The sequence below is a fragment of the Dromiciops gliroides genome, chromosome 3, assembly GCF_019393635.1.
Source record: "Dromiciops gliroides isolate mDroGli1 chromosome 3, mDroGli1.pri, whole genome shotgun sequence".
Taxonomy (NCBI): Eukaryota; Metazoa; Chordata; class Mammalia; order Microbiotheria; family Microbiotheriidae; genus Dromiciops; species Dromiciops gliroides.
The window spans coordinates 420,067,867-420,320,917 of NC_057863.1; the positions used below are offsets into that span (position 1 = coordinate 420,067,867).

General features: G+C 36.4%; 1 protein-coding gene across 1 annotated transcript; it reads left to right on the top strand.

The window, feature by feature from the left end:
• Positions 1-32,181: 32,181 nt before the first annotated feature.
• COL5A2 (collagen type V alpha 2 chain) lies at positions 32,182-233,851 on the top strand. The gene is given in 56 exon segments (XM_043998231.1): positions 32,182-32,426; positions 131,987-132,214; positions 133,784-133,797; positions 136,762-136,794; positions 137,702-137,734; positions 139,936-139,989; positions 155,723-155,833; positions 158,181-158,258; positions 164,089-164,133; positions 165,208-165,261; positions 165,661-165,714; positions 166,570-166,623; positions 169,797-169,850; positions 170,697-170,750; positions 171,760-171,804; positions 172,741-172,794; positions 175,251-175,295; positions 178,539-178,592; positions 184,323-184,421; positions 184,780-184,824; positions 184,937-185,035; positions 186,752-186,805; positions 187,061-187,168; positions 187,617-187,670; positions 188,737-188,823; positions 188,825-188,836; positions 189,668-189,721; positions 191,821-191,919; positions 192,020-192,073; positions 192,178-192,231; positions 193,287-193,340; positions 194,159-194,212; positions 195,017-195,061; positions 195,750-195,793; positions 195,795-195,846; positions 196,835-196,942; positions 197,081-197,134; positions 200,519-200,572; positions 200,699-200,752; positions 202,516-202,569; positions 203,604-203,711; positions 203,818-203,871; positions 204,228-204,281; positions 205,079-205,240; positions 206,238-206,345; positions 209,078-209,185; positions 210,234-210,287; positions 211,691-211,798; positions 213,190-213,243; positions 216,400-216,507; positions 217,887-217,940; positions 219,618-219,725; positions 220,589-220,880; positions 227,350-227,537; positions 230,156-230,395; positions 231,818-233,851. Coding segments are annotated over 56 exon segments (4,497 nt in total). The 5' UTR covers positions 32,182-32,332; the 3' UTR covers positions 231,965-233,851.
• Positions 233,852-253,051: the final 19,200 nt, after the last annotated feature.

Below are 253,051 nucleotides of genomic sequence, written 5' to 3' on the forward strand. Positions count from 1 at the left end.
GGCTGGTGGGTCTGCCTCAAGTCTTTCCCCACTCCAGTTCATCCTCTACTCAGCTGTCTTCCTAAAGCAGAGATTTGACCCCTCTGGTATCCAAAAAGCCCTTAATAACCTGTCACCTTCCTATCTTCCCAATCTTATTATATATTCCCTCCCCTGCCTTCCCTCGCCCATTTACTCATTTATGTTGCTTAAATATGATATTCCAGTATCTGGCATCTCCTAACTCTCTGCATTTTCATTGGCTTTCCTTTATGCCTGGAATACTCTAACTCTTCATCTATGCCTTCCCTGACTTCCTTCAAGTCTCAGTGAAAAACTCACCTTTTATAAGAAGACTTACCCATTCCTCCTTAGTACTAGTGCCTTCTCTCTATTCATTATTTCTAATTTGTCATATATTGTTTACCCTTATTTGTACATGGCTGTTTGCATGTTGTCTCCCTCATTAGACTGTGAGCTCCTTGAGGGCAGGAACTCTCTGTATCCCTAGACCTTAGCAGAGTGTGTATAGCACATAGTAGGTACTTGATAAATGTTTACTTACTTATTGATAACTAAAAAAAATTATCTTAATCTGCATTGATGGAAGCATAGTTTCCAGAATGAGGGATGTGCTAATCCCATTTGGTCAATCTCTTAAGACTGAATATAGAATATTATGTTTAGCCCCAGGTAGCCACATTTTAGAATGAACATTGACAACCTAGAATACTTCCAGACAAGGTCAAGGATAATGAGGGATCTTGAAACCATGACATGAGAATTGTTTGAAGGATCTAGAGATGTTTATCCCAAAGAAGAAAATAATTATGGGAAACAAGATAGCTTTGTAGTATTTGAAGAGCTGGAACATGAAAGGAAAGTTAAATTTGTCCTATTTGGCCAGTTTAGCTTAGTATAGAAAGAGCTAGCCTACGGGAGAGGAAGATAGAGGCCTAAGTTTGGCCTCTCATATATACTGGCTATGTGATCCTGGGTGAATTACTTAACCTCTCAGTTCCACAGGTACCTCTCTAAGAGCATTAAAAAGCAGTGAAGTACACAAGTAAGTGAGTATCCTGACCCAGGAGTCATCTATACCAAATCACAGATCCAATCTCTATTCATCCTGTACTTATTGGCCCTAGAACACAGAATCACATGTGGCTCACAAAACTCCCAAGTGTAGCTGGAATCATACTAAAATATGACTGGAAATATTTAACAAAAAAAATACACTAAAAATAAAAAGATGCAAAAAAAATTTTTTTTAAAGCAATGCAACATTGATATTATATTTTAAAACTTGTCAAGATTTGACTTGCAGGTTTCCCTTATATACAGATGAGTAACCCTCCTCCCCTCCTCATTTCTGTTTGAGTTTGACCCTATTGCTACAGACATCTGAACTAGAAGCAAAGGAAGTTTCAGAGAGGAAGATATGAATTAATATAAGGAGTGAGGTCCTAGCATTTAGAGCTGTGTCCCAGGGCCATGGGTCACCCCCCTCTAATGGGAGGTCTTCATGTATAACTTGGATGACCATTTCTCAGAGATATTATAGAAAGGATTCCTGTTCAGTTACAGATTGGATCATATAGCCTTTAAGGTCCCTTGCAACTAAGAGATTATATGAAAATATACCAAATCAGACAACAATTCAGTGAATAGATATTTGCCAGGAATCAAATTATTTGCAGATTGCTTGGCATATATCCCTATAAAGAAGCAAATCTTTTTTATCTTGCTCAATTCTCCTGCCTTTTTCAGCTTGCTTGACTTTCCAAAAGCAAATGTTTGAATTTTTTATAGAGCAAAATTATTGGTTTATATAAATGTGTACAAAATAAAATTTAAAGATCTTTTAATACCTGAAATGTGGTACTGTCTTTCTACAACCTCTTAGGATCTTTTTTTTTAATGGTAAAATAAATGCAATGAGACCACCCTTGTTTAGTTTCCCTTTGACACTAAGTTAAAAGTTCAGGAAATTCTAGAAAGCACTATTATGGGATTTATGGAATTGCTTTTGAAATAGTATTTTTTCAGATGTCACCTCAAATCAAAGTTACCAGTTCCCATGATGCTGTAATGCTAGTGAGTCAGAAATTCACCATATTTGGGTTTTTCATCTTCCACTTTCAATGGCTTCCTGTATCTTTTCCCCCCCTTCAAACCCAACAAATGTAAAATATTTTAATCAAGTGAAAACAGACGAAAATGTGACTCATTCCACTAGTCTAGGGATTGGTTTGCTGATGTCATTCCTGTCTCTACCGCCAAAACCTTCCAAACAGGATAATCAATCTAAGATGATCCTGCATTTCAGCTTAGGAACTCAAGCATTTTGTTCTCAAAATGTTCTAAAACAAACCAAAAAGTCAAATAGTTTCACGCTTCAAACTCTCTGGGTCTCGTTCTGCATTCTTCTTCCATGGCCCTTAATTTCTTTCCCACTGAGTAATATATAAATTTCTTTTTTCTATATTTTAGCAAGGTTACAAAAGAAAAAGGACTTGAGTTGATGTTTAATATAACTTAAAAACAGATTATGAAAAAGATGAAAAAATATCAGGGAAAATTAGATTTCTGTGGCTTAGTTTGGCTATAATGGAAGGTAAGATGGTTGCTGACTTTTTAAAAAAGTTAAATATTGATTTTTGCCCTGAATTAGCTCACATTAAAAAACTCATACTCATGAGCTTTTAAAACACTTTTTGGGGGGGCTAAATTATGGAAATGTGGTACAGTAATATAGGATATAGAAAGACTGTCTAGGGTAAATCAAAGAGGGTTGGGAAACAATCTGAAAATCAACCTAATTTTTTATTGCCTCATAGAATCATAGATTCAGGGCCCATGAGGTTTCTAGTATGACAAGATTTCTGGACTTGGAGTCAGGAAGACCTGGGTTTAAGTCCCATCTCAGACACTGTGAAGTGTAAAATTCTAGCTGTGATGTTTAAAATCTAGTGTGTGGATACCTTAAATTAGAAAAGCTTTAGCACTAGTCTTTGGGCATTAAGCATTTATTAAAGTATATCAGGAGTTAGCAAAGAGAGAGAGAGAGAGAGAGAGAGAGAGAGAGAGAGAGAGAGAGAGAGAGAGAGAGGGTGGAGGGGGGGAGCAGGCCTTTATCTAGCTAGCTAAGAGAGAAAGAGTGTTCCTCCTGCTCACAGCTGGTTCCTGCACGAAAAGACCGTGCTCTTTCCCAGAAGCCCCCTCTGAAATAGGAAACAGGACATCCACACATATAGCTCCAAGCTAATTAGCTGGTAACTTTGATAGATAAGACTCACAGGTGTTAGAAATAACTTCCGGACACCAATCTGACCTTTGAAACCCCAGAAAGGTCACTTCCAGGCACTGAAGTCACATGTTTTCTTTTCAGGCCAGAGCTTTCCTACAATGTTTTTCTCAGCAGGTTGGTGGCACTCTAATTCTCACATCACTTAATAGCTATATGACCCTGGGCAAATCATTTGATCTCTCTTGTCTTAAGTTCATCTGTAAAATGAAGTCACAGTGCCCTGTCTTAGTATTGTTTCAATAGTAAACACTTAATAAATGCTAGTTTACTGAGCAACTGAGGGTAATGTTCTAAAATGACCTTCCATGTACCTCCTAGGTTCTATGATCCCATGAGCATATAATTGAATCTTTAATGACAGTAACTTTAATGGTATTGTCACAGGGGAAATTAGTGGCTGGTGGAGGTCCTTAGTTATTCTTCTTTAAAGAACTGAACCCTCTTGTACACAAATATAATTAGAATAAAATAATCTTTTATTTAAGCACTAGAGAAAGGAAACCTCACAAGGAGTTCTGAGGGGAGATAGTTTCAGAGATGTGGTTCTCTGAGATACCTATCTCCCTGAACAGGAGAAAGGTAAAAGCTTTTATAGAGGATGGATGGTGGAGGGACAAATGGGGTGATCGTCTGCCTGTGGAAAGTTACCTTTGGGGGCAGGGGAAGCTGGAATGAGGGGAGGTGGTCCTGAATTATGGAGTTATCTGTCCCCTTGGTGCCATTCAGGCAGCAGACACATCTAATGGGCTTATCTCTCTTGCTTCTCAAGGTGTGTCTTGTCCTTTAGGTTAGCTGGCCAGTTTAAACTTTAATCCTAACCCCATAACAGTATCAGGCATAAAAGGAGATAGTTGGGGAGCAGTTGAGCCTTCCCTATTTCCCTCCAAGAGTATCATATAGGTGACTACCTATTCTGCCTCTACTTAGGGCTCATTTGGAGAAAATAAATTCTTAATGTGACTGTACCCACTCTCATCTAGGTACTCCTGAAATTGGGAGCATATTAGGTTTCCTTATTGAACATTTTGCTTTTGGAGGAAAAAGAAATTCTTTACCTTCATAAATTAATGGTGTGGGATAACCAAAGCTGTATTCATTGTAGATGGTATGGAATAAGTCACATGTTAATTTCCAAATTTGTACTTTTAAGCAGTTTTATCAATATTAAATCCTATCTTTGTGGCTTTTCTCCATTATCCAATTTATTGGGGAAATGATTATGTATTTAGTTGGGCCTTTCAAATATAATTATAAGTCATTTTGCTCAAATAATTAGCAGGATATAAGTTGATGGCAGTCATCAGCTTTTACTTTTTTGGTAACCTGAGCAGGTGGATTTTCCTAATTCAGGCTCTGCATAATATTGTCAAGACTGATGACATATTATTGAATTTCATTCAATAGACGTTGACTGAAGCACTTGTCATACTCACAGCACTGTGATAAGTGAGAGGTGACTTGAACAAGGGTGTTGGCAGTGAGTGTAAAGAAGATGTACAAGATAATGCACAAATAAAATGACCAAGATCCAGCAGCTAATTCTATCTATATTTATGTCTACATCTAGATATAAATATGTAAAATAGAGAAGAGTATATATATAAATGGAGATATCTATATACTATTTCTATATTCTCTCTTTACTATATATTATATATACACTGTATATACACACATATATCTATGTGTGTGTGTGTGTGTGTATGTGCGCGCGCACCTAGGTATACATGGAGAGAGAGAGAGAGAGAGAGAGAGAGAGAGAGAGAGAGAGAGAGAGAGAGAGAATTGCTGAAGTCATCTACTTACTTGACTTGCAGGATGGTAGTACTCCCAAAATGAAAAATGATATAGAGAAGTACTGAATTGCTTTTGAGATAGACATAAAGGCAGAGATGTTCAAGACAAGGTTGGTGATGTGGTACTACAGTCCCATTGATTGATTAGAATTTATTTTACTATATTTTGGTGTCTTCAACATAGAGAACATAACTGAAACTATGGGAGTAGCTGAGTTCACCAAGGGGAAGAGTATGGAAAAAATACCCCAGAAAAGAAATGTGGACACCCAGATTTAGGAGAGGAGATGGACAATAGTCTTGCAAAATTTAATCATATTTAAAATTAAAGTGTTGGCCCTAATCCCTAAGGTCTCTTTTAGCTCTGAAAATATCTAATAACTCAATCTTTTTTTTTTTTTTTGGTGAGGTAATTGGGGTTAAGTGACTTGCCCAGGGTCACACAGCTAGTAAGTGTTAAGTTTCTGAGGCTGGATTTGAACTCAGGTCCTCCTGACTCCAGGGCTGGTGCTCTATCCACTGTGCCACCTAGCTGCCCCAAATAACTCAATCTTAAGAAAAATGTAGCTAGGTAGAGGTTTTGGTACCTGCCAACATAGATCTAATTTCATCTGGACTTCAGTACCCATTATAATGAGTCAACTCTACTACTGTGATCCCACTGATGAAAGCACTTTCTCTGCCAGTAAATATCATTACCACCCTCCTCCATCGCCCCCCCTCACTTTTTTTCTGTGTAATTCTTGCCCTTTTCTTTCTGTAAATGCTTTATAGTTGATTCACTCAATATGTTGTAGGCCTTCCTCTTGTTATTTTGTCATTTTGGAGACACAAATATAACTCTGGGTTTGTCCATCTGTTATTCCTCATTCTTTCTACATGACAAGACCACCTCCTTTTTCAATAATACAAAATGTCCATCTATAACAAGGTTTCATAATAAAATTGGAAAGTCCTCTTAACCTCCCAATGCCCTCACCCACATGTTCCTTTCCTTCTCTCTCAGAGGATAAAGTGGCCTTCCTCCTTGCCAGAGCTAAGCCTGTGTCTTTCCGTTGTAATATACATGCTGCTTCTGTCTTCTTTTAACTTCAGTAGCTGACATTTATACAGTGTCTAAGGTTTTTAAAAGATTTTATATACAGTATCACATTAAGCTTCACAATGACCCAGTGAGTGAGTGACTACAGAAATCATTATCCCAACTTTCCAGATGAGTAGACTGAGCTTTAGAGTGGTTAAACCACGTACCCATTGCTGATGGCTATTAAAATACTTGAGGAAGAATTTGCACCCACATCTTCTTGACTCTATACTGTTCAGCAACTTGAGTTAGATTGCTCTTTCTAAAAGATAAATTATAGTCTAAATTTTAATAATTATAACTTTTTGTTTTGTTTTTTGGTGAGGCAATTGGGGTTAAGTGACTTGCCCAGGGTCACACAGCTAGTAAGTGTTAAGTGTCTGAGGCTGGATTTGAACTCAGGTACTCCTGACTCCAGGGCCGGTGCTCTATCCACTGCGCCACCTAGCTGCCCCTAAACAAATTTTGAAGAGCGATATTGTATCTTTTTAAAGCTCTACTTACATGAAATAACTGGAACTAATAATAATAGCTAGCGTATATATAGCACTGACTATATGCCTGGCACTGTCCTAAGAGAACTTTATAATTATTGTCTCACTTAACCATCACAACAGCCTTGGAAGGTAGATGCTACTGTTATCCCCATTTTACAAATGAGAAAACTGAGGTAAACAGGATTAAATCACTTGCCTAAGGTGAAACAGCAAATAAGTGTCTGAGGCCAGAATTGAACTCAGGTCTTCCTGACTCTGAGTTCAGGACTCTATCCACTATAGACTCAGAAGTCTAGAGGGTTTTTTCCTCAGGAGTACCATCACTATTTGACTTGATGGAAGAAGTAAAATGTCTCAATTTCAAAGATAAACATAACCATCTGGGTAAGACATATCCCTCAGATCTGAAGCTGAAAATGTTAAGTTACAATTGACAAAGTGATAAAAGTGCTCAACAAACTCATTCACTCTATAAAAATAACAATAACAGAGACTCAACATAGTGCCCTGTTCTCTAGACTTGCTTATACATTTGGAATGCTGGGTATCCTTTTTGTCTAATTCAGCAAATTTGGATATTGTAAAATGCTCAGCATACAGCTGTGTTCATATTTGTGCAGACTTTACCTCTGCCAAAGCAAATACTGGTCTGCCTCTCTGTAATTCTACCGCTCACCATAGTCCCTCCTGCATTTATGGGATGGGCGTGTTGACTTTAACTTAGGGTTCTGGTGTTTGGTTCTAGGATATGCTGTATTTAAAGGCATTCTATGTTGTTTTGGTCAGGTCATTAAAGCTGGACCACTTTTAGATCTGGGAGAGGACAATGGAACTCGGCAATGCAAGCATATTGTAAGGTCTGTGCCAGTTCTCACATTCTAGGAGCCTGAGTGTTATATTACATTAACCTGGGCCTATACTGGAAGGGCTCAGATGGTCTCATTTGCCAGCACCTGCCTTTCATTACTGGACTACTGACACACACCTTGTCTGCACTAGTGTCTGAGCACTGATTCCATTCTTTGGTATTTTAATGCATTTCCATGCCACTAAAATAAGGTAAAATTTAACACAGTGGTTTTTGAAATGCATCTGGATTAATATTAGTTTGGGAAGTTGTCCTGTTAAAGCTGCAGACTTCTCAAGGCTAAATATGCCACTTAAGACTTTGATAAGTTACCATTCAGTTGTAGTTACATAAAAAAAAGCTGAAAAGACTCACTGAGAAAAGGCATCAAATGAAACTGAAAGAATGGTTCTCTGAGGCAGGAATTGACTGAGATCTGAGGATTTCTCCTCCAAAAATTCCTATCCAAAGAAAATCACATCCTTTGGTTATTGATAATTAGCTTAGGACTGACTAACTAGCTTAACTCTGCTTAGGACTCCTGCCTCCCCTAGTCTTCCCATTTCCAAAAGCTAAACAGATTCCTGAGTCTACGATCGGTTTGCTGATTGCAAGGAGAGGATTGGTAGATAGTGAACCCCTGGAGCTTGTGGGGTTGTAATAGGTGTAGCTACTGGAGAATCCCACCCCCCCTTTTTTTTGGCAGGACAATGAGGGTTAAGTGACTTGCCCAGGGTCACACACCACACAGCTAGTGTCAAGTGTCTGAGGTCTAATTTGAGCTCAGGTCCTCCAGTGCTTTTATCCACTGCACCACCTAGATGCCCCCAGAGAATCTCTATTTTTTCTTTATTTTTATATGGGAAAGGGAAGGGGGACATTGATACTACACTTCTTCTTATCCATAATCAATCAATAAGTATTTATCAAGTGCTTACTATGAGCCAGGCATTGTGCTAGTTGCTGGGGATGCAAATACCAAGAATGAAACACTATCTAGTCTCAAGGAGCTTATATTTTTATAGGCACAAGGCAGCCAGAGTGAACATGTAGCCTTACTCAGGTGCCACTGCAAGTAATTGTCTTTTTTGGCAGTATTACACATGTGCCAGTGTTGGTGTATGGGAGGGAAATCACTATTACCTTTGGAAGTTATTGGTGCATTGTTGACATAGTTTGTATCATCATCATCACCATCCTTTTCATTGTTGTCATCATGATAGCTAGCACTTATATAGTGCTTTAAAATGTGCAAAACACTTTATAAATATTATCTAATTTTATCCACATAACAATGCTGAAAGGAGGTGATGTCCCCATTTTATAGATGAAGAAACTGAGACAGGGAACATGTGAGTGACTTGTTTAGGGTCATACAGCTAGTAATTGAGGCAGGATTTAAACTCAGGCTTTCTTGAGTCAGTCCAGTACTTTATCCACTGCATCACCCAGAAGCCTACCTGGCCTTTTGTTTTTGGGCAGGAAAGTTATCTAATTACTTCTAAACTGATACTGTTAAAATATATTAAATTCCAACTCTTGTATTCATTTAAAAAAAAAAAAGGATTGGAGACACATTACTTGTGTGTCTAAAGCATAAATCATCTGGTTTCCTGAAAGTTCAGACCATTGTTGTTCATTCATTTTAGTTGTGTCTGACCATGACTCCTTTTGAGGTTTTCTTGGCAAAGATACTGGAGGGGTTTGCCATTTTCTTTTCCAGCACATTTTACAGATGAGGAGATTGAGGCAAATAGTGACTTGCCCAGGCTCACAAAACTAGTAAGTATCTGAAGCCACATTTGAATTCAGAAAGATGCGTCTTCCTGACTCCAGGTCTAGCACTTTATCCACTGAACCACCCAGCTGCCCTGTTCAGAGCATTAGGAAATATGAAAAAGTGATTTGCCCCCTTTCTGGTATCCACCATATCTCCCTTCAGTTGGTTCTTTTCCATCTGCCTTCAATCTTATCCTGAAGACAAATTTTTCATTTAATTTTGTCTATGGACAAAATAGCTGGTCTATGGACACAGCTATTTCTTCTGTTTCTTCTAATGAAGAAACTGTCCCTTCCTGTGCAGACTAATACCTTCTATGTGACTTACAGTCTTAGGGGGCCACCTATGTCACTCACAGGTTTAGTGACTTTCCCAAGTTCCCACATAGACCAATATGTGTCAAAGGCAAGACTTGAACTCGGGTTTTTCTGATTCTGAGGCCAGTTCTCCATCCATTCTATCACATCTTACTTTTATATAATCACAGGATTTCAGAGTTGGAAAGGATCTTAATGACCATGTCATCCAGTCTATACCAAGAAAGAAGAAATCATGAAGACATCCATGGGGGGGGGGGCGGGGGGACCCATTCTGCTTTTAGACAGCTTCTTCCACATATTGCTTCTAGTTCTGGGCTCTGGGATGAAATAGAATAAGTTTACATTCCTTTCATGTGCCCATGCATCAAATATTTGAATACAGCTATCCTATTTCCCCTAAATCTTCTTTTCTCCAGTCTAAACACCCACAATTCCTTCATTTGGCATGTATATAATATGAACTGAAGCCCTTTCCCTATCCTCATTGTGTTCCCTTGTACGTTCTCTGACTTCTCAATGTCCTCCTCCAGCTTCCCAAAATCCTTCTGAAATGATCTACTCCCAAATGGAAAGAAATATTCTGGGTGTGGTCTAACCATAGAAGAATATAGTGAAACTCTTGCCTTTTCTTTTTTTTGGTGGGGGAATGAGGGTTAAGTGACTTGCCCAGGGTCACACAGCTAGTAAGTGTCAAGTGTCTGAGGTCAGATTTGAACTCAGGTCCTCCTGAATCCAGGGCTGGTGCTTTATCCACTGCACCACCTAGCTGCCCTAACTCTTGCCTTTTTCACTCTGGACACTATATCTTTATTAACACAGCCTAGGTTTACATTAGTTACTTTGGCCACTGTATCACTTATTTCATGTTCTCCTGCTCATTAAACAGCTGATTTGTATGGAACACCCGTACCACCATCATTCTACTTACTCAATAGGTTATTCATAACACAATAGAAAAATTGGGTCCACTCCTGGGTACCACATTTTGGGACATATTCAGAGTATGACAACCAGAATGTTGAAGAGGCTTGAGTTCATGCCATACAAACATAAATTGAAGGAAATTGAGGCATTTAACCTAGAGAAGAAAAGACTTAGAGGGGACATGATAACTATCTTTTTTTTTTTTTGGTTTCAGAAAATAGAACTTGGATACATAAGGGAAAATTTCAAAAAAGAAAAATTTCAGCTTCATTAAGAAAAACATTTAGAGCACTCCAAAGTAGAATAGGTTGCCTTGCTTGGGAGGTAAGTGATACCCCGTACAGGAGGTCTACATTATAAATGGAGTTATTTTTCAGATATGAGGACCCTCCTACTATGAAATTCCACAATTCTTTAAAAAGGATCAAAACTCAGGTAATGTTGTTAAAATGCACAAACAACAGGAACAGATGAAGAGTTTCATTTCCTTGTTTCATGAATTTCCCAGAAACTCTAGCTTCCTTGGATTCCCATTAATAATTCCAAACATTCCAGTAATAATTTTTAATATGACAACATTTTTAACATCTTAAACCTGCTACATCCATTTTTTTACTCACTTCCCCTTTTAAATTCTTCAAATTGATTTCTGGATCATTTGTAATATGAAATTGTTCTCTTGAAGGTCAATAATGATTTTCCCCCCTTAAATCCAAAGATCCTTTTTCCATTTCCATTATATTATTCTCTTTGACCTTTCTGTTGTATTTGACATTCTTAGCATTTCCTTCTTGAAAAATCATTCCTTGGTTTCTATGACACAATAGTATCTTGGTTCATCTTATGGTTTCCTACCAATTCTTGCTCTATCACTTCTTTACCTCTTTTTTTTTTCCTTTTATGCCTTCTAACTGTATTCCTTAGAATGAGCTTTAGGTACTCTCTTGATCTGTTTTTTAAACTCTTCCTCAGAGAGTTTCATTGCTATAAATTTTACCTCTATGCAGAGTATTCTGAAATGTCTATTTCTAGTTCTGAGCTCAGCCCTGCATTCCCAACTTACTACTAGGTATCCCCACATGGGTGAGAACTCACATCACTTCAAAGTCAACATATTTAAAGAATGACTCATCATCTTTCCAGAGGCAAACAGGGCCACTCAACAGAAAAATGTTGAGTTACTGGATTTTCTCATGTTAATCTTTACCTTCTCCACTCCATCATGTATATCATTAATAAATTAATCTTTAGGTATGATTTTGATCACATTATTCATATGCTCAAAAACAAAAATGGCTCCCAATTTCCTAACATATTAATTCTAAGCTTCATTGCCTAGCTTTTGAGGCCTTTTATAAATCAACTCCAATCTACCCATTCAGCTTTTGATCCCATTTCTCTCTTAACACTGGTTAAATTAGGTCAGGCTACTGTACCCCAGTGGTTTTTTTTTTAATTAATGTTGTTCCAGTCTCTCCTCTCTTCCAACTATGCAAATCCTATTCCTTCTTCTAGGCTTAAATCTTCTCCACTCTTCTCTGTGAAACTTTCCCCGATGATTCCAGCCTTTATTGATTTTTCCCTTATCTGAATTCTTTTGGCACTCATGGTCTGTACCACATAATTTAGCAGTTAATCATATACTATCTCTTAGTGGTCAAGATATTCATGGGAATTACTCTTATCAGCAGATTGCAAACTACTTGAGGGACTGTATCTTATACATTTATATCCCCATATACCCAACTCAGTCATTGAGTAATTGCTCAATACACTTGTTTAATTTGGCAGCTGGAGAATTTCTTCTCTGCATTGAAACCCCCAGATTACTCTTTCATTGGTTCCTGTCTTACTGGAATCCTTACTAGAACCACTTAGAAGTCTTTTTTTTTTTTTTTTTTTTTTGCGGGGCAATGGGGGTTAAGTGACTTGCCCAGGGTCACACAGCTAGTAAGTGTCAAGTGTCTGAGGCCGGATTTGAACTCAGGTACTCCTGAATCCAGGGCCGGTGCTTTATCCACTGCGCCACCTAGCCGCCCCCAGAAGTCTTTCTAATGGGTCTTTCTGGCATAGGGATGCTTCAAAGTAGGTCCAGATGGTATCAATGTCTAAAGGATAGTATACCTTTTGTATTTATCTCCATATTTACCTAGGAATAATACAAAGATTCTTGAAATTTAGAATTTAAAAATGATATTTCTTTAGTTAATTTAATTAAAAGCCAACAAAGAAAAACTCAGATATTTCCTTCTTTCAAGATTTCTCCTTCATTTTTTACAACCCAGATATTTAAGTAATTTACAGATTAGGATTATCATTTGATTCTTGAAGTGACCTCTATAATATGTATACTATTCCTAGGAGAAATAAGTAAATCCTAATGCCACAAGAGCTTTAAAGTAAAATTCATTTTACTTCACATCTTGCATTAGAAAATCGTAAAATTTGAATTGAGACTGAATATGTGCAACATGAAGAAATTGGACAGTGAACCATGAAGTTTGGTCAATTTGATTTTAAATTCTTTGAGAATAATAAAACTGTTGCAGAGCTCCATCAAACAGACAACGAATGAGACCAACCAAATTTTGTAGGATAGCCTAATTCAGGCATACTTATCTATACAAATAAAAATTAGAAACAGGGGCCGCTAGGTGGCTCAGTGGATAGAGCACTGGCCCGGGATTCAGGGGGACCTGAGTTCAAATGCAGCCTCAAACACTTGACACTTACTAGCTGTGTGACCCTGGGCAAGTCACTTGACCCCAATTGCCTTACCAAAACACACACACACACACACACACACACAAAACTAGAAACATATTAATGCCTTCTTTTTCCTGTGATGCATGTCTTTTGTAGCAACCACAATGCTGCACAAAACTGAAGCATTTGAAAATTCCTGGGAGATAAATTGTGTTTTTTCTTTCCTTTTCCTTTTTTGTATAAGTTCAGATCTGATTTTACTGATCAAATAATAGGTTTTATTAATGTCTCAATATCAAAATTCTTATAGCACTTAGCATCCTTGCTATACAATTTAGCACTTAACAATCAACTTCTTGTATTGGTCTCTTGTTTTATTACATATTTTTCCTCTTGGCAGATTTCAAGGCCCTTAAGGTCAGGGTATGTATTTCACATTTCTGTATTCCTGTGATGAACAACAGTGTCTAATTTTCTACTGTATAAATGCAACTCTAATCTTTGTTTTAATGACAACATGAAAGATAGTACGGTAGGACTTATAAACAATAGTTTATACTATATAGTCAATAGGACTTCCATATCATAAGCTGAAAAATAGCAGACTTTTTAAATAAGAGTACCATACTTTGTTTTGTTATGTTTTTTTGTTTTGTTTTGTTTTATTTTTGCAGGGCAGTGAGGGTTAAGTGACTTGCCCAGGGTCACACAGCTAGTAAGTGTCAAGTGTCTGAGGCCGGATTTGAACTCAGTTCCTCCTGAATCCAGGGCCAGTGCTCTATCCACTACGCCACCTAGCTGCCCCATACTTTGGACAACACAAACAGAAAGGATCCCGTCTTCCTCAAAGTTTACTTTGCATAAAAATACCTCATCAGACACCAACACCACCAAGTTTTGCTCTGAACTTTCTTCCTCTCCTTGACCTTTCCAGGCACATGGAAGCCCTATCCTCTGAAGCCAGGAGCCCAAACTTTGTTTCAGTTGTCAAATTCTGCTTTCTCATTTATAAAAAAATTGAAGTGGTAGCTTAAAAAGATGAAATGCAAAGTGGAAAATCACATTGTCCCCTCATCCACTAGTCTTGTTTTTAGTACATCTCCAATAACCATCATTAAGAAGAAAAATCATTGTGGAGTGGAGGTCCATTTTCCTCATTACCAGTAGCAGCAACTGTTGACAAATTGCCACCAACAGTTAAATGGGCACAGTTTTCCTGGGGGAAAGGCAATACTGCCAAGACCACTGATCTGCTTCTAGCTCAGTCCTCATAACTGTCACCTGTTAGAGTGGAGGTGCCAGCCATTCTCCCCAACTGCTAACTAACTCCCACACAGTGGGCAGGCAAGCCAGCTGAGCCGAAGCAGCAAGACACTCTAAGGGAGAGACATGAGCTGTTATGTGCCAGACAAGTCAAACCACTACCCCCAACTTCACCATAATCTCACCTTGGATCCTGATAGAAATAGCCCAAGATCCTTGGAAATAGCAGTGTTTCCAGTTAAGTGCTCTTAGGCATCATCCTGGGAAGCAAGCTCTGTGGAGATGCAGCTGGAAACCTCCCTTATTGGTAGTGCCTTCACTTTGTTGATCATCTACAATTTATCTGGCATATATCTTTTTTGTTTGTTTGTTTCTGGGTCAATGAGGGTTAAGTGACTTGCCCAGGGTCACACAGCTAGTAAGTGTCAAGTGTCTGAGGCCACATTTGAAGTTAGGTCTTCCTGAATCCAGGGCCAGTGCTTTATCTACTATACCACCTAGCTGTCCCATATCTGGTATATATCTTGTTTGTACATTTTAAATATTGTCTCCCCTGGGGGCAGCTAGGTGGTGCAGTGGATAAAGCACTGGCCCTGGATTCAGGAGGACTTGACTTCAAATTCGGCTTCAGACACTTGACACTTACTAGCTGTATGACCCTGGGCAAGTAACTTAACCTGCATTGCCCTGGAAAAAAAATTAAATAAAACAAATTTTTAAAAATATTGTCTCCCCTATTACACTGTTGGCTGCTTAAGAGCAAGGACTATCTTTTGCCTTTCTTTGCATCTCCAGTGCTTAGCACAGTACCTAATCTAGGGCTAAGCTTACACATAGTAGCCATTTAATTTTGATGGTTTGAATTGAATTAGATAGGCAGTCAATTAAAGAGTTCCAGCTACATTCTATTTCATTATTACAAGCTCATATATTTAGACCTGTAAGGAACATTAGAGATCATCTAGGCCAGTCCTTTTATTTATTTATTTTTAAATTTATTTATTTATTTATTTATTCATCCATCCATTCATTCATTCATTTATTTATTTGTTTGTTTTTTTGTTTATTTGTTTATTTATTTATTTGTTTGTTGCACAGGGCAATTAGGGTTAAGTGACTTGCCCAGAGTCACAGAGCTAGTAAGTGTCAAGTGTCTGAGGCTGGGTTTGAACTCAGGTCCTCCTGAATCCATGTCCAGTGCTTTATCTACTATGCCACCTAGCTGCCCCCATAGGCCAGTCATTTTAGGTGAGAAATTTGGTTAAGCCTGTTACCTACAGTCAGGCAGACTCAAGATTTTAATTTAGGTCCTCTGATTCCCAATTCAGAATTCTTTGTAAAGTGTTTTTAATCACATATTTAAAACTTTGGAAATTCAAATTATACAGTAGATAACTTGAGTGTTATTATAAATGACAATTTAGACTATTCTTTTCTATTTTGTGGAAACAAAATTGACTTTCTACCTAATCATTCAATTCATTGAATATTCATTCAGCACCAACTTTGTGCAAGATCTTGGACTCAAAAGAATTAAGAGTTTGTGAGCTTCTCAGAATCATTTTAATGACCTCTAATTTATTTGGGGATAACATTTATCTCATCAAACTGGCTCATTCTCTCTAGATCCCAGTTTCTTCTTTAAATTCATCCTATTAGGAAGATTGATACACAATCTGGTAGAGTCTACTTTTTCTGATTTTAGACAGTCTGAATGGAATTATGCCAAGTCCAACAGCCTTGCATAACTCCCTGCACTTGGCCTCTCACCCAGTGAAAATGGAGTTTTCACAACTGAAATACTTCATGATCCCACACTGATGATTCTGAGACAAAGAACCAAAGGAGGCTTTTCTAAGACAACTCAGTCTGTAGGATAGCTACTGCACACCAGAATGTTTTTTTTTCTTCCCAAGCAAAAGTATTTGGAAAATGATTGGAATAGTTTTTCATTTCCTTAGAATTATGGTTTGGGATGCTGAGCTTAATTTCCTCTCCAAACCCTTGGAGACATTAGCAACACTCCTGGACTCGGTGAACAAACTTCTTCGGCTGTTTCCCTTTCTGTTTCCTCCCCAAGAGGTAGGCTGTGGGAGGAAAGAGGCCCACTTTAAAATGGATTTAGAATTGAGGTGAGGAGGTTATGTGGAGAACAAAGTTGTCATATGCACACAACTGTTTATCATTCTGACATAAACCATGTCTACCTTGGGTAATATGTAATTTATAGAATGCATAAGCATAGTATCATTAAAGAATAGTCTGACAATCCATGGATAATGATGAGAATGGTTTTTTTCTTCTAGCTTAGATAGAGAGCCTCATCACCAGGTGGTTGGCCAGTAGGTAATGAATGATTTAAATATGGCCACCCATGAAGCAATGATAAATGTAGAGTTGTTCTCAGACCCCTTTCTACAAATAGCCTGAAGGTCAAGGGAGAGGTAAGCAGGCTTCAGTGTATTACCGCCTGAGGCTTGCACATTAAAAGCATTATCATTAATATTTAGAAAAGGAGGTGGTTCATTTAGGTATTTAAGTAAGGAATAACAAATGGGTAATCCTAATCTTGGGAATTTAAAAGACTGAAGAAAAGGCTTCTAATGCAGTAGATAGACTATGGAGGATTTATTGAAAAGTATAACGTTTTCTAGTCTGATTTTTGACCCCTAATCTTCATAATCCTCAAACCTGTATGGCACATATGCCTCAGATTTCACAGGATTATTCAACACAGTCATGGTACAAAAGCTGATGAGATCACAGATCCTTAGAAGTACTAAAGCAATATAAAGACTTGTATTGATGTGTTAGGAGGTTTAGCACACCTGCACATTTACATAAGGTCCTGGAGAGTCAAACCCAGTGGCTTTAGTCCTAGTTGTATTAAATAAAGAAAAACAAAGACAGCATCTCTGCATCTGATGATTAAAATTGAAAGAATACTAGGAACCCTAGTTAAATTATAAGAGAAAGATGTATACACTGGAACAGCCAGGAGATGTTTCCAATGACCTCCATTGCTGTCCCCTGGCTTCTCTTCCCACCTCTGTCATCACTTCTACTCTATATTATTGAAAACATTAAAGTCATTTTAGAATTCTTATCATAATTGCTCTGAATTGCCATATGGCTTCTTCTTTCCATGATTAGGTGTGCCTGTAATGGAAGGAGAGAGATACACCTCTTCGGTACACCTACAAAGCTGTCATAATAAAAGCTGATCTTTGAAGGCCACTGGAACCTGTCAGCACTGTTTGGGGATTCTGTCTTCTCCTTTCCAAATAATTAGGATGTTTTGAGAAGCTCCAGAGAATTATGAAGCCAGAGATGAATGCAGATGTAGACCTTCTCCCCACCACCCCCCAAATAAAATGAACAAAATCACTGCTACCAATGTCAACAACTAAAATAGGAGACATCTTTCAACATTAAAGAGAGAAACATCTTTATAAGGGTGTTTGCACAACTTTAGCCTGGAGTCAGACCTGAGTTCAAATCCAGCCTCAGATACTTACTCACAATTGGACCCTGGGGAAGTCATTTAACCCTGTTTGCCTCAGCTTCCTTATCTACAAAATGAGCTGGAGATGGAAATGGCAAACCACTTCAGTATCTTTTCCAAGAAAACCCCAAATGAGGTCATGAAGAGTTGGACACAAATGAAATGACTGAACAACAACAGTGCTTTAAGGTTTGCAAAGCACTTTAAAAATATTTTATTTGATCCCCATAGCATCCCTGGGAGGTAGGGACTACTATAATCATCCCCATTTTATAGCTGAGGAAACTGAGGCAGACAGAAGTTAAAAACTTTCCCAAGGTCACATTGTTACTAAGTGTCTAACTCAGGATTTGAACTCAGGTCAGGTACTCAATCCTTTGTGTTACCTAGATGCATAGAGTGAATGATAATATAATTGCAGAATTGGAGTTGTTCCATGACCTTTATGGCCAATTCAGCTGCATGAAATATGCATTTTAAAATATTCTTGTGACATAAGAAGTTACAAAAGTGATGGGTTCAGAGAAACAACCTTGGAAGAACTACATGAAGTGATACAGAATGAAATGAACAGAACTAAGAGAATAATTTATATAATATCAGCATTGTAAAGACAACTCTGATCAATAGAATGACCAATAATGATTCCAGAGGACAGAGAATGAAGTATCCTACTCACTTTCAGACCAATAGACTAAAATGGAGAACAAGGCATACATTTTTGGACATGGCCAATGCAGGAATTTGTTTTGCTTGACCATGACCACAACGAGGTTTTGTTTTTCTTTTCTTTTTTTTTTTTGCCCAAGAAAAGGGGAAAAGGTTTGGGAGGCTTTGAGCTGGGGGGAGGATAAATGCTTGTTGATTTAAAAAAAATTAAGATAAACAAAACCCCAGATGTGCTAATTTGGTTCTGATGGATATAGTGAGTTGTTTGATCTATCAAAGTGGGGATTTATGTAAATACATTTCAGTTACTTTTTCATCACTGTCTAAAATAGTTTTTCTTGATTATAGGATTATGAACTTAGAACTATAAGAGATTTTTAGCAGTTATCTAGCCAAGCCCTCATTTTACAAGTCAGGAAACTGAAGGCCAAAGAAATGGCCTACCTAAGGTCACTCAGATGGAAAAACTGGAAAAACTGGGATTTGAACTAGAGTCCTCTGACTGTGGAATGACTGCTCCTCACACTGTGTCACTCTGTGAAGGGCCTAACAGCCCCTAAAAGAAAATTAGACTGATTTATGTGAAATTATTGGGTCCTCAGACTCTGTGTTCCTTTCTCAAAAGAGATGGGACATAGATAAGAGAGCAAGAGGGAACACTAACCCATCCTTTTCATTCATTCCCTTTTTTTCTTATGGTTCCAATTAATTTTAGAGAGGAAAAAACAAAGTCTTCTATAAAGCAATGAAGTGAAATCCATGTTTAAAAATAAAAGAGATCACACACGTATTTTAAAAAGTCATTTAACAAAGGTTATCTTGATCCAACAATACCACCACTAGGTTTATATCGCAAAGAATTTTTTTTAATGGAAAAGGATGTATTTGTACAAGAATATAGCAGCTCTTTCTGTGGTGGCAAAGAATTGGAAATTGGGAGAATGCCCATCAGTTGGGGAATGGCTGAATAAGTTGCATATGATTGTGGTGGAATACTATTGTGCTATAAGTAATGATAAGCAAACTGATTTCAGAAAAATCTGGAAAGACTTACATTAACTGATGCAAAGTGAAATGAGGAGAACCAGTAGAACACTGTACACAGTAACAGCATTTTATGATAATTAGTTGTGAACGACTTAGCAATTTTCAGCAATACAATGGTCCAAGACAGTTCTGAAGGACCCATGATAAAAAATCCTGTCCACATCCAGAGAAACAACTGATGGAGTCTGAATGCAGACTGAAGCATACTATTTTCCACTTTTTGTTTGTTTGATTTTTTCTTTCACAACGTGACTTATATATAAATGTTTTTCATGACTGTACATGTATAATCTACATCAAATTGCTTACCATCTCAGGGAAGGGAGAAATGAGGGAGACAGAAAGGGATAGATTTGGAACTCAAAATTTTTTTAAATGGATGTTAAATATTTGTCTTTACATATAATGGGAAAATATTTATAAACAAAAACCCCCAAAACAAACAACAATAAATATGGTTCCCTCTACATGATTGATATCACTGTCCACATGAATAAGTTCAAGGTAGGAACATTTGTTATCTATTAGGAATAGTATCAAGTTCTCTTATAGTAAGAGTGCAAAGGAAATTTAGAGTTATTTGTGCATGAAAGGTTTGGAAGAATTTCAGCTTATATGGATATGAACCCTTAATAACAGACCCAAGACTAAATGCATATAGTCCCCTTCATTGACCTAAGTATTTTGTAAGTTTTATAATAAAATAGAATTGTAGGTAAGAGAACCTGGGCATGGTGCCTAACATTAGAAACCACCTTTAGTACATAGCCTTTTGGTTGTCAAAACCAATGATCTTCCTGAGCACTGGTCTATCCCATTGAGGGGGCTCCCACTAGGAGAAATACCTTCACACCTGATTTCCAATGAGCATTTTCAGTTGATTAATTCTACCTTCTCTATGCTTGGTACTTCCATCAATTTATGGATAGCAAATTCCTACCTCATACTCTGCTATTCTATTCCTCTACTCTGGAGAGGCTGTAAGTGTTTCAGTGAGTAAAAGTGCTGGATTTGGAGTCAGAAACACTTGAGTTCAAATCTGGCTGTAGATACAAGCTGTGTGATCCTGGGCAAGCTATTTAACTTCTCTATGCCTCAGTTTCCTCTTCTGTAAAATAGGGATAATAATAGTACCTATATCACAGGACTGTTGCGGGGAATCAAATGAGATGATACATGTAGAGTGTTTTATAAATCTCAAATGGCTATATAAATGCTAGCTATGAATCAAAGTCCCTATCTGTCAAGCGAAAACCTCCTTTTTCCTCCTATGTCTTCTGGAGGTCCTATCCTCTTCATCTAAACCCCTGCCCTCCTCTTCCTTCCTCTTCCACTGTTTTCTTTTTGAACCCATTATTAACAATAGTTAATAATACCCCTTGGCTCCACATCCATTATATTAACAAATTTCTTTTCACCATAGATCTTTTCCTTCCTTATTTTTCTACCTTTTTGTGAATGAACATTTAAAAATATTTTACATGATATTTTCAAATGAAACTGTTTTCTCTCTCTTCTACCTTCCTCCTTATGGAGAGTAATTGAGAAGACAATTGCTGCGATATTAATTTTTTAAAATAATTTTTATCTTTGTTTCATCACTTTTTGCATCATCTGCCTAATTATCCTCATGCCATTATGAGAAATTAGAAAATTAGTCAAGGCCAAATTCAACACTGTTATTTATCATGACACCTGAGATAATTATGGGGGTTACCATAAAAGAACAGAGAAATGATGGGATATGAGCATTCCCACACTTGAGCAATATGTACTGCCCATTCAGTATGCCAGGCTTAAAATAGGTGGATGGAATATATGTCCATGCCACCGAACATATTGGAGGAAACTGAGTCAGACTTAATCAGATGCATGGGATTGAGATGTCCATGGCATCAGGCATATAGGAGGGGGCATAGAAGCCAGGTGTAGAAATGAGATGGGTGGGATGAATACTTCCAGCCATCTGTACAATATTGTGGGGAAAAATAAAATAAAATATTAAACCAAGAGAATCCAACCTCAACATTTGTCAAAAGCCGTTCCCTCGGCCATACCTTGACTTCATGCATGTCTCCCCTCACGTGACAGTTCAGTGTCTGCTCTTGCATGTATTCCTCTTGTGATTGGATGGCATCTTGGCCAACTGGCATCTGATAACTCAGAATAAAGGCAATTAATGTCTTAAATGATAAGTTCCCATAATCCAAGTCTCATATGGATTTAAAAATTGAGGATAATAAATGATTGCAAAAAATGTGAATACATCTTGACTCAGAACACAATATATAATTATGCAAAAATTTCAAATAATACCCCTTTTTTTTACTTAGTATACAATTACTTTTGTGAAAAATCAGAACATATTTAAATACAAGTTAAAGCACAACACAATCTCAATGAAAACTTTTTTTTTGAAAAAAGAAAACTTTTACAAATGTTCCCCTCTTTTTTTTTTAATATGCTTATCAAAAATAATACTTCTAGAATCAATTTACACTTGCCATGGCAACCAATTTGCCAGGAAATGCTTTAAAGAGTTTGATCAAATAATCAGTTGAGAAAAAAAAATAACAAAAACAAACAACTCAGAATATGGGAGCACAATACTCCTAGAATTAACATTGTATTATGAAATCAAAACCATGTTTCAAAATTAGATAGATGAATGAATAGAAGAAAATACACGTGGAATAATAAAAGACAATGAAATTCAAACTAGGGAAATCTAAATGAATATGAACTTAATAAGAGTATTATAAAATATAAACTTGATCACATGACTATAAAAAGCTTTTACAAATATTCTCCTTGTTTTAGAAACTAAGTATAAGACACAATCTCAAAAGCATGAAAATCTCTATGAAAATAAACCCATACCATTAATTTCAAAATGTATATGTAATAGCATAGAAATCCTATGTAACCTCTGAACTGATACTATTACTCTGAGTGAATTCAGAACACTTTTGATTCCGATATCTAAAATCCCCAATACTCATATCAATATCTTGCTGTTTACTTCTACATTTCTGTAAAATATATACCCTTCCATGGCAAAAGAAGCGGAGTCTTGAACTATGTTGATGATTGTCATTCTTATTCGGCTTAAGTTTTTCTTCTTTAACCCCTCTATATTGTCTGTCAGTCTTTTCACCATACAAATGCTTTGTAAGATTACTAATTAAAGACAAAAGCAGGTTAGCAAAATTATGAACAAAACGAGCATATCTGGAATTTAAAGGGTTTTCTAAGGTTGTCTCAGAAGCACAGCCAGGCTGGGGAAGGGCTGAGCCTGAAGCTGCAAATGTAGTTAGAGAAAGTTGAGCATGCACATCAGATCTCTGGACTTCCCAGGCAGGGGAATCAATGGGCTTGGCCATGGGAGGAGTAGAAGGTAGGGTCTGGAGAGGAGGGGAGGGACCAGCGCACTTTGAATCAGACTTGATTTTGAACTCAGGCCTGGATTCCTCTTCCCCCACTTTGCCTCCAGGTGCTAGGGGATTAAAAGCTTCTAGAGGGTGGGTCATTGCCTCCAGGCATGCAAAATTAGAGCAACAATTAGTGTTAGAACTGGGAAAAGCTGCAGGAATCTCTTCAGGTTTCTCTGAAAAAGCATGGTTGGGAGAGAGAGAGATATTTCCTTGTGTGAGTAAGTTGCTGGCTCTTTTAACAAAAATAAAAAGAAAAACAGAAAATCCACAAAAACAAAGCATTAACATGATCTTATGCCCCATTTGTCTGGTTAAACAGACTAAAATCAAAAATAGGGTAATTAAGGAGTTTAAAAGGTCCATTTGAAATTTAAAATAGCCTATACTTGGTAGTTCTTTCCAATTTAAGGGGACAAGGGAGGGGAAATCTTACCCAATCAGAAGATCAGAAGAAGATTGAGGTTCAGCTTTCCTCTTCGTGGTCAGCCATCTGTTAAGGGCTAAAATTCTAGCTAAACTGTCTAAACTATTTAATGAGTGGTTGCCAATAAATTATAAGTTTTAGCAAGAGTTAGACTTTTGAGCATTTATTAAGGAGAATAAAGGAGAATAAGAATTTGGTAAAGAGAGAGAAAGGCATAGATTCCTATCTATTAAAGGGAGAGTACATTTCTAGCTCCGCTCTCCACCAGAGTCCAAAGGAAAGAGCGTGAGACTGAGCGCCAGTCTCTTCCTTCCTCCTCCCACTAGCCCGCGTCACTTCCTGACGCCAAAGAAAAGACTCCTGGTCTTGCCCTCAAAGACCTTTGCTTCATGGGCAGAAGTCTTCTACAGTAAGTCTCCAGCAGGTGGCGTCATTCCAATCGTTACACTATTATTGCTTAGATTGTTCTGATTCTGCTTTCTTTATTATGCATAAGTTTGTAAAGATCTCAGGTTTCTCTGAAATCACTTTCATCACTTATAACATGATATAATTCTATCATATACATATACCATAACTTTGTTTAATCATTCCTTAATTAATGAACACCCCCTTGGTTTATAATTCTTTGCCACCAAAAAATACTGTTATAAATATTTTTGTACAGGAGCAGCTAGGTGGCATTGTGGATATAGTACAGGCCCTGGAGTCAGGAGGACCTGAGTTCAAATCTGGCCTCAGACACTTAACACTTACTAGCTGTGTGACCCTAGGCAAGTCACTTAACCCCAATTGCCTCACACACAAAAAAAATGTACATCTTAGTATTTATCCACTTTCTTTGATATCTTTTGGGTGTAAACTTACCAGTGATGTCAGTAGGATGCACAGTTTAATAGCTTTTTGTTCCTAAATGGCTGGAACAGTTCATAGTTCCAACAATAGTACATTAATGTACCTGTTTTCCATGGAGATGCTGTAGCATTCAGAATTTTTTTCTTCCTTTTTTTTTCCTGCTCTGTCAAACCAGTGAGTATGAAGTGAGGTGGAAACTCAGAGTTGTTTTAATTTACATTTTTCTATTAGTGATTTGATGCATTTTATGTAATTATATAGTTACATAGCTGTATATTTCACATAGGGTAGATGTCTTTTGCTAAAAGATGCCTGTTCATATTCTCTGACCATTTATCAATTGGAGTCTTTAGCTTTACAAATTTGAATAAGTCCCCTTTATGTATTGGAAATGAGAAATTTGTCAGAGAAACTTAATGCAAAGATTTCCCCCCTATTTACTTGCTTCTTTTCTATTTTTTGCTGTATTGATTTTGCTTATACACAATTTGTTAATGTTTTATAATCAAGATTGTCCATTTTACCTTCTGTGATTCTGTCTCCTGTTTGGTCATGAATGCTTTCCCTCTCCAAAGATCTAACAAATAATTTTCTTTGTTCCTCTAATTTATGATGTCACCATTTATGTCTAAGTTGTGTATCCATTTGGATCTTATCTTGGCATAGGACTTGAGCTATTAAAATATATCTAGTTCCTGTAAGACTATTTTCCAGTTTTTCTCCAATGGTTTTTTGTGAATAGTGAGCTGTTTCCCCAATATCTGGAATCTTTGCCTTTATCAAACTCTAGAATACTATACTTTTTTGCTTGTGTATATTGTATATGTTTTTCCCCCACAAACAACTTCTCTATTTCTATGCAACTACCATATTATTTGATGATCACTGCTTTATATTTTAGCTATTACAACTGTAGTTTACTGTTTTATAATTTGAAATCTTATACTACTAAGATCCTTTCCCCCATTTTTTTCATTATTTTCATTTAGATTCTTGACCTTTTGTTCCTTCAGATGAATTTTGTTATTATTTTTCTAGCTCTATAAAGTAATCTCTAGCTAGTATGATTGATATGACACTGAATAAGTACATTGATGTAGATAGCATTATCATTCATATTATATTGATTTTATCTATCCCTGAGAAATTGAATGTTTTGTAGTTGCCTTCATATGGTTCTTGTCTGTGTGTCAAAAGGTAGAAGACTGAGTGTCTGTGATTATTTTTAATGGAATTTCTCTTTCCATTTCTTTCTGCTGGATTTTGTTGGTAATATACAGACATACTGATGATTTATGTGAATTTATCTTATATCTTGCAACTTTACTGATATTATTAATTGCTTCATTTTGGTTTTCAATTGACTTTCTAAGCAAACCATCACATTATTTACAAAAAGTAATCATTTTGTTTCTTCTTTGCCTGTGCTTATTTCTTCAATATTTTCTTGTCCTATTCCTATAGCTCACATTTCTAGCATTATTAAGTTTTTGGTAGATCAGTTCATTTGGGGTAGGGTTTTTTCCCTTTAAGAGTTTACTTAGGAATTTTTCAATTTCTTTTTCTAAGATAGGATTACTTAAATAATCTAATTTCTATTCTATTAATTTGGAAATTGTATGTTTTCATAAATGTTCATCTACTTCATATAGATTGTCAGTTTTATTGGAATATAATTGGACAAAATAGCTCCTAATAATTTCTTTTATTTCTTTTTCATTTGTTGTGAATTTGCCTTTTCATTATCGATACTAGTAACTTGGGTTTTTCCTTTTTTAAAAATCAAATTAGATAATGACATATCTATTTCAAAAAACTAGATCCTAGCTTTTTTATTAATTTATTCAAGTTTGTTAATATCATCTCGATTTTCAGGATTCAGCTTGGGTGGTTTATTTGAGGTATTTAATTTGTTTACTTTTTTTAGTTGCAATACCAATTTATTGATCTGCTTGCTCCTTCCTTCCTTGCTTTGTTTGTCTATTCCATTTATTTATTTGTTTGTTTGTTTGTCTATTCATTCATTCATTCATTTATTCATCCATTCCTTTATTTATTTATTTATTTAGCCAGTTGGGGTTAAGTGACTTGCCTAGGGTCACACAGCTAGTAAGTGTCAAGTGTCTGAGGCTGGATCTGAACTCAGGTCCTCCTGAATGCAGGGCCAGTGCTTTATCCACTGCGCCACCTAGCTGCCCCCTCTTTCTTTCATTTATTGATGAGAATTTAAGAGATATAAATTTCCCCTATGCATAATTTGGTTGCAACTTAAAAATTTCAAAATTTTTCATTATTCCCATCTTTAATGCAATTTTTGCTTTTTCTATAATTTGTTCTTTGACTCAACTATTAGTAAAGATCAAATCATTCAATTTCTTAATAAGCTCTTCAATGGCCCTTTGTGAACTTCAATTTTTGTTGCATTGTGGTCCATAAAAGACATATTTAATGTTATGTTTTCTGCATTTTTGGTGAGGATATTATACCATTACCTAGTAATATAGAGATTATAATAAAGATGTCATTCACAACTGAGAAATATAATCTCTAGAGGTCTACCTAAAATTCTGTTTGGGTACTTCACTTATTTTTTATTTTTATCTAAGTCTGAGAGGGGTAAATTGAGGTTCCCAACACATATATTTTTGCTATCTGTTTCTCCCTATAATATATAAACATTGGTCAATACACCTTTTTATTGAGCACCTACTATGCCAGGCATTGTGATAAATGCAGGAGATACATTGCATACACACACAGAGCCCCTGTCTCTAAGGAGCTTACAGTCTAATGGAGGAAAATGACATATGAAAGGAAGATGAAAATCAGGAGGATATGATGGCAGTGCAGCCAGGTGAGAAATTAGATATCTGAGTTGAACTCTCTCCTTAAATAGAGGTTTGGAATTAATGGCCCCATTTTCCCATTTTCCAATCAGAGAAGCAGAGGGTGGTGATGATATGCAGTACTAAGGCTTATGAGATCTTCAAGGATGATGAGGTTATCCTAATAAAGCACTTCCTGGGGCATGGTGAAGAAGGATTTAGGTTAGGGTATCTCATCTTAAGATTATACCAAATTTACAGATAAGTAAACTGACAGGTAAAGCTTAGGTGACTTTCCCAGCTAATTAGTGTTTGAGGCAGGATTTCAACTCAGGTCTTCCTGACTCCAAATTTAGTGCTCTTTCCTCTGTATTACATAGATACCCCATAAATCTAAGAGCTAATGTGCTAGATAACAAAATCAGAATCCAACATTATCTCAGCAGATCAGTGATTGGTCAAATCTAATAAGATATTGCTTAGTAGGCATAAATATAAATCTCTCTACTTGGAGTAACACACATATACACATAAGAGGCAGGGAGGAGATCTAGGTAGAAAGCTTTTCATGTGATAAAGCCCTAAGAGTTTTGGTTGCAACTGACATATTTCAAAAGCTATATTTAGATAGTTGGCAGCAAGGTGGCACATAGAGTGCTGATACTTAAGTCAAGAAGACTCATCTTCATGAGTTCAAATCTAGGCTCTTACTAGCTATTCGAACCTGGATAAGTCACTTAACTTTGTTGGCCTCAGTTTCCTCATCTATAAAATTAGTGGGAAAAGGGAATGGTAAACCAATCCAGGATCTTTTCCAAGAAAACACTAAGTGGAGTAATGAAGAGTCAGACTTGACTGAAAAAATAAATGACTAAATACTCAGATAACCAATGAAACCAATGTGATATTGTTCCACATTTGCAGAAGAATAGAATCCACAACAGAGGAAATGCTAATCCTACTGCATCCATCCTTGGTTTGACTCCATCTGGAATATTTTGTCCAGTTCTGCAAACTGTATTTTAGGAGGAATGTTGATAAGCTTGGGATGCTTCCAGAGAAGGGCAACTAGGAATGTGAGACTTGACACAATATCATATGAAAGTTGAAGGAACTGGGAATGCTTAGCCTGGAGAAGAAAAGACAGTGAAGCCATGATGTGTGTTAGTTAAAAGGACAGTCATGTGGAAGGGGATTAATTGTGTTTTTCTTATCGATAGAAGGCAGAGAGTTAAGACCATTAGATGGAAGTTAAAAGGAAATCTGTTTGACTCAACATAAAGGACATTTTCCTAAAAGAACTGTTGAAGAATGTCATAATTTGATTTGGCAATGGGTTTTCTGTAATAAAGGACTGCAAGCAGAGACTAGCTGATCATTGGTTAAGAGGTAGTTGAACTTGCATCAAATATTGGTTAGCTGAAATTACCTTTATGGCCCCTTCTAACTCTGAGATTATTCTATGATCCTATAAATCTGTGTGCAGTGTGGTATAGGGCATATAGAGATGGCCAGGGAACAACTCTCACTTCTGGCACACACTGCCCATGTGACCCTTAGCAAGACACAACTTCTTGGTACCCCAGGCAGCTTTTTATAATTGTAAATTGCAGAACAATTTATACTCTGCCTTGGCAGAGAAAGCTTCCTCCCTTGGATTTCCCCATACCAATAAAATTTTAGGTCTCAACTAAAAACCAGAAAGAATAATTGCATCTTATAAATGGTCATCTCACGTTGCATATGAACTGTTTTAACTCTCTTTAGTCATGGCATTTCATTATTACCAGCCCTACATTTTAAAAGAATTCATATTAAGCAGCAGGCAGGTGATGTTATTGAATTGCAGAACCACATTGAGGAGAAAAAGATGCAAAAAATGTGCTCAATTTGAAGTAGGGAAACCTGGGTTCAAATACTGTTTATTAATGACATAGTCTTACACAACTCATTTAACCTTTCTGGGCCTCAGTTTCATAATCTGTAAAATGAGGGGATTGGCCAGATGATCTCTAAAATTCCTTCATATTATGTCTTATGATCCAGTGGTTAGAATTAATAAAGCTGCCACATCTTATAAGGGTCAATTAAAGGGCAAATACATTGCTTTAATCAAGTAAATACAAGTCACACTTTCCTTCTTTGATTATTCCTTCCTTGTCCATAGATGTGTTCAAGTAGATTGGGATTTCTGCATCACCCTTATTTCTCTTTCCATTTTTTCCTCTACCTCTCTAATTTTATCTTCAAAATCGTTTTTGAGCACCTCTATGGCCTGAGACCAATTCATATTTTTCTTGGAAGCTTTAGATATAGGGACCCTGATGTTGACATCTTCCACCTTGATTTTCCTTGTCACTGAAGAAACTTTCTATGGTCCTCACCTTTCTCTGTCTGCTCATCTTGCCTTTCTTTTACTTGACTTTTAGCTCCTTAAAGTGGGGCACTGTTTCCAGGCTGCAGTATCCCAAGCTTAAGAAGTCCCAGGTGGTATGATTTAAGGAGGATCAGGTTCTTCACTCACCTGACCTGTTCCCTGGTCCATAGAGGACCCCAGACCAACTTGCTAATCAACCAGCTTTGTGTGTTGTGGTTGTCAGCTCTGATAAGCCTGTGCCCCTCCCCTACCTGGGCCACTGCTACTCAAGCCTACCTCTTGGTTCCCAGAAAGGGTGAAAAACCCAAGGTCTGCCTCAGCACCAGCAGAGACCCCTGTAGTCTACCCCCTGCCAAGGGCTCAGCCCTCTCACCAGACTGTGAGCTTAGTTCCAAACGACACTGGTGCTTCAGCTGATTCAGAGGCTCTGGGGGTCTCCTTCTCTGGTGAGGCCTTCTTGGGACAGGATCTATGTCAGGGTGACTGTGGGGTTGGGTTCTACTCCTGTCTCAGCACAGCAGCTCCCTCCTTCTGACATTCCAAGCCGTTCTTGGTTTGAAGATGATTTCAACACATTCTTCTATGGGATTTGCTGCTCTAGGCATTGTCCTATGGCATTATTTCAATGGTTTTTGGAGCAATCCTGTCATGAGTTTGAGAGCTCACTGCCTTTCCTCTGTCATCTTGGCTCCACTCCAGAAGTGTAGATTGGGATTAATGCAAATTTTACTTTCCATTCCTATTCATTTATTTCCTACTCAGATAGTCAGTCATAAGTAGTCTTATGCCAGCTTGGAATGACATTTCAGGTATCTGTATTTGGCCTTGTACTATTTAACATTATCATCACTGACCTTGATGGTGGCATAGATGGCAGGCTTCCTATGTTTTCACATATTGTAAATTTAGGAAGGATGGTCAATAAATTGGAGGAGAGAATCAGGATCTCAAAGGATATCAGAAGACTAGCACAATGAACTAAGTAAAAAAAAACCATTAGATGACACATACTGGGAATAAATGTGAAGTTTTACATATGGTTGAGAATTCAACTTTGCTAGAACAAGGATGTGTGATCTGTGGCTAGACAGGAGTTCCTATGGAAAAATATCTGGGCATTTGGATGGATTCTAAGCTCAACGACAGATGAGTACAACAAAGCTGTCATAAAGGTCACTTCCATTTTCTTCTGCATCAAGAAGCATAATGTTCAGCAACAATTTGCCCTGCTCCAACCACAATTGGAATGCTATGTCCAGTGCTGGGTACTACATGACAGGACTGCAGGTGGGGGACTAATGTACGGTGAATTCAGAAAGAGTTTGAGCCAAGGTTGTGAAGGGTTTTAAAAGACAAATAGAGGAGTTTATTTTTTATTTAGAGGCAGTGGGAAACAACTGGAGTTTACTTATTAGTAATTAACAGGCAGCATTTGAAGTCAGATTCTCTCTCTCCAGAGTCAGTGCTCTAGCCACTCTACTATGCTGCATCAGTTACTGCACCATGCTGGGTAGCAGCTCTTATTTACATGTGGGGAAATAGGTAGTTCAATCTCCTCATTTTATTAGGAAGAAAAAAAATAGCCGGGAAGTGACCTGGTCAAGGCCATATAGACAGGATGCAAAATTGCAAGGATTCGAGCCCAGCTTCTCTGATTCCTACTTCATTAAAATAAGATAAAACTACTATCCTGTCCCTGCACCCCCTGCCAAAAAAAAAAAAAAAAAGTAGGTTCCTCATTTAAAATCTATCTGGATAGGGGTTGGTGGATATAAAGTACTGTCTTCGGAGTCATAAGACCTGGGCTTAAAACCCTCCTCTGCTGCTGACGGTGTGACCTTGGGCAAGTCATTTAATGTACCTGGGCCTCAGTTTTTCTCATCTTTAAAACAAAAGGGTTGGATTAGCTAGCTTCTGAAATCCCTTTGTCTATGATCCTATGGCCAAGGGTACCTATCTACAGTATTTCTGACAGCCTTCCCGCCTTCCAAAATATAGGGAAAACAGTGAACATTGGGAAATTTTAAAAAAATGCTCTGCACTTAGAAAGAAGGAAAGGGTTAAAGTTTGACCCAGCAAACTGAAGGTGGAGGGAGGGGGGGGATCTTTGAGGTCTTTAAGTATCAAAGAGTAAGTTAGAGAGGGGGTGGTATATTGCCTCCCTAATGACTTTCTCAGCTGAAGGGGGGAAAAAGAGGGTGTGTGTCTGGGGGGAGGGCTGAGGAGGGAAAGGAGGGCTGGGTGGGTAATAATACGATCCTCTTTTCTTCATCCAGGCATTTCTCTCCTCAAATAAGTTTTGTTCTCTTCTTAAGATGCAGCAGAAGAGGGTTTTAAAACAAATGTAAAAGGGAAAGTTCAAGGCACAGGGAAGCCTGTTCTGATTTGGTTGTTTACCATCAATCAGACCGTTGCTTGGCAGAGACTGGATGATTATGAGCCTGAACAAACTAAAAAGGGGCAGGAAAAGAAGTGGAGGCAGCATTCTTCCTATTTAAAGCTGCATCACTTGAAAAAAGTGTTCGCAGACCGTACTGGAGCTGGTGCTGAAAAGGGGGGCTTGCAGCTTTTGCCTTGGGGCTGGTGCTGAAAGGAAGAGATCCCCCAGCTGACTTCATGGTGCTAAAGTAACCTCACAATTTGCACTTTTCACTGCCCAGGAGGACACACATGTCTAATATTTAGACGTGATGGCAAACTGGGTGGAAGCAAGGACTCTCTTCATTCTTACTTTTTTATTAGGGCAATTTGTCTCAATAAAAGCGCAAGACGAAGGCGAGGATGGTGAGTTTGCCTTTTGCTTTTGTGTGTGAGTGCCTGTGTGGTGTTTATTGCATGGACGGGTAATAAGTGGCCTGTTTAGCCTCTGGAATACAGTGAATTAGGTTACCGGGGGGATGTTGTTCTGGTTTGGGGGCTGACAAATTTGCACCTGGGAAAATGCTCTCAAGACACCCAGGAAGGTTCTAAAGCGTGGACTCTCCGGGGCGCCCCAGCTCCCTCCCAAGCGTCCGCTGCATTGTTCGGCAAACACACCCAGGGAAGGACAATTCTGTGCGGAATGTTTCTGGGAAGCCCTAGGAAGGAAGAATCATGCTGCCTAACTGTGAAGAGTTGAAAGTTTGCAACAAAAGGAAATCACTAAAGTAAAAGCGATTTTAGAGCTTCCCTGCTTTCTGGGCTGTGCAAGAATCTGAATTCTTTGAGCAGAGAGAAGTTGCTGCAGAAACTTTGTAGGGTGGAGTCCCCCTTTCCCCCAATACTTTACTTCAGTTGCTTCATAAAACTCTTTGTTTAGAGAAACCTTTGCTACAGCTATGAGCTTTTCTCGACTTCTTCGTGTCCCAGCCTCGTTTCTGATTCTCGTTTCTTTTCCCTCTTCATTTATGATATTAAACTCATTTTTGCTTTCAGGAGAGAGGTTTGTTCCGTTTGCCTCCCTGACAGCGATTGATGGAAACCAGCTTGCTCTAGCAGTGAGTGGTATTTTCCCACCCTACTGACTAGATTATCTGGACAGTGATAGTTAACTGTAGGATGTTGGATGGCAGGAAGCAAACATAGTTTGTGTATGTCTTACTTGGCATGGAGTTAAAAGTGTCAGCATTTCCTCTAGCACACATTGTTTTAAGATAATCAGTCTCATATAATTGCCAAATGTGGCATTGTAATTTGGCAGCACGTAAGTGAGGACACATTTGGGGTTTTAGTCCTGTGGATTTCTCTGTGTTACTGTAATGACCAATGATTGTCGAACTGTAATTTTCTGCTAGGTCTGAAGCTTCATTACCTCCACCAAACTATACCCCTTCCAACTCCCCCCTTCCCAGGAAGGCTGCTCTCTCATATGCTATCAATTAAGCTTCCCAAATAGTTTATTGTAGATACCCATCACAAATGACTGTAAAATCCGAGACTGCCAAATTAAACACAAGATATGTTAAATTCATTGGCCAATTCCTTGGGCAGCTCGATTTTATTTACTACTCATTCCGTTCACCACCCCCCCCCCAACCCTCCCACCCCGCTTTTTTTTAACTGACATGAAGGTTCCTTCAGGGTCTGAAAGTTTTAGGAACATTTGTATCAGTAGGTTGGTCAAATGGAAAATGAAAACTTTGGAGGAAACACCCAACAGTTTGTGAGGAGCCCCATAGAGGGGGCACTTTCTGCAATCTTGGATGTGTTATTTCATATGATTGTCATAAAACAGGATATTCTATAAATGGTAAATCAGCAGCCTCTTTGTAATGGAATAGAATAAAAATTCTGCTTACGTTAAGGAACAGTAGAATAACTTCTTTGAACTTAACATCTTGATCTGAAAGGGTTAAAATCTTTTCAGTCGTATGCTTACTGAGCATATGGGAACAAGTCTAATAAAGTAATGAAAGGCATTTTGTAAAAAAATAAATAAATAGAAGTTTCAACTATTCTTCCCCTTGACCTTAATTTAAAAAGGGTCTACAACACCATTAATGTTGCTTTAAACAAACAAAAAAAAGTAGTGTAGTTGTTTTTAAACCCTGAGCAGGGTTTTATTTCCCCTAATTGCTGATTTAGATAAATGCCAGAAATGGGATTCTCAGGGCAACAAAACCCCAGACAACTTCCATATATTTTACTTAATAGAAAACATGTAACCTACTACAGAATGATCATAAAAAAGAAACTCTATCTCTGTCTAGAGAATTTGTTTAATTAAAAGACCTGATTTAAGCTAGTAAAAGGAAAATATTCAGAAATCAGAGCCTTTAGCTGTGCTTAATTGGTGGTGTAGCTGCTGACTGTGGGGCCTTGGCATACAGCTGCACGGCTCACATACCCTGCAATCTCTTACTTCCCTTGCTCAGACATGCCACATACACATCCCCAGGGATTGCTTAACAACACTTCTTAGGTGTCAGAGTTTAGAAACTCTCTGTAAAGTCTGTTTTAAGGGAGGAGAAAATGGATGTATTCTTCAATCAAAAAGCAGTGCATAGGCCACATGTGAAGAATGAAAATGCTTTATAAATGTTTGAAATGACTAAAATGATCCACTAGGACATTCAATTAATGTAGTCGAGTTTTTGCATAAATATGTCCCTTTTAAAATGTAAAGCTCTGTTGCAACATGTAAGAAGTTTTTCCAAATATTTTTCCACTCATGATTTAAAGGCACATTTTCCTACTGTTGACTATGATGGTTTGTGAGAAATTTGAAATGTGAACATGCTGTCTCTTTGACAGAATTTTTCTTCTATGAGATTGGTAGTAAATTTATTGTCTTTTGGTGCTATTTTTTTTTTTTGCAGGGCAGTGGGGGTTAAGTGACTTGCCCAGGGTCACACAGCTAGTAAGTGTAAAGTGTCTGAGGCCGAATTTGAACTCAGGTACTCCTGAATCCAGGGCTGGTGCTTTATCCACTGCACCACCTAGCTGTTCCCTTTTGGTGCTATTTTAAGGGGAAAATTGCAATCTTCAAACATACAGTAAAGGAAAAATTGTGCTAAAATTAGGGCCTACTTTTTGTTTATAGTTCCAAGTTCTTTTATATTTTATAGTATAGTTTTGTTTATAGTTCTAAATTAAATCAAGTTAGTTGAGATAAAGGTGTCAATCTTACATGTTCAAATGGTTATTTTTTAAAATTTTACATGTTTTGTGTAAAAGAAACTTCCCCCTATATTTAAGATACAGATTTTTAAAAAATTCCGTTGGCTAGGAAATGAAATGTTTTCTGGTATTAGAAAAAGGAAATGTATAATAAAATGTGTTTATGAGAATGATTAATAAGATTACCTATAATCATCTGGTCAAGAAGTATTTATTGATATCCTACTATGTGTCAGACACTCTATGAAGTACTAGGGATGCCAGAAAAGCAAAAATAGTCCCTGTCTTCAAGGAGCTTACAATCTTAAGGTGGTAAACAACCCATATATATATATATACATACACACACATACATACACATACACACATATACATATAAATAAAATATGTGAAGGACAAATTGGAAATAACAATACTAATAGCATTGTAAGTGCTATTAAGGTAACTGAGGCAGACAGAGGTTACGTGATTTGAACAGGGTCACAGAGCTAGTGTCTTAAGTCAGATCTGAACTCAGTTTTTCCTGACTCCGAATTCACTATACCCCTAGATGACTGACATAATCTCAAAGTGAAGGAGCTGGCATTAAGGGAGACCAGGAAAGGCTTATTTACAGATAGTGGAGTTTTAGCCAAAACTTGAAGGAAGCCTCTGCCAGGAGGTAGAGATGAGGTTCAGGTAGATTGTTCACATGATCACTACTAGGGACAGCATACAACACTTCGTTTTTCATAAGACTTCAAGTAGCCCTCAGTTGGCCTTTAGTTACTTAATCAAACATGGTCTAGGTGGAGAATTTAGAAAGTTATTCCCAAAAAGGGCTACTTGAAGTCTTGTGAAAAGTGAAGAATCAATAGTTGGGATTGCTTTTTTCAAATATTGAAGAATCTGAAACTGAACCAGTTTTCTCTTTATTCCCTGGGGGCAGAAGTAAGAATAATTTTGGTGAAATAAGAGTTGCCTAGAGCATTAAACAGAAAGAGAATATTGTTTAATTTTTGGAAATTTAAATCAATCTTTCTGTAACACATATATCTAATAATATGTATTTTTACAAATATAATCTGGCTAGAGTTGGCTAGGAAGTAAGAGTGTCTAAAAGGGTCAGGGTCATAGGTTTGATTCCCTTATGAGCCAATCGAATCCCATTTTCTGTGACTACACACTCCATCCTTAGTATTAATCAGCCATCTTGCAAAGGTATACCCATGAGAGCTGATTGCTAAATCTTTCAGGTGAGCATTTGTCCCTTGGAAACCAGGAAACACTACAAATCAGGGATTGATTTATTATTTTTTATTTCTAGATTTAATAAAATGATGGATGCAAATTAAACTTAAAAATATTTCACAGGTACATTTTTTCCTCTCTAGAAATCCTCCTAAACATTTACCAGTACACCACTGGCTAGGTGTTGCTCTAAGGGAATGGCAACATATGAACCTGACTAGGCAAGATCCTGCCATTGATAGACAGGAAGGTTATGAGCTAAAAACTCCTTGAAAAGCTATTAACTCAATTTGAAGTACGTTTCAATTAAATATTTTGAAGGTTAATATTGGTTCCCATGTTGAGAAGATACTATTTTGTTTTCTTGATTATGTGTTAGCCCCACATGCATTCTTGCTGTCTTCGTAATACTAGTATAATGGCACCTCACTGAGAACACTTCTGATCATCTATTTATTGCAAGGCATCACTGTAGGGGTGATCCCAGTTAAGGTAGGCTACAAGATGGGTTTATCTTATGCTGAATTCCATTTTGTAGCCACTATTATAGCAAAATCTAACATAATTCCTCTTCCCACATGACTTCCTTATATTCAGAGAAACACAATATTTCAGAGTTGGAGGAACCTCAGGTTTTAACTACTACCTGTAAAGTAATTCCCCCTACAACATTTTCAAGAAGTCATCCAGCCTTCACAAGACCTTCAGTGAAGGGGAACCACCATCTACTAAGCCATTCCATTTGACTTTTGAAAAATTCTGATTGATAGAAAGTTTTTCCTGATGTTGAGCCTAAATTTGTCTCTTTGGAGCTTCCACACATTCACATTACTACTTGCTTGGTTTTTGTGATCCAAGCAGAACTAGTCTAACCCCAGTGCATTGTGACAACTCTTTTGATGGAAGTTATCAGTCATGTCCCCATTAAGCTATCTCTTATCTTATTCCTTTCAATACAATTCAGGGTAATTCAATGAATGTTACATACCTACTATATATTAGGTCCTGGTGAAATGAAGTGACATAGTTTATGCTCTCAGGCTTATAGCGTAATAGAGGAATATGGCATGTATCAGTTAGGTATAATACAAAGTAGAATATGGTTGAGTGAAAAAGATATTCAATCAAAGTGCTCTAGGAAAATTTAAGCCAGTGATACAGGAGATGAGTTTTGAAGGAAAAAGTGGAAATGAGTGAGGAATATGCCCTATATGTGGAAACAGCCTTCTTGAATACACAGAGGGAAAAATGGCGTGTTGAAAGTGGGGAAGTAATCTAATTTGACTGGAACATAGATTGAAAAAAGATGATTAATGTGCAATGAGAGAAAGGAGGTAGGTTGGAGTGGGATTGTAGAGGGTTCCAACAACATGTGATGAAGATGTTTATATTTTATGAGCAATAGGGAGCCATTTTTGATTAGAGAAGTGACGGTTGCATTGATTACTAGGAAGATCATTTTGGCAGCTGGGTGAAAGATAGGGGAGATACTGGAGTCAGGGATATGAGTTAGGAGACTCTTCTAATAACCTAATAAAGGAATAATGAGGACAAAATATTGGGTGGTGGTGTTGGTACCGAGGAAAAGATAAATGAAAGAAATTCTGTGGTGGTGGAATGGCTAGGATTTGACATCTAATTTAATGTGGGGCTGTGGCAGAAGGAAGAGTGGAAGATTTTTCCAAAGTTTAAAGCTCAGATAATTGGGAGGATGATAATATCATGAACAGAAATGGGGAGATTTGGAGGAGAAGTAGACTTAAGGGGGAAAATGATGAGTTGTCTTCAACATAATGAGTTTGAGATATGAGTAGCATCTTCCACAGGAAAAGTGGATGCACTTTGAGTTGCCTTGATGAATGGATAGGATTGTATCTATACTGGCTATGCATATATTATTATGACTATAATGACTGTGCCTCATTCAGCATTATCAGTCTCCCCCCACTCCCTGCCCCCGAGGTTCTTAGTTCATTTAGAAAAAGGTAGATGGAGTAAGAGGACATTATTTTTTTCTCTTTGGTTTTATTTTACTGGGCCCTTTCACATACATATAATTAAAAGTAAACTCCTTAAGACTTTCAGTATATAATAAGATAAAAGAACCAATAGCCTTAAAGATGAACTGTTATTACTTAGTGAAATGCATTTTAATAGTAAAGTTTTAAATTGACAAGAGACATTATTTGTGTAAGAAATACACTCAGGTCCAGATTAGTGTGAATAATGAATCTCTTGAAATGGTTACATATATTCAAATTCTTGCTATGGGAATAGGTAATAATTATGCAAAATATGGTAATTGATTCCATACCAATAGAAATATACAGTGTGGGGGCAGCTAGGTGGTACAGTGGATAGAGCACCGGCCCTGGAGTCAGGAGTACCTGAGTTCAAATCCGGCCTCAGACACTTAACACTTACTAGCTGTGTGACCCTGGGCAAGTCACTTAACCCCAATTGCCTCACTAAAAAAAAAAAAGAAATATACAGTGTGAATTCGAATAATGCAATCCACTACAAAGGATTCATTATTCACATTAAACTAGATATAGTATTCATAAAAACATAAAAATTATAGTCTTTTTGATGTTAATTTTCTAATTGGTACAATTTTAATTGAATCCATAACTGTTTACTCTCCCAGAATAGGCTTATCTTTATAGTTGACTTTTCCCTCTTTCATCTTCTTGATCCCCTACATAGGTTACTGAAATTTGTCATATATTCTTGTGAAAGTTCTCTTGGTTTGCCCTTTAAATTCTATTCCTAAACCCCAATCCAGACCCTTCTTTCATTACTGGACCTCTGAAACAGTATCTTGAACTGTATACTGAAACAGTCAAACCAGTATTATTTCCCTTCCTCTTGTTTCCCTCTTCATCATTTATACACTGTTACTAGATTAAGTTTCCTAAGTACTTAAATAATTTAAGTATCTGAAATCTTGTTGCTATATCTACTTCCTCTACCAATCAGCCCCTCTATGACTTAGAATGTCTTCAAGAGTTCTTGTGGCTAAAAGTTTCATCAATGATGATGAATTTCTCCAAACTTGGATATGTTTGTCCTCAGATGACATACAGATAAACATATGGACCATCACTGGTTCATATTTAAAGCCTTTCCAGCTTGGTAGGACCTGCTACATCTTGTACTTTACTGCCATAACTTTCAAGAATCCAGGGTCCACTTCCACTCTATGATGAACCATTAGAATAAAAGAACCTTTAGAGAAAGTTTTGATGGAGTTTGTTAGCTTATTCTTCCCATACCCTGGATCAAACATCTACCAGTGCTCCCTACTACCTTCAATTCAATGTACATTTATTAAGCATTTGCTGTATGCAAAATAATAACTTCTCTGACTGGTTATCAAGGCTTTCTGAAAACTGACGCCATCCTGCCTATTCAGCCATACTTGCCAGTGTACTCTGTGGTTCTAGTTTGGCAGGCCTTCTTTCTGTCCCTTGTGCAAATGATGCTCTTTGTGTTTTTAAATCCTGTCATTGTTAGCTTTAGCTTTGTCTCTTCAATTAGATGTTAAGTTTCCTGAGGCTAGTCACTCTGTCCTTTCCTGTGCCCATCATAGCTCTAAGAATATAGTAAGTGCTCAATAAATACTTGGATTATGGGTTGATAAAAGTTTTATAGAAAGCTAGAGACATAATTTTTACCATTCATTCTTTCTTTCATTCAACAAACATTTATTATAGGTAAGACACATATGTAGGGGAATGCTAACATATATTTGATATAGTCCCTCCTTTAAAAAGAACCTAAAGAATTTATTGCCTAGAATATCCATGCTAATTTATTAGGCATTTAAATTTTTAACATGTATGCTTGTTCACATTTTTGCTTTACAGTGAGTACATAGATGTTATTTATTTGGTAGTATTTTATGGTATTTTAAGACTGATGAAATCTTTAGAATTTTGAACACAAATATTACTATAATATTATTATATTTGTGGCAGTGTGGTGTAGTGGATAGAAAACTCTACTGTATTGCATAATTGTATTGTACTGTATAACCATGGGCAAGGCACTTAACTGCTAGGAGCTTTAGGCAACTCTGAGATTCTCTAAGTGGATGGATTGTGATCTCCACTGGTGTGGGAACTCTTTCCCATAGCAACATAAACAGATCTTTTCTCATAGGATGGATTACAACAGTCTACTTTGAATAGAAAATTTATATGCTGAGGTGATTTTAATTGAATTACCATTTTATTATGACTTTTGGGAATTTCAACGATAGAAGTTTGATCTCTCTACTATGCTGCTGTATTAACAAGTCCATTTTAAATAATTCATAGCTAACATTCAAGGATAGTAAAAATGCTGTCTCCTCTATAAATCTGCCTCTTTTTAAAGATATGTTCATGTAAGCAAGCAATGTGATAGGATTGCCAAAAAAACTTAATGTGATCTTGGATGCATGAAGAGGGGCATAACTTCCAGAAATAGGGAGGTCATTGTCCCACTGTACTTTGCCCTCATCAGCCCTAATCTGGAGTATTGTGTTCAGTTCTGGGTGCAACGGTTTTAAAACAGACGTTAATAAACTGCAGAATATTGAGAGGAGGGCCACCAAGAGGATGAAGGGCTCGAAGCAATCAATGATGCATGGAGATCACCTGTAGTAACTGGGCATATTTGGTCTGGAGAAATGTGATACAAGGGAGATATGATAGTACTTGAAGAGCTGTCAAATGGAGGAAGAATTAGGCTCTTTCTGTTTGGACCCAGAAGACAGGCAAGGCCGGTGGTAATGAGTAGAAGTTGCAAAGCAGCAAATTTAGGCCTGGTGTCAAGATAACATTTCTAACTATTAGAGTTGTCCAAAAGTGGGATGATTGGTCTTTATAGGTGGTGGGTTGATCAGTTGCCATATGTTATAACAGAGATTCCTTTGGTTTATGAATTGAATTAAATGGCTGCTAAGGTTCCTTTCAAATAACAAATTCTGTGATATCTGTGATATGATTTAGATATAGCTTATATTGGTCATATGCTACCTTACTCTTCTATGCTCTCTATCTCATCCAACCCCTTCCTGTCTCTTTCTCTGTCTCTGTCTTTGACTGCCTCTCTCTCTCTCTCTGTCTCTCTCTCTCTCTTTCTCACACACACACACACACACACACACACACACACACACACACACACACACACACACACACACACACTTCCTTGGTTGGTCCTTGTAACTAGAAAATGAAAGATCATTGGTCATCAGTGGATTCATTCCACTCTCTGAGGGTACCTCATACTTGCCCACTATCCCTGTGAGCTGCAGTTTATTTTGCACTTGGAAATTATGACAGTCATAAAAGCCTCACTCGGCATTGAAAATTGGAAGCTTATTTTCCACTCTGTGTGTTACTCCGGGTCATATTTGGAATGTAGGGAATTGCTTCATTGCAAAGGGATTTACAGGCAGTTCTCAGCTCTATTTGGATACAGTAGTGGGGATGATCATCTTTTCCCAGACTTCTCAGCATGTTTCTTCATATTCCAGAGAACTGTTAGTTTACTTCACTCCCAGGAGACTTTTGTGAGCTTGACTTTATAAAGCAGAACCCAATATCTCATTTCCCAGTTCTATTCATGTTTGGGGGTTCCTTGCTTTCATGGACATTTGATTTCCATTGTATTTTTTCTAAGTTTTAAAACTGCAGTGGTTTTAGCTTGAAAGAAGCGTTGCATTTGAAATTTGAACAGGCTAGAAACGCATAGCCACCAAATTCCTTAGCTCCAGCATAGACATTTAGGGGCTTTTGTTCTGTGATCTTTCTCATGTAATGTTGGGGAAAGATCACCACACTTGGGATCAGAACTAGACTTGAGTCCAGTGATCACCACTTAGGAACTGTGTGACCCTGAAGTTACTTCAATATCCCCACCAGACATGCAGATAATGATGCCTCCTATAACTACACCTAGAGTTTCTATAACAATCAAATAAGCTAATACATGTGAATCACTTTTAATATAAATCATGCACAGCAGTGACTCTAAGTTAATCAGCTGAAGGGTACTTTGGATTACTAATATTAATTTTTAAATATTTCTAAGCCTTAAAGACTTTAGCCAGACTTGTTTTGAGGCAGCTGGTGGTGCTGTGTTTAGAGCACTGGACCTGGAGTCAGGAAGACTTGAGTTCAGATCCAGTCTCAGATATTTACCATCTGTGTGACCATCGGCAAGTCACTTTGGCTCTCTTTGCCTCAGCTTCCTCAAATGTAAAATAGGGATTATAATGGCACCACTCCACTCTAATAGAGTTGTTCTAAGGATGAAATGAGATAGTATTTGTAAAATGTGCTTAGCACAGTACATGGCACATAGTGGGCACTAGATCAGTGCTTAGTCTCTTCCCTTCTTTATTCCTTTCAGATCTTCACGGCAGGTGTACTAAATCTTCGAGGTAGCTCAGTGGTGCAATGGATAGAGTCAGGAAAACTGAGCTTCTTAAGTTCAAATATGCCCTCAGATACTTACTAGCTGTGTGACCCTGGGTAAGTCACTTAACCCTCATTATCTCAGTTTCCTCATGTATAAAATGAGCCGGAGAAGGAAATGGAAACCACTCCAGTATCTTTGCTAAGAAAACTCCAAATGGGATCATGAAGAATCAGAGATCACTGAAATTACTGAATAACAACACTAAATCTTTTATTTCATCCTTGTAGGAAACTCCCAGTGAGAAATTTCCTCAACCAAAGTTGAGGGCATGGGTACCAGGGGGCAACATTTCTGCAACTTATGGTCTTACATAGTGGCCTGGGACCCTGATAATCTAATTTCCCTAAGGTCACAAAGCCAACAGTTGTCATAGGCAGAACTTGTACCCAGGTCCTCCTGAGTTCAAGGTCCTGTTCTCTATCCGTGATCCCAAAATGCCTCCAACATTATATTTGTATTCATTTTCTCGGGGGAAAAAACCCAACAACTTGTCTCAGGGGAGAAATGAGAAATTCTGCTGGAGTGACTGAGGAACAAGTGACTGCCATGAGCTTCAGGTAAGGGGAGTTAAGGCATGGTTTGCATTCCCATGTGTGGCTACAAACCTCTTTCATCATAAAAAAGTATTCCTGTCCTTTCAGAAGGGAGAAGTGATTTCAAGGCAGACAAGAGCAATTGTGATTTGACAATTCTCTTCCATACAACTTTTGACTGAAAATAAGAAAGAAAAAGAAACGAGTGAAAATTAAGCTAATGAATGAGCAACAGTGAAAATTCTATCAGGGGACATGTGACCAGTTATCTTTTGACTGCAGGTAGCATAATTCTAGGCATGTTTTTTTTTTCTTTTCACATTAATCCTCAGTGGTCCCAACTCTGATGACTAGATGGGACGTGGTTTTTTTCTGTGTGGTTTCTTATGCGTTTTTCTTTATTTCCCCTTTAGCCATAGAAAAACTTTAGGAAATTTTGATGATAAATAACTCATGGGATACTAATCCAGTAAAGTTTTCATTATATTGGGAATATTTAAATTGATATAGCCTTGTTATAATTTTTTTTCATAAAGAACTTATTCATGTAGATGACTGAATACAAGTAACTAAAATACTATAAAAGCAGATATTTTAGATAACAATTCCTGAATCTTAAACTAGATTATTGTAAAGAGTTAGCTTGCATACATATATCTATAACTTTATGTAAATGATCTGGTTACCCAATTCAACAGCCCTGTCTGAGGTAGGTACTATTATTGCCATTTTATAGATTAGAACACTGAGGCTCAGAAAGGTTAAATTTGCCCAGGGTAGGACAGCTAGCAGGTATCTGAGGCTAGATTCAAAGCTAGTTCTCCCTAACTCCAAGTCAATCTCAATATACCTACTCAGTCACACACCATTTCTAAGATCTTTTCCATTTCTTTTTTTTTTAGTGAGGCAATTGGGGTTAAGTGACTTGCCCAGGGTCACACAGCTAGTAAGTGTTAAGTGTCTGAGGCCAGATTTGAACTCAGGTACTCCTGACTCCAGGGCCGGTGCTCTATCCACTGCGCCATCTAGCTGCCCCTTTTATTTCTTTTTTTCTTTTCCATTTCTAAGAGTCTGTGATTCTATGAATCAAGGTTGAGGGAGGGACCTTTTTTGAGTCATGGAGAGTTTGGAGGGCACTAGCCTGAAAAACCAAATCAAATTTTTCCATGCTCACAGATTTGCCACTGATTCAACTTTCCAGAGCACTACCCCCACATTCCACTTTCCATCCATCATCAAGGAAGTTCTGTAGGCAAAGACTCAGGAGAGTGAACAAAACCAGTCCTAAGTGAAAAGATGAATTAGACATGTTTGGTTTGAGCAATTCTCTACTTATGGCACTGTCCTTTCCACTTCTGATGCCATTCTATGGGCATTCAGTGCCCACACCTATAGAACCTCAGGGTAGCTTGCATCCCCAGACAGGATTCTACTGTAGTGGGTCCCATTCTTTTATAGTCTCCCTCACTCCTTTCTAACTATTAAAGATCTGAAAGGCTGTGTAGTGGAGAGGAAAAAATTCTCGATTTTGAACCAGAGTACCTGATTTCAAAACTTAATTCTTGTCATTTACTAAAAATGTGTCATCAGGCAAGTCACTGTCCTTCAAGCATGCTCTACTTGGTATCCAGACAACCTCAGCTCAAATTTTGTCTCAGGTATTTAATAGCAGTATGACCCTGGATAAGTCACTTGATCTCTTTCAGACTCAGTTTTCTCTTCTATAAAGTGGGACTAATTATGGTACCTATCTCACAGGGTTCAACTAAATACTAAAACTTAGGGTATTGTGTAAATGCTAGCTATGATTATTATTGTTTTCTGAACCTCAGGTTTCCTTACCAATAAAATGAGAATGATTTGGTCCTCTCTAAGGTCGGTCTATCTATGATAAATTCATCTATACCATTACCCCTACAAGTGAGATATATGAATTTTTATTGGAACCATCTGTCCATGCTATTCTGTCCTCATGGCAGTGACTTTAATAAAGGCACAGTGCCAAGGCTAATGGGAGAGGAACTTTTGGATAGTCCTTTCCTTGTATTTCTTGTGTGTTACAATTAAGTAGCAAATTTATCCTTTAAATTACTTCTTTCTTATAAGTAAATACTGCAATTAGTTTGTGCATGAGGTTTGAATGGAAAGAGGAGGCAGATTGAGAGTGTGATGGGCAGTGAGGTGATTTATGCCCTATATTCAAAATTGACTGAAGATGCTCCCTGATAAACCAGAGCTGACAGACAAGACCTCACTTTTACTTCCCTGATATTGGCTTTCCACTTTCAATTATTTTTTCTTTAAAATATTTTGTTTTTTCCCAATTACATATAAAAAATTTAACATTTGAGTTGTTTTTTTTTAAGTTTTGAGTTCAAATTTTATCTTTCCCTCCCCTTTCCCTTTGATGCTAAGCAATCTAATATAGGTTATACATGTGTCATCATGTAAAACATTTCCATCTTAGTCATTTTGTGCAAGAAGACTCAAACAAGAGAAAGGGAGGGAGAGAGGGAGAAGAAAAGGAAAGGAAAAGAAGGAAGGAAGGGAGGGAAGGAGGAAGAGAGAGAGAAGAGAACAAAAAAGAAAGAAAGGAAGGAAGGAAGGAAGGAAGGAAGGAAGGAAGGAAGGAAGGAAGGAAGGAAGGAAGGAAGGAAGGAAGGAAGGAAGGAAGGAAGGAAGGAAGGAAGGAAGGAAGGAAGGAAAAGTCTCCTTCTGTCTATATTCAGACAGCATCAGTTCTTTCCCTGGAGGTGGATAGCGTTTTTCATTAAGAGTCCTTTGAAGTTTCCTTGGATCATTGTATTTCTCAGAATAGCTAAATCATTCAATAGCTGACAATAGCTAAGTCATCATATAATATTGCTATTTCTGTGTACAGTGTTCTCCTGGTTCTGCTCACTTTACTTTTAACACTTCATATAAATCTTTCCAGGTTTTTCTGGTATTTGTTATGAGGAATACCATGTATGTGGTAGCCTGGACAATCACTGACAAAGTAGAGAGCTATATTTACTCCATTTGTTGGGACCCTTTCTCTCTCTCTCTTTACACATTACTAACTCTGTACTGGAGGTTTGTGCTTCTGTTGCTTGGGATGAACAAGCACCTAAGATTCCAAAAAAAATCTTTGTGAATATGAAATGCCAGAAAAATTCTAAAGTATGACCAGATGCAATCTTCTCCTCTTAGTATAAATCAAAGAAAACCAAAGTAATTTTTCAGAAACTGAAATCTCATATTGGGAGCAGGAACAAAGAATCTATTTATGCAACTATCTAGAAGCATATCTCTTTCTGAATGCCAAAGCAGGTGTCCAACAGGCTAAGATAAGAACAGCTACTTCAAGACTAAGGAATGAGCAAAGCAGATGGAAAAACAAAACATGATTTTTCTAATATGACTGTTGTGCTGTCTTTCCATAAGCAAAAATGCAGGCTTCCTGGCAGAGGTCTCCAGCCAGGATTTCCATGACTTTTAGGCCTTTCCTTCTCCCATCAGGAAGCTTGTCCCAGAATCACAGCTAAGGTCCAAGGGCCTGTTTGCGATACAATATCTCTTTCCCTCTGGCTTAGAAGGTGACACTGAGACAGATATTTAGATCTCGTGAACAATAGCCACAGCCACCAGAGCCAAGTTTGCATGCAGGGAGCCCCCTGCTCACTCAGGCAACTTTCATGTCTAGGATGTTTTGAAAAACTCCATTTGTATTCATGTAGATGCTCAGAGATGCTTAGAAAGAAGAGGACATTCCTGACTTTGACTATCATTTTCTCTCATGGAAGAATTTTTGAAATAGTTTCTCAGGCATAGTTCAGCTTCATTTGTGAAATGACTAAAATCCATTGAGGAATGGCAGGTACCTGCTTAGTCCTAACATATTAACACATTGTTTATTTGGAATTTTTGCAGGAAGTGTTCCACCTAAATGAATGTTTCCAGATGACTGAACTTTATATTTTAAAGCACCATTTTGTTTTATACCGTGCCATCCTGTTTACAACATAAGATATCATACACTGGGGAGGCAACATGGTATAATGGGTAGATGGGAGTCAGGAATACCTGAGTTTGATGCCTGCTTAAGTATAACTAACTATACATGCATACATACATGCACACATGCACACATATATACACATACATGCATGCGCACACATATGAAATGAGCATAGCTAACTATGTGGCCATGCATGGACAAGTCAATTTACCTTTTTGAGATTCAGCTTCCCCATCTGTAAAATGAGGTTAATATCAATAATTATAATACGAGCACCCACCTCCTAAGGTTGTTGTGAGGACCAAAGTATTTTGCAAACTGAAAAGCCTTCTATCAATATAAGAGACCATCATTATTTCACATAGTCCTTGCGATTATGCTGTGAGGTATTCAACTCATATCATTAGCCACCTTTGATAGATGAGAACACTGAGAATTTAAGAGGTTGGTTGACTTTTCCAAGGTGGCACAACTAATCTCAATCTCCATTGCATCATGTTGTCAGTTTGGAGGATTTGTGTAGTTCATATGGGAAAGTGTTTTACAAACTGTAATCCACTCTACAGATTATCCTCCAAATCTTCCGAATCTAAATTTGTTAAGCAACACTGTATTAATATCCCTTAGATTTGGGTTCTAATTCAGGTTCTGCCACTCATTGGCTCTGTGCCCTTGGAAAAGTTGCCTAACCTCTCTGGGCCCTACTTATTCTCCTCTATAAAGTCATGATCTCTAATATCCCTTCAAGGTATAAAATTCTATGATTCTAAAATGTTTAATGAATGTTTATTCCATCTAGTATATGAGTTTTATGTCACATTTATGGCACTGGAGAGTAGCTTTTTATAGGCTATGTTTTCCCATATACGTCTACCAAAGCCTTATTTCATTGCCTCATTATGTTGTAGAAGGGATCTTGGAGTCTCAAAAGCTAAACCATTGCAGCACAAGCTCTGGAATGTCCTGCAAAGCTAGAACGTATTTAATTATGAAGCCAGAGCGGGTCTTTATGTCTGCCATCTGGGGACCAGCTTTACTAGCTTGGGAGAGGCTCACCCTTTCCTTTCTGTATATTCTTTGCTCTCTGGCTTGTCATCACATTGCTCTCCCCTGCTTCTGCTCTTTTCTCTCTTGACCACTTCTCAATTTCATTTGCTGTGATGCTGGCTCAGCATCCACATTATGCTCCTCTGTGGGAGTTTCCCCAAGGTTGTTTTGTCCCATGCCCTTTCCTCTTCTCTTCTCTCTTCTCTCTTCTCTCTCTCTCTTCTCTCTCTCTCTTCTCTCTCTCTCTCTCTCTCTCTCTCTCTCTCTCTCTCTCTCTCTCTCTCTCTCTCTCTCTCCCTCCCTCCCTCCCTCCCTCCCTCCCTCCCTCCCCCATTAGCTCCCGTAGCTTGAAATGTCATTTACATTCATATGACTCCCAGATCTTCATTGCCATTTCCTCTTTCTCCCAAGCTTCAACCTAGGTCACCTCTTAAACATTTAAAATTGGATATTCTGGGGACATCTTAAACTCAACATCCCTAAAACTGAGCTCATTATCTCTCTCCCCAAACTCTCCCTCTTCCAAATTTCACTATTTCTATTTTGGGAAAGACCTTAGCTTTAAAAGGGCAAGGTCTCCTACTTCATCCAGGGCCATCTCCAGTCATTCTGATCTATATCTTGCCACTGGACCCAGATGGCTCCAGAGGAGAGAGTGAAGCTGGTGACTTGGCACAGCCCTGACTCACTTAAATCCAATTTGCTTACAAGTCAAAACATCACTTTTCTGATGTCATTGGTCTTCTTTTAAGAATGAAGGACATGGGGGCAGCTAGGTGGCGCAGTGGATAAAGCACTGGCCCTGGATTCAGGAGTACCTGAGTTCAAATCCGGCCTTAGACACTTGACACTTACTAGCTGTGTGACCCTGGGCAAGTCACTTAACCCCCATTGCCCCGCAAAAAAAAAAAAAGAATGAAGGACAAACAACAATGACAATAATTTTCATCAATGGAACTCCCATTCTTGCAGTCTCTCAGGTTCATAATCTTGAACGCCTCACTCTCCCTCACCCCATATAACTAATTAGTCATCAAATCTTACTCTTTCTACCTTTACAACATCTCCCATATCTGACCCCTTCTCTACACTTACCCAGCTATCACCTTAGTTTAGGTCCTTGTTACCTCTCAACTTGGATTATTGCAATAACCTCTTAATTGGCCTTTCTGACTCAAGTCTCTCCTCACATCAGCCCCACACACTACTGCCAAAGCAATTTTCCTTAATTGCACATCTGACCACATTTTCCTACTCAATCTATTCCAGTGATTTCTGTTGCCTCTAGAATAAAATAAAAACACTTTCCCCAGTTTAGTTTTTACAACTTCACAACCAGATCCCACCCTACCTTTTCAGCCTCATTGGACATTCCTCTTCTTCTTGCACTCTGATTCAGATAACTAGCTTTCTCTGAGTTTCTCACTCAGTCTCCCATTTCTTTGCTTTAGCACTGGCTCTCATCCATGGCTGGAAAGCACTCTCTCCTTATCCCCTTCTCATAGAATCCATCCCATCCTTTAAGAAGCAGTTCAGTCACCATCTTCTTCATGAAGCCTTTCCTGCTTCCCTTGCCCAACTGCTAGTGCCCTTCTTCAATATTACTTTGTATATAACCACAAATACCTATTATATGTGTGTGTATAAATTAAAACATGTTTATTAATTTCACATTGATGCTTTTTATATTTTTATGTGTGCCTATTATTAAAATTTGTGAGTAGGGACTAGATTTCATTCTTTGTACTTGTATACCTGAAACATAGCACAGTATCTGAAACATAGTAGTGCTTAATACATATTTGTTCATTGATTGATTGTTTGCCTTCAGTCTCACTAGATTGGTAGTGGCTTATCACCAGAAAGCTGACCACAGCAAATCACAAAGTTTATTTCCTAAGATCTAGAGACATTGTTGAAATGGGTATACCAATTGATGAAGGGTCCTTGGTATAATAATTTAATATCTGACTTTGATGTAACACTTTTAAGTTCATGAATTACATGACACACAGTATTCACTTGAGTGATGAGAGCCCTCTGAGGCAGGTACGGTGAGTCTTATCTAGCACCCCCACTTTATACATTTGATCCATTTCAATAAACATTTATTAAGAGCTTACAATGGACAGCATACTGTGCCATATATACAAAATAGTGACATGCTTTTTCCTTGAGATTCTTGTTTGAGATGAAAAAAATTACTCAGGGATATTTCAGTAACTTGCCCAGAGTCTTGTAGCTCATAAACATTTGAAAACTGGACTCTGCTGACTCTGAGTCCAGCTTTCTTTTCATTTGTACCATATTGCCTCATATATAATAGTGCTTTGGAAATTTGTGTGTAATTGGTGTGTGCACTATATTTTGTGTCATTTTATAGATATTAGAGTAATAGGTAATTTGTTATAATGTGTTAATAATATAGGCTTACAGTCATTGTATATTTGCTTTTATATCACACTGATAATTATTTTGATATTCTGTTTGATGCCAAGTTCTTGGTCAGGAATACAACCTCCAATCATAACATTCATACCTTTGGAAAATATTATCTACTTTATAATCTTCTCTTTCCAGGAAGTCATTAAGTCAAAAATAGGGGCTTTCCCACCTTGTACTTCTGAATTTATATTCTACTTAATAATTTTTCTCTCTAGACAGAGATTGAGACAAAAGGTAGAGACTTTTTATACTCTCTCCCTCCCTCCCTTCCTTTCTTCATTCCTTCCTCCCCACTCTTCCTTTCCTTACTCTGAAATTTTGTCAATACAAATCAAAACTTGGAATGATGAAAGTAGGTACATAACAATTTTGTGCTTAAATTAAAAGAGTATGGCATAGTATTCTTTAAATTTTTAATGGCCCCTGGTTATTCTTCTTTGGCTAATTTGCCTCATTCCCCATGACTTAATCTTCTCAAAATTCCACACATCTGCAAATTCAGTCAGCATTAAAGACTAAAAGTAAAATCTATGGGCTTTTGTCTAAGGAAAAATTAAACCTTGAAACCAAAGATTCTTCTTTAGTCAAGCTCTGTCCTCTGGACATATAATGTCTGGTAAGAGATGTGTCATTGTTTAGTCTCAATTTTTAGGAGTTATCTGATATAGCACAGAAGATTTCCATGTATAATTTATTCCTTTGGCATTATTTGCTTCCAGTACTTGGGGGAATATTCCTATAAATCCCATTATCGCCAACCTCCACTTGTAGGGAAAAAAGATATTACAATCATCTGGTTCTTCTTTCTGCCTCACCCTTTCCAGTTTTGACTGGGCTCTTTCAGTGTCCAAATCTTGAAAATGTGCTGGCATCCCATTTAAGACCAAAAGATTTAGAGCAGAAAGGTACCTTTAAGTTAATCTAGTCCATACCCTTATTTTTTAAAAAGAATCAATGATTATGGTTCTATTTTCTACCCTCTAAAAACCAAAGTAATCACAATTTCTGTTAATAAAATTTAAAATAATAAATGATATTGTTAACTATTAGATATCTAGTTCTGTTTTAGAATGATATATTTATAGAATATGTCACTATTTCAAGAATGCCAACCAAACAGTAAGCACTCAGTGTTTAATAACTTTGCATCATGGGACCATAGCTTTAGAACTGAAATAGACTTCAGAGGCCATCTAGTCTACTCACCTCATTTTGCAGATTAAGAAACTGAGAACCAGAGGAGTTGAGTGACATGCCCAAGGTAGCTGAAATAGAAATGCAGCCCTTTAGTCAGATCTAATGCTCTTTTCACTACACAACACTTTTCTGAGGGCATTCTGTGAGCACCATCTGTTTCCTTTTTTGTATTTCCAAAAAGAGTATATTAGAGGCTTTTACATATTCAGCACAAAATTTATGATAGGAAATCAGTCATTTATAGGATAAAATGAGATAATGTATGTGAAAATGCTTTGTAAATTATGAAGCTCTATATGACTATTATTTGTATTGACACCATGACTATCTTGGGCTTCACTAGAAAATGTTTGTTATATTATGTGTCTGAAGCTGTGGTGTCACAAATTAAAGGCCAAAGTTTGGTTTTATATATTTAGCAAGTATGATACTTTGTTTTCATTAATTGTTAAATATATTTTGAAAACAAAAAGTCCATCCCAACCTGAATTATCTGGACCATAGGATCAACATCCTCAGCTGAACATATTTAAAATGGAAGTTATCATCTTCCCTCATAAGCCTGCCTCTGCTCTCCAAACTTTATAACTTCCTTTAAGGCCCTGAATATCTTTTCAGTCTCCCAGATCTGTAACTTTCCATATTCCTTGATCATTATCCCTTTCCCTTACTCTTCCCTTCACACATTCAATCAATTGGCAGGCTCTTTCTCCTCATTATCTGTCCTATCCATCCCTTTCTTTCCACTCACAATGCCACTATCATAGTTTAGGCCTTCATCATCTTTCATCAGAACCATTGCAATAGGTTCCTAATTGTTTCCTTTGCTTTCAATCTCTTTTTTTTTTCTAATCTTCTTTAGAGAACTGACAAAAGAATATCCCTGAGGCAGACATATGAATTTGTCACTTTGGTACTCAAACACCTTCACTGCTTCCCTCTTGCCCTTAGGATAAAATGCAAATGGATTAGGTTGTTATTCTACTCCTCAACATTTGCCTCCAACTTACTTTTATAGTTTAATTTGGGATTGCTCCCTTTTAAACATACTGCATTCATTTTAGACAAATTGGACGATCAGCTTTTGTCTTTGAATTAAGTTTCATTCCCCACCTTTGTGAATTTACCCAGTTCCCATGCCAGGGATGCCCTCCCTCCTCATCCCTTTTTGACCTTTTGGTTATTTTCAGTTGTGTTTGACTTTTTGTGGCCCCATGTGGGGTTTTCTTGGCAAAGATACTAGAATGGTTTGCCATTTCCTTTTCCAGCTCATTTTATTGATGAGGAAACTGAAGCAGAGTTAAGTGACTTGCTTCGGGTCACATAGCTAGTGTCTGAGGTTGGATTTGAATCCAGGTTTTTTGACTTCAGGCCCAGTACTCTATTTACCTCACCACCTAGCTGCCCACCTCATCCCTAAACTTTCATAATCCTTTTCTTCTTTCGGAGTTTAGTTCCATTGCCATTTCTTCCTTGAAAATTTCCCTTATTCTTCAGTTGTTAATGTTTTTCCCTCTCCAAATTATCTTGTATTATATTTATCTGTATACATTTTGTATCCTCCCAGTAGAATGTAAACTCCTTAAAGTCAGAGTTTGTTATTGTTTTTCTTTTATTTTAATATCCCCCATTCTTTCTACATAACAAGTTTTTACATTTGTCTGAATTGTTGATCCCAATGAGAGTTGTCACTGAACTTTTGGGACTATAACTACTGTATATATGGTGATCAAAATATATAATTATTTCATACAAAAGAACAATAACAATGAATATAGTGCTCATTAAAGTATGAAAGCATATATGTATTCAAGCAAAATTAGTATTCTGCTAAGGAAATCTACTTAACCATTCAGTTACTAATCTTGAAAATTTAGAAGACAATAACAATATTTCACATTTATATTGTACTTTATTATTTACAAAATACTTTCCCTATTATAGCATCCATGAGGGAGGTAATGTTAAAGTTATTATTCCCATTTTACAGATGAAGATGTATGTAAGAGGCTAAAGTGATATCCAACATAAAGCAATTAGTACATTATAGCTGGTATTTGAGTCCAGGTCAATTGAGTCAAAATTCTATTTTTTTAAAACCAAGGAAGGTTTCTTGGAAGCAAAGTAGACCTGAAAAGAAAGAAAAAGAAAGAAAAGAAGGAAGGAAGGAAGGAAAGAAGGAAAAAAAGAAAGAAAGCTCAAATAGAACCGATGAAATAACACGAATACTTAGATTTTTAAAAAAATTCTCCACTTAAAAATGAGATCACTATTATGATTGAGCAACCATAAAATAAGCCTAGACCCAATTTATTGAAGTATCTCTAAAATAAATTTAAATGTTATTCTGTCTTCCCTCTCTATTTTTGTTTATTTGTTTACTTGTCATAGTGTTTATATGTTCTTTTAATATGAGCAATCTAGATTCTTTCGTTCCATTTGTCCCAGGGAAAGAAGGAGAATTTAGGATAGCGATGATGATAGCTCTAAGGTTTGCAAAGGTTTTTGCAGTTATTTCATTTGCTCTCTATGAAGTAAGTATTATTATCCCCATTTTACAAATGAAGAAATTGGGCCTAAGAGGCTAAATTACTTGCCCAGAATCACACAGCTAATAAGTGTTTGAAGTAAGATTTGACCTCAAATTTTCTTTATTCTAAGTCCAAAACTCTATCCATTGTACCACCTAGCTTTCAAAAATATTTAGATATGTTTGGCAAATTCATATAACATTTTAAAGAAATATCCATTGAACTCATTCTATGTGCACAGCACTGTTTGACATTGTTGGGTATACAAAGGGGCTGAGTTTGACATTTAAACTCTTTAAAATCTGGTAGCAGTCTACCCTTCCAGGCTCATTCACATCACTCACCTCTCCACATTCCATGTTTCAGCCCAAATGGTTTACTTGCTGTAGCCCAAACTTGGCATTCTACTTCCTGCCTTGGTACCTTTGAATAGGCTGTGTGTTATTCCTGGAATGTGCACCATCCTTTCTTCCACCCTTTAGAATCCCTACTCCAAATCTTCTCTAAGGCTCAGCTCATGTTCCACCTTCTTTGGGAAGCCTTTCCTGATTCCTCCTAGTTGTTAGGTCTCCCACCCTCTCAATTTAAGGGATATATAGGGGGCAGCTAGGTGGCGCAGTGGATAGAGCACTGGCCCTGGAGTCAGGAGTACCTGGGTTCAAATCCAGCCTTAGACACTTAACACTTACTAGCTATGTGACTCTGGGCAAGTCACTTAACCCCAATTGCCTCACTAAAAAACAAAAAACAAAAAATCAAAGGATATATAGATATCTGTTTACATGTTATATCATCCTCACCTCCATGGAATATTAGTTACTAGAGGAACATATTTGTTCTGTTCTTTTATTGAATGTCTGACACAGAGTAGGCACTCTATAAATGTGTGTTGATTATTGAACATGACTTGCATAAAACAATTAGAAAATAGCCCAATGTAACGGATAGCCAAATATGATTATATGGTACACAAGTGAAAATTTAAGTAATGATACAAGGTCGTGAATGCTAAGTTCCAAATGAATGATATTGATAATTAATGCTATATGTCAGAGGAGTAGGAGAAATTACTCTTGTCTGTAGTTGTCAGGGAAGGGTCATAGAAAAATCAAAAGTATAACAAACCTTTAGTCATCAGCAGGATTTGTATGAAGAGAGAGACATTTTTTTTTTCCCCAGGCAAGGGAATAACATCAGAAAATAATAACAATAGAAATGTGAATGTCTGGGCATGTTCAGGCATCCAACTGCATAGACAGAAAAGGTTTTGTTAGTGAGATGTGTGAGGGGCAGTTGGAAAATTCATTTTGGGTAAGATGGATGTAACTAAGAAATTTGGACTTTATCATTTGGGTAATTCATATATATTGATGGTTTTGATTAAGGAAATGTGAAGTTTGAGTCAGGTAAAACTTGCGGCAATGCGCAAGGATTATGGAATTATTTAAGGCAGTCAAGAGAGTGTGAAATAATAAGATCATAGATTTAGAGCTTGATGGGACCTCACAGGTATCTAGTCTAGGTTTCTCATTTGAAAGATGAGGAAACTGAGAATGAGAAAGATTCAGGCAATGGGAAGAGCACTGTATTTGGAGCTGGGTTCAAATCCTGACTGCCACTTTGTGCCTATGGGATTGTTAGCAATCCCATTTAACCTCTGAACCTCATAGGCATTTAACCTTATTGCCTCTGAAGTCCCTTACAGTTTAAATCTATGAGCCTATGATTTATCAAAGGTCAAGATTTAAATCCAAGTGATCTAACTCCAGATTTAGTACTCTCCGCTGCTACACTGCCTCAGACTTAGTACAAGATATTGGTGAAGAAGCCAGGTTATCTATATAATAATATGTAATAATAAATTATGCAATATATTTACATAATAGTCCAGGGCTTAAGTTGGAGTGGAGGTAGTAAGAATAGAAGCAATGACCATCAGAGACATTATGTAGGATGAATTAACAGGACTTAGTTACTGATGAGATTTAAGAGAGGTGATGAGGGAAAAGGAGAATTAAAGACAAAAGGTGAAAGATTAATGAAGATTTAATATGCTGATATTGAACATAGAATTTTATTGTTGTTTTTAGTCATGTCTGACTCTGTGGCCCCGTTTGGGGTTTTCTTGGCAAAGATACAGAGTGCTTTTCCATTTCCTTCCCCAACTCATTTTACAGATGAGGAAACTGAGGCAAACAGGGTTAAGTGACTTGATCAGGGTCACACAGAAAGTGTCTGAGGCTGGATTTGAACTCAGGTTTTCCTGACTCTAAGTACAGCACATTGTGCCATCTAGATGCCCATGCTGACATAGAAAGCTAAGCATAAATCATAAAGAAAATTAGTGACATAAATTGAGGTGATCCACAAACTATGCAAGCCATCATGGAGTAGATAAGAATCTATTACCCAAAGAATAAATAAAGCCTTAAGTCTTATTATTTGCAATTATACTCATGCTTAAATAGTCAAACTATTTCTTAAAATTCTCTCTACCATGAGACATAGCATTTCTAGTTCTTAGATCAGTCTGTTGTGCTTTGGGAGCAGGATGGGTGGTCAGGGGGATGGGGGGAATAGCTTCAATATCATGTCATCCACTATCTCCTGCTGGTGAAAGGTCAGATGTTATGAAAGCAAGCAGATAAAGAAGGACTCTTAGCTATGTCAATAGTCCTGTGTAGTGTTCAGTTGACTGTTTATAGGCATCAGATGCACTTCAGAATTTTTGCTTGCAGTGTGAAAATGAATGGAAGAAACATTAGGGTACAGGGTTTGATGGACTTACAAAAAGTTTTCAGTTATAGGGTAGTGTAAACTTCACTAAATTATTGTGGGCCTACTGAAATATTTTTATAGAGTCCTACAACTGTAGCAGCTATTATGAACCAAGACTTTTAATATTGTCCTTAGTGATTAGGCATATTTTCGGTGGGCATCGAGGGAGCAGAAACCCAGCAGTGGAACTTTCAGCTATTGTGAGGAAGAAGCAGTGATAGACTCCTTTTCAGAAGGTTGTTTTTTTTTTTAAAGGACAACATAAAATATAGAGCATTACAAAGGAAAACAATGATATTGAAATAAAATTATCAAAATATTTTTTAAAAAATACTTCATGGACTACAGATTAAGAATACCTGCTTTAAGCAAAGGGAACATGTAAAGTAAAAATGACCTAACTTACCTTGAATCTGCCTAGAGATATTTAAAACGGATGAGCAGCTTGGTGGCATAGTAGATAGAGTGCCAGGCCTGGAGTCAGGAAGACTCATCTTTATGAGGTCAAATCTTACTAGCTCACATTAGTTCACACTTATTAGCTGTGTAACCTTAGACAAGTCATTTTACCCTGTTTTGCCTCATCTGTAAAATGAGTTGGAAAGGAAATGGCAAACTACTCCAGTATCTTTGCCAAGAAAACTCCAAATTGGGGTAATGAACAGTCTGAAATGACTGAAGAACAATCTAAAACTTGTTGTTTAAATGACAGAATATATCATAGGTTAGCCTTTGAAAAAGAAAAACAAAGACAGCGGCATCAATTATTGAAGAACACTGTCTCCAACACATACGCATGTATGTGTGCATGTTTACACACACATTCCTCATTGGCTTGGGCTTTTGTACTGCTTTGATTGGATTATGACTGTAACCGATTCAGGCTTATGGAATAGCAATTGTGAAGGGAATTGATGTTTATATAAAACATAATGCTTAAGTTTAGGATGTTCCATAATTTAACCAGAGCCCAGGAAGACCAGAAAACATTTTAAACATTTTCAGCATGAAGGATCTACCCGTAAAACCTTTCTTTCGTTTTGAAGACTGTCTCTGTCTTTCTTCACTCATTTTTTATCTATTTTATCTATTCATTTATTTGATCATTAATTTATTAATTAATTAATGATCATTAATTTATTAATTTATTTCATATTTCAGGTTATTGTTTTTATCAAAAAGGCTGTTAAAGTCTTCTTGAAAACACAAACACAAGTTTGTTTTTCTTTTTTTAAAGAGCCTCAAAAACCAACTTCTTTGGCATTGACAGCATAGCATTGTGGAACTTGGTGTCAAAAGGCTGCTTCAAATCCTGGCTCTGCCACTTACTAGATAAAGAACTAGAAAGTATAATAGAAGAAAGGCACAAAACCAATGAAACTTACAAGATACATTATATAAATTGGCAGGAAGGGGTTAGGTGCTCAGTGAACAATGGTAGAAACCAGGATGGTATGCTTGTGGCGTCGTAGAGATTTCCCTGACTAATGGATGTGGTGCACGTTGGAGAATAGAGTGTGTTTGGGGGAAAGGTTGGATAATTATAGTGAAGCCATATTGTTGAAAGTCTTTAAAGGTAGGTTGAGAATCTCAGAATTTGCAAAATAGAAAAAGGGAAACCATTGAATATACTTGAGCAAAATATTGTCACAATAAAAGTAACATTGAAGTTAGATTAGTCTCTTAGCCTATTTACAGTATAAGTTGGAAGACAGACTGAGGAAGGCCAGCTAGGTTTCCAGGAGTAAGGTGATGAGAAGGACATAGACCCATACTAAGCTAGTGGCAAGGGAAATGTGGACAAGAAGATGACTATAAGACATATTTCAAAAAAGGAAAAATAATAATTATAATTATTAATATTTACATGATGCTTTAAGATTTGCAATGAACTTTACAAATATTATCTCATCTGATCCTTATACTAATCCTAGGAAGTTGGTGCTAGCATTATGCATACTGAGGCAAATAGAGTTGAATTGACTTTTTCAAAGGAACACAGTACATATATCCAAGGGAGAATTCAGACCCAGTTCTTTATGATTCCCAAGTCCATTACTCAATCCACTGTGCCACCTTGTCACTAGAGCTTGGTGACTGAAAGAGGTGAGTCCAACCATAAGCATTTATTAAGTACCTATCAATACCTATAATTGTTAATTTCTGGAGACAGATAAAAGTGAAAAAAAATCCAAATCCTAAAGGAGCTTAAATTCTCATGGGGGAGACAGCAAGTACTTACACAGGCAGATTTTTAAAATGCAAGAATATGGGGATGGTGCATTACTAGCTGGGGGAAGTAGATTAAGAAAGACTTTAGTAGAAAGTGTTTCTTGAGCTGAGTCTTGAAAGAAATTATGGATTGTTTCTAACAAGCAGATGGAGGGAGGGCATTTTGGGCACTAAAGACAGTGAAAAAGCACATAGATGGGAAATGGAATACCATGCATAGGCGGCTAGGTAGCACAGTGAATAAAGCACCTGGCCTGGAGTCAGGAAGTCCTGGGTTCAAATTCTGCCTAAGATACAAGGCTAGGCAAGCCACTTAACCTCTTTTTGCCTCAACTTCATTCTCTGTAAAATATGGATAATAATTGCACCTACCTCTCAGGTTAGTTATAAAGATTAAATTAAATAATTGTAAATCACTTATCATAATACCTTTCACATAGTAAATGCTATACACATGTTAGCTATTGCTATAAGGAATGTGGTAAGTCCAGGTTTTCTGTACTATAGAGTTCAAGAAAGATAATAATGTCTAATAATCCCAGAAAAGTAGGTTGGGTTGAGATTATAAAGGGCTTTTAGTGGGAAACAGATAGGTATACATTTATTCTTAGTAGTAATAGGGAGTCCCTGGAGAATATTGAGTGGGGGGGAATTAAAAAGACAGGTTTGACTGTGAATTACTGAAAACTATTACTCAATAAATGGTATTATTGAATAAGTCAGAGATATCAGGAGAAGGAAAGGGAATGAGTAGGCCTTTATTTTGTGCATGTTGAGTTTGAGGAGACAGTGGGACACCCAAGTGAAACTACTTAGTGATCATTTGGCTCTTTTGACACTCTAGCTGAGGCCTAGAATGACTTGCCTAGGTCACACAGGTAGTAAGTGGAAGAGCCAGGATTGGCGATCAGGACCTCCGACTCCTGGTCCTAAACCATGTTGCCATCAGAATTGATGAGCTTGGTGAGCTTAGGAAGATCAGGAAAACACGAAAATACAAATAGAGCCTAAATAAAACATGACAATAAAAATATGCTTTGAAAGATTGTTCAGATGCCTCCTCCTCCCCAAAGCCTTTCTTCATCTCAGCTGCTAGTGCCCCAATCACTCTGTATTTATGTCATATGTACAAAATGCAACTTTTATATATAAACTTTAGATAGAATGGGACCTCTCTTAGTGTAAGGGCAGTTTCCTTTTTGTATTTTTATTCCTGGTGATTAGTACAGTACACATAGTAGGTGCTTAATAAAGACTTGGTGACTGACTGTATGACTGACTTCCACTCACTAATGGTCCAAAGTTAAGTCAGAAAATATCATTAGAGCTAGAATTTTACATAAAGGATTTTAGGGGGTGGGGAAGGATCAATAACAACAGTGGGGTGGCCTACATTAATATTATAGTCATCAAAATCTTCTCCTCAAACCTCAATGTGTTTTTATGCATCACCTATATCAATATCGTAGTGCCGAAGGCCTGTATTGTCATTTAGAAAAAGAAAAGTTAAGACAGAGAGAAGCTAAGGCAATGTCCTGTCCTGTCCTGTCCCCTCTCACCCTTTCACAACTGTGTTTGCAGTAACACACAGCTAGGTAGTCAAGAGCCAAGATGGCGGAGTGGATAATTAGATTCAGGAAGACTGTTTGCAGTCCTATCTTACTACATTACTAGTAGTGTGGTGGTAATCTCTCTGCGCCTCTGTTTCTTCCTCTATAAAATGAGGGAGTTGGACTTAATGGTCTTTAAGGTCTCTTCCAGTTTAGTCTCTAGAAGCCAGTTTGATTTTGAAAGAGTTTATTGGTCAATTCGGTTGGATAGAATGTTAAACTTGTTGCACAGGCAATGCTGAAACTGTGGTGGATTGGAATTTGCTTCTTGGCATTGACTCACTTAGAAGAATTCCTCTGGTATTATGGTCCAGATAAAGTCCTACTAGAGCAGTCAAGTGAGAGTTTTGAAGGATTTCTGATTTATGTGACTTGATAAGATTCACTTACCTTTGAGGAGACTTTCCAGAGTTTTTAAATGGATGAGACAGATTTCCATAAGGCATATAAGAAAACCAGGATCTCTTTATATCCACACTACACTTATGTACATATTAAAAAGTAAATGGATGCCTAGTCAAGTGATTTATTCATCGTCATTTGATAGGTAAAATGCCAGCAAACTTGGTTTCTCATGTTTCTCTTTTCATTTTCAGTGGTTCTTTTCCCATTCCCTTATCTGTTTAAAACTTTACCACAATGTTATAAGGTATTATGAGTGAGGTACAAACTAATGTGGTTAAATCTTTTTAGGTCAGTGGGAGAAAATGTCTTCAGTTTGGCCCAGACTAGACTTTCCATTTATTTATGATCCCTTACTCACTCTTAAACTTTTCCTTTTTCTCATTAGCAGCCTCTGAGAAGTCCAAGATGAATACCACTTAATGTTTCTTCTTTCATTTCCTTAAAAAATTACTTTAGATGGTGAAGAAAACTATCAATTTCATTTGTCATGGTTTTCATTAACCAAGGTATCTGTTTTGAGAAAAAGTTGACCTTGAGTTGATATAACAGAGGTTTCTTTCTGTTAGGAAAGCCCTCTTGAGACATGTTTTCTTTTTATCCTCTAGTATTTCAGTGAATATGAATCTTCTGTAGATTGATTATTATTTTCCCTTTCTGGACAGGATTCTTTTCTGAATTGGGTTTAAGAGAAAAACATAGTATATTTTATAGATTTTGTTTTTCCCTCTTAATGCCTTGATCTATTTTCAGAATCTAAACTGATTAAATCTCATTTCAGAATCAGTTTGTGATGGTCAACAAAGTCAACAAACATTTCTTAAGAGCTTAGTATGTGCTAAGAACTATAATATGTTCTGGGAATATTAATAACAAAATAAGACAGTTCACCCCCTCTAGGCACTTACAATCTAGTGGTGATATAGTACAGTCATCATATTTCACTGATTCAAACAACTCATGAGAGTGGGAGTAGAGTTAATCTGAATTTTTTAAAAAAATATATCTTTTCACAAAAAAACCAAACAAAAACAAAATAAAAAGTATGTCTTTTATTGGTATTATCTCATAATTTTCAAGCTCATAAAGTTAAATTTGGCAAATGTTGTCTGGATTCCCACTCACTCCCAGGTATTATTAATAATAGTAGCTAACATTTATGTATAAAACTTTTTTCCTTTTTTTCTTTATTTGGTATTTTATTTTCCCCCAATTACATGTAAAACAACTTTAACATCCATTTTTAAAACTTTGAGCTCCAAATTCTCTCTCTCCCTCCTCCCACCCCCTCCCCTTTGAGAAGGCAAGGACTTTGATATAGCTTATACATGTGTAGTCATGCAAAACATTTCCATATTAGTCATGTTGTAAAAGAAAACAGACAAAAAACTCAAGAAAAACTAAAAAGAATTATGTAGCTAACATTTATGTAGCGCTTACACTGTGCTAAATTCTTTATAATGGTTATCTCATTTGAGCCATACAACAACCCTGGGAGGTAGGTGTTATTATTATTATCATTTTACAGTTGAGGAAACCAATTCAAATTTTTATAGAAAGGTTAAGTCATTTGCCCAGGATCACACAGCTGGTAAGTATCCGAAGTAGGATTTGAATTCAGGTCTTCCTGATTCTAATTTTGGTGTCCAATCCATTGCACCACTCAGGTGCCTAGTAGGGAGCCTACTTAAGTGATTAAATGAGAATGATTTGCAGATAACATAAGGACCTATGACCTTGGACAAGTTCTCTGGACTTCGGTTTCCATGTCTGTAAAATGAGAGAGTTTTATTAGATAATTTCTAATGTTTCTTCCAGAGAAAATAAATTGTTTCTCTATAAATTATTTATATGAAATTCAGGAACTCTAAAAGGGACTAAAACCAATTTTTTCCTCTTCATTTCTTCATTCTCCTAAAATTTTAAATATTAGATTAAATATTAAATAATATTGCTTTTTAAAGTAAAAGTATTTTTTCCATAAAAAATAATAGTGCAAAAATACATTTATTTTCCACATTATTTCAAATTCTTCATTAATTCGATTAATGACATTTCACTGTACTAGAATATTAGAGACTTTAACCTTAGTTACTACTCTGGCCTTCCTGAGACCGCCATTCTCCAAACCATTACTTCTTTGGTGCCAACTCATAAAAATAACTAAAATCTTTGCCAGTGCAGTACATTATATTATTGATGGTAAGAAGAGGGTCTTGGTATAGTGGAAGGCTTTTTGGTTTACTAGTCAGGAAACTAAGATTTTAGGCTTAGTTTACCCACCCCCCCAATAATTAGCTGGGGATTAGACAATGGGGAAATCTCTTGGCCTTTCTGGGCTTCAAATGTCTCACCTCAAAAATGAAGGGAATTGGGGGCGGCTAGGTGGTGCAGTGGATAAAGCGCTAGCCCTGGATTCAGGAGGACCTGAGTTCAAATCTGGCCTCAGACACTTGACACTTACTAGCTGTGTGACCCTGGGCAAGTTGCTTAACCCCCATTGCCCCGCAAAAAAAAAACAAAATGAAGGGAATGTACTCAACTTTGTTTATTATATAACCTATTGACTAATAAGAGTTCTTTATTTTCTGTTTAATTAATGAAACTGGACCTTATTTATATAACATGAAGAAGAACATAACATTTTTTTGAATCACCTGACTACTTGAGACCATCTTAACTATACAACTGGATAACTGAGTGACTGAGCTGATTAGTTGTGTAATCAATCAATCAATCAACCTTTAGTAAGCAGCTAAATTTCGAGGATGCAAAAAAGAAGCAAAAGACAGTCCCTGCCTTCAAGGAGATCACCATCTATTGGGGGAGACAACCACCAAATAGATACAAAGCTATATACAGGATAAATAAGAAATAATTAAGTGAGGGAAGGCCCTAGAATGAAGAGGGACTGAGAAAGTACAGAAAGCACTAGTTAAGATTTCCTTCTTTTCTCTCTTCTTTTAAAAAAAAATTGAATAAACAAATGGCCAGAATTAAAGATTTTAAAATAACATCTCAAATACAAAATTCTCTTCACCTTGTATTTTTCTTAATTTAATTTAATTTTTAATTTTTTTTGGTGAGGCAATTGGGGTTAAGTGACTTGCCCAGGGTTACACAGCTACTAAGTATCAAGTGTCTGAGGCCATATTTGAACTCTGGTCCTTCTGAATCCAGGGCCAGTGCTCTATCCACTGCACCACCTAGCTGCCCCAATTTTTCTTAATTTTAAATAGCTTCTATAGTATTTTGGAAAATTGTGGCTTCCTCCAGGAAACAATGACCCCATAAGGACATTTTCAAACTCCTTCATTAACTGAAGTTTTTTTGGATAGGCAGGGAATTGGTGCTTTCACCAGGACAGCTGCATATTTGCAAATCAGGGACCTCACTAGAATTTTTGATGATTTCAGTATTTAAAAGCCTGGGAACAATTTGGGTTGGGACTTAAAAGTTTTTATTGATGATGAAGTTTTATGGTGTTTCTTTAAATTGGAAGCAAGATCTGGGATCTATTTTGATCAAGTTCTCATAGAAGTTTTATTTTCACCAACTGTACCACAGAAACTTACTACTTCAACAGAGGTATTCCTCTTCATTTTTGTGAGAGTCAAAGAACATCACATCCCACACTATATAATATGTGTGGAATCTACTTCCAGTGGCCAAAGACCTGGATGAGTGGTATGAAATTGTCTAGGAAGACTCAAGCTTGAAAAGTGAGCCAAATACCTATTAACTTCTCTAGCTAAGAAGACAAGATACATGTAGTTATTGTAGATTAATCACATAATTATAATGAAAAAAATAAAACCCTCTATCTTCCTTTTTAGTCTCTATTGCCAAAATGCCCTTAGAATGCCTTGTTCACCCAGTGGATAATATAGATTCTTCTGTTACCACAATGTTTTTCAAATTAAACTGCAAAATGTGTTTGAATAGTACCCACACACACACACACACACACACACACACACACACACACACACACACACACATAGACCTTAATAGATAGAAAACATAGAAGAAAAGCAACCATGGTCACTATATGAATCCATGATTTCCATTTCATATACCATGAACTAATAGCTTGAAGACGTCTTCTCTCCACAATTTCACAAGAAAACTTAGCCAGATAGCTCATGAAGTTTGCAATTTAGTTGTACTCTGAAACACATACCAGTTTACATGAAATTGTATTGAATGATTGAGTAATGGCTTCATTGAAAGCCTTTGAAGAAGAAAATGGATAAGTACTTAGCTGGAAAATATGTGATTTATATAAGATAAACGAGGGGCCTTGGGAACTTTGTTACAAGAATATTTGTATAGGATAAATTTTATGAAGAGAAATTACTTGTTTCTTTTCTCTGGGTACCATGGCAACTGGTCCTTAATCATACTCTTATTATTTCATTGCACGTAGTTTTAGTAACTTAACAGGCCATGTGTTTATTGTATTCCCTAGTGTTAACTTATAACTCCATTTTTGTTGAAGTAATCCTAGAACCTTGAAAAGGTCATTGTCCTCTATTACACCAATTTCAGTTGGATGTGTGGTTAGACAGTAGACTTGCATATGCTCCAAAATGGTTTATGACAGCACTAGGTATCTTTACTGGGGGTGGAGCTGGGGGTGGTGGAGTTCAATATGCCATTACAAATCTTTGCCGTTCAGAAACCATTAGAAAGTGTCTTTAATGCCAAGCTCCCAATCAAATATCCTCAACTGACTAACACAATCAAGCTATTTTAAAGTTTTCAGCTGTTCATTTTCGAGGAAGAGATCCTGATCATGAATCATGAAGACTTAGCAAAATTAAGAAATTGAATTTTCATTCTTCAAATCTTAAGAAAGCTCTATTTATGAAATATTAATATCCCAAAGAACCTCTCAAACTAGCAGCTTAAAATATTTCTCAAACTACATATGCTCTTAAAGATACCATCCTGTTGCTGCAGCATAATTTGCAGATACTGTGATTTGATCTTTACTTTTGTCCATTTTAGAAATCTCGATTATAGTTTCCAAAATCATCACCTGGAGAAGACCAACTTTTTGAATATTGTTCTTATTGATCTTTACAGACATTTTTATGCTATTGGGAGGTAAAAATTAATTTCCTTCCGATAGAAAAAACTATAATTAATTCTGTACCATTTAGTGTTGGATTACCCCACAAACCACCTAGGACCATTGGCCTGGGGAAAAACAAATTTTTTTCCTTTCCTGAGGGGAACATATGTAAGGGAATAGAAGAAACAGAAGGATTCTGTCACCCTCTGGGATCTCTGTTACTGGTTTGGTACTATGGGAATTTGCCTACAGATGGTGATACAGCAGTGCTGGCATTATCCCACATCACATCAGGGGAAGAGCCTGAAGTAGGAACTGCTCTTAGTCTACTGTTACCAATAAGAAACATTTTCCCCTAAGTAAACCTTAAATAGAACTTGGTGAGAGGACTTTATTTTCAACATTAACATTCAAAGTTATTTAAAAATTATCTTCATTTGCTTGGCTAAGTATTATTGTGAGTATATGCATACTCACAATAGAGCTTCCCAGCATGTCTGAAGTCACATCAGAGAGGTCTGAGAGCCACCACTATCCCTTTAAGGGTAAGTTCATTCTTTAAGGAATGTAGAAGTATTATTTTCTGTATTACTGCAAGATGCTCTATCTTCAGGCCATAAAATATGTTGTTAATTTGATGGAAAGCCCTTGAGTTTGCAGGAAGGGATCGCGATTTTCCATAGCAAGGAATATTTGGAAGACTGCTATTCAAAGGTAACACAAAATCTCGAGGGGTCTTTATGGGAACTACTTTTTAGGGCAAAAAGCATCTCACCGGTGAAAGTGAGGGAGGATGATTTCCAGATGTTGAAATGCTTGTTTTGGCAGCTGCTACAGAAAACTGAAACATGTGTTGGCAGAAAAGCCAGAAAGGAAGTAAAGTACTGATGTAAGAAGCATCAGGCACATGGCAGGCAAGACATGAAGAACATGGAAACTGGTGATGAATGGAAGAGAATGAGACAGAGACAGAGGGGAGTGAGGGAGGGAGAGAGGGAAGGGGGAGAGAGAGAGAGAGAGAGAGAGAGAAGTTGTGGGGAAAGAGAGAGACAGAGAAAGAGACACACACAGAGAGAGAGACAGAGAGAGGAGAGAGAGAAACAGAAACAGACAGCCAGTCAGAGGGTGGGGAGGGGAGCCAGAAAATACCAACAAAGCCGATAAGAGTATACAGTGGGAAATCTGCTTCTGTTTCTTCCCTGTAATGTATACCTAAAGCCCCTCACTGATGTGAACTTCATTTCTTTCCTTTCCCCTCCCCTCCTTTATTCTTTGATCTTGAGCTTCTCCAATAGGGTACAAACTTCTTGAGGACAAGAACTATCTTTTGCTTTTCTTTGTATACCCAGCTCTTAGTACAGTACTTGGCACATAGCAGGTGTTTAATAAATGCGTATTGACTGATTGGTGGGAAACAGTTCCTGAGAGAAGCCCTAGGCCTGATAAAGTTTGCTGAAATCCAATTCTAGTATGTCTTCTTTCTACTGAAATGCTTTTTCTTCTGCAACTACCACACTTCCCCATACCCCCACCTCATTTATCTACTGATCTTCACAGAAGTTTAAAACAATGGAAGCAGAAATTACTTTTACTGATATACCGATACACAGTGGGTCAGAGTGCCCAAAAAGACACTGAAAGATCTGGGTTCAAACTTTGCTTTTGACATGATACAAACTACCCATGTGGCCATGGAAAAATCATGTAGTTTTTCAATCTCCCTGTTAACTCTCTAAGACTGAGGTTTTTTGTTCTTTTTTTGGGGGGGGGCAGGGCAATGAGGGTTAAGTGACTTGCCCAAGGTCACACAGTTAGTAAATGTCAAGTGTCTGCGGCTGGATTTGAACTCAGGTCCTCCTGAATCCTGGGCGGTGCTTTATCCACTGTGCCACCTAGCTGCCCTAAGACTGAGTTTTAAGCGATTTACTGATCTGCATAGGTAAAGTGTTTACAATCTGAAGAAATCACAGGCTAGATCCCAAAGTCCTCAAACTACAGTTATGATTGGTGAATATATTATTCTTTAAACCAAGAATCAAGACACTTGTTCAGAAAAAAGGGTATTTTCCCCCACATAGCTTTATTATAAGTATATGGTTTCCCCACATCCCTCAAAATCAGGACTATCCCAGATAATCCATGATATGTGGTTGTTATATCTTGAAACAATCAAATCCATATTATTGTTCAGTTGTTTCAATAGTGTCTGACTCTTTGTGACCCCATTTGGAATTTTCTAGGCAAAGGTACTATAGTTAGTTTGCTGTTTAAAATTTTTTTTCTAGTTAATTTTACAGATGAGGAAACTGAGGCAAACATGGTTAAGTGACTTGCCCAGCATCACACAACTAGTAAGTGTCTGAGTCTAGATTTGAACTCAGGAAGATCAGTCTCCCTCACTCCGGACCCGGCATTAACACTAGCTAGCATTTATATAGTGATTTGGGGTTTGCGGAGCACTTTACAAAACTTCTTTCTTTTATCATCACAACAACCCTGGGAGGTAAGTGCTAGTATAATCCCCATCGAATAGATGAGGAAACCAAGGCAGAGGTTAAGGAACCTGCCCAGAGTCACTGAGGTATTGAGTGTCTGAGGTAGGATTTGAACTCAGGTTTTTCTGACTCCAGATTCATCTCTTTAAGCACCAGACTGACCAGATCATACAATGTTATAGCTGGAAGGAACCTTTGAGATGGCTTTATTGTGGAATTTGAGCTCTAGAAGTGTAATGGAGTAAAAAAAGTGGATGTGGATTTGTAAGCAAGGAGATTTGGGTTTAATTCCTGACTGACACTAGCTTTGTGGTCTTGGGTTACTCTTAGCCTTTTTGTTCCTCAGTTTCTTCATCCGTAAAATAGAGAAGATATTTTACCGCCTTCCTGACAGGGTTGGTAGGAGCATACTTTCTAAACCTAATCAATGACAGAGTCTCACACATAAACTTAAGTTTTCCAATTTCAAATCAGAAATCATAACCTTTCACTGGATGAGGAGTGCATAAGTGTGACTTTATCAGAGTATTATGGATCTCAAGATGCAAGGGACTTCAGAAGCCATCTAATCTAACCTCCTCATTTTACAAATGAGGAAAACATCCCCCAGTGTCTTGCATCACATCAGTGGAAGAATGAGGAGTAGGAACCAGAGGCCCAGTGAGCCTTTCTCAAGATGTGACTTGCTCAAGATCCCAGAGTATCAGTGGCTGGATTTGACCCAGGTGCTTTGACTCCAAACCTAAGTGCTCTTTCTTTATACTTCAATGACTTTCATTATAAATAATAAGTTCTTTCAACATACTATTTTTCTCTGATCCCAGTTCTATCTGTCTTAAATCTTATAGAATACTAATGTTTGCATTGAAGATACTTTGAGGTGCTCATTTAAAACTACATTTTATTCTCTCAAGCCACATTAAAAAAAAGACATATTCTCTATTCATTCCAGATAGTTATATGACTCTAAAAAGGGGGTTTTCTATTCTGTTCCCATATTTTATCAAAGGTACCCTCTATGTATGCCAGCCCATTCTTATAAAGATTTTATAAACATAAGAAAGCAGATATATGGATTGCTAACTGCTAATACATTTGGGGGCACTTTTTTTTTTAAGTGAGGCAATTGGGGTTAAGTGACTTGCCCAGGGTCACACAGCTAGTAAGTGTTAAGTGTCTGAGGCCGGATTTGAACCCAGGTACTCCTGACTCCAGGGCTGGTGCTCTATCCACTGCGCCACCTAGCTGCCCCTTGGGGGCACTTTTGGTTAAACTGTAATATATTTTATATTAAAAAAATAATTTGAATTCCTCTTTCTTAGGGGCTTAATTGGTCCTTAAATGCCTTTCAACCTGTCACATAGATGATGATGTTTTGAAGTATGACTGAAAATTTGGCCAGTCCAAAGAAACTGCCCTTCTAAACTCAATGGTGATTTCTGGGTTAAATAAGCTAGCTACAAAGTTAAACATCTGATTTTGGAATGGAAAAAAATCTATTTGAAATATTGAAATGTGACCTATCTGTTGTATCAATGGTATCTTAATAGTATGATTTTAAAACTAAATCTTTATTAATAAGCTAAAGACACAACATACTTGCCTGATTATAGAGGACTTTAAAAAATTATATGTCATATCTCCACATACTACCTTTTCCATTTTAGGACATTTAAGAAATTCATAAAAATAGTTTGGAGGAAGTATTTAGATCTAAGATTTTGGTAGTTTGGGATATTCCCAGTGAAGAAATAGTCTGTCAACAAGAAGAGGTGTTATACAGTAGAAATGGTTGGCCCTCATTGCTTTTAGCATCTTTAAATTTACTTGGAGTACAGTCTATCAGCATATTAGAGGTAAATTGTCAGCTGGAAAAATAGATTCTTGGTATGTTTTTATGTCAGAGAAAACCCTACCTCCCTAAGTATGACCTTGATGGTTATAAGAAGTCACAAAAGGACAGAAGTTACAAGAAGTCACAAAAGGAGATAGGTGCAGGGTTATCCCTTTGGTAATATTAAAGCAGGCAATTAGCTAGTTGAATGAATACATAAGTCTTCAAAAAAGCAAAATTTTAGCTAGCGATCTACCTCCTCTTCTGAATCATTACTTGTGCCTTTGGTCAGAGAGTTCAAAAGTTAGGGGGCCGTGGCTATCACTTCACTTCATAGCCTATCCAAGTAGTTTTTTCTAAAATTATCACTTTTAAAAGGCTTTATTTCCAAATATGTATATTCCCTTCTACTAACAAGTTGTTTTTTTAAAAAGGAGACAGAGATATTGAAGCAATGCTAACCACAATGTTAACCAAATTGACAATGTATGCAGTGTTCAATACCCCATAGTTTCATACCTCTGCAAAAAAGAGAATTGTATTTTCTCATTTCTTACCTTTGGGAACATGCTTGGTTACTATAATTACAGTGTTAAGCTTTATTTTTGTTGTTATTTTTCCATTTACATTGCTGTAATGATTGTGTATATGCTTTCATGGTTATACTTGTTTTAGTTTGCATCAGTTCACATAAATCCTCTCGTCTATCTCTGAATTCTTTATATTCATCATGCCTCAGTGGTGTAGTAATATTACATTAGATTAATCTACCAAAGGTTTTTTAAGCTATTCACTAACTAAAGTTATAACTAACTTTGTTTCCAGTTCTTGCTACCATAAAAAAGTGATATAAAAATTTTAAAAGCTTTAATAAATGATGAAACAATCAATACATATACCCTCCTTTAAAGCTCAGAAAACACTTTACATACATTTATCTTATTTAAGCTTCACAATAAAGCTGCAAGGTAAGCAGTACAAATATTCTTATTCCCAGTTTTACATATCAGACAAGGTAAATGACTTGCATGTGGTCATAAGTGTCTGAAGTAGTATTTGAAGTTAGATAATCTTGATTCCATGTCATCATCTGGACCAATCATTTTCCACCATCATCATTCACAGGAATTTTCCACTTGGTAAACCAGTAAGGCAAAAAGACAAATCACTTTTAAAAATTCTGTTTCCTTATATGTAAAAATACAAATATTTTCTCTAACAGCTTCTATAAGACTATTAAAATTGTTTTAATAGATTAAAATGATATTGTTATTTTTTGATGTAGTTAACTTCCCCATTCATTTATATAGTTCTCCCCTTTGTAAGGACTATGTCTTCATTATAACATTGCAGAGCACTTTGGGGGAAAATAAGGATGGATGTTCCTGGTTCCTTTACACCAGACTGGGGATTAAGAGCCAATCCTGAAACAGCTATAGAGTAGGAGAATCCTGATTGGAGACTTTGATGGGGGACTGAATGAAGCTTTGATTCCTAGTACAATTCCCTACCTTTTCTGCAGGCCTCAACACTCTTCCTATTCACTTTCTATTTTAGCAAGTGGAGGATTTTCCTCAGATGAAGAGAGGAAGGTTTTCTGTTATCTATCATAAGGCAATGTGGGATAACAGAAAAAGTAATGTATCTGGGATCAGAGGACATGGTTTTATAAACTTAGCTTGCAATACTACTTAAAACTGCACCACTTTGAACAACTTACTGGGGGCAGCTAAGTGGTGCAGTGGATAAAGCACCAGTCCTGAATTCAGGAGGACCTGAGTTCAAATTTAACCTTGACACTTACTAGCTGTGTGACCTTGGGGAAGTCACTTAACCCTCATTGCCCCGCAAAAAACAAACAAACAACTTACTTCTATTCTCTGGGCCTCAGGTTTCTCATCTATAAAATTAGAGGACAGGACTATATAAATTCTAAGGTCCTTCCAGCTCTAAGTTTATGATCTTTTTTCTTCTGTACACATATTAAAAACCTGTCATATTTAACCCTATGTTTAAGTAGTCATGGCTGGGTACCTGCCTGTTTGTGAGATTTGATAAATTTGACACAATTTCCTGGGAAGTGAGAGAAGGGTAATCTTTGAAGTATATGGAAAATGAATTCTTTCTGAACTATTTTCTCTTCTCCATCAAATTATGAATCCATAAAACATTTGTTTTCGCTATTTAAATCATTCTCCAAATTCCTCCTTGCGCAACACATGAAATTAAAAACAATGTATTTGTTAAATAACTAATAGAAGTATGTATATAACATTTTACTCATTTATGTAAATTTTACATGCATACATGTATATGTATATGTGTGTATGTATGTATTTGTGTCTAATGATAGCCATCTTGGGGGGAGGGAAGTAAAAAGGGGGGAAATTTTTTAAAATGACGTGATAACTATTATATATTTAAAATGAAAAGCAAGTTGTACACAATAGATTTGCAATTTTATGTCCAGTCATCTTTTTTATTATATTTTTATGGAAATGCTTGTTTTATTCCATAAATTAAAATAAATTAAGAAATAGAACAACCATCCACCACTCCCCTAATACATTTTGAAAGTACATTGATTCAGATGGTTGTATATTTATAGATCAAGTGCTGGCAAACTTTTTTTCCTTGGGTATCACTTACTTGTAATAAAACAAACAGTCACATTACAGTGACACCCATATGGATGAGGGTGCTGATATATCACTCAAAAAATAATCAGAACAGCTGCTTCTAATTAACTCAAATTGTAGAAGAATCTAGGGATACTTAACCTGAAGAAGTGATGACTTCGGGGTCACAGGAACATGATCTCCATGTTTTCAAGTAGTTGAAGGAATTTTATGTGCAAGAGGTATTAGACTTGTTCTACTTGGTTCTAGAAAGTGGTGCTAGCTCCAACAAATGAAAAAAAAAAAGATATTTATTAAGCACTCTCATGAGCCATGCTCTGAGCCAAGCAATAGAAATACGAAAAGAAGGACTCAGCAGTCCTTTCTGTTTTCTACACCTGGAAATCATAAATACAATTAATCTAATCTTTAAATTAAATTAATTTACAAATTTAAAAGAAAAAAACCCACATAGCCATAGTTTATAACATTCAGGATTGTGCAATTGATATGAAGAAAACTCTTTTAGGGTTTGAAATGAATGAATCCATACTTTTTTTTTTTCAGTTTAATTGTCCTTTTGATTTCTTTAAAAAGTAACTTTTTTGCAGTTGATCAGATTTGACTATTATAATTGTATTATTTTTTCATTTTGAATATTTGAACCTATGTCCCTAGAGCTTTGATGTCATCTATGCATGTAAGTAGTTGATCTATGTAAGTAAATTGTTGTTATTATTGAGTTGTTCAGTAATGTCCTACTCTGTGATCCCATGGACCATAGCTGACCAGGCCCTTCCATCCTCCACCATCTCTCAAAGTCTGTCCAATTTCATATTCATTGTTTCCATTACACTATCTGCTGTTCTCTTCTCCTTTTGCCTTCAATCTTTCTCAACATCAGAATCTTTTCTAATGAGTCCTGTCTTATTATATGGCTAAAGTATTCAAACTTCAGTATTTGACCTTCCCGTGAATAGCCTGAATTAATTTTTTAAAGTATTGACTAATTTGATCTTACTGTCAAAGGGACTTTCAGAAGTCTGCAGCACCACAATTTGAAAGCATTGATTGTATGGTGCTCAGCTTTCCTTCTAATCTAACTCTCTCAGTCATACTTTTATGCCACCTAATTGATTTTTATTGTTGTTCATTTGTTTCAGTCATGTCTGACTCTTCATGACCCCATTTGGGGTTTTCTTGGCAAAAATACTCAAGTATATTTCCATTTCCTTCTCTGGCTCATTTTATAGCTGAGGAAACAGACAGAGTTAAGTGACTTGCCCAGGGTCACACAGCTAGTAAGTATCTGAGACTGGATTTGAACTCAGCAAGATGAGTCTTTCTGACTTCAGGTCCGTTGCTTTATCCACTGTGCCACCTGGCTGCACCTAGTAAGTAAGCTTTAAACAATGATGCCCTTGGGCCTGTTTTAGTGCTGCAATAACTAAGGCCCATGGGATATGTTCAAAAGTGGATCCAGCATCTATGAAATTCCTTGATTTCTTGATCATTTGTTGTGCTTCACTCCTGACATTACTTGATCAACTAAAAGTTGAAGAGAAAAGACTGATTTGTTTTGGTAGAGAGTTTCCTCTTCTGGGAATCTTTTGTAATCAATTAAATCAGAGGTCCAATTCCTATCGCTAATGAAGACCACAATAACAGCCAAATAAACACCTATTTCCTATATAATTTTAAGATCACTGAGTCCTAGGATGGTTAAATTACTTGTCCAAGGCCACAGTTTTACATTCTGTCCTTTCTAAATAAAAATATGGTCCCTGCTGGAACTTTGCTGAAATGTCATTTGGAATTTCATATTTGCTGAGTCTACCTTAAATGATGTCTTGTAAGCCTTAGTTATTGAAGTAGTAATATAAGTCCAAAGGCATCATTATTTAGAGCCTAACTAGTTACATAGAAACAACAAACAAGTAGTTGGGAAGGTCTTTATGTATACCCTACTTTCTTAAACTGTGGGTCACACCCTCATATGGGGTTGTGTAACTGAATATTGGGGTCATGAAAAATTTGGCAACAGTGAAACTTTGTATACCTATTTTATATACCTATATCCCTGGAATTGTGTAAAACTTTCTCAGGTAAAAAGGGGTTGCAAATGGAAAAAGAGTTTAAGAACCCCTCTTATAGACAACCTAGGGAGTTGGTCCATTGGTGCAAATTTATATTTTGGACAAATCCAGTATGTAGACTGTGACAGAGTGGAGAGGGATAGGAGGCTGCACTCCCTTTGGAAAATTGTAAAGTGCTTTGACCCCAGAGGCTTCCCCCTGAAATAAAGACCCTTCTTTTTAACACTGTATAAACCTATTGATAATTGCAAACCACAGAGTGCCACTTTTGGAAGAATTCAATTTGTGGTGAAGGGCATTGGAGAGGTGTATGATATAAGTAGGCTTCATATTACTGTCATATTCATAATTATTCCTGTTGGCAACAAAGAATTATTCAAGAGAAGGGGCATAAAGCATAGCATCAGAGAGATGCATGACCTGAAAGGAAGGCATGTTGGTCACATGTTGAGAATGAGAGATTAGCAATGGAGAGCTCTTCATCACTCTGAACATGTTGTCAAATGATGGAGAGGAAGTACCTTGGTATATTGTTTGAATCCCCTGATATACCAGAGGATATGGACAAGAATAGGTTGGAGGCCTTCACCATTAGAGAGGCACTCACATCAGTGAACTCACGGATTTTTGGAAGTATACAGGGCATTTCAGTGGCTGGTGACTTTATCTGACAGTCTTAATAACACAGCTTGGAGGAAGAGTAAGAGACCTCCAAGGCTTCTGAGGACATTCTATTAAAAAGTCAAGCAAATACAAAGGAAGATTTGTTTGTTTTCTTATCAAAATATAAATCACAGTAATGCCAGGTCCTGACAATCCAAAGAGCCACCCTACCCTATCAAAAAGAAACTTACTTATTTATCTTTTTTTTTTTTTTTGGTGAGGCAATTGGGGTTAAGTGACTTGTCCAGGGTCACACAGCTAGTAAGTGTCAAGTGTCTGAGGCCAGATTTGAACTTAGGTCCTCCTGAATGCAGGGGCGGTGCTCTATCCACAGAGCCATCTAGCTGCCTCTCTCATTTATTTTGAAGAAGAGTATTTTACAGATATTTTCTTTGACTTCATAATGTTAGAATGAAGTCTCATTGGCTGGGTTGTAAGTAGAGTTGTCTTTCCACTTAATGCTCCTCAGAGCACTTGTCATGTGCATAGCTGAAATAGGTTTGCCTTTGTGCACTGATATGTGACAGTTAGTGTGCCTATTATTCTTTTAGAGTCTTCTGTTGCTTGCTGGACAAATAACATTTTGGATTTAAATTTATTGCCTTTTGAGTTATCTCCAAAACACAATGGCAACAGAGGAGACAATAGAAACAGTTAGTTTCTGAACAATTGGTTCTTTTCAGTGAAACATGTTCCACAGGAGTGCGTGCTAGTTTGATTTTTGAAAGAACTCACATCACACAAGAATTTCTGCCAGTACTGAGTGAGGGTTACTTTTCTGTATTGACCTCATGCATAATTACATAAATTAGAGCAAACCATAACAACTGAGTGCACACATAAAATATACTTCATAGAGGAATTTTAAAGAGCTTGCATTGCATTAAGGCTGAAATTACATAGCTATATAGCACATATCTCATTTATGAAAAGCATATGTTTGTGTCTCCTAAGGCTCTGCAAAGAACTCTAAATAAAATGTTCTATTTTAATCAGAATTACTGTGAAGTTTGTCTCTTAAAACTCTTTACTAGGAAAGGGTAAGGGCATAATAGGATGCCAATGCCCTTATTCAGAATGTAACTGGATTGAATAAAAGAATGTCTAATGTTAGGGTACTGACCTAGTTAAAATCATTTGAAACATAAAGTAAAAGTATTATGGGTAATGCCTAATATATCTCAGTCAATTGAGAAAAATCATATCATAGAATGAAATTGTTTTCTTTTTTCTCCTCAATTTTTTGTGTTACTGTAGCTTGTTCATGTTAGAGTCCATAATTTGATTTAGCATTTTATAGAGATCATTCACTTCAAATTCCTTCTTCTCCCATACTCTACATTCAAAACCCCTTAACATCATCCTCCACCATTTCCTCCTTTGCTCTATTCTTTAGAAGTTGCCTCTTCTCCTTGGCAATACTGACCTTTGTTCCCATCCCTTTGATTCCATCACCTCCTGTGTCCTCCAGTGCCTTGCTTGACCCAGCAGTCTGTCTGTCTGTCTGTCTGTCTGTCTGTCTGTCTGTCTGTCTGTCTGTCTGTCTGTCTGTCTGTCTCTCTTTAATTTTCAGTCTTTACCTATTTACTGTCTACTTTCCCCCAAGGTGTTAATGCCCTTTTCCATGTATGCCCTGAAAAAATACTCTATATGTTTTTGCATTTATTTCATCATCAGTGTGTCACTTGCCTTCAGTATTATGACTGTTACTTTTATCACCACCAGCTACTGTCTGGGAATTATCATGTGTTTAATAAATACTTGGTGGACGGATGAATACAATAAAACTCTATTTGATTCATTTTCATTTTAGTTAGGAGCATTCTTTTTATGACTAAGCAGCTTGTTATAGGGAGAACAAAAACCAGATTTGAATCATAGAAGCTAAGTCTAGGTCCTAGTTCTTCTACCTAATAGCTGTGTGACGTTGAATAAGTCATTTAATCTTTTGGAACCTTAAATTTTTCATTGATAAAATGGAAATAATTATAATTATTCTCTAAATTTCACTAATTTGCACTAAAATTTAATACCTCACTCCCTTGTTGTGAGGAAAGCCCTTTGAGAACCTTAGAATGTTATATAAATGTGAATATATTATTTTTATAAAATTCATTAAATCGCTAAAAATTAATTTGCTACCTAGATACCTATTAAAACCATGCTATACTGAGAAAAAGATGAAATTTAGATATTATGGACTCCTAATAAATTGAAGTCAATTATACAATGTTTTGGAGCGATAGGGAGGGACATATTTTTAACTATTCTTTTTAACTTATCACAATATACTATCATATATTAATATTAAACAGAAGAGAAAATATAGTTTTTCATTTGTTAATGTCTTACATACAAAAAGTTTAGTGAACAAACTATATAACCTTATGAGTGAGATCATGATTTTATCTATAATTCATATTTTTTCTATTTAAAGAAGTGTCCATTGATTTATATCCATTGGTTCTTTTAATTAAACAAATTCTATACACATGGAAAAACATCTTCCTCATCTCCTAATCCAGGGTGACTCAATTTTTAAAAGAATTTTGGCATGGAACCCATTAATGGCCTTTTACAAGTTTTAACTACACCAACTTTATCTCTCTTGCTCACATGTTTATGTGTTCCCTTAGAGAATTCTAGTAGATTAAGTAAGCATGATTTCCCCTAAAAGGAACCATGTGGCTGAAATGGATTATATTTCATTAAACATTTGTGACTCCACACTTTGTTGTAGAGTTTATCAGACAGTCTGCTATAGAAATGAATTTATAGTTTCTTGGGTTTCTTTTGACCAGGGTTTCTTATGAACAGGATCTGCATTGTCAGCCTGCCACAGTGTCTGGTACATTGGCCATTTTTAATGATACTTAAATGTTTTAGCCAAAATGCCACATTTCACCTTTCACTTCTTTTTGAACTAATGGGGTTCACACTGACCAGTCCTTATTGTTTATCTATATCTCTTTTGTCTCTGAAACCTAAGCTGCCATATACCTAGTGTATGACATCTATTTGATCCAAAAATAGCAATAAAAAGAAAACCAAAACCAAGCCAAAAAATAAAAAATAAAACATGAACATTTTGGTAATGGGTGACAGTATCTCTCTAAAGTGTAAGACCAAGAAAAAAATTAATATCATTTGATCCATAGCTAAATTTGATTGTGGTTTTCCAAAAGGATATTTTAATTTCTAGGCATTCTATCTGCTATTTATTTTTGTCACTTCCCTTTTGTCCTCATACTTATGTTTTGTGTTAGTCTCCCTTTCCTGAAAGCAAATGAATTGCTGCATTATTATTTGCTTTGGCTTATCTTCTCTTTTATTAAAGGATTTTTTTTGGGGGGGGCAATGAGGGTTAAGTGACTTGCCCAGGGTCACACAGCTAGTAAGTGTCAAGTGTCTGAGGCTGGATTTGAACTCAGGTCCTCCTGAATCCAGGGCTGGTGCTTTATCCACTGCCCCAATCTTCCCTTTGTAACTTTTATTTAGTGGCTAATGCACAATAGATTCTGTGCTACGTCCAGGACTTAAAAAACAAACACAAACAAAAATCCCACCACATATCTTTCTGTTGTGTGCTCTAAAACAAAGTAACTTGCTTTCTAAAGTAGTCTTGTAACCCTCTTTTTAATGAAATAACCATACCATCAAATATATATTCTGTCAATATAATAAAATGTGAAGTTCCACTGTTACTACTATTTGGTGGCTCTCCAATCTCATTTAGTTTTAGCATATTCTTAATTAATATTCCATTGACTTTCCACCTGAGGAAATTCTCTTTTGCCATTTTTCTAGTGTTCCTTCTGGTTATAGATGAAAGGCAAGAGTTTGACTCCCTTAAAAAAGAGCTCAATAGGGCAGCTAGGTGGTGCAGTGGATAAAGCACCGGCCCTAGATTCAGGAGGACCTGAGTTCAAATCTGGCCTCAGACACTTAACACACTTACTAGCTGTGTGACCCTGGGCAAGTCACTTAACCCTCATTGCCCTGAAAAAAAAAAGAGCTCAATAAAGATTTTGTTTTATTCAAAATTAACAAAAAGTGGTCTGGTAATAGTTTTTATAAATGGAATTAATTTGTCTTATGGGTCACCATGACCAAAAAAAAACTCCAAAAAAACCCAAACCCACAAACAAATATGTCACCTTTTGGCAACTTTTTGGTTAGCCTCTTCCTACCCAGTGAAGCCAGTCAGCTACTGGGACCATTGTCAAAGTCTTTCCAGATGGAGAAAACTTGTCAGAGCTCAGCTGGTATAGAATTTTAAGAACCTAGTGTTACCTACACACCACAATAAATTTTGGGAGCAGGATGAGGAAGAGAGAGAAGGTGGGCTGGTAATGTATCGAGGGTAGGGGAATGATAAATGAACAGCCTAAGTTTAACGATACCCATGACTCTTTTTATTTTAAATAGGAAGGTCTCTAGTGAAATGAATCAATACTTCATATGAGATTTGTAGATAATTTCACAAGATAAAAAGACTTGAATTGGACATTCCAATTGGAGGGAATACTCATGTTAGTACAAATAGGTCACTTGAAGCATTCAATGAATTACTAGCTAGGTAGCACTGTATATGGAATACTGGACTTAGAGTCAGGTAGATTTGAGTTTGATTCCTGCCTCTGATACGCTAGGGTATGTGTGGCACTAGGCTAGTCACTTAACATCTCTGAAAGGTTAGTGCTTCTTTTTCCTAGGTGGTCCAAAAGCAGTGAAATATTTGTTTGATTAAAAACACTTAATAGGGGGTAATGGTCATAATGAAGGGAAAACTGTGTGTCCAAGAAGTCATGAAATTTCTTATATGCCTTGGGTAGTGTCAAACTCTTAATGAGGGTTTACTGTTCATTCTAATACATATGGAATAGAAAGTATCAGTACTTAGGACAAAATCTAAAAGTCTTCATCTACATTGAAAAGTGGGACTCCTTAGTCACTGCTCAGGATTGTGGCTATACTTAAACTATATAGAATCTTTGAGAGAGACTAGAACTGGTGTCACATTACTTTCTATTAAACTTAAACCATGATCACCTGAAATCATTTTTTAAAAATTTTAAGCAGAATTGAAATTTTCTCCCTTTCTATAGAATGGTTAGAGAAGGCCAGAATAAACTGATATTTACATAGTGCTTTTTTTTACAAAGTGCTTTAAGGTTTGCAAAGTATTTTACAAATATTATTTTATTTAATCCTCAAAGCAACCCCAGGAAATATTATTATCCCCATTTGAGAGATGAGCAAACTGAGTTACAAAGAGGTAAAGTGACTGGACCAGGGTGATGTAGCTTGTATTTGAAGAAGAATTTGAACTCAGATCTTCCTGACTGTAAGTCCATTTCTCTAGCCACTATGCCACTTAGGTGCCATAATAATCCAGAAAAGCTTTGTTAGATTTCTAAAGCGTTTTTATTAGTATGTATTTTAGATATACACATGTATTTTTACTCACTAGCTTTCAACTTCATGTACTTATAGCAGACAGACTCTAATACTTCAGCTAATTTGTATTCTTTTGAGTCATCAGGATAAGATTGCAGTGAAAAAAGTTTAATTTTCTAGTTTTAAGAAGCTGATAAATGCAGTTGCATGATTTATTGCTGGTAGTACTCCCCAGCTCCCTTCCGTAAAGGCTTACTTTAGCAGGAGCTCAAATATATTACCTTTACTCTCCTAACCACTTACCAAGCAGGAGAAAGTTAGGTTCAGATAAAAATTACACACCAAATAGACCTGAATTGTAGTGTTCAGCTTGATGTCCTATTGGATGTTTCCATTCATCCATCTCTCTTTTGATTCTTAATTAAGAGAATTTGATTCTTAATCTCTTAATTCTCAAGGGAATATTTTAGGATTTCTAGTTTTCTTGTTTTCAAAACTTTCAGAACTCTTGCATCATAGCAGCATAGTTTCTCACAGTGGAAGAATGCCTTTGAGCATCCATACCCCTTCTTAAACATCTGCTCTGCAGATGAGAAAGGCAGAATTCTTTTCCTCCTCTCACCCTAGATAGTTGGGACATTGTTTTACATGAAGCTCAACCTGGGTCACCCTAATGTATCTGTCCTTGTTACTGTGTCAGGTTGCTTAAGATTGAATTTTAGCAACAGATTCTTTTTAAAAGACTGACTATCTGTGTGACCCTGGGCAAGTCACTTAACCCTCATTGCCCTGCCAAAAAAAAAAAAAAGACTGACTATAATATAAATGAAGGGCTTCTTACTGCCATAGTCAGTAAGATCATTGGTTCACATTCTACCTCTTATACATACTAGTTATAGGAACAAGGGGAAGTCAAATAACATGTGAGTGTCCCAGAAAACTAAGATTGATCTTGATTAGTGGATGGAGGTTCCACATTGTAAGTTTCCCACAATGATAAAATCCCAGGTCCATACTGACAGTGGGGCATAATAATTATTACATAACTTTTAGAGTCCAACCCAGTGTTAGAGAATCTACTCCTCTACTTATTCCAAACTGACTCATCCTTTGAAGGAAACTGACTCCCCAATTTTAGCATATATTGAGCTCTTCCTCCTTTTATTGTTTGTAGCTCACAGTGTGACACATATAACGTTAAAAGTAGAAAGAATCATAGCTGCAGTGTCAGAAGACAACTGAGTTTGAATTCTGGCTATGCCATTTATTAGCACCATGACTCCGGAAAAATAAGTTAACCTTGTAAAACTTCATTTTCTTTATCTCTAATGAGAATGATAATATTTCTACTACTTTCATGAATGGAAATTATGGTGCAGTGGCTAGAGTCCATGCTCAGAATCTCTGCATGATTTTTTTAGAGGCAGCGAGGTGATATAGCAGATGGAGCAATAGGCTTGGAGTCAGGAAGGTTCAAATCCTGTCTCAGACACTTATGAGCTGTGTGACCTAGGGCAAGTCATTGGACCTTTCTCATTCTTAATTCCCTTATCTTAAAATGATGAGGTTTGGGGGCAGCTAGGTGGCACAGTGGATAAAGCATTGGCCTTGGATTCAGGAGGACCTGAGTTCAAATCCAGCCTCATACACTTAACTAGCTGTGTGACTCTGGCAGGCAAGTCACTTTAACCCTCTTTGCCCTGCAAAAAAAAAAACAAAACAAAAAACGACGAGGTTTGAGTCAGTGGTCTCTTCCTTTCTAGTTCTAAATCTATGATTCCATGACGTAAAAACCTGGGTTCAAGTTCCTCCTCTGAAAAATATGGGCAAGTTAACTAACCTCTTAGTGTCCCATATAATTCTTTAAGGACTATAAAGTACATCAGTTTCATCATCAATCATCCCCATTTCCTCTAATTAGTGAAATCACAGGTCTGGATCTCCAACATTGCAAGATTGTTTTGAGGAAAGCCCCTTTTAAGCCTTGTTACACAATATACACACTCCTTTTGTGTTGTACCATTGCAAATAGATTCAAAGTGCTTGGATGAAGTAATTAATTAAATATTTGTAACTAACAAATAAATAAATAGTTGAAGAAAGTAATCAACCATGCAGATATGAAGCAACTTCTGTAGGACTAGTCCATGGGGTCTTCTCGGAAAGTTCATGTGGACTGGAGAATTTACATTGGACTTTGAAATGGAAAGGAACCTAGTTTAATGGAGCCATCAGATTCCCAGGAATAATGTTGATTTCTGTTGTTCTATAGCCACATTGTAACCTGCAAGTGTGGCCATATCCAAACTAAAATTGGGGGGAAAATCAGCAAAATAAATAATAATACAATAGAACACAGTTAAGGAAATATGTACTTTTCTAAGGAGAGAGGAGGGAAATGAAATATGGGCAGCAAAGGTCTCTCGCTATAATGTTCCAGAAGGAACTCAACAATATGGGAGAAGGAAGCTACAGGACAGAAGAATATTCCAGGATGAGAAAACTCCTAATAATGAGGGAAATTCCACAGTAATAAGGCAAATAGGAAATGGAGATGCAGTCCAGTGGATCTGTAGAGTGCAGAGCTGGGAGGAGGAGGTATATATGATGTGCAGAAATAGTCATCATGCCATGTGATGATTGAATATATGTTGATGTTTGGAAAAAAGAATGAGAATAATATGTCTGGTAGGCAAGGAAAAGGAATGACAATTCAAATCTTTGATTATTCATTTTTATCCCTTCAAAATAATTATCTTGTCCCTTCATTGTCCCAAATTTGTGTGATTTGTTATTCAGTCAACAAGAATTTTGACTTTTATCCTATTCTCATAATAGCTTACATACTGTATTGATAAGTTGAAGAGAAAAGTACTTGAGAAAAAATTGTGTATAGTTATGGTTTTTTGTTATTTTAAAGGTTTTAAATTAAAATGAATTAAATGAAATTAAAATACACTGAATATGTAATGATATATTAGAAGAAGCAAGTTTTTGCCTAAGGACATATTTCTAATCCACGGTAGAAAACTGAATTAGAGGTGTCATTGGTCCCCTTCAAATGACATTTTTATATCTGCTATAAACAGTCACAAATCTGCTCTAGTCAGCTTTGGCTTGACAGGGCAAGAATGTTAAATTTTAAATCTTTATGATTTCATAATAGAAGTACTTCTTTCTTATGACTTAAATGTTCTCCTTACTTATACACATCCAAGTACATTTACATGTCTTTCAATTATCCATTTGTATAAAAGAATTTCCACTGAGAAATAGCTTTCATTATATTATGAATGTTCAGCAGCCTAACAAATGTAGCAAGACTAGAAACTTACAGAAACCTTCAGAGGTAATGTGCCAATTTAGAACAGATTGATAGTCAATTATGACTGCATTACTAGACAAATAATGTTATTACATCCTATGAATACCCATGTCCTTTTTCAAGTGAAGCTTCAGCCATTTGATGGAAACTGATACGTGATAATTCTGTCTACCCCATACCAAATGATGTGTATATTTAAAAATATCTGAATACTTGGCATCATGTAGATAAAATACTGGGGTGACTGAAATTTTCATTTTTCTTCAAGGTGTTTTAACATTATGTAGACATGCCACTATCTTTTTATTTGCAAATTTATTTTTGTGTCCAATTATCCCTAAATATTAGAAACTAGGAAGTCTTTAGCCTTGGTCTTGTCCCTAATTAGCTGTGTGAGAAACACTCTCAATCTCAACTTAACCCAGGAAATAATCATTGGCATAAATGATTTCTAAACTCATAGAATCATAGATGAAGAGCTGGAAGCAGTTTGAGAGAGGAAGTTTGACCTTTTGATTTTTATAGATGAGGAAACTCAGACCCATAAAATGTAAGGGATGTGCCCAATCTGAGAAAGGTAGTAAATAGCAGTGAGACTTGTACCTAACCTTTGACTCTTTCCACTGGATTTGCTGCCCTTCATATTTTAAGATTTTGACGACTAAATTCTATTTCTACATATAGAAAACCAAATTATTCAGATATACTCTATAGTGTAGCAGCCAGTTTTCTTTAAAATAATTCTAAATAACTATTTACCAAAGCTATTTGGGACATGGGGTGTTTCTCTCAGTCTTTATAGGAGCCATCATTGAGATCTGTTTTTTGGGCCATCTCTAACATCTGAGATAATCTTAGTCATAATTATGTGAATATAGCAGTAGTTTCAGAAGAGGAGAGCTGTGTTGATAAATCAATTAATAAGTAGTTTTTGAGTGACAGTGAGTATGAAAAAACAGGAAGTATAAAACATGAATCCTTTCACTATCAAGAGACAAAAATACATGAAAAAATTGTATATATTAAAAGTGTTCAATTTCCTGGCAAAATAAGACCAGAGCAGAGAGAGATCAGCCTGTAACAGAGACATCAGGAAAGTTTTCTTATCTTCTCTTTCTCTGGCTTTGCCCAGATTGTCCTCCATGACTGGAAAATACTAGCTCCTCATTTCTCCCAGATACAATTCCTAGCTTCCTTCCTCACCTCGGCTGCCATCTTCTACGTTAGATCTGTCTTTATTCTCCAAGCTACTCCTCTCCCCTAGCCCCCTCACTTTGTAGTTAGGCTGACAGAATCATAGTTCTAGAGCTACAGTGGACCTCAGAGGCCATTCAGTCCTACCCCTTTATTTTGTAGATATGTAAACTGAAGACCAGAGAATTTAAGTGACTTCTAAGACCAAGGTCCCCAATTAGTAAGTGGTGAGAGGTGGGGTTTGACCAGGTTCTCTGACTATTAATATTATATTTACTTTTCTATGTACATAATCTTTCATACCTGCCCTCTCCACAAAGTCCTTGAAGGCAGGTACTCTCATTTTGTGTGTGTGTGTGTGAGAGAGACAATGAGGGTTAAGTGACTTGCCCAGGGTCACACAGCTAGTAAGTGTCAAGTGTCTGAGGCTGGATTTGAACTCAGATCCTCCTGAATCCAGGGCTGGTGCTTTATCTACTGTACCACCTAGCTGCCCCTTTCATTTTTTACTTTATAATTTCTATATATAATAGGTCCTTGATAAATAATTTGTTGAATGAATGATGCATGTAGTAGATTTGATCAAGTATAAAATGTAAGTTCCTTGAGGACAGGGACTGCTTCAATTTTTATCTTTGAATCCTCAAGATCTAGTACAGTGTCTTGCACAAAATAGGTACTTAATAAGTATTAGTTGAATAGCTGGGGTGTGATTAGGAGATCCTAGTGCAAGGCAACGTTATGGAAGGAGAGGAAGAGAAAAGGGGGCTAAGTCATGGAGGCAAAATCATAGAAGCTCCATAGCTCTTTACGTACCTTAAAGAGCTATAATAAAAGGAAGCCATGTTCAGGGCTTAAATGCTTTTACAAAATTTGTCTTGTGAACAAATTGTTCAGATTGCAGATTAAGCATCAATATGATATGAGCTTTGCTCTGATGTTGACCTGTAGGTTTCATTTTAAATTAACATTTGTTGTTTGGTAGTTTTTTCAGTCTTGTCTGACTCTTCCCAACCCCATTTGGGGTTTTCTTTGCAAAGATACTGGAGTGGTTTGTCATTTTTCTTAGCCAGCTTGTTTTACAGATGAGGAAACTGAGGTAAACAGGGTTAAGTGACTTCCTCAGGGTGACTAAGGTAGTGTCTGAGGTCAGATTTTAACTCAGGAAGATTAGTCTTCCTGACTCCAGGCCCAGGACTCTATTCACTGTGCCACCAAGCTGCCCAAATTAGCATTTAGCATTTAAAATTTTATGGTATAAAATATTAAATTATTAGTTATATTAACATTTTGAGATCTCCCAATTTCTCTGACATCCACCACTTCATGGTGTTCTACTAAAGTATTGGCCCATAGTTCTAAAAACAGTGCAATTCTCTGGGACTCTGTTTTATTCTACTGCCTTACTAGCATATTTAAGTTGTGATCAAACAGTGCCCTGAAAACACACACTGGGAAGTATTGCTGTATGAACTGATGCAATCATATGACTTAGGGGTGCTGCAGAGAGTTTTAACTACTTGATCATATAATGACTCATCAGAAGGGGGTGATGGAAGTTCGTTCCTTGCTACTCTATTTTTGACTCTTTTATGTTTATCCTGTAATTTAAGTCCAGTGAACCACATATCTTGTTACTGTAGATTATCATCAACAGCTTAACCAGGCATCCACCCTGGGTGCTAGATGGTCTACAAAGTAGGTACCTCCCTGTAAGAGTTTGGAACTCTTCCACAAAATAGACCAGGAAGTGCAGGCTGGCCTGCAGAGGTTGGAGAAAGCTCACTGTGGTAGACCAACCTCAGCTCTAAGGAACTGTCATTTAAAATCCAACCCCTTTCATCTGATTTTGAGAAAATAGTGGGTTTGTTCCATTCTATTCTAGATGAAAATCATGCCATAATTATAGTTAGTATTTATATAGTGTTTTAAGGTTTGCAAAGCACTTTATAAATATCTTATTTCATTTTCACAGCAACCCTGGGAGGTAGGTACTATTATTATTCCAATTTTACAGATGTGGAAACTGAGGCAGAGCAAGGTTAGGTTACTTGCCCAGGATCACACATCTGGTAAGTATTTGAGCTTGGAGTTAATTCTGCTCTTCTTAACACCAGGCCCAACACTTTAGCCATTTCCTACCTTCCTGCTTTTTACCTTGATAATGCATCAGTAAAAGCAAGCATTTATTGCACATCTGCCATGCGTCAAGTATTGTGCTAGGCACTGGGATTGCAAAGACAATAAATGAAACAACCAATGGACATTCTAATGGAATATATAGGGGAAGGAGCCTATATTATGATTATTTTGCCCCTACATTGAATATTTTTAAGTGATTGATTTGTCAAATCTACCTGTGTGAGAAGATGAAAATTGCTTCAAATATAAGGGCAATGGGGGCAGCTAGGCGGCGCAGTGGATAGAGAGCACCAGCCCTGCATTCAGGAGGACCTGAGTTCAAATCCAACCTCAGACACTTGACACTTACTAGCTGTGTGACCCTGGGCAAGTCACTTAACCCCACTTGCCTCACCAAAAAAAAAAAATTTTTTTAAATTTAACAAATATAAGGGCAGTGGAAGCTGGTGAGGTGTTTGAGGAAGCAGTGATGAAAATACTGCTGTTCCTACTTCCTCAGTGCCTAGGATAATTTTCTTTGAAACTAATGAAACAAAGATTTTACCTATGCAATAAGCGGGCAAGAGCAAGCTACTCAACAATTATATTGTAAATGGTCTTTTTCGTTAAAATGAGTCAGAAAACAATTTCAGATTAACATCCAAATAAACACAAGTGTATTTAAAATAGAAAAATTTAAGGGGGGTTCCTTAGCCACACTGTTGTTATGAAAAAAAACAACAACAGGGTAAAATGTGGAAAAAATGTAATTCTGCAGCAGAGCCTGTAAACCCTCATGAGGTTAGGCTATTACAAAGGTCCTCATTTCACATTCCTGACCTCGCTGTTGTTGCTTTGTGCCCTTCCTGCCATTTAGGACTTGTCACTGGGTGGTAGATCATGTAGGATCAAAAGAAAATTTTTAAAAAGAATGTTTTATTTTAAAAAGGGCCTCTGCAGAATATCAATAAAGAGGCTTGTTTAAAGAAAAAAAATGTAATTTTAAATTTGTGCTTAAACACTAATATGAAAAGTGATATTTGTTGCTCTGATAAGTATTACAACAACTAATTTAAAGAACAAACTAGATCTGGAACTAGGACGAATGGTTTCTTGTTTGGAAATGGTGTTTTTTTATTAAAATTGTTTCTGTAATCATAAAGCTGAATTGCATGGTCTTCATTTAAACACTGAAAACAGACTTCATGCAGCCTGAATGATGAAGCTTGCCAAGTTCTGCAATATCTGCAGTGTGTATATATAAATGCTGGGAAAAGGGGGGTGGAGGGGTGCAGTTGTTAATTAGTACTAAGCAAATCTTTTATCCTGGAAAAGTCATGAAGCCTTTCAGGAAACTGATGGGAAACATGCACAATGGCAGAAGATGAGAGCCTAAAACAAATTCTTCCTCTGGTTTGGTCTTCAATTTTTGGACTTCAATAGATATCGATACATACACACCTTATTGTGAAACTGAGCCAGTAAGTTCCTTCAAGTGGAAAAGGGCATACACACAGATGGTCTCCCCTGTTAATTTCTGTAATCCCATTGATCCAATTAACTCAACCTTCAACACTACTTAGCAGATCAGAAGCTATCTTGAAACCCTAGAGAAAACCCAACAGTTCCATTTAACCTCATTTAAGGACTTAAAAGTCAAACGTGGAATGTGTTGATCAGAGAGTTAACCATAGAACCACACTCTCATGAATTTCTGGCAATCCCCACATGTCTTGGCAGATTTACTTTTCTTTCATTATTCCAGTAAATTTCAAGAATTGAGTGGGGGAGGACTCTCAGAAGATAGAGTTTGCCAAGTTTAGAGCTCAGTTGACATAGAGTAATTTAGCAGATTATGTAAAATTCTGGCAGTGAAGGGTGGGTGGGAACTTGAAAGATCTTAGTCTATAAAGCAGGACCACAGTAAATTTATCTCAATTGGAGAGATCTTAGATTAGAAGCCATTGATAAAGTCTTCTACATGCTTAACCCATTTACATCATAGTTTGTGGGGTGTTTTTTTTAGATTACTTAGCAAAATAACTCACATTCATATAACATTTAATGATGAACTTTTCTTACAACAACCCTATGAAGTAGATAGCAGAAGTGCATGGTCACATAACTAGGTAATGTCAGAACCAAGATATGAACATGACAGCAAGTCAAATACCCTTTTCACTATGCCAGGCTACTTCTGAATTAAACTTTCATAATTATACAACATACTGGCTATGATCTGTGATCCTTCAAAGTGGAGAAGATAAATTTATTAAAACTATACAATTAAAGTAAATTAATTTTAAGAAAGAAAGAAAAAAATGAGAATTATGAGATTTTAAAAAGTCAGAAAATAAAAGTTCATTTGCCTAAGGACAAAATATGCTGAATGTCACATAATGAAATACATTACTATATGTCACATTTATTTTCACATGCCAGAAATTTCAATTAACCCTATCCTAATTTACTAGAATCCTTGATTAAATGTATTTTCCCCAAAAGTTTTTAGAAAGGAAGGGACGATTTAAATTATTTTTTAATCATATGAAGAAATATGTATAGCACATAGTAGGTGCTTAATAAATGTTCATTGACTGACTTACCAATGTATACATGTGTATATATGCATATATAAGAATATACTTGTTAAGGGCTAAAATTCTAGCTAGTCTGTCTAAAATATCCAATGAGTGGTCGCCAATAAATTATAAGCTTTAGCAAGAGTTAGACTTTTAAGCATTTATTAAGGAGAACAAGAATTTGGTAAAGAGAGAGAGAAGGGCCTAGATTCCTATCTATTAAAGGGAGAGCACATTTCTAGCTCCGCTCTCCACCAGAGTCCAAAGGAAAGAGAGCAAGAGCGAGTGCCAGTCTCTTCCTTCCTCCTCCCACTAGCCCGCGTCACTTCCTGACGCCAAAGAAAAGACTCCTGGTCTTGCCCTCAAAGACCTTCGCTTCATGGGCGGAACTCTTCTACAGTAAGTCTCCAGCTTGTGGCGTCATTCCAATTGTTACATACTGGTTTGTGTATATGTGTTATACATATATATGTGTATTTGTATTTACATACATACATACAGATGTACAGAAATATAAATACATATATATGAATGTATATATCTATGTATACATAAAAACAATAAGATTCCAGGGAATTTTATAAATTTAGTACAGTTTCAGTCCTGGTCATCATATCTTCAATACTTAGAGTACTATACAAAATTAATATTATTGTGCTGCCCCTGTCAACACTTACTGAAGAATTCTAAAGAAATTTTAAAAAGGGATTTATGTTTAATATACTATCCTCAGATGGTATGAAGTAATGGATGGAGAGTCATGACCTGGGTTCTAGTCCTACCCCTGATGCATGCTAGCTGTGTGAGCACTGGCAAATTACTTAACCTCAAAGTACATCAGGGAGGTAGCAGAGTAGATGGAACAGACAAGTTATCAATCTCTATAGTAAATTGGCAGGGGGATCTGAATCACACACCCATCACTGAAGTCACAGAACCTCTTTCCCTCCCCAACCTGTCCAACCTATAATATACTTATAAAGGCAGAAAATTGTCTTAACATATTTTTGAAAGTATCTCAGTGACAAAGGTTATAACAAAAAACAACAAAATTTTGGTTAACCCTTAATAAATAAGAAAATACAATTAGTCAATTAATCAGAACACTACTTTCTGTGCAATCTGGAGTAGAGATTAATTTCTAATGTAGGGTATTTTCCCCCAGTGACACTATCATTGACTTTGAAAAATTATTCTTTTTTTTTGGGGGGGGGTGCAGGGCAATGAGGGTTAAGTGACTTGCCCAGGGTCACATAGCTGGTGTCAAGTGTCTGAGGCCATATTTGAACCCAGGTACTCCTGAATCCAGGGCTTTATCCACCTTTCTTAATATCGGTCCCATGTTGCCAAAGTCAATATTCTGTTAAATTCTAAACATTACAGATGAGGAATCTTTAGAAAATGGTCTTGATGTTAGATGTATATATAGGCTATGGTCAAAAACTAGACCTTTTCACCACCCCCACAGACATCCACCCACACACCCTTTCAAATCATTCTCTTTTTCTCTTGACAGTCTGGTTTTGTCTTGGAAGCAATTGTTTAATTGGCCTAATTGCTATATATTGGTGGTCTCTTTCCTATAAAAATGCAAATGTCAATACTGCTTTATACTGGAAACCCTTCTTAAATCTAACTTCTCTTTGGACCAGGGTCTGAGAGGTACAGTCATTAACAAAACAGAAAGAAACTGGGAAATCATCTCTGTAATTCCTAGTTCATTCTCAAAGTGCTACACCTCCAAGGTGAATTTTGAACTGCAACAGTTACCAAAGCACCTATGTGTCAATTTCTATTTTAGCTTCTTCTTCTAGAATTTCAGGGCAATCTTCCCTGAGAATATCTTGGAAGATGATGTCTAAGCTCTTTCCTTGATCATGGTTTTCAGGTAGACCAATAATTTTCAAATTATCTCTCCTGGACCTATTTTCTAGGTCAGTAGTTTTTCCCAGAAGATATTTCACATTGCCCTCTTTTTTTTTTTTAATTCATTTGGATTTGCTTTATTGTGTCTTGGTTTCTCATAAAGTCACTAGGCTCCATTTGTTCGATCCTAATTCTTAGGCAATTATTTTCATCAGAGATTTTATACCTCCTTTTCCATTTGGCCAATTTGACTTTTCAAGCTGTTTATACCCAGGTCAAAAATAAAGCAGAATAATTCATAGCAATGGTGCTGACATGATATGGTATCATGTTTGTGGACAACGAAATGAGGTCACATTATGGTTATTGTATTTCATTATGTTGTTTTTATTAGACCAATAACAGAGATTTTGCTGTTATAGTGTATAGAATTCTTAATGCACATTAATACATTGATCTGGAAGTATAATCTATTTCATATGAATTTTAATAATGTGAACCAGTCTTCATGGGACCCACTCATTCTATCATGAATTGACTCTAGAAGTTCCCCACGCAACTAAATTATGTTACAAAGGATATGTATGTATATATGTATAAATAAAATCTATATATGATATAAATATATAAAATTTAATGTTACACATAAGACAATTCACAATCATGGTGGGAATTTCCTATGTCAATGAAATCTCAGGCCAGACAAAAAAGTTAATAAATTCTATATATAACCATGTCCTATCATCATATGTTTAGCATTTTGGAAATATAAGTTGTACAATCCTTCATAAACCATGTCTTATGGTAATATCTAGGATTAAAAAAGAATAATGCTACCAAAGAGGCTAAGGTAATGGTTCATTTAATTAATTATGGCCACGTTAGGTGCCTTAGCTTTGGAGAACTTGTACCCGAGAACACTGGAGAGTCAGTATTTTTATCTGTTTCTTTTTTAAGTTTATATGTATATATATGTGTGTGTGTGTGTGTGTGTGTGTGTGTGTGTGTGTGTATGTGTGTGTGTATATATATATATATATATATATATATACATATATAAATTTCACTAACCATATTTCAAACTGAAATGGAAATGGAATGATTTGTTAGGAGTAAAAGAGATTTTCTTGAGGTTTGAGAAACATTTACTACTAATTTTTTAACCATACCAAATTTTTATATTTTTTTATATTTCCCAACTAACCTGAAATTTTAAAATCCCCAAATTTAAAGCTCTTTTAAATTTAAGGAGTTATCATTTCAAAAGCTGGCAAGTATATAAATTTTAGAAAGTCAAACTAAGACCTGCACATTTTGGAAAGAGATTATTGAGTACTTAATACATACTCAGCCTTATTTTTCCTTTGCAGTTTCCAGAGTACTGTCCTGTCTTCAGATTGGGTAAATAGGTGTTTCTCTGGCAAATCAGATTGAGTGAAGCAGATTCTTATTGGGATATTGCACTTGCAAGTCTTTGGGGTATACACATGAATGCAACACTGATTTGAGTGAGGCCTTCATCTCCACCACTGAGACGAGAGTCTCATACTAATGGGCTGTGCTGCTAGGATTAAATTCCCATTCCTCATTTGACCACTTGTCCATTTATCTGGGAAATATTTGGATGGTTTGTGTGTAAATGGGGAGTGAATAAAACCTTCTAGCCTTCTAGGGATCAAGTATAAAGGCTTCTCTTTGGCTTTTAAAGTCCCTCTCATAACCTGATGTTTTCTCACCTTTCCAGTTCTCTTAAATCTTACTCCCCTTCAATTCCTCTATGATCCAGTGACTCTGACTTCCCTCATGTTCCTTGTATGAAACATTCTGTCTCAGATTCTGTGCATTTTCACGTCTTGTTGGACATTGTCTCTCTCTCTCTTCATCTCTGCCTTCTGGATTCCTTCAGGTTTCAGGTAAAATTCTACAGCCCACCTTCTACCAGAAGTCTTTCTCAGCCTTTCCCTCTGATATGACCTCATTGATCTTGTAGACATCTTTTTCCTTTGTACATAGTTATTTGCACATTGTCTCTTTCCATGATATTGTGAGATGCTTGAAGACAGAGACTGTTTTTGCTTTTCCTTTGTAGCCTTAGCACTTAGCACAGTGCTTGACACTAAGTCTGAATGCTTGCTGATTTGACCAATAGTTTGAATTTATTGTAGCTTTACCCAGACCTAAACTGCAGATAATCCACTGTGTCTCAGTGCAATCATTTCCTTTGTTAATAACTGAATATTGGGGCAGCTAGGTGGCGCAGTGGATAGAGCACCGGCCCTGGATTCAGGAGGACCTGAGTTCAAATCCAACCTCAGACATTTGACACTTACTAGCTGTGTGACCCTGGGCAAGTCACTTAACCCCAATTGCCTCGCCAAAAAAAACAAAAAACAAAAAAACCCCAAACCCCTGAATATTATATAAAACCACTGCATTGATTAAAAATAATAGACAAAAGCTTACTTGTTTTTCAAAAGACTGCTAGGTTTATAGTGATTTAAAAATCATACACACAAAATATTGACAGGGCTTTTATGTTGGAAACAATCCCTTGTCTTGGTTAGTTCCAATACCTGTCTCCTGCTTACCAACTCTAAGCTCTGGCCCCGCTCCCAGACAATTTGACAGACTCCTGGCTACCCACCTGAGTATTGGCTCTACAGCCCTGGTACCCAGGTCCATGGCCTCACAAGCAGGACTAGGTCAGGATTGGGAACAGTGAACCTGAATGACCTGTTACAACCAACCTATGGGGAATCAGAGGAAATAGATAAAAACATGCTACCACCATCCAAGTCCAAAGATTTGTTGAGTCATATGGCATCACACAAACATATTCGACCTTCTCCTCTCAATAAAGACCACGCGTAATTTAGAACTGTGAGGTATTTAAGAGATTTAATCCAAACCTTCTTGTTTTATAGACATGGAAAATAAAGCCCAAATAGGTTTTGACTTGTCCAGATTCACAGAAGCAGTAAATACCAGAGCCAGAATTCAAACCCTCGGCTTTTGATCCAGTGCCCTTTTCAATAATCTACACTGCTTTTTGGCTCTAAAAATTGCCTTGCAGGATTCTAACTTTTCCACTCCATCACAGACCCTTGGATTGTCCTGTGTGACTCTCTCTCTTGACCCAACCTGTGCTCTAATTTAGACTCACTTTGATCCTCATTGTTTTGCACACTTCTCCTTTTCCTAGTATTCTCCTTCTCTCTATCTAGTGATAAGCACCTGGATTATTACAGTGTGGGGAGATAACATCCTAGAGTTCTACCCCACCCTTCTTCACTTTATTTCCAATCCTTCCCTTCCTCTCCCCATTCTTGAAGAGAAAATTCAATTCCAACACTGCTGGTGGGGGTGGGGGTGGGGTGGGAGGGTGGGACTTCCCAAGCAGCAGGTAACTTAAATAGGAAAGAGAAGTAGTGGGCTTGGCTGGTTCTGATGCTCCCCTACTGCCCACTTGTTCCCAGTTTTGATTCCAGTTTGGCAGCCTGTTAGCTATCCACTTCCGGAATGCTAGCTCTTCCCCCCTACATCCTTATCAGCATAGCTAGGTCATAAGTAGAAAAGAAAGGAGATTTTAGGTAAATTGAGTAAGCAGGGTCACAAAAGGTAAACAATTGAAAAAAGTTGGAAATAACCTCTTTGACAACACTCCCTCATAATGAAAATGGATCAAGACTATTTGTTTCCCCACTATGATGCCTTCAAAAATCATTTTAATTCTGAAAATTCAGCATAAACTAAAGAAGCAGAAAAAATAAACTAATGAAGCTATAAAATACAAAATAAAACAAAACCCCCCACTTTACACATAGGAGAATCCCTCATTCCTCCCTACCAGACTATGAGCTAAATGAATAGCCAGCGGTGAATAGAAGAAAGCCTGAGAGAAAATTCCATTGAATCAGGTTTTTTTCCTCAAGAAATAAAATTGATGGAACGATGGTTGGGATTGGGAGGGTCGTAGCAGAGCATATAACCTCAAAATGAAATCCAATGAAAGTAAGAGTCTCGGGGTGGTCTATCTCTTGAATTCCTCACCCTTTGAATTTTATACCTGAAAATAAAGAAAAAAAATCATAATCCATCCTGGCAGAGTCCATCTGCAAGCCACTGTTTTCCTGATGTAGGAATTGACTTAATAGGACTATCTCTAAAGATCTAGTCCACTGGTCTAAGAAGAAAAATGCATTCGATTTGATTAATTTAATTGAAGCTGCAACTGATTTGTTGTGGTCATCAAGACCTTTCACTGAAGATTTCATTTTTCATCAAGTTGTTTGGTATGACAAAAGTTGCTTGAGGACAGGGACCATTTCTGTCTGTCTGTCTATCACCTATCTTTTCATTTACTTATTTATTTATCATCTATTTACCAATTTATCTATTTACTCATCCACTTTAATTTATGTTTGTATCTCTAATGTCCAGGGCAGCGTCTTATAAATTGCAAATGATTAAGACACATTTGTGAAATTGTTGAATTTATATAGATCCAGGCTGTTTGGTAGTTTTATTTTCATTAACAATTACTACTTGCTAAGGTTTTAAAAGAGTGAATTAAGTTATGTATCTCATTTTAATATTTTAAGATTGAATAGGAAGCTAATAATAATAAGTCACATTTGTTCTTGATGTTCAATCATTTCACTCATTTCTGACTCTTCATGACCCCATTTTGGGGTTCTCTTGGCAAAGATACTGGAGTGGTTTGCCATTTTTTTCTCCAGTTCATTTGAGAAAAGAGGAGAGTGAAGCAAATAAGGTTAAATGACTTTCCCGGGGTGATGAAAATAGTAAATGTCTGAGGCCAGATTTGAATTTAGGAAGATGAGTTTTCCTGACTCCAGGTCCAGCACTCTATCGACTGTACCACTTGAGTCACATTTATGTAATATCTTAAAGTTTAAAGTTTAATATTTTAAAATTTAGCACTTTAATATGATATCTCATTTAACCATAACAACATAATATAATAATGCCACCCATTTTACAAATGAGAAACATAGGTGGCAAGAGAAACTCAACTGGGTATATATACTGATAGAAATAATTTTTAAAAAATTTTATTACTTCATTGGATATACAGTTAGAACACTTAAACACTTAAAAAACTATTCTCGGTATTAATGGAGTAGTAAAATGTGCTATAATTACTTTGAAGTTTTGCATAACCTAGATGACCATATTTGTAATAATGACTTCATTATTTTTTAACATTTATGTTTTACATGAATAAGCCTTCCATTTTTCTAAGATATAATACTTTTTTATAGAATAATTTCTTGCCCTTTCTAAATATATCTTTAAATACAAAATTCAATAACTCATTTTTCTTAATCCAAAGTGAGTCTAAGGAGATGCATTTACTAAGATATCAGAGAACTGATTAATAACCAAGTACTTGCTATGACTGCTATAAAAGTGACAGCCATTTATATAGTGTTTTAAAGGGCGCAAAGTACTATATACTTATATATAATATATGATAATAGAATGTGATATGATATAACAGCATAATAGAAAGTAACATGATATAGATATATAAATAATATAAGGGGTGTGAGAGAGAGAGGATATATAATGTCTTTGGATACTATATGCAAAACACAATGTTAGGTAATTGAGGGAAGTACAAAGGGGTATAAGCTATAGTCTCTACTATAGTCTCTATTCTTAAGGAGTTTTTAATTATAATGGAGAATTAAGCTATATCATAGTTTTAAAGAAACATAACAAACAGAAAGAATCATGTAAATGATATCAATAATAAACTTAAAAACAGGTTTGGAAAGTGCATTGGTTCTAGTCAGGGGACTTGGGTTCTAATATTGCTTCTAATGTTTGCTACCTGTGTGACCTTGGGTCAGTCACTTAATCCCTTGAGCAGTTCCCTCATCTATAAAATTAGTGGATTTTATTGGATAGTTTCTGAGATACCTTCTTACTTTAGATTTTTGAACATGAGATTCCTTCACTAAAACCCTATTCTAATGTCTCCTGATGGAATGAAGGTGATATTAGGTTCCCAATGGCTACTGATCTTCTGTCTGAACCTCCCAGGCTAGGAAAGACTTGGAGTGGTGCCCATTTATGGACTCTTGTCTGAAGACAAGTTCAGAGAGGCTCATTGCCAGAGGGTTAGCCAACAGGTGATGATTTTGTTTTGTTTTGTTTTGTTTTGTTGTTGGTGGGGGAAAATGCCATATCAGCTCATGAAACCAGCTTTTAAGGTTGGTGGAGGAGTTATGCTTGGCATTGGTGGAAGGCACACTTATATAGATGAAATCATAAATCTCTGAAGTATTGAAACAGAAGCTAATAACTTTAGGAATCCAGAGATAAGAAAACACCACCACCACCATTATTTTAGAACACTAAGGAAGGGCTTCAGAGAGGAATCCACATTTTTACAGAACAGAAAAAGGAAGGCATAGGGAGAGAGGAGGGCATCCTTGGTAGAGTGAATGGCCAACAGTATAACTAGGGTGAGATAACTAGAACATTTTCTCAAGGCACCAAAATTTAGAGAGCAAAATCATTTAAAATACTGATTTTAAAAGATTGTATAATTGTAAAATTCATTACATTTTCATTCTGAAAACACTTAATTTTCTAAAGAAGTATAGAAACAACTGAGTTTAATAGGAATGGTGAAAATTGGAAGCTACCAGATGGTGAGTTTCCTCCATCAGGAAATTGTACTCTAGGTGAGTATTCCCTGGTTTTCCCATTCCTTGCTCCTACCCAAGATCAGCTTCCCAGAAGCAGCCTGACTGTTGATGAATGTGGTTCTGCTGAGGGTTCAATGTTGAGGTCCTAGGATCTTTCTGCCTTGGGCAGAGGTCTTACTTCTTGTTCCATTGAATTTTCCTTAATTTTTTCTTATATTTTCATATCGTTATTTTTAAAAATGCATTATGGATGCTTGCCACAAGTGCCTTTTTATTACTTGTTGTGGGAACAAAATTTCTAGTTATAGCTCTGGGAATGGCATGAATCAAAACTTAGTAGCAAGAAAAAATAAGATATCTTTAAGGAATGGTGAGTGGTATAGTCTGCCTGGAGTATGAGGTTTGCATAGGGATGTAGTGGAAGATAAAAATGAAAAAAGTACTTTGGGGTCAGATTATGCAAGGTTTTGATTTCCCCATTAAGAGTTTGGATTTTTTTCCTATTGTAGGTAGGGGCTCCTTTAAAGTTTTGGGGAAGAATTTTAAGATCAGTTTAGTGGTACCATGAAGCATGGGATGGAAAAAGCAGAGCCTGGATATCCCCTTTATTTTATAGGGCATTATGATTTAGTGGAAATAATTCTGGGTTCTCTTTCTACCTATGAACCAGTGAATGATAAGCAAGTTTTACTATGTCCCAGCTTTTTCAACTATAAAATGAGGAAGATGGACTGAAGATGTCAGAAGTTCATTCAAATAGTAACATCTTGGGAATCGATTTTTTCCTTTAGAATCAGCTATTTAGTGGATGAAGCAAAGAACTGCATTCCTTCTGTCCACCACTCTCATGGATATGTTATCTCCTGTATTAGAATTTAAATTGTAGGGGCGGCTAGGTGGTGCAGTGGATAGAGCACCGGCCCTGGAGTCAGGAGTACCTGAGTTCAAATCCGGCCTCGGACACTTAACACTTACTAGCTGTGTGACCCTGGGCAAGTCACTTAACCCCAATTGCCTCACTAAAAAGAAAAAATTAAAAAAAAAAGAATTTAAATTGTAGATGACAAAGACTCTCTTCTCTTTTTGTTTTTATATCCCAATACAGTACAACACAATATAGCATAGCACACTTCTTGTCACAAAGAGAATGCTTAATAAAGGTTTATTCATTTATTCCTTCCTTCCTTCTTCCCATCCTTTCTCTGCTCCTTCCTTCCTTCTTTCCCTCCCCTTCCTACTTCCCTCCTTTCCTCCCTCCCTCTCTTTTTCCTTCCTTCCTTCCTTCCTTGTTTTTTCCTTGTTTCCCTCCTTTTTTCTTCCTCCTTTCCTTCTTTCTCAAACTTTGAGTGTTAGAACCACCATATGTAAATGTTACATAGGCACAAAGGACAATAAATATTAATATCATCTAACAATCTCACTTGATACTCACTTTATCCCTATTTTTTAAAAAATAAAACTTCTCTCATTGCTGTGGGACCTTGAATAATTTTCCATCTTTCTCTTGAAATTGTATTTTGCCTGCCTGTGATTTATAGGTAGTTAGTCGATCAGACATTGACAGCTTAATTAATACTTTGTCACTTGACAGACATTAAATAACCATAATAATTATTTTAGCAGATGAACTAGACATATGGTTACTGCTATTAAAGGAATAATTATTGTCCCAAAGCATCTTCATAACTGACATCCTATAACTTTTCAGCTGGACATAATTTTATAGCTTTTGCTGAAGCATTCAGGAATAGTGAAGAAAGCTTGGGGCAGCTAGGTGGCGCAGTGGATAGAGCACTGGCCCTGGAGTCAGGAGGACCCAAGTTCAAATTCAGCCTCAGACGCTTGACACTTACTAGCTGTGTGACCCTGGGCAAGTCACTTAACCCCAATTGCCTCACCAAAAACAAACAAACAAAAAAATAGTGAAAAAAGCTTTAGGATGGAATGAAAGGAAAATTAGGACTCTCTAATTATGTTAGTCTTAGGTATGCTTTTTTCACTAGTTAGTTTTAATTGTCTCTATGATTAGTACCATCTATGATATTATTTGTTTCTTGGCTATTCTGGACCTTGGCACATTCTTACATCTATAATACTTATGAACATTTGAGCAACTCTTAATTGTGATTCATAAATTCTAACTGGCCATATCCTGTGGATATTTCTCTTTTCCCACTGACTTGAGTTTGCTGACATGCAGTAATGGTGAAAAAATGTATTTAATTTGACATACTTTAAAGCCATCACAGATAATTCAGTAATAATATTTTAGAGAATTTGAATTGTGTAAATTTTCATAGCAGGCCAGTGTACCTTAAGGTCAAATGTCATTAGTCACAATTGTTATGAATTAAGTGAGCTGAGTAGTTCTCAAGAAGTCAGGAAATGGTAGGTAGACTGAGTACCGTGCATCTTTGTCTCCATGTATTTATCTGCTCACACTGTTAACCCTGCTTGGAATGCAAGGTGACCCAGTAGGAAGAACATTGGCCCTGGAGTGAGAGGACCTGAATTCATTCCTGCCCCTGATCCTACCTGTGTGACCTTATATAAGTCGATTAATAACTCTGAGTGTCAGTTTCAGCATCAGTAGAATGAAAAGATTGGGCTAGGTGACATTTGAGGGCCTTTGCAACTCTCTCAGGTCCTGTAACCCTACATTCAATGCCCTTTCTGTTGTATCACTTTGCTTCATATGCTTACCTACAACTGGAATAGGAAAAAATAAGTCAACATATGTACATAAGATCTAGCATAAACTGCACCAAAACTTTTGGGATACTGCATGCATATATGAGTATGTGTGTGTGCGCATATTCACATGTGCATTTGCACATGCATGTATATGTGTATAAAAGGAAGTTGCAAAGTATTATTATTTGAATGTTTTTAAAAGTAATGATAACTCCTCAAAATCAGGAATATATGGTCTAAGATCAGTTGAGACTAGTTTTCAAATACACAAAGCTATGGTCATTCTGAGAACTAAATCCTGACACTCTCTCTGATTTTCTTAGGTTTTCACTTCCCACAATGATCCAGCAGGTTTGGCATGATTGATGTGGCATGAAATATCTACTTGGAGGTCCAAAAACTGAGCTGTGATTGTAGATCACATAAAAATACATGTGAAACATGGCTCACAATTTCTCTGGCCTCTCAAGATTTGTTGTAATTGTTTAAAGAGTGATAAATTACACAGCCATCCTAAAAATGATAAAACTAATATCAATGCATTTTCTTTCTACATCATGATAATTTCTGGAAATGCCCTTCATTATTCCCATTCTCTAAAACCCCCTTCCTGAATTCAACCCACCTCTTCAATAAAGCAAGAGTTAAGCAAACCCAGTATAGGTACTTTTTATAATATATTCCCCTGTCTATCTCCTGACTTTATTCATTCTCTGGGAATGTTTGCTTTTCAGTTTCTCAGACTTCAACTTTCTTTTAGTTTATTTTGTTGTGGGCACTATGTATACTGTTTGGATTCTGCAAATTTCACTCTGTATCAGTACATATGGGTCATCTCATATTTCTCTGAATTTTATCATTTACTGCTCAGTAATATTCCATTAACCTACTGCCTGTTCCCAAAATTAATGAGAACCCACTGGGTTCCTTACTATTTGTTATCTCAAAAAGGAACTATTTTGGCATATAGATTATACTTGTTCTTATCTTTCATGTCCTTGGAGGTACATGGCCTGGCCATACATCTTGAAGGCAAAGATTAGAAAGAGACAAGATAGTTTTTAAAGAGAAGATTCAAGCTCTGGTGTAAAGGGTCCCTGGAAACCAATCCACCTTTTACACTAAATCACAAAACATATTTCTGCAAACAAGACTCATTTCCCCCATTCATAAAAAATGTAATGATTTAATTTTAAATTACAGATCTTTGCTGATAATGTTTAGCTACAACACAGGCTGAGTGCTTAACATATGTGTCTTTGGCTAAGAGAGACCATATTCAATGGCATGTTAGTCCTTTTAGAGAGGCAGGTAAAAACGAGCTGACACTTTTTTTTATCACTATGCATTCCTTTCATGAATATTTTATCAAAGTCAATAGATCTGGCATTTTCATTCCCTTTGAGCCAAGATGGGTGCTTTGGGGCTCAGTGGGTTCCTTCTTGGGAGCCAAGAATAATGAATAGCTTTGATTGCCTTGATATTTCTTCACCATTCAAGATTATCTTTTTTATTCCCATTTAGAAAACCAGCTGTTGTAAGCAGTTTCTCCCAGGTGGGTCCCGCCTTTCTTCAATGTTCACCAACCTAGTTATTTATGTATGGGCTGTTGTAGGATAGAATTTCATTCACCTTCCACATGTGTTATTCTTCCCCCTATATTAAATAAAATACCTGAAGTTCTTTTTCTGTACTAATGAAATGACACTTTTTCTCTTCCCCTCCCTCTGATGTCAAATCGTTTGTTCCCTAAAATTTACTTGAAGCAACTAAACTATGTGTCAGACACATAGCCTGACAGTGTAGCAAGGGCCACAGTACTCCCAACTGTGACTTTAACCAAATTAAAATGAAATTGGGAAATACTTAGAACAACAAATGAAAATACAGGATAACATAGCTAATAATATAACCTGTTTTTTTAAGTCTATATATGACCCGCAGAGATCCTTACTTCATGTTTAGTGTTATCCATTTCTATTTGAGTTTGACACCAGTAACATAGAAGATTTAGAGTCAGATAGACATATAAAGGTGGCATAGTTTTAAAATGCTAGTAATCAACAAGAAAGGTTGTGAAATAGATTAAATAGCTACAGATATATATATATTCACACACACATATATACACATACACACATATCTATATCTATATCTATACACATGCTTACCATAAGCATGTACAGAGGTGACGAGAATGATGAAAATGGATGATAGATAGAGGGCAGAGGTAATCAGCTTGTATTTTATTTTTCTGTCTGCGAGGAATCTCTGGATTGGCAAGAGGAGAACAAAAATGGAAAAGGTAGAGTTGATAAGTAGGGAGTAAGAGAACATCTAGCCATCTTCTGATCCAGATAAATTATATTCTTGGGGTACTGAAAGAAATGGAAGATGTGATTGCTGAGACACTGATAGTGATCTTTGAAAGACCACAGGTTAAAGGAAAGGGATTGAAAGACTGGGGAAGAACATATGGCAACTAGATGGTGTATTGGATAGAATTCTGGACCTGGAGTCAGGAAGAACTGAGTTTAAATCTGTCCTCAAACACTAAGTAGCTGTATAACCCTAGGCAAGTCACTTCTCCTTTCTGCCTCAGTTTGTTTATCTGTAAAATGAAGATATTAATAGCACCTCTCTCAGGGTTGTTATGAAGATAAAAAAAAGTTAATATTGAAAGTATTAGCAAACCTTAAAGGCCTATATAACTGCTAAATGATGATGATTATGAATGTACTGATGTTCAAAGAAGAAATAGAGGGATTATGGACTTTCCTTCACTGAAGAGCTTTAAATAGAGAATGGACAAGCCTTTATTAGGCTTATCATAGTATTTCTTCATCAAAAATTTATTGTAGGGGCAGCTAGGTGGTGCAGTGGATAAAGCACCGGCCCTGAATTCAGGAGTACCTGAGTTCAAATCTGGCCTCAGACACTTGATACTTACTAGCTGTGTGGCCCTGGGCAAGTCACTTAACCCCTCATTGCCTTGCAAAAACAAACAAACAAACAAAAATTTATTGTACTAGAAATCTTATGTTTTATTTGTTCTATTAGACATTTTCCAACTCTTAGTTCACAATTCTATGGACTATAGGATTGGAGTCCATTATATGCAAATACTAAACTTAGAGCCTTTTTCTTCTATTCAGAGAGAAGGGGAGAGAGGAGGGGGGAGAGAGAAAGTGAGTACTTCTGGATAATGCTTGTTGATTGATTTCTTTTGAATGAGGTCAGGCAATCATACCACGTAGGAGATGGCATTTGGGTTTGATTTCAATTTAATTCAACCCAGCCATCACTTATCAATTGCCTACTATTTGCAAAAACACACTAAAGCCATCCACTGTATCTCAGGCCATCACCAGCCATCTTGACTTTTGTCTTGCCACTGGACTTCGATTACTAGAAGAGAGGGTGAAACTGATGACTTTGTATAACTCTGCCTCACTTAAATCCAATTCACATACAAGTCAAGACATCACCCTGTGATGTCCTTGGTCCTCTTTGGTTTTTTGTTTGTTTGTTTGTTTTTTTGGTGAGGCAATTGGGGTTAAGTGACTTGCCCAGGGTCACACAGCTAGTAAGTGTTAAGTGTCTGAGGCCGAATTTGAACTCAGGTCCTCCTGACTCCAGGGCCGGTACTCTATCCACTGTACCACCTAGCTGCCCCTATTGGTCCTCTTTGAAATAAAGGACAAATGACAACACTATGTAAGTCATTGACTAGGTGCTAAGGATATAAAGACAAAACTGAAAAACAGTTGATCAAGTGTTGTCCTGCTATTACAGAGCTCCTATTCTACTGGGGAAATGTGGCATATACACAGATAAATAAATGGCAATGCTCAGCAGGGAGTATTAGTGAAAATTTTGAGTAGGAGATAGTACCTGAGTTGAATCTTGAAAGTGGTGAAGGAGGGAGTAGGAATCATAGGAGGATGGATTATAATCATGGGTTTTAAAGAATGCTACAAGAAGCAAAAACTCAGAACCATGGACCACAAAATTCATGAAACTGTCAATCACTGAATTGTAGTAGCACATATGTTTAGACTTTCAGAATTCTAGCCTCTTAATGATTGGATGGGACCTTTAAGAAGTCATTAGCTCTTGCCTTCAGTTAAATGAAAGTCTAAGAGAAGATGGATCATCAGTCACCAATTCCAGCATTTAATCTATGATATGATGAAGTTTCAACTGATGCCTAATTATAATTTCTACCATTTTCCATGGACATGGTAAATGAATTCTCAGTACCCCACTATAGCTCAATGCCTTTGAGTGTTTCGCACAGAGATGCTATATAAACTCTGTCTAGCAGCTGTCTTTGTTTCCACTACTGTCATGTTTCTCAAAGCCCATCTGAGAAGCTTTCAGCTGAAAGAGTTTGGTCAACAAAGAATCAGGCAATTCCTTTCCTTGTAAAAATTCCTCCCTTATGTCTTCAAGGGGCCTTGTTCTTTATCATGCCTTTGAAACCGTACGGAAAATTGGGACAAGAAGAGTGAGATTATTTTGTGACCTTCTCTACAAATTACATGAGATGTATTTGGCTAACAAAAACAACAACAAAAAAGACTTCACATGGGAAAAAATGCAGATATAATACTTTGGAAGAACTTCAAAAACAAATACGTAAGGAGGGAAACAGCTCCTGGATTACTAAAGCTCTAAACAACGTGTCTCCTAGAGAAAATACAGGGAGCACAGTTTAGGAGTGCATAGTTCAGACTTGTTCTAATTCTTTAAAAAATTCTGTAACAGACTACATGTGGAATGGAGTCATGGTTTCCATTTTATATACAAAATCCTTTAGGATCTTTTAACTGGCACCAAATTTACTTAAAAAAATAAGATATAGAGAAGTTACAGTACAAAATTAAACACTGCATGCAAAAATGCCTGGAAATTGTCACAATGTTTTAAATTAGATGCTGGGTTTTGTGCTCGATGCCTACTTCCAAGGGTGGAAAATTTGGAGTAAACTCAGAGGGTTCAATTTAGATAGGCTGCCCCGAGCTATGTCTAAATAGAGACTCAACCTGTGATTTCATTCATATGGGAACTTCCAGATGAGAAAACTCCCACTAGTATAGGTCAGTACCTTCTCTGTGACATAGTCTAACACAGTGACAGGCTGGACTTCAACACAAGTTTTTTTTTTGGTTCTGGAGCAAATGCAGTATCCATTCTACCTATGCTGTCTTTTCAGGTTATATCTAACCATACCTTTTGTCTTTCCTTCTTCAATTCTAGTGCATGTTGTTTAAGGTCTGTGGAGCACCAAAAGCCACAGTCAGTGGTGAGCTGCCAAATATGTAAAAATCAGCTCTTGGAGGGGTAGCTGGGTCATGCAGTGTATAAAACAATAGCTCTGGACTCAGGAGGACTTGAGTTCAAATCCATCCTCAGACACTTACAAGCTGTATGACCCTGGGCAAGTCACTCAACTGTAATTCCCTTCCAAAACAAAATCAGCTCTTGGAAAACTCATGACATACTTTTAAGGTTAATTTGCATTAGTAATATTTTCTCCATAATTTTTAAAGTCTAAATAATCAACAAAACAATAAATCACACCCTGATTTATAGTATTTGTTGGTATCTGAAGTATAGAAAATTTAACATTTGGCTCTCATAAACCAGTACTGGTTGGCTTCAGCATATTCCTGTCCCAACCCTGGACATAAACAGCCCTGAGTCACATTCATTCCCCACAATGATGAAGTCAAGGAAAAGAGTTAAAGACCCTGAAACAGGAGCTGATGGTGAATTTCTCTTTCCAGCCCCATGCAGTCCCTTCACTCCCTTCACTTATTCCTACTTATTAATTTACTTACCCCCATGTACATATCAGTTTGATTCAAGACATAACCAGCCTCATTCTCCCTATAGGATTTCCTTAAATTTCCCAGTAGTCAGCTAGTGACTACATTCATGTGATTGAAAAACCCCAGTGTCCTGAGAGTCTATCAGTGGTATTTCCTGCACACTGCATGAGGTAACAACATACTCTCCCTTCTCCCTCCCTGTCCCACAGTGCACCACTCGTATGCAACGTGTATAAGACACATTGTTCTACAATTATGTATCATAGGGATAAAAAAAATCCTTAAGTTCAAGTGTAAAAAGCACTTTTATCCAATGAATACAAGTCATATCATATAGATGACTTAATGCTCTCATTTGATTTGGGGGGACAGAAATTTTAAAGGCCCATTTTAAATAAAATAATAATAAACATTTTTATTTAAAGTTTGGGGTTCCAAATTCTATCCCTCCTTCCCTTCCTCCCTGAGGTGGCAAGCAATCATATATAGGTTATACATGTGCAGTTATGTAAAAACTTTACTATATTAGTCGTTTTATATAAGAAAAAGAATAAAAGAAAAAATGAAAGTAACAAATAACATTCTTTGGTCTCTGTTCAATCAATATCAGTTTTTACTTTGGAGGATCATTAGTCTTTTGGGTTTGTCTTGGATTATTGTATTGGTGAGAATAGTTAAATCATTCACAGTTCTGCATCAAACAATATTGCTGTATCTGTGCACAATGTTCTCTTGGTTCTGCTCACTTCACTATACATCAGTTCACATAAGTTTAAAGGGCTATTTTGACAATGTGTAGAGAATGGAAGTTGTTGATAGGATCTTAAATCTCTTTGAGACCTGACAGAATTTTAATGATTTGCTCAAGAGAAACATATTGCACTGAGTACCAGTCTCTCTTATAAGTAGAAGAGAGAAAGAATTTGCTTGATACCAGCTCAGACCTGGAATTCTAAAATGAATATGGTTTTGTTTTGTTTTGGGTTCTATGTTCATAAATAATGCACAGAATACTCACATTTTACTTTAAAATTGCCTCCTTTTATACTCATGTGAGAAACATGCTTTGCAAAACCACACTATGAGTTAGTATTATAAACTTTTGTCTTGAAACAAGTTATATCCACAGCTCCTGACTACTTTAAGTGGAACCAGTGAAATGATGAAACCTAGGTCATACTTTTTTTCCCTTTACCTCCCACATAATTCAACATAAGCTTAGTCTGTCTGAACCAAGTCACTGTAAAACATCCTGACAATTTTCTAAAAATAACATCTTAGACCTGTCCTGCAATTTCTTTCCAATCTGAGATTAAACATACCATTTACAAAAGGAAACATCTCATAATCAAGTATTTCTTTTTACATGAAACATTCATTTTTTTTTCCTTCTTAGAACTAGCCATGTTTCCCAGTCATTGGGAGACAGGAGGAATGCTATAATTTTTTTTGAGTGAAGACAATAAATTATTTTCCCCTGCAGCTCAATCCTTTGACTGCCATATTTTATAATTTAAATTTCCCATAAGAGCATAGAATAACTTGGAATCATCTTAATTATTTGTTGTTGTAGTTCAGTCATTTTCAGTCATGTCTGACTCTTTCATAACCCCATGTGGGGTTTTTCTTGGCTAGGGCATTGGAGTGGCTTGCCACTCGTAGATGAGGAAACTGAGGCAAATAGGGTTAAATGACTTGCCCAGGGTCACACAGCTAGTAAATGTCAGAGGCCAAATTTGAACTCAAGAAGATGAGTCTTTCTGTCTTTAGGTCCAGTGCTATTTCTACTATCCCACTTAGCAGCCTCTTAATTATAAAGGCCATTAAAAGGCATTCCTCAATCTCCCCCTCCCCCCTTCAATATTAAAAACAACAATAACAACAAACAAAAACAACAACAACAACAATAAAAACTGTCCTTACTGTTTTCCAAACAAAAAATTTCTGGGCTGGCCCTTTCAGCCTTTCTGTTAACGTGAGAGGTAATTTTGCTGACTTATAAAAAGGCACACACAAAAACACACCAGGCTTTCTGAAAGAAAAGCTGAGAGAACTTTAGCTCCTTTGACAAACATCTGTTTTCTATGAAGTAATTGTTATTTATTCTTCTTAAATTCCTAATATGAAATATTTTCTTTAGTTTTTTTTTTAGTCTGAATTCTATCCCATAACAAAGCACATAGGGTGGCATTAAAACAGAGGTTCTTTAACCTTGTTGGTGTCATGGATCCCTCCCTCTGGTGAAGCCTATGGCCTCTTCTCAAAATGTTTTCTTAATACATAAAACAAAAGACATAGGATCACAAAAGAAATAAATTATATTGCAATACAAATTTCATTTTTTTCCACCCAAATTCACAAGTCCCCTGAAATCTGACTATGGGCCCTTAAGGGGTCCATGAATCTCCAATTAAGAACCCTTGCATTAAACAAATTAATATGGAAGATTTCTGTCACTCAACATGACACGGAAACCTGGCTTTAATAGCACCTCCATAACCCTGAACTCATTCCAAAGTGATTAGTTACTAGGATACTGAGAAGACATCATCATAAAGGTCTTGGACATGAGGAGAGTGTTATAGTGGCAGCCTAGTATAGTTGACCTTGAAAAGTTCTAAAATGACAAGTTATTGTTCTGGAAAGAGGATAGTTTGGTTTTTATATATGTCTATGTTATACGAAAGGTGTAAACTCCTAGGATGTGAATACCAGTGAGGAATTGCCTCCTGGGAGAAAGGGCAGAAAGAGGATAACCTTGAAGTAATAGGTTATTGTTCTTTCTTGGGGTGGGGGGGGGACTGTTGATTCATTTTTAAAAAGCCCTTTACTTAAAGATCAAAGATATGAAAGGAAGTTTTTCCTCGTAGATTATGCAATATCCTGTTTAAAAGCATTATAGAGGGGGCAGCTAAGTAGCGCAGTGGATAAAGCACCGGCCCTGGATTCAGGAGGACCTGAATTCAAATTCGGCCTCAGACACTTGACACTAGCTATGTGACCCTGGGCAAGTCACTTAACCCTCATTGCCCCACTTAAAAAAATAATTTTAAAAAAGCATTATAGAGACCAAATAGGGTTGTTATGGGATGGCTTTAGATGGAATCTTTGAATGAAATTAAATTTGTGTGTGTGCGGCTTGAATTTGGCCGTGGAAGGTGTGGTTGTCTTTGCAAGGATTTATTTTTATCCTTATAATCATAATAATAATTACTGTTAGGGAACATTTATATAATGTTTTAAGTTTTACTAAGCAGTGTCTATGTATTGCCTCATTTAATCCTCACAATAGCCCTGTGAGTTAGGTGCTATTATTATAATTCCCATTTTAGAGTTATCTCTCACTAGAGACTTGCTTGCTCCTTTGCACACAGTAGGCACTTAATAAGTGTTTATCAAATTGAATTGAAAGTGATCTAGCTAAGCCTGTGGTAGATATAGAGTTGTACTTGAGTCTCTTAATTCACAGACTCTTCCCATTTTTGATATACCATCTTCTTTCTCTCCCTGCTGATCTTATTGAAGTCAAACTACTGGTAAATTATTTTGCAGATGAGACAATATTTCTGGGTCAGCAGCATGTGAAGAACTTGAAGAATGGGCAAGAGAACTTCTAGTCAGACACAAGGCCTGACTTGAGGAATCTGGTCATTTTGGATATGTGTATATAAGAGAAAACATTTATATAGGAGAGGTCAGGAATGGAATTTATGGTTTCATTGGTAATGAAGAGAATTCCCTCTACCAATGTAAATCATTTGTTGTCTGCAATTTATAATCTTAGAGACTTACCTAGAGCACTGAGAGTGACTCGGGAAGAATCACAGTGGCAGGAGATATTAGCAATAGGATTTGAACCCAGGTCTATCTTGATTTCCGGGCCAGCTCCCTTTTCATTATGTCACTAGCTATCTACATGTAAATTAGATAGTTACATCTTTATGTAATCTGAGAAAAAAAAAATAGCTTACTACCTCAATAGTTCAGTTGGAAACAAGATGCTCATGTAAGGTATACAGATTTTACTCTTTAAGTAATGAGGAGTCATACTTGGGCATCTAACAGCACTCTGAAGTTGTATAGTGTTTAAAGGTTTTTAAACCATATACATTATCTAATTTGGCCCTCAAAATAACTGTGTAAGGTGGGAAGAAAAAAATTTTTTTTAAAATAAGCTTTTACTAATTTTTTTAGAGCAGATATTTTTATTCTTATTTTATAGAGAGGAAATTGAAGCTTGGAGAACTTAGAATTTTTGCCCAATACCATATAACTCACAAGTGGCAAAGCCCATCTCATTGCTTCATAGTTTGATTCTTTCTGCTTCCCACACTACTTCCCTGGAGTCCCTACTCAGCAGCTGAGATTATAGAGGGCAGAGCCAGAACCTTATCTGATAGATTTCTGGGGAACATGGCTGCTGCCCCACCTTTCTCCTATTACCAGAGACTTATCTTTGCATTTTGCCAAGATTCTTAGCAGAGAGCAAAACTGACGGCAGCATTCCCTGTTCTGGTAAGGATCTTTTTGGCATTACACTACCTCTCCATGTGCTATCTTTCCCCACCCTCCATTCCCCCAGCTCCGTCACATGAATCTTAAAGTTTCATTGAAGTTAAATTTTCTCCTCCCTTCAAAAAGTCCAGAGACTACAATCTAAACTCAGGATCAAGGAATGGACTACCTATATAATGCAGCCCCAGGACATTCTCATGATGTAAAGTATCTAGGAAGTTTCCAGATATAATGGAACACTATTATTTTTATCCCCATTTATTCTTTGCCACTCTCATGTTTAAAAGAGAAAAAAGAAAAAAACTCATTTCCAATGAGCAAATGCAAAAATTATCCAACTTTAGTGATTGTAACATTTAAATAGTTAGAACTTTCAGTTTGGTCAAGGAAAAGAAGATCACATTCCCTGTTCTTTAATAGGGATGACACCTGATTAAAAATGATGTTTTGGGGCAGCTAGGTGGCTCAGTGGATAGAGCACTGGCCCTGGAGTCAGGAGGACCTTACTTCAAATCCAGCCTCAGACACTTAACACTTACTAGCTGTGTGACCCTAGGCCAGTCACTTAACCCCAATTGCCTCACCAAAAAACAAAAAACCCAAAAAACAATGTTTCAAGTTAATTCAACTCAACAAATTCAAAAAACTCCTGGAAGATATTTGGTATATAAAGACAAAAATTAAATAATTGCCAACCTCAAGGAACCTACATTCTTACAAAGGGAGAAGAATTGTGTAGATACAAAAGATACACTAATAATAGTTTAGGAGTGCAGAGATGACCAAAGTGCTAGAGAAAAATTTGAGGAGATGAAGAGTATTAACCTCCAGGAAGTTCAGAGAGGGCTTTACAAAGGAAATAGATGTTGAGCTGAGCCTTGAAGGAAGAAAAGGATTATGGGAGTTAGAGATACAGAGGAAATGCATTCTAGGGAAATGGAATGGTGGCAAGTTGCCTGGAATGTAGAGTGAGTAAAGGGGAGAAATAAAGTATTATGGAGTTCTTGAATGGTCAGGATGGGGAATTTGCATTTAATCCCAGAGATAGGAAGAAGACACTGAGAATTTTTAAATCAGAGAGTCACATGTTTATTATTACTTTTGTAAAAAGTTGGATGTCAGGCACTGGGTTCAGAATGTAAACCATTATTAACATGGGGAAATCATTTTGTCTAACTCCTTGAAAATGTTTGTAAATTAAGGTATATCTAAGGTATCATATGTGGAAATGAAACCATTTTTTTTCTCCTAAGAAATGCCTCAGACTGTGTGTGTGTGTGTGTGTGTGTGTGTGTGTGTGTGTGTGTGTGTGTGTGTGTGTGTGTAAAAGAAATAGAGAGAGAGAGAGAGAGAGAGAGAGGGCAGGGGGGAGGGAGTCAGTAAGGATCATATATTTTTTTCTTGAAAACCATCTTGGTTTAGCAGTTTTGACCAAAATGAAAGGGCACCTATCTCATTTTTAAACTAAGAGAAATAAATCCCAATTTATGAGGATGCTGAACCTTCTACTTCAATATATACTATGATGTTTGGGGCAGCTAGGTGGCGCAGTGGATAGAGTACCGGCCCTGGAGTCAGGAGTACCTGAGTTCAAATCCAACCTCAGACACTTAACACTTACTAGCTGTGTGACCCTGGGCAAGTCACTTAACCCCAATTGCCTCACTAAAAAAAAAAAAACCCACAAAAACAAAAACAATCATGTTTAAAGGGCAGGACTGATTGTTAACTGCCGCAATATTTACTGACATTTTTTAGCATATAGTATTTTAAGTGTGTATAATGGGAACTATTTCTGTTTTTAGTTTTTGTATCCACATAGGGTTTAGGTATAGGCACCTGACCTGTGATTTTATTTGGAAAAGGGAGCTCTAGGTAAGGAACCCCCTTTACCAATTCAGGTTGATAATTTCTCTATTACTTAGTGTTAAAAAGTTGCCTAGAGCACAGAAGTCAGTATATGTCAAAAGCTGAACTTGGAAGTTTTCCTGGCTCCAGGACCAAGTCTCTTCCTCCCACAATTAGATTGTAAATTCCTTGCCTCTTGTGGTATCCCCCAGAGCTTGGCACAGTGTCTGACATACAGTAGGTGCTTAATAAATGTTTGTTGATTGATTATCCACTACTCCAGACTGCCTCTCAGTATACAACACAGAGAATAAAATTTATAGTGAGACCTGGAAGAGCCCTTCAGTTGGCAGATGAAAAAAAGTGTTCCCCATTAAATAAAATGGTAACCAGCTATTAGCCTGGCTTAAAGGATAGACTGTGCTTGAATAGAAAAGATAGTAGCTGTTCATTATGCATAGGAATTTCTATTTAGAACCACAGATAAGGGAGTGTCTTCCCTTGCAGGTATCATAAATTTCTTGTTCCTCTGAGCTCTGGCTAATCTCTTCACTGAGCAAAATAAACAAACACAAGAACTCCATGCCTGAAGGCTCCTGGGGAAATGATCATTCATGCCTTGTTTCAGTGCAATAGGATCAAATGATTTGGGGTGTGTGAAGGCAAAGGACAGGAATGAAATATTTTCCTTTTTCTTTTTTTCCTTTTGAAGGAGAGAATTGTGGGGTGGGAGCATGAATCCATGTGCTAAAATTGCTCGTCATTGCTGAAGTCATTACAGTTCTCCAACTTAATCCCTATGTGACCTTGCTCCAGTCACCAACTCCTCTGGACCTCACTTCTCTCATCTGTGAAATATAGGGTATGCACTAGATCACCTCTAAGGCACCATCCAGCTCTAAATTGATGATTTCTATGATATTTTTCACTGGTAAAATGAGACAGACATATTTAGGTATAAGACTGAGCATTGAGGAATAAGAACCATAGAATAAAAACATGGATTCAGAGCCAGAGAATGTAGATTCAAATCTGTTATTCTCTATTTGGGTGACATTAGATATGCATCTGGATCTGAGCTTCAGTTTATGAAATTAAGGGAATGGACTAACTCTAAAGCTTCTTGTTGTTGTTAAGTCATTTTCAGTCATGTCCAACTTTGTGGCCACATTTGGGATTATTTTGGCAGATATAATGGAGTGGTTTGCTATTTCCTCCTCCAGCTCATTTTACATATGAGGAAACTGAAGCAAACTGGGTTAAATGACTTGTCCAAGGTCACATAGCCTGTAAGTATCTGAGGCCAAATTTGAATTCATGAAGATAAATGTTCCCAATTCCAAACATAGTACTCTATCCACTGAACCACCTAGCAGTCCCTGCCTCACCCTTACTACCACACATCAACCAACTAAATAAATTGACAGTTTTCATGGATGGAGAGAGAGTGAAGATAGAGTTGGGTTCCTTGGAGAAGGCAAACATTTTCCAGTGACCTTTGTATGATTCCTGAGGGTAAAAAGTAATGAAGCATTTTTGAAAAGAACTAGTTTGTGTTTTAGAGAAACAAAGAAATGGAAACCAAAGTTGGACTGAATTTTAAAAGCAGACTGTTGTTGGAGGTCATGCTTGCCGCCTGTCTTTGAAGTCCCTTTTTGAACATTAAATTTTATGGATTACATCCAAGATCTTTTCAATATTATCTAGCTGGTTAAAATAAGGTAGGCAAAATAAAGAATACCACCTGCAATGTACAGTTACAGTCAAGCAAGAAGAGCCACATATCCTAGAGGGGAAAAAAAAAACAAACCACAAAAAAACCTTTTCATTTCCTGAATCTCAGAAACTAATCCACAAAGGGAGCTAAGTAATGGTTGGTATGTAGTCACTTGAAACATTTATTATCTGGGTGCATTAAAATGACTAGAGGCTCATTCTTTTCATGGGGATGGTCTTACTTCATTCATATCCTGCTAAGGATCAGAATGTAAAACTGGATGGTAGTGGAATGTCAAGGAAAGTTTTAACAGGATATTAAGAGGATACATTTTTCTTGTGGGTACACAAAGGACTCGAAAACAAAGGCTTATTTGCTGAGTGGGGTAGAAGTATAGAAAGAAAAGATGTGATACATTAAGGTTAAAAAAAAAGCTTCCACTTATTTTTAAATTTTGCCTCCTAATTCACTTGAATATCCTTCTCAATCGGAGGATGAATCTTATCCTTACTAAGGTCAAAATGGCACTATCAACTGTGTATTTGACTTGGAGTCAGGGCCACCTGACTGAATCCAATTTCAGACACATCCAAGCTGTGTAACCTTAATCAAACCATGAAAGCACTCTCAAAATCAGTTTCCTCGTAAGTGAAGTAGTGATAATAATAGCTGTAGGTATTTTTCTCACAAGGCTATTCTGCATTATAAAATGAAATTATGCCTTTAAAGCACTTTGCAAACCTTAAAATCCATGTAAATATTAGTTATTAATCTCTTTTTTCCTTAGGATCTCTTAGGTCAATCTTGTTTTGTTTTCTTACTTCTTTAAGCATAGTTATGCAGCATTCTTTCTCCTCAGTCCTCTACAGTATGGCTCTTGTCCCCACCATAATGTTAAGGCATTCATTTCAAAGGTCACTATTGACATCCTAGCCAAATCAGGTGTTCTCTTCTCAGACCTCATTCTTCCTGCTCCTTCACACATGTCCCTTACTATTTTCAGCTATGACACTGTTGATGAGTCACCTTATCCTGTACTAGGTACTTGTCTCATACCCCACCCCCCCAGACCCAAGGAGTAAAAGGAATTGATATATACTTTGCTTCTTCTCAGTGACACTTCTAGAAACTCTTGCTGCTGCTATCATGGAGCAAACACCCTTCTTTGAAGTTCATTGCATCACCTTTTTTCCCTATACCATAGTCTTCCCCAATAGAAAAATGAATTTCACTTGGATTTCTCTAGCTCTGATAGATGAGAATTTTGCCAGGGATCAGGTCTCCACTTCTGTCTCTTGGCCATGTCCCTGAATGGGTAATCTTCTTCCCTCTCAACTTTCAGCTTCCTTTGATGCATTATCTTTCTTCATTAGAATGTAAACTCCTTGAGAGCAGGGACTACCTTACTAGCTTGTACTTGTAAGGTAAGAATTGCTGACTGAGTGAATAGGCATTTAATAAGTGCCTACTTTGTGCCAGGGACCATGCTAAGCAATGGGAATACAAAGAAAGGCAAAAAGCTGTCAAGTGGCTCACAATCAAATGAGTGAGACAACATGTAAACAACTATGTCTAATCATGTTCTATACAGATTAACTTGGAAATAATCAGCAGAAGGAGGGCACTGAAATTAAGAGGGATTGAAGAAAGTTTTCATGTAAGAAGGTAAGATTTTAGGTGGAACTTGAAGGAAGCCAGGAAAAAAGCAGAGATGTGAGTGAGGGAGAGAATTCCAGGCCCTTATGAAAGCAGTGAAGGTGCCTGGAGACAAGGATTGGAGGACTTTGTTTTAGGAGCAGCAAGGAAGTCAATGTCTTAATATTATTTCTAGATTGTTGTTTAGTTTTTCAGTCATGTCAGACTCTTCATATCACCATTTGGGGTTCTATTGGTAAAGATATTAGAGTGGTTTTCCATTTCCTTCAGCTCATTTTACAGATGAGGAAATGGCGGTAAATGGGGTTAAGTGACTTGCCCAGGGTCACACAGCTAGTGTCTGAGGCAGCATTTGAACTCAGGTCTTCCTAACTCTAGGCCCAGTGATCTACTGTGCCACCTGGCTGCCCCATTTCTGGATTACCTAAGGCTAAGGATGGGCAATATATATTGAATGAATGAATTTACTGACCTTTTTTTTTTTTTTTGAAAAGACTCGAACATGTATTTAAAGAACATTTATCATTAGTTCTTTTACTGGGGAAGCAAAGTTTTAAAAAAATCTTCTCTTTGGGAGCTTCTATTCTACCAGTGTTTAGCTGCAAATTGCCATTCACCCTCCTTAAATACTGACAAGGAGGTTAGGTGGTACAGTGTATAAAATGCTGGGCCTGAAGTCAGAAAGATTCCTCTTCCTGAGTTCAAATCTGGCCTCAGACATTTGCTAGCTGTGTGACCCTGGGTAAGTCACTTAACCCCATTTACCTCAGTTTCCTCATCTGTAAAATGAGCTGGAGAAGGAAATAGAAAACCACAGCAGTGGAGGTGGTTAGCCAAGAAAACCCTGAATGGGGTCATGGAAAATGGGACACAACTGAAAAATGAATGACTCTTAACAAAGAAACATTTACTTTAAATATATAGTAAGACAAAAGTACACACATTTTTCATAAAACCAAGGAGGGGTACATAATCCCTCTTACACCGCTTTGATGTGGGGCAGAGATCTGACTCACAATTTTGTTCAGTTCCTACATAGCCTTGGGCATACAAGTTCACATCAAAACATGGCATCTCTAAAACAAAAAAAAACAAAAAACATGGCATCTCTTTCTGATGCCTTCTCATTTTAGCTTTTGCTGGTATGAGTCTAGAAGGCTGATCCCAAAGATCAAAGATGTTCCTCGGGGTACCATCAATGGACTAACTTTAATACCTGGCCTAGGATCGAACTGTCTTATTCCTGTATCTTGGTTTCCCAACCATTAAAACCCTGCAGGGTTGGAGACTCCACTCAGCTCACTGGACACCATGAGGAGAGGAGTCAATTAGATTCTCCTGGAAGCAAATGGGGCCAAGAGACAGTAGCTGAGAATGACAGGCCCTTTTGAATACCTCGGAAACCAATCAAAGAGCCTCCTTTTCAAGATGTGGTTATCCAGCTGGAAGCAGTAATGAAATATTCACATGCTCCACAGTTGGTATCTCCAAAGCCCTTTCCCTATACATTATCATGTTTATTCCAGAAGCAGAAATCCCATGTACTCTATGGGACATCTCCATTACACACACAGAAAGCAAATTCCCTACCCCCAAAACAAGCAAACCAAAACCAAACACCATCCTAAAGGAATTTACACTGTAATAAAGGAGATGCCATATATAAATCAGTGGTACATAAAATATAAATTCACAGTAGATATAATTTACCCTAAATGATGATGTCAGCAGTAGGGAGGAAGGGAAAGGTCTCCTGGAGGAGATGGTCCTTGAGTTGACTCTTAAAGGGAGGCAGGAATTCTAAGAGTCAGAGATTGGGAGGAAGATTATCCCACATATAAGAAGTGGTCCTATGTGTAGCATGGTAATAAAAAGAATGCACACTAGAAATGAGGTGTCATTTGTCAGGATCATGAAATAAATCAGGATGGATGGATGGATGATAGAGGGGGACAGAATATTTTTTTAAGAAGTAGAATTTTAAGAAGGGACTGTTGTAAAGAACTTTAAATGTTCCACTAAGTCTTTGTATTTGATTCTGGAAATAATGGAGAGCCATTGGAATTAATGAGTGGGGAAGAGGGGATTACATTGTTAGACATATATTTTAGAAAAATCATTTAGGCTACTGTGTGCAGGATGGATTTGAGTAAGGAGGGATTTAAAGTAGGGAGACCTATTAGGTAGCAATTACAACAGTTCAAGTCAGAGGTGATGGAGCTGGGAAGTAGGATGGTGTCTATGTGTACAGAGAAATGGACATAATTGAGAGATATTATAGAGAAAGAAATTAAAAATTTGGCAACTGATTGAATATGTGGAGAGAGGTATCAAGAATATCACCTAGGATGGGATTTTTTTTGGCTAGAAGGAAGGTGACAATTCTATCTTTGTTTTGTAATCTTATGAATGGAAAAATAAATCTTTTGTCATGTGTGTCATGACCTCAAATTGGAGAAAAGAAACATCCTAGCACTTATCTAACTTTCATACCCTGATTCCTAGAATGTGAAATCAGTAATAGAGTTATAGGAAATTATCACAAAGAAATGATCTTTCAAAAGGATTTTATATATGACAATATATAACTTGATATATCAAATGATCATAACTAACAGATTTTTCTCTTTTATTTCCCTTTTTAAGAATACATATATACACATACACATTCCTTAAGAGATCTGTTTTCTGCTACACTAGAGACAGAATTGTGTTCTACTGCCAAATAGAAGAACTAAGAATAAGACATATTGGGGATTCCAGTCCTTAAAACAGATGAAAGTCTTTTGTCACTCAACATGGCACTCACAGTCTTGCATAATTACTGTTAAAATAATTGCGATCCAAATTCTGGAAATATAACTATAGAACAACAACTACAACAAAAAATTCAAATTCATGTTTTTTTCTTATTTATCTAGGCCTTATTAACTGGTTATGACAAAGTTATATAAGTGAAATTAAAATTAAACAATTTCATATAAAAATAACAAACATTAATTAAAGAATATTTTATTTTCATCAAATATTCTCTTCATTTTTTTCCTTTGATTGAGGCTAATGAAGTTTCAGACCTTATCCATTGATTTTTTTTAAGGGAGCTTTCATCTTTGCTTTTCCTTCTTCTCATTTGTTGAATCCAAATACTCTATTTTACTCAAGAACTTGTAGGCTAACGCTTTGGGATGTGATGAAGGCCGACTGAAACAGGAAAAAAGGCAGTCTTTGTTATTGACCCCTTCAAGGCCTTTTTTTCCTTGTCTTTTTTTTCCTTCCCAGTAAGTACAAAAGTTTCCCAAATGAATAGCTTTGCTGTGTGTCTAAACAAGATATTAATATCACTTTTTATTAAAAGAAAAAAAAAGAACCTTATATTTCTCTTCCTAAGAGTTTCAGGCTCATGCACCTCATTTTGAAATGGAGTTTCTGTTGTCTCATGAATTTAAAATTCCTCACTGAATAAGTTGGGGTACTTATCATTATGAATCTGTATTACAGGAAATGAATGTGACTATGAAAGAGAAAATGTTAGGTCTGGGATAAGAAATGAGCTAATTGTCTCAAACATTGTTTAGTGAGGCATTATGGGGAAAAAGTGGAGGGGGGTCACTGGAAGGTAATAAAATTTAAATTCCATACTGGGAGTATCAGAAAGAAAAGCCATAAGAATCCTTCTTGACTCTCTTTCTGACAATTTTAATGTTGATAGAAACATAGAAGTATATTGAATACAGTGGAACTGGTAAGAATGAAATTGGGCATTAAGTCATCTCTCTAAGTGTATGTAGGTAACATAAAATTAGATGAGCGAGGCATTTATGACTCTATTCTGAGAAGCCTGGTGCATTTTTGCACTCTCTCTTCATCTCTCTCCCTCTCTCTCCCTCTCTCTCCCTCTCTCTCCCTCTCTCTCTCTCTCTCCCTCTCTCTCCCTCTCTCTCTCTCTCTCTCTCTCTCTCTCTCTCTCTCTCTCTCTCTCTCTCTCTCTCTCTCTCTCTCTCTCTCTCTCTCTCTTTCTCTCTCTCTTAGATGTGAGCACTAAAGGGGATTCAGGAGAATCCCTGGTGTCTTTCTTTGCATTTTGGTATAGTTGGGTTATCCTCAGGACTGGGCTAGCTTAATTTAAAAAAAAATCATTATAGCAGGTTTTTTTTAATGACCTCTCCAAGTAAGAAGTATTTAAGGGCAAGAAAGATGATGAAGCTTTATTAATTCTCTTCTTAAAGGAATTAGAAACCTTAGTAGTAAAATATTAGGAAGTAATATTTGATAAAGTATTTAGTATAAAAGAACCAGCAAGATATATGAGCTAAGAAGTTTAGTGAACAATAAAATCATATCGGCAAAGGCTGTTGCAAAACTGAATGAGCAGAGGGAATTTTGTGGTAGACAAAGTGAGAATGAAGTCTGATCTTTCTATACAGCCTGACAAAGAATGAAGAGTTAGGTCAAATTGCTTGAAGGGACAAAAAATTCTGAGAAAGAAGCCAAAATGTAGAGAGAAAAATTGATTCTAAAAGTACATCATACTCTAAAACTTTGCTTTTTTCTGAAGAATTTCTTTTGTGATCAATTTTTAACATCCTTTAAAACAATACACAATGTTATATGGGTTAAAACCTTGTATATATGTAAGGTTTTAGGGTATGGTAATCTAGAATTAATGTAATACCTTGTATCACACTAAGTATTATTTTAGGGTTCTATGGACTTGGCTTTAGCTGTTCCTTTGGATAAGTAGCCCAGAAATCTCTAGCTTGGGTAATCTCTGGATATGTAATAGCAAATCATTCAGTATATGCTCTCATTTAAATCTCATACTTCAATCCAGAACTGTGAAAAAAGAAGATTCTTTTTAGTCCCTAGATGGTACCAAAATGACTTTCATCATCTAAAGTTCTCTCTCTCTCTCTCTCTCTCTCTCTCTCTCTCTCTCTCTCTCTCTCTCTCTCTCTCTCTCTCTCTCATCCATTGGTCAAAGGAGGATTCTGAATTTAGTCAAAAAGGATTATTGTCAAATGCATTTTTTAAAAAGACCTAAGGACATTATTGTGCCTCCCTGTGATGACTTTGCCCATTACAAAATCTATGTATTTTTGAGACTTGAAAAATCGACAGCAATTTGAGACTTGTCAAACCAGATGATTAATATTTCAGAACTGGACTTAAACTTGCTATACTATTGAATTCAAAGTTCATAGAAATAGATGCCATGCTCAGTTCTCTTCACAGTTGGTTTTACCACATACCATCTGAAATATAGCTTTGGAGAGTTTTATGTATTAGCAGACTGAAAGCTTGGTTGCTAGGACAAAAGGTGATCAGGTGAGCATTGCATATTTATTACAGACAATTATAATTTTGACTTTATAGAGAACAGTATTGTGATGACATGTTTTTGGTGCAATTGAGTCAGAACTCTTAATAATGTTTGGATTGGGGCAACTAGGTGGCCCAGTGGATAGAGCACTGGCCCTGGATTCAGGAGGACCTGAGTTCAAATTTGGCCTCAGACACTTAACACTTACTAGCTGTGTGACCCTGGGCAAGTCACTTAACCCCAATTGTGTCACCCAAATAAATAAATAAATAAATAATGTTTGGATAGCAATGTCAACTAATGTATTCCATAGATTTGCCTCAAGTTTAAAACTAGTTAGTTGCTAATCTTTTGTTGCTGTTGTTAGAAAAGGTGGAGAAATAATCCAAATTAAATGTTTGCATCTAAGAGAATAATCAGTAGTTTAGCAAAATGAAAATCAGTGAATGGATATCACCGGATTAGTAGTTAGCTAGAGGCAATAGTTTGGTTTCAGGGGAGAGAGCCTCAGTTTTAGAGTTAGAGAAATTTTGTTTGAATTCTAGTTCTACTATTTCTTCTGACTTGTATAACTTTGGAAAAGTCCCCTAATCCCTCTTGGCCTCGGGTTTCCTCATCTGTAAAATGAAGGGATTAGAATAGATGACCTTTAAGTTTTGTGCAGCCAGAAATCCAAGATATGATATATTGTGTTCTTTGATATATTGTGTACTTAGCACTTTGCTACAATTGTGAGGCACAAAAGAAATAATAACTCTAAGGGATCTTCCTTATAAGGACATGTAAACACGAGCGATCCCCAGGCTAAGGAAAGGGGCTATATATAAAGAGGGCTAATTCTAGCAAAGATAACTCCTAAAGGTGGTGTTTTATGTAGTTTTAGGGGTAGATAACCACTAAAGGTGGTGTTTTTAGTTTTATGGGTCAGGGAAGACAGACTTTGTCCAAGAAGAGTCATCAGTTCACAAGAGACAGCGATGACTGCTATTTCCCTTTCTTAGGAAAAGATTTGAACTCAATGCCACTGGTGGTGGTAGTAGGGTGTGTGCGTGCTGGAGGGGGGCACAGAGTAGCAGATTTCTCTTGTTTTCCAAATGGATTGCATAGCTAGCACCTCCCTCTGTGTGAAGGGATGGAAAATCTGATTATAAATGTCCTAGGTCAGGCTGCTCATTGAGTTGTTTCATCATCAGGAACTAGGTTAAAAGTTGTCAAATATGCCTCCCTTCTGTGTTATTCAGGCATAGAGAGTACAGAACTAAAATAACAGAAGATGGTCTGAGTGGACTAAATTGGCTGCTGAATTTAGTGTTTAAAAAAAAAAAGTTAATATAAAAACTGAAAGTACTGTTTTAAAATACATTCTTTGTATGTGTTTTTGAGCCTTCTTCCCTGCCCTCTCCTCTCTGCTGCCCCCCCCCCCCCAATCTAAGCCCTTCCCAAGTAATCAAATAAAGAAATAGCTGCATCATGGACAGTCCTCTGTGAGAAGTCCAAGCATGAGGAAAGTTACATAAAAAAGACAACAGGCCCTGGGTGTGGCCTCTTCTGGGTGTTCCCATTTGCTGATCACTCGGGTTATTGTTGCTGGTTGGTGGGTTTTGTCTGCCACCTAGTGATTAATAACTGAATATAAAAACTAAAACCAATTTAAGATGGAGGGAAAAATGAAACTCAAGCAAGCAGGCAGAATAGAGCACAGTGGACTCATTCCCAAAGAAAACATGGTCACAGAAGGCAGTTCTCATATCTAAGACAGCAGTGCCAACACAGCTGTGGTGATGATTCATAATGGTTTGGATTGATTAGTTGGGACATTGTGTGAGGATAAAATAATCAGATAGCAGCTTAAAAAAAAATCAACATTCCTGAGGCTCGCCCCCACCCCCAAATAAAATTCATAAGGCCTATAAAAATTTAAACTATCTTATGAAACTTTTACTCAACTATTCCATATTCATGGGCATTATTACACCTAAAAGAATAACACTACCCTAAAGAAATATGATATAAATATTATTGGTCAGGAGTAATTTTTCACATTTTATTAAAAAATTTTCTTGTCCAAGTATGTAATGCCCCAACTTTTTTTTTTTTAAGCCTCTAGGCTTCTTGAGAAACTGTTCATTTGTGTGGATAATGTAGGGTTCAAAGAAGACAGTAATGATAATAACAATGAAGGGAATATCAGAATAATAATAAATCTATAAATATACAGTATTTGAAACATTATAAGTGCTTAATAAATGCTGATTGACTCCAAATGTCGCTTTCAAAGCTTTCTCTTTTTTTAAAAGAAATTGAAACTGTGATTTCAGTAGTGTAGGGTGCTTCCAATGAACAACTTCCCTTACCAATGAAGATCAACAACTTCTCTGAGAGGTGAAGTGAACTTATCCCGGGCCACATGGTCAGAACGAGTCACAATCCTAACTCAAACCCAGTTTTTCCTGATTCCAAGGTCTGGCCTCCATCCTTGCTAAGCCATGAAAGCAGTTGAAAAAGGAAATGGTAACCTCACCACAAAAGGCATGGATACATTTTAAATGTGTGACAATCGTGACACATTCTGTTCTTTCTAACCACAGTTTCTTTATACATACATTCATTCAAAGTGAATGAGAGAAGTTGAATACATATTTGTGCCATCTGCAATGTTGGGGAGTAGGGAGAATTGGGGAGGGAGCAGGGAGAAGAGAAAGTTCTGGTTCCCAGAAGTGGCCAACATTTAAGGGCATTCCAAACAATGCCCTTGTTACTTTTCCTTGTTACTTTTCCATCTAAATGTCAAATCCCAAGGCAAAAAGGACTGCAATGACATTTGGACTGACTTCCACCATTATCATTTGAAGAAAAAAAAAATCAGTGACCCAAATAACTCTCCTAGTGATCCTCCAAAACCCTCAGCATACTATAGGGGGGAAAAATTGACTATGGAGAGATATAACCTAGATTTGAATCCTGGTTCTGCTACTTTCTTTTCTTTTTTTTTTTTTCCTGGGGAATGGGGATTAAGGGACTTGCCCAGAGTCACACAGCTAGTAAGTGTCAAGAGTCTGAGGTCGGATTTGAACTCAGGTCCTCCTAAATCCAGGACCTGAGCACCAGTGCTCTATCTACTGCACCACCTAGTTGCTCCCCCCGCCCCCTTTTTTTTTTTTACTACTTTCTACCTAAGTGATCATAGACATAAACAAGTCACTTTATTTCTCTGGTCTCAGTTTCCTCATCAGTAAAATGAGGGGGCTAGACCTCAAGGGTTCCAAGGAGGCTATAAATCTATGGCCCTATGACCTTCAGGCTAAGGTTTTCAAGTTGAGCCTGATGGCTTATTTTGTCCTCACAACTCTAGGAAGTATTTGCTATTATCTCTGTTTTACAGATGAGGACATTGAGCAGGCAGAAGTGGTGATTTGTCCAGGGTCACAATACTAGTATCTGAAATGGGATTTAAACTCAATCTTCCTAACTCTAAATCCATAAGTAAATGAGACAGAGCAAGAGTGAGAGAGTAAGGGGAGAGGGGCAAACACAGAGACAGAGAGACAGACAGAGAAAAAGAGAGAAAAAATTGTCATTTTTCCTACCTGGCCTAGAAATAATGACAGACAGGAACTTCTCCCCTTTCGGTTTTGGCAGTTAGGCTATGTCGCACCTTTTAATTTAACTAACACTGCTTTGCAATGATCTTGAATTATTCTATTTTTTTCTTTCTTTCTTCACTCTTTCTGATAGTTTCAAGTATGCAGGTCTTAACTTAGATTGAACACCATGAGGGTAGAGACTATACTATTGTTTTGGTATGGAACCTAGTGCAGTGGTAAATGTATAGCACTTGTTGAACTATATTGAATTTTTTTTTGTTTGGTTTGTGTGTGTGTGTGTGTGTGTGTGTGTGTGTGTGTGTGTGTGTGTGTGTGTAGCAATTGGGGTTAAGTGATTTGCCCAGGGTCACACGGCTAGTAAGTGTCAAGTGTCTGAGGCCACATTTGAACTCAGGACCTCCTGAATCCAGGGCCAATTCTCTATCCACTGTGCCACCTAGCTGCCCCTATATTGAATTTAATACATTGTTAGACCTGTGGATCCAGAAGCAAAACTCAGGCTGATTGAATATACAGTACCGGGCAGCTAGGTGATGCAGTGGATAAAGCACCAGCCCTGGTTTCAGGAGTACCTGAGTTCAAATCTGGCCTGAGACACTTGACACTTACTAGCTGTGACCTTGGGCAAGTCACTTAAGCCCCATTGCCCCCACAAAAAAATAAAAAATTAAATTTAAAAAAAAAAGAAAAAAGAAAATACAGTACAGGTTACCCCAAAAGTCTTGGTGCACATTTCAGCCACAAAGCTGAAACGTGCACCAAGACTTTGGGGACACCCTGTGTAGTACAGTTTGCATAAATGTCATGAAATCTTGTTCAAGGAAGGAAGCTTGGTATTTACAAATATAAGTGACTTCTCAGAAAATCATGGAGTATAATGAATAACATTATCACAGGCATGCTCTTGTTTTGTCAGTGATGCCAAAGAGTTCATGGGAAGGTATATAAGTGAGCCTCCACAAAGGTGAAGCAGTGAAGAAGAATTCACTGTGGAATTATAGAGGCCCAGGTTTTGAGTGATTTCTATTTTTTTTTAAATCCAGTCTCTATCTGGGATACAAACTCTGGTGTCCCTGGAGACAGCTCACACTGTCTCAGGAAAACCAGTGGTCAGATATTCAATGTCAGCATCTATACCTTAGAAACTGGCAAACACCACAAAGGAAGGCTTTATTTAATGTTTTGTTGCTTGTTTAAAGTGATGGAGTCTGTTTTTTTAAATTGTTGCCTGAAACTGTGTTTTATAAATTAATTTATAAATATAAATGATAAATTTATATATAATATTGGGGGGGGCAGGGCAACGAGGCTTAAGTGACTTGCCCAGGGTCACACAGCTAGTTAAGTGTCATGTGTCTGAGGTTGGATTTGAACTCAAGTCCTCCTGAATCCAAGGCCAGTGCTTTATCCACTGTACCACCTAGCTGCCCCCACTATATATATATATATATATATATATATATATATATATATATATATATACATATATATACTGCCAAAACAGATGCAATAGCCATTAATATATATATTATATATATATGAAATATATATTAATGACTATTGCATCTGTTTTGGCAGTAAGCATTTATTATTAATATTATATATACCAGTGAAGAATTGATGTGCCTCCCTAACTTCTCATATTCTCAGGCCTTCATACCTACATACTCCTAAAAGGAAGAATGTGCATCAAGCCAGAGAGAGGCCAGAGAGAAGGGCAAGAGAGGGCAAAAAATAAAGCAACCCTTGGGGCAGCACTGGCCCTGGATTCAGAAGGACCTGAGTTCAAACCCAGCCTCTGACACTTGACACTTACTAGCTGTATGACTTTGGGCAAGTCACTTGACCCTCATTGCCCTGAAAAAAAGGGACCCTGGTGTGGCTGAGGGTTTTATCCTCTGTAGATAGAGACCGGTCATTATACATTGATCTAAGCTAATTAGTTATAGTATCATTCAGCTTCATTGATTGACATGACTTGAGGGTGGTCTAAAAGTATGCAAAAGGGCAAATTCTAGTGTTTAGGTGAGCTTCTTCACCTAGCTAAACAAAAGAATCAGTCTCCATTATTTTTGTTCACCTGGGCTTGTCCCAGAAAGAGCTGAACTTTCTAGGATGAGGGAGAAAGAGCAATAAAACTGATCTCTGGGTCTCCCCTAGAAATCCATCATTAATAATTATTTTCTCACAGGAGAAAATGTTAATAATGGAAATTAAATTTCAAAGGGTGTCCTATGTACAATTTTTTAGAAGGCTAGTTAAACATTCGCTAGCACTCTTCTTAATGAAATATTATTCATTGTTTCTTTTATTGGAAGTTCTTTGTATGAAAGGTAGATTTGTGACTTGGGTCACTATGTGAGTAAAAAGGCTATAAAATGATAATAATTATATAATAATAATAATAGTTATTGCTGATATAGTGCTTTATGGTTGCAAAACACTTTACATTTATTACCTCATTTGATTTATTTGATTTGTTTTTCATTTGTAATGCTTGGAAAAAATCTGGGCATATGGTTGGAGGGAGATAAAGGTCTTTTGATGAGGAGGAGGATGAACTTATTCTTCATCTGAAAAGCAGAAACAGCTATGATGGTGCCACACCCAGGAAGCATTTTTCCATATGTTAAACATCTGGTAAGAATGGTTAAATATGTTAGACAGAAAATTACGTAATATACCCAAGAGAGTGGTGAGATAAATACCGTGGTATAGCTTAAGAAGGCAGATTTTAGTATCATAGTGGAAAAATACATTATGCTTTTGCTAATGGTTTTACTTCCCATTGAAACTATTTTCCTGAGCTTTCATTTAAAGGCATATGTAAGTCTCATTACATGGCAAACTCACATAAGTGATGCAGGGTGAGCAAACACATTTATTTTCTTTTAGTTTTATTTGGGAATGCCAAGGTTTGTGTTTGTAAAAAAAAAAAGTTATTGATATATGATTTGTATGTACTATAGCTTTTGTGCCCAAGAAGGAAATGTAAATTCTAATGCCAGCATGTTATATTTCATCATGATGTTTTAAAAATTGTGCATAATTTTAAGATAAGATTAAGGAAAATGTTTAGCAGAGATAATATAGCAATTTATTATGTTGTTTTGGTATTTTTCCTTCATGAAAATCTGATTTTGAGGTAAAGAAGACGAAATCATGTCCCTTTTTTCATTATGGTTTAAGAGAAAACCTTGTTTCAGAAGGTTGATGGGTCTTCACAACTCAGGATTAGATTTAGCTTTTCCTGATTGTATATTTCAGTCCTCTTCCTATGCCTTTATGATGTGGAGAGAACTGTTGGATTTTGAAAGCTTTGCCACTAGTTCCATCCATCTAAAAATGCTTCTAGTATCATTGTGCAATGATCTCCATTATCTGAGGCGCACCCTGGCTGAGGTCAAATAGCCTCCTTACCAGAGGGTTGGTCATCTGGTGGTGATTTTTGGTCACAGTAACTCATCAAACTTTCTACTATAGTATAGGGAGAATTATAGTCTTTTTGGTAGAGAATGTGCCCACATGAAAAAAAAATCATGACTCCTTGAAGTATTTAAGAATGATTAAAACACTTTAGGGCAGCTAAGTGACACACTGAATAGAATGCTGGGCCTGAAATCAGGAAGATTCCTCTTTCTGAGTTTAAATTTGGCCTCAAACACTAACTGTGTGACCCTGGGCAAGTCACTTAACCCTGTTTGCTTCAGTTCTTCATCTGTAAAATGAGCTGGAGAAGGAAGTAGTGAACCACTTCAGTATCTTTGCCAAGAAAACCCCCAAATGGGGTCATGAAGAGCCAGACACAACCAAAACAACTGAACAACAACAACAACTCTTTGGCTAGTTCATCAGCTTTATTTGATGTTTTTCTCTCTTTTTTGGTCTATTCCATTAGTCACTATGAAGTTGATGGAGCCACAATTGGTAGTATAGAGAAGGTCATCATGAGATGACAGAAAGTTTATCTTACCTTGAGACAATCTACACTGGCACTCCTTTGAGCTGTCATTTCACATTAATTTTTAGAACTCTGTTTTGTTTTTTAGCCTGAATTGTTCTTTCCACTTTAAAATAGCTTTATGGTATTTAAAAATCTGTCTCAAAATTTCCATCTTTTATGAAGCCCATCTCTTATTTTTGCTTTTTTTTGGGGGGGGGGGGCTATGAGGGTTAAATGACTTGCCCAGGGTCACACAGCTAGTAAGTGTCAAGTGTCTGAGGCTGGATTTGAACTCAGGTACTCCTGAATCCAGGGCTGATGCTTTATCCATTGCGCCACCTAGCTGCCCCTGAAGCCCATCTCTTATTGATGATTCTTTTTCTCTCTATGCCCTTGGGATTTAGGTACCCCATTCATTTACTTTTTTTTTGGTGAGGCAATTGGGGTTAAGTGACTTGCCCAGGGTCACACAGCTAGTAAGTGTCAAGTGTCTGAGGCTGGATTTGAACTCAGGCACTCCTGAATCCAGGGCTGATGCTTTATCCATTGCGCCACCTAGCTGCCCCTGAAGCCCATCTCTTATTGATGATTCTTTTTCTCTCTATGCCCTTGGGATTTAGGTACCCCATTCATTTACTTTTTTTTTTGGTGAGGCAATTGGGGTTAAGTGACTTGCCCAGGGTCACACAGCTAGTAAGTGTCAAATGTCTGAGGCTGGATTTGAACTCAGGTTTTCCTGAATCCAGGGCCGGTACTCTATCCACTGTGCCACCTAGCTGCCCCTCATTTACTTTTAATATATTTTATTGATATTTTTTGTTTTTTAAAAATCACCTTCAGGGCAGCTAGGTAGCACAGTGGATAGAGCACCAGCCCTGGAGTCAGGAGTACCTGAGTTCAAATCCGGCCTCAGACACTTAACACTTACTAGCTGTGTGACCCTGGGCAAGTCACTTAACCCCAATTGCCTCACTAAAAACAACAACAAAATAAAAAATAAATCACCTTCATTTCCTAAATTCCTGGCCCTATTTTTTTTCTTTCTTTTTTTAAACATATCATCTGGTGTGTGCTTGGAGAATGTTGTTGACTGACTGACTTTCCTTGTAATTATTTTTGGATTCAGAAACTTCAAAGTATCAGTAACATTCCCTCTTTTCTTATTTTTTCCCTAGATGGATATGATGAAGAAATAGCCTGCACACAGAATGGTCAGATGTACTTGAACAGAGATATTTGGAAACCAGCCCCTTGTCAGATCTGTGTCTGTGATAATGGGGCCATTCTTTGTGACCAGATCCAGTGCCAGGAAGTGTTAGATTGTGCAGACCCCATCACTCCTTCTGGAGAGTGCTGTCCTGTCTGTCCAAGTACAACCGGTGTTGGCAGTAATCCCACTTTTGGTAAGAATGCTGGAAATTTGCTATTTTACTCAGAGGGTTGATTAACAATGTTTATCATTAGAAGTTATACAGGCTCAGTTCACCAAATTTCAACTTTGGACTTCATCAGGTTTCCCTTTGAAGAAGGTGGGAAGGGAATGGTAGTAGCCCAGGACCCCTGAAAATTCTACCAAGATCTTATATGGCAACATCTGGCCAATTTTTAGGATGTCCAACCCTGTTGCTTTATTCTACTTAATAAATAATTACTTGCTGCCCTAGTTGTGATGGAATCATTTGTAAAACAGTAACTATAGAGAATATACAGATTGTCTAGGAAGTATTTTAGTGATATAGAATGTACCCAATCAGTTTTCCATAGTACGTAAACTCGTTTGCCAACTATCCCATCTCTTACCCCATCTCTAGGGCATAAATTATAGAGGAAATTTAAAAAATATAAATAATATAGTGCTCAGGTTCCATATATGCATTGACTAAGAAATACTCCAAACTCTTTAGACATTTGGGTAGTTGTAGGTAGAAATGAGGAAAATATAGCATTTAAGGTAAGATAGGAGTGAATTTAGAAGCAGAAATGTGGTACATGAAAAGGCATATCTGTATGTGAATGTTAGATAAAAAACTATTTATGGGCATATAAAACATTAGAGACAAGTATGTATCTGAGAATAAGGTGGGTGAGTATGTTTGGGATTTTTATGCAGTATTTGTAGTAGGATGAAATTTAAAATGTAAAGTGAAGAATTTAGAAGTAAAAAATTCCCCAGTCTCAAATATTTGAAGAATTGGTATATGGAAAACTAATTAGATTTATTCTGCCTGGTCTCAAAGATCAAATGCAAGGCCATTTGATTGAAGTTATAAGGTCTTAAATTTTAGCTTAATATAAAGAACTTTCTAACAATTTGGAAAAATTTAACAGATTGCCTCAGTAGTGAATTCTCATCATGGACCAAACAAGGTCTAGAGGATCACTTTTCAGGGAGACTGTAAAAAGCATTTGGTAGGAAGGCTCAGGTAGGAAGGAGATTAGAAGAAAAAAAAAGATGAATCCAAAGTTCATCTTCAGTCTTAAATCTCTGATCTCATTCAATTCTAAGACTCCATGATGCTATGAAAAGTATTTCGTATGATATATCTTACATATTGCCAATAACAAATTTATGTAAGCTTGATTAAGCTTTTGACAAAAGGGAAAATTCTAAATGTATGTATATTAATTATCAATTAATAATTCATATTTATAAGTTTTATTTATAATTCCATAACTTTAGGAAAGGCTACATACATATTATTTGATGAATAGCTTAATAACACTGGGTATTTCAAAAGTATTAATACTTTATGTTACTCTGAAGCTTTTATCTAGTCATAAATATGTTCAGTAATGTCTGCCTTTGATGGTAAAGTCTTGATTTCAGTTAATTTTTGCCTATAACTTTAAGCTGTTGCATAGTTGACACAGATTTAAAAATAAATATTTGGGAATATAGTGTTTGTGAGTACTTAGCTAGAATTTTCAATTATAAAAATACTCATGGTATATCTGTGCTTTTATTTTTATAGGTAGAGGAAGAAAGGTAAGTTCATGTTTCTTTTGTTTGCATGTCATTCATTCTAGTTTGTACCCATGCTCGCCTAAGGGTTTTTATAAAGTACCATGAAAACACAGGCTCTTAGAATTATTATAATTATTTTTCTTTCTATCACCTATTTATTGCCCCATTCAGCCAGATAAGATTATTGCCCCACTACTAGCTTCAGGAAAATTAATTTCCATTTAAGTATTTATTGACTACCTCTGCTACAGCTAGAACAAGGTTAGCTTATTGCTTTGGGTAGTAGATAAAATGTACATGATTATTACCTTTAAACTAACAATGTAAAAGAAAATCATCTGTGTTTTTACCTTGCTTAGGAAAAGAAAACATCACTTGGGTAAATAAAAAGAACATCCATAAATGACTCAGATTTTATTGAATAATATAGCATATCTGGTACAGGTACTTGAAATTAATTAGTATTCTAACCAGAATTTGCCACGGAGACTAGAATCATGATCCATTTTCAAGTAGAAAGATGAGAATCCTACCTTGAAATTCCCTTTGTTTCTAATCTCTTGTAAAACAAGAGCCATTCCCCAATTGATAAATGGTCAAAGAAAATAAACAGTTTTCAGAAGAAGAAATCAAAGCTGTCTATATTCATATAAAATGCTCTAAATCACTATTGACTAGGGAAATACAAGTTAAGATAACACCGAGGTACCACCTCACACCTATCAAAAATGGAAAATGCTAGAGGGGATGAGGAGAAAACAGGTATGCAGATGAACTACTGGTAGAGCAGTAAATTGGTCCAACAGTGAAAGAGAACTATTTTGCTAAAAGAAATGATGAGGGGGGTGGGTTCAGAAAAACAAGGCAAGGTCTATATGAACTGATACAAGGTGAAATGAGAAGAAATGAGAGATCATTGTGCGGAGTAACGGGAATGTTGCAGTGATGATCTTTATGATGCCATTTGGAGTTTTCTTGGCAAGGATACTAGAGTGTTTTGTCATTTCTTTTTCCAGCTCATTTTATATCGAGGAAACTGAGGCAAACATGGTTATGTGACTTGCCCAAAGTCACACAGCTAGTAAATGTCTGAGGCCAGATTGGAACTCAGGAAGATGAGTCTCCCTAACTCCAGACCTGGCACTCCACCACCTAGCTGCCAGTAAATGATGATCAACTGTGAAAGACTTGGCTACTCTGATCAATACTGTGATCCAAAACAATTCCAAAAGATCCATGATGAAAAAAAGAGGGAACTAATTAATTCTGAATGCAAATTCAAGTATAATTTTCTCCCTTAATTTTGCTTGCTTTTTAAAAACATGGCAAATATGGAAATATGGTTTTCATGACTTCACATGTATAATTGATATCATATTGCATGCATTCAAAGTGGGTTTGGGAAGTGGTGGAAAGGAAGAGAATTTGGAACTCAAAACTTACAAAGAAAAGAATGCTTAAAAATAAATAGATAATACATTTTTAAAATCTTTGAAAACAGAGCTATTCTGTCTCCCCACAAGATAGTTTCATCAAAATCCTAGGGGACATTTTGTACTCAATATTCTCTATTCTGTATTTGTCTTAATTTTAAAATTTTCATCCTTTGTCCCAAAGCTATTCTTCTTTATTAAACCTTGTCCCTTTTGTGGGACCATGTTAATGTCATTAAACATTCTGAATTATATTAGCTACTCAGTCTGTATTAGTAACATATACAAATTCCATGAGTATGTTCTCTATGTCTTTATTCAATTCATCACTACAGATATTGACCAGAATAGATCCCAGGGGTGGCCTATTTATTCCTCTCCCCTTCCACATTTCCTCCACTCTCCCTCAGTCCCTTTATAAACCCTATTCCCTTATGCAGAAGTCACAATCTTCTATTATTTGCCACTCTTTAACCATATCAATATATTTTTTATTTTATATACCCAGCCTGTCTATAAGAATATGTGGGGGGGGCAGCTAGGTGGCGCAGTGGATAGAGCACCAGCCCTGGAGTCAGGAGTACCTGAGTTCAAATCTGGCCTCAGACACTTAATACTTACTAGCTGTGTGACCCTGGGCAAGTCACTTAACCCCAATTGACTCACCAAAAAATAAATAAATAAAATAAAATAAGAATATGTGTGAATACAATGATTTACTGAAAGCAATATTGAATATATCTATCATATCTACCATTAAGGAAAATTAAATTAATTTGACATAATTTAACCTTCAAACACCCATGCTATTCCCCTTCTCCCACTCTTATATTATTGCAGTTGTTACTAATTGATTGACGGCTTCTTCTTAGTACTGAGGTTAAATTCACTAATCTGAAATCACGAGGGCTTTCTATTTTCCTTTTTAAAAGATGCCATAAGATTTTAATCCTTAGAAACTTTCCATGTAATTCATTCTATCTCAGCAGTTAATTACCTTAGCATTGTAGCAACATCTGTCACTTTCTTAAGTAGCTTGAGTATATTTCATCAAATGTAAATGATTAAATTCAATAATTTTTTTCTGATTTTTAAAAATCTTTAGCCATTACTTTTCCTATTGCAATGAGTGTGGCTCTCCATGCCTTTCATTGAATTGTAGATCTCTTTATTTGATCTTAAGCTTCTTAAGGAACTGTGTAATTTTTCATCTTTAAATCTCTAGTACCTAGAGAACTAGACAGTGTCTTATGCATGAGACACTTAGTTGTTGAATTGGATTCCCACTTGCTCCTGCTAAAGTGAATTATTTCCTATATACTCATCTTCATAAAGATAGAAGATAAGAAGGAATTGAAACTTTGCCTCTTGATAATCCTTTCTTATTGGCTGCCCATTGATGTTTGTTAGCTATGTACACAAAAATATTATAACCCTATTTCCCCCAACTTCCATGCGGGATTTTCCTATGGTTAGGTATCATATAGTAGTAAAAACATCATTTGGTAAGATTGTTCATTAATGATAATTTCAATAATTTTATTTTCTATAGGGACAAAAAGGAGAACCTGGATTAGTACCAGTTGTAAGTATTTGTCCTTTCCCCCTATGTAATTTTTATAGAATTAAACATTTCTTTTTGATAGAAAAACATGTGAAAACTATTTCTTGAGTTGAGAAGCACTGATCCAACTGCATGTATGCAGTTCAGAAACTTGAAATGTAAGAGTTTTAGAGTTTATTTGTTAATGATAGCACTTGAATCTAAAATAATAAGTTCTTAAATTTTTATTCAACTTTACCAAAGGACAAAAATATGGCATTTGAAAAAATGAATTTTACTCCACAGTTGTGCAATGAAGGTTGAGTGGCTCCATGCATGTAAGAATGATGTTGTATAAATATATATATATATAAAATAAAAACAAAAAAAGAATTATGTGATGATAACTCTATCATCCAGAGAGAAAAGTGAAAAAAGTGTTTCATTAATTCAAATTGACAGAAACAAAAATCTCATTGATTCTGATGAAATTCCCACAGAATATGTTTTGATTTATAAGTAATTGAAAATCTGATGAAATTTCCCTATGATGGAGCAAAAGAGCCCTGTTCATGTCACATGAAACAGGGATGATCAATTAGACATTTATTACTCAGGTGTTCTTTCTGATATTTTTAGACATTAAATGAGCAAGTGAGTTCTTGTCATTGTATGAAAATGTTGGTATAATATTTATGGTGAGTCATGAAATGCTAGCGGTTCAGATGATATTTCTTGTTAGGTTAATCTTTGAATTTATGTTTACTTTTTGATAGCTGATATAACTTTGACACAGGTATTAGAAATATATAAGACTTTTGTTAGATCATAGACTATCAAGAAGGTAGCTAGTTTAGCCCATGTTAATTTTCTCAAATGCACATTAATTTTATTCTTAGAACTGTGAGGAAAAATACCTTGTATTTTAATGATGATTTTCTTTGTTTAGGTAACTGGAATACGAGGTCGCCCAGGACCTTCAGTAAGTACTTCTATAATTTTATATTCTTTGAGAGTACTGTGACTGGAATAATACTACTTTGAGAAGAATATGGTAAAATCAAAGCATCCAAAATCTAAAGCAAAAAACAATAACAACAAAAACCATCCAAAATGGAATTGGACTGGATCTTTCCCAAAAAGTTTTTTAGAGAAGGAATTTCATCAGTAATAAATAAGATAAAGGATCATTTTGTTATAATTTATATCTCAAAGGACTAAGCTGTGTTAGTTGATGCAGTTCATTTGCACATACTAGAGACAGTAGGATGAAAATTTTATTTAAAAGTAAAATTATAATATCTTCTTGTATTTAAAATGTGTTTGCTCAGATAGGAATTACAATAGCAAAAATATTAAAAGTTTTTAAAAAAATTTATTCCATCAATTGACAAAATTGACATGCCTGAATCTTTGATTATTAACAATCCTGTTCTGGTAGTAGAGTTGTAGTGGATAATAAGAGAACAAAAATTTTAAAATGCAGCATTGTTTTCTAGTGAACCTGATTGAGATTACCAATTGGTTCATAATCTTTAGTAGCTTTGGGGAATAAAGGAATCTAAGAATAACACATTTAAGTTAAGCATTGCAAAATTGTTTTGAATTTAGCTTTAAGTTATCATCTGTGTCTCATAGGTGCCAAGATTTAAAAGACACACATTCACACACATACACCCCACCACCACCACACCACACCATACCGCACTAAAACAAAACATGACAGAGAAACTAAGTAAATTAGCTTTAGTGAATTATGAATCTAACATATCGTAATCATTTATTCTGAAACCTCTCCTTCAACTAGTCATGGATTTTAAATTTAATGAGTTTATGATCTGATTTATTGTGAAATTTTTGCTCTCTTCAGGTGGTTCCAAACTTCCACCTAAGTATGTATTTTATAGAGAATGGTAAAAATGGAAGAATAATTTTTCCTAAAATTCAAAATTTCCATGAGTTATGTTGCTTTCTATAAAAATAATATACCTTCCCCACTTAGGAGAAACTGAAAACTTTTAATATTTATTAGAAATATTTTGAACATCCTCTACAAAAGTCCTTTTCTGAAATTTTATCATGGCATGGAGATGCTCTTGGGTTCTCAATGAATATGCCAGCTGAGCACAAGTTTGGGATGGTCCTGCTAGAATATATAGGTTCCATATATAGGCTTAATATCTGTCCCCGAGGAGCAGCCTAAATATGCTCTCAAATGCTCATTAACAGTTAGTTTCATTTAGCAGTGGGAGATTTGGGGTGAAATTCCAGAAACTATGAACCAAGGTATGAGCTGGAAGGAATATCCACATGAATAAAGTCATGGATCTTAAACTACTTTTGAATGGGAAACTATAGCAATTATAATATTTGGAAAGTGAAGTGGGTATTCCATCCACAAGTAAGTGATAAGGCGTGATGAATTATTTAAAAAAACTTTGGAGAGCTAAAAGTCATTAGTTGGTTAAATATTTTGTCAATTTCCCATTGAGAATTTCAACAACTCTACTTTGGTGTGTGTCAAATAGGAGACAACAACTGAGGGTTTGGACTTTTCGTTTTCTCTAATTTTTGAGATTTGAACCTAATAATTTAATAGTGATACAATATATTCATCTTTTGAGGCATTTTTATATATCTTGTGATTATATGCACAGTAACAGATTGGCCCTGAGAATTTTTGCATGGGTAACTTTTAATTATAACAGCAGTCATTTTCTTTTGCTATTTTAATCAGTGAGGTCCATGATGGAATCTACTGCTTCTTTAAAGTCTCTGCCAGTGGCATTGCTATATTGACAGACCATGTTAATAGACTGAAGAAAATAGATTTAGAACATTCTTAAGAAATGATGGGGGGGGCAGCTAGGTGGCGCAGTGGATAGAGCACCGGCCCTGGAGTCAGGAGTACCTGAGTTCAAATCCAGCCTCAGACACTTAACACTTACTAGCTGTGTGACCCTGGGCAAGTCACTTAACCCTCATTGCCCTGCAAAAAAAAAAAAATGATGGGCTACCACCACATGCACATATGTTTTATTTTCTGCATTTTGAAAATTGTCTAAATAAAAAAGAATGTTTTTTCCATTTTTATTACATCAAATAGAGGTTTAATTTTTAGCTTTGTGTTGTATTAAATGTATGTACCTTCATATGACATCAGTTTCTTTATGTTATATTTAGGGACCTCCAGGATCTCAAGGACCAAGAGGAGAACGAGGCCCTAAAGGCAGACCTGTAAGTTACCAAATGACTTTGTCCTGTTAGACATCTTCCCATGCCAGACAAGCCTGGAACATTTTCAGTGGTCCTAACCGTGGTACTTATTTCTAGTCCTCTGTCTTATCCCATTAAACATTTCAAGTTACTCTTTGTTTGTAGTGGTTATGCAGACATGGTTCTGCCTTAAATTCCAATGATTTATTCAGTGTTTATGCATTTTGGTCACTGGATGTATGACCTTAGACAAATCATTTAACTTCTCAGTTCCTCAAACATCTAATTCATTGATTTATAAAGAAGTAGTGATCTATATTGGTAAATGGAGTTTCACCACCAGGAGTTCCCGCACCCTAATAAAATCATAGGTCCAACCCCTTTTCCTATGAACAAAAAGGGTATTTATAAGATATACATAAATGATATATGCTAGATCCTTGAGAGCTCATTTCAAAGTAACAAAAAAGAATATGAGAAGGGAAATTATTAATACACTGAACTGCTTTTAGATGTGATAAGAAATGGATATTGTCAAGAATATGTTATAATGCTGACCCATACAGGTGACATTTCTATTCAGCAGGATTAACTGCAAGGTGAAAACAAAAGAGGAAAAAGAATAATTATTCAAGTTCTTTCAAGTCCAGTTATAAACTAAATTTTGTGATTTTCCCAGTAACCCTAAGTATTTAGTAGGTCAAAAACCATGATGCTATTACAGGGAGGGGTTTTTCCCCCAAAAGTTCTTGCTGGGACAAAACTAAAGCCTTTAGGGTAAAATGATCCACTTCTGTCTCTTGAATTTAAGCCAAGGAATAGATACAATAAAGATTAAAGGGTTTGTAACTACTGTCCCAGCGTATATACAGAACCAATACTCGAGTCCTTAGGGAGTCTGATTCCTTTTCTTCTTGTTTCCTTACAACAAATAACCAGACTTTTCACAATTCCATGATATACTCTCTACAGGTTAAATTATAGGATATTCTGATGAGTAATGCTATTATTTATCCATGACAGCATTTAAAGTTTTATCTTCTCTAGGATATGTCTACATAAGAGAATCATCTGCAACTGTACCAATTTTTGACCCCCAAATATGTGTGTAGTGGGGAAATGAGCTAAGAAAAGGAATGAATCACATGAACACATTTCCCAGAAACTAACAAAACTTATTCCATATCTTATTCTTCCCACAGTCAGTCACCAGAGTAATAGCTTTCTAGGTCAATATTTTGACTCATTATCTATCACCTCTACTACTACCTATTTCAACACCCTAAGTGCCTATTCACCTAACCTGCTCCAGAAACCAATATGATAGATCTATCTGCAGTTACTAAATTAAATCTTGATATATGAAGCCCATTGCCATATCTCAGTCTTTGCCGGCATCTGCCTAGTGCAAGAACTGAAGACTTATTATGATGTATATAATGTCCAACAGAACTGTCTTCCTTTCTTATTAGAGCCTCTGCTCATCAGTAATGATTCTAGAAAAAAAAAGACAGTTATCCTTTCCACATTGTGACTTTCCCTATCATGGCTTTGATATATCACTTGTCAGCATGAGAAATTAAGTGGGGATTTTTGGGGGTAGTTTTGTGGAAGCTGCAGACAACACATGAAGGGCAGCAGATGACACAAAAAAAAGTTTAGAAACTGAGAAATGCACAACATATAGGTGTAGTATTGTATAATGTCAACATAGTTTATTTTAAAAACCATAATAATTCAGTCTTCTCTGATATGGAGAGAGGGCCAACATTTTTATGTAGATTTTCCAAATTGTAGGGGTGCTGCACCCCTAAACCCCCTGATATGGAAAGGATAACTGGACCTTAAATACTCTTCTTTTTTTTTACCCTTTCCGCTTTATCAAGACCTTCCTACTCTGTCTCCTGTACCTACCTCCCTGCCTCCCCTTCATATGGACCTCTGTACTACACTCCAAGGACTCTTATACTATTCCAGGTTTCTCCCATTAATGAGCAGTAGACCATTTTCCAGTAAGCAATTTAATATGGTAACCTTAGAAACATTTCTTTGCATTTTAAAAAATGACAGAAGAGACAACCAAGTGGTTATCCCAAAAGAATGAATTGATAATAGTGCAATTTTAGATATAGTATCTAGAAAAATGTGATATATTTTGTTCAAGGATAGAAATGTAGTATTAGAAGCCTTTATTAAGTGCTTTTTGGACACTGCCCTAAGTCCTGGGGATACAATCACTATCAAGCAAAATAGTGCCTTAAAAGTGCTTACATCCTAATGGGGGTAAACAGCACATAAAAGAGAACTAGAAAGAGAAGGGAGGACTTGCTAGGTGTCATAGTGCGGAGATGTCTGAGAAGAAGTATGATGGCATGGGAGATGAAAACTTGCTAGTCAGAGCCTGGCTTCCAAGGGGCAGAGTTTAATTTTCTGGTGGGAGGAAGATGAGGATGATGATGATGGCTGCAGCGGAGGCAGTGGTGGGGACAACTAGCATTTAAGGTTTTAAAGCACTTTGAACATATCATTTAATTTTATTTTCACAACAGCCATGCAAAGAAGGTTATATTATTGTCCTCATTTTATAGATAAGGAAACTGATATACACATAGGTTAAGTAACTTGTCCAGGGTCATATAGCCAATCAGGGTCTGAAGCAGGATTTGAACTCTAGTCTTCCCAACTGTAAGTCCCATGTTCTATACCCCATGCCATAAAACCACATGATAGCAATATGGGCACGGGCAACATGGTGTGGAGATGGGAAGAGAGGCCTATCTAGTAGCCCTCAGTTCACACCACATACATGTCTTCACATTTTGTCCTTGAATGTCTGCCCTTAGTCATGATATTGCTTGTAGGATTCTTTTGAATCACTCACTGGCCAACAGCTTTACTTTTGTGAGAGGAAACAAGATAGGGTTGGTATCAATCCTATTCCCCATCTGAGGCTAGAGAGTAGCAACAGCACACAAACATTGTGGTGCAACATCGTTCAATGAAATAGAACAACAGTTTTCAAACTTTGTGATCCAAGTGATGGAGGAGGCTAAAAGGGTTAACAGATAAACTGAGGCTTGAGTCCTTATCAATAGTACCTAAAAGGGTTAATAGAGAAACTAAGGTATGTGTTCTTATCAAGAGTATTGTAACCTTTCTTTTACTTGACTTTTAGCTCCTTAAAGTGGGGCACTGTTTCCAGGCTGTAGTATCTCAAGCTTAAGAAGTCCCAGGTGGTATGATTTAAGGAGGATCAGGTTCTTCACTCACCTGGACTGTTCCCTGGTCCGTAGATGACCCCAGGTCAATTTGCTAAACAACCAGCTTTGTGTGTTGTGGTTGTTAGGTCCTACGAGCCTGTGCCCCTCCCCCACCTGGGCCACTGCTACTCAAGCTACCTCCTGGTTCTCAGCAGGGGTGAAAAACCCAAGTTCTGACTCAGCACCAGCATAGACCCCTGTAGTCTCCCCCCTGCCCAGGGCTCAGCCCTCTCACCAGACTGTGAGCTTAGCTCCAGACAACACTGGTACTTCAGCTGATTTAGAGGGACTGGCTCTGTGTCAGGGTAACTGTGGGGTTGGGCTTGACTCCTGTCTCAGCACAGCAGCGCCCTCCTTCTGATCTTCCAAGATGAGCAGACAGAGAAAGGTGAGGACCATAGAAAGTTTCTTCAGTAACAAGGGAGATCAAGGGGCACCCTCAGAGGAAGATGTCAACATCAGGGCCCCTATATCTAAAGCTTCCAAGAAAAATATGAATTGGTCTCAGACCATAGAGGTGCTCAAAAAGGACTTTGAAGATAAAGTTAGAGAGGTAGAGGAAAAAATGGAAAGAGAAATGAGGGTGATGCAGGAAAGACATGAGAAAAAAAAGTCAAATTTGAAAAGTCAAATTGGCCAAATGGAAAAGGAGGTACAAAAGCTCTCTGATGAAAATAATTGCCTAAGAATTAGGATTGAACAAATGGAAGCCAGTGACTTTATGAGACACCAAGACACAATAAAGCAAATCCAAATGAATAAAAAAATAGAGGGCAATGTGAAATATCTTCTGGGAAAAACTGCTGACCTGGAAAATAGGTCCAGGAGAGATAACTTGAAAATTATTGGTCTACCTGAAAATCATGATCAAGGAAAGAGCTTAGACATCATCTTCCAAGATATTCTCGGGGAAAATTGCCCTGAAATTCTAGAAGAAGCAGCTAAAATAGAAATTGAAAGAATCCACCAATCACCTCCAGAAAGAGATCCCAAAAGGAAAACTCCTAGGAATATTATAGCCAAATTCCAGAGCTCTCAGGTCAAGGAGAAAATACTGCAAGCTGCCAAAAAGAAAGAATTCAAGTACTGTGGAGCCCCAGTCAGGATAACACAAGATCTAGCAGCTTCTACATTAAAGGACCGGAGGGCATGGAATATGATATTCCAGAGGGCAAAGGAAATGGGATTACAACCAAGAATCACCTACCCAGCAAAACTCAGCATAATCTTTCAGCAGAAAAAATGGGACTTGAATGAAAAAGAAGACTTCCAGATATTTGTGATGAAAAGACCTGAACTGAATGGCAAATTTGACTTCCAAATACAAGACCCTAGATAACCATAAAAAATTGGAGCTGGGGGACATGCCTGGGGTCATACGGTGGGCAACTGTCTTGTGTTTGAGGCTGGGTTTTGGCTGGGATCTCCCTGGGTCCAGGGGTGATGCTTTGTCCACTGTGTCACCTAGTTAGGTGATGACATCTTTAGGTTTAAATTGAGGGGTGAAGGGAATTCACTGGGGGAGGGGGAAGGGCAGAGGTGAAATCCTACATGAAAGAAACAGGAAAAGACTTATGGAGTAGAGGGAAGAGATGGGAGAGGAAAAGGGCAGTAAATGAATTTTACACTCATCAGAAAAGGCTCTCAAAGACCTTAAACTCATCAGAGCAGCCTCAAGGAGGGACTAATAGACACACCCAACTGGATGGAGTAATCTATTCAATCTGGGCAGTAAATGAGCCTAACACTCTTCAGAACTGGCTCAAAGACCTCAATCTCATTAGAATTGGATCAAGGAGGGAATAATGTACACACTCAATTGGGTGGAGTGATCTCTCTAACCCTGCAGGAAAATAGATGGGGAAGGGGATAAAGAGAGAGGGGCAAAAGAAGGAAGGGCAGAGTGGGGGAGGGGACAGACAGAGGCAAAGCCCTTTTGAAGAATGATAGGATGAAAGAAGATGGATAATAGAATAAATATCATGGGGAAGGGAATAGGATGGAAGGGAAACAGTTAATAATAGTAATCATGAAAAAGAGAAAAGGGGGAAAATTGCACAAAACAAAATTATTTATAGCAACTCTTGGTGGAGGCTAAGAATTGAGAATCAAGGGAATGTCCATCAATTGAGGAATGATGGAAAAAGCTGTCTATAGGATTGTAGTGGAATGGTTTTGTGCTACAGGAAATGACAAACAGTATGATCCCCCCAAAACCTGGAAAGACTAATGAACATTGATGTATAATGAAGTGAGCAGAGCTGGGAGGACATTGTGCATAGTGACAGCAGTATTGTTCAATGAGCAATTGTGAATGACTTAACTACTCTCAGCAATGCAATGATCCAGGACAATCCCAAGGAACTAATGAGGAAGCATACTATTCACCCCCATAGAAAGAACTGATAAAAAGAACACTTGTGGATTGTACATATATAACCTGGTTGTGATCTTGTGGAGGGGAGAGGAAAGGGAGGGAGGGAAGGAGAAAAATTTGGAACTCTAAACCTTATGAAAATGAATGTTGAAAACTACCCTTACATGTAACTGGAAAAAATAAAATAAATGTTTGTTGCTAAAAAAAAAAAAGAGTACTGTGACTAAGAGGATTAAAGTCCCTATTAACCAATAACCATCAACAGAGACAGTAAGTAGGGACCATTAACCATTAATAGCCATTAATATCCCTAGATGACAGGACACCTAGAAACCAGATCTTAAGTAAAGAGATATCAAAAACACAGAGACCCTCTAGCTTTGACAAGTTTAAGCATGTCTTTAGGAACGTGCACAGAAAGGACCATATGTGTCCTTAGGTTCACCTTATGACATGTAAATCCCAAAAACACACCTCCAAGGGAAAAGGTACCTGCTTCAGGGGTTATCTTAGGACCCTGGGAAGTCCAAATTAGAATAAGACCTCCCATCTACCTCTTTAAGGAGGAGATTAAGATAATGAGAAGATAACCTACTTTTTTTCACTATAAATATAACCATTTTCATCCCCCTATTGGAGATTCCTTTTCTTTTTTTAACTATGGTGTTCTCCCTGTGGCCTCACAAGTATTCTAATAAAACCAGGGAAACTGAGTCACTGAGTCTTGTAATTCCTTAGGACACCTCATAATCAATTTGATCAGTTAAATCCATCCCCCCCTTCACAAGGACCCCTTTATAGCATTAGAAATTACTGAGGGCTACCCAAAAAGTTTTTGTTTATGAGGATTATCTCTATCAACACTTACCATATTAGAAGTTAGAGTGGGGCAGCTAGGTGGTGCAGTGGATAAAGCACTGGCCTTGGATTCAAGAGGACCTGAGTTCAAATCCAGCCTCAGACACTTGACACTTACTAGCTATGTGACCCTGGGCAAGTCACTTAATCCTCATTGCCCCTCCCCCCCCAAAAGTTAAAGCATCTTAATATTACAGAAGTAGTTTTGACTTCACAGATACCCCTGAAAGGGTCACAGGGATTCTCAGTTGTCCCTGGCCCACACTTTGAGAACTGTTGCTCTAGAATATCTGATACCAGGCTACCCCATATTGGTCTGGCCTCTTGTTTTGCCATAGTTTCTCAGATCCGGGTTTTCCCTGTTCTTGTCAGGGACCTGAACGAATAAGAGTCTACTTAAGTAGAGTATGCTCATGCTCCTTCTAGCAAAGATGGTTTCAGCTGATTAGCAAGCATGTGTTCATATGGAATGGGGTTTTGTAGCTATGGATGTGAGGCCTCATTTAACTCTCCATAAATATGTTAGCTCCAACAATAGCCAGCATTCTCTTGGGGCCCAAGTCTGAATTGAATTTGCAAGATTGGTTGCAGGGAGGCAGTTCTCTCTGTTTCCTGGTTTTAACCCATAAGCTCCTCCACTTCCATAAGTGAAATGTTAGGGTAGAGAAAAGGACTGTACCTGTGATTTTACTGGTAGGGGAATTAGAAAGTGAAAAACTACTTCTACCTAAGCACTTTCTCTGCAATCTGATAGAGCTGCCCAGTATGCTGAGAAGGAAAGTGAATTCTTCAGAGTCACACAGCTTGTATGTGCCAGAGGCAGGATTTGACCCCAGGTGTTGGTTTCAAGGCCAATTCTCTGTTTACTGCACCAAGCAAAATGTTAAAGAAAAAAGGGAGGGGTAGGGGAATTGGAGTTTGAGCCTGAAAAGAGGTTATACCTTATGTTAAATGGTCAATTGAAGAGAAAAGAGGAAGGGGTGCAATTGGTTAAAGCCTTTTCTGCTGCAATTCAAACTTCCTCCCCACTTTTTCTTGTTCTTTTGTCTTCAAAGACTAGGGAAGGGCCAAATTTTTATTAATGCTTACTCTGAGGGGCAGCTAGGTGGCGCAGTGGATAGAGCACCAGCCCTGAATTCAGGAGGACCTGAGTTCAAATCCGGCCTCAGACACTTGACACTTACTAGCTGTGTGACTCTAGGCAAGTCACTTAACCCCATTTGCGTCACCAAAAAAACAACAACAAAAAAACCAAAAAATGCTTACTCTGTGCTAGGCACTGTGCTAAGTGGTTTACATATATTATCTTATTTGATCTTCTGGACAACTCGGTGGGGGTAGATGCTATTATACTCTCCATTTTACAGTTGAGGAAACTGAGACAGAGGTGAAGTGACTTGTCTAAGGTCACACAGCTAATCAGTTTCTGAGGCTGGATTTGAACTCGTGTGTTCTTGACTCCAGACTCAGCACTCATTCAATGTTCCACCTAGCTGCTGATGTTATGACTCTGCTTGTGAAATTGTGAAAATTTTTGTCTGCTGTTTAACATAATGCCAAATAGTCAACATTTATTAAGTGTATACTATATGCAATACAAAAAAGACACACCCTGCCCTCAAGGAGTTTACAATCTAATAGGGGAAGACAAGGCACAAAAGGAAGCTATGAAGGAGTGGTATGGTAGAAAAGGCTGTGAAGTCCCAAAATAGGGCAACTGGGTGGGAAATAAGATGTCTGTGCCAAATCCCCTCCTTAAATAGAGCTTTTGGAGTTCATGTCTCTGCCCTCTAATCAGAGAGGAACAGGGTAGTGATGAGGTGTGAGTATGAAGACTGACTGTGATGTGGGATGGAATTAGGCTCAAATTGATCATGAGTCATCCCAAAAGAATTACAAGACTCAGTGACTCAGTTTCCCAAGTTTTGTTGCAATATTGTGAGTGACCACAGGGAGAGAACCAGAAAAGTAGAAAGGTATCTCTCGAATAGGGAAAGGAAAGATAGTTATATTTATAGTATGGATAAATTGATTATCAGTCTCATTATAATCTCTACCTTAGGGAAGTACAGAGGAAGGCTTTTCCTAATTTGGAGTTCCTGGGGGCTTGAGCCAAATCTGAGGATGGTACCTTTTTGCCTGGAGGTGTGTTTTTAGGGTTTATATGTCATAAGGTGAATCTGGGGACAAATTTGGCTTTTTCTGTGCATGTCACTTTTTGATTCCCATGGCTAGTTTCAAAATATTTTCATTTATCAGTTTGAATTTCTATACCCTGTCAGTGTATCATTGTTATAGTTAAGATCTCTATGATCTGCCTCTGTATGTTCTTGTTATGGGTACTGATTAATGTTGGGGTAGTGAGAACCCAGGCCTTGATTTGTATTAATGAAGACTGAAGTCTTAAGTTATCCATTAACTGTGGTCTGAATCCCTCTTAGAGCTCAGATCTAAATTAGAGCTTGGGTCTTAGGTTTTTTTCTATTAACCCCTTTTTTACCTCCTACATCAACTGGATCTTTTTTTTTTTAATGTTTTCCATTTGAAACATTTATTTCTTTTCTTTGGGGGGGGGTGTGTGTGTGTGAAGCAATGGGGGTTAAGTGACTTGCCCAGGGTCACACAGCTAGTAAATGTCAAGGGTCTGAGGCCGGATTTGAACTCAGGTCCTCCTGAATCCAGGGCCAGTGCTCTTCCACTGCGCCACCTAGCTGCCCCCATCAATTGGATCTTGCAGGATGAAGAGGTTATCCCAAGGATGAATTTCTGAGCCATGGGGGAAAATCCCAAAGTAATGCACCAAGTTTGAAAATATATCTTTCCTCAGACTGTGAAAAGGATGTGTGTGTGTGTGTGTGTGTGTGTGTATGTGTGTGTGTGTATGTATGTATGAGTTTATGTCTACATCCCATGATCTCCAGTGTGGGAAATTAAGTGTTCATTGTCTCAAGTTCCCAAATTCCTCCTCTCTTCCAATCTATTCCCTAGCCCTAATTCTCTTTTTCTGTTATACATTATATTTGCCAGTTATGCTTAAAACTGTGGTACTGGAGAGGAGGAGGGAAGGGAATTATAACAGTACTTGTCACTGAGCTAATTCTGAAGAGGTCCTTGATCATGATAGTGAGGATGGGTAAAGTACAGAATATTTTACTTGAGGTACTATACTTATAATATTTGATACTATACTATACTGTGCCATATACAATACTGTATACGCTATACATACTGCCCAGGCAACCTCTAAAAGTCTTGAAGCTTCAGAGACCAAACTGTCTGCCTCGTGCTGAATTCAAAATAAAAGCTATGTATTGAATGCTATGAGAGACCTCTAAGACTATATTAAACATCACATTTATTTCTATTGAACCCTTTAAATTGGTAGGTTTGCTTTCTAAAGGTTACTACTTACCTACTTACTCCAGGTTAGGTAGATACTCAATTTGTTGGGGCTTGACTATTCATGTGACTATCTGAAAAAGGGAAAGTCCAAAAAGCAATGGTGAGCAAGCTAGAATAAGAGCAGTGAAATAGAATTTCTTGATTGCATCCCTCACTTTTTTTTTATGATTGTATTTTTCTGTAGTCAATTCTCAGTGATTCTATTTACCCAAATACGATTGAGCTAGTTTATCAACGATGGATGTTTAAATGTTGCCATCTAGTGGCAAATTTTGGGATATTCTTTTTATTACTTAGTGTTAAATTGTACTAGGGAAACAATAGTGAATGTGTGTGCCTTGTGGCATTGTATTTAATTAAATGTAAACATAAATAGAAATGAGCAATTATTTGTTTACTTTTAGAATGAGAATATACAATTTCTAATTTCTAGTCTTCACATTAGTTATTCTGAAACTTTCATTAAAAAATGGGTTTCAAGGGGCAGGTAGATGGCGCAGTGGATAGAGCACTGGCCCTGGAATCAGTAGTACCTGAGTTCAAATCAGGCCTCAGACACTTAACATTTACTGGCTGTGTGACCCTGGGCAAGTCACTTAACCCCAATTGCCTCACAAAACAACAACAACAACAACAACAACAAACAAAAACAAAAAAATGGGTTTCAGAATCATCCATTATACCTCCAAAGATTATCAGTTGATATACCCCATGGATTTATTAAGTAAACCCTTTTTGTTATTATTATTATTTTTTAAGTGAGGCAGTTGGGGTTAAGTGACTTGCCCAGGGTCACACAGTCAGTAAGTGTTAAGTGTCTGAGGCCGGATTTGAACTCAGGTACTCCTGACTCCAGGGCCGGTGCTCTATCCACTGCGCCACCTAGCTGCCCCTCTTTTTGTTAGTATTAAAAATAATCTTTTAACTAGGGTCACTCCAGAGTAATTTTATAACAGTCATTTTCTCATTTAGGATTTTTTCTTTTTCCAAAATCCCAGTTCTGTAGCTCTGGTAGCCTATATTTTTTAAACAAGGCTTGGCATGACAAAAGCTTTAATTTGGGTCTGTTTGAAAAGCATATTTACAGATCAGTCTTCCAGACAACGTCTTTCCCAAATAGTAGCATAGGGAAGGATAATGTCTATTTCTATAGCTCGCCAAACTTCCCTCTACTTTGGTGATGGAGAATAATATCAAGTGCTATATTTCTAGGTGCATTATTTTTTGTCTTTCAAGGTGAAAGCTCCTTGGAAGCAGGGATTATATATTGTATTTTACTTTATGTATATTGTAATACCTAATTACTGCTAAGTAATAGTATCCAGCAAATGATGTAATCAGTTACCAGTCAATAAGCATTTATTAAGCACCTAGTATGTGTCAGTCACAGTGCTAATTGCTGGGAATACATTGAAAAATAAAAGAAAGTTCTTGTCTTTGAGGAAGTTACAATCTAATGGGGGAGACAACATGCAAATAACTATATGCAAACCAAATACTAAAGGATACATACATATATATATATATATGTATATATATATATATACACACACACACATACATACATATATGTATATATACATATATTTGTGATGACAATTGTAACTAATTTTTTAGTGTCTAAAAGTCCAGCCATTTAAGGGAATAAGCAGGACTTTCCTTCTTGCCTTAGTAATTTTATAATTATATTCCACTTGATTCTGATTCTATCTGTCTGTCTGTCTCTATACACACACACACACACACACACACACACACATACACACACACATATTTGTACTTGGCTGTTTAAATATCAATGTGAACCTTTATGTATAAAGAAGATACTGTAATGGGGAAAATAGGCTTGGGGGTTTGGGTAGGGTAATAAGGGTAGGAGTTTGGGGTCCTTAGGAATTCCTCTTTAAAGAATTATACCCTCTTGCACACAAAAGCAGTTAGAAGAAGATGGTAGTTTATTTCAGGGCTGAGGAAGGGAAAGGGAAGGGAAGGGAAACCATGAAAGAAGTCCTTGGACTTCTCATGGGGAGAAGGCATGGCACAGAGCGTGGCTCTGAGATACCAATCTCCTCGAGCAGGAGACAGGCAGGCACTTTTACAGAGGACTGATGGGGGTGATCATCTGACTGTGGAAAGTTCCCTTAGTGAGGGAGGACCACCCCCCACTGGTGGTGGCTGGAGGAGTTGCATGAGGGTGACTGCAGATTTCTGAAGCCATCTCCTCGGGACTCAAAGCAAGCAGGCACACCCAAACTTATCTCCCCAGGGTTGAGGGAGACTAGAATGAAGGGTGGAGGTCCCAAAGGTAGCTCAGTCCAATCTGGTTCCACTTATCTCTTTAGGTGTGTCTGTCCTTTGGATTAGTTTCTCAAGGAGAAGGTTCTTTGATGTGCCCCAGAAAAGTTCTGGGGTGTTATGGGCCCATAATAGATACTTCACTGAATTGTCAGTTTTTAGAAACAACTGCTGACAAAAAGTATTTCATTTCCTAGGAAGCTGAATGCTTTCCTAAGAAATTATAGAAAGAAAACACAAATATGGGTTTCACAGACTCTTATCTTTTCTATCAGGTAGAGACTAGCCAGTTTGATTAATTCAGTAATCTGAATTTTTATTTAGCATAGATGGAATAGATTTCTTGTCCAAATTCTCAAGTCAACTATGAGAAGCAAATTGATTTATTATGTGTTTGGCAGCATTAGCAGGTACTAAAACATTCATATTCTACTTAAGTCTTGTTTAACCATTTTCAAGACTATAAGACTTGAACCACCTACTTTTACTACTTCTACTTCTCCCGGATGAGTTTTCTTCTCTCCAACAATATACCAAGTAATAAATTGTTATTTATTAATTTATTTTTGTGGGGCAGTGGGGGTTAAGTGATTTGCCCAGGGTGACACAGCTAATAATTATCAAATGTCTGAGGTCGGATTTGAACTCAGGTCCTCCTGAATGCAGGGCCAGTACTTTATCCACTGTGCCACCTAGCTGCCGCCCCCCCCCCACCAAGTAATAAATTAATGGAATGCTTTCTCTTTGACAATTGATGTTCTATGTTTTCTCTTGTCTCACATCAGGAGGTTTCCCTCCTCTATTTTTTTTCTTTGAACTACCAGTTACCTTCTAACTATCGTCTTTTCTTTTATCATAAAAAATTCATATTGTTTTTTAACTTACTTGTTATAATCTTAATATTAAAAGCTAAGTTTTAAGATTTTAAAAAATGAAAGTGAAAATGTAGAACACACTTATGAGGGGTGTATACAGGGATATTTCTGTATGACTGAAATGTGGAATTTTGCACAGTTATGATTGGTCTCTCCTCTGAAAGGCTAGACTGGACTTTGTGTCACTATACTTTTTTTCTATTGATCACTGGGCTAGTTGGATTCTGGTTAATAATAAGATGAAAATATAATCAAATTTAAATGAATTTAGTTGAGAATATGAATTGAATGGAGATAGGATTTAAGCAGTTTAGGAAGAGTATCCTAGAAGTATTATAGTGAAGCAAATGATGCACAAAAGAGAATCAGTTAACTATGTGAAGTTAATACTCTGAATAGCAAAATTGTACATCATATGGTAAAGGATTTAAGGTAGTTATATTGGGTTTAAAAGGCAAATTTTTGGAGGCTAAATAGGTACTTTCTTTTTCCTGTAAATTTCCCACTATTTAGTAGCAAATGCTCTCTAAATGTATGGTTATGTAGAAGGGATAGGAATTGAGATTGAACCTGTGATTTTACTGAGATAGTGAAACTCCTTCTAATAATGCAAGGTCACATCTCTGCAATTTACAGTCTTGGAGAGTTATCTCAAATGCTGTGAGGTTAAGTGACTTGTCTAGGGTTACACAACCAGTATGTGTCAGACACAGAATTTAAATTCAGTTTTTCTTTACTTCAAGGCTGACTTTGTAGCCACTATGCCACACTGGTAATGTGGTATGCCAGCACAAATGAAAGATAGTTTATGCACAAATTTTATGATATTAGTGAAGTGTATTGAAAGATATATGTAAGAAGACTGAGGCTCAGATGAATAATTTAGGATTAGGACTAAAGACACAAGAACTATAATTTTCTTGAGGCATGTCTAGAGGAAAGACTATGTCTTTGTCCTTGCTTGCTCATTGAGTACCTTATCACCCACCAATGTCACAAAATCCTAACTTGCTCTATGAAATACTATATTACTAAATGTCTTTCTAGTCCACCCCCCAAATACAGTCTCATCTGTGACATAAATTCACCAGCTTCTCTTTAAAATTTTTTTTTCAGAGACCCTAGAACAATAATTGGTGGGAAGAAAAGGTGTTATTTTTTTTTGTTCCTAAATCTATAATTTTGAGATTAATAATAAATTAATGTGGCAAAAAAGAAAGAAAAGAAGGGAAGAAGAGTCTGTATCATTTCACGGCTTTGGGCTGGAATCTGTGAGACATTCTTGTCTGTATATCATCAGAGGCCAGGGTAACAAATAGCAATGGAGAGAAAGAAAGACATTGGTCTGTGGTCTGGATATATGACAATTCATCTCTCCAGAACCAGTTTCCAAACTTTAATGAATTATAAAATCAAGTAAAAAGGTAACATTAGTATCATAAAATGTATGAAGAGATGAGTACAAGGGGCTAAAAACACCACCACTATAATAGTTCACTGAAATTATGATCCTGTCTCTAGCATGTTCACAATAAAATTAAATCCTCTTGTAAGGCTAAAATTCTAGCTAAACTATCTAAAATCTAATGAGTGGTCACCAATAAATTATAAGCTTTAGCAAGAGTATTTAAATGTTTAAGTATTTATCAAAGAGCATTAGGATCATAGAGAAAGGTAAAAATCTAACTATTTCTAAGAGACCCCATCATCCGACCCACCATGGCGAGGTCAGGAACCAAAAGAGACAGAACCCCTCAGCATCTGCTTCCTACTTTATGTCCTCCTCCCAGAAATGGGAGGCTCCTCAAGTTGATTGGCTGGTAGCCTTGATAGACAGTACCCACGAGCAAACGTCACTTCCTGATGCTAAGGACCTTGACGACATGGCTTGCCCTCAGAGGCCTTCACCTCATGGTGGCGCTCTGCTACAGAAAATCTCCAGCAGGTGGCGTCATTTCAATGGTTACACTCTGTTTATGTAAAATTCTTCACAGCCTGAACCTTCCTGTCATTTCCAGACTTTTATATGTTATTCTCCTCCACACACTACTGTTCATCCATGCTGGTCTATTTGCTGTGTCACACACACATAAAATGCTTCATCTCTCATCTCCCTGCCTTCACACTAGCTGCCTTCCATGCTCAGATGTTAACCCTCTTCATCTTGGCCTTTGAGAATCCAAGACTTTCTTCATGACTCAGTTCAAGCTTCATTCTTCAGGAACTTTTCCTTAGCTTTCCAATCTGTCAAGATTTTCTTCTTTAAGGCTACCATTTATCTCTTTTATATCTATCTTCAAGATACCTATAAACGTATGTGTTGTCTTTTCCATTGTAATGTAAACCCTTCAATATCATGGACCGAGTTTTCTTTTTCTTTATGTTCCCCATCCTTGGCATACTGCCTGGCACATAAGAAACACTTAATAAATTATTGCTGATTGATTTATTGGATATTAAAAGTCTTTCCATAAATGTATTTAATAGCAAATTTCTTGCCTAAATTGTTCTTCCAATAATAGAAGCTCTGTAAAATGGTGATGGGGCAAACTGTATGAATGCCAATTTATTTCTGTAAATATCTACCAATAGCCATATGCTCTCCATGAAGAAAACTGATCTGTTAGCTTTTCTCCCCCATTCAAGTGTGGGAAACCAATTGTTATTTTTCCTCTCTTGTTTTCTAGGGTGCACGTGGTCCACAGGGAATTGATGGAGAGCCTGGAATTCCTGGCCAACCTGGTGCCCCCGGACCCCCAGGACATCCATCTCACCCAGGGCCAGATGGCATCAGCAGGGTATGTTGTATTTATATGAAAGACTAACCATGTTTAAGCATATCTTTTCTTTGTTACATATTTGTTAGAGTTTTTCCTACTATGATAGCTTATCACACTATGGAATTTGAAAGGCATTGTACTTTAATAGAAACTTAGGAGTCATAGCACTGATAATTCCTAGCTGTGCTTAATCTCTATGAGACTCACCTTCCTTGTCTATAGAACGGGAATAATAATACTTGTACTTTCTAGGTATTGCTATGTAATAAGTATTTTATGAGTCAAAAATGTGCACTATTATTATGATGTAGTTTTCAAATTTTGGTATGTCCTACCAAGAGACAAGGGTTTCAAATTCAGATTAATTTGTTTCTCTAAGGACCAGCCTATTTAAAATGGTTCAGGCACATTACCAGAAAGTTGACCACCTGTTGCTAGATCTAGAGTCTATAGCATTTTTTTTTTTGTGGGGCAATGAGTGTTAAGTGACTTGCCTAGGGTCACACAACTAGTAAATGTCAAGTGTCTGAGGCTGGATTTGAACTCAGGTCCTCCTGACTACAAGGCCAGTGTTTAATCCACTGTGCCACCTAGCTGCCCCCGAGTCTGTAGCATTTTATGAAGACTATCTTCTAATCTATATTGGTGTAGGTGCTATCTATAGTGTTTAGCATAGAATTTTTGAACCATTAAAGCATTAGATTTTCTTTTTGGTAACCTGTATTCCTTGTAAGTATGATAATAAGGGCATGTGTACAATCAGGTAAATTAAAAACTATTATCAGGAATAACAAAACATTTAATGTAACATAAAAACAGATTGCTGGCAAATATGTCATAGCACATATCACGTTGCTATTGCCTCAATTTCTTCCAGTTTTTTGGTATTTCCCTAAAACTTGATTACAAACATATCATATTCAACTTGGCTTTTCTATATCGTAAGAAGTCACTAACTATGGACTTCTCTGAATAATGTTAAGAAATTCCATCTTGTCTTTTCTCGTCAAGTCCTGTAGTGGAACTATGATTTTGCATTTTAAGTAAAAGGCATGCTTTCATAAAAGTGAATGCAGATAGACCTTTCTTACAGACTATTGAGGAACTGGTGCTATGGACACCCAAACTGGCACCTGGATTTGCCTTCCAACATTACTCCACCCTGCCCTAAACATGCTTCCTCTCAGATTAGTTCCAGGCATAGCAACTCTTACAGTAACATGATAAGGCAAAAATAAGTTTTGGGGTATGCCCAGGAGAATCAGGCTAATCCATTACCATGTAGGAGAGAAGATACCAGAAGAAAGAGAGTGTATTCCATACTTAATTATATTTTGCTTTTTTTCACACATGAAAAGTAATGATGGAACTTGATTGTTGGAAGATTATATAGAATGATTTTTTTTTAATTTCAGGGTTGGAGTTTGGACTATCATAAATCTGAAGATTTTATATTGACAGTTTATAGAGGAATTGTGGACAAGTTGTGGAACAACTTGTCACATGGGCCCCCTTGAGTGCTGAAATGTGACTTTGAATAGAAGTATGACTACCAACCTTTAATGAGAATCCATGTTTTCTTGGTGATCGTGATCTTTGGCTCTTTACTTACTTTAAATATTTAAATAAAACTGACATCTGGGAGCCAATATTGCTGTGAAGAAAAAGAAAAATGCATTTAGTGAAAATTTGGTCATATCAAATACCAGGCTCAATTTGAACTACAAATAAAAGCTTTCAGTTCTTTGATATTGCAATGATTTTTGTGAAGTGAGAACAAGAACAAGAACAAACTTATTTTCACCTTTCATCTAAGAAATCAAACTTTACTGACCATATCTAAGACAGTGACAAGTAAAATAATCCAAAGTGTCTTGACCTAAATTTTGGATCACTCAATCCCAAGATTTTAGTCATATCTCTCAAAGTTTAGTCTAATAATGTTTTCTGTCAAGTGAAATGATATAACCAGTGTGTAGTAAGATTATAGACATACAAAATTGGATAAAATTGTCATCATTTAGACAAGCTAACTACCTTTAAGAAAAGCTGATGATTTCATTAACTGTCGGACTTTGCACTAAATTCTGAATCAACATGCTAAATTATATATTTTGAGAGCACTCTGTACTCTAATGGAAAGGAAAAGTGATCCTTTCTACAAACAACACCAATGTAAATGATATATCACATTCCCTTTTTCTTGAGTTTTTAATTTTAAATGGTTTGAAAATGAGCTATTCCTACAAAGGGAATTCATAGAAATTTTCAGGGTTTTCTTAACTAAAAAATAAAATCTGGAACTGTATGTGTGTGTTTTTTTCTTTTTCTTTGAGGATAATATTAATTTTTTTCACCTTTGCAGCCATTTTCAGCTCAGATGGCTGGTTTGGATGAAAAATCTGGACTTGGAAGTCAGATGGGACTGATGCCTGGTTCTGTGGTAAGTATCTATAGATAATTTGGGGGTGGAGAGAAACATATGTGAAGAGATAGACTTGACTAGATTAACTATCTAGTTAATAGATAACAATGTACAAATGACAAATGGGTCTGCACAAATTCTAATACCAAGCTATGTAACTACAATTATTGGTGGTGTTAGTATTTATTTAATTTTCCTTTAATTTTTTTTGTTTAAATTTATTTGTTTCCCTTTATCTTTTCTGAGCTCAGTAATGAAAAAATAGATGATGCTGACCAGGGCCAGACCTTGGCAAAATTTTAACACAAGTAAAATTTGTCTATGTAATCTTTGTACTTCCCTATTTCTTCTCTTGGTATTTTGTATTTATTTCTTTGTATTTGGAAGCACTTTTCCAGATGACTAGTGTCCTTGTGGTTTCCCAAAATTTCCCATTGTAATACCATACACATATTATCCTCTCTCCATCCTTAATAATCCATGGTTCAAAATTACCTCCTTCCTTTCCACTATTAAGGCTTCCATTCTTTCAACGAAGCAGATGTAATTGAGGATTGTCAATAAAATAATCATACTAAATAGGCCATAAGAATTTAGAGTATTCTGTCATCTAATATTTGTATCTCCATCAGAACCTAGACATCATCTATGAAAAATACTACCTGTGTAAACATGAACATCTTAACACCCATCAACCTCCATTTCCTTATCTATTAAATTATGTAGTTGAGCTAAATGTTCTCGAAAAGAATATTCCAAATCTAAATCCTTTAACCTAAGTTCCCATAGGCACATAATAAATGTTTTTTGGTAGTGGTTGTGATATTTTCTAATACCCCACTAGATTTGTGATGAATGAATGAATGAATAAATCATTTATTAACTGCATTCTCTGTGCAAAGCACTATGGTAAGAATTGGGGATACAAGCGAAAAGGCAAGACAGTCCCTCTTCTCAAGGAGTTCATATTCTAATGGATGTGGACATTTCTTCCAATTTACTTTAAATCAAATTGATTCAATAAACATTTATGAAGTACCTGCTATGTGTCAGACACTGTGCTGGGCACTGGAGATGCAAAAGCAAGAAACAAAAGTATCCCTGACCTCTTGGACCAAATGTTCTACTAGGGAAATAGAGGAAGAACATGTATACAGAGAAATTAATGCAAAAGATATACAAAGAAAATGAAGAGAAATAATGCACCGAGTCACTTTTATATCACACATTTCAGTTCCTTTCAACATTTATTAAGCAGTTAAATTAATGTCAACAAATATTCCTATTTTGTGCAAATTGTTCTAGTCTTTGGGGAAACAAATATAAAAATTGAGCAATATCTGCCCTCAAGAATTGTAATTGTACATTGTACTGGCAGGTGGGGTACAATATATTTACATGTAAATAAGTACACAGCATATACAATCTAATTTTAAGAGAGAGTGGTCCTAACTGAAGGTGGGGCAGATCATGACAGTCTCAAGTAAGCAAGAGTTGTGCTTTGAATCAAGGTAAGTATTCTATGAAGTTCAATAGGGACAGGGTAAATTGCAGATGAGGAAGACTTCTTGTGTAAAGACATATAGGCAGGAGATAGAATATTAGAGTATTGGAAGATATTGACCAGCATGCCTGCTCGATCTGTGCAATTCATCCAAATCCTCCAGTAGGTTCACCAAAGGGCATCTCCTCAGCTCAAAGGGGACTTCCTTGCAATTTTTTCATATTATGAAGCTACCACTGGATCCTCCCAGCTTCTAGTGCCCTTCCTCAAACCTTGTATTTAACTACTCAGTAAAGATTTATGTTTATTGACTTTATATTTACTCTGTATATATTTACATATATACAATACTTGCTGTTTCTCCCTTTACAATCTAAGTTCTTTTTAAGTAGAAATTGTTTCTTTGTATTTGAATTCTCAAGGCCTAGCACAGTGCTTGGCACATAGTAGATGCCTAATAAATGCTTATTGAGTATGTGTGCTGTCTATGAGAATGGCCTACCTTCTTTTTCAGTCATGGAAATACACTTCCATGATGACATCCTTTACACAGCTTCTCTTGCACAATTCTTTGTAATCCACCCTTGTCTACCACGAGTTGCTCCATTGCCTTTTGGGTGATCCTTAACTACATTTATTTTTTTGAGACTATAGTGATTTATGTCTTATAGCCATACAATATTATTCATTTGAATATATGTCTCATTAATATATGTCTTATTGTCACACACACACACTACTAGCTAGTAGTATCAAGTGACTGAGACCAGATTTGAACTCAGGTCCTACTGAATCCAGGGCTGGTGCTTTATCCACTGTGCCATCTAGCTGTCCCCTGATTTAAATATCATTTTACATTTCATTGAGAAGTTTGAATCATGCATACATACGTTAATGAATACATACAAACATATACGTAGACATATACATTTTTTTGTTGTTGAGGACAATAAAGACAGAATGACACATTGAAAACATCAAGTCATGCAAAGTTACTGTATCTATATAATCCTAAAACAAATGATTGATTTTATTGAATGGAATATATAGCAAATTTATGGTAAATATTTAGTACAATAACAGGTTATTTTGTTATCACGATGCCAAAATGTGTGGTTATGGAGATATTTTGTTGCCCATAGTGGATCTTTTGATTCTAATCTTGGATAGGATGTAAAAATAATTATAATAGAAACAACCACTACCACCACCCCATCAAAATCCAAAGCATTATAGATGTTGGGGAAGTAGGGGCCACTTGAGACAACAGCAAAATAAGGAAATGCCAACCAAAAAGATGGACAGTAGAAATTTTTTGTTCCCTAAATCCCTATTATAGCTATAAAGACCAGGCAGAAATCTAGAAACGTAGGAGTATAGATGCCCTTGGATTTTTTGAATATAACTGAAAGTTGATTATCTCAGGATGGAGCTCATAAAATGACTAAGACTCAAAATTAGAATAAAAAAGTTCTCCAGGGGTGACATCCACATGGACTCAACCAATAATATGTTAACAAAGGAGCTTTGGACAAACGATTGAGTCATGTGGATTTGTTTGTGTAAATGGAGGGGTTTTATGATGATAATACAGTATTAAGACAGTTTCACCAGAAATTACCCAAGGGTTATCATTATATAGTCTGGATTTACTGATTGACATAGATTATGCAAGAAAATGATGGAGGTCGTGCCAAGTCCCTGTAATCTATTAAAAAAGCACCTTGTACCAAATACCTAGCAAATATGACCTAGTCCAGATTAAAATTATACATCAGAAACTCACTATTTTAAAAGAAATTTACATGTGACAACTTCCCATCCTAAAAATGGAAACCTCAAAATATCTTGAAAAATACAACCAATAAATTGTATTATATTTAGGCCATTATCATAAACCAAACTGTTGCCTATAATTACTCAGACATAACATTGATTCATAAAAACTTAAGAGCAGTATTTTAACAGGTTGCCATCACTAATACCAATAATCTCCAAGCTACATCAAATGAAAACTTTAAAAATATGGGCAAGTAGATGAAAATCATATATGAAACACTACCAGGATAGCAACTTGTCCCAAACTATTTCAATCTGAATGCCATCCCAAAGTAATAATAATAATAATAATAATACCTGATGCTTTTGTTCAACTACAAAAGCTGTTACTTTATTCATCTGTCTAGGAGTTCATGAAATGTTAAGCATGAAAGATCTTGTTTGTCTTTCATTCTCAAAGAGGACCATGACATCAGGGTGATGTCATGACTTGCACTGAATTGGATTTAAGTGAGGGAGGGCTGTGCAAGGTCACCAACCTCAAGTTCTCCTCCAGAGCCATCTGGGTCCAGTGGCAAGATGTATATCAGGATGACTGGAGATGGGACTGGGTGTTTAAAGCAGTTGTGGTTTTGCCCAGCTAGTAAGACAGCTAATGTCTGAGGGGAGATTTGAACTCAGGTTCTCCTAACTTCAGGGGCTGTGCTCTATGTGCTGCACCACCTAGCCACCCCACGTATAGAAGAATAATAGCAGGTTAGAGAGCTTTACTAAGAGTGTTTCCATCTGAACAACATCAAATAAAATGAGAATGATTTTTCTATAATAATAATGATAATAATTATTATTGTAATTAGAAGGCAATCCTAGGTTCTTAAATGGTATGTCAGCAGAGCTCAAACACTGACAGATAGGTTCTACCATTCTAAAAGAGTTCCAGAATATGTTTCCAGTGATAGGCTGTGTCTTCTTTCTGAGGACCAGCCTAGCTAAATATGAAGTGCATGGTCTCTAGATGATCAATCCATGCATCAGTCAAAAAATATTTTTAAAGTCCCTACCATGTTCCAGATACATATTGGGTGATGGATACAAAGTAAAAAAAAAAATGAAAATCCCTCATCTCAAGGAGCTTATGTTCTATCAGGGTAGAAAAAAGGTTATGCCAAAGCACATGCAAAAGTATTTTAGAAGGATTGTAAACTAATTTTGTAGGGGAAATAATAATAAATTGGAAGATGAGGAATAGTTTCATGATGAATTCTTTCATTTTTGGTACTGGTATTTGGTATTATTTAGTATGAAGGCAGCTAGGTGGTACAGTGGACAAGACATTGTTTTGCAAAGTGCTTCCCTTACAACAACCCTATAAAGTAGATATTGAATATCTAGACTTTCATTCCAATACTTTATCTACTCTATGCTATTCTTCTTTTAGTGATACCACTAAATGGCTGCAAATCATGAAACTTCACAAAGATGGGGAGAATCAATATTGTGGGTCAATCAAAGGGCAATGGATGGATAGATAGATAGATAGACAGACAGATAATGGGTATAAATAACTAGGCTTCCAAAATAGTTATAATAATACCTTATATTCAAGAAATTGAATAAAATATATCAACCTAATAAATGACTGGAAAAGAAAATGGGTTGGTCATTCAACAAGTATAAAGTAGGGGTAATTGATGATCAGTCCTATTGTTTAAACAAAAGACCTATAATAGGACCCCTAACATATTGGGTTTAATTGTTGAGAATTTGTGGGAGGACATGGAACGAGTCAAACAGGATGGGAAGATAGTGTCTGATAATATCTGATCTGCATTGACACAAAAAGTATCCACATTGGTGAGATTTCAGATACACTGAAGAACGCCCATCACCACCACCATTATTATTAAATATATAGGTTAGAAAGAGTTACTTTGATTATACCATATTTAAAAGTCCTTTGAGACATTATCCAAACACCAAATCTTTTGGATACTATGTTCTTGTAGACAATAACATAAGCTTTGAAATGATCCAACTCAGTCCTTTGAATTTGCTGATTTAAACCACAACATCATTATCTGTATCATAGATGAAGAACTGAAGAGTTAAGATGTCAGGAACTACTTTCTGCATGCCCAGATGTTAAAAAAAAAAAAGAACAAGATAAAACAAAACAAAACATAAAACTTCTGATGTTTGTTTTAGCTAAACTGGTCTGTAGCTATGCACGTCTCCCAGTATCAAATATATTGGGTGTTTAAGGGTATACTATTCATTTTTCTTTGTGACACTGATGACATATGTAGAAATCATCCCAAGTATTATCCTGAAGTTTTCACTTCTCTCCAATTATTGGCCCTCTGTTTTTGTTTACTCCTAATTTAAATTCCACCTTTCTCACTTTAGTTTCATTCTAGTCCTGAGATCTGTCCAGAAGGGAAGTCTCAAGTTGTCATAATCATTGACGATCAAAGCCTTATTCTTTCAGTCTTAAGCTAGAATTGTTTAAATGTATTTTAGAGAATTGTTATAAAAATAATGGAATTTACCTTTTGTTTGTTATAGGGTCCGGTGGGACCAAGGGGACCTCAAGGACTGCAAGGAAAACAAGTAAGTCATTCTGACTTTTTACCAACCATAAAAATATTATAGTCAAAAATGTAATTAATTTTATATGCTATGACAAATTTCAGTAGAAATTATTTTATTTTTAATGTTACATTCTATAATTTTTCCTGAATTTCATTAAATTCATTTATGTTACTCACCTCTGTTCCCTTGAGGTCCAGAAACTGTTTACCATAATATAATAGCTTGTTATAAATTCTCCTTATAGGTGATAGGCCAGCTTTGAAGTCCAGAAATGAGGAAAGGCCTTCCCCATAGTAAAAGTGGTTTCTTCCTAAGGATGGGAGGATTGGGAATGAACCTGTGAAACTTCACTAGTGTAGGCAGTTCATGGTGAAGACCCCACTACCAGTGGATGTTTGCATTTTCTCTGCAACTTTTAGTCTTAAAGAATTGCCTAGAATAATGAGAGATTAAGTTATTTGACTAGTATCACAAAGTCAGAATGTATCAAAAATGGGACTTGAGCCCAAGCCTTCCTGGCATTGAAGATGATTCTCCATCCATTGTGCCCCATTACCCTTCAACATAGCATGACATATCAGAACATTCTCTTATGAGAGAGTCTGATAACTAAGCAGTGATTTCTACTTCTTTTGGAATTGGATGCTTTTACTTTTGTTTATCTGACACCCCATACACCCCAATACTATAGTGTCATACATTCAATTTTAAGCTAAAGATAAATTTAAAAGTTTGGGGTTGAAAATTTTAGGAGAGCTTTTGGAGTAGGTAAAACTATCCTGGGATAGCCCAAAATTCTGGTTAGGAATCTTTCCTAAAAGGTCTGCTGTACCAGGAGAACAGACTCCTTATTTCTACAGTTCACCGGTTATTTAATTTGCCAATAGCTCAATAGCATGAAACTTGTGTAATTTCAGTAATGATGTAACTGATTTTCAAAAATCATCCTTGGCTAAATCAAATATATTTTTACTTGTCATGTTGAAAGTGCTTTATATAGAATGATTTGAACTTCAGTGCTCTTAGATAGGAGAAAATGCTGACATTGCTTCTAGTCTTTCATTTGTTTTCCTGTTTATCTTTTAATTTTAGGGTGGTGTTGGCCCCACAGGCCCTCCAGGTGAACCTGGTGAACCAGGACCAATGGTAATGTCAAGTAAGCATGTATAGCTAGTTACACAAACACATTAAAATAGTATGGTGTTTTATGAATATAACAAACCCAATCCCTAATGTAGCAAGATATTACAATTCAAATTTGGTGCACTTTTATGCGTGTGGAACATGCCTATGCTTTCTCTCTGTTTTTGCATGAGGGTTAAGTGTTTTAAGTGTTGCCATTGGTCATTGCTAAATAATGTTCATTTTAAAGTGTCTTTTGTACTCAGTTGTAGAATATATTATCTAAGAGTTGTAGCAAGAGATTTAAAAAATTAGTAATGCTAGTAATTATCTTTGGTACTATGATTTTTTAATATCTAAATGTAAATTTCCCAAGGATGTTTTAAAAATTGCTTTCATTAACATCTTAAAATTTTCTGTCAGGGTCCAGTTGGTGCCCGTGGCCCAGAAGGACCTCCTGGGAAACCTGGTGAAGATGTAAGCTGAGTTTTGACCTTTTGCTTTGTAATTTTGAAATGTAATCAAATAACATATTAGAACATTGTAAATACAATCTAGCTGGTGAATCCAGGAGAGTACATTTTCAGTTTATTAGAATATTATTTTATCTATGGATATCACAGAGTCAAGGAGAGCAAACATTATTTCTCTCCTTGTAGGAAAGGCACACAATTTCTTCAGATTTTCATCAATTCATGAACTTGCCAGTGAGGTATTGAAATTTTGATATGCAAGGCTACCCAATGTAGTAGCCTTTTAAAAATCATTTTTTTTTTCAATACTTCATTTTGAAATCTGCATCAGTACAGCATGGTTAAGGTTTACTGATGATGAAAAGATTGAATTATTCACTAGGATGGTTAATTAAATCCATGATATAACTCCAGCTTGTAACTATAAGAGTATGTGGTTGGAGAATAGGGTGGAACTAGCTATCACCTTTTTCTCATTCTATTTTTGGCTGTGCCACAGAATAATGATGTAATTTTAGACGTTAGAGACTTGCTATCTCTTTCTAGAATGAAAAAGATGTTCTGAGATTTAGTTAGCAAATATAGTATTTCAAAATGAAATTATTATGAAATTTATAAAACTAAATATAACCTTAGCAAAAAGATATTTTAAATAGTTCTTTGGGTTCTTTGTATCAATAGAAAAAAAGATGGCCAATATTTTACTGAATTATATCTTTCTTCATTTTTTATGAAGATTGACAAAAATACTCCAATCATCTTCCCAATAAGACATTTTATTACTACATGCAAAATATTCAATATCTATCCAAAAAGGAGAAATTATTTTAATATTTTTTTCTTTGTTTTAAATGCAAAGGGTGAACCAGGTAGAAATGGAAATCCTGGAGAAGTAGGATTTTCAGGATCTCCGGTAAGTTTGTTCTGCTGTATAGAAATTACATAAAAAGTACTGCAAAATAGAAATACTGCTAGAAAACAACACAATAAAACAAACAAATGATCACCTATAGCAATATGCATAAAACTGCAACTCCCTCACCTACCCACAAGTTAGTTTATATCTCTGATCTATGAAAAAAGTGTTGGGAACATTTTTATAATTTATTGAACTTCATTATGACTCAATATAAGAAAGAGAAACATAGAATTTTAGAGCTGGAAGGAAGCTTAGAGACTTCATCCTTAAAACTTCATTTTTGTCCCACATTTGTCACATGAGAACCATTGAGATTCAAAGCTAAACTTTGCCTTTGTTTTTACTTATGAAGACTCCTCTTTGTTTTAACTATTGTGTCAACTGCAAATGTAAAAAAAAGTTTCCCTAGCTTTCCCCTTCTTCCCCTCAATACCCTCCTGGCTATCCTTGCTCCGGCCCCTGCCTCCTGCCTCCTGCCCCCCCCCCCAATTTCCAAACAAAACTCAGGCCAGGCCTGGATGTAAATACAGAGAAAAATCAGGAGGCTTAATCATTAGTACAGATGGACATTTCAAAGAGTAAAAGGATTAAAGTCCTTTTAGAGGTCTCCAACCTTCCATTAGACTACATTCTTTAGCTCATCAACTGTGTGGCCCTACTAGAGGGAGGAAATGTGTGTTGCCAGCATATCACAGATGCACGCCACGAGTGCAAAAGAACAGACTGTGTTTGGAGGAGGATGACAGTCTTGGGTCAAATTGGAATGAGAACTTTTTGTTAAAGCTTGTACATCTGGTACATTTTCCTGCTATGTTAGGGGATATGTAATCCCCTCATGTAATGAGAATTTCTCTTTAAGTTCATAAAATTGGAAAGGTTAACTGGTGATACTGAGGCATTCAACTCTATCATCTCCTTCAAGCCTAGGAGGGCACTTATCTAAGGGACTAGGTTAGTATGGAAGGGAAGCAGTATTTTTTTCAAGAGGAGAAAATGTAGGAAAAAAGCACCTTGAAGTCTTCTTTTCCAAGTGAAAGGAGAATTAATTCCTCACTATAGGTATGGTGAAGTGGAACTAGTGAATTGTAGAAGTGGCTACAACAACTCTTTTGTATAGAAAATTAACATATGCATAGTGCTTTGCTCACACTAACCCAGTGAGACAATTAATGTAATATAATTAATGTAATGTCCCAAATAACCAATGAACATTTCTCTTTGAGAGGTTAAGTAACTTACCTGGATGGTTACCCAGCTAGTAAATATCTGAGCCAACATTTAAATCCTTATGTCTGAACCCTAAGTCCAGTACACTATAGGCTAACCCAATTTGCCTTTCATGCTGTATAAAGTATGGTGGTGAAGTGTATTGTTTTATCTGCTTATCTGTGTTTTATAGCTCGGCTGCACGCAACACAGTATTTTAAAAGATTAAGTCTTGGTAACCAGGGGATTTTCTTCTGCATGCAGCCTTGGAGAATCATTTCTTTCACCTTCTTAAGCCCAAGTTGGGAAATTTTTATTGCAAGTTAAATAATTCAGCTCAAAAGTAATCTAAATAATGAGAGCAAGCTGAGCAATCATACCAACAAGTTGGTTTCTATGGAAAAAGAAAATACTGATCCAGGGGAAAGTTTAAAGTATATTTGAAAAAAAAAAACCCTTTAAATATTTCAGTTAAAATGTTTCTACTTATATTACCTTCAGACAAATCAGGTTCAACTAATTAATTTAAAAGTGCCTATAATATGCAAATGATTGTATTAATGGTTATAGAAAGAAAAAATGAAATGATAACCTCTCTCAGAAAGCTTACAATCTATTGAGGCATAAAAATGAAAACTGCTAAGTAAATGCTAGATAATATGATGAAGAAATAACAATAACTTAGTTATATCTGCTGAGATAGGGAGGTTTTCCCTCTAAGCAGGTACAGTAAAATATTAGGGAGTTTTATTACTGTGGCAAATGTGGGCTCCTCTCAGTGGATTGGAGCTGTCTGGGAAGATAATTACAGGTAATTTAATGTCTGGGGAGTGGATTCAGATTCAGCTGGGAGAGTTGTTTAGAATAGAAGCAGATGCTAATGTCCACAAATGGGGATTAATTTAAATAAGAGCACTTCTCAGAGAAGGTTCCCAAGAGAATCAATGTAGAGGGTCTAGGATGTGGTGTTTGATTGAATAGCCAGAGGGAGGGCCAATTGCATTAGGGATGGGAAGAAGATAAAAGGCAGGCCTAAGAGCCTGCATGTTGGTTTGCTCCCCTAGGGGGCAGCCCATTCTCCTGAGAATGAAAGTAAAGAAGCTTTTTGACACACTTCTTAACTGAGTCCCAGAAATTTTTGAGTGCTATTTCTCACAATTACTAAGTTTATTTTGCCCATATGAAAATCCTTGTTATCCCTTCCATTTCTACTCTTCCCCCCCACTAATTTAAAATTTATATAGATTTATATGCATTAATATACATAGATTATATTATCTATAGATAATATACGTATATATACAAATATAATAAACTATTTTAAAATAATCAGTTCCTTAAAAACTTCTCTTTAATCTTTCACATTTTCATTTACCATTAATAACTATTCTATTGTCATTTCTCTAATCACATTGATCTCTTCTTTCTTCTCAGTATTAAGAAAATAAGAAGATACAACATGACCTAGAAGCATATAAATATATTTTCTTCTTCATAAATAGATTTCTATGAGATAAAAAAATAGGACTACCCAGATCTATAGCATTTTAAATATCTTTAAATAATACTACATTATTTTTCAAAGTTTAATCTAATTATTAAAAAAATCAAACCCAAGAAGTTTGTGTTTATTTTCACATATTGTCATTAATAAATACAGTGGTTTCATTGTCTCTGTGCTTTGAAATGTTGAAAAATGGGCAATTCCCTATATTTTATATCAGAGATAAATCCAACTTTCTGTTTCCAACAGATTACCCCCCCCCATGCTAACCTAATAACCATGTAGGTAAATGCTTTATTGATGTCATATTTGTATCACTATGACAGATGCCTACTATAAAATTTGATTAAGATTGTTTACCAATTTCTAAAGACTTTTCCTTCCTTCCTTTGTTCCTTCCTTTCCTTCCCTCCCTCCCCCTCTTCCTTCCTTCCTTCCTTCCTTTCATTCATTCTAGGGAGCACGAGGCTTTCCTGGTGCACCTGGTTTTCCTGGTCTAAAGGGACACAGGGTAAGTGTAAATTCTGTTTGTTCTTTTTTTTTTTTTTTGGTAAAGTGACATTGCTAGATTTTGTGTGTGTGTGTGTGTGTGTGTGTGTGTAAGAGAGAAGAAGAGAGGATGAGTAAGGGAGTAAGGGAGAGAATGAAACAGGAAAAGAGAGGAACGGAAAAAGAGAGGTGATGGGGTCATCTCAAGACTGCTATAATTCAAATTTTTAAAATTATTATTCAAAAATACATTTGTTTAGATGTAGTTTCATTATTCCACCAAGGTTACTGAAATCACTATGACTTTTCATGGAATCTTCTTTCAAAAATTCTTGAGAGCATTAAACTTTCAGTCTTGCTGGAGCTCTCAAGCAAGGCCCATGATCAGTGAGGATTATATGGAGCAAATAGTAGTTTAGCCATGATTTATTCACTCAGTCAACAACCATTTATTTCTCCTTCTATATGTCCTGGGCATTAGGGGGATACAAAAATACTTAAGACAGAGTCCATGCCCTTATAGAGCTTTCAGCCTAGTAGGGAGGGTAGTTATAGAATATGTACATGTATATGCATGTGTGTCTACTTAGGATGAAAAATGCTCTCTCCAGAGAGAGAACTGATTGAATACAGATTGAAGCATATTGCTTTTTCACATTCTTTATTTTTCTTCCCTTTTTTGCAACATGGCTAATACAGAAATGTCTTGTATGAAAAATAGAATTTTGTATGAAAAGAATTTCATTTAAAGAAATATTAAAACACTGTAATTCATTTTTGAAAAAGACATTTAAGTGAGATGGCTTACCTTTTTTATCCTTTCCAAAAAATAATTAAAATCCATATATATTTCTATTTTATTTCTCAGGGACACAAAGGTCTTGAAGGCCCTAAAGGAGAAGTTGGAGCTACAGGCGCAAAGGTAATTTCCTAGCATGATAAAAGAGTTGGGCAAAGAGCACCTACCTCCTCATTTAGGTGCTGGAATTGGCTAGAGATGTGTATGTTGCTTCTGCTGTTATGTGGTAGAGCAACTGGTTACCTGCCTAAATCTCATGATCTCAATTTAGGAATCTCATACTATCTGATGTGTACATGTTTTGACCCTACCATCAGTAAGGCAAACACTCTTTACTCTAGCCATATAGTGCTATTAGAAGTGATAAAAATTCAGAAACTTAGCTGGAGCTGCAATAAATATTGGAAAACCTAGGTAGTAGATGTGGTTATTTCGGCACTCATTTTTGTCACACTTCCAAGCCCCCTTTCTACCTTTGAGTTTTCTAACTTTGTTCTTCCTTTCAGCTGTGGTAAAAGGGAAAGAAGAGGTTATGATTCAAGTGTGGACTGATTTTTAGTATGTAGATTGGCAAGTACTCTGTTTTAGAGCAGGCAAATAAGGCTTTGTGTTTTATTGCCTTGACTATTATAATACTCATTAAGCTATTAAATTCCTGATGGCCATAGCTTTGTGTGGTTTTGTCTGTGTTAAACTATTGATCTCAGGAAGTTAAGTTTCTCTTTTTTTTCTTTCCTAACAAGTTAATGAAGAGAGGCATTATGGTATAGTGGATAAAGAAACTTACCTGGTTTTAAGTTCTGCCACAGACATATATTACTGTATCCATTTCAGAGAAGGACCACCTGCACAGAGAAATTCCCCATCAGGAATTCTCTAAAACGAAGAAATCACAGATCCAGTGCATATTCTTAAGTTAATGTGTCTCTGTGTTATGATTTTACAAGGTTGGTTAGATTCCCCAACTTCACTTTAAACTGATACACTTTATATCTCAAATTTCAGTTACATTTAGAGAGGTACAGAAAATAATTTTTATACCTGGCATTGAAAATGTATCATGTGGTTTGCCCAGGTAACAATATAAACCATAGCCATTCATAATGTTGTAATTTTCCTCTTTTCCTTTTAGGGTGAAGCTGGCCCTACAGGTGCTATGGGTGCAATGGGTCCTATGGTGGGTATAACTTTAGATCTTTATATTATATTATTGCTTTGATCAATGCAAACTATTAATTCTCTAGATGTTTTCAAGATGACTTTTTAAAAAAAATTCCTGAGGAAATAAAGTCTACCAGGATACCTTTTCTAAGTACTGAATACAGGATACCAAGCATTTATAGATGATCAGTTTTTAGGATTCTCAAGGATAGGGAGAACTGAAAGTATTGAACTATATGATGATAGGTGAGGAAAAGCCTTTAATTATCATGCTACAAATGTTAAAAAATAAAAATCTACAATCACTCCATTTAATATGTTCTTTTAGTTCTGAAATGGTATGAATCCATTAACTTTCACTGCTGTGACTAGAAGAATTTAAATGGCAATGAAAAAATGACTATTATTGCTCCTGAGTTATTCAGTGTGACTATTTGTATTGCTTCATGCTTTTTTTCTAAGTCCAGAACTGTTTTTGTTTTTGCTTTTGTTTTAAAGTGAATGTTTTATTCATAGCTTGTGATTTTATTTTTTGGTTGGGCAAAGAGGGTTAAGTGACTTGCCCAAGGTCATACAGCTAGTGTCAAGTGTCTGAGGCTCTTTTTGTTTTTTGAGATTGTCACCCTAGCTCACCCAGGCTTTGACTGATTTGTTTTTGAGTTGCTCTGTTTCAACCCCTGACAGTTGACCCTTCTTTTTGCAACCTGGTGCCCCACCTCCTCCTAGGGTCTCATACCAATGGATACTGGACTTAATCCTACTGTAGCTCAGAAGTGCTGGGTTCAAGTGATCCTTTAGCTTTAGATTCCTCAAGAGCCAGTACTATTGGTTTGCACCACGACACACTTGGCTGCTTTTTCTTTCTTTTTATGCTTGAGGTATTCTATTAGGTTCTGTTCAGTGAAATGACATTGAAATGAGAAATAATTATTGCTTTTTAAAAACTTGACAGGGTCCCAGAGGAATGCCAGGAGAGAGAGGGAGACTTGGTCCACAAGGTACTCCTGTAAGTATTTCTGTCTTGATTTAGTACTGTTTATATATTTTATTTGTTTTTATTTATTTGTGTTACTTTTCCTTTAATAGAATATGTGTTTTTTGTATTTGTGTTTATATATATATATATATATATATATATATTACACATACACACACACACACACACAAACCCAAGGCCCAGTTTGATTTACAAATACATATACATGTGTATTTATATAGGTTTATGTTTATATATACATAATTTATATAATATACACATATAGATTAAATATATATATAACACAAATTATATATGTTTCATAGATAATATATACAGTATATATGTATTTGTTTATGTATACATATATACACACATACACATACATATATATGTATGTGTAATTGTAAATCAAACCAGGCTCCAGGTTTTTTTAATATGCCAATTAAAAATGAAGATCATTGATTTAGTAGGAAAAAATGATTAAAGAAAATGATTCTAGAGAAATGTGTAGTACAAGTATAAACAAGTATGCTTCCTTGTTGGCCCAAAATTACCCAGATATCATTTGTAAGTTCTTAACTTCTTCCATCAGTTGAGTATAGTACCTATTTTTACATAGCTATAGAGAAAAGGCGAATTTGAAATCAGTGAATTCTTCAGACCCTGTACCTCCTTTACTCCTAACTTCATGAGATACAGTTGGTGGGAAATTTTCCCTGCATTTTCCATGCATTTTATGACTTCAGGCTAAATTTATATTAGCAAAAAATCTGACTAAATGAATAATCTACCTCAAAAGGTAATTTTTGAAACAATAAGTTATTTTCAATGGAACTAAAAAGCAGTTAATTGGTTTGGTTGTACTTCTCTTTATGGTGGCACAAGAGGCAACAACTTGGAGTTATTTAATAACTTCCATTGTGGCCTGCCATATTCAGAAATTATTTCAGCAATTTGCTATTTTTTCCTGCTTTGAATGATATTTGAATGGTATTGACCTGTATATTTTTATCCCAAAAGATTTGGATTAGACTTGATTTTTCCTAAGAGAGGGTCAGTTTTAGACAGTGTGGTGACAGCAGTTTCTAAACTAATATGAAAAGAATGTGTGTTAAATTTAGACTTACAGGTGACCCTGGGCCTCAGTTCTTAATCTCATTTTTCATGTGAAATGAGTGGGTTGAATTAGATGGCTTCCAAATACCTCTAAAAATTATGATTCTGTAAAGAGCTTGGACCTTTGATACATGACTATTTTGCAATTTGTCATTCTAAATTCTTGTTCTCTTCTTAGACTAAAACAGAGTTTTTATAACAACATCAGCAACTAACATTTATATAGCACTTAAGTGCCAAACACTGTGTTAAACACTTTACAATTATTAGCTCTTTTAATAATCATAACAATAACTCTATCAGGTGTGTGCTATTATTATGCCATTTTACAGATGAGGAAACAGTCACACGGTATGAATCTGGGATTTGAATTCAGCTACCTAGCTATTCTAAGAATTAGCTCTAAGAATTAGTCTGAACATGGCATAACTGCCAAAATCTAAATGCAAATCCCAATGAATGTCAGTCATCTTTCATTTTTATAATGAGTTTAAAAAACAGTTTGAATCCTCTTGAGAGTTAAGGAAATGTGGTAGTTTTGTGAAAGTTTTTGCCCTTAATAAGGATGACATAGGTCAAATTAAGTTCGGTTTGAGAGTTGAGCTTTAATTCCAGTCATTTTGAATATATGCAATTCATGGAGTTTCTACAACTGAACTTCCTTTAGGAAGGATTAAGTATCTTACAATTCTTTTAGGAAAAATATGTACTTTCATAACACCTTAATGTTTTACTTTTCCAAAATATATATTTAAACTATTCATAAAAGTTCTCAGATTCTTGTTTTGAATTTAATATGAAGTTATTTCTCTTTTCTTAAAAAACAAATAGAAAAACATAATAACTTGTAAAGCTAGGAGGGTCTGATAAAAGAAAAACGGACAATTAGAATTGGCTTTATCATTTAGATGCCCTCGGGAGAATAAAATTTCTTTGCTCCTCAGTTAGTTCATCTGTATAAAAAAGACCTTAAATCTTCTGAGTTAACTTGGCTATTAAGGAGAATGTGGGATTCATATTTATCAAGGCCTTTGAGCTCACTGGGTAGAAGGAGTAATGCGAAAGTACAAAGAATTATTAAGCTCTTTTCACTCCCTTTGATTTTCTCAACCTTTAACTGTCCTTTATTAATATCATAAGTACAATTGTAATCATTCCTATCATACTACCAAGGAATTTTTATAGATATTAAATTTCTGAGATTAGACTTTGATTTTTATTCTTATTATCTTTAGAAAATTAAATTTTTATTCTTTAAGAGAAAATAGTTACACACATTAAAATTTAAAAGAAAATGTGTAAATATCACTAAGTGTTTCTTATCACAGAGAATATAATCTTTTCTACTTTGTGTTATTCTCACTTAGGGACAACGTGGTGCTCATGGAATGCCTGGAAAACCTGGACCAATGGTGAGCTATATTTCCTTCCATTTCCTTTTTTTTTGGTTCTTCTGTCTAGTACTGAAAATAGTACCCTGATTTCCTGAAAACTTCATGACTTCTTATGGAGATTTCTTATATTGTAATTAACTGCCAGTAAACTATATTATATCTTATTTTCTAAGGGGAGAAACTCCTACTTCTATTAGGGGAATAATAGATTCATGGCCAGAATTGTGGTAGAGCCAGCTTGAACTGTCAAGCCAAGTCTTAAATTTTCAGTGTAAGCATTTACATCTCAGAAATTGGCAACTACTACAAATAAGGACTCTTCTGTTAATTGTCTAGAATTAAGAAATTGTTAATAATGCAGGTAAAACTTAAGGTGGGTTGTCAGATATTTACCAGTCCACCCTAGTATTGCTCAACAAATATTGCTTGAGCTCAGGAAGTGGTCATCACCAGATAGTTATAAGACAATAATAATAATAATAACTGACATTTTAAGGTTTGCAAAATTCTTTACATCCATTATTTCATTTGATACTCATAGTACCCCCCACTTATAGCTTCATAATAAAGTTTCATAATCCCCTGACAAATCACGAATCACCTTGTAATTTTTTTTCTCTTCTAGAATATAATTTGAATACATGTGTAGATTAACCCTTTAAATAATTAATTAATGACTATTAATTAATTAATTCCTAGGCAAGGTCTGCAGGTTAGAGGGTTCCCAAGAAACTAACCCCCAAAATTGCCCTGATTTAATAGGCCTACCAGTAAGAATGCTTGGATGATTTCTGTAGTCCCCAAATACCTAAAAGCCATTTTACATTATTTATGAGAATGTGTGAACTTTTCCCTCCAAAGATCTTTCTCAAAGGAGCACAGAAATTAATTATGCCACTCTTTGTCTCTTGCCTCACCTTGCATTTATGTCAGCTTTCTGTTCTTCCTACCTACTCTTCCCATTAAGACTTTCTGGTTTGGCCTGCAGATTTGAAATGTTTGTTATTGCTTCTGCCATGTAGCCTCATTCTCAGGCTTCTACCTATCTAGGTATATGGTTTATTGATTGTATTTGCCTGAATAACTTAGCCTGTATAAATCACCTTTGCCTCTTACTTCCAGATCTTCCACCTAAAAAAATTAGAGAAGAATGTTTAGTATTTTGGAATTTTTTATAAAGTGGAGAGGTCTTAGGGAGTTAGTTACACAGCAAGGTATCTCTCTAAGTTTTGCTCATGTAAATGTTGAAGAATACTAGGTTTTGTGTGTATACATATATACACATGCCCATTATACATGTATATAGAAAATTATATACACATACACTTATGTGTACATATATCCATTCAGATTTGTATATGGATATCTATGCATACATATATGTATATACATACCATATATAAACTATATTCATATTATTTTATGGATACAAGTCACATCTATACTGGCAAAATGAAAAAGTTACCCATGGATAGTTCTTGTTTTTTTATAAGATATTTGAGCTAAAGATCTTTTTCTTCCTTACATTATCTGATGTTTCAGGGTAAAATATAACACAAAGGTCAGAATATGAATTTTTCTCTGATGAAAAATGTTAGTTGAAGTGCTACATGCTTTTTAGAAGTTTTCCTTGAAATAAGAGGCTGTATTCAGCATGCTTGAACTAACCAAACCAAGCATGGTAAACTCACCAAACCAAGACGTAACTTTTTTTTGGTGAGGCAATTGGGGTTAAGTGACTTGTCCAGGGTCACACAGCCAGTAAGTGTTAAGTGTCTGAGGCCGGATTTGAACTCAGGTCCTCCTGACTCCAGGGCCGGTGCTCTATCCACTGCACCATCTAGCTGCCCTGTAACTTTTCATAAATACAATTCAATGATCTATTTGATAATACTGTAACAATTGAGCTTAAGGTCATTGGCAGAAATATTTTTCTAAATTAATAGTTTATGGAACAGATTGTTCTTGTTGACTCCGTGAGCAGAAGTTTCATTTCATAAAGCATTTTTTTATTATAATGTGATTGTGTCAAGCTGCACAAAAGATTGTGCCATGCGAACATTATATCAAGGAAAGAAAATCTTTAAGGAAATATTGTAATGAATATTCATGACCACTATGTGCCACTATTTAAAAACTAAAAATATTTAGTTTGTACAAATTAATTTTTATGCGTATTAGGTATAGAACATGACAGTATTTGAGGCTAATTGTCCAATAATTAATCCTCCCTCTTTACTGCTTCTAACTAGAGGGAACAAAGCCGTGACCTAAAACGTTTGTTACTCACTTCAGTGCTCTACAATGAAATTCAAAATGTCTAAAGAACTGTATATGGTTCATATTATCCTCTCCTTTAAGTACTAATTAATTCTTTAGAGGATTCTATATGTGGTATGAAGGTATGAAATCAGAAGAGGCCTCTCTGTCTGTCTGTCTGTCTCTGTGTCTTCATGTCTATCAATTTAACTGCTCATTTGTCATATTTTATCTCCACAACAATTTTATAAGATGAGGGAATAATAAGTTTAGCAGAGTCAAGTGTCTTGCCCATGGTCACATAGCTAGTAAGTATCAAAGGCAAGATTTGGCATTTGAAAATAGGTCCCTTTTTAGATTGAGCACTGTTTCCTGTCTTAGAATCATCTCCGTATATATATATATACGCTATAAATGGCCATCTAAATGCCAGCTATTATTGTCCCTACATTATCCAATATGAAATTGAGGTTGGTAACAATGAGCTAATTAGTGCCCCAAGTTGTGCATCTGGAATAGCCAGATAATCATATTGACAACACCTATCTAGATATTTGAACTCCATTCTCAGTATGATAGCCAAATTATAAGTACACCATAACTTTAGAAAGATCGGCAGAACAAGCATTATCTTTATTACCTAATGTTTAGTTGACATTTCTAGAGCAAATATCAAACATTGAGATACTATTTTAAATACCTTTGACTTATGATTTCCTTCCCTTAATATTATCTGCCACAAATGATAGTGTTTCAACTTGGAAAACTAGGCCATAATCCTTAATTTCTTGTTAAGTATGTTTTAATCCTTCTATCATTGTAGAAATGAAAGTTTTAGATTACCAATGAGAACCAAGTTTAAAACAAAAAGCAAGAAAGCTAACAATTACATATTAACAATCTGTCAAAGGTTGGGGAAGTCCACATAAAGATGTTCAAAAGTGTGAATAAAAATGCATAATAATTATGTAAATGACTAATCAGTCTTTTTTTTTTTTTTAGGGTCCACTTGGGATAACTGGCTCTGCTGGATTCCCAGGAAATCCTGGAATGAAGGTTAGAAAACTTTAAACTTTTTAGTTCTGAATTATTGGTTTATTCTAAAAGGAAATGTATCATTTTATTAATAATTTAGTATAACTTAACTAAAGAAAGAATCTATAACATCTTCATTGGCCACTCTGTTGCTACATAAATAAAGCAGGTAGAGAAAAAGCAATTGAAGAGAAATATAATTAAAGGGGAGGTAACTATGATTTTGTAATTCCATAACTATAATTTACATTATGTGGTATCAACTCATCTGGTAAATTTGGATTATGGCTCCAGCCAGCTGAAACAGCTGAAAGGAATATCAGTTTTAATTTGAATTGGAAATAAGTACTTGTTACTGTGCCTGGGATTAATAAAGAGCATTGTGACCTTAAAAATGGGAATTTTAAATCAATTTAAGTTCATCAAGAAGTTGTTTTCTCATGCAAGGCTGGCTTTTTCTCTCCCTACCCACCCAGATTTAATGGTCTTTATTTTTAAGTATACAAAGGAGGGGATTTGGCTCTATAAGTGGGCATGGATTAAAATGTTCCTGCAGAATGATTTCCATTTGTTGTGAGTCATTATTTATTCATTTCTCCCATTAGTTTGGATGATATACACAAGGATTATGGCCCAGAAGGATTTTAAGATGTTGCCGAACTCAGTAAATATAATCAGAAAACAGCTGCAACACTTGGGTTTTGAGTAACAGTACAGTGGGATTACTTCCTCATACCTAGTTTTCCTTTGACAATACTTTCCATTACCTACAGGGGGCCCCCTACTTGCACACATAAAAGTCATCTGTATATACAGTACATGAAATTTACATCCCCATTTAGAAAAAATGATCCTAAATGCAAAGGAAAACCTTTTTTGATTATGACAGTCTTTGCCACATACTTTCTAAAATGTGTGTCAAGAGATTACACTAGAGTTTCCTTTATACGACTAAGCTATAAATAAAAATTAAATTGCAAATTTACATTGATAGAAGGAATTTCCGTACCAGGATTTTATGAACACTGATTAAATAACAGTACTGGACCTAAACCGAGCAAATTCTATATTTCCAAGAGGTCTCTTTATTTGATTATATATAGGCAACCCACGTGTACAGTGCATGTCCATCTACTTTATATAAAAACAAAGTCAAAAGTGGTTCAGTTATATTTGTATGGGAAATTAAAGATATTAGGAATTTTCCCTTTTAAAGAATGAAGCATAAACTTCAGGGATTGTTACTTCAATACCCTGAAAAATCTTTGTGACTTGATAGATAAGGGTGCACCTTTTGGCAACACAGATCCCAAATTCTCCATGTCTTGGTAGTTTTAATAAATTGCTATGTCTAACAACAATAAGAACAACAAAAAATTCCTCACCTGCAGGCCATCATGTTTTAATGAACCTTTAAAAACTTAGGTGAGTCCTTGGTAATAGACATAGTTCACTTTTGGAACCACACTTTCAACTTGGTAGGAAGCAGTTTGTACTCTTAATATTACATTCTCTCTCTCTCTCTCTCTCTCTCTCTCTCTCTCTCTCTCTCTCTCTCTCTCTCTCTCTCTCTCTCTCTCTCATTTATCTATCTATCATCTAGCTAGCTATCATCTATTTAGCTAGCTATCAATCTATCTATTCAAGAAACCAGAAACATGGTGTTAGCAATGATGAGGCATTAAAATAAGGCTTTAGTAGAAGAAGAGAGGATTGATTAAACAGGCAAAAAAACCCCCAATAACTCATGGGGTCTTTTAAGAAGATAAATTTTCTAAATCTATTTTTTGGTGTTTAAAATTAATTTTGTCAAATGTAAATTAAAATTTCAAAAATATAAATTCGAGTCTACATGCATTAGAGAAAATTGGTTAAATACAGCCATTCTTATTTGAAGTAAGAAATGTCCGTGAAAGCCCTATGATGATCCTAAATATTTATTCAAGTTTTAAAGTAAATAAAAAACTGGGTAAGATCCAAGGAACCTTCCTTACTCACTAGTGAGTAATGACCCAATTCTGCATCTGGTCTTCCTCAGTACATCTCTGCATTGGCCCTCTGCTGCTAATTATTTAGTTCCAACACCTGCCTGAGGAATTAATTCCTAACTGTCCAGTCAGCCCCTCACTTCCTTGACCTATTCACCCTTTCTTTGCCAAAGTCCAGCCCTGGATTTCTCTACCACCTACCTCCTCTATTCCTACTCACATGCCTGGTAATAATGTAGTCCTCTTTGCCAATGTTAGTCTTTCTACATGTGCCCTCCTCTTTTCTTCCATCAGATTGCATCTTCAGTTAACCTTTCCAGTATTCAGCTTCTCTCCAGCGATGGGTTCCTTCCTTAGAGCATTTTAACATGACTACCAACTCTCCCCAGTCTTTAAAAAGATTTCAATAGGCATTACATCCCTGAATCTATCCTCCTATTTCTTTCCCCTCTTACTCTGTCAGTCTCTTAGACTGCCAGTCTGCTTCCATTACCTCTCCTCTCACTTCTCAGCCTTTTGCAAACTAGTTTCTCACCTCATTCATTACTTGATTAAAACTGTACTTTCCAAAGTAGCCAATGATCCCTTAATTGCCAGATATAATTGTGTTTTCTCAGTTTTCATTCTAATTGCCCATTCTGCCACATTGGCACTCAACCGACTTCTCCTCTTGGATAATCTCTTTTCTCTGGGTTTTTATAATACTACTTTCAGTTTTCTCACTAGCTAATGATCTATATCATGCCCTTTGACTTGAGTAATCCCCAAGGATTTAATTATCATTTCTATGCAGATGACTAATAGACCTATAAGTCCATTCTCTCCCTGGAACTTGAAGCACACATTAATAGGAACATTTCAAACTCAACAAATTCAAAGTATAGCTTATTGTCTTACTCTCCAAACACATCTTTCAAACTTTTCTATTTATGTTGAATGCATTGCCTTCCTTCCTATTTCTGAGGCTTGCAACCCCAGCGTCATCTTCGCTTTCCCTCATTTCATTTAGTCAACCAGTTACCAAAACATTTTTACTTATACAAAAACCTCTCCTGTCTGACTTATCTCTATTCATACAGGAACCATTTTGATTTCAGCCTCTTGGCACTACTCATGTAGACTATTGCACTGACCCCCTAATTGATCTCCTTGCCTTAAGATTTTTCTCATCCAGTCCCACCTCCACACTTCTGCCAAAGTGATTTTCCTTAAGCACAGATATGACGTTTATCCACCACTCTCCTCCCCACCCCCCCAACCCCTGCCCCACTCAAGAAATTCTAGTGAATCTGCCTAGTGGAAAAAATATAAATCCCTCTTTAACTTTTAAAGTCCTTTACAATGTTTATCCGAGGTATCTTTTAACCTTATTATAAAATACTTTTTTTTTTTTAGTACTTTTTGATCTAGCCTTCTCTCTGTTCCATACAATAGACCTCCACCTCCCATCTTTATTCTTTTGTATTATCCATCTCCCTGGAATGTATTCCCATGTTACCCTCTGCTTCACAGAATCCGCCTCTTCTTTTAAGATAAAGCCAAAGTACCACCTTCTACAAAGCATTTGCTGATCTCCACTTCAACTCATAGTTCCTTCCCTCTCTAGTTAGTATTGAACTACATTGTTATTTATTTGTCTTTGTTCTCTTTATATCTATTCTGTGAATGCATATTTACACATTTAATACACGTACATATATATATACACACAATGCATATATATGTGTGTAGGTATGTTAGTGTGTAAGATCCTTGAGAGTAGGAATTAAGTCTTTTTGTTTATATTCCAAACACCTAGCAGAGTGTAAAGAATTAATTGTTATTTTAGGTTTTTTATGACCCCATCTTTTGGCTAGAATTTTTTTTTTTAAAACCTCGGCACACACACTGGCCTCTGGGGCTCCACAAACTGCACTGTGCTCCACGCACTGGTTGTAGCCATCGTCATGGCGCTGGCACCTCCCATCATCACCGCTCACGGATGCCTACATGGGCCTGGCAAAATTATAATGATTGGAAGCCTAGTGAGGGCAGTCATGTGACTGTCAGAGTGGCCAGCCAATTGGCTGGGGGCTACCTGAGGTTTGCTGGGAAGAGGGAGGAGATTTGCCATTCTAGCTGGAAGCTGGAAAGTGAGAGGAAGCTGCTATGTATTCTCAGCTGATTCCTGGGTGGTGTTATTCAGGTTGTATACTTTCCCTTTCCCCATTTTATTTCCTTTGTCTTGATCCTACTGATCCTGTTTGTGTGTGGTTTTTTTTTTAAGTTCATTCTTGTTAAATAAATCCTGCTCTGTTTTGAGGAAGGTTGCCGGTCTCCTTCCTTGCCCCAATATTGCGGCGAGCCGCTTAGCTAACACTCCCCAATTAAAAATTGGTCCCCACAAGAACATGCATTTAATAATTTACTGATTGAACCCAACTCTGCCAGATAGTTTTCGGCTTCACTCTTGGCCATGAACCTTTCCATTTAATTTCAACTGCTGTATACAAAGCACTGTGCTGTGGACAGCATATATAGAAATAGACATATTATAGAACCATATCTAAGTGAACTATTAATCTAAAAGCAGGTAATAATATAAATATACAAAACAAAGGAGGGTATGATAATTGCCCAGGGAAGGCTCAGGTAAAGTGCTGTGGAATTTTTGAGAAAAAAAAATCATTTTCAGTTATGTCTTTGGGTATATATGTGTAAGCATGTATATTTGAAAAGTGCTCTTTGGATGCCCTTACAAGATTTTAAGCTCCTTAAGGGCAAGGGCTATGATTTAGTTAAATTTTGTATATCCTCCGGAGCCTTGTGTAGTGCTCCAAAAACAATGGGTTTTCTATAATGTGTATTGTATTATAACCTATTATTGTTTTCCACGCTAAGGAACTGCTTTATAGATGTCTAAATCCTTTGATGGGGATTTGGGTAAGGGAAAATAGCTTAAGTAAACTCCCTTGCATATGATTGAATATGAGCCCATCAAATACATATTTGGCTTTCTAGTGTTTTGTAGCATATAGTATTAAATTATGTGTGTATAAATATAAATTTAGCTAAATTCTAGCACTGGGAATATGCCCATCAGGGACCAATGACATTCATTCATTCATCAGTAAAACAAACAAATAAAAGCTGATTACTGTATAGTTTGTAAAATTTATCCTGGATACTGTGGGACATAGAAAGACAAAGCCTTACTTTCAAGAAGTTTACAATTTAAAAGGGGAACTAAGGAATATACACAAATAATTAGAATAAAAATGAAAATAAAATGCTATAAGAGAAATGTTTTTGTAAGTTATCATGATAATTCAGAAGATGGAAGGATGATATCTAATTATAGGGAATGAGGAGTAGAGTCATGAAGGTGGTGTTTGAGATGGTCCTTTACAGGAGGCAGGATTTTGACAGGTGGAAATTTAAAGGAGACAATTGCAGGTAGAGACAACAGCATGAACTACAACTTTGAAAGGAGAAAGCATGAGACATTTAAGATCCTCTGAGATAAACCCCTAGGATGGATGCTTCATTAAATGAAAGACAATAGAATTCTTGGCAAACCAATGAGACATAAACCAGCCCCTGACCTAGCACCTATGGAAATAGCTAAGTAATTGTTTCAGACACAGATACAGATAGTATTGGCTCCAGTGTGATGCCTTAACTTTGAGTTTGCAATTTAAAACTTAGAATGACATCTGTCACCTTTGTTACTTCCTGACTATGCTGGATATTTTGTCTGATTTTTTTTCATGTATTTTTATAGGGTGAAGCGGGTCCCACGGGAGCTCGTGGTCCTGAGGGTCCTCAAGGACAGAGAGGTGAAACAGGACCTCCAGGACCAGTTGGATCTCAAGGTCTCCCTGTAAGTTGTCAGATACTATGTTGTTACTCAGGCTAGTATATTTGGAACTTTTATTTTTTAAAATAAGGGATAAGTTCAATATTTCTTTCCTAAATACTCTCATATCTTATAATAAATGATGTAAAAGACAAAATCAGAACCATGTTTTGAGGGGCTTTGGGAGTTTGGAATATTAACATTTCTAGAAGTGAGCTCTATAACTGATCATTATTATTGTTGTAAATATGTTTTCATTTTTGTCTGTTCCCCAGCTTTCTAGGAGTCACATGACTTTGTGTTTCCATTGACATAGCAATTTTTAAGGTGACTTTCAATTTTTTTTTCTTTTTTTCTTTCTTTTTTTTTTTTTTTTTTTTAGGGAACAGTGGGAACTGATGGTACACCTGGTGCAAAAGGTCCAACAGTAAGTTCTTAAGTGAATTGCATGTGACATTTAAACTCAGGCTTTTGTTTTGATGATAAAACCTTAGTTTTCTCTTTTGGTTTGCTTATTATAGCACTTCTGCCTTTTCTAGGGCTCTCCAGGTACTTCAGGTCCTCCTGGTTCTTCAGGACCTCCCGGCTCTCCAGGACCTCAGGGCAGCACAGGTCAACCTGGAATTCGAGGCCAGACGGTAAAGTTCTTTGGAAATAATTATAATCTTAATGGATCATGAAACTAAGAAGACTAACAGAAACAATATGTCATATAATTCAGTCCAGTATGTAAATCCCACTAATATAAATAACCAAAACCAAGAGTTTGACACATGTAAAATGAAAAATCAAAGGACTGATGTGCAATGTCTACTTTTACATTCTAATGAAGTAACTTTTTAAAATATAGCATACCTATTATGATACATGACAAAATATCATTGGAAAACTTAAAAAATAAGATCATCAGTAAAATGATCTTCACTCAATTTATAGGTAGTTTAATTTTTAAAAATATCATATATTCTCTTAACATTTAGCGATCTTAGAGACATATGTTACTGGTTTTTTCTTAAAAATAAGTTAAATGACTCATTCCAACAAGTTGCCTATCTTGGATCATAACCAATTTAATTTCCAAAGAGAAAGAATTTCATTAAGGCAAAGATAATTCCTTTATCCCTACTGGTTTATTTAGTATGCATATTACGGAATGAATACCTTTGAGCATTTGTACTCACTTAAATATAATTTTAGACCTGATTTAATTAATATATTTAATATATGATAACCAATATAACACAAGTCTCAATTTAGTATATTTCTTTTAAATTCTTTTTTGGGTGTTTATTTTATATCCTGTGTCATCTAATTAGTTTGATCTTCCATCAAAAGTTTTTCCAAGTTACTATTATTTATTTATTCTGTGTTGTAAGTATTATGGCTATCAACAATTTGACTAAATTGAAGGAAAAGTCTTCATCAAATCTAAAACAAGATCTTAATTTTATGAGAGAACACACAGAGAAAGACTACAATCTGGATCTTTGCTTGCTTTGTCCCAAGCAATTGTGCAGTAGAATTTGAAAAGTTCCCACATTATAAACACAGCTCTAAATAATTAGTCCTTTTACCATGTTGGATGAATAAATTCATTAACTAAACATTTTCAGAGGCATTATCACAGTTGTAATGACTAGTTTTAATTTGAATCAAGAGAAGAAAACATTTTTCTTACCATGTGAAAGTTGTAAGAGAAATAAATAATGGGATGTTCAGCAAATTTTATTGAGTTTCATGCGCACTCAATCATCCCAGATTTCAGGGCTTTTCTTTTTGTATTCATATATTTTATCTGAGAAGCAGCTTGGCTTATTAAAAAGAGGGTTGGCCTTGGAGCCAAGAAGAGATGGGTTCAGATCCTGCTTCTAACCCACTTTGTGATGAGGAGTAAATACTTTAACCTCTGCAGTCCTCTAGGCCACAGTCTTAAACTATAATCTTCAGAAAAGCTAACAGTTTGCTAGACAGAAAGTGAGAGAGAGAGAGGACAGAGACAGAAGAGGGATAGAGAGGGGGGAAGGAGGGAGGAAGAGGGAGGGAGTGGGGGAAGAAGGAGGAGAGGAAAGGAGAAGAAAGGAGAAGAGAGAGAAAGTAGACTGAAAAATATGTGATTGGCAGGGGTGTTGGATATTTTTTTCTTTGTATACCTAGCATACTATCTTGTTCATAGTAGGTGCTTAATAAAGAAATACTGTTGATTTGAATTGAAACAAGTGAGAGATGTGTACTTTTAAATTGATTACTTGTTCTACTTTAAAGATAGCCATTTGGAAAAAAAAAATTTAAAAAGATAGCCATTTGGGCTGTTTGGTTCATTTGATCTCTTCTAACTATTATGATTTTTATTTCAGGGAGATCCAGGAGTGCCGGGCTTTAAAGGAGAAGCAGGTCCCAAAGGTGAACCAGTAAGTCAAAAAAATACTTGAAGTTCAAAATCAGACCAGTTACTTTTCTTCAATTGCATAGGTTGGCAGTGATAAAAATTTGAACCTGCTCAGAGTCTATCAAATAAGAGCTGAGTGGATTGAAAATACTTCATCTACTAAAAACTTAATAATCCAATGTTGTATGGAATATGTTGATTTATTGCATTCATCACATTCAAACAATTATATACACCAAACCTCAGTTTCACATGTAATTCTTTATGTCTTCTGTAGGGCCCACATGGTATTCAGGGTGCAATAGGTCCAATTGGTGAAGAAGGAAAAAAGAGGTCCCAGGGGAGACCCAGAACTGTTGGTCCTCCAGGCCCAGTAGGAGAAAGGGTAAGAAGGATAAAGTTAATCCTTATAGGGACATGGGGCAATACTATGTATGCATCATCTGTGTATATACACATGCACATAGATATATATAGTATATGTTACGGAGTATGTTTATATATATATATATATATAAATCTTGGGGTTAGTGTTGATACATAGTAGTTCTAGAAATATAAGGTTGATTTACATTTTTTTTTTTTAGTAAAAAAGTTAAAAGTCTTGTATTTTTTGCAAAACTTTTTGTTATCAGTGCTCCTAAACTTGAAATATCATTTTCTGAGTCCAGGAATTTATTTGATTTTTTTTTAAATCTGAAATTCTAACTGGAGAAAAATCAGGGTTTGTAAGAAATGTGTACCAATGTTGAAAAATACAAGTTGCCACTTTAAAAATATCTATCGAATAAGAAGGAAAAACACAAATTTGGAATGATTTCTGTTCATTTTAGGGCTCTCCTGGAAATCGTGGTTTTCCCGGTTCTGATGGCTTGCCTGGACCAAAGGTAAAGTAATCTGATTAATGAAAAAAAAGAGTGGTATCCTCAGGTATCACTCACTAGCAAATGAGGCTATTTGTATAAACAATTCTTTTTTTTTAATTTTTGAGGCAATTGGGGTTAAGTGACTTGCCCCGGGTCACACAGCCAGTTAGTATCAAGTGTCTGAGACCGGATTTGAACTCAGGTCCTCCTGACTCCAGGGCCAGTGCTCTATCCACTACACCACCTAGCTGCCCTAAATGAAGCTATTTCTAATGGAATATAAGTCTTTTGATCAAGATTGTTATCAATAATAGTAATAATAATAATAATAATAATTCATGCTTTAAGGTTTGCAAAGCATTTTACATATCTTACTTAATTTGATCTTCACAGTAATCCTATGAGGTAAGTGCTATTATTATCCAGATGAAGAAAGCAAGACTGAACGAATCCAAAGGATTTTCCCAGGATGACACAGCTAGTGTGTTATCTGAGGCACTATTCAAATTCAGATCTTCCAGATTCTATGTCTAGCATTCTATCCAATATACCACTTATCTGCCTCTAGGTTTCTCCTTTCATGCACTGTTAGTAATTCTAGGACTAATTCAGTAGGAATGCAAACTAAATCCCTGTTTCTAAGGTCCCATGGTTACTTAATTGGGGGAGGAGGAAGAAAGAAGTGGAAGATATGTTTCAGATATTCAAGAAATATCTGTGGGTAGTTGTATGCCTGCCAATGGCAATTGCTGGTTTAACAGCTATATTTTAATATAATTTTAAAGCTATGTCACATATTTGCATTTTTTTCTTTCTCCTTAACAGATATACACTCTATTGATTTCAGTGATAAAAATTAGGGGTTACTTCTATAACTTAATCAAATATGAATCTTTTTATCATATTTGTGCCAATTGAAATCAGCCTATAATGAAATGTGAATGTGATGTAAATTTTTATTTCTAAACTGGAACCTTCCATCATAAAAGGAAGATGCCAATGTATGAAGAGATTGACCTTTTAATCTATAAACAAAAATTATTGTGATTTTCCTATGTATCAAAGCTCTTTCTTTCATTTTGTATAGGGAGCACAAGGAGAGCGTGGTCCAGCAGGTTCTTCTGGACCCAAAGGAGGTCAAGGTGATCCAGGGCGTACAGGTGAACCTGGTCTTTCCAGGTGCAAGGGTAAGGAAATGGAAATTAATTCCTCTTTGGTTAACCTTCAGCATTTTTTGTTCTTTATGTCTTCAAAGTAGTTGTATTTTAAAAACAAGTTTCTCTTCCACTGTATTTGTGCTTTCATCTTGATTCAACATTTTCAAAATGATTTATCTTTCAAGGCACCTGTGGGAAAGTCTTGTTCCAGCTTTTCATAGCTGAGAGAGTCACCGCAGGGAGGAAGAACATCTTTTTGACTCCTCTTGTATTTCTCCCCATTTCTCAGCAGCTTGTTTGATGAGTAGTGGGGAATTATTATGCTATTTTGGAATCACCACCATTGTGAAGCTTCAGTTGGAAAGGGAGGCTGTCTATGAGATGCAGGATTATTCTTATGTGTACCTGTCAGACTTTCCTCTTCCATGACAAAATGGTACTGTATGATAGCATTTATTTAATACTTAACAAGCATTATCTTATTTTCTCCTCACTATAATCCTGTGAGGTAGAAAGCTCAAATATTTATATTCCCATTTTATAATTGAGGACACTGAGGCTCGATGATGTTACAGATTCACTTGCCCAAGGTGATATAGCTTTATCAGTGATGAGATTTAAATTTATCTCTTCAGACTTCATCTATCATGATTTCTGTGATAACATGTCATGTCTCTGCATAGAGCTCCTCTATTACCAGCTATAGTGGAGAAAGGAGATTCTCCACACCAAAGAAGATACTTAAGCAATAGGACATTATGTTTGGTCACTTAGAAATTTTATTGTACTTTGCAGTTATAAGAAGTAACTAAATTCAATTGTAGTGACACCCGTCGTGTTTTTTTTTTCTTTCGTTTTTAGGGTCTGACTGGAAATCCTGGTGTTCAAGGTCCTGAAGGAAAACTTGGACCTTTGGTAAATAAGATGTTAATAGAAGGAAATTCATAACCATTAGCCCACTCTACAAAAATGATGAAACATACATTTTATTTTGATGCTATGTGAACAACTGGATGTTAGCCTTGTTTTCATGTGGAAAAACCAATCCTTTAGTTCTATTTATTTTCAAATGGATTGGCAAGTTGACTAAAAATTTTGATGGATGTAATTGGCTTAAAATTATAGCTCTGGATGTGGTGGGAAGGTAGAGAATATTACATTTTCTTGATTTTGGTGATATTAACCTTTGGTGAAATTCTCATTTCATCATACAGCCATTATTTCATTTAGAGTAGAGATAATTAGGTGTAAAATTTGGCATCTAGTTAGAGAAACTTAGATGTCTAGACTTCTAATATGAATTTGGGTATAAGTCTGAACGTGATCATTCACTCAACCCTTGGGATAGTTTTAATTCTTCTTGTGGAATTTAGTGCTTTGACTGTTCATTATATTACATATATGACATGGTATTCATTCAAGCATTTATTAATGTTTATGTGCCAGACTAGACACTATGCGAAGTGCTGGAGAAACAAAAAGAGGTAAAAGACAAACCCTGCCCTCAAAAGAGTTTATAATCTAGTGGGAGAGACAAAATGTAGGGTAAAAATAAAACTCAAAGCAAAAATGGTCTTGAAAATTTCTAAACAAACCCTGAAAAAGTCCTGTTATATCAAAGAGGAAGCCCCAGGTTTAACACTCACAAAGGCAGTTGTATTCTTTCAGGTAGCATCACCTTTTGGAACTTGTGATGCCTCTTAAGTTATCTACAAGGAGACAGGGAAGGAGCAAAGAAGGAAAGAGATAATGGAAGTAGCAGAAATATAAATACCCCTCAGAATCATAGCTCTGGATAAGTTATTGGATGTTTTGGAATTGAAGAATGATAGCTTACTTTACAGTAGATGCACAATCTATGACATAGGAGGTTTTTAGAAGCCCCCAGAATCTTCTAAAGCTTTAAGACTTCTACTTGTGTCCTACCTACACCATGAACATTTTCAGGCTTAATCTGCAGAGAATGTCCAAACTTGATTTGATTTTCTACAACTCATTAGAGACTAGGCTATCAAATACAGATATAGTAATAGCCTTCATTCTTCTCTTTATCACATAGATTCAAATTCTTCCCTCCCCCCAAACAAAACAGCATGTAATAAAAATCGAGTAGCATTTTTACACTAGATTATGTTTATCATATGCATGAACACCCACATTTTAAAAAGTTTTCCATTGTGATTTTATTTTCCTTGTCACTCTTTTGCACATTATATTGTTAAAGGCATTACCTGAAACAATTACATTTATTTTCAAACAGTGGGGGGAACTAGTCCCTGGGAATTACTATTATAGGAAATGAATATATGCTCACCTAACTTCATTTGGAAATGCTGCATGCAAATTCAGGCTATGGTGATACAAGAAACATTACCTTTTGGTTAATCCATCCAGAAGTCCCACAAAAGGAACAGAATGAAGTGATCTTCATAGAAAGGGAAATTAAAATTTTAAAACATTGTCATTGGTTGATTTTTGCCCTGATGAATTAGTCATGGTAATAAGAATGAGATGTCACCTATTTTAAAACCTAGATAACTTAACTTTTTTTTTGATAACTTTTCTGTGCTGTGTGACCACAGATGACAATATGCATTTTTTTAAATTTTAAAGTTTTAAAAATATTTTTTCGGGGCAATGAGGGTTAAATGACTTGCCCAGGGTCACACAGCTAGTAAGTATCAAGTGTCTGAGGCTGGATTTGAACTCAGGTCCTCCTAAATCCAAGGCTAGTGCTTTATCCACTGCACCACCTAGCTGCCCTGACAATAAGCTTTTTTTTTTTTTTTTTTTTTTTGCGGGGCTATGGGGTTAAGTGACTTGCCCAGGGTCACACAGCCAGTAAATGTCAAGTGTCTGAGGCTGAATTTGAACTCAGGTACTCCTGAATACAGGGTTGGTGCTTTATCCACTGCGCCACCTAGCTGCCCCGACAATATGCTTTTAAGGATTACTTGGAAATAATATGTTAAAAATAATGTTTGACTGACAAAGCACATGGGATATTGTTATAGGGTGCTCCAGGAGAAGATGGTCGCCCAGGCCCTGCAGGCTCAATAGGAATTAGGGGACAGCCTGGTAGTATGGGCCTTCCTGGTCCCAAAGGTAGCAGTGTAAGTATACTGTATAGTATATGTTACTTATTCATTAAAAACCTCATTTTAAGATCCAACATCTTTAGGAAACTGATTATTGCTTCTGTTTATGTGTTAGGGGGATCCTGGAAAAGCTGGAGAAGCTGGAAATGCTGGTGTCCCAGGACAGAGGGTGAGTATCCATTTCCTGACTTTCAAATCAATTGCCTCCAGTTCTGATGTCGTTGTCATGCCTTACCAAGTACATTGCCTTACAAGTTTTCATTGTAATTTTAGGGAGCTCCAGGCAAAGATGGTGAAGTTGGTCCATCAGGTCCTGTAGGCCCCTCTGTGAGTAAGCTCTAAATAAATAGTTGAGTTCTAAAGATAATACTTTATGTTTTAATTATGAGGTGAACTTTCATGAAATTTTATTAGTGAAATATCTATTGAATTATTTTGTTTTATGTTTTGAGTTTATTATGAATTCTAAGAATCTTACTAGACTTTTAAATATTAAAAATCTCACTACTACTTTGAAACAAAACACTGAGAATATCTTTTGTGTTGTAGTTTATAGATATGCAAAATGGGAAAATTATTTAACAGATAATTTTATCATAGACATAGCAAAACATTTGAATCCATGGTAAAATGTGATTCATATTTGACAGATAAATGCTATTTTCCCCTCAAATATGCACTCACTGCTCAAGGGCTTTCTGTGGATTTTAATATGTGATATGCTAGAAAGGCAGCCTAATGTAGCACATAGAAAGCTGACCTTATCACAGGAAAGACTTGGATTCAGGTCCTACTGCTGAATTTGTTGGTCCAGTCTCTATCTTTACTCATAAGAGAAAAGTATATGATGATAATATTTCTCTGTCATATTTTTTCACACTTGGATGTTACCCTTTCTTTAATTATTTTCTTGGTCTTGAAGTTTTGATTAATGATGCTTTTAGTACTCAAAAGTAGATTATAGTAGGAGGTGTTAAACCTTTAAATTGAAAATAGAGAAATGATAAAAGGAAGTAATTTTTACATAAATGTAGAGACTTCCTTTCCTTTCTAAATTTCTAGTTGACTCCACTTACTCATGTGTGGAACTAAGACTATTTAAATAAAAGTCATGTTAGGAAATTAGGGAATGTTGAATTGTAAAACTTGAAGGAGAAAAAAAAAAAAAAACATTTACTAGGCTTTTGAAGAGTTTCACTCCAGGAGGCACTTCAAACAATATTCTTTGATAACACTGACTTGACTTTATCACATCCAGCTAAACTCAAAAAATGTTGTTGGAAAAATTACAAAGTAAAGTCTACGCCTATTGGCGCATGTAACTAGAGAACATGTGTAAGGAATCTGGCTGTGCTCATGTTATTTTTTCTTTTATTACTTAGGGTCTAGCAGGGGAAAGAGGCGAGCAGGGCCCTCCAGGACCTACAGGTTTTCAGGTGTGCCATGATGTGATTTTTTTTTCCATTTCTCATGTCATTAATTAAATGGGTAGTGTTTTAAAATGTAACCAGATATAGTAGAATATTAAGTTTTTTTATTTTATAGTTTATTTCCCTAGCATATTATTTTATTCTAAAAATTGCTAAAATAAAGAGAACTAATTAATGTTCTTTATGCCACAAGGTTTGTCAGATAAATTTAAGCCTCGGGGCCTATATACTTTTATTGGTTCACTCTGTAAGACTTTTTCAAAATCCTTGGATAAATCAGAGGTGAGAAACATTACAGATTTGTGGTTCTCTAATATCCTGGGAAACTTTTATTAATTTTAATCCCTTCAAATTTAGAAGCAGGATAGCAGTGGAAAGAGTGACGGATTTGGAGTCAGAAGACCTGGGTCAAGTCTCAACTCTGTTCCTTTTTTTGTATGACTCTGGACAAGTCAGTTGACTTTTTTTAAGACGCAATTTTCTCATCTGTAAAATCAGGAGGGTGTCAGACTAATAACTTGATGGTCCCTTCCCAGCTCTCAATCTGAGATTCTAGAGAAAATAATATTTTTTTTTTAATCAAAGTATCAGCACTATTAGCTAAAATGGTATCTGAAAATGAGAACCTGGCCATACTGTTCAGACTCAGATATTTATCCATGGTTTTTGTTTTTGTTTTCACTTTAGTGTGTTTCTGGGTAATGTCTTGTTTGAATATTTAATGACATAGGCTCTATGCATGGTGATGGTGAATTATTAACACTTGTGTCCCTTAAAGATTTACATGTTCACAAGGACATTCCTTTTTTTTTTCTTCTTTTTAGGGGCTTCCTGGTCCTCCAGGTCCTCCAGGAGAAGGTGGGAAGCCAGGTGACCAGGTACTTTTTAAGCCTTAAATATTTATTAATCTTTACCCAAAGTCATTTTATATAGTTGAACTACATTTATTAACCATTGGGTTTCTGTTATTCTGGAGGCAATAAACTTTATCTGTTGAATGACTCCTTCCTATGAGTTACTATGTCAGAGTGACAAGATTCCAGTTTAATAAATACAAACCAAACCTTGTCTGGTAGTCATGAGTTTGCTGTATTAGTCCAAAAAAAATGATCATGAAAGGATCAGTTTCCAACAATAATTTATATTTCTCATTTTTGTCCTTTTCACTTCACTTCCTTTGATTTTGTTTAAGATCATTAAGCCCAAGTGAATACAATGAAAGAAAGATTTGTCTTTTTGAGAGATCTACAAATATATTAGCATTTAAAAAGCAACAGCAAACATTTGATAAATATTGTACAACTATAAACTTCATAGTTTATACTTTGCAGTGGGTGTCTTGATTGTTCTCTTCACCATCAAACAAAATCAAGACAAACATTAAAAAATTTCTATTATCTGAGTATAGCTAGTCAAGTTAACAAATATTCATTATCTGCTATATGTGCCAAGAACTTTACTAGAGAAAGTATTTTAGTATCAATGAAATGATATCTCTCAGATTGCCAAAAATGTACATATTTATATTTTATCAATTGGATGGAGTCATTAAACTGCCACCTACACATTTAAGCAAATCAGGACTACATTCTGGAAAGATTTCTCTCTATTTTCAAGTGTGTATTTAATGTCCACACACAATGTTCTCTGTGCTCTCTCCCCAATCTTCTTTTGTTTTCTAGGGTGTTCCTGGAGATCCGGGAGCAGTTGGTCCTTTAGGTCCTCGAGTAAGTATATTCCCTATCGTGATTGATTTTGAATCTTCATTTTCTCTGTTGTCTTAAATCCCTTCCTTCTCCTTCTATTCCTCTTTCTTCTCCTATTTTCCTTCTTTTTCCTCTACCTTCTCCGCCTCGTCTTCTCCTCCATCGCCACCATTTACTCCTTCTTCTTCTTCTGAATTTACTCACAGGGCTCTATCTCACTAATGATTGGCATGAGAGCTTTCCAGGCTTTGAACCTTGACCATTTCAGCCTCCCTTAAGAATCTTACTGGATGCCTGCTCCTGGGGGCTCATTACAGTAATGCTTAACAGTGAAAAAACCCAATTCACATAGCCTAGGGCAGCACAGAACTCTCAAGCTCAAGAGATGCATCAGGTTCTGCCTCCCCATTTGTTAGGATTCCAGGCATGGGCCACCACACCCTCTGATGGCATCTTTTCTTTTGAAAACCACAGTTTTTGTTCTCATAATTATTTATCACTTGTAATAAATGCTAAATATTGCCAGATGAAAATCCATTTTATGGGAAAACATTTTGTTCTGTGAAACTGTCATGCTTTAAGTTAATTTTCTTATTGCTAAATGAGTCAATCTGGTCAAAATTGTTTTCTATGCTAGTTTTTTTTTTTTTTGCTATAAAACATTTTGATGAAATGTATGAATCAAATAGAGATTACTTTCTGTGTTTAGGGAGAACGTGGTAATCCAGGGGAGAGAGGGGAACCCGGAATACAGACTTCCAGGTGAAAAGGGGATGGCCGGAGGTCATGGTCCTGATGGTCCCAAGGTAAATAATAAAGCGTTTATTTACATAATGTAAAATTGTTTTAAAAATATGACCGCATGGGGCCGCTAGGTGGCACAGTGGATAAAGCACCAGACCTGGATTCAGGAGTACCTGAGTTCAAATCCGGCCTCAGACATAACGCTTACTGGCTGTATGACCCTGGCAAGTCACTTAACCCCAATTTCCCTGCAAAAATAAAAGAAAAAGAAAAAATATGACCACATGGTCGTAGTTAAATGGATTTGTTTTGATTGTGCAGATGACAATGAATTCTTTCACCAGGACAAACCATAGCATATATAAAATATTTTTAGTATATTAATAAAGATTTTAAGTCCATTTCTTAAAATATTCCCAAGTTGATTATAGGTTTCCTAGTAATAACTCCCAATCGCAGAAAAAGACATATTCTAGAAGAGTGTTGTTTATTATAAAACTTTTCCAATGATTGAGGTTAATCCCCCCACCTTCTCCTTGTCTCAACTCCCATGACACTCCTTGCTAAGGATATGAGTACATGTTTTCCTAAGGCCAAGCATTTATACAATGAACTATGTGAAACAAAAATGTGTTCTCTTCCCCTTGGGTACCATTTGTGACTAGTTCAAGAGCACATGGCCAACATCTGCACATTCATCCCCTGGATGATGCAGTCATCCCTTGAATCTGAAGACATTGCTGCATATTGTCTTAACTGTGCCTAATATACTCCATTGTTATCGCTGTCAGTGCATACAATTTATAATTCCCCTATCGTGTGAAAAAAATGCTACCAAATGAGCTTCCTTTCCCTTTTATTACTAAAGGAAACATGGCAAATGAATTTCCTCTTATTTTCCATCTTCAATATCCCCAAAAGAGAGAGAAAATATATACATGCCTAGCATACTACTATTTTTCCCCTTGGAAAACCCAGTATGGTCAGGGGTATTTTTCCAAATGGAGAATATAAACATCTGAATTAAATCATCACTTTTTTCCCATTTAGGGTAGCCCAGGACCCAGTGGGACTCCTGGTGATGCAGGTCCTCCTGGACTTCAAGGTATGCCAGGAGAAAGAGGAATTGCAGGAACTCCTGGTCCAAAGGGAGACAGAGTAAGACTGGCTAATTTTATTCATTCAGCACTCTCCTATCAATATAATTGGCTCCATGCTTTAGTCTTCATTATTCTGTTTCATTCTTGACTATTCTGAACAAGGGGTAAAGTAATAACAGCCTTTTGGTTTCCACAGGGTGGATTAGGGGAGAAAGGTGCAGAAGGTACAGCTGGAAGTGATGGTGCACGGGTAAGTAATACATCCCTTTTGCTAGCTGCTATTTTAGGCTTCCATGACTGTCTTATCTTGCAAAACATTATTGACCATTCATTCATTTATCATTAGAATTGAAGGAATGATAAAAAGTAGGTATAATGGCACTTTAGCTAGTATATTCAGGAAAGATAAGATTTTGTAAGCCTTCAAACAGAGCTTTATTTTTGAACTTTTCTTAGCATAGTAGATAATTAAAAATTCATTAGTTCTCTTTCCTGTTTCATTATGAGTAGACTGGGAGGAAATGCTTGATTCTGAATCAGCATTTTATGCTTTTGGAGCCTGATATAAAGCCAAACACTGTAGAGCTTTGTAGTTTGTCCATGTAAGAAATCTAATTTATAATTCATATTCTTTAGTATTCTTAGAAGTTGGAATAGGGAGAATTCCACTTCATGATTCATAATCATGCATGTCTTTAATATGGAAATTGAAGAAGTGATGATGTATGACCTGAAAACATTTGCCTAGTCTTTTTATTCAGTGTTATATCAAAAATTGAAATATTGTTACAAGCTACAGAATAGAATAGAATGTGGTTGCATTCTAAAGTCAAATTTGACCAAATGTGAATTATACACTGGAAGAGCTACTCAGAGTATATTTCCTGGAGTATACTCAGTTTTCTGAAGAGTTATTTCTGTTTCAGCATTACACTTTGCTATTTGCTCTCATGACATTTACTCAATCTATTTACATTTCAATGACAATTGGAAAGTAAAAAAAAATAGACAACCAATGATGTGAAGTCCATCCACTAGTAATATACCACATTTATTAGAATCTTATTCAGACTGAGTAAAGAACACAAATTAAAAGGTGAAGATTAAAGACATTTGTCCACAATCATTTATTACTGATATTTTAAAAAGATAAAATAACTGGAGACCTTGTAGATGACCAGATTGTGAATGTCACGTAATGTCAGCAGGTTTTTTCCACTTATTCCCAACATCTAAAGATGATGAAAATCATTCCCCGTTAGGTTAGCTCCTCTGTTGTAGTACTGGTCTTAAATTATCTCTATTCTTGGGTAGGTAATGGGGTGATATTTCAAGGAGTGGTGCCTTAGCATTTTTCTTCAGAGAAAGAAAAAAAATGGCTAACTACATATATGTTGACTGATGGACTGACAGCTATATGTTAAACTGGTATTTAAAATTCTATTTCAATGGAAAGGCAAGCTTAATAAGTTTAGCACTTCAGGAATTGCTGCAATCTCCTGCAGTGAAAATGATAAATTGTTCTGAGGAAAGAAGTAGTTTGGATCAATTACAATAACGTCAGAGTCAGGGAAAAATGAAGACATGTTTTAAAAGAGTTTTCTTGATATGAATAAATGGCTTCCTAAGTAATGAAGAGACCTTTATGTTTAATTGGAGCCATTAAGGAGAAGAATTAGAGAGGCAGAGGAATGATGTACCACCAAGTATCCTGGGAATATAGTAAAGATGTCTAACATTCTTGCTAGAAATACAAAATTAAAGAAAAAAAAAACTTTAAAAGTTTCCTTAGTAATGCAAGGAGAAATTAGATGATAAAGAAAAGCTAGTCTGGATTTTTAGAGATATTAAGTAGAAAGATATTTTAGGAAGATTCAAATGTAGTTTAGAAGTGAGAGTCTTCCATTACTGGTAAGAATGACCTACGTTTTATTCCCAGGGCTTCAGTTTTCATATACTTGCATCTTCAGAGCAGCCAGTTTGGGCCTATGTAGCCAAGAAATTATTCTATTTGTCTGTCATATGACAAATGTGGTGGGAGTGAATAGTTTATTCCATGTGTTTTCTAAGTAAAAGTTGGAATGGAAGACTATAGAGGGAAAATCTACTTAAAAATTGGATATGGACTTGAAGAACTATTTAGGTGACTCTGTACCCAAATTTCAAAGTAAATGTTTATCAAAGATCAAATTCAATATGTTCATGAAAATCAGGCCATTTGAAAACCTTTCATAAACCTCATGATCAAGATAAAGATATGTGGCTTCAATGATAGGACATTTAGTCAGATTGAAAACTGGTTGAATGACTGGGTCTCAAAAAAGGATACCTAAAAATGGTAAACTGGAAGTAGTTATCTATTACTACAAGAATCTGTCCTTTTTCTTGTTCTGTTTATCATGTTTATCAAGAGAAGATCAGAAATAGTATACTTGTCAAATTTATGGATGATGTAGTTAATATAGTAAATGATAGAAGTGGAGTCCAAAAACATCTTGAAAGGCTAAAACAATGGGTCAAATTTGACAAGGTGAAGTTTCATATAAATAAATATAGCATCCTACATGAGTTCAAAAAGTTAGCTGTAAAGAAACCAGTGGGAAATAGTTGGTTAGGGATCATTTATGTTCAAAAGATCTAAGAGTTTTAGTATATTACAAATGTGATTTAAGTAAATAATGAGACCAAGCAGTTAAGAACGTTGATTTGGATCCTGGGTTAGGTTAAAAGAAGAATGTTTGGAATAGAGAAGGTTAGTTCCGCTATGCCTGGCCCTAGCTTAAGTACCACACTTATTTCTGGGTACCATACTTTAGGAAAGACAAAGTAGAGAGTTTTCAGAAGATTGAGCCTAAGACTGTGAAGGAATTCTACATTATGTCATATAAGAATGACTTGAGGGAACTGGGGTCATTTAGCCTGTCTTAGCCTGGGAAAGAAGTTTTGGAGGATGGCTAGTTTATTTCAAGTTTAAAAAAAAGTGAGGGGCAACTAGGTGGCGCAGTGGATAGAGCACCACCCCTGGATTCAGGAGGACCTGAGTTCAAATCTGGCCTCAGACCCTTGACACTTACTAGCTGTGTGACCTTGGGCGAGTCAGTTAACCCCAATTGCCTCACCAAAAAAAAAAGTGAAACATGGTAGAGAGAGGAATTAGATTTATTTAGGTTGGCTCTAGAAGGAGGAATAAAATGTCATTAATAGAAATTTTAAAGAACATTAAAGTTTCATATAAGGGAAAACAAATTAAAGCTGTCCTCTGGAAAGGATTCTTGCTTTGGTGACATTCAGTATTCAGATGATCTTTAAGTTGTCTTCCTACTACCACATACTTCTTCTAACAAAGTATGTGCATTTCTTTAGAATAAATGCATAAAAGTCTATTTGTATGTGACTATGGAGTTGAATTGGGATGAAGGAGATTAAAAAGAAAAGCTTTGGCAGTGACTGAAGAAAAATGTTTTCAGTCAGACAGGAAAAGAAGGACAGAGAATCTTCAGATAAGATCAATCACAGTATATGGCAGGCATACTTTAAGTGAAACAGGGAAAGTATTCAGAAGTCAACAATTTTACATTTAATAATGGAGATTTCTGTGAGTCCTTGTCTTTAAACTACTTATGTCATTTGGCAGGGTCTTCCAGGTCCCTTAGGCCCTCCTGGTCCTGCAGGTCCTACTGGAGAAAAGGTATTATTATTATTTTTTACTTTTGCATATTTTATCACCTTATGAAAGAAGCGTGATTTAAAAAAAATCCTGTGAGACTTTCAGGTGACAAAACTGGAAATAACCACCTAAAACTTTATTTTCTAGGGCGAGCCTGGCCCTCGAGGCTTAGTTGGCCCTCCTGGCTCTCGGGGAACTCCAGTAAGTAAAAATATTTTTGTCTTCTTTAATGTAAATATGAGTACAACGTGACCAATAAGGAAATATGTTTTGCATGCCTGTAATTGTATTGAGTTGAATCATTTTTCAGTTGTGTCTGACTGTTCATGACCCCATTTAGTGTTTTCTTGACAAAGATACTGGAGCGGTTTGCCATTTCCTTCTCCAGCTCATTTATACATAAAGCAACTAAGACAAATAGGGTTAAGTGACTTGCCCAGAGTCACACAGCCAGTAAGTGTATGAGGCTGGATTTGAACTTAGGACGAAGAGTATTCCTGACTCCAACCTGGCACTCTATCCACTGTGCCATCTTGTCATCCCATGTACTGTATAATTTATATCAAATTGCTTACCCTCTCAATGAGGGGGGTGGGAGAGGGAAGAAGGTAGAGAATTTGCAAATCAAATTTTTTTTAACATTAAGAATGTATTTTTACATATAATTGGAAAAAATAAAATGTTTTTTAAAATGTAAATGTGATCAATCAAGCAATCTACTCAACATTTGTGGATATCAATGAAAGCAATATTTGGAGAGTAAAGAGTTGTGACAATGATCTCTCTGAATCTCTGTAAATTTTGGCTTGCTGATTTCCAATCTTATAGTCAATTTCTACATAATTAAAAAAGTAAAATGTTAATCTGTGTTCAAGTGGATGATTCTGCATATATACTTACAAATATATACACACACATGCATACATATATATGTATATATATGCAATTGATTAGGTTGTTAAGAAAAAACTTAACATGTTCATTTTGTCATGTAGGTGAAAACAGTACCTAAAGAACTCCTACTCTAAAATCAGTAAAATATTGAATTTATTTCTGTTATATTTGAGCTGCATTATCTTTTTCTATGAGAAATGATGGTATTTAAATAATTATTTTATTTTAAGTATTTTTATAGGGGAAAAAGCATCCACTGAAAACCAAAGAATTTTCTTATTATGAGATAGATGGATTGAATATGAATTGGTTTTGCGTCATTATAATGCTATCAGGTCTTGAAAATAGCACAAATACTTTATCTGATATATATTTGAAATAAATATGATCAGAATTATCTCAAATGTTGGTCCTTAACCATAACTAAGGGAAATTTATATTTCAACTTATGTTAATCTTATTTTTTTCCAGTTGACAGCTCCAGAGATAGAAGTCTGTGTAATGCCCAGACTAATTTGTTTCATAAAATCAATCCAGTGGGTTGGGTGACATGAAGTAGAACAAAGAACTCTGGGCCAATGGATATTTTCTTTTCTTTTCTTTTTTCTTTTGGGGGGCGATGGGGGTTAAGTGACTTGTCGAAGGTCACACAGCTAGTAAGTGTCAAATGTCTGAGGCTGGATTTGAACTCTGGTCCTCCTGAATCTAGGGCCAGTGTTTTATCCACTGCACCACCTAGCTGTCCCCAAGGGCCAATGGATTTTTTAAAATCTATTTTCACTAATTCTTCTTAGCATCATTTAGATATATGATTAGATATAAGTTTCTGTGATATCCTTGGACTGGATTTTCCCCCAAAGACTCCTTCTTATCCATTTATTCTTTCTGTTCCTTTGAGGTTCTCTGAAAATAATGAGGTTGATCATAAAAATAACAACTCATTTTTCTACGGCTAAGTGCTTCCAGTCCAAACCATTATAGTTTTAAAAATACATGTTAGCCATTGATCAGTTTTTCAAACAATGAATTAAACCTTTTACTTATTCAGAAATGTTTATGTTTCTTTTTAGGGTTCTCGTGGTGAAAATGGCCCAACTGGTGCTGTTGGCTTTGCTGGACCTCCGGTAGGACATTTTCTGTGTTCCTCATAATGGAATTATAATTTCTTTCCACTTGAATTCATTTCATATTTTAGGTCTAGAAGAAGCTTTAGACATCAGCTAGTCCAGCTACCTGATTTTATATGGGCAGGTGGAGAGTAAATGGGAAGGCTAGGATTCAAGCCCATATCCTGTGACTCTAAAACAATTGCTCCTTACACTATATCATGTTATTTCATTAATCCTAAAATTTAATTTTCACCCTCTGAAAGTTAAAGGAATCCTAAAGAACTTTATTCTTTTCTAGAGCTCATGTTCTTATTTTACTGTGGCATTCTCGGAGAATGACACCAAAGAATTGAGCTAATGAAATCTTTTCTGTATGGGGGATTGTCCTTGTTATTTACAGATTCATTTTATCCAACTTCTACTAGGTCCTCACTGAAGCAAGGCTGTCTTTTTATTCCTCCCTAATTGATTCCTTATTTTATTCCACACAGAAGTTATTCCAAACTTTCCCTTCCCTCCTCAAGCCTTCTATACCTTCCTTGTCACCTCCCACCCAGATGAGGACCTTACTTTTTTCCCATTGTCTTTATCTCAATATCTCTTGATATCATCTCTCACTCTCCCCCCCCAACCCATTTCTCCCAAACTCTAACAAAGTGGCCCTTCTCGAATCTCTTATCCCTCTCTCTCTCCCTGTCCCTCTCTTCTGAATCCCTGCCTCCATATTTGTATTTGTTCATTTCATATTTATGTTCTATACATTTATATATACAATTTGTATGTATATATGTGTGTAACACACACACACACACACACACAATCCTTTTCATCTCCCTCATTAGAATATAAATTTCTTGTGAATAAGGATTATTTCTTTCAAGAGAGTGGGGATTGAAAGGCAAGGACCAAAAAATCCTTGCCCTCAAGGAATTTAACATAGTATTGAAAATACTTTGTTTTCTAAAATTTTTGTTAGGTCTACTAAATTATGAAAGTAATTTTATGAATCTGGGAAATGGTTCTTCATTTTAAAATAATATTTTGCTCAGGGTCCTGATGGACAACCAGGTGTAAAAGGTGAGCCTGGAGAACCTGGACAGAAAGGTGATGCTGGATCCCCTGGGCCCCAAGGTCTTGCTGGATCCCCAGGCCCACATGTGAGTAAAAGAGGGTAATGTGGAAAGATCAACATTCCGAGACAAATCATTCATTCTAACTCATTTTACTATTTACTATAGTGCTTCTTTTTTGTTTCTTACTTAGGGTCCTAATGGTGTTCCTGGACTGAAGGGTGGTCGAGGTACTCAGGGTCCTCCGGTAAGTAGACTTGAGATTTGGTAAATCATAACCAGTTGTTAGGACAAGATAGCCTCTTAAAATCTAGCTTTAATTGATAGGTATTTTTAAGCCCATTTTAATGAACCACTTATTTAGCCATGCTGAACGTATATGTTATAGTAGTTTCCCACTACCATGCTATAACTGAAAACAAATAACAGTTTATCACCAGACAATTAGCCAACCCCTAATCTTAAAATTGTGTGTTCTTCTCAGTTATGGAAATAAACGTTTGGTCAAAGAAATGAATTTCAAGACCTAATTCCCTCAATGGAAAAAATGTGCAAGTTATTAGTCTTCTCTTTAATAATAAGTTTATATACATTGCATTTTAGGGTGCTACAGGATTTCCTGGTTCTGCTGGCAGAGTTGGACCTCCAGGCCCCACAGTAAGTCAGTTCAGCCATTCAGATAATTGGTAATTCGGTAACAATATCATTTTTAGAAAATTTACTTGGTTATTCAAAGGTTCCCTAGAACAATGTCATAGTACCTTATTGCTTCATTTTTTTTTCATTCAACAACTTTTCTCTATGTGATTTACATTAGTTTTTTGTCAGAGCAAGTTGATATTGAATATTGTCATAATATTTCTCTGAAGAATGCATGGTAGTAGACATTTTAAACAGCAACCTTGTCTCCTACTTATCATTACTACAGCAGTTAAGTATAATTCCTAAGGATTCTTTGAATGGAAAAAAAAAAGACTAAATGTTACTTTGTCACTCAGGGTTAGTAAAAAACCAAATGATACATGTCTAGTTTTTTTTAATTTTTGTGGGGCAATGAGGGTTAAGTGACTTGCCCAAGGTCACACGGCTAGTGTCAAGTGTCTGAGGCTGGATTTGAACTCAGGTCCTCCTGAATCCAAGGTCAGTACTTTATCCACTGCACCACCTAACTGCCCCCTACATGTCTATTTTTGATGAATGATTTCCTTGTTCAAAGGTTATAGCTATTTTAAGAAGTTTCTGAGAATGAATCTTCAGAGAAAGACATTCAGAACCATCCTTAAGAACTGATCTCACTGATATGTTTAAAAAAACTCCAACAACTTACTGAGTTAACTTCTTGGATCAATTAATCTATTTGGTTAAAGAAATGACTGAAATTTTTATTTTAATTTTTCAAGGGGAGTCATTTTAATCACTCATACCTTATGTTCTATCACTTATGTCCTATTTAGGGAGCGCCAGGGCCTGCTGGGCCATTAGGTGAACCTGGGAAAGAGGGACCTCCTGGTCTTCGTGGAGACCCTGGCTCTCATGGCAGGATTGGAGATCGTGGACCAGCTGGACCCCCAGGTAGCCCAGGAGACAAAGGAGATTCAGGAGAAGATGGACAGCCTGTAAGTTTAGCAAGGCATAGTCCTTTCTATGTATGAATCGTGTTTGCTATAAACTATTTCTTTTATAGGTATTTACAAACAATACTCTAATAATCACTGTGAAAGTGAATGATTTATTGCATGGTAACTGGCACTTCAGTACCATTTAAGAAATATAATTTTTCAAATAGGTTTTTTTCTCTTATAAACATATTTTGCCATTTTCTGATCTCTTTCAAGAGTTACAGAATATCCTACAAGATTTTTACTGTTTGTGAATTATTTTAAAAAATTGACTCAGTAGAGTAAAATTTAACTTTAATGTCTATCCTTAATCAAGGAATGTCTTATTCTTGTAATAAGTCATACAAGGTAACTTGATAAATGTGACTACCAAGAGTATGCTCTTCAGTGACCATTGGATAATTAAAAGCAAACAAGATATGAAATTTTTTTGCCAATGTCATGGCAGATGATATGCAAGTTCCATATAGAAGAGGAAAATCTTATAAATAGTGAGGTCCTCTTATTTGTGAATGGTTGATGTGATGATTAAATCAAGCTAAAGAGCAATGCAGAATCTCCTCAAGGAGATCCTTTATACACCTAATTTTAAAAATATTTATTACATAAAAGAAATTTGCCTAACAACTTATAAAAAATTAAATGAAGGAAAAAGTCCAATATATAAACTATCAATTAGTAAATCATTAAGCATTCACTGAACACCTGCTATGTACTAAGTCAACATGAAAGGCATTTAGTAAGTGCCACCTATGTGCCACCCACTCTAGTTAGTGCTGGGGATAGGAAGAAAGGCAAAAATAGTCCCTGCTTTCAAGGAACTCATAGTCTAATATTTCAGGTACTTTGTTAAGGACTCAGTATACAAGGACAAAGAAAATGAAAAAAATTCCTGTTCTCAGTGGACTTATTTACTATTGGGGGATCTATAATACATATGTAAATATATAGAAATAAACAAATAATGCTAATTCTCATTTTCCTTGGGTTTTAGGGTCCTGATGGTCCACCTGGTCCAGCTGGAACTACTGGGCAAAGAGGTATTGTTGGTATGCCAGGTCAGCGTGGTGAGAGAGGAATGCCTGGCTTGCCTGGCCCAGCAGTAAGTAGTCAGAATATAAATTGTTGTATCTGATTACCTTTTTTTTTTAAAGTGAGGCAATTGGGGTTAAGTGACTTGCCCAGGGTCACATAGCTAGTATGTGTTAAGTGTCTAAGGCCGGATTTGAACTCAGGTACTCCTGACTCCAGGGCTGGTGCTCTATCCACTGCGCCACCTAGCTGCCCCTCTGATTACCTTTAACATACTGTTTGTGGGAAATCTATTATCATCTTCTGTGCTAAAGAAATATGAAATAGTGCTTTGTTAGAAACATATTCAAAATACCTTTAAAATTTTCATTATTCAAATGTCAAAAATTACTACTTAACTGTGTTTCAGGCTTTTGGGGTAAAATATCTGACATGTCATAGTAGTAGAAAAATAAGTAGATGAAGAAAGCCACCTGGCCTAATGAATAGAGCACTGGACTCGGAATAAGACCTGAGTTCAATTTTGGCCTCCAATACCTGCTAGCTATATAAACCTGGGCAGAGAACAACTTCTGCCTGTCTGTTTCCTCATATGTAAAACATGAAAAATAATATCATCTACCTCATAGGATTGTTGCGATCAAATAAGATAATAATTGTAAAATGCTTTGTGAATTTTAAAGTGCTATATAAATGCCAGTTGTGCCTGTAGTTATCATCACCATCATTTGATTTGAAGTCAAGATAAATGGATTTCAGGCACTTATTTTTTAACCTAAGATAAATAAATTGCCCTGGGGTTAGAGCTCATTAGAAAGCTGATTTCCTATTGTGTAATGTTGATTATTTTTATAAGAAAACTTCTTTTTCTAGAACTAATAATATATAACATATTGGGGAAATGGAGGGGGGACTTTGGACTTTGAGTTAGAAAATCTTGTTTTGAATCCTGCTTCTTCCCCTAACTACCTCGGACACTTTGGCCAAGATACTTAACTATTCTGGGCCTTGTTTTCTCACCTGTAAAATGAAGAGATTGGACTAGATGGCACACATTCAGTCACTGGTTCAATCATTCATTCAGCAGTCTTTATTAAGTGCTTTCCATGTTTAAGACATGATGATAGGCACTGGAAATACAAAGACAAAAGCAAATTTAAAGGACTTTAAAGTCTCCTGGGAGGGCATAACACATAGACAAATAAGTCCATATAAAATATATACAAAATAATTTTGAGAGAAAGGCACTGATAGGCTGGGGATGAGGAAAGGCCTCAAGTAGAAGGTGGCATGAATTGAACTTTGAAAGTATGTAGGCAGTTAGGTGGTACAGTGGATAGAGCACTGGCCCTGGATTCAGGAGGACCTGAGTTCAAATTTGGCCTCAGACACTTGACACTTACTAGCTGTGTGACCCTGGGCAAGTCACTTAACCCTCATTGTCCCACAAAAATCCAAAAAAACAAAAACAAAACAAACAAAAAAAAGAAAATATGTAGGAATTCCAGGAGGCAGAAATGAGGATGAAATACATTCTAGGATTAACAGCAAGAAGGCCAGTTTGGCTGGAAAATAGAGAGTAGGAGGTTATCTGAGATAAGATCAGTCTGAAAACATAAGATGGAATCAGTGAAATAACAAATACCCAGACGGTATTTTTTGTATTGTATCCTAGAAGCCACAGAAAAACACTGAAGATGCTTTAAGCTTAGGAGTGATATGACTTCCCTTATTTCTTAGGAATATCAATTTGATAGCTATGTAGAAAATGACTTAGAGGAGGAAAAGACTGAAGTCAGGACAACTAAAGTTCCTTCTGTCATTAAATGTATAATCCTGTGATCTATACTTAATATAGCACACTTGTATTTGTGCCTACAAACATTTGTGAGAAAAACATTTATAGATAAGCATTCCATAATCTGGCTATAGAATTATCATAAATCTTCAATAGTAGGGCCTAAATGGGCCAAAGAGTTAGAAAGATAGAATGAAGCTTTTGAGAAAAAAAAAAAATTGCATCCACTTACGTTTTGGAAACTCATGTTCCCTGTAAGTTGAGTATGAATTGGGCTTGGCATTAGAATTTATGTGATTAAAACTCACTTTTAGGGGCAGCTAGGTGGCGCGGTGGATGGAGCACTAGCCCTGGGGTCAGGAGGACCTGAGTTCAAATCCAGCCTCAGACACTTAACACTTACTAGCTCTGTGACCCTGGGCAAGTCACTTAACCCCAATTGCCTCACTAAAAAAACCAAAACAACAAAAAACTTACTTTTATTTGAAACAAAGATACCATTGTCATGCCAGGACATAGGCAGCCAGGTGGTCAAAGCAGCAGTTAGGAGTCTAAGTTAGGAAGCTGTCGGTACTAACCAAAGCTGTCTGAACTAGGGGTTTAAAGCAAAGGCAGAAAGTAGAAAGTAAGTCTAATGGTTTGTAGGAAGCAAAGAACAGAACTTAATAGAGTAGGACAATAGAAGAGAGTGGACCAAAACAATGGCACCAACAGAGATGATCCCAAATAAGGGCCAAAAAGATGATAGAATGGCCAGGGTAGGATTGCCATTTTTCTCAATGATTTAACTTTATATATCTTATTGATTGTTGGTAGCCTTGGGTCTACATTTGTGGGCAAGAAATTAACGATAGCCAACTGACTTCTGATTGGGCCATGTTTCTTAGTGAGTCTTAATGGCTGAGAAACTATAGAAGAGTTACAGTGAAGGGCATTCTTACAACTTGTGTTACACATTGGTTTTATAAGATGATGTGAATAAGCTTTTTTAATATGTATTTTAGGGAACACCGGGAAAAGCAGGTCCAACTGGAGCACCAGGAGACAAAGGTCCCTCTGGCCCTGTTGGCCCCCCAGGTGCCAATGGCCCAGTAGGAGAAGCTGGGCCTGAGGTAAATACTATATTATTTATAACATATTTTTAAAGTATTGTGGAACTTTTCAGGGTAACTACATTTAGAAATTGATTGACCTAAGGTTTCAATCTTAGAACCTAAAGTACTTTCTTAGTTAAAAACCTCTTATGTTGGGCCCTTCTATTCTCTTAGTTTTGACTAAATGAGGACATGATGGAGAAGAGAAGGGGGCAAGATTAATATCTTTGCGTTGACCTTCAACCAGTCCTGACCTAATCATTTTAGCTGATTTAGATTGCTGCCAAATTGACTTGGAGGTGAAAGCACAATTCCATTCATCCTTTCACTTTATATTATTTCATTCTGAAATGGCACATTTGTCAAAATGGCCAGGCATTATGGTGATAAGATTGTTATAAATAGATACTGCAGCATAAGGAAAGGGCAAAGTCAATATATATCATATTACTTGGGGATCACTATAAAGTGAAGTTGTAGATGTCCTATTACCTCAAGCTCTTTTGAGGGCAAACAGAACTTCGAAGGAAAATATAAGAAATTGTAGTCTGTGATCCGATGCTCTTTATTATTTTAAGCACCACATTAACGACCCCCCAAAACATTTTACTTCTGACCAGGGAAATAGCATTTTTAAATTATATCCAATGTACAATTATGAGATTAAAAAAAATTAAAGGAACTGATTTAAACAGAATAGGCAGAAAGAACTTTTGAACAAAGAAAGTTACAAATTGATTAGGAATGAGTAGACCATCAAATAACATTTTAGAATTGAGTTTTTAAAAACCTAATAGATGATGCTTGAATTAACTTAAGGATTAATAGAAAGAAAACACATTCATTGATAATAAGCATCAATGTAAACTTTAAATCTGTGAATGAGCTTATAATTTTTACAAACAATTCATAACAACTTAGAGGACCACTGAATCTTACTGAGGTTTCTATTTATAATTAACTTATGGTTTGCAGAGAAGTTGGACATATCTAATTCATCTGGCAATTTGGACAACATTTTCCTCATAACTGGGTTACACCAACTGAAAACAATTACTCTTTACAGGGTCCTGCTGGTAATGACGGTACTCCAGGACGAGATGGTGCTGTTGGAGAACGAGTAAGATAATTTTATTGACAAAAAACCATTTTTGTGATATGAACATAAATTTCTTATATATAATGACTAAGACATATTATTGCTTTATATGTCTAGAATTTAGTAAATCCTACAAATAATATTAAACCTTTATTTTGAAAGAATCTATTGGGTAAACAATGATTCTCAATTTTTTTTGGTTTTAAGATACCTATATACTCTTAAAAATTGAGTCCTCCTTCCCCAAGACCTTTTGTTTATGATAGCTAAGGTTATAAGTATTGACGATACTAGAAATTAAAGCATCTTAGTATTGTTATGAAAATAGTTTTGATTTGGTAGACTCCCATGAAAGGGAGTTGCAAGTCTCAAAGACCCTGAGCCATCTCTGGACTACACTTTGAGAACCACTGCATCAGACCTAGGGGTAAGCTCATAAATGTTTAAAAACCAAGCTCTCTGGGGAAAAAATAGGCACACAACTTTTTAAGTTAAACTGGATTATTTACAACAAATCTGAAAGTTCTACTGAGGGTCTATTTGTCTCCAAATCTAGGACATCTCTTACTAAAATAGTTTCTGGGATCTTTTTGTGGATTCTGAGGGAAGTATCTTTCTACATTTTGTTTCGGTTCCCTTTTCCTTGTTCCTCCTTGGTACTCTCAGAAAACTTGGGAGTCTGCTACTCTACTCTGGAGGAGAATGGTTCTTTAGATAACTGAGGCTAGGGTAAACTTTTTAGATGGTTCTGGGGGTCTCAAACTGTTCTCCATTTGGATCTATTCCATAACAATTATTTAGGTTGTCCCTAAAAGTTTTAGTGCAGTTTTAAGCTTTCATTGCTTAAATAGCTATGCAAGTTTAAAATAAATAGTAGCTTATTTCAATAGCTTCAAATAAATAACAGATCAATTATTTTAATAGTTTAAAAAATATTGAGTAGCTTTAAAACTGCACTAAAACTTGCCCCAAGGAACTATACCATGTTCTACACTTCCAGCTTGACAAAACATGCTAAATATGTTAAGATAAATTCTACCTTGACTTTGCATACTTGATAAACAATGTATGGGATGTCTTTAAAGTATTAGTGCAGTTTAAGACTATTTAAATAATACTTTAAAGCTATTTAAACCATAAGAAGATTGTTTAAATCACCCTGTATATTTTTTACTCAGTGTGCAAAGTCAAGAGTGTGTTTACAGTAATGTATTTAGCATGTTCTAGCAAGCTCGCAGTGTGTGGCATAGTATTGTATTGGAAACTAATTAGGATAAGATAGAAAAATCCAATTCTCTTTTCTCCTTCACTTTATAAAAGAAAAATGCTTCAGTAAATTCATGTCAGTGATATAATACAGAAGAATCATAGATTTTTTTTTATAAATGTTAAATTCTAATCATGATCATGATGATTTTTGATAGGGTGACCGAGGTGACCCTGGCCCTGCAGGTCTACCAGGTTCTCAAGGTGCTCCTGGAACTCCAGGACCTGTTGGAGCTACAGGTGATGCTGGACCAAGAGGAGATCCAGTATGTTGCAAGTCAATTTCATTTTGTACAATTGTGTATATGTATATGTGTATGTATCATCTATCTATGTATCTATCTATCATCTACCTACCTATCTATCCATGATCCACCATCTACTTAGATATAGGTATATCAAAATATAGCCATGCACGTATATTTAAAAATCAATAATTCACATTAAGGTTCATGCCTATTAACATCAAACAATAATTAGAAAACCAGTGTATTAGTATTACAATTCTGTTGATAGTATCCTTAATCCTCCAAGTCCCAAACTTTATAATCTTTTCTTTTTCTGTATTCTTCCCATGTCTATTGGTTGTCAAATCCAATATTACCTCTGAAATAGGTTACATTTACTCCTTTTCACTTTAACTATCATGACTTTATTGCCTTCATCACCTCTGGTTTAGACTAACTAAAAACACCCTTCCAGTTTCACTTCATCTATAATCTGACTTTCACATTCCCACTGAAGTCATATTTCTAATACATTGGACTTTCTATTACTCCCCTGTTCTAAAACCTTCTGCAGATATTCAGTTGTGTAATAAGTACAACAATAATAAGTAATAAATACAAACAAGGGTCTGGCATTCAAAACCCTCAATATCTTAGCTCAAATCTCTGTTTCTAGCTTCATTTTAAGTATCCCCCTTCACACACTCTGTGCTCCAGTCACATTGCTATACTTACAGTTCTTTTATCGTCTCATCCTTCCCTTTTCTGTCTCTGTGCCACCATGCACACTCTCTCCTATGCTTATGATACACAGATTTTCCTCCTGTGTTTGCCTTTGACACCATCCCCTATATTGACTAATTGTTCCTTTTTTTTTCATCTCTTAGGCCACTCTGTTTTGTCTTTCCTATACTCTTAAGAATGTTTCAACTGGTTGGAATAACGTATATTTGTTCAATTCCATTGAATTAAATTAAATTCATCTATAAAGTGAGAGTTCTGATTATATGATGTCTAGGTTCCATCCAGCTGTATATTTTTGATCCTATGGATGTATGGGTTTTTAGATAGGGAAAATTGTTTTAGGTTAAATGAAAACCTTTGCTTTCCACAGTTATGTGAAAATATTAACCTTCAGGTAACTTTACATACTTGTAAAGTTTAAATACCTTTAGGCACAAATTAGATCTTAATATTGCTATAAAACTAAAAGGATGTTCATGTAGTTAAATAGTGACAATAAAATCACAATTCCAGGTAATATCATTCCTGTCTATGGTCATTAGCTTAGTATTGGTTCTTAACCATGAAATTATATATCCAGAAATCTACATCCATAAGCACATCATCTATCTACACACAACTATATGCTTATTCATGACTATATTAAATTCTTTCATGTTTCACTTTTTTTTGGCTTTTCTTTCTAGGGTTCTCGAGGTCCTGTAGGTCCACCTGGCCGAGCTGGCAAACGTGGTTTACAAGTAAGTTCTCAGAAATTCCTGATTGTGGATTGTAGGACATAAAATATACCAAAGAGGGGGAGAAAGGCACTCATTTCTAAGGTCCAAAATTCTATATGCTCCAAGTTTTTGGAAAAAAAGGAAATTAAAATTATATTCAGGGTAGTCTTATAGAGAATTGTAAACAAATGGGCACAGCTACTATACAACCTTTCTGCATTTTGAAATCCTTTTTTTTTTTTTTTTTTTTTAGTGAGGCAGTTGGGGTTAAGTGACTTGCCCAGGGTCACATAGCTAGTAAGTGTTAAATGTCTGAGGTCGGATTTGAACTCAGGTACTCCTGACTCCAGGGCTGGTGCTCTATTCACTGCGCCATATAGCTGCCCCTCTTTCTGCATTTTGGAGGGATTATAATTGTCCTGATCAGTTAGATTATCTCCTTCTCAGCTCCTGACAGTTGTCTGGTGTGTTTGTGGCCTTTGTTCTGTTTCTCCCACTAATAGTATACATAGCTATTTAGGCATCTTACTATATCTAAATCAAATGTTTAGGACAGGCTATTAAGCCATATTCCCATATTTTTCCTTATGTGAACTGGTTTCTGTTGTCTATGAACATTAATAATAGATTTTATAATAATTTTCAGCTTAGGAAATCATTTTAATTATCAACTTATTAATTATTTTAAAGACTTAAAAGAACTTCAGTCTCTGAAGATAGAGCATGGTTGTGTTGTTGTTGTTGCTGAGATGGTAAAGCAAGGGGGCAGCTAGGTGGCACAGTGGATAGAGCACTGGCCCTGGATTCAGGAGGACCTGAGTTTAGATCCAGCCTCAGACACTTGACACTTATTAGCTGTGTGACCCTGGGCAAGTCACTTAACCCCAACTGCCTCACCACAAAAGAAAAAAAAAAAGAAAAAGAGATGGTAAAGCAAGCTTCCCAGAATTAAATGTAGTTGTCAACTAAGTTGGAGAGAAAATGCTAATTGTACTTTACCAGTTGTTGTTTAGTTATTTTTCAGTCATGCCAGAACCCTTGTGACCCATTTTGGGGTTTTCTTTACTCTATGCTGGAATAGATTGCCATTTCCTTCTTCAGCTCATTTTACAGATGAGGAAACTGAGGCAAACAGGCTAAAGTGACTTTCCCAGGATCACACAGCTAGTAAGTGTCTGAAGCTAGATTTGAATTCATGAGATGAGTCTTAATGATTACAAGCCCAGCACCCTATCCACTGAGACACCTATCTGCCCCTACTGCACTCTACCAGTACAAAACAGCATCATTCCTCATTCAGAGCCTCATCTAATGATCAAATCACAGGTCCAGTTCAAATAAATAAATAAATAAATATGTAGCTATATATTAAGGTGAATAGAAATAATATCATCAAATAAGATAAATCAAAATTAAAAATTTATAATTAAATCCAGTGCTTTCTGTTGAATTTATTTTTTTCTTGAGTAACTTTTAAAGATCAGAAAAGAGATTTTTATTTTTCCTAAAACTTGTCTCTTTTAAAAATTTAAATGGTTATTTGTATGTGCAATAATTAAAACCAATAGCAATTTAACAAATGATTCATATGCTGGTTGATTGCCAATTAAGGAATTCAGGGAATTTAGATAAAAAATTTCAGGACTTAAGAGATCTACTTTCAAATGCTTATTCTATAAATGAGACAAATAGGTTCATTTAGTTCACTTTGCCATGGTGCCACCATAAATGTGATGGGGCCTCCAGTAATATGATGGGGCCACCAGTAATGTTTCATTCCAGATAGGGCTGGTGTCCAAAGCACTCAGCAACCTTCTACCCACACCATTCTCATTTCCTGCTGCTTCTCAATCCATTCTCTTCCATCTACTTAGACCCATCAACCAAAATGAACTAGAGAAACCATGTTGGGATTAGGCCTGAAGGTCAAAGAGTATAAGCCCTGATCAAAGTGTTCACCTTCAAACAGTGCCTGACCTGCCTTCAGTTCCCCTTAAAGTGAGTTCTCTGGAAAGTAGAAGGGACCCAATGAACATGTCATTAGTTTGTTGTCTCCTTTGCAATTTTTAGGATAGAACTGACCTTTGTAAATAGGTTTCAAAAGTGAATTAAAACTAGCCAGATAGTTATTAAGGAAGAAACTAGTAGGCAGAAAGCTCTTCTCCTTCCCACTCCAGGACTATTCTCTGCCCTGCTATCATATTAACAAATTAGGAGCAATCTGGCTGATATTTTGAAGTGAATGTAGGCTTCCTTGTGCCCTAATCCCTAAAAGTAGCTCTGTAGTAATGCTTTTCTTAAACATCATTAATTGATTTATGAATTCATTTGGCTCAAACAAGGAATTTTCATATTCATGGTTTCTTATAGCTTGATTTATTTTCAAAATTAAGTCTAATGAAATAACAAGGTCAATCATAGTCTTAGAGTGAAATTTAATTACTTCACAATTTTAGATTTTAATTTTTCAATGTAGTGTAGATAATATTATAAATAATTATTTTAGTTTTTTTCTTATTATTTAAAGTATTTTTAAAATTCAATGCAATTCACTCTTTGAGCCTGTCAGGAAAATTAAAGATATGTGTTATTTCATCCTTTTTGATGGGAAGATCTAAGAAAACATGTAAACAGACCAAAATGGAGCTGTAACTAAGTTTTGATTTGGGGTACTCAGAAAACAGTGTTGATGAAACTAAGTAAGAAAATAGACCTCTTAAAATATATTTTATATTGATGAACTATATGAACTTATATTTGATTGTGTTGTTTTGAAGTATATGATACATTACCTAAGTAAAGTAAATATATAGTTTTCATTATAATTAGAACAAAAATGAGAATCTTTCAAGAGGCTAGACATATTTACATTTTAAATCCTTAATGCAATGAATTATTGTTTCTATATCTATACATATATGTGTTTGTGTAAATATATATATATATATATATATATATATATATATATATATATATATATATATATATATATGAATATTTTTTATCTGCAAATTCTTTAGAAAGAGTTCAAAGATTTCATGGTCTAATTCTGACTGGACAACAGGTTAATTCCTGTTAATAAAAATAAGGAATATGTTGTTGGAAAATGGATAGTAATCTGGAACTTTGAGATACCTAAAGTCTGTGGAATCATATTGTCATATTGAATATGTCTAGGGCCCCCAAGGACCTCGTGGTGACAAAGGTGATCATGGAGACCGAGGTGATCGAGGCCAGAAGGGTCACAGAGGTTTCACTGGTCTTCAGGGTCTTCCTGGCCCTCCTGTAAGTAATTTCCTTTTAATTTTTAAATTTAAATTTTTTTTTTATTTTTTAGTGAGGCAATTGGGGTTAAGTGACTTGCCCAGGGTCACACAGCTAGTAAGTGTCAAGTATCTGAGGCTGGATTTGAACTCAGGTACTCCTGACTCCAGGGCAGGTGCTCTATCCACTGCACCACCTAGCTGCCCCTAAGTAATTTCCTTTTATAATAATATCTTTTTCTTCAATGCTTTTGGGAATGTACAATCTAGGATAGATAGATAGATAGATAGATAGATAGATAGATAGATAGATAGATAGATAGATAGATAGATAGATAGATAGATAGATAGGTATACATATATAATATATACATTTAATTTAAATTAAAAGATTCTTGCTGAATAAATTATCTTTAGCTCATCTATTTTAGCTATTTATTTGGAGGAAAATGATAAAACCAAAAGATATGTATTATGTGGTAGGAATGGGGGAGAAGGCATATGTATATTCTTTTACTTTGTTTTAGTTTTGGTAAACTAAGGCTTTTCTACTAAAATCCTATTCTTATTTCTCATTTCCAAGCAGAAATGATCATGGGTGGTTCTCAAAGGCTGTGCCAATGGAGAACAAGGTCATCCTAAAAAGGCTTTTAGTATAGGTCATATAAAAGAATTTATATACTAAGAACAAGTCTAGATCCAAGGTATAATGTGAGAATATAATGCTTAGTACATAAGCATCATTAGAATTTTGAGGTCAGAGACTGTTTTGTTTTTGTGTCTTTACATTATGAATACTTAGCAGAGTGTCAGTGCCTATAAATACATATACATACACACATATACATACATACATATGCATATATGTGTATACTTAAATGTAATATATGACACTTAATAAATGCTAGTTAAATTAAATTGAATGGAATGGAATTGGAGTTCCATCACCAGATTGACCAGAAGGCTATGAATTTTAGCCACAACAACTCTTAAAGACTATCTACTAATTTATAAAGGGATTGTGATCTGTGTTGGTAGAAATGCAGATTTTTTTTTCTTTTGTGAGGCAATTGGGGTTAAGTGACTTGCCCAGGGTCACACAGCTAGTAAATGTTAAGTGTTTGAGGCTGGATTTGAACTCAGGTACTCCTGACTCCAGGGCCAGTACTCTATCCACTGCACCACCTAGCTGCCCCTGAAATGCAGATTTTTAAAAGTATGGAAGTAATCAAAATTAAACTACTACTAAAAACTTTATTGTAAAGAGTAATGACTATTTAGAACACAGATGTCTGCAGGTGAAATCAATAGTTCCATATCTTTATATGTTATGCCAAAGGTTAGCATGGTATAGTTTAAATACCATGGTAATATTTTCCTTCCTCCCCAACCCCAAATTAGGGTCCAAATGGCGAACAAGGCAGTGCTGGAATTCCTGGTCCATTTGGCCCTAGAGTGAGTATATTTAAATATTTGCTGTTGTTGTTCACTTGTTTTAGTCATGTCTGATTCTTTGTGACCCCCTTTGGGGTTTTCTTGGAAAAAACACTAACATGGTTTGCTGTTTCCTTTTCTAGCTCATTTTATAGATGAGGAACTGAGGAAATAGGATTAAGTGACTTGTCTAAGATTGTACAGCTAATAATACTCTGAGGCTGGGTTTGAACTCAGGAAGATGAATCTTACTGACATCAGGCCTGGAACTCCACCCAACACACACATACATACATGTGTACACACATGTATAAATAAAGGTTGTATATACACATGGTACATATACATGTATGTATATGTGCATGCACAATGTATAGATGTACATGCACACATGTATATATGCCTACATCACTATTATATATTTATATATGTGTGTATATATGTGTGTGTATATATATATAACATGTATATGGTTTTTCAATAAGTCTACAACAATAGCATACTATTACATCTAGTAACCTTTGTTCATTATCATTCCCAGACATGACATATGAAGCTGGTTTAGAAAAGTGAAACAAACACTAATTTTTTTATAAATCATTCAAATGCAGTAACACTTTTTAATGTAGCTTTCATAAAATTTTCTCTTTAAAATCTTTCTAGATGAGATCACTCCTTATGACATTTTCTCCCTTGGAGTTATCTGAACTTTGAGATGAGGATTCTGTTATTTGAGATTTGATGAAACAGACCTACTGTAACATGCATATAGATTATTAAGCTAGTTTTAAAATTTACCTTTAAGCAATAGTATTCATTGATCAAAGATACTTTGCATAAGCCTAATTGAGGAGCAAATCATGAAATGAGCCCACATCAGAAACTTTTTTCTTTTTTTTTTTTTTAAGACTGAATCTCCTTCTCCCATCCAGGCTAAAATTATATGGGCCATTCATGGGCTACTTCTTCTCTGATCAGAAAGGTAGCTTTGACCTACTCTTTTTCCCACCTGGGATGGTTTGCCCCTCCTGAGGCAACCTGATACTCCACTCTTTTAGGGACTCACCATATTAATACTGAATTCAGTGTATGAATCACCTAATTAGTTTAATGCATGGTAAGTTGGAATTTTAGAACTCAATATGTCAACTTAGCTTCCTCTATACTCGGACCATATTTGAAGCTTTAAAGGAACAATATGTATTCCTTGAAGCTAAATTATGATTTTTTTATGACAATGGTGATTTTGGCAGTGTTGAGAACTCCCAGTGAAACACTTTTTTCCTCCATTGCAAAGAAGTCTTTATTGCAGCTTACAGCTTTAGAATTTCTTCATTTCAAATGAGGGGCAGTGGGACTACATGATCTCGAAGGTCTCATGATGCTAAGTCCTACGATATTATGTTTGAATAGGTACATGATAGGTACAACTTTATCAAAATACAGAAAGGTTTTCTAGAATGACTGACGTTGGATCATGTACTAATTATTGTCGATGCAGGCATTGTTGAGTCCTACATGCATCAGAGAATTAACCTAAATATTCACTTCAACACTGAGGCATCAAAATGAGTTGCTGAGAAGTAATTAGGGCATGTGTCTATTAAAACACACACACAAGAAAATTATTTCCTTCAGAGGAAAAAAATTTATAAACCACATTATATATTGATAAAATATATTCTCTGCATCTTGTAGGGACCACCAGGACCAGTGGGCCCTTCAGGTAAAGAAGGGAATGCTGGGCCACTTGGACCAATTGGGCCTCCTGGTATGAGAGGAAGTGTGGGAGAAGCAGGACCAGAGGTAAGTTCAGAATAATTTATTATCTAGGATTCGTTTAATTCTTGTCTACCATCCACAAAGACCTTGTAAAGCTTGAAAAGTCAGCAGCTAAAGGGACCTGTAAGAAAGAGTCTTCATTTGATCTCTTCAAGTAGGAACTGGATGATGACTCAGACTTGTTGTAGAGGAGATAGATCCCTGTTGTGATAGAGGTTGGAGGTGATGACCACTGAACTCCTTCCAGTTCTATGATTCCTTGTATCTGTAAATCTTGGAAACTAAAAACTGAAGCCTCACTCCACATCATAACTGGCTGCACCTAGTTTGGGTAATTCAACAAGCAATATTTATATGATGCCATCAGGGACCTCTAAGGTTTCATGAAATGCTGTATTTACATGCCACTTCATCTAAGGAAGTCTAGATTTGCAAATTTCCTGATTTCTAGGAAGAAATAAATCTCAGTTGAATTGGTTCTTCTTATCTGAAATCCTTCCATATTGATTATATACTTCTAATATTTAAGGATTCAGAAATGCTTTTATAGGATTTATTTTAATCCCTTAATATAAAATTTCCCATCTGTAAGTAGAGCAAGATGACCTATCTGTCAAGGCAGATACCCAAGCCTCTATCTCAAGTGTTGATTTATAGACCCGTGGGCCTGAAAAAATGTTTCATACAGCATTTTCCACATGTGGACTTTTGTAGTTTGGCACAGAATCCTTTTTTTGGCTATAAAGTGCATTAGTAACAAAATCTGTCAATGATGGGGGTGTTGCATCTAAACTCCCTCTGTACCAAATGAAGCCAAAATTTCTACATCCAAAAGTTTAAGTAATGATGTGTTATCTAAGTTTAAAAATTTTTTTTTAAACTACTAGGGTCCGCCTGGTGAACCTGGTCCCCCTGGTCCTCCAGGACCTCCTGGTCATCTCACTGCTCCCCTTGGGGATATAATGGGACACTATGATGAAAGTATGTCAGACCCACTCCCAGAGTTCACTGAGGACCAAGCAGCCCCTGATGATAAAAATAAAACAGACCCAGGAGTACATGCTACTTTGAAGTCATTAAGTAGCCAGATTGAAACCATGCGTAGCCCTGATGGCTCAAAAAAACATCCAGCACGTACCTGTGATGACTTAAAGCTTTGCCACCCTTCAAAACCCAGTGGTGAGTATACAGCAGAAATTCTTGAAACAAAATGTATTGCCTTTGATTTTAGAGTTAAAAAAGCAAAACATACTACCGTACATATTTTGATGTAAGATCATAGATTTACATATAAAAGGCAATCCAGAGATTATCTAGTTTAACACACTCATTTTAAAAATGAAGAAACTAAGGTTTAGCAAGGTTTTGTGACATGTCTAAATCCAGACAGCTAGTAAAGCAGGGCCAGTATCCATGCCAAGGTCCTCTGACCCCAAATCAGTTCTCAGACTCCAAATCTTAAGGGTTTTCCTGATTATTCCACTGTGAAAACTGGAACTAGGTTTGGGAAAGTATCTTTTGCTTTTCTTTTGTGATGAAGATTCCATTTTTCCTCATTGTTCATAAACCTCTGTTTTAATGAATGAAATAATAAAGTTTCTTTTAGACAGATTGACTGAAAAGTTTCAGCTCTTGAACCCATCTCAAACTTTCCTACTTCCAAAGAGTTTTTTCTTTTTTCTTTGTTTATTATTAAAAAACATATATTTTCCTCTCATATTTCCCTCTAAAAACAACAACAAAATCTTTGTAACAAGTGTGTATAGCCAATTAAAATAAATCCCCACATTTGGCTATATTAAAAAATATGGCTGATTCTGTACCTACATTTATCACCTCTGTCAGAAATGAGTAGCATGTTTTGTCATTGATCCTCTTGAATCATGGATAGATGTTGCTTTGAAATGAGTTCTTGTCTTTCAAAATTGTTTGTCTTTACAAAGTTGTTTGAAAATCTTGAAGCTGTGGTGGAGCCAAGATAGCAGAGTAAAGGCAGGGAGTCAACTGAGATCTCTCAAATTCCCTTCCAAATAACTTTAAAATAATGCCTCAAAACAAATTCTGGAGTGGCAGGACCAAAAAAGAGTGGAGTGAAACAATTTTCCAGCCCAAGAAAACTTAGAAGGTTAACAGGAAAGGTCTGTTTCACTAGAATGATAATGGAGCAGAGTCCAGCAAAGGCTATACCTAGGAAAGCCAGAAACAGGCCTTGGGGAGATAACTAAATTGGCAATTGAAGCTTCCTGAACTTTCAGCCCATAAAAAGTAAGGAGGTTGGACAATTGGTTAGAAGAAGATTATAGGAGATCTTTTGCTGGCACTGGGTGCAGGACTCTGCTGCATTACCCATATGAAAGTTCTAAGGTACAATACCAAGGTGAGAAAGAGCACTAACACACCAAAGTGTGTGGCCACAGGGGAACAGAGATCTTGGTCACAGTTTCAGAATGGAAAATAGTGCTTTTGGTTGCTCACAGACCAGAGCACAGGCCAAGATAGAATACCTCTCCTTAGATCATACTACTTTAGAAGAACTGAAAACTGATAGACTCCCAAAGCTAGCTTCGAAAACAGCAGCATGAAAAATCTGAAACTTAGGACAGTACCCCCTCTAACCTGGGAACTGAGCCTTACTTTAACATAAGGGTAAAAGTTAAGAAATAGGTTGGAAAAATGAGCAAATGACAAAAAAAACAACTAAAAAAGATTTTGACAATAAACAGTGACTATAGTGACAGGGTAGATTAGAACACAAATCCAGAAGAAACCAATAATATAAAAACAACTACATGCAAAGCTTCACAGAAAAATGTGAATTGGTCTTGGGCCCCTAAAAGAATTCTGGAATAGCTTAAAGGGATTTTAAAAATCAAATAAGAGAGGTAGAGGAAAAATGGGGGGAGGGTAATTAAAGCGATACAAGAAAATGTTTAAAAGTCAACAACTTGGCAAAGGAGGCACAAAAATACTCAAGAACTAAAAGAAAATTAAAAAATAGTCCAACTGGTAAAAGAGGCACAAAAATCCACTGAAGAGAACTCCTTAAAACCAGAATTGGCACAATGGAAAAAGAGGTAAAAAATTCCCTGAAGAAAAGAACTCCTTAAAAAGTAGAACTGGTCAAATGGGAAAAGAGGTACAAAAGTTCACTGTCAAGAAAATAATTCCTTAAAAATAGAATTGGGCAAGTGGAAACTAATGACTCCATGAGACTTCAAGAAACAATAAAACAATCAAAACAATGAAAAAATATAAGAAAATGTGAACTATCACATTTGAAAAACAACTAACCTGGAAAATAGATCAAGGACAGATCATTTAAGAATTATTGGACTACCTGAAAGCCATAATTTTTTTTTTTTGGGCGGGGCAATGGGGGTTAAGTGACTTGCCCAGGGTCACACAGCTAGTAAGTGTCAAGTGTCTGAGGCTGGATTTGAACTCAGGTACTCCTGAATCCAAGGCTGATGCTTTATCCACTGTACCACCTAGCTGCCCCAAGCCATAATTTTTTAAAAAGGGCCTAGACATCCTCTTTCAAGAAATTATCAAGGAAAGCTGCCCTGATATCCTAGAATGAGAGGATAAAATAGAAATGGAAAAAAACTACCTCATCTCCTAAAAGAGATCCTATAATGAAAACTGTCAGGAATATTATATCCAAATTTCAGAGGTTCCAGGTCAAGGAGAAAATATTGCAAGCAGTCAGAAAGAAATGATTCAAATATTGTGGAACTACATTAATGAATCAAAAATTTTAGAATATGATACTATGAAGGGTAAAGGAACTAACCTACTCAGAAAAAAATGAGTCTGATGCTTTGGGGGGAAATGGATATTTAATGAAATAGAGGACTTTCAAGCATTTCTGATGAAAAGACCAGAGCTGAATAAAAAATGTGACTTTCAAATATGAGACTCAAGAAAAGCATAAAAAAGTAAGCAGGAAAGATACATCATAAGGGATTCAAAAAGTTTAAATAGTTTACATTCCTACATGAGAAGATGATACTTTATTATTATTAGGGGCAGTTAGAAAGAGGGAAGGGTGTGAGTTGACTATGATGGGATGATTGATATACAAAAAAATTAATTAAATTAAGGGGTGAGAAAGAGGGATACACTGGGAGAAGGGAGAAGTAAAATGGCTGTAAATTATCATACATAAAAGAGGCATTGAAAGAGCTTTTATAGGAGAAAGGAAGATGGGGAAATGGTGGAAAATGCTTGAACCTTACTCTCATTAGAATTTACTCAAAGAGGGAATAACATACACACTCAGTTGCATATAGAAATCTACCTTACATACAGGCAAATAGGAAGGGAGGGAAATGAGACGGGTGGTGGGCTGATGAAAGAAGGGCAGAATGGGAGAGGTAGCAGTCTGAAGCAAAACTCTTTTGAAGAGGGTGAAAGAGAAGTATAATGGGGGATAGCATGGAGGGAAATACACAGTAAACATAATTACAAATGTGAATGGGATGAATTCACCCATAAAACAGAAGCAGAAAAGTAGATTAAAAACCAGAATCCTACAATATGTTGTTTATGAGAAATACACCTTAAGCAGAGAGATACACATGGAGTAAAGGTAAAGGACTAAGCAAAACAATAGCAGCAATATTATAAGATTATGAACTCTGAATGACTTAGCTCTTCTTAGCAATTCAATGATCCAAGACAATTCCAAAGAACTGATTAAAATTGAAATTAAAAATACTCGCCATCTTCAGAGAGTCTGAATGCAGATTGAAGGATACTTTTTCAAACTTTCTTAATTTTTCTTGTTTTTAATTTTTGGTGTGCATTTTCTTTTATAACATGGCTAATACGGAAATATGTTTTCCATGATTGCATATGTATAACATATATCAAATTGCTTGCCTTCTCAAGGAGGGGAGAAAGGAGTATGGGAGAAATTTTAATTAAAAATTGTTTTTACATGTAACTGGAAAAAATGTTTTAAAACTCCTCCAAGGGGGCAGCTAGGTGGCACAATGGATAAAGCACCAGCCCTGAATTCAGGAGGACCTGAGTTCAAATCCGGCCTCAGACACTTGACACTTACTAGGTATGTGACCCTGGGCAAGTCACTTAACCCTCATTGCCCTGCCCCCCCCAAAAAAGTCCTTCAAGCTTTTTCTCATGATATTTTACAATATTGGATTTTTTTCTCCTGCCTTTCTGATGATTTAATTCTCATCCGTTCTTTTTTTTTTTTATTAATATAGTATTTTATTTTTTTCCCGTTACATGTAAAGATAGTTCTCAACTTTTGTGTATACAGGCTTTCCAATTTCAGATTTTCCTCCCTCCCCCTCCCCTAGAAAGCAGGAAATCTCATATATCATCCATTCTTTAAAGTAAAAATTCATACATTCTGTCTTCCAAGAGACCTCTGTGATTTACTCACCTCTTCCAGTTAATAATGGCATTCTCCTCTAATGTTGCTTCATTGATTACCTCTCTTATGCACTCTTCTGTATCATTTTGTGTTCATTCATTCCTTCTATTTATCTATCTATCTTTCTATCTATCTATTCATTTCAGTACTGTGATGAGTAAAACTATATGTGGCCGCCTATTTACTGTCCCAAGTGTAGGGAAAATTAGTTGGAGTTCCTAATATAGTGCTACTTATAAATTAGAGGCTACTGCACCAGTTTTGGGGCATTAAGCATTTATTAAAGCATACCAAGTATTAGTAAAAAGAGAACACGTGGGGCAGAAAGTTAAGAAAAGGCCTCTCTAGCCTAGAGCTCCAGACTGAACTGCTTCTTCCTCCAAGTCCTCCACCACCAGCCTGTTAGAGAGCCAAACTGATAGTGGAAGCTTTCTCTGCATCAGGAGGAGAGGTGGTCCTTACACACAGCTTCAAGCTAATTGGCTAGCATCACCCAAATCCATTGGTTCACTGGACTTGAGGGTGGTCTCTAGTTGAGGTCAGAGTTCACACCCTCTGATAACACATCCTCTTGAGGGCCAGGCAGGTGAGGTTTTAATTGGATTAAGTGAGTTAATCAGCAAAGTCAGCCAATCCAATCAATCTTAATCCAATCAATCCCCTTGAGGGGGGCCTTTGGGCATTCCCAAAACCCTATTATTTTCTCATAATACCCTGTACTGTTAGTAAAGGTCTTGGATGACAAGGAACATATCGCATTGATATTCCCTGTCTCACAGCACCTAGCACATTGCAAGTCACATTTATATTTGTTCAATCCTCATTCTTAGGCAATTATTTTCATCAGAGAGCTTTTGTACCTCCTTTTCCATTTGACTTTTCAAGCTGTTGACTTTTTTCTCATGTCTTTCCTGCATCACCCTCATTTCTCTTTCCATTTTTTCCTCTACCTCTCTAATTTTATCTTCAAAGTCCTTTTTGAGCACCTCTATGGCCTGAGACCAATTCGTATTTTTCTTGGAAGCTTTAGATATAGGGGCCCTGATGTTGACATCTTCCTCTGAGGGTGCCCCTTGGTCTCCCTTGTTACTGAAGAAACTTTCTATGGTCTTCACCTTTCTCTGTCGGCTCATCTTGCCTTTCTTTTACTAGACTTTTAGCTGCTTAAAGTGGGGCACTGTTTCCAGGCTGCAGTATCCCAAGCTTAAGAATTCCCAGGTGGTATGATTTAAGGAGAATCAGGTTCTTCCTGAGCTTGTGCCCCTTCCCCACCTGGGCCACTTCTACTCGAGCCTACCACCTGGTTCTCAGTAGGGGTGTAAAATCCAAGTTCTGCCTTAGCATCAGCATAGACCCCTGTAGTCTCTCCCCTGCCCAGGGCTCAGCCCACTCACCAGACTGTGAGCTTAGTTCCAGAGGACACTGGTGCTTCAGCTGATTCTAAGGCTCTGGGGGTCTCCTTCTCTGGGGAGGACTTCCTGAGACTGGATCTGTGTCAGGGTGACTGTGGGGTTGGGTCTGACTCCTGTATCAGCACAGCAGCTCCCTCCTTCTGACCTTCCAAGCTGTTCTTGGTTAGAAGATGATTTCAGCACATTCTTCTGTGAATTTTGCTGCTCCGGGCATTTTCCTATGACCTTATTTGGGTGTTTTTTGGAGTGATTGTGTCATGAATTCCAGAGCTCACTGCCTTTCCTCCGCCATCTTGGCTCTGCCCCGGAAGTCCACAAGTCACATTTACAAAGCGCTTTAATATTTACAAAGCAGACTAGGCAACTAGGTGGCACAGTGGATAGAGCACAGGCCCTGGAGTCAGGAGGACCTGAGTTCAAATCTAGCCTCAGACACTTAACACTTACTAGGTGTGTGACCCTGGGCAAGTCACTTAACCCCAATTGCCTCACAAAAACAAGAACAAAACAACAACAACAAAAAAAAAGATTTACAAAGCAGTTTTCTCAAAAAATATGTAAGGCTTTCTGTGAAAGTAATATCCTCAGTTTAAGGACATTTCATAGGAGCTAAAAACCTATATTCCAAATTCAAGGAATTTCCCAGTTTTAATATCTTCATTTGCTATTCAAAGTTATCTTACATAACTTCTGTAGCATTGAAACAGTTATTAGAATATAGTTTTTAATGAAAATTTAAAAATATAATTAAAAACCTTCTACCAACTTAAAAAAAAAGATCAGTGACTATTTTTGAAATCCCAACTATGTAAATATTCTTTTTGATATATAGGTCAGTATTGGATTGATCCTAACCAAGGATGTGTTGAAGATGCTATTAAAGTTTACTGCAATATGGAAACAGGAGAGACATGTATTCCAGCAAACCCATCCAGTGTGCCCCGAAAGACATGGTGGGCCAGCAGATCTCCTGACCATAAGCCTGTTTGGTATGGCCTTGATATGAATAGAGGATCTCAGGTAATGTTACATATGTGACTTAAGAATTGTGTTCCTGACATTGATTTTATTTTAATATAATTCTGAAGTTCATCATCCTATTCTATTTCTTAATTTAAAAATTTGCTTTCTCTCCGATTTTGCTTTCACTCCTCAGTCTGCTTCCTGCCTTTCCTGCCTTTTAGCAAACTATGACTTAAATCCCACTTTTCTTTCCACTTCCCACTGTCCTCACCCTAGCATCTTCCCCTCTGAGATTACCTTCCATCTATCATATATCTATATCTGTACATAGTTTTTACATGTTTAGAATGTGAACTTTGTGAGGAGGACAAGGACTACATTTTACTTAATATCTGTCGTACCTGACAAATAGCAAACTCAATAAATATTTGTTAATTGATAAATTGCTCAACTTAGATAATTATAAAATGCTTACCAGGAAATAATATATTTTGGAAATTTTATTAGTGATGATAATGTTGGTCATATAGGACATTAGAGTTGAGTAGTACCTTAGACATCATTATGGTCTAATCTCTTTATTTTACTAATAAGGAAACAGACAAATAGTGGTAAAGTAACTTACCTGTATTCACATAGATACTAAATGGGAGAAGTGAGATGCAAACCTAGGACTTCTGACTGTTTTTCCCCTTATAACAAATTCTTTTCATATTAATCATAAGTCATAAACATCATTTTAGTATTCTGGCATATAAATTCTGAGATATAAAAATTTGTTAAACATCAATTGACTTTTAAACATTCATTTATGATATTTTGTTAAAATAATTTCTTAGGGATCATTTATCAAAAATGTATATATTTCTTCCATATATTATATCCATCATATTGCACTCTGAAAATAATTTAAAATGTGTCATTGATATTTGTGTTTGCATGAGTCCCTGCACTTCTCTTTGATAAATTAGAATAGATAATTACAAAGAAGCAAAAGTTCAGTAAGAGTTCTCCAATGTTGTGCTTCTTGAGTTCAAGGGAGGCGATCCAGGGTTTCATAAGCTGTCCAGTCCCCATCTGACTGTTCTTCCACTTATTCTCTGACCATTTTCTCCATTTCTATACTCTTCACAGTACTCCCAACAGCTCCTGCCTCCTCTCTGTTTATATACTTGCCTAGTTCCTTATTCTGCACCTATTCCAATCCTACTTCTATCTTTGCCCTGGTCCACTCTCTTTACTCTATGTTTCAACTGAAGTTTCTAATCTCCACTTTAACCTTCCCATAAACTCTTCTCTTAACTTCCACTTCAAAATGTCTAAAACAAGCCACAAAAAAATTCATATATGCAGAAGGGATGTTTGCAATGTTCTGCTATAGTTTTAAAGAAAATTTTTTTTCTCTATTAAACAGAAGTGCTAAATTATCATAAAAGTTCAAAAATATAATAAAAACATCTGAATTTGTAACATAGCACTAAAATCCCAAATCAAAATAAATCTCTTTTCACTTTCCATTTGTATATATGTAAGTAGTGCTTCCTTGGAAAAATTTTATGTTTATTACTGATAAATTCATTAGCATAAGGCATGCAATTCATTTCCCCTAATAGTATTGAATTTGTAGTTTATAAAGAAAAGAAAAATTGTAATATGATAAATCCAACTTCTTAGCAATCAATTCAAAAGTTATTTTGTAATACAACTTGAAATCATAATTTCATAGTAATTCATAATTTGGTTTCCAAAATGAAAACATTGCATTGTCAACAGAATGGCAATAAATTAAAAAAAAATAATTTTCCTTCTTCTGACTCTAATAATTGGTAATTAATATGATCATTGGGGCAGCTAGGTGGTGTAGAAGAGAGAGTGCTGGGCCTGAAATCAGGAAGACTAGAGTTCAAATCCAGCCTTAGACATTTACTGAGCTGTGTCATCGTGGGCAAGCCACTTAACCCTGTTTGCCTCAGTTTCCTCATCTATAAAATGAGCTGGAGAAGGAAATTGCAAACCACTTTAGTATATTTGCCAAGAAAACTCCAAAAGGGGTCATGAAGGGTCAAACACAACTTAAAAATCACTCAACAATAACAAAATATGATCATTAACTTTTTTTTTTTTTTGGCTCATGGCAATGGAGGTTAAGTGACTTGCCCAGAGTCACACAGCTAATAAGTGTGAAATGTCTGAGGCCGGATTTGAACTCAGGTACTCCTGAATCCAGGGCTGGTTCTTTATTGACTGCACCACCTAGCTGCCCCCATTAACTTTTATTTTTAAAGAGTTTTATATGTATAAGAATTAATGGGAATATGTATTCTTGTATAATTTCTCAATCATACTATTATTGCACAATGGGAATGTAGATATTTAGTTTTGAATATTTAGATATTCTAGATATTTATAATTTAAAAAATCTCTTTCAGATATAGGGATCTCTTTTCATAAATGTTGGTTTGTGAAAGACATGAGAAGCCATATAGTCTAATTCCTTCTTTTTACAGGTGAGGGTACTAAGAGTCAAGGAGGTTATGATTTGTCCAAGGTCATACTTAGAGATATTACAGATGATCAGCATAGTAGTTATACTCTGAATTTGAATTGTTTGTTATTTGTGACTCAAGAATGCTAAAATTCTTCATTTACCATAAAATGGACTTTTCTTTTTCTAGTTTGTGTATGGAGATAGCCAATCACCCAATACAGCTGTTACACAGATGACCTTTTTGCGTCTTTTATCCAAAGAAGCTTCCCAGAACATTACGTATATTTGCAAAAATAGTGTGGGCTACATGGATGACCAAGCCAAGAATCTCAAGAAAGCTGTAATTCTCAAAGGTGCTAATGACCTAGAAATCAAAGCAGAAGGAAACAGTCGGTTTAGATACACTGTTTTAGAAGACACTTGCACTGTGAGTATTCATTTTGGTTTCCGAATTAATTTTATTTTGAGAATTAGTTCATCCTGGTCCTCAGTTTTGTTAATAATTTTCTACATTTCCTTGCATGGGAAAACCATTAGTACAACCAACTTGATTAGGCTTCTTCTAATAACCTATTAACCTAATGACCTAACCTATGTGTCCTTACTTTTACCTGTTTATGATACCTAGTAACTTTAAGTTAAGAAGCTATGGTAGTTAGTGTAGCTTTTAATGAAGCAGCTTGGTTTTTTTGTTTTTTAAATGCCTCTAAAATGTTTATAAAGCTGACTTCAACGAAAGTTTGTAAAACAGACTTCAAATAAGATAATGACATGTGAGAGAGGACAGAATAATGAATGTTAATGAATGTGGGGTTATGTTCTCTTCCCCCCCTCCCCACTATTATCCTTTTTAATATAATTCTTTTTTTTCTTTTTTTTTTGGTGAGGCAATTGGTGTTAAGTGACTTGCCCAGGGTCACACAGTTAATAAGTGTCGAGTGTCTGAGGCTGGATTTGAACTCAGGTCCTCCTGAATCCAGGGCTAGTGCTCTATCCACTGTGCCACCTAGCTGCCCCTATAATTCTTAATACTATGCTCTTATAACCTTCTTGAAATATCTCTTTAGTTCCCTAATCCTTTGCTTGTTTAGAATTCCCTCTTATCCTTCAAACATATTCCCCCTGATTGCTACTCTGTCATTTGCAGGACACCATTTAGAGCATCAAGTTTCCATGGGCCCATTAAATACAATTAGCAGACATTCTCTTTGTGAAAAATCATACACTAGGTGTGATTTCTCTATGCTAGAAATAGGAGAATGCTACAGAGCCATGGAGTATATTTGAAATGAAGTTAGTGTCAGTTCAAGGAGGTCTAAAAAGCACATTTGTCAAAAATGACCCTCCATCTTCTCCCAGCCCTGTGTCATTCCATTGACTGTTACCCATGCTTGGAGTGCTCACTCCTCACTCTGCTTCCTGGCTTTCCTAACTTCCATCAAAATTTGGCTTAAATCTCACCTTCCCTTCCTTCTCCCACCTACCTTACCCTAGTACTTTCCTATATGAGGTTACCTTCCATTTATCCTCTCTCTATATATCTGCATGTCATTGTTTGCATGTTGTGTCCTTCATTAGAATGTGAATTCTATGAGGACAGAGATTATATTTTGCCTTTCTTTTTATCTGTAGTGCCTGGCCAATAGGAAGCTCTTAATAAATTTTGTTAATTTATAAATTGCCCAACTTACACAATTACAAAATGCTTGCCGGGCAATACTATATTTTATTTTTTCAGACCTTTGAATTTCTTTGGGGAAAATCCTTTACTAAGAAGAGTTATTGTAAGCATAATCTGGAGCCTTTTTATAATCTTAACCTCATAAATCATCTCTTTTTCATATTCTAGAGACGTAATGGAAATGTGGGCAAGACGGTCTTTGAATACAGAACACAGAATGTGGCACGCTTACCTATTGTAGATCTTGCCCCTGTGGATGTTGGTAGTACCGACCAGGAATTTGGCATTGAAATTGGATCGGTTTGTTTTGTGTAAAGAAAAATGAGGTCAATCAACAACGACCACCATCATCAACTATGACCCCCACCCTTACCAAGAACTTAGACTGATTGAAGTTCATCCTGAGACTCTTGAAATAATGGCTGATATTGCATCGGCACTGTATATACAATTTTTCCTAAATGCCTGGCCTCCTTCAGAATATTTATTTTACTTACAAACCTCCAGTTTTAAGTGATTTTAGACAACTTTGAATGCAGCAGTCTGATTTTAAATGAACCAGTCAATGACCACCTTAGAAAAAAAGTCAACTTTGAAACCAATAGATCTCAGTTTTTGTTTAGTTTATTTCCATGTATTGTAAATGTTGCATACTACTTCTGAGCAAGCTATTCTTCCTGATAGCTAGCTTAAAGATTGGGATACATAAAATTAGGATGAAATGTTTCTTTTGCTTGGCTGCCATTTTAAATAACAGAAAAGTAGAGCACTTTTGTGACCTCTCATTCCCAGCATATAAAATACAATCACATAAGCTTTGGACCTATAGAAATGAAAAACTTGTCTCTCTATAGATGTTGATATATCAAATAATTTTGGATGATATTATTTTTTAAAGCCATTAAAAAGTCATATTCATTTCTCATTACCTTAACTAAATTGTTTAAATAGCTTCTTTCCATGTCACTGATGTCATCAAAGTTAAATAAATTGAGCATCCTAAATTTTTATGAAGTGTTAAAATATGAATATGTCTTTTGTACACACTTGAACTTCAAAGGTCCTTAGTCTCTTCCTGGCACACATATTTAAATCCCATTAATGTGGATGATGTTACCTGTGTGCATCTGAGGAAGGATGTCTGTTCTTTCCTATTTAAGAAGTCATTGGATTCCACATAAAAGAATACACACATGTTATATCTACTTCCAGCCTCCATATGTTGGGATTGATTCTTTTATAATCTTGCAGACTGACATATGACAAAGAAGAAAGACAGTTTGGAAACTCAGAGTTGTGAATATGACTCTCTGGTCAATAGTAGGACATGTACAGTCAAAAATTTTGACCTTTGAATTGTGTGAGACAAAGTAACCCACATTTCTTAGCATGAGCTACCTCATCTCTAGAAGCTGGGATGTATTGAATATTCTTAGGTTTTTGTTTTTGTTTTTTAGATACTAAAAGGTGCTATGCTTCTGTTATTATTCCAAGAATGGAGATAGGCAGGGCAAAAACATTTAAAAAAAAAAAGTGATGGTGCTAAAATTCCTTCTGTAAAGCTTTTACAAATAAAGATGGTTATCACCAAATAACATTTTGAAAGAGTCTAGCTATTAGACTTCCCATGTCTGAAAGAGCAGTGTTACAATGCACTTTCACTGTTGGTCTGTCACATAGTCTATGGTCTTGTAATACCTGTGTGTTTAATTAGATGAGAACATGCAGGTAGCCACTGCTTCAAGGTTTTTATTTCTGTTTCTTTTCTGCATTTGTTTTCTCTGATTTCTTTCCTTTTTTATTTGTTCCCTTAAAAGTAAACAGCTGGGACCATCCCAAAGAACAAGCCATGCACAGAGCTTTAGTCATGTATTTCTGCAAAGCATTTAATTAAATACTTGCTTCTTGTCATGTCAATGGCTTCCGTTTTGTGGAATTTGTCTAACATTTCAGCTCACAACAAGGAAAAGAATTATGGTGTAATTTATGTGTTTGTTTTTAATTATTTCCTTTTTGTAAAAAAAAAAAAAAGCAACCAAACAAACAAAAGAGCGATCCTCTTAATTGGATTATATGTTGGATACATTGGATTATATACAAAATTTTAAGGCATGGTCTTTCTTTAGCAACACTTATGAAGGGAGGGTGAGACCAGTTATCACTGTCTATGCTCTTTAAAATGCCAGACTGATATTATTAAGATCAGAGAAAGATAATTTTTATTCATGACTGAATAAAATGTGATGATAAAAATCTATGTCTCATCTCACAATGTATCAAGTACTGTATTATGAACATAGACTATTGAAGTGATTTTATTCAGAGCTTTCTTTTGCACTAGTTAGTATAACACATATTCTAAAACATTCAATTCCCAAAATGATCATTGAGATGAGCATATTACACTTGACTATATAAATATCTTAAGGAGTGTGTGTGTGCACGCACATGTGTGTGTGTGTGTATGTACCAAAAAATATTTCTACAGGTCAACAAGTCCAAAGTTCTACATATAGTTCTTTGTGAAGGTACTATAGGACCCAACAGCTTTAACAATTAGACCAGGATTACTGTGGCAGCTACTATCAACCCAGAAAAGTAGGTAATAACTATAGGTCAGAGCAACTTTTCCCATGTCATCATTAAATGATGGTTCACATACTATTTCACCAAAGGTCAATTCTGGCTGTTTCCATTCACCTTTACCTATTTCCCACTCCCCCTCTCTTTAGGAATCCTTTCTCACAACATGTAGCTATTTACAGTTTGTTATATATAATTACAGTATGCAGAGATAGTATATATTAAAACATGCCATTTTAAAAAGGTATAGGTAGGTAGATGACAACAACAATTTCATTATTCAATCCTAATTAACTCAGCTGAATAGTATTTTAAAGTCCCCTTTCATTCCTTAGATCTTAATTTGGTTTTATAGGATCTCTCCTTTTCCCTTTTCCCTGTCTCTGTCTCTCTACCCTCTCTTTCTCTTCTATTTTCCTTCCTTCCTTTTCTTCCTTCTTTCCTTCCTCTTCAGCCCCCTCTTTCCTGCATTTTTTTTCCACAAAAGGATCAGATTTTATTACTTGGGAATTAATTAAACAACAAAGGTGGAATTAATAAAAATCAAAGATAAGGAAGTAGGAAAAAGAAATACAGATAAATTCTCTTAACTCTAAACTAAGTCTATGCAATCCCTAGATCGTTTCCAATTAAGCTAATTCAAAGGAATCTGTGTTCACTCACCACACTTGGGATGTCTGCCATCGAAAAGACAGAAGAGAGAGAGAGAGCTAGCATTCCGGAAGCGCCTTAGCCTCCCCTCAGGGAGTGTTCAATCTTTCCTCCCCCCAAAAGGGGAGGTCCTTCAAAAACTGCCTATGGAGAGTTATCCTTCTGACCTCAGTAGCATATGTAACTTCAGGGTGGGCAAGGTGTGGCCCCTCCCAAATGAGTCAGCTAAAACTCCAATAATTTTTTACCACAAATAATTTTTACCACATTCCCTGCCTTTGTTTCTTCGAAAAACATGTATGGTTTGCTTGATGAAACAGTCAAAAATAACAGAATATAATACCCTATGCTAGCAAACAATATGTTAATAACAATATAGAAAAGGGAGAAAGGAAAGTTTTGTCCAGAGGATGGGTACCTCGTGAACTGGCACTTTGACACTGGCCTGCAGAGGGAGGGCCTCTGCAGAGAATACATGTTACAAATGGTGTATATAATAACAGAAGAAAAAAAGAAAAACAACAAAACTGTTCCTTTAAAGTCGTTGAGATCTTGTCTTCTTGGAGTGGTCATCAGGAAAAAACTAGACTCTGCTCTGGACTCATCAGGAAAACTGGACTCTGGTCTGGACTCTGGTTGTCTCTGGACTCACTTCTTTAGCTGTTGAACTGCTGGATTTTTACTAATCCTTAGCATAGCATTGTCAATGATCAAATTAAACAGTGAGAGTTCTTCAAAATATAACTCATGGGGCAGCTAGGTGGCGCAGTGGATAGAGCACTGGCCCTGGAGTCAGGAGGACCTGAGTTCAAATCCAGCCTCAAACACTTAACATTTACTGGCTGTGTGACCCTGGGCAAGTCACTTAACCCCAATTACCTCACACACACAAAAAATACATATGCATGACATCTTTTTAAAATTGATCTGCATTTTAACATTTTTCTACTTCATTCTTAAATCTAGACAACCAATAAAATAATAAATCAATTGCTAATTTATAGAATTTCCTGATTTCTGAAGTGAAAATCTATATTTTAACATTTTCTTTTTTACTCTCTTAAGTCTAGACAAGAACAACAACAACAAACAAGCCCTAATTTATAACATTTACTGAATGCTGAGGTATAAGTATTCATACTGAAAAGTTAACAATCAGCTCTTTGAGCCAGCTCCAACATACTCCTGATCAAGAAGCAAGGAATAGGGGCAGCTAGGTGGCACAGTGGATAGAGCACCAGCCCTGGAGTCAGGAGTACCTGAGTTCAAATCTGGCCTTAGACACTTAACACTTACTAGCTGTGGCCCTGGGCAAGTCACTTAACCCCAATTGCCTCACTAAAAAAAAAAAAAAAAGAAGAAGCAAGGAATGACCCTTTTCAAATTTACAAAGGTTTTTGTGTGGAAAACATTCATGGTTTTTTTTTTCATAGTCCTAGCAGGAGGAAAAATAATACAAAACAGGAAGACTTAATACAAAGTAATATTTTCTATCAAATTAGAGTTGTCCAAAAATGGAATGAGTTGCTCATGAAGCAATGAATTTCTCAATATTGGAGGTATTCAAGTAGAAAATTTGTAACTACTTCTTACTCTTACACGCTTACTAATTGACTAAACAACAAAAAAACTCAAGGGAGAGAATTCAGAGCAAGAAAATGGTCAAAAACAGAATTTTGGGGGAAGTTAACTTTTAGGGAATGAATGGCCAAGGAGAAGCCTGTGAAGGTGAAGAAACAGTTTTTCAAATGGAGAATACAAGATCTCTTGTAATTATGAGCAAGTCACTTAACCTCCATGAAGGGACTACATGGGCTCTGAGGGTACTTCTGCCTCATTATCTAAGATCCATTAGTCTTCATCTGAAGGATTTAGCTCTCCCAGTGGCATAGCATAAAAGTTTTTGTTGTCCAGTTGTATGTGATTTCATGACCTCTTTTTTTTTTTTTTTGGTGTGTTTGATACTAGTGTTTTGCCATTTACTTCACCAGCTCATTTTATAGATGAGATAATGGAGGCAAACAGGTTTAAGTTTGAACTCAGGAAGATGAGTCTTCCTGACTCCCAGCCAGAAGCTGGATCCACTGTGCCACCTACCTGCCCCATTGTGGAATAGGCACTGAACCTAAATTCAAGAGACCTGGGTTTCAGTCTGGCTTCCCGAACATTTTAGTTGTGGGATTATGAATAAACCATTTAAACTCTTTAAGTATAATTTTGTTAGTATGAAAAATAGGGGTGATAATTCTTGTATTACATAATAAGGCCATTCTGAGGGAAATACTGGGAAAACCCTAAAGTACCATGTATGTGTGAGTTATTTGTATTAATGTATATGGTTATAATCTGCTCTTTTTTTTTTTTTTTGGTGAGGCAACTGGGGTTAAGTGACTTGCCCAGGGTTACACAGCTAGTAGGTATTAAGTGTCTGAGGCCAGATTTGAACTCAGGTTCTCCTGACTCCAAGGCTGGTGCTCTATCCACTGCGCCACCTAGCTGCCCCTATAATCTGCTCTTGTTAAGTGAGTACCCATCCTGATGAGATCAAAGATCTATGAAATACTATTCTTATTTTTTTCTCTGAGAACACTTTTTTTTTTGGGTGGGGCAATGGGGGTTAAGTGACTTGCCCAGGGTCACATAGCTAGTTGAGAATACTTCTAATCCCAATACTTCCCTATGAAGAATTATTGCCATTAAATGAGATCTATTTGTAGGTTTCTAGACGTGCTGTTCTTCCCACAAAACAATCCATCTCCCACCTCCATGCTTCTTCCTCAATATCTACAATATCCTCCCTTACCTGTACCTCCTGGCTTCTAAGGCTTCCTTCAAGACTCAGCTCAAATCCTACCTTCTATAGAAGACCTTTCCTAATTATTGAAAACAATTAAAATACTTAGGATGAGTCAGAAGAAGTGAGTACATATTTTAGTAAAATTATGAAATAAGGCTGGACAGATAAATGAGAGACATACTGTGGAGGGCTTTAAATGCCAGACTAAGGAGTTTGTATTTTGTCCTCAAGGAAATGGAGACTTAATTAAGATATCTGAAAAAAGGAGTGACATTTTTGTTCTATATCTTATGAATTTTGGGCACCTGAGAAGGATGAATTGGAAAAGGAAGAGACTGGAAGCAGAGAGACCAATTAGAGGACTATTATAGTTATGCAGGTGTGAGATGACAGTGGGTTATCACAGAATTTGAGAGCTGGGAAGGACCTCCAAAATTATCTATTCTGTTTCAAAAGAATCTCCACTAAAACCTATATGACAAATGGCCATCCAGTCTCTGCTTTAAGACCTCCTAGACAGGGAAAACCACCAATGCTTGATGTGCCCCATTCTACTTCTCAACATCTCTAATCACTAGCTAGTATTGAAAAATACTGAAATCAATCCCTAATTTGCCTTTTTGCAACTTTCACCTATTGTTGCTGATGGTTTTGCCTTCTGGGCCCAGAAAGAACAAGTTTACTCCCTTCTCTACATGAGAGTTTTTCATCTACTTGAAGATGTCTATCATGTCCCCTCTGAATCTTCTGCAACCTAAACGTGAGTAGTTCCTTCAGCGTATTCTTACAGGATATATGGACTTATATGGTCCTAATTAGCCTTCTCTGGAAACTCTTCACATTACTAAAATAATATCCTTCTTAAACTATGTAGGGGCCAAATTTAATATGGAGAGAGTTAATTGGGTGGCTTGCTGAAATATTAGGGTCCCGAAAATAATGAGGGACCTCTAGGTCCAAAGCTCCCTCCCCTCCAAACTGCCTTTAGATATTTCTCTCAGGTCAATAAGAAAGGAGCCTAACAGCCTCTTTTCCACAAATGAATCAGATTTTATTAATGGGAATAAAATACACATCAAAGGTGAAATTAATAAAGTCAAAGACAAGGGAATAGGGAAAAAGAAAAATGGATTATCCCCCTAAGTCTAACCTGTCTATATAATCCCCAAACTCGCTTCCAGTTCAGCTAATTCAAAAGAGCAGGGCTCGTTTGTTAACTTACCACCTGGGGTCCATAGCTTCAATGGGAAACAGCCATGCAGCCAGGGCCCACAGGACAAACTGCCAAGAAAAAGTGTCTCTCCAGTCCACTCCCGCAGCTCACACGACAAGAAAGAAAGTGTGATCCCCTCAGTGAGCATTTACTCTCCGTCCCCCAAAAGGGGAGGTCCTTCAAACTCGATCAGAGAGTGGTTTCTCCTGCTGACATCAGCAGCATATGTCACTCAGGACAGGACAGGTGTGGCCCATCCCAATCAGTCTGCCAAATTCCATTATTTTACCACAACTGTGGGGCCCCAAAGTGAATATTATACTTCAGATGAGTTATGCCAAAAGCAGAAGAACATAGAGTAACTCTCACCTTCATATTTTTGGAAGGTATGCTCCTCTTAATGTAGCCCATCAACTTTTTTTCCCTGACATATCATACTGCTGTCTCATATTGATCTTTAGTTTGCTATAATCCCCATATTTTTTCAGACAATTGCTTGCTATTCATGCCTTTAGTGTAGAAAATAGAATGTATGCGATGGAATGCATATTGGCAAGACTTGGAAACTTATTTGTATAAGATGGAGAAGGAAGGTTCAAAGATGACTCTATATATGAGGTGCAGGATAGGCATTAAACCATTTTGGAGAGCAATCTGGAATTATACCCAGAGTTATAAACTGCCTATGCCCTTTTACCCAGTAATACTACTAGTAAGTCTTTTTCCCAAGATGATTATGATAAAAGGAAAACCACCTATATGTTGTAGTGGCAAAGGACTGTAAATTGCAGGGATGCCTCTCAATTAGAGAATGGCTGAATGTGTTGTGGTATATGATTGTGATGGAATACTACTGTATTATAAGAAATGATGAGTTCCTTGATCTCAGAAAAACATGGATAGACTCACATGAAATAATGAAGAAGGAAATAAGCAGAACCAAGAGAACATTGTATACAGTAATAACAATGTTGAATGACTAAGTCATTTTTACTGTAATAAATACCCAAGTTAACTACAAAGGACAGATTAAGGATACAGAGAAAGAACTGATAATAGAAGTATGCATGTGTGTATAGAGTAGTTTTATATGTCCATACATATTTGTGTCTAATGGTAGCCATCTCTAGGGTAAGTGGGGGGGAGGAAGAAAAAAAAGGAAAAAAGTTATGTGATAACTTTATTATATATTTAAAAGGAATAGCAAGTTGTACACAACAGGTTGACTCATGCACAAACATCTTTTTTCTGTTCTACTATGTTATGAACATGCATATTCTATTTCTTTAGTTCATAGTAAAGTAAAAGAAATATCTACAACATATTGAGAATGAAATGTCTAGCAAGTTGATGATGCAGAACTATAGTTTAGGTAAGATTAGGACTAAATATAGATTTCTGAGAGGTATATGAATAGAAATGGTACTTAAATAGATGAAATCACTAAGGGAGAGAGTATAGAGAGAGAAGAGAAGACATACAAAGACAAAAGGCAAAAGGGTGCTTTGATAAAGGGACAAGAGATGGATGGTGATTCGGAAGGGAACTATGAGACAGATAGGAAGGAAGGAGGAAACTCAAGAGAAAATAGTATCATAGAAGCAAAGAGGCTAGAGAGTATTTAGGAAGTCAACAGTGTCAAAAACAGCAGACAATGGGAATTGAGAAAAGACCATAAGATTTAACAGTTGGAATAATTGGCAATCTTAGACCAAGCTGTTTTGGTTGGCTTGAATAGAGGCCATGATGAAAGGGGTTGAGGAGCAAGTGGATACTGAAAAAGTAGAGTCAGCTATAATAGATTATATCATCCTATGATGTACCACCATGAATCCTCTAACAAATGATGGGAAATATTTAAAAGATGCTATTACACTGAGCTAATATTCCCTGCCAATCCCTTCTTCTGACTGCTCCTTCAACCGAATATCTCTTTACCTAATCAATAAAACTTTGATAACTGGTCATAAGTATCATCACAGAGTGAAAGCTTAGACTTGGAAACAGGGATCTCTAGAGGCTACCTTTGGACTTTACTTTTTCCTGTCCTATGACTAATTTCAAATAGACAGAAAGAGATAAGAAAAGATGAGCACTCCACATGTTAACAAAACAATAAATGATAATCAGAGGGTAATAAAGGTTCCAGAGCACCTTGGGAGATGAAAATCTATTTAGCACCATGCTCTGGACTTTAGTCTATATTTTGGTTTCATGATGGTACAATCTTAGTCATATGTCTCAAACCTACCTTCCTCATCTTTGTAAAGGGATTGATTGGATAAAGCACTCCTTCCCACTAAAGGTGTTTACAGAATTTAGGGAAATGGTTAGCAAACCGCAAGGCATGTATCTGCAGACAGACTCTTCTGGTTAAGTGTTACTGATATTTTAAGCTTTTGAACTTACATAATCAAATCAAACAACTTTAAATCTCACAGTATTAAAATCATTCTCAAATTGGAAGAGTGTAGTGCAGTGATAGGAGAGTGAAAAATTTCCCTAGGGGGTAAATTTCACTGAGAACTTATATGAGATAGCCCTTATAATGAAACCTAGATGCAGCATCAGAGTGATTACAGCTGATAGCCAGTTTAATATGATATATGCAACTTAAATTGAATATATCTGTATTCAGAGCCCTCTATCTTTAGGTTTAAAGCACCAAGTTCTAAATGATAAGCTAGGGACCAAGATCTCCATTGGAGATGATTGGTACTTTTTTTCTGTCATCCCATGTATTACATGCTTCTTACTCAGGCTGTCAAATAAAAACCTTTCCTAGGAGTAAGAAGGAGAACATGCAGGTGGTTGATATTAAAGCCAATAGTGGATAGTTAGATTCAAAGCAGGCCAACAAAAAAAGCACTAATGACTTCTTCCTTCAATCCAACCTCTCTTCTCTTCTCATAGTTCCAGGTCTAGTGGAAGCTTTTTATTTTCTAAGTAAAATACTTTCCTTTCATGTTGCTTCTACTTCATTCTGATTGTTGATCTACAGAATCCCAGTGCAAATTCAATGCTTTGGATTGTGTGTGTGTGTGTGTGTGTGTGTGTGTGTGTGTTTATTTGAAAACCCCTTTTTGCCTTTTCTTTGTAGGTGTCCTTCTATTACTCCTTCCCAGATTTCCTAATGATTTCACTAACAATTAAGAGAGCCAAACGATTTCATCAACCATCTGTATATTAATGATTTCCAAATCTACTTGGCTACCCTTGGTTTTTTACTTTCCAATTAGTTTCACATTTTTTTCCATGTTCAACAGTTCTTCCAAATGTATTAGTCATGTCCAGCTGCCACGTAGAAAGCTATGACTAAGATTTATATTAAGTCAGTTTTATTTTAATCTGCTTACTACCTAATAAAGAGAACCTTGCTTTGGAATTTTTGTACCTCAGGCAGACACCTCAAGCCATGCCTCAGGCAAATGATACGAAAGTTCTCCTTAGTTGTAGGGGGATAGACATGAGACCATGATGGGAGACAGAAATGACTGGTTGTCACAAGGCTTCTGCTTAGATCAGGGTGCCTACTTTTATTTACAGTAGAAGAAGTGGATGATTTACTAGCTTATTTTAACCAATTCTTGATAATTAGGTTTTAGTCACTTTTTTCTTTACATTTAGCATCCGAAATACTTGATTAACAGAGAGTAAGATGTAGTGTAGGAGTCTTAGAGCCCTGCCTTCTGAAACTGAAAGAGAATTGGAAGAGACTATGGTCTCTTCAATATGATTACATCAAATGATGCAGATTTTAACTTGTACGTTCTTATCCAACTGGTACCATTCTCACCCACTTCCTTCCTTACACAGTGTGTCTCTTTAATGTGCTAGGACTTTTGCTATATTCTTTTTTTTTTTTTAAGTGAGGCAATTGGGGTTAAGTGACTTGCCCAGGGTCACACAGCTAATAAGTGTTAAGTGTCTGAGGCCGCATTTGAACTCAGGTCCTCCTGACTCCAGGGCCGGTGCTCTATCCACTGCGCCACCCAGCTGCCCCTGCTTTATTCTTTTGATATTGAATATGTCAGTGAAACATGTAGGTTGTCCATTATTTATTCCCTATTTGCCACATTGATAATATTACTTTCTGTTTGGTAATATTTTTATTTGAAGTTTTAAAAAAGCCCCACCAATATGGGCATGATGTTAGTAAAAAAAAAAACCTTTCTAAAGTTAGAGTTAATTAATAACAATGTTAATTAACAATGTAATAATAATTAATAACAATTTATTCCAGAAGTGGGATATATTCCTTTTCTTTGGAGGTCTTCAAGAAAAGGTCAAATGACGTCAGATATATTATGATGAGGAATACTTTGTGTGTGGGTTGATCTAGATGACCACGTAAATCAATCTTTACAATACTATGATTCTGTGATTTGATAAAATGCTTTATGCCACTTCTCTTGTATAATTTCCTGTTTATAATATATTGTCAAGTCACGTCCAATGTACTTCCCTGTATTAATCTTTGGGTGGTCCTCAGCTTCAGTTCTTTAGTGTATTCTATGTTTTATTATAATGTAATGTAATTGGAAGAAAATTGGTGTTAAAATGAGCATTGGTGTCTAGAACAAATTGCCTATGTCTGGAAAATATATGTCACATTCTGCCTCTTAAGTTTGTAGACTTTTATTGTCAAGGGAGCTAAAGGGAAGTATAGTTTTTACCAGCTGAAATAAGAGGCTTAAAAACTTTGGGAGGTAAGGGCCAATCAGAATAAGGGAAGCCGGGAACATTGGAGCCCAGAGTAAGAAGAGTACCAGAAGCCCTATGATTTCAAGAGAAGGGAACTGCTAACTAAAACTAACTATAGTAACCTGAGCAAATGGAACCTGCTTAAGTATTGATCTGCCTTGACTGAACTGTCTGCCACACTGGGACCTAATAAATTAACTGCCTTCCCACTTCTTCCCCTTTTCTGCCTCACCACTGCCTGGTGAATTGCCATCAAATTACTCTTTGTAATTTTCAACTCTCTTTAAATCTTGATTATTTACTGTTTGAATATACATATGCACATATACATATACATATATACATGCATGTTTATATATATGTATATATAAATTCTAGATAACAGTACACTGATGTTAATTGCATTTTGAATGAGTTTTTTCTATGAGTGGATCACACTATGGGAAAGAACAAAGAGGAACCACTGGAACAATAGCTATTAGATGTGGACATAACCTTTAGCTTATGTTGAAGCTCTCTCCGTCTCTGTCTCTGTCTCTCTCTACCTTTCTGTAGCAGGTTTATCAAATATTAAGTTACTCTGCTCATTTTACTCCTGAATATTGTGTACCTCATATGATGTAATCTCTTAATTTCTCTCAACCTACAATGATCAACTTCTCTATTTCTTAACCAATACCAAATTGGAGGACTACTGTTTTATAATGTTGTTTGGTATCTGGTATTGCTAGGCCCCCTTCCTTTACACTCCCCCCCCCCCCCCCGCACTTTTTTTGTTTGTTTGTATGTTTTTGCCAGGCAATGAGGGTTAAGTGACTTGCTAAGGGTCACACAGCTAGTAAGTGTCAAGTGTCTGAGGCTGGATTTGAACTCAGGTCCTCCTGAATCCAGGGCCGGTGCTTTATCCATCGTGTCAACCAGCTGCCCCCACCTTTTTAATAGTATTTTATTTTTCCCCAATGACATGTCAAGATAATTTTTAGCATTTATTTTTACAATATTTTGAGCTCCATTTTTTTCTCCCTCCCTTCCTCCCCATTCTTCTTCTTAAAATGGTAGGCAATTTGATATAGGTTATATAATGGAGAGAGAACTAAGTTACAGCCTAGAAGGTAGGAAGGTGCATCTTTTTACATTTTCATTAAAAATTAATTATAGGGGGCAGCTAGATGGCGCAGTGGTTAAAGCACCGGCCCTGACACTTGACACTTACTAGCTATGTGACCGTGGGCAAGTCACTTAACCCCCATTGCCTAAAAAAAAAAAAATTAATTATAACAGTAATCATACCCTTCATGGAATAAAAAAAGATAAAAGATACCTTATTAAGGTTGGCTCTGATAAGTCACACTTGGAATGAAAATTCAGTTTGTCTAAAAATACCATTAACAGTTAGGATAACATTTAAAAAGTAGATGGATGCTATGGAAGTTTGTAATCCTGGCAATGAGATAGAATATTGAGGGAAGGAAAAAGGTTAAAATGGCATAAACGTTTTAACAAAAATACCAGATAGTAAAACAAATTCCAGTTGAATATCCTATTTTGAAATAAAACTCAAGCATCTATCAACTAAAAGTTATTAAACATATAAAGTCATCACAATATTTGAATTGCTAGGGGGATGAAAACTTGAAATAGCTGAAGCGTGAAGAAAAAACTGTAAAAGTTTAACAAAGTTATAACAAAGTTGTTTTTAACTAATACATCATTATTAATGTGTGTAATTGTTTCAATGGTAACTGCTTAACAGAGTTATTGAGAAAAATTATGAAACAATACCATGGCTAAATGGAACAAGTTTCTCTGGCATATTAGGGAAACCTCAAGTTTTCAGAATTTAAAATTTGTTCATGCTACTAATACCTAGAAGCCAAGTGATTTTTCCCAGGGTCACACAGTCATTATTCCTAGATAGGGAGTATCTCAGAGGGGAAACTTGAACCCAGGTGTGCCTGACTTTGAGATCACTTCTTTGTGAATTCACAGTAATTCCACATTTCTAAACAGTTTTGAGTATTTGACATTCTTTTAACAGTTGCATCTATAACAATTTATAGCCCAAAAGAATATAATTATCAAATATTCACATTACAGATTGGTAAAATAATTTGTTTTAAGATCATGCAATTAACAAATTTCCAGATCCAAATTTTTAAATTTGGTTTTAATGCAAATCTCAAAGTAAACTCCTACTTTAAAAACCCACACATCTTATTAGAAGACATATTTCACTTAAAATAAGATGAATATTGAATTACAACTTGAACTATTCCCAAATGGTAAAATTCTCATTTATCTAAGGCCCATCTACTAGCATTTCAATATGAGACCATTATTATCAATAAACTCATTTTTACATGGTGATAAACACTGGTGAGTGAGAAGCCAGATAATTCCCTAGATTTAAATAGAACCTGATTATAACCTTAATTTGGGGGTTCATAAAGGCTGGATTTAAAATATCTAATATTAGAGATCAATTCCTAATAAAAGTTTTAACAAATTTCTTTTAAAAAAAAGTTAAAAAATAGAATCAAGCTTGAATAGCAAGGGCAACATACACACACATATAGAACATTTTAACACAAAGAGCACTCTGCAAGTACAGACACAAAAACAGTAAACAAACAGTAATGGTGAAGATTCTTTTTTTTTTGGTGAGGCAATTGGGGTTGACTTACCCAGGGTCACACAGCTAGTAAGTGTCAAGTGTCTGAGGCCAGATTTGAACTCAAGTCCTCCTGACTCCAGGGCCAGTACTCTATCTACTATGCCACCTAGCTGTCCCAATGGTGAAGATTCTTTTTTTTTTTTTGGTGAGGCAATTGGGGTTAAGTGACTTGCCCAGGGTCACATAGCTAGTAAGTATCTGAGGCTGGATTTGAACTCAGGTACTCCTGAATCCAGGGCCAGTGCTTATCCACTGCGCCATCTAGCTGCCCCAATGGTGAAGATTCTTAAGACAATTTAGCATGCACAAATTAAGTCCTCCTCTAAATCCTCAACTGAGCCAGATCAAGTGGTCTTTCTTTTTTTCCTTAAAAAAAAATTAGAGACCTTTTCCTGAGGGACAAAATCCTATCAAAAATCCTATTTTCCTCCTCTTTTTCTTTTCTTTTTTTCTTTTTGACTATATTCTAGAAGGGAAGAGCATTCAGATTCAGAGTCTCGCTTAGTTGATTGAAAAATGCCATGGAACAAAAAAGTCCTATCCAGGGCCTTTAAATTTGAGGCTGGCAGAATCAAGAGTTAACTCCAAAAAGGAGAGAGACCCCACATCAGTGTTGTGGGTCAGACTTGAATTCTGCTAATTTTCCAAGTACTTGCAATCATGTAGTACATGATTTGAAAACAGAACGGGAAGCCATCCTTTCGGGGACACATTTAACAAATGGATCCAAGTTACCAAGTCATCCATGGACATAACTAGACCCCTGATTAAAGAGCTTTAGGAACTCAAGCAAAAAGGATTCGAGTTCTGAATTTGAGTTCTGAATTTGAGTCCAGACTGAAACACAAAAGATTCCTGCTGGTGCCAAGCATCCAGAGATCAAAAATGGTGGCTGGCTGGACATGGATTCTTCAAATCCTGTAAAGAGCCCCCATATGTCAACCTGGAAATTAATGAAACAATCAATATAGGAGAAATAAGTTCTTTAATCAGGGCAGAGGAACTATAACTCTGAGTATCACAAAGCAAGAATGCTAGGAATATCCAAAGATGGAGACTGAAGACAGGGTTTATATGGGGAAACAGAATAAAGGGAACTCAGAGACTGCCCTTGAGTTAAGTATAGAAGCTACTTAACAGAAACTACTTAATGTAAATGGGTCTTTTTACATATTAACCTAAAGTCTGAAGGGTAAGGTGGGGAATCTTTGGGAGGGCATAGTTTGTTTGGGGGAGATCCATAAGACAAGAGTCTGGAATTGACAAAGATTGGTCAGCCCCAGGCAATTCAATAGCCTGGGAATGAAGACTAGGTGGGGCTCAGTCAGTTCTCAGTAAATTGTAGTTATCAGGTACAGGTGTAAGAAATATGTATGACAAGGTTTAACTCACCTGTTCTGAAAGTTCTTCTCTCTCTGTGTGTAGAGACCTCATGCAGAAGTCTTGCTGTTGCTGTTGAACTAGGAAACCAGATAACACCATAGATGTCCTACTAGCCTTAGAGTCAGGAAGACCTGAGTTCCCTCAGACACTTAATTGTTGTGTGACTCTGGGGAAGTCATAATCTCTCACAGTCTCACTTTCCTCATCTATAAAATGAGGATAATAATAGCACCTCCTCAAAGGTTGTGAGGACCAAATAAGATAATACATATGTCATGGGATACAGAGCACCCCAGAAGTTCTCTGGGGCACATCAAGGAATCTTCTCCTTGAGAAACTAAACCAGAGGACAGATAACACCTAGAGAGATAAGATGAACCAAATTGGACTGAGCTAGCTTCCGATTCCTATCCTTCATTCTGGTCTCCCTTACCCTGGGGAGATAAATCTGGGTGTGGCTGTGGCCTTTGTGTCCTGAAGAGAGGTCTGTAACCACCCTCACCCAATTCCTCTAGTCACTACCAGTGGGGGATGATCCTCCACTCCTCACCCAATTCCCCCAGCTACCACCAGTGGGGGATGGTCCTCCCTCACTAAAGGAACTTTTCAGGGGCAGATGGTCCACCCCCATCAGGCCTCTATAAAAGTACCTTCCAGTCTCCTGTTCGAGGAGATTTGGTACCTCTGAGCCATGTGCTTTGTGCTAATCTCCCCATGAGAAGTCCAAGGATTTCTTTCATGGTTTCCCTCCCCCCACCCTTCCCTCCTTCCCTTGCTCCTAAATAAACTACCACCTTATTCTAACTACTTTTGTGTGCAAGAGGGTGTTATTCTTTAAAGAGGAATTCCTAAGAACCCCAACCCCTTAATCCCTAACCCGTACCCCATTTCCCCCCATATCACATATAAAGATCTTTGTAAATCTTAAATTGCTATGTAAATGTTGGGGGAACTTGCAACTTGGATTGGGGGGCTAGCTCACCCAAAGAATTAGAGGCTTATCACAAATCTTATAAAATGAAATTTATTAGGAGAGAGGAAGATATGGCTGGGGGACAGATCACTATGGAAAGCTGTCCTGTCTTTTGTAGGATTACAAAACAAAGGAGAGGGAACTCCAAAGAATAGGAAGGAAATGCCAACCACAGGAAGGGGATTTTGCAATAATGGGGCATCAGTAAGATATGATTTGTACAATCAGAACAAGTCATCAGTAGAAGAAATGAGCCCAATGCAAATATGTAAGATCTTACTGTTTTCAGTCTAACTGTGTGGTCACTGGATATGCCGAACAACTAGGTACATTAATATTCAGGGTTTCCATCTGCCTGCTAATGCTAACATGGTATCATAAATATAAATTAACTGGGTATCTTCCTTTTTGGTTTAGAAGAAACTGAAATTCCTCCCCATTGCAAACACATTTTGATCAGAGGGGGGATGGTAACTAGGAGGATAAACTAAAAATAGTTATGAATTTCATGTTTTCCATTTGGAAAGAAAGAGGACTATTGACCTCAAACAATTCTCCTGTGAAGCATGGAAAGGAGATTCTGGGACCACTTAAGGCTGTAAACCTGCTCAGTCAGGTTTCTTACGCACTGCTGAGGGCACCAAGTTATCAACTCCTCCATAGCACAAGGGAATCACAGGGCAGACCTTGCTTTGCTGCTAAATTGGGTGCTTAGATCCATTCACTCGTCCACCCTCACTCTGGCCTCCTGGCACCCTGTGGTGCCCCAAAGGGTTTCCATTTCTATGCCAAGGAGACCTAACATGCTAAAATTCAAGGTTTTGTTTCTGAGGATAGAGGCTGGTGGTGCTCTCCTGCTGGTTTGCTACTTCCACCCCTAGGAATATGATGTGGAGATTTGCCGTGAGCCTCCATGATTCCACTCCCTTGGACAGAAAAGCTATAACCACTTTAGTAAAGTATCTCTATTGGCAAGGGCATCTCTAACACCATCCAAGATGTCTGCCATCCCTGTGCCTTCTGCGCCCAAACTAATACCACCAGGCCCCCAAATTTCCCCCTCTCCTTTATTTTATGGGTTTCCCAGCAGAACAGAGAAAGGGCAGGATATAACATAAGCCCTTCTCCATGTAATAATTCCTAGGTTTGGCCTTCTCAAATCACGCCAGAGTGATAATGGTCCTGCCTTCATCTCTCAGATTACTTAGACAATTAACCATTACCAAACTGTGAGGAAACAAAGACTGATTTGAGTCTGTGAGTTCCTCATTGCACTCACCCAAATTAGAGTGGTTCCTCAAGCTAATCTAGGACTAAGTCCCTTTGAACTCCTTTAAGGCAGACCTTTTCTTACTATGGACTCTCTCCTAGACCCAGAAACACCTCCCTTTACTCAGTTTTCTAAAAAACTTGGGCCCATTCACCAATCCCTCACATTAAATCACTCAAACCCTTCCTAAACCTTTATAGGAGGATTGGCAGGAATCTCAACACCCAGCCCAGCCAGGGGATCTAGTGTTACTGAAAACTTGGAAAACAGAGGGACAGAACCAACTAGTGCTTTGATGGGAGGGTCCCCATCCAAGTCATCCTATCAACACCCAACAGCCACCCTAGAATGAGTATTCCTTCTCTCTTCCTTGTACCCTCCTTATTTTTGCTTTTGATCCTTCTGCTCCTTGGCCCTATTGTTCCTTTTTTTTTTTTTTTTTGCGGAGGGGGGTGGGGGGTGGGAGACAATGAGAGTTAAGTGACTTGCCCAGGGTCACACAGCTAGTAAGTGTCAAGTGTCTGAGGTAGGATGGACCTATTGTTCCTAACCCAGCCTGCCGCCTCAGGGACTGAACCATCCCACCCACTTATGGCCAACTCCCCTCACCATCCTCTGGGCTCTCCTATAACTTTTGAATTACACACTCTCTGCTACCTAGAGTGATAATGCCCTGATTCAATTAGGAGAAGCAATAGCTAAAGCAGAATCTTCAGACTGCTGGGTATGTAAGAGACATCCATAGAGGGAAGAGAACTCTCCCCTAGGGCATGGCCTTAATGCCTCCAGGCCATATCCCATGCCTATTATTTGAAGGAAACATCCTATTGCAGGCAGGCCTCAGACCTGGTATGCTTGTCTCTTGTGACAATTGTTTTGAATGTTGTTAAGGTCAACCTACCACCCTATCTGCTCCCCCAGGATATAGGTTTATTTGTGATCATTGTACAGCACCCCATCAGAGACACCATTCTTCGTGCCAGGTTGGTCTCCTAAGGAATCTTTTATGTCTGTGATCCTAACCACTTCTTGCCTCTGCTCCTACAGCAATTATTGTCAGTGCACCTTGGGTTTTATCAATCCTTGTTATCCCTATTGTCATGGGGTGCAGAGCACCCCAGAAGTTCTCTGGGGCACATCAAGGAAACTTCTCCTTGAGAAACTAAACCAGAGGACAAGTAAGGGGAACCAAATCGGACTGAGCTAGCTTCAGATTCCCACCCTTCATTCTGGTCTCCCTTACCCTGGGGAGATAACTTTGGGTGTGGCTGCGGCTTTTGTGTCCTAAAGAGGGATCATAGCCACCCCTCACCCAATTCCTCTAGTCACTACCAGTGGGGGATGGTCTTCCACTCCTCACCCAATTCCCCCAGCTACCACCAGTGGGGGATGGTCCTCCCTCACTAAAGGAACTTTCCACAGTCAAATGGTGACCCCTCCCCCCATCAGTCTTCTATAAAAGTACCAGTCTCCTGCTCGAGGAGATTGGTACCTCTGAGCCATGTGCTTTGTGCCTATCTCCCCATGAGAAGTCCAAGGATTTCTTTCATGGTTTCCCTCCCCACCTTCCCTTCCCTTCCCTTCCCTTGCCTCTAAAGAAACTACCACCTTATTCTAACTACTTTTGTGTACAAGAGGAATTCCTAAGAACCCCAACCCTGTACCCCATTTCCCCCATTACACTATTTTCAGAACCCTCTGAATCCTCCCCCTATATCAGTAAGGCATAGAGCAAAAAGGGGATCTTGAGACAATTTCCTGGGGTGGATTCGTAAAACTTTGGGCGCTTGCCATTCCTTTGGTGGGGAACCTAGAACATGAGGTGATCCTGACTAATTTGACTTTAGCAATTTAAAAGATTTCTAACAAAACTCCTTTGGGCCTTAAGGACCTCCAAGAGTCTCTAGATCCTTTGGTCAATGTGGTAATGGACAATAGGATAGCTTTAGATTGTTTACTTGCTGCCCAAGGCTGGATATGCAAGGTTCAGCTTGCTTTGTGCTGCTTGTATATCTTGGCAGACACTCAGTCAATTGTTCTCCAGCTCTCCATCCTGGACTTCATGGTTGTTTTCTCTACTTGCTGCTTTCATACCTATAATTTTGATCATTGCATGCATCTTCCTGTGTGGACATTGTATTTGTAACACTTCTGGGATTAAAGCCTTCACTGAAGTTACCAGGACTACGACCCTTGGACTGTGCCCATAAGACCTTTCACGCCCTCTCTCCTTAATGCATAGGCACATGTCTATGCCCCATTTTTCAGCCTTGAAGAAGCTACAGAAAATGGATCTTCTCCCCTTTCTCTCCAGAAATGAGAGGGGGGAATGTTGTGGGAATGCAGTGGGACCCCAAGAAACCTAAAGATCCTGACCCCCCAGGAATCCTTAAAACTGTAGCACTCCCACTTCAGGAATAAGGTGTGGCTGAGAATAACCCTGGTAACTGATAAGCAATACCAAGGTCTGCAAGGTGATATGCAGAATATGGATGGATGCTGCATATGTGCTAGGGTCTTTTGGAGAAATGAGTACAAAAAACAACAACATGATAGCAGATTCAGGCAGAGAGAGGAAAAGATGAGCATTTATTTTTGCTATCGTGATCAGAAAAATATGGGGAGGAGGGCAGCTAGGTGGCGCAGTGGATAGAGCACCGGCCCTGGAGTCAGGAGTACCTGAGTTCAAATCTGACCTCAGACACTTAACACTTACCAGCTGTGTGACCTTGGGCAAGTCACTTAACCCCAATTGCCTCTCTAAAAAAACAAAACAAAAAAAACAAAAAAAAATATGGGGAAGTGTGAATATAGGAGATGGGTCACATAGGAGCTTATTGTATTTAGATACAATTAAGATCACAAACCTGGAGGGGTATGAATGGAAGGGTTTATAGTATTGGTAGAATGTTATAGACATTTTGTGGGTTTTATTGTTTGGTTTTTTTTTCCAAAGAAAAATTCATCAAACAAAGCAATAAGTAAGCAGTGCCATTTAATTATGTTCTCGGATTCCTTTTCAAGGAAGATTAATCCTTAAGAAAACCACTATTTTTACAATGGAAATTTACTTTTACATGGGTGAAGGTGGTAGCAAATTGTAGTTGGGGAAGAAAAGAATAATGAGACATCTCTGTGTGCTTCGGGGTCCTTT